Source organism: Corapipo altera, unplaced genomic scaffold (assembly GCF_003945725.1).
Source record: "Corapipo altera isolate COAL_440 unplaced genomic scaffold, ASM394572v1 70, whole genome shotgun sequence".
NCBI classification, from domain to species: Eukaryota; Metazoa; Chordata; class Aves; order Passeriformes; family Pipridae; genus Corapipo; species Corapipo altera.
Window position 1 is genome coordinate 7,191,568 of NW_020884911.1, and position 288,358 is coordinate 7,479,925.

A 288,358-nucleotide genomic window follows, 5' to 3' on the forward strand; every position below is an offset into this window, starting at 1 on the left:
ATTGTGAGGAGGAGCGCTGGGACGCCTTGCTCTTCACCACACTTTGGACCTGAACCACACAGAAATTTCAAGCCAAGGCACTGAAGAAGTGGGAAACATTTGGTGCTGCAAGAGAAAAGGAGAAACAACAAAACCTACATTTTGGTGAAGCCGGTCTGATGATAGGCCATATCCAGGCTCCCCTAATAACTCCCATCCCAGGAATGGCAGTTTCGTCTCTCACTTGCTTGTTTTTTCCTCCTGTTTTGCTTTGAGAATCATAGAATTTTTAGGATGGAAAAGACCCTTCAGACCAAGTACAACCATTAACAACCAACTGTCAAACCCACCACTGAACCTTGTCCCCAAGTGCCACATTTACACATCTTTTAATTAATTACCTCCAGGATATTTTTCGCCATGCTCTTCCCTTCATTTAACCTGTTCACACTTTTGCAGAGCTAGTATAAGAAAACGGATTTTAATATTTATGTAGAAAAAAAAGTTATTTTGAAACAAAGCAAAATTTTTTAAGTAAAAACCTAAACTTTTCTCATCCCCGGGTACTTGTCAATTGCCTACTAAATATGGATATTTTCAGTGTTCTGAAAATATTCCTACTTCTCCCCAAAACCCACCCTTGGAGGAAAAACGCGCACAAATTTATCTGCTTGTATGATTATTTTAACTTCATTTCTTTTATGTTTGTAGCTTTACCAACCACAGTAGCCGGCACGGAGGAGCAGCATCACACCATAACTGTGGTCTGCTCCAGGGGCACCTGGGGACATCCCAACCATGCAAAGAGAAGACAAAACAGCCAGATTGGTCCAGAGTAGCTAAAACTCCTAAAGAAAACCTGCAAACCAGCTTAGTTTCCATGAATCATTTATTCATTACTCTTTTCCTGCCTTCCCTGAACACATTTACAGTCTTAGGTCCCAGGGTGGGCTTTTGTGGGAGCATCCAGTTGAGCACATGGATGCTCCTTCTTCCTCATGGAGCTGAAACCTTCCTTCTACACTCATTTCTCCTGTTGACAATAGTGTTGGTTTTTTTTTTTATTTAAACAAATCCTCACCTCTGCATTCTAATGGTGAGCGATGATTCACTAGCAACAGATGTTGGCGGCAGCACTGACAGAGCTGTATTACTTGCTGTATCTTTTCAGGTGCCAAAATAACATTTATTAACTATCTCTGCTGAGGCCTCAGGAGCTCAAATGTAGGTTTTACAACTGGCATACCAAAAGGAGAAAACAAAAATGTGCCATTAATTAAAAATTTACAAATATATGTCAAATTTTAACTTCCCCCTGATGCAGAAGATAATAGAGTAGGGTTCTTGGGTTTGTTATTAGGTGGGGGTTTTTGTTGTTTGTTTGTTTGTTTTGTTTTGAGGGGTTTTGTTTGTTTGTTTGTTGGGTTTTTTTTGATTTGGATTTGTTTGGATTTAAAGGCTGTTATTATGAGACTCAAGATACATTTTAAATCAATAAGAAATGCTTCGGTACTTTTTATTTATTTATTTAAAGGCAATTCTACGGGTATAATGAAAGGTTTTCATCTTGTTTCAGAGATGTAATAAAAAAACCCTCGGCTTCTAAGAAGGTCAATATGGCTTGCTAAACAACATTGATTTTTGGAATATTACTGATGCATATAGTGGATTTCTTTTTTAAGATAACTTCCACCCCTTCAAGAACGGTGTCAGATATAATTTGATTGGTAAATACCTACTCTAAATTAAACTCATACAGTAGTTACAGGTGCCTCATCACGAGTTATTGGAAAATTATTCAAAATATTGAAGAAAGTACCAAATTTTCTTCTGCTTCACATTTGGAACTAGACATTTGTTTGAGAGGGTTACAGGGGACAGAAGGTCCCTGAAGTACAGATTTAGTTCTACTGAACTTCAAGGGACTTTGATTTACATGAGATGAAGATTTTTACTGTGGTTTTTATATTAATTTCTTTTACCAAACTTTCTTGCCGGCTTTCTTGCCGGTAAACTGGGGTTGATAATTTACTGTCTGTCTCTCACTGCATTACTGCAATTCATGCTAAGCAAGAACTTTGGAAACTTTAATTGAAAGGGTTGAGATGTTTTAATTAATCATCATTGTGTTGCCCACAGAGAATCCCAAGCTTTGAGCAGGGGCCACCCTTATGGATTAGCTGTCTGATGAATCTACCCCATTGATTTTGCTTTTCCTTAACGGGTAAAAGACTTGGGATTATCCTTCTACAGGAGCTGGAGTGTGGACGAGACAGTGTGGAGGGCTCAGTGAAAAAGACAGCTCAGATTTCACTTGAACATCTTTAGTTTCAGCCTACTCTGGTCCACCTGTGGGCACGGAGGGTCTGACTTATCTAAGTCCTGCTTTACAACCAGAACCAGCCATTTTCCATCAATACAGCAACCTTGTCAACAGCCTCCCTATTGTACCTCCCCCTCAGCCCTTTCGTTTTAGGGCTCATTTAAATTATTCCATGGGAAACACAGTCTTGGCAGCAACTTTGGGAGAGACATGAAAGCGTCATTCCCACTGAGGTGAGGGATTTCCAACAGCGGAGCAGCCTTCACTCCAGTGGGACACCTTGTTAGCAGCTTTCACCAAAGAATAACCTCCAGCTGTGGCTCCCTTCAGTGGTTCCATCCTGATGGATACAGATTGAATTTATTAATTGTAAATAACACATGCACTGCAAAATCCTAAAATAGTCATGTGCCCCAAAGGACAAGGCCTTCAAGAATGCTGCCTGAGAGATGAGGCCCCGCTGCTGCACATAAGCATCACTCCCCTGTACTGGGGGGCAATTAGCTTAAGGAGTAGTTGCAAAGTGATTTGTTCCGGTGCCATATCTAAGAAAACCCATAGCCATATCCTTCGTTTTGCAAAGATGTTAGCAAGCACTGAATAAGATTAAAAAGCTATTTTTGCCAGTGACCGCTCCAATTTTCTAGCCCAATATAGCCAGTTTATTGGGTTGCAGTGAAGTTATGTTAATTTTTCTTGTTACATTTTTGGTTTTCTTCAGCAGACAAGTGGCAACAGCTCCAAAGACAACCCCAAACATGCTTCAAATATTTGGGTTTTGTCCTGCAAATACTTCCGGGTTGCGATTCTGGAGCAGGGAATAATTCTTTGCCTGAAAAAGAGTTGCAGGAGGGAAGGGAGTTCTGAGGCACTGATGTACTTGTGGGTCTTCTCTCCTGAGTTCCACCAGGATGTCCCATGAGGGAGACCCTGGGGTTAGGGTCTCAAAAGAGACTTTTCCAAAGGAGAATCCCCTGATGAGTTTACTCCTGGTCTGATGGACATCTGCTTACACTCTCATCCCTCCAAACATGTTTGCTTTGGATGCTCCATGCTCAGGGTTCTTCCTATCCTGTTCATGCATCCAAAACTGGCCCAGTATCCTCGAGGGACCCCTGACGACCCACCACAACAGACCCAGCTGTGCATAAGCACAGTGGGGGAGTACCCACATGGGGTGGGTTCACAGAAGCTGCTATTCCTGCAAGAAACCAAGAGCAGCTTTTACTGCCAAAAGCAAAATGAAATCATCACTTGACACATGTGGGAGATGAGACTGCAGGATCGCCCCAGGGCCAGTAGGGCTCCGCGGGCAGTCGGCTGCATAGCATCACTCTCCTATATGCAGCCTCGAAGCAAGGCCTGGGGCACAGTTTGATTGTGGTGTTTCAGAGGCAAAAATCATTCCCACTCTCCAGCCAAATGCTGGCAAATATTAGAGATGCATCAGAGTTTTTACTTTGCTGCAAAAGGGAAACCACTAATAGCTGTGAGCTCTTTGAGGTTCACAAGGGGCACACAGAACATTAGAAACAAAAAGAAAGGGTAGTCCATGTTGTCTACCTCCCTGCCACTCCTACAATAAACCTGAAATAATTCATATGCCATACATACATGCATAAGGATGTAAAATGCAGCTCGTTATTTGGCATTTCAGTTCGTCATACAAGCACCCGTCAATTTGAATTAGAGAATCTCCACAAAGTGCCAGGCATGAGCTAAAATCCTAACCATCAGGTTTTGACCAGAGTCAAAGCTCTTTTGCATTAAAAAACAAGGGCTTGATTTCCGTGTCAATTTGTACTTGTGCAAGGGCAATTACCAATCACCGACTCATTGAGGGAGCCCTGAGTGTCTCTTATTGCCTGCCCTGCTATACCCACAGCACACATCCTTCCTGGGAGCAGGTGTATCCTTCCTGGGAACAGGGAAACATCCAGATAAGAGCAGAACTTATCAACGGTTTAATTTCCTGCTTCTTTTTTCTCTCCCACAGTGTTAGCTCTGCCACACAACCTCACAGCTCTGCACTCTGTCCCATATCAGGTTTGGGAAGAAGAGTAGTTTGGGGTGCAGGCAAACCTGTGGCAGTGGGAGATCTCCAGGTTGGTGGGGCAGCAGATCTGGAGCATGGCTTTACTGAGTCACTTAACGTGCAGCTTGTGGTGCAAGAGCTTTGTTCATCACAGAAAGAATGTGAAAGAAGCATCTTTCTTCCACATAGTTGGTCTGGGAATAAAACAAATTCTGATGTTACTGTTCATGTTTTTACAAATGAGTCAAAATTCATCCATCATATGATTTGACTCCCAGTATGCACTGCTGCAGCTTAGCCCACCTATTTCATTAAGAGAATTAGTAAAAAGATTTACACGATTTTTAGAAGACTTTCTGCCATAAACTTAATTTGCCTTCCACGTCACTCATGGGAAATCAAGGACTGAGATAATCAATGAAGTTCACAGGAGTTCCTAAATCAAAAAATGTCTTAAGAGAACAGAGTTTCTGTGTCAGGACACACTTAGGTGTTAATTCAGGCAAATACATTATTTTATTCAATCGTACTAACCCACACACTCCTTGATAATAACCTTCATGTTAGATTGCTTTGACCCATCACCACTGCTCAGGATTTGGAGAATGATAGATTCCAGTCCTGGCTTTTTGCCACATCAAATAAAATGAAAAAGCAATTTATACAGCCTCTTGGAGGAAAATGACAGTGCTCAAAGGAAAGGTGCTCAAGAAATAATTTAATTTAGGTGTGATGAGCTTCACACATATCCCCTGGGAAAGTCAGTCAATGAAGTTTCCATCTCATCCATTAGATGGGTTAGACTATTCTAAACTTTTTTTTCAAGCTCTTATAGAGCAGCTGAAGAGATAAGGTCAAAGATATTAATACAGATGGCTAAAACAACACAACACCTAAAAAAATTGTGCGGTATCATCACTCTAGGGCACATCCAGAGGGAATCTGTACTAGAGTTGAACTGATATTTCTGAGGAGGTGAGAGGTACATTGATGCAAGGTTGCTGAAGGTGGGATCTTTCAAAATCCCCAGGATCTGATTTCCTTTTACTGACTCTACTTGATACCACTACATCCTTCTATAGCCTTCACCGGCTAAGTGCAGCCCTGTCTGATGTAACTGTGGATCTGGAAGTAGATGTGCACAGCTGTCAGCAGAGTAAGAGGTCAGAGCTGTATAACAAAGTACCTGAAGCCCAGGTGAAGTGGTGACCATACATCTTGTATTTATATATGACACAAAGATATCGCTGTCAGCTTCAGGCTTTTATTTACCAAAGTACTTCTGGTTGTCACATGGAGAGTGACCAACTTGGTGAACAGGAGAAAGAACACCAACAGCAGACACCATTAATATCCCCTTCTTCAGTATTAGAGCATTAAAATAAAAAAAAAATCTTTTTGTATTTAGGTTCCCATCCACCATTCCTGCTTCCTTCCCCGGTCCCTCTGACACAAATAGGCAACACGATCTGGTGGAAGGTGTCCCTGCCCACGCAGGGGAGTTGGTCCCTTCCAATCCAAACTATTCTGTGATTCTAAGAATGCAAAGCCCACTGGTGATTACTGCTGCCAGAGAAGACTGATGTGAAATGTTTGCCCAGCTAATAAATCTCACTCTGCAAAAACATGCCATGAGCATGCAGAAGCAAACCAGCTATTTGACCCTGTTGAGATCCTCCAAGGCAGCAGGATACAGTAAAACATGAAGTGCTACCTCGTTCCTCAACTCCCCCCACCTCCTTCACCCACAGGAGACTGTATCTTCCCTCTATCTTGGAATGCCCAGCCAGAGGTAAGGTCTGCCTGGGCAGGATGAATAATCAGTGGTAAAGTGCTTATTGCCAAGATTTCTGTGCAGATCTTGCATTGGGTGTTAATCAATCAGCTCCCTGATCTCTGACTGCCAGACTGACACATTTTCCCCTTTGTATAAATGTGAGGTTGGGTTTTTACTACTGGAATCAAAAGAAACCCAACATGCTCAGTGCAGATGAACTTAAGAAAAGAAAAGAAACATCAAGGCTTGCTACTGTCAATGTGTGAAGGAGACAAGAAAGAAAATTTTGGGGGAGAAAAAGAGTAATGTCTTCCAAAAAGATTCAGGAAAAATGGTAGGCATAGAAAAAATCAGGAAGTGCTTGTAAAAGTGGGGGGAAAGTACTAACCAAGGTTCCAGCACTGTCCTGGAAAGCAGCCTCTCCCAGAATGCCATTTTGAGAAAGACATTTGGTGAATCAGAAAACCAGAAGGGGTATGTAAAGTCCATGCTGCAAAAAAGAAGCATAATTGTGAAAGTTGAGCATAAGCTGCCCAGTGATAAACATCCTTTGGCACACAGTGAATTAACTGAGAAGCTCACTGTGCCGAGACGCTTAATTAACCAAACTCTGAGCAAACCACTTAGGGTGGAAAGCAGAGCAGAGCAGCCTCCACATGGCAGTGACTGACACAGCATCTTGCTGTGAGAGAGGGGTCACTGAACACCATAGGTCACCACTGGGCCAGCGCCATGGGGTCTTTGTCAGGAGGCTGCAGGACTGGCAGGCGAGAGGGGGAAGGTGCTTGAATGGTTTCGTCCCAGGACACTGCACTGCTGGAGCCCTGAAGGAGAAAAGCTTGCACCTGGTTTTGAAAGTAGCCAGTGATAAAAGGCTTTCCAACGCTCCGCATTATCAAATACAGCAAGGTAAGTCCAGAGATTGCAGACTAATGTCACTTTGGGATGAGACAGGTCAAGAAGCAAAGGTCTGGGAGGAGATTCCTGCATCTCTGCTGGCACAAATGGGCTTTTCTCCTCATCTCACTCACCTTTCAGCAACTTCCAGGTCTTCCAGAGGTATGCTTATGACAGTTTTTGCCCTGACAGCTCCTAGCAAGGGCCAAAGGTCAAGAAGTTTCTCTGGCTGGTCCCTACCACACAACATGACACAGCTTTACTGTGTTTGGCTTTGGAAATCTAAACACAGTAAAGGAATCGGTTGAGAATACTCACAGTTAGCAAAAATTCATGTCCCCTCTTTCAATTTCAGGGCTATTATCTGACTGAATCAAATTGCAGTGCAGTTTTGGTTAAAGTAATTAATTTCTTCACATGCACACAAAATAAGAAAATGCTGCTGATACCACCAGACTCAAGGTATTTGCCTGTTTTCCACTCCCCTGGTAGGTGTTGAATGTTTCGGCCGTGGGCTCAGCTCCCCAGTGCTCTGAGGAAGTGTTACATTCTCATAAACAAAATTTTTTCCTATTTATATTCTAAGGAACAGACTAAAATTCTAAAAAGCCGATTTTCCAAGTATCCAGAGGGACAGCGAGTGCCTGCCTAGAGATCTGAAGCGTTCCTCAAAGGTTCTGGTAATTTCCCAGGAGACAGCGACTAAACAAATCCGGCCTTTCATCTGCAGCCTCCAGTTAAATCGCCTCCAACATGTAAACTTGTAAAAGTAGCCTATAGTCTTCCCTGTTTTTCCACAGCAGGCTCAGTTAGGAGTCGGAGCAAAAACCCCTCTCAGAATTCCTAAAACAAGAACTGGGCTTCAAAGCCTCCCTATTCCTGGAAGGGAAGAGATTCTGACTGTGTTGGCTTTGGAGTTGGGTCAACTTCTTGGAAGATTCATCTTCAGCTTCCAGGCTTACTTGTACTTAATGCTGCAATCGCCCTAGGGTATAACAAGGACAAGATTTAGGTCAAACCCTTAAGCTCCTAAATGAAAGTCGTTCAGGGGCTCATAATAAATGTGTGGAGAAGATCCCTAATTTTTTAAGAATTTTAAAGAAAAACCTCACAGGCTAATTAAGCCTCCCCTCCTGAGCTCTCTGACTCCTGATTTTTATCAGTCCCCATGCTGGATTCCTTGCTGTTCATGCTAAGGGTCTTCTCACAAAAGTGTGGTTAATTCTCTTGATGCTAATTCCAAAGCATTATTTGTGAGTTAAACTTACCTACTGCAATAATGAGGCATGCCAAGAAATTAAAAATATTTTACAAAAAATCAATATAAAGAAAGCCTAGTGAATACAACAGCACTGGAGAAAATACAAGGGGTTGCAACGGTTTCAAGCCCTGACAGTGTGAGTGCACTGTAGTGATTTATAGTCCTGTCGTACGGAGCAAGGACATGGTTACAGCCCTGGAGGTGAACACAGTTGACAGCACAGCTCTGAAAAATCCTGGGTCCTCTCTGCAGGGCTAATAAGGGACTCAGAGAGTCTCTACAAACCTGAGTCAGGTTTCTGACCAAGCCATTAGGAAATATTAAATGGAATGCATCTGCGGTCCTCCACACGCCTCTCATTTCCAAGGCTATAGTGATGAGATGGACACCACCTGCAGTGCTTGGCTTTGAGGAGGGCAGCAAAGTCCTTTACCTCCCTTGCAGTGAATAACACTGATTCGGCATTCCCACTGAACATCCCTCCTCCTGTTCTTGCCTCAGAGTCATTTGCATGGGCTTCCCAAGCCCAGTGCTGCTTATTTTCCGTGAACTCCTAATTCTGCTTTCAGGTGAAAGGCTTGGCTGCGCTTTCATTCCTGTGGTCCCAGTGTGGGAAACCTGCTGCATTTTAATAGGCTCAGGTAAATCTTGCAAAGTCTGAGGATTTTATCAACTTCTGCACTTTGTCTGCTCACTGATCTCATCCTTTCATCTCGCCCCATTCACTCCCTGGGAGGAGAACTCCAGCCTTCAAAATTCTCCTGCTCCCACCTTTCCTGCAACTGTGTTGCTCGTTCTGCTGTTTTCTCTAATATGATTTGGTTAGTGATACTGCTCACCTTGGATGTGGGGGGAAATCACACCTGAATCTCAGCAGATGAAGGGATAGCTCCCACCATCTCTGCCTTTATCCAGGAGGAGGTTCAGGAAGGAGCAGAGAGGAGGTAATCGGAGCACTCTCCTGAATTGATTTTGCAGACTAAATCTGCTTTAATTATGCTCTCGCATGAATTAAACATCATCCCTTCCCCAGGCACATTCCATGCAGACTCTAACAGTGTGACTCATATTGGGCTGCAAATGCCCCTGAAAAGCCTTAGCACAAACCCCTCTTTCCCATGCACAGCTAGGAATGGGCTGGTATTCCCAAGGCAGAACACATGTGGGAGCACAACACATGTATCCCACACATACACACGTTCTGTTTTGCTTTTTAAAATGCCTGTTCTCATAAATCAGCTTTTTATTTTTCACATGCTCCGAGGTGGGTTGATTCTAAGCATAGTCCTGAAACCTGACAAACACACTTTATACTTCTCAAACACGTGCTCAGAGCCATCTCTGCATAAATCCCCTGGCATCTTCCCAGAGCATTTATCCCCTCCCCAGTGCCTCTATCTGGGACATTTGAAGGACAGGTAGATGCAATGGAGGTTGCTCAAACAGACACATAATACTCATAGGGAAGTAAGATATGGAGTGAAAATCAGGGCCTTTATCAGCACAAAGGTGGATTGTAGCACTAAACGGAAGGAACTAGGAAACCTTGAGGAGCTGGGGAAAATTGAAGCGTAAAAAATTGAAGCGTATTGCAAGGGTTGAGCACTTGAGGATTGTTGAAACATTTACTCTGTTTGGGGGTGCACAAGGTGATTGTGCATTGGGGGGTGATAATGCAAAGGAAAAAATGACAAGATTTTGGTAAGGGAGGTGTGCTGAACAAGCATCGGTTTACCGAAAATTCCCCTCTAAATGGTGGTAAGGAAAAAATATTGACAGTGGAGCCAGAGATGCCAATATAAGTGTACACACCAACTGGTGCTACATTTACCATGCAGCAGCGAGATTCCTGGGTTGTTCTGCTTAGTTCTTACTGCTGCTGTGAGTTAGTTTGCCCTGTAAATTCTCTCTCAGTGGAAAATTATACCTATTGCTTCTGGGAAAGTAGGGGAAGGAGAGCTATGGGATGAGCTGTTGAGGGAGTCTGGCCACATGATTAGCTTGGAGGTTGTGTTTGATCACTTCCAAGCCTTTCTGGGCCAACTAACTCATGGTGACCACTGTGACCTTCCGCAGTAGGTGCTTATTTATACACAATTCATAGAATCATCATAGACATGCCTGGAAGTTTTCAAGGCCAGGGGCCCTAAGAAACCTGATCTAGTAGAAGGCATGCCTGCCCATGGCAGGGGGGTTGGAGCCCCTTTCTAAGGCCCCTTCCAACCCAATCCATTTTATGCTGATTATATGATTTTATTTCTATACATTTTTACCTAGAGGCAGCTTGGCATTACTCAAGCAAAGACCATTTTTAAAAGCTAGCAGGACAAAGTCACTCTGTTTTGCTCCCAAGCTGGATATATTCTTGAAGACCTGTGAGCTAATTCAGCTGGGGAATACATGGAGCTGCTCTTCTTTCCTGCGGGATTTTCCTGGCTCCATTTTCTTAATATCACCTCTCGGTTGTCAGTCCTTTTCGGTACACATGCCCTTCTCCAGATTAGCTTTCAGGCAGGTGAAATCCCCAGCCAGATAATTTTGTGGTGAAATCACTGGATATTGCAGGATTCTATAGATCCCCGTGAGAGCAGCTCATATGTACAGCCCATCACTCACAGGAAAGCGAGAGAGAATTAAGAAAAATCACCACAGAAAAAATGGGACCAAATTAGCCTGAATTCACAGCAACACTCTATCACCAGTCTATCACAAGGGACAGAGTTTCACATCTGAAAGGGCTTTTCAATCCACATCTGAAGGGTAGTATATAAATGTTACAGGTTATTTAAGTTGGTCTTTCAAGTAGCATAGATTGGCAAGTCAGCCCCAATATTAATCACGAGATAAATGTTAAGTCAACCTGAGTTCTTTTTGTTGGATTTTTGAGCTCGCTGGGCCACATTTCTGACCATTTTTCATGACTCATGAGCACTGAGGTAAGAAATAAAACCCTTTTTTTGATGAAAGCTGATATTCACAGAGAACCAAAGAATTCCTTACACTGAGGTGTTTTGTAACCCCCAACACTATGAGACACACAGTAGGAGCTTCCAACAGCAAAACCTCTACAAGGTTGTGTCTCCATTGCAGGTGTATCTCTCATCCTTCAATTGTTTCTCCCAGAAATGCTCTTCTGCAAGATCTCACACTGTTCCCTTCGAACACTCACCAGTCACCAACGGGTTTGTGTGATATACCACGATACACAATACCAAATACAGTGATTTCTTTTTATACCCAGCAAGCAGCTTTTAAAAAAAGAGAACACAGGATATAACAAATTTATTCTTAGAGACACATTCAAACATACAGAAAAGGAACCCTCTGAGCACATTAAAAGAACAAATGAGTTAAGCCAACCAACACACATGGGTGTGCCCAGAGCGCCCTTCATCTCTGGAGCACACAGAATATTTCAAAAGAGAGGAAGCACCTCCATGCAAAGGAGCACTAGATATCAGATCTGGACAGCCCTAACTGCTGACAGTGCTCAGAAAATCCCGTGTCAGCTTGCAACCAAACACCGTTTCTCCACGTGACCTGGTAAACTCAGAGCTGGATGGATGACATTCATCAGATTTTTATCCCCTAGTTAGGAGGGGTAGGAAAAAGGTACCCAAAGAGTCATCTTAGACTCATGGGTGCTACATGGGAAGTATCACAACATCTGGTATAAAAGCACTTGCCCAATGGAAGAAAGGTTTATCTATCCCAAGTCCTCCTCCTGTCCCTCAACACTAGGACATGTTTTCCAGGTGGCGCTGCAGAACAGTGAGCAGGCATACTCTCCAGTCCCTAATTTAACTGCTCTGTTAATTTTCATCTCCCTTTCAAGGCTGTCACCAACATGGTAATTGCTGTTGCATCCTTTTTCTGTCCCCAGCTCTATGTCTGCAGGATGGCTGTGCTGGGAAGGCTTCTGAGCATCTCCTTCCATCTCACACAGGTAGGAGCGATCCATACCTCCTTCTCCTCAGGGAGATCAGGAAAGGGATTTCCACTTGGGAAAACTTCCTGAGTTACATAGCCACTGATGGAGCAATCTATGCAGTATCCTGAATAGATAATTAATTACTCCTGAGAAAAGAGAGACACTGCTCAGACATCAAGGCTTTACTTCTTAAAATCAAGGAGATTGCAGTAATAAATAAATACATGGAGGAATTGAGGACAGAAATGGTAAATAATGCCTGCTGATCCCCAGGAGCTGAGGAATTCTCAAATCAACAGCAGAAACACCATCTGAGAGAAAAGCACAGACAGGAACTGAAAGCAAAGGTGTTTAGCTCGAGAGGAATTAGATGCAAACTACAGCCTCTCCAATCTGAAAAACATTCCTTGAGAATGGATACCGATGGCTAAATACTCTATTTTCAATTTGACAACTTGTCCAAAAAAGCACCACACTGAACTCAGGAGCATTGGAGGAGCAGCAGAAGCCCACAGCATCCATTTTTTAGCTCTGGACATTAGTATGTGACTGTGAGTAGCAGCAGGGGAGGCATAAAGAGGTGGCATAGTGCTTGTTTGCACAACTTTTATGGCCAATTGATGTTTCTGCAGAAGGTCTCCAGGCAGTCTCCAGCAGCGATGGCTGGCTAGGCTGGGGAAAACAGTCTAATGCTGCATCCTGTGTGGTACCCCAATGGTGGCCATATTTCTGACGGAGACTCCAGCAAAGAAGTCATGGACATAAACATGCCTAAATGTGCTATATCTGAGCAAAGGCACTTGTAACCAATCTTTCTTCAAACAATACAATTGTCTTACAGATCGTATATTTCCTTTAATTTTCATGTTCATTGTGAGACGAGTGAAATCCCTCAGGGACCATCAAAGCATCTCATTTAAGAAATAGCAACACACACAAAGGAACGCTTTTGCTTTTCAGCAAGAACAGCTTCAGAAGCTCTCAAAGGGCTTTTTCTTGTTTTGCTATTCTCTGCTTTTAGCTCATCCATCCAGGGGAGTAACAGGATGTGAAGACAAACTGCGATAGCAGAGGAACGTCACTAATGATTTCCCTCTCAGCTGCTTGCTCAGCTTTACTTTTGCTGGGAAGGATTACCTGTTACTGACAAAAGATGTCATCTCCACTCAGATTAATTGCACTCACATTAGTTACTGGCATGGACCAAAGCTGGCTATGTGTAACATTTTTTCAACATGTTAAATCTAAAATGTTTTAAGCAGACCTTGCTGTAATTGGACACTTTATGGCCCTTCCAGTTAGATATAGAATTTTGGACCCTGTTACTCATGACCAAATAATCCTTTTAGTGTGACTTGAACCACGATGGTTGGGTTTTCACGCCTTTTCTCTCTCATTACTCCTTCCCTCTTAATGTTTGCTTTTCCTCCTTTCCATCATAGTTCATCACAGCATGTTGCCCTGAGCTGTGATAGGTGACTTGTGGTAGCCCATTTTCCAGCTAAGAGCCCTGTAGGAGCAGTGCTCTGCGCTGCTGAAATTGCATCCCCTAAAATATGCCACTTTCAAGATTGTATTTCCCCACAGCACATGGTGAGCGCCTCAGACTCTATAAAACACCGTAGAGCTGCTGACTTTGCCGAGCCCCAGCAGCAGGCGTGGGTTGAGGATCTGAGCCAACCTCGATGCTCCTGTTGAAGATTTTGCTGAGGCAATGAGGACAAAAACCTGTCCAGCTACCAAAGCCTCCAAGCAAATTCATGTATGCTGTGCTGGTGCAGCACTCAGCTGACACACATAAGCCTTAGGAAAGAGGAGCCAAACTACGCTGAAAGATAGGTCACCACAATTTTGTCTCCGAGGTTTCCTAGCGCTGCAGTTGAGGTTAGCGTTAGCTGCACCACCAGTAAATTTTAACTTGGTTCAGCACCTGCTTAATTAGCTATGAAAGAACATGACAAGTGGAGATAAGAATCCTAAAGAACCTTGAACATTTCACTCTATCCATATCCAAACTTGACACTCAGCGATGTTGCAAGGGTTCATTTTCCACCAGCCCGAGGGAGAGCACTGAGTTAAAACCGTGCAGGAGATACTGCCCCTTTCCAGCAAGGCTCGACCTGGATATCAGAGGAGCAGAGCCAAGGAATCTGCTTTCCTCACCTCCAGCTGCAATCTGCTTTGACAGCCAAAGCACCCCTGTGCCTGGCAAAAGCTCTTTACAGGCTAAGGCAGCAGTCCTGAGCTTAAGAGCAGTGCTCATCAATGGGTTTAAAGGGGCTTTTTTCCACTAGAGCTGAACTCGATGCTTGGTAGGACAAAACCTAGAGATGAGTTCACAGCAAGCAGAACAACTTGCACACAGGGAGCTTGTAAACGTTAGTGATTTCTCATATAGCCACAGGGCAAGACACAGGGATTAGACCAAAAAGCTTGGCATTTTCCCCTCCTCATCTTCTTCTGTCTTAATAAACCATTAACGTGCAGTGTCAAAAGTCCAGCTGGCCTTTGTCAGATCCCCTGCAGGGACCTGGCCTCTGGCCATGTCCAGGTCAGCCTCACCATCAGGGGATGACCACAACATGACAATGCATTTGCTCTGCAGAGTCCCAGTCTCCAAATGCAACCACAGGGCACTCCTATTCGTGGTTCTGAGCAAAACCCACCCACACACAGTTTCTCTTGGACCAGTGCCAGAGGCCCATAAATCAAAGTCAAGCCTGCCATCTTTATGCAGGGATTACTAAGGCAAAGCTCTGTTACATACCCCTCATGCTGAACTGGAATGTCTCACAAGTGGAATCCAGGAGAAGACTCCATGGGCCTGAAGAAAGATAGCAGGATCTGTTCCACAACTCCCATGATCACACGTGAGCCTCTTTCCTTTAGCTGCCACCACAAGCCCAAAGAAATCCCAAGCTCCACAATCACAACACAGCATAACTCAGCTGCTTCATGATGAACACACTAGCAAAGGTTCTGTCAGTACGCTGGTAAGCAGCAAGCAGGTTAAATTAGTTCAGTTCATACATATTTAAGTACCATGACCTGCATTATCAAGTTTAGGCTTCAAATATTTGTAATGGCACAATTAGCCTCAGGCGCGTTATCTCACTGGTATCACCAACTGTATATATTTATTTACAAATGACACAGGGGGGAATTAAATGTTGCTGTCACTGTTGTCAGGGAAACAATCTACTTCTAAATTTTTAATTTTTTAATTTAAAATGTTGTATTCTAAGCAGGGATAGTCATTAAAATTGTATGAGAAAAAGGGGAAAATAAAATCTGGTGTATCTACCTATGGTGGAATTGATGTACACTGTAATTACAGCAGGTTACAGAGGGGAAAAAACACAGTTTTCATGCGAGACCGTGGTTATTAATGTTTCTGCACATTATTTATGATTACTGTTGCTTAAGAAGGAGAAAATAAGTTATTCTGCATGTGTAAATCCTTGGCAAAATTTGCAGGTTGGAATACGCAATTTACATTGTGTACTGCAATTTTTATGTAAATATTAAGATCATAACCATAAAATGGTTGCTCAGTAGAGACGGATTTACAATTATATAAATGGTAATTTGTGTAGTCAGATTTAATAACTAATATCCTAATTTAGTACTTTCACAGAATTGATGGTACAGGGAATGTGCCATCCTTGAGCAAATATCTTCTAAATCCAGTAGAGATGGACTATCAGATCTGTTGGGAAAATTGCTGCAACATCTTGTCAAGGCATTCTTGTAGAAGACAAACCCGGCAACAATAAGAGGAAAACAACATATTTGGAATAACATAAGGTGAGACTGCCAGTCTCCAGCCTTATAGACCTTAGAATTACTTGTAATCCGTGTTTCACCGCAGAGGAAACAATTCCTGTAAACTTTCTTTGAGTCCACTCCTCCTCCAAAACCCTGGATGCTTGGAGATTTACCATCCTCTGCAAACCCAGTCTCACTGTCACATTCCCTCCTTTCCCCTGCCCATCTCCCTGTGCTACATTGCATCCACCATTTGCTTTTTAAACTCATGTGTGATTTGTGTAGCCAGGAAATGATGCCATGTTCCCAGCGGTTCAGGGAAGGAGCTAAATTGCGGTGCAGGGCTGGGAGCAGGGGTGGGCAGTACTCATCCCAGGGCTACCTGCTCCCTTGGGATCCTCCTTACCATCTGGCCATGACTCTTCTTTCCACCCTGTGCACCACAGAGAAGGAGCACATGGTGGTGGAATCAGATGAAAAGCTTGTTTTTCTACTTCCCAGCCTTATTTGTGTTACCTGAGCTAAGAGCTGGCAAGGAGCGGCTCTCTGGGGTGCCCTGCAAGGCTGCAGAAATCCTGGCCTTGATTTCTCAAACATGCAAACCATCTGTCAACACCTTCTGTGCTGGGAGCAGGGGCAGGGGGATGCCTTGGAGCCATGTGTCCTGGTGTGGCCCCCTGGAGCATCCGCGTGCCCTCACTGAGCCCAGCGCCTGCGCTCGTCCCAGCGGCCCCACAGACACATCGTCGCACAGCCAGACTGGCTGTTGAGGAACCACATCTCCCAGAGCTGGGAAAGGTGGCCAAACCCCACAGCTCTCCCTCAGGCAGCCACTCCACACCAGTCTGCCCAGTCCACTCCAGACCTTGTGGTGCCAAAAGGCACCATCCCATTGCAGCTGCACTGAGATTAGAGAACTGGTAGAATTTTTTATAGTTAACAGTTTGTTTTGCCCAATGGGCTGTTAACATGGGATGCATTCTCTCTGCTTACTGCTGGTTTCCACTCCCAAGTCCTTTATTTGTTTTCCTTTACAGCTGTGAAGTTGTTTGGTTTTCTCCCAAGTCTGTCCCTGGGTAAAAGACCTAATAAAATCAGTTTTTGGACATTTTTGCGGCAGGGTTAGTAAGTCACAGTAATCTACAGCATTAGCTGTAGATTTAACCCCTTGGTGTGTCAATAGGTTCCCAGCTTCAGTGACTTCCACTTGATGGAGTTGGAAAATCCTTGACATTTTGAATCAAGGGGTTAATTTGAAAAGGGATGAGAGTTCAGTTCCAGTTACAAGCTTAGGTTTAATAATAAGGGAATGAAAAATTTAGGTTACCTGGAGACCAACCAGAGTGTAAAATTGTCCTTGAAGGTGCATTTCTATGTGAAGGTGAAAACAGGGGTTTGAACATTGTAAAGCTGGAGGAACAGAGAGGAAATACAAAAACAAATGGGTACTTCAGCTTCCTTCCTCCCCGCCCCCTCCCCCCCCCCATCTCTGCAGTATGTAAGGGAACAGTAAACAAATTTCCCAAGGCAGTGAGAAGAGGTCAACATGACACATGCATTTAATCACCAAAACAACCGCAACTGAAACGCAATTTACTTTAAAAAAGGCTTGGACAAAGGAACCAGAGGAAGGGAACATCATTGGAAACCTGCAGAGAAACCACAGAGCAGCTACTTCACCATGAATTGTGGGAAGTGGTAGGAGGAAGTGAGTTCTGAGCTTCATCAGGTAGAATAACCTGGGGAAGGAGTGTTAGACTTGGCTCCTGAAGTGCCCAAGTGGCACCAGCACATTTCTTGGTTCCCTTTTGCATCCATCCTCCTGTCACCACCAATTTCCTGCTTTTTGAATGGGCATCTGCCAAAGGAAGAAAAGTTTCTGCCTGAACAATGAATATTCACCAAAGTACAGGCAAACCAAACGCTCACAAAACAAATCAGTTACTGTAAGGTCAGCGTATCTGTCCTGGTTTCAGCTGGGATAGAGCTACTTTTCTTCCTACAGGCTGGTACAGTGCTGTGTTTTGGATTTAGGATGAGAATATTGTTGATAACACACCGATGTTTTAGCTGATTCTAAGCAGTATTTACACCAAGTCAAGGACTTTCCTGCTGGACAGCTGATGCCAACTGGCCAAAGAGATATTCCAGATCATATGGCATTGTGCCCAGTATATAAACTGGTGGAAATCTGCTTGGGAACTGGCTGGGCAGCAACGATATTGTGCATCATGTGATTTGTTATTATTATTAATATCCCTTCCATTTCTGTCCTATTAAACTGTCTTTATCTCAATCTGCAATTTTTACTATTCTTTCTTCCCCCTATTCTCTCCACCATCCCACAGACTTGGATGAGTGGCTGTGTGATGTTTACCTACCTGTCCAGTTAAACCACAACAGCATCTGCAAGGAGAGAGATACTGACCATGAAATTTCTAGCAGAGAGCTCTGTGCAGCCTCAACAACCACCACCCAACCCCTCCTTCAAGCCTGCGCAATGGATTTTCAGGTGAGATGCAGTATGCGCGGAACTGAACCCACCCTTTAATCCTGGGGTTCATCTGCCAGGGCCGAGTGAGTTTGGACGTTGGCAGCGAGGTCCTCAGGACGTAGGTTTGATTAGAGTGACCTTCTCTTAGAAGGCCTTATGGCCCGGGCTCCATCTGCCCGGGTTTGGGATTGGAGTTGTCCTTCTCCTAGGATGACTGCCAGAAGGCTAACAAGCTCATCCTGCCCAAGAATGTATTGCATCTGGTCCTATGGTTTTGACCTGTCTGGCATGGGCGACCCTACCAAAGGCATGTACCATCGCCAGCATAGCTCGCAACTGCATAGGGGCACACAGGCTACTTTCCTGTTAGAACGACCCAACCCCTCCTACTTGGATAACAAATCACTCAACCCAAGAAAGTCCTGTTCTCACTGATTTTCCAGAGTATCATCAACGCAGTTCTAATTTACCAGCCTTTTCAAAGGTACTACAACAGCCTTCATAGTGGTGTAGTGAAAATTATTACATGCCTTTTTTCCTGCAATGTGCAGGATGCCAGATGGGTGTTAATAAACAGGCCAAAACTTGCCCTGTAAAATCCCATCATGATTTTAAAGGCCAGATTACTCAATACAACTCTCAAATGCCACTCTTGATTTAATTCACACAGAATGAAACACATGTTGCCAATACACTCTAACAGAGTCCTGCTCTCCTAAAACCTTGCTCCACCACAAAAGAATGCGGGAAGTGAAACCCTCTTGCATATGAAATGAGCTGTGCTTAGGGATGCTCTCATCTGTTGGTGGACTTGCAATTCTGGTTCCGTTCAATAGATAATTCCATGCAAATGTCATTTTACCACAGATTAAGACATTTGTGATATATATTTTTAGAGCAAGTACTTGGATTTGGTTTGTTTGTTTTTTATTTCTTACAATTTTTTTTGGCATTCTTCCATTCCCCATTGCCTTTCCTAACAACACCCAGTGCTACTCACACAACAGATACAGCGAGAGTCTGGCATGTAATTAAGATGTTAAGAGGTAACTTCATCTGGACACATAAACCTGAGCACCTGCTTATGAAAGCAGGTGCCAGAATCAATACACTCAGGCAGATTGGAAGCCTGTCCAAGGCTCTGATTTCACGTGCTGCTGAGCAACCTTCATGTGCCGGAGCACAAGGGTGTCTGCTGTACTGCTTCCCAGAATGGGCGTTTTCTTTAATCCATGCTGCACTAATGAACACTCCCAAGCTCAAAATAGGACACATTTGAACACAGGACAGACTGAAATCTGTATCTAATTGCTCACATAGTCTTATGCTAATCTTTCAGAGGGCTCTGCTGCCTCTACATTGTCCAGCACTCTTCTCCTGTTGCTCAGCTACTAAAATAATGAGAATTGGAGGTGGTTATGGATGAAAATATGCCATGGCTTGTTTTTTTCAGAAGTAGCGCATTACCTTGTCTCCTGTTGAACTCAGTGGAAACAACAGATGATTTGATATACATGTGGTTTCAGTTTCCATTGAACAATTCTTGAAGCTCTCATTATCAGTAGGATCATTTGCACCTGTTACCACCACAATTCTCTGCACCATGGGAAAGAAATAATTTGCAACCCATACATGTCCTAGGTATCCATGTTTGGGAATAAAAGACAATCATAATGCAGCAGTCCAGAAAACACGGGACTTTCTCAGGTATTTTAATAATAATAGTAATACTAGTAGCAATAATATTAATTATCATCATCCCACCTAATTTTGGAGGTGTAATTCACAATATAAAAAAAAATTCACAATATAAAAAAATCAAGAATGTTGATTTTTCCAGAACATGACTAAAATCTGGTTTCAATTGATAATCTTTGATCCATGTCTCTAAGGAAACAGAAAAATAGATTACTAGAGGCAATCCCTGTCTCAAGGTAACATTAAAACAGGGTAATGTGGAGAAAATACACTGTTGGGCAAGGATGGTGACAAAAGGTAGAGTCACACAAAGACTTAAACAAGGAGGTAATATTAAGTAGAAGGCTTTCTCTCCTCAAAATCATCGTTTGAAGAAAGGCTTATGTCAAATGTTAATTACTTTGGAAAAGAATATAGGAATGATTGGGAAAAAGTACAGTAACAACCCAAAAAGCTGTAGCATGTGAGACTTCTGAAGGCTCAGAAGTTCAAAATATGTAAAAAGATAAAAAAACATGTTCCACTTTGCTAGATCAGAAGATGATAACTACCATTTTTCAGATAATAAAGGATTTGCTTTTTCTTCAGCTCTTCCCAGCACATTCTTCTAAACCATCTGTAAAATAAGACAATAGAAGGGAAATAATTGAAAACTTAAAAAGAATGAGAACAAGTCACCTGACCAAAACCGTCATGAGAAGATAGAAGAAGCTATTAAAAGAAACCAAGAAGGACTTTGAAAAAGTCTGTAAACTTTTTTTCTTAGACCTATTTCTTTTTCTAAGACTGTTTTCTTAAAAACAATCACAAAAATGCTGCCGAAATTCTGTGCAAATACACAAGCTGTTCCAGGGGCTCCAATGTCAGAATGATATTGGAGAAAAGTGTCAGTATTTATAAAGAAAATAAAGCCATAAAGAAGAAAATAGATACAGGCCTTCCCATGCTGCCACTAGCATTTCTGTTGCTAAGGCTTGTTATGCACTGGAGACGTGAGCTTCTGGTTCAAAATTTTGCCTCCATTTTATCAAACATTAATGTGTTTCCTTAAGTCTTCCCCATACACTCCTTTTAAAACTGTTTAAAAACTCAGTCTCAAGAAGACAAAAGAACAGTATCTTCTGTGATCTGATATTTTTGTCAGGTTGGACAAGCTATTATATGGATTTAATTGCAGTAGACAGGGTGACATCATGGAAGTTTACCTATTTCCCACAAACTTCATATTCAGGTCACAGTTCCCTTTTCCTACCTGTTTCTTTTTCAAATTGCAGCAGGGTAGGTTTACATTAGATATTAAGAAAAATTTCTTCACTGAAATGGTGGTCAGGCATTGGAACAGGCTGCTCAGGGCAGTGTTGGAATCAACAGCCCTGGAAATGTTCAAACCATATGTGAATGTGGCACTTGGGGCATGGTTTATTGATAACAAAGCAGTGGTATGTTAATAGCTGGACTTGATCTTAAAGATCTATTCTATTCTATTCTATTCAATTCTATTCATTTTTTTCTAATCAGCTTTTTTCATTGTATTGTAAAAAAACAGTTGCATCTACAACAAGATTCTGGTCTGCAACCAATTATAATAAAACATTCTATTAAAATAATAAAACAACAATTAAAAAAAAATAAAGTGGCAGGACTCAGGAAGTCAAAAATTCACTTTATGGGTCTGCCATGAAAATATATCCAGATTTCAACCCTTTAATTGGATCTCAGGGCCTATAGAAATTGATAGATCTTAACAGCTCATAAAGACTCCTGCAAAGGAATATCTTCTATTTCCCATGATGAGTTTGGAAGACAAGCTTTTGCTTTTTAGCTTATCAAACATTATAATTTTTTTCCAGAATCTAATGAAACACAGAGAAAACAAACCCAGGGTTGGACATAAGAATCTTTCTAAGTCAAAAGAATTAATTTCTTCCAATTTTGGAGCTTCGGTGAGATGCAGCATATAAAATTTCAAGATTTATCACAGTTTAATACAAACTTATTTCTTATTCTCACCTATAGGAGTGAGGGGACTGCCAGAAAACATTTAGCAATAGCACTTTGAGGGCTGCTCCGCCTCTTGCCTCTCAGAAGCAGCATATTTAGAGAAAAAGCACTTCCAGTTAAAGGAGTGAAGGGTCAAGACCAACAAGGAGGCACTGCTCGAAGGTTTTTTGCATTTTGATCATGTTGTTATGCAGGAAAAAAAAAAAAAGCCCAGCACTATCTCCAGCGTGCTTTTAGGCCTTTTTTTGTGCAATCCTATTGATCAAAAATTGCTGTAGGTTCAGCAAGGATATGAGCCAATATGATTTAGCGACTTAAATGGAGGCATAACTTCAGTTGCATGAGTAAGAATTGATGGTCCCATTTAGCAAATTACTTAAATACATACTTTGCTTGAAATGCATATATAATTGATACAGAAATTAAGGTTTTACATAAGGACTTTGCCCAGTTAGAGACACACTTTGAAAAAACCCCCGAACATCCTTACCAGGCCTGGAAATAACTTCCACAATGTTTTTGAAAGAGACAATATTTTGAAAATAAAATTCATGGAGAATTTTAGAGCCTGGGGATATCTTCAGAGAATTGGAACATCTTGAAAATGGTTAATAATTTCAACATGTATTTGAGCTTCTATGGAAAACTTCTGATGGAAGTCTGGGTTTAAAGGCTGTATAAAGATCATATTTTTTACTGATGAAATTATTAAAAGATGCCTCTTAGCTTAGCCTGAGCTTGCCATTACTGATTAAACTCTGGATACCGGTGACAGAGAGATAAGAAGGTGGGAAAAGTCGGTAGCCTGGGGTTGTGGTCCTAATTGCATGCTTACACTGGCAATTCTGTAGCTTTTAACATGATGACACTTTAAATGGAGTGATTAATCGGCCTTTACTTTGTTATTTGCCATGTATACATTTAACGCTGCAGGCCACATAAACTAGCCAACATAAATTAACCACCTTATTGGCAGGTTTTCACCACCAGAACATCTGGTCCTCCCTGAATTAATTTGTACTGTAGACAGGAAGCCAGTACAAGTCTTCCTTTAAATTAAAGTTAAAAAAAATATGAATATTAACATTTTTCACTTGACTTAACTCTGTCTAGTTGTGTTTTTCTTAAGCAGACCTTCCAAATCCAAAGTGACACAAAGCACAGGACTTGACTCTGGGAGGTGTTTGCTCAGCCCTTCTCACAGACCAGCATTTGCCATACAGCATGATGGAGATTTGCTTGGCACACCAGTGGTTTTTCATGCAGGACACCTGCAGGAACTGGGGTTGTGCAGCAGATAAAGCAGTTTGCCATTTCTTGGCCTGCCTGGTCCTTTCATGTAAGTGACACACAGGAAACATTGCTCTACAGTTATATCAAATTCATTCTCTAAAGACTCTGAGGTGTTAATTCTTTATCATTGTACACTGCAGTGAGGTAGGAGAGGGAGTAGGAAAAACAGAATAGAGTTACTGGTTTTGAAGTGAGATTTAGGGTCAAATATGAAAACCAGCAATACTATCCCCAGTTTCTGCCTCTGAATCACTCTGGGCATCAGAGAAATACACCCACATGAAGATACCAATCTTCCATTAACCAGTGGATCCAATCTTCCATTGGTGTCCAGCAACACCAAACTCCAGTTACTCAGCTCACCATAGGAATCCAGCAAGTGTCTAACCTCCACTTCCTGGTTTGGAAAGCACAAGCAAAGCCAAATGGCCAGGTAGGGAAGGAAGAGAAGACACGGCCTCCTGGTCAGGGGGATGGTATGTGCAGAGAAGAGCCTGGGAGAACTCTGAGAGGTGCAGTAAAGGCACTGGGCATAGCAAGGATCATGAGGTCGAGTCTCTGTTGGTGATGAAATGCAGGCAAAGTTAGCACTTCAGTGCAGAAGGGCATGAGGGAGTCCAGGAATGGCTGGGGTATGGTGAAAAAAACCAGTTTGGGAATCAATAGATTTTATTGGAATGCTTAGTTTCCCAGTTGAAGGTATTAAGATGCCTAAGTCAGCAGGGGTCAGATAGTGTCAGACATATCCAAAGGTGTTAAAGCCTACCCTCTTGATAATTGGCCTCTGGTGGTTTAGAAATTTTACCCTAATTTTTGTTTTCCCTGAAATGAATCAAAATTAAAAAAAATACTCTCAAATTTAAATGATAAATTCTAATTTCTTTTTTTTTTTTAATTAAAGATTCTTATTGTAGTAGCCTATGCTTAGTAATGGAATCCAGTTATCTTTTAACATCATGATAGAATGGCTGGGTTTGGAAGGGATCTTAAAGACCATCTAGTTCCAACCTCCTGCCATATGTGTAGGGACACCTTCCACTGGATCAGGTTGCTCAGAACCACATCCAACCTGGTCTTGAACATCTCCAGGGACGGGGTGCTCCACAGCCTCCCTGGGCAACCTGTGCCAGTGCCTCACCACAAGTGAGAATTTCTAGTCCAGAATTTCTTCATATTATCTAATAAACACAGCTTACGGGCATTCCCCTTATCCCTGCATGTCCTTGTGCCAAGTCCCACTCCAGTCTTCCCTCAGACCACCTGTAGGTACTGGAAGGGGGTCTAGAAGATCTCCCCAGAGCCTCTCTTCTCCAGAACACTAAATTTGTCAGGCATGATTTGCCTTTAGTGAAGCCACTGGCTGTCACCAATCACCTCATTGTTTACTATGTGCCTTAGCAGTTTCCAAGAGGTTCTGCTCCATGATCTTGCCAGGCACTGAGGTGAGACTGACTGGCCTGTAGTTTCCTGGGTCTTCTTTATTTCCCTTTTTAAAATTGGGAGTTATGTTTCCCCTTTTCCAGTCAATTGGAACTTCACTGGACTGCCATGACTTCTCAAACATGATGGATAGTGGCTTAGCCACTTCCTTGGCCATTTCCTTCAGGACTGTGGATATATCTCATAAAATGTAAAACATTACTGTTCCTATAATTTAGGTCATGAAATAAAAATGTCACCAGTGTTGTTACTTTAGGTTTTAATGATAATTTTCTGTAACATGAAATAATTTCATTACCACAAGCTACCAGTGGTCAGTGATGGCACCACAGAAACAATGCTTCACACTCTGAATGAACAACACATGAAACTTGCTTTTCCTTATGCATTTTAATAGCTAGAAGTCATTCAATTCTGATTTTTATACAACCAATTATACATTAACCTGTACACATAATCAATTCCAGTGTACAGATATTTTTGATTCTGCAGCAATATAAAATGAACTTTATCTATATATACATGTGCAAGTCTGAATGAGTCCTGAGTAATTTTAAAGTACTAACAGTCAAATCCTGCAAATTTTAACTGATGCAAATAAAATTTTGGGTTTACAGCTATTGTGAGGAAGCTATTTAAAAAAATTATATATAGCACTTTGCATAAGCTTTATGCATAGCTATGAGTTCTGTACAGTGCAGGGTTTCCACTTACAGTCTCAGTAATTAGGAAATCTGAAAAGATGCTGACCATGTTCTTCGGTAACTATTGCTTCCTCTGCTTCTTCATTAATGGTGAGTGATTTGTTCTGCCTCAAAACAACCAAGTGTGGAAGACTTTGACAGGGTTTAAATTATATTCTTTCTGCTGCATATATTTTTGTAAACATTCAAGTTACCCAGGCCCTTCAATTCTTCTCAGGGAAACTATACAATTATACAGTCAAATAGTTAAAATGTGCATCTGGAAGGGGAAAAGAAATTGAAACAACAGTGGAGTGTAAGCATTACCTTAAACATGACAGAATGCTGTAAAGAAACAAAAGAGAAACTGTTCTTTAAGGAACAGCTTGGACAGAAACCAAAAGGCTGTTCAGAAACCCTCTGTCAGCATGACACACTGCCACGGTAAACATGAGATGCTCTCGAACTACCAGAACAAATTGTCTGAGCAAATGGGAAGGAAGCACTCCTGCCAAGAAGGAGTTCCAAACTCATCAGGAGAGTCAGAATCTTTGTACCGTATTAACAGAACAACTCACAGCAAAATGTCCATATATCCCACGCCAGGAAAACGCAGGCACTAATATGAGAGCTGGTAAAGGACATGGGATAGCACTGGGGTATAGCTGTCTCTCTAATTGGTGTTGTTTGGATGCAATTTTCCAAGTACGGAGGAAAACAGCTTTTTGTCCTTCCTCTCATTCCTCTCACACCATGGAAGTGAAGGCACCACTCTGACTGCATTTCTCCAGCAAGGATCCTGGCCCAAAAGTCAGCTGGTCCCATGGCTGCTGTAGTCAAAAACGCCTTTCCTGAAGAAGGGTGAGAACTCGCAGATGGTGTATTTGGACAGTGTCAGTCCCACCTTATCGATGTGCAGTGGAGATGATGGAGATTTCAGCATGGCAGAGAAAAAGCTCCTGAGGTATTTCTGTGGAAGGAAATGCAAAATGTTGTAAGGTTTACTTGATCAAATTGATTACAATCATTCTGAAGAATTAAATGAACACCAGTGTAAAAAAATAAAAAATAAAAGAAACAAGATCACCATGGCCTGTGAATAGTCCTTTTAATAAACATCAGCATGTAAATCCATTCATAAAATAGGTCTACTGAAATGTGTGTATTGAGCTCAGGAAAAGCAGACAATAAGTATTTTTCACCTTCTTCCTCTGCCCAGCTTTGCAACTCTTCTATTCTGTGCCTGTGTGGTGCTGTCTGGTTTATTCTGCAGTCATGTAATGCTTTCTGCTAATCATGACCCGCTAATACTGTTGTCTAGCATTACCAAACACCATAGCAGGTGCAAACCTCAAATCCATTCTGCAGGAATTTCACTACATATGGACAGAAAAGGGCTTCAAAAATCTTTTGCTCATAAAGCCTCCACAAACCCCAAATGGGATTTGTTTTGATCAAGGCCATCTGCAGAAAGATTGCATGACTTCCATATTATCTCAGAACCTACCAACATCTTTTCACTGAGCTGCCCTTGAAATTTTGTCTTACACATGAGAAGCATATGTAAGATGCTTCCTTCCTATCCCAGAAGTTAATATTCACCAACCTCTGTGCCTCTCGCAGTCATTTGTACCCACAGAAACTGTGGCAGCTGTACATTAACACAGTTAGTTTTCACAAATGTGATTATACTTCCTTCACATTTAGCATGACTTAATAAGTCATATTTATATCTTTTGAATGAAACACTGCAGATCAGTTGATCAGACAGGTACTAAAAAATACCCTACATCATCCAAATAGCTGTAAAGGAAATGTCATCTGGAGCACAGAGATAAACTCCTTTGCTCTGCTACAGACTGACCACAGAAAGTCATAACTCATGAAATTATTCACTAATCTGGGATTCAGTGGGAATTATATCTGCAAGACAGAGAAGCACATTCTCCTCTGAAGAACACAAGGTTTAGTTATTTGAATGCAGCAGCTCTGGGGTCATGGAAATGGTTTGTTCAGGAAACTGTCCTAATTATTCACTTGCTTCGGAAGGTGAATTCCTCCAAACTGTAACAACCTATTATCTTTTTAGGTACCTTGGAAACCATCTGTATTAATATCACAGAAAGCAGGAAAACAATAACAACAAAAAAAGCAGCTGGAACATAAACTATTCTCTTGGCAGGAGAATTTTCTTTTATATTCAGATCTGCGACAGGTTGTATTAATGTTCATAAAAAAAAATTCATTACAGAAGTGCCTTCAAGATGAATTCCAACAGACTAAGAGGTAATTTAAAGTGAGCAACAGATGTCATATCAACATTTATCACAATTAGTTCTCAAAGTAAGGTTCTTTAAAAAAAGTCCCAAACCAGTAATGCCTGAAGAATGAATATGGAAGAATGAATATGGTAGAAAATCAAATGTAAAACATGTTAGAATTTTAGTACTGTGCTGAAAAGTTACTCCAGTGATTCCAGTTTATGGTTACTGAAGGCTCAAAGGTACCAAAATATCTCGCTGGACACATTACAAGACCTATTGCATTCACCTTGGTATGTATGGCCAGATAATTGACTGTCATGCCTTTCCTGTAAAGCCATTACTCATTGTTTTGGCATGATAGCTCTAATGGCAGAGTAAAAAAAATCCCTCTGCTCTAAATATACACTTATGTGACAGGAAAACACTAGGAACTGCAGGCACACTTCTTTTCCCAGATCTGTGCTCCAGAGTTGCTCAGTGAGTATCACAGATTCTTCGAATATGAAAAAGATCCTTGGGAAAATGGCAACAAGCAGACTCTACCAGATAATGATGGAATTAATTTTGTATGAAGGTTTCCTGCCATATGGCTTGGCATTATGTGCTCTTCAACAACCACCTCTGAGTAAATTAGCACACTTATAAAACCCAGATCTGCATTTGCCCTTGTCTGCAATGCTAATGCGTTACGATAGCCCAGAGCTGGTGTGCCCTTGACACAAAGAAGCTGTTGCTTCATTGAAATACAGGCTGCTCTGCCCAAAGATGCTGGCTGGGAGGGAGGTCCTGGAGTGAGGGGAACACTGACTGACGGCAGAAGTGTTTGCTCTCACCACAAGCATATGCCTCGATGAAAGAGCTGTGGCTGGACAACACAGGGGAAGGTTGCTCTGTCCTGTTGGCTGCAATGTGGGCAATGAAGAAAGTGACAGGAGAAAAAGATGAGTGCTTCCTACCAACGCTTCCCAAATTCAGATGGGATAGGGAGAGGATGAGGGCCACAGCATGCTGGGAGTGGAGCACCACAGCAACAACAAGTGCCAGAAATGACAGAAAGAAAACTTTCTTAGAGATCCAGAGGGGATTCAACACTGCAACCCAGGAGGCCACTGCAAGCAGCTGGAGTGGGAGCAAAGTTAGATGAAAGGATCCCCTCCGTTGGGACTTGATGGGCAGGAGAAAAGCTGTTTTCAAAGCTTTCATATTAAATCCACTTCCAGCAGCAGACACAATTTTTCTCTATTTACAGAATAGTGTTATTTGTGCTGAGTTAAAACTAGGTGGGAAGCACTCTGGTATCTTTTGATGTGTTCCTTGAAAAAAAATTTCTTAGCAGGGACTGGCAAGCTCAGGCTGCCTTCATAGAAACATGTCCAAATTTTATACAAATTGGTGTACTGATTTGCTTCCTACTGATAGCAACTAAATCATTGTTCCTGTGCACTACGTTACAGCTACTAGGTTTGCATGATTATCTTGGAAAGAAAAAACTAGTTAACTGCTAAAATATTCCAAAAGGCTCAGTTTTATTACTGATTTTCATTTGTTAGCCTTTCAAAACTCTGGCCATTTGTTCTGGATTATTTAGCCTGGTAATCAGTGTTCTTCCAAATACACTTTGGAGTTTCATTTCACTAATAGCATCCAACCTGCTACGCTGCTGGTTTGCTGGAAAGTATCCTAATAATTCGTTTGTAAATGTCTCAGTGTGAGGGCACAGGATCCTGGAACTGTAACAGGGATGTAAAATGGGCAACTTATACATCAGTAGTGTTTGGTTGTTCAGGCTAAACACACACTGAGGAACTAGTTTAGAGTCAAAAGAGAGCTAGAAAGGCACGTTAAAAAAAATAATCCAAAATAGGAAAAGCAGGATTCTGCCCTCTTAGAAGGCAATACAATTTGCACGCCCTTTAATTTAAAATTTATGACAGCTGTATCTGCAAATTTTAACTTTACAAGTGAAACAAAACTGGGGAAAGTGGTGGGAGGCCCAAAGGTTTTTCTTTTTTTACTTATCTGAGTAGTTTTCCTCCCTTTTAATTATGCAAATACCAAAATGGAAACCATTTTAAAAGCTTATTAAAAATCATTTTAATAGGGTTCACCTTTTTAGCAATAGGCCAGTGTTCATCGTGAGCTCAATCCATCAGCACAGCAAAGTCATTCTAATGTTTTTTGCACTACTTCGTGATGTGGGAACCTCATAATTTTATACATTTCAATACAAAGCCATAACTTAATTTAAAGTTATTAAAGTTATTACAATCAAAAAGCTTTCTGAAATGTGGAATTCTTATCATCCTTTCAATTGTGGTATATTAACGAGGAACTTAGTTCAGCGACATTGTTCTCCTAATCCATTACAAACAGCAATAGCCTCAGAGACCAGTAGCAGAGCTTAGCAAGAATTCGATTTTTTCATTAAAATGTGGTGTGTTTAAAAACTCATCAACTCTGGTACTTGCAGAAAGCGAAAAAACTTTGAGCTTTTGCTTTCATACTGCTATTTCTAGCCATTCCCTCAAAAAAGTCAGTGTTTAAAATTCTTTAAAAGTTACATTTTACAGTTAGCATTAGACATACCACCTGCTAATATATGCCAGAGCTGAAAGCACCACAAACTTTAATAAGATAAACCTTACAAGGCTTTGGGGATTCTTTGAAACAATACCAAGTTTTCAACACCTATACATCAATGTGACAGTCAAAAGCCCTACCACAAGGTCACCGAAGGTCACTGGTGGTAGAGGCAGGACTAATTAACTTGCTCATCTAACTTTAGCATAGGCTCCTCTCCCCCTTTAATATAGATGCTAGTTCCTCTCAGCACCAATCACATAATTATTCTGTCGACTAGTGCTAAGCACTGCAGGCTTTAAATCAGACTTTGATTTGAATTATTCATAGAGTAAAGCATACGCAGGTATCACAGCTGTTTTCTATAGGATAGGAATCTGATTACCAAAAAAAAGAAACCAAACACCCCAAACCAGACAGACTGAAGCATATTCCTTGACTCTGAAAAACCACGTTGTGCTGTAATTAGGTATTTGCAAAGTCAGATCTTCCTGAGGAAGACTGTACCTCCAAACAAGCAGATAGGCACATGCTTCGCTTCCAATTTGCAATCATAAAAATAAGGATCTGTTTAGAAGACAAGGCATGCAAAGGGAGCCGGATGGAATGCAGAAAAGGGAGCGCATCTCCTCCTGCATTTGTCTCCTAGAAAGTAATTGTTGGGCACAGCAAAGGAAAAATGAATATTTGGGGATCCTTCCCAAATTAACCAACTTTCTCCATTTTAGACCTTTCCACTGATGTCTTGAAGAGAAAAAAATTACTTCCAGAGTGGTTTTTCAAAACTGCAGAAACGCCAGCTATTGTCACGAACTACAGCCTTTTGACAAAAACAAAGCTGGGCTGAAATGGTACTGACAGGTGATGGTGTGCCACGGAGACTTCAGGTTGGCAAAGGGCCCTGTCTGGGGAGATGTTTTATACAGAATACAGTAAGAAAATATACAACTTACCAAGAAAAATAGCATTCAAACTTCTCATTGGATCTACCTCTTCCTTGTGTTTTGTTCTTTGCTTACTGGCAAAAGTCAGAGGGAATTAAGACACTGTACAGGGAGGTAAGTTAGGATTGGAGTGAAGAAGATGTGAACCCTTACGAAAACAGCTGCAAGCTGAGCCAGCTCTGCTTAATCCAGGACACACACCGTATCTCCACCACCACACAGGACTGGATTATCTGGGTCAGGTGTGGAGGACAGGGAAGGCCATTAGCCACAATACAGGAAGTTCCTTTACAAACTGAATTCCAAGGGAGCAGGTTCTCTAATGCCAAATACCCCGACATTACAAGGTGTATTCAAGCTGTCCAAAGTGGGGTGTTTTGTGTAGGCTCCTCCTGCAATCTGCAAGGATAGCTCAGCCCTCCAGGTCACAAGTTGCTTCACCATAGTTAAGCTTCTCCCTTATGTCTGCTGCTCAAACCATCTGCCCTTCCCTCAGGGACCACCTAAGGCTAAACTTGCTAATCAGGAGTGAGTAATTGCCAGAATAACGCTCTCATAGCTCTCACAGTAGTTTCAGATCCATTTCTGGATTTATTAAATTTGAGCAAACAGGGAAAGAATTTGCAGATAGCAAGAGTACAGAATATGAGGTGGCATTACTTTGGAGGACAGCACTCCAAAAAGATGGGGGACCATACATGGGCTACAACTAGTACCTTCACCTCCGTCAATTCCAGATTCATATCAATTCTCCACTTACCAGATAGAACTTGCTCAGAAACATTCTGGTCTTCTGTGGGGTTTTCTTTTTTTTTTTTTTAATAAAGAAAACACAACGTTGCAATTCTTTTCCCCAACACCTTGACATATATTGCAAGATACCATAAAGCAGATTTGAGTAAAGTATGTGAGAGGAACAGTATGAGATATTCAATATCTCAAGTGATATTTCAGGCCCCTCAGGAAGCACCTAATGTCACCTCTGGATCCGCACACATTTATCTCTGCACATGCCCTTAGGGTCATTCCGTGCAGCTGCGATTTCAGAGCAATGAGAAAAATACTTACTGCCTGGGAGACTACCTGGTGCCTGAAGGATCTTATTTCTGTGGAAAAATTTGGGAGACAAAGCTTCTAAAATTATGACAGGATCACCTGGACCAATTATCTTTTGCTGAAAGACCAGGATGGCTGGGTTCTCCTTACAAAAAACCTGCACTACTAGACACCACTGTCAAAGCAGTGCAAAGCCTTCTTGAGGAGCCAGAGGTGACAAATGTCTCCAGAATGTGTCTGTCCGACGTATCAGAGAACTTGCTTGAGTCACACATGACTTGCATAAGCACAAAGAGATTTCTCAGGAGAACAGACAGATTTACATGTTTGAAAATGACAAGTCACCACTGGGTTAGTCATATACTAAAAGGGGGGGAGGGTGTTAATTGCTTCAGATTGACAGGCATTAATTAGGCTCATGGCTGGATAAACACAAGCTGAGAATAAAGGATTGGCTTGTTTTAATCAAACCCTTCCTGCTCACTTTGATTAGGTCTAATCAGAAGCAAGGCTGTTTACAGGTAATGCCTAGTAGTCAGCGAAAAAATAAATAAATAAATAGATTGATCGAGAACATCCCAGTCAGTATCATCTTACCCTGTGTGTTTGCATGTACAACTCCACCCCACACACCACTTTCCATCCCAAACAAATCCTACATTACAAGCATCTCTTAACAGAAATAATGCAAGTATGGTAAATTATGCTACGTTGGGTTTTTTGATTTACTAGCAAATATCTTGCAAATTTGACTGTGACACACATATGTAAGCTCTTAACTTGTTGGACTGAACTTGTTTGCTAAGAAGCTAGATGGGAGGAGGTGAGACTGCAAGCTCCTACCAAAAATGTAATGTAGCTCTTTTGTTAGTGAATTGATTTACCTATATAGACCCCAAATATTAACATGGCTGTAAATGCTGGATCTATAAAACCAGAATTTTACTTTGAAAGCTGTTGCCGTTGTTGGAGCTACAAAACTGAATAATGGAGACTTGACTTCTTGTCTCTGCAGTGGCACTAACACTGCAGAAGTCTGTGTTGGGGCTGGACTTTACCCAAAGCAGAGAGAGATGCAGCAATACCATACACAGCACGTTTAGAGGTACCTAAATGACTTTGGAACTAAGCAGGTAAGAATCAAGCTCTTTAACCAGACTAAATTCCATTAAAAAACCCCTAGAACTTACATTTTTATCCCCTTGAGAAAGTCTGTCTATGTTTTTCATGTCCAGCATAATGCAGATTCCATGAATCAGGGTTAGTTTCCTCCACAGTTGTACAGGTGAAAGCAGATTCTACCACTACATTTCCAGAAGTGTTTGACTGCCACTAAAACTTAACTTTACCCAAGGTGGTACTGAAATTTACTTGAATTCATACACCGTTTTGAATTTTCTTAATGTACATGTATTCTGAGAGATGCCAGTTATGAATCAAGGTGAAATTGCTCTCCCAGGTTTTCAAAATCCAAACTATTCATTATAGCTATTTGGAGCATTTTTCTGTGCAAGTCTAATGGCATGAGCACATTATGCTGAATTACTATTATGCCACATCAGTTGAATTAACTTCTGAAGACAGTCTACATCCCAAATTACAATCTTACTCTGACTGAAATTCATTTAAAATCCACAGGACTTCATATTTCTTACAATGTCTGCATGCTAAAAGCTTATATTTATTGGCTTTAGGCAGCTCCAATCAAAACTGGATTGTAGGCTGGCAGGAAAGTGAAAAAAAAGGCAGCAAGAGTTATGATGCTCTCTCGGTGTGAGTCGCCTTTAGGAAGCGAGTGGCTGTATTGAAAAGGATCAAAACAGACCTGACTAGTGAAGGAAACCCATCTTTTCTCCAGAGCACAAGTCAAACCAAGTCTTGTCAAAATTTATTCAGAAAGAATAACAACAGGATTGAATTTACCACGCATCCCTGGGCCGGCAGTGACAGCGTGTCATCTGCTGGAGCGGCCTTGGCAAACAGCTACCAAAGCACTTGACATGCATCACCCTCTGCTTCCTCTGGTGAAATCAGATGCTGGAGGATGACTGATGTGCTGGCTTTGAAAAGGGATAGCACCGAGTTCAATCCAGTGTCCTTGGCTAAGCACCCCCTTTATTCATCTGCCCACATCTGAATGTGGAGAGCCATTACTGGAGACCGAGATAAAGGTACACAACTTCAAAACTTGATTTGTAGGGGGATCTTGGGCAATTTATTCTGACCTGACAGCAAAATACAATAGATCTGGAGCTAAACTGGAGCTCAAACTATATGCTGTCACATATTCTAAACTTACTAAATCATGATAAACATACCTCCTTATTTCCTGACACTCTGAAATATCTAAAAAGGAAAGAAAAAAACCAAACGCCTCCAAAATGCAAATCCTATTTAATTCTGGTTGCAATGGACATAAACATCTGATCTCAAAAGATCATTTTTGAGGTAGGGATATGAAGTTATACAGCTAAAGAAACACCAAAATTCTTGTCAAGGGGAATGTATATTATGCTAAGTTACCTATAGCAAACTCTGCAAAATGAGGTTTCAGACCTGATCTTGAATAACATCTTGAGTTGGAGCAAATGGGACCAAGGGGCTGCTTATGCTCATCATTCTTTCTGCATCCAATAGCTTGTTGGACCAGAGCTTAAAATTAACTCATTCAGAATATAACCCCAGGCTTTCACTCCTTCTAAACAATCATCTTTATCATCTGTTCCTATTATAAGAATAATGTCTTGTATTGCTGTGGGCCTGGCTGAGAGTCTATGGTATTTAATCAAAGTAACATTTTATTGGTATGGGATCAACTACTGACCGACACAAAGTCCTAATTTCTGCTTCTTTGTATCTAGTGACTGTAATCAATATGTAAAATTAATTTTATTTATTCACTTTTTGAAGCCAATTGGGTCTTACAAAAGAAGGAGAACCACCCAAAAAAGATTAAATGCTTCAGTGCTGAAAGCTGCAACTTTTTTGAGGGCTGATGCTTCAAAACCAGAAAAGCCATGAAGACTGACGGATGGGGACCCAACGTGTGGAATTGCTCTCAGATGGCTAAATGTAAAGTCTTACTGTCTGCGGAAAAGGCAAGACTTTAGTGTTGTTGCTGAAAAGCAGTTATTTTTGTTCTTAAATTTTTCAACGGTTACTAGAGATTATGAAAGGCACTTAGTATAGATTAACTGTACCTAACAGAAAATGATCTATGACATGGATTTCATATAACTATCCATATAACTATGGATTTCATATATTTATATTCACAATATGGCCCAACCACACACCCTCTTATCTTTGTGGATGCACCTGTGCTCTTTCCTTCCCTGCTCCCACTGCATCCCTATTCCTCTAGTGGGAAATTAAAACCATCACTCCAAGATATTGCATTCTGTAGTTCAGACTATGGGTATGAAACAAGCCTCTCTAGGATTATCAAACACCAGCATTTGCAGCAGTTTACTTTTGCACTGGCAGTCATTTCTGGTGTGCATTCATGTCTGTAAAAAAAAAAGAAGAGCTTTCTTTTATCTTCCAATGATTACCAAATGTATTCTGAATGCGTTCTGAAGTCCATCTCATCTAGATGCTGCTAAGAAAAGTACTTACAAATGGTCTATCAGAAGCAAACATTCAATCTGTAAGAGCCAGGCTGCTGAGTAGCTTCCTTTAAAGCTCCTTTTAAAAAGCTTTGGTATTAGGGATGCTGTTGTAAGCTGATACCCAAGTCTAATAATTTCTTTTCAATAATCACTTCGAACAAATATGTATATGGTAGCTTTGAAAAGTCTTTGTGACTGGAGTCAGTGAGGGGGAAAAAAAAATCAAACAGAAATGGTAACTTAAACCTCACTTGATCAGATTTTTGCAATAGAAACATCAATTGACCTGTAACTAGAATGAAGCAGGTTGTTAAACATATTAAGGGATGGCCCTGTGAAACAAAAGTCAGTGTGCCAGCAGGGATGTGCTAATGAAGTTCATACTCAATATTCAGATGATAAATCATCTAAAATCTCATTTAAATATTTCTGTCCTCATGACTGCAAGGAAAACCTCAACAAATGAGGTCTCTGGCAGACTTGAATATTCTTTTGCCCAAATTTGTCAACAAGTATTTTGAGGGGTTTTTTATCCTCTGATGTTTCTTTTGCTGGTTGCCACCAAGGTGTTAATTTGAAAACTACTAAGACATTTAAATAATAAAAATGAATTCAAGTTCAACAAAAGGTGCTATTTTCATTATTTCCTGTTTTCCTTAAGTACCAGGTTCCTGGAGCCATTAAAACCCAGCAGACTCTCACTTTTAAAAGGGAAGGACGGCATGGCTAACTTTAGAGCGTTATACCAAAAATACCCTAGAAATTGTCACCTCCAAAGGAACTCAAGTGAAAACGCAAACTGAAAACCAAACAAAGGACTTGGCTTCTAAGGTAATCTACTTTTGGAAGGTTAATTTTGACTGAAGGTAACAGCAACATTTCAGCCAGTTCAGTGTCTACAATACTCTCCCCAGCCAGTGCTACAGACTGGACAGCAAAACTGAATTATGCAGCTCTTCCAAGATTTATTTCTGCCTCTTGCAGTAACACCTATCATTGAAATCCTCATCAGCAGACACCAGGAATTGAGGAGGTTAAGGACAACTGTATTATTAATTTTAAATAAATTGAACGCGTCTATTTTTTAAAGAGGTTCAAAGTACCAACAACAAAGAAGCGGAGAGGCAATGCCAGGAAGATGTATGTGCTCCTACAAAACTTGATGTAGGCTCACCTTCCCAAACTGTCACAGGTTGACTTTCACTCCCTGAGCTCTGTAAGTGGTACCAAAAGGCAACACATGACTCCTACTGACTCTTGAAATGTCTGTTGATACCTCCCTGAAAAGCCCATTGGGGATTTTGCTTGCTGTCTGCAAACCAACCTGAGGAAATGCAGGCCTGGGAACAGGGAGAAGGAAACAGGGAACAGAGACAAGGAGACAGGCTGAGGCTTGGGAGAGTTTTTGTTTTACTTTAAGCAACCACCTGTTGGGATTTTGTCAGCATAGCAATTGCTTTTTCCTAAGCACACTGGTGAGAACAAGAGCAGTAAAGAAAGTCTAGTTGAGTGCGTGACTGCAAGGCTTCTGACCAAGGAGTCAAGAAACACAAGTCAATCTGCTATGTCAGCCTAGGCTCCTGCCCAGTTTTTCTGGTTGCACAATGGGAAAACGGGGCTAACAATAATGTTCATTACCACAACAAAGCATGAGTCTAAAAGAAGGGAAAAAAAATAATCAGGGGAATCATATGATACAGAAATGCAGTATCCAAAGAAGCTGTAATTTCAGGAAAACTTCTTTTTACTGTCATTTACAGATCTAGCAACTCTCTAAAGAATAAAAGAGACTTTGCAGTTAAAACAGGAACAGATACATTCAGTGACTCACTTATTTCTTGTGACAAGTGCTGCCTTTATGAAATTTTTGCTTAAAAAAATATGAAAAAAGGATATACATCATCTGAATTCACTTTAAAAAAAGGATCCTATACTCTTATCTACTGATTTCTAATTGCATGAAAGGATAGATACACACTAACTTCTGTTCATTAACTTTAATCAAAAGAATTCTTGGCTGTTTCATTTAAGGCGGATTTAATCAAGCAAGGTTGGCTCTGAAGTGAAATTACAGTCTTTAAACTGCGGAACAATTTATTTAGAGTTTTGCCCTGCAACAGGTCCCTGATGAAATTCTAACGTAATAGATTGCAACGGGGTATTTTGGGTAGGTAATTTTAAATACAATTTAGGTGTTTTCTCTTCAGATGTATAGGGAAAAACCTTTGTGCAAACTTGCACATTATTTTTCCAAATCTCTATGGCAATGTAAGATACAGCTCAAAAGATTTGATATTATACCGTCAAACACCAAAGCAAAAGTGTTTACATTGCAACTACAGATCATGCTGTAGATCAAAGATGACTTCTCAGCTTCACCTCACACAAAAATAATTCATGTAATGTGCATTCCTTAAAACAAGGTATTGTGAAGCTTTTTCATTATCAAGCATTTGTATCAGCTAGGATAAATAAAAGAACTTAATGTTTTACATAAACTTTGCACTTACTGTGATTTAAAAATCACAATCCTCATAATTTGGGGCTTTCTGGATTCTTTTACTCTGAGTAATTTCATCTCCGTTATGACATAATATGCCCACTTCTAGTCACAGGCTGAAATAAGGTAACTATGTGTCAATCTCAAAACAAAGCAAACCCTACCACAGCCAGCCCCCAATTACGGTTGCCTTGAAATGTATCACAAACCCCACTGGTGTTATCAGCACTTTTTTCACTGTCGCAAGAATCGGAGAGGTGACATGTAGAAAAAACTAAACTCTTCCTAAAGTGTCCTTCAAAGAATGTTTTGGACAAATCTAATTAAGTGCAAGGAAAACTGCAGTTGCTCAGAGATGACCTGGGGGAAGCACTGGACTAGCCAAAGCTACTTCAATCTAAAAAGTTCAGGAAAAATGAGATAAGTCCCAGCCTATTGAAGATGTATAAATAGCTAATGTAAAAACTGTAAGAGCAGAGTAATTTCTTTATCATCCACCACCAGGATAACAGCTCTACTAATGATCTCACAATACAGAATATTTGTTCAAACACTTATTAGACTGGTATTTGTCAAGCTGTCATTTATTTTTGGTCAATAAAGTCAGCTCAGAAGTTGAAAAATATTTGTGCTGGTCTGGAAGCTGTGCTTTGCCTTTTCTAAAAACGCTGTTTTAGTCATCAGCTCTTGACTAACCAAGTGGAACAACCAAACAAGCTTCTATACTCTACTACAGCCATATCAACACATCATCTGTGAGGCTTGAAAGAGATTGCAAAGGGTTTTCAGCAAATCAAGGTACAGGATCATGTATGAAAGCCAGCTGAGCACAAGCCATGCTTCTCTTTGATACCAAGCTCTAACGCCCTCACCTTCTTCCTGATCAAATTCCCACATGAGAAATGTGCTGTGGTCCAGAGGCCAAGAAACTATGTCCCTCAAAGAGGCAAAGCCATCCATTTACTACTTTTCAGTTAGCCACTGAAGTGTGCTCAAGGTTCATACTGGACTGAAAGCCACAAGGCAGGAACAGCCAGCATTTTAAACAGAACTGGTGCCTGTGCCACCTTCCACTATCACAATGGAACTTCCACTTTTACAGCGCAACTCAAGATGTTCTTTGAGCCTTCGATGCATTCTATGACTTTGGAAACTATCACTGCTAGGTGGTTTCTCTCACTCTTTACCAAGGAGACTGCAGCTATATGAGTTGAAACTTTCCAGTTGTTGGCAAAGCCGCAGCAAACCACTGCGAAGAAAATATCACGATTGGAGATCTGGACATAAGGGGAACTTTGATCAGCTTGTTGCATTGAATTCCTCATGGCAAGGTTGTTAACATTTGCTTGGCTCCTTGTCCTCTTTATTTAACTTTTCCTTAGCCACAGGAGATCTTCAGTTCCTCAACACTGAGTGATCTGTCAGGACTGTTGAGTGGCATGGCCAAATGTCATATGGCAAAATATATTCATGTGAACAATGGTCATATATCATTATGCTTGCAAAATATAAAGGTAATGAGGTTTTAATGACTGAATTTAGCTAAAATAGATACAATTTAATCTTAAGTTAAACCTGGCTATATAGAGAGCTGTAAGTACTACATAACTAGGATCAAAGCATCACTATGCACAGCAGTTTTAACATTAGAAACATTACAATAAAACCTGTTATTAAATCAATGAAAGTTCAGAAAGATTAAGGGATTAAATTTCTTACTGGTACAAAAATATGCAAATTGAGTACTAGACTGGAATGTGGCCATGTCTTTATGCCGTATATTGAGAATGTGAAAGAGAAAAAAATTACATTTTATGCTCCATGTACAACAACCTCACATCAAAAGTCAGTGGGAGGATGTTTAGTTGGTAGATCAAAGAAAAGGTGAAGTACGTAGAAAAAATTCAAAACATGCAAGGAAAGATTCCAGTTGTAAGCAATTTACTTTTATATTAATTTCTCTAAAGCTCTACTTAATGCTATTTTAGTTCTACAAAGAATATAATTCCTAATGACTTGCATGATCAAGTAATCCCCATGTGGCTACAATATAGTTGCAGGGTGTATAGTTTAGTCTTTGATCACGCCTCTTCTTCTTTCCCAAAATCCCACCTCCTGCCGCTGGGCTGCAATAAAACATGCATTAACATAGAAATATAAAGACCTAATGTGTGATAGGAGTTCAAAATTATGCAATCCACATGGCACTGCAGAAACAGCAAAATAACTCAAACCCTCAAACTCAATAACCTTGTCCACAATAAAATTAATTTTTAAAATTAATTGAAAGAAAAAGAATACATTCAGAAAGCTGGGTTACAAAATAAAACTCAGAGATGCCTAAATATCGCTTTCCTTCTGTCATGAGGTATTTGGATATAGTAACTATGATAAAATAAGTAAATCTTCAGCTAACAAATTGCATTTAAAATAGTAATATATTTTTTTAATCTTGTCTTACACAGAGACCATCTGTCTACAGTGAACACTTACCTCACCCACCACCTTTCCCCCTTAAATAAATGTAGCTCCTAGGAATATCTTTAAAGAGTTGCTTTTTTTTTTCTCTTAGAGTAGGAGTAATTTATTTTTTAAGAGATGTTTCATTACTTTGCAATCTACTGCTGCCATCTCCTGTGTTAAACGAGGCAGCAAGTAACTTAATACTTAAAGCAGGCTATTTAATGTTGACCATATGGGAACAGTTTCCGTTGGTCAAGCAGAGAGTACTCCACCTAAACACACTACAAAAGCCTGTTAAAAAGCTGGCATTACCTCTAAGTGACTCCGTCGTTCTGCAATCACTCGTTCATCCTTGTTTCCAAAGAGCTTCTTTGGAGGGAATTCTAAAGTGGCAAGCTGGAAGACATTAAAGCATGAATTGGCATCAGAAGTGACAAGCTCAAATGAGAAAATCCTCTTTAAAGTACAAAGCAACTGGGAAGAAGAAAAAACCAAATACTCATGAGCTACACTATATGCTACTAGTAAATATCACATTACATGCTTCTACTGACATTAGCACGATCTTGTCTGTGGTTCTGCTAAGATAACAGCGTGTTTTGTCATCAATGAGTGACTGAAAGAAAAAATTTGGGAATTGGACTGCCACTGATTGCCCACATAAATATTAAAAATTTGCAATCTGAATGTGATGTCATAGCATCAAATAGGAAGTAAGAAAGATCTCTGCAGGAATTCTGTGAATCTTAAAGGACTACATTCAGTCTCTTAAAAATTGTTGTCTCTAGTTGTGCTGTTGTGCAATTTGTTTGCTTTTTCTTATGTTCTACCATAAATGTAAGATCATTGGATCTAAGAAATCATGCCCTGGAAGATGGCATTGCTGGACTCCACCTGACACCTGACCCCAGCCTTTCACTGTGCCTTGAACTACCAGTTCTTCCCTCAGAGCGAGTCCAGGCTGAAACCAGGCACCTACACTGGGCTGGCAGTTACGATGATGGGGAATGGGACTCCTCGAGATGTAACTCAACTGGAGCCCAATCCCATTCAAACATGCATCCACACTGGAAGCTGATAGCTTTAATTTCTGAAGAGAATCCACACAAACATGCAAAATCCTATTTGTCACATTGAAAATGAAAATCTTCCAGTGGCACAACTGCTAAAAACAAATATTCAGATATGTCCTTCTAGGAGTTCTTCCACAGAGATGTTCAAAGCCATCCCCTCATTTCTTTTTCCATCCTGTAGAAACTGTGGCAAGCAAAACTGGTAAGGGAGAGAGAGAGGGAACTGTCTGCCCTTCTTGTACATCAACAAATAAAATGCTTGAACTAATTCCAGCCGTCTATATCTGGAAAACACACTAAAGACTTGAGAGCTGGTAACAAGTACCAATGAACTTGGTCTGCTAAGCCACTGCTGCTGGAACAATGCATGAGAAAGCAAGTCCTCTCCCCATAGTTTGTGTTTGCACTTAAAGCACATCAAACCCAATTTTTTCCCAGCACTCACTGTATGAGATAGAAATATGCAACCTCCCATTGGCATTGCTGGAGCTGTCTTGCAGGCGAAAGCCCCGTGTAAAAATGCCTCCTGCATGAATTCCCCTGGCTATTTGATGATATTGAACTAATAAAAAAGATGCATCATTTTCTAGTCTATCAGCACATACAGGACTGTAGAGAATTTATGGCTGGTTACAAAGAGCAGCAATATACTGAATTAAATGAGGAGCTCTATTATTAACATTGAACGTAAGCATCTTTAAAATACATAGGAATTCTGCAATACAAATAATTTATTCCCATTCTCTGGTTCAACTCCAACTTGGATAATTTTAAAGAAATAGACATCTTCAAATGAGTGACTTAGAGATGAGGGGCACCAGAGGAGACGGAGAGATGTCTGCTCTTCATCAATCTTGCCAGCATGTTCCAATTATATTCCTCAAATTTCTCCAACCATATTCCATCTCAGTGTGCCTGCTTCTTCATGTTGGCAGGACAAGCAGTACACAACCAAACAGCATCCTATAATTATGTCCTTGGGACTTATTTTCACTGCATTACTCACTTCTTCACCTATACAGGATTATAAGTGCTAATATTTTCATAAACTTCAAAATCCCACCCCTGCAGAAATTGTATTTTGTTGAATAGTACTGCATCATTTCACTACCAGAAACAAGCAAGGTAAAACAATTACCACACAATCCCCTCTTGGCCCTAGGAAGATTGTTTTTATATTTATTTGCTAACAAATACTTTCATTATAGAATTTTAAAATAGTGTCTGTTAAAAAACAATTTGCACAATGAACCTACTGCTACAACATCCTCAGACATACTCTGTAGAGTCAAAGCAAGGTCTTACAGCTAAAATCAGGAATGATTTCTTTATCTAAATCAAGTTTCCCCTTACAGGAATTTTGGGACTGATTCTACACAACTTTGGGCTGGGTAAATTGTTTTCCTAATCTCTTAGCTTTCTGGATATATCTTAGGAGAAAAACAGTTGTATTTTCTAAAGCCACTAAGTTTTGCTAAACTCTCTCAAACCAAAGCAGCTACTCACATGATTTTAATACTTCTAAACTCCCACATCAGTACCATGCATAAATTTAATATGTAAGAGAAAGGCCTCAGCCAGTAATCTTGGCTCTGAAACATTCTAAGTCACAACGTGTACCTAAATGAAAATCATAAGTTCACTGCTGGTCAAGACCTGGGGATCTGAATACTTTGTACATCCAGATCAGAACAACAATGTGCTGAACTATTCTTGACACACACATGTAGGTTACTTATGTTTGTAATATACCTGTGTATACAGAACATACCTATACATACATATATGTCACTTGAAAAGATATTTCTTGTTACAAAGGACTGATCATCTACTGCAGTCAGCATTTTTACTGGGCCAGTTACAGAAGGCACAGGCCTTTGGGCCCACTGGAACATTCCTGTGTCTCACACTTTCCCAAGGGTCTCCTAGCTCCTCTTTAACTAAATGATTGGCAGATGGCCATCTCACAAATAAAATATGGAGACCATATCTGTCATACAACAGATGACCACCCAGCCACAGGATAGAAAATCCTCCAGCCATCTTTCATCATCACTTCAGCAACTCAGTTATTCCAATGGGCTCTACTGCACTACATGACAAGAGTATAATCCCTACCAAAATGAAAAAGATCAAAACTCTGCAGGTTTGAGTTTCAGGATGTACAAACGCTTAATCCAGACATGACAACACCAGTTCCCACCTACTTCTCAGCTTGAAAATGTGAATTATGCAGTCCTCATGTGACTGAAATGTCAGTGTAAAAGGAAGCTGGTCTATTGTACTATATTTATATAAAAATACTCTATTACTATACTTACCAAAGGTAGTGTGTTTATATATAGACACCATGGATCTTTGTCACTTTGACTCAAAATTATTCCTTTAATGTGTGGAAAAATGCGTCGGTGCAAGAGTCCCACAAATATACAGTGATGATAAAACATTCTCACCTCATCATAACTTTGGTTTATAAAAAAAAGAAATGGAAGAAAGTCCAGCAATACAAATACACTGAAGTAATGATAAATGTTATGATAATGGTCTATAAAAATTCTCTGTCCTAATGTATTATTTGATATACAGACTCTGAATGTAATTGTGTGAGATTCAGAAAAGCAATGATTCAATAGAATTTTGAGGTTTATTTAAAATACCTCACTCATTTAAGGCGAAGTGCAGGAGCAAATATTTCAATAAATTCAGATTTTATTGCTAGTAATGCTACAGCACCTTTAAGAAATTGCACTGTAACTTCAGATGAGATAACCACTGCTACAGGTTAATGCACACAGCACAGTATGTGACTGAGACGCTTTTGTTCTGGCACTGAAATATGTAAGAGATCTGCAGGTGTGGATTTTGCACCTAGATGTTTGTCTTGGCTTCAACACTGTAAGAGAATTTCACATCATCCAGATTCAGGAGTATAAATTACTCTTTTAGAATTAAATAGTTGTGTACCCTCTTGCTCAAATTAATTCTTCAAGGGTCACACCTTGATTACGAGATTAACGTTTTGCAGCAATGCAAGGCATAACAGTGGGACTTTACAGGTAGCAAGATAAATTATTCTTCTTCCATGAAATTTCTGAAGCACACCCCTCCTCTCCCCGTCCCCCTTGCAGCAGTGGCAATGGAAGTGTTTGGCAGGTAGTCCTTTTCAGCAGGGATGTTCTGTCGTTTTCTAAAGCTTCTGATGAGGTGATGTGTTTTCTGTCAGGGGAAATTAAGAGGCATATTCCCCAGCCTGACAGGAAGAGAGGGCTTGAATGATTTCCTGAGAAGCTCATGTATGTAGCGTGCAAGATTTCTAATTTTTATTTTGGTTGCAGAAGTATTTCCCTACTACACTTAATTATAGCATCGCTGCAACCCAAACTCCATTATATCCACAGGAGTGTGCACATATAACATGGGCAAGGCTGGGACTACTCTTAGACCCAAAAGGCAAGGCCAGAAAATATATTTTAAAATAGTACACAGACACCTCAAGACTGCATATCAGCATGCCTAATGTCTTTTAGACATTAAACTTTACGGCTAATGATGTTTATCCTATCTGGGAATCGTTGCTAGGCAGTAGCAGTCTTAGGGAGAGGTAAACAGTCATTTGCAATTTACTCCCTAATTTCTTTATAATAAATAAAGGTTGTGTTTTATTTCAGAGTCTTGTATTACTTGGGGGCATGTTATTTGTCTGTGTCTCAGCAATCTTATCTGTAAGAAACAATGCTTACTTGCCACAATGGACTATTGGTGAGTTAGTACAGTCAAGTTTAGACAGTGCTGGGTCCAGTCCTCGAGGGGAAGGTGCTTCATATCCAGTAAGCGCTATTCTAGTAAATGTAAGACAGCTGAATGTATTCCTCTACTTCTCCCACATTCCAGCCAGGATACTGGTTTTAATAAGGTTTTCAGCAGGTATTTAATGCTGGTAAGAGCAGATGGTAGAACAGCAAGTGACCCTTTTTTTAGTCACCTATTTTATCTTATATACGACTCTTTGACATTAGGATTCTGGGAACAACATACCCTTTTAAAATGAAACCATACTTCACAGCCTTCAACTACTGAGCCCCAGGGAGAGATGCAAATTTGAAGACTAGTCTTTTGGAAACCAAGAGTGCAAATGAAGGCTCCAAATACCACAAAAGGCTCTGCCTCAGATGGGGTCCACTCTCATTTCAGGGCCTTTAGAAAAAACAAAGCCAGCAGCATTTGAAGGGTGTCCTTTAATTTCTCTTATATTCAGTTGGAGACTCTTCACTGACATTATATCTGCTTGGGGACCTGCTGGATTTAATTCAGTTCAGGGGTTTTATGGTACAGTGGAACAGACTATGTTAATAAAAAGTTTTGTACAGTACTTTGCAGATGATATTTCAATATATAGTGGACCAAAGTAAAATACCACATAATACAGTCATGTAGGCTTGTCACTTCTGAAGCATGAAATTGTTCCAAGTGTTACGCTCCCTAAATATTAAAAAAGTGCCATTTTCCAACATCAAGCAAAAATCTACAGGATTGAAACATCTCATTATTTCTGGTCAGTATAGTCTGTGTTTTAGTGCCTACAATACGGTAAAAGTTTTTTTTTTTTAAGAAGAAAAACAGGGTAGACATTGATGGAGGCTGAGTCATCTTTAATCTTTCATCCCAAATTCTCTTTGTACTTCAATGTTTTGATATATTTAAATGGGGGGGAAAAGGGGAAAATTAAGAAAATGCTAACTATTAAATTAAAAAGTCATTCTTCTTTAACTCTCATGTTACTTTTAAACTCTGAATTTTCTCATTTTTCAAAGAGTATGTGTGACTTTTGATCCTTTGTACCAGAAATCTCTGTCACAAATGAGAAAAATCAAAGAAGAGAATGTGGCACGGTTTTGCAGCCAGTGTGGCTGCACCTGACTTGATTTTGCAGGGAGTAATGAAAGAAAAAACTGTCCTACTTTTACTTTTTGAAGTTTAAACAAAGTAACTTAAGCCTCAACTTCTCAAGATGTACTAAGACTCCCAGAGTCTAAAGAAATTGCAGAAATTGCAGTATTCTTAACCAGGAACTAAGTATTTAGGGATTTGACAACAAGGTAGGAAAAAAAAAAGCTGAACTTCTATATTTTTACTTGTATTTTGGCTGAAATAAACCACCTTTTCTATAGACTTTCGTAAGAGAGCATTAGTCAAAGGTAAAAAGTTAACAATGAATAAAGGCCACTTTACAAATTCTGAAAAAATCAAATGGAAATCAAAGATAAGTCATTTGAACATACACTATCCACTAAAAAATAAACTAACAAAATCACTTATAAAAATACCTATTTTCAGCTGATACAGCTCAAACTATTTAAAGCTGAATGAGGAAAGCTCTAAACTTCTTCTCCTTAAAAAAAAAAAAGTAACATAGTCCTTCACCACCTGCTCCCCCAAAATGTATGCTATAGGTAAGTGGTGCCCTCAGAGGACAGAAAAATTAAAGTCAGTATTTTTCATTATCAACTAATCAAGGACAGGGAATATCCAGGGGATTATTTTCTGGATAGTCAGTTTGTCACCTACTTTTCCTCTTCCATTTCTAATATTTTCTCTTTACTTTTTCCATCTCTTCATGTTCTTTCCCCACTTTCCAGCTTCCCAACTTGTCTCTATTTTAATGTTATGCTTCCCCCCATTCCTGCATGACCTACCTAATTCTTTATCTTACTCCACTGGGCCATTTGCCATCCTTCCTCCCTGCTATCTGCCAGAAGGGGAAAGGGATTTGATATTCTCAGAAGCAGCACATCCAAGGAACCAAGGATCAGCCAAAGCTCTGAGGTGGACCCATGTCAGCCTTCTAATGGAGCGAGCTCCCTGGAGAAGGCTGAACAGCTTTTAAGTAGCAACAAAAGTCACAATTTATTATAACAAACAAATAATTAACCTCCTAAACCAAGGAAAACTCAAGTGACCAGGAAAAAGAACAGGAAAAAGGATGTAAACAAAGTTTCTCCCACGTTCAGGATCCCTGCAGAGGGGTGCCTGATAGCAGCCTAACATGGTCTTTGAGGGAAGTAGACTCTGCTCCCAAGGTCTTTGCAGTGTTTCTGAGACCTGAGGAGCTGCTCAAGGCTCATCCCTGCTGTCTCTCAGCTCCTCCATCAGAGCTGCAGGCTTACAGCTTTCTGTAGTCTATCCTTGCTGCTACAACAGGCACCAGTGCCCAGATCTCACTCAAACACAGGGGAACGAGCATCTCCCTCCTTCCTTGTGGGAATCTACTCTGACAAAATCCTACATAAACTGGTCAGCAAATGCAAGGGAGACCACATTGCAGTGATGTACTGGAGTTTTTGTTGTTGTTTTTTTTTTGTTTTGTTTTTTTTTTTAATGTTTCTTTTCCCCCCTTGGTATTTCCTGAACACAAAATACACTACAACTTGGTTTCCAGTCCCTTTATGGCATAGCCCTTTCTCTAAGAGAAAACTGTTTTGCCCCATGTACATAAGAATACTCTTTCTTCCTGCTATCCATCCTTTTTGCTCTGTGTCGAAGGGTTACTTGACCACAGAACTGGTTTAACCTTTGCATTTCTGCCTGGCAGGGACAACTCCTGGTTGGCATACTGCTTTTTGTCTGGCCCCTTGTGTCAGCAGACCAGTGAGCCAGGTCTACTTTATCCCCTCCAGAACACATCCCACTGAGGCCAGAGTGCACTGGAGACCTTTCTAGGGTTAACCTGCCAGGCAAGCAATTCTGCCACTTCTCCACTGTACACAGACTGGCTACAATTCCTTGCTTTTTCCTACTTATCTCTTTGGAACATCACCCATATATAAATAGGTACCTTCTCCATATAATTCCCCTGCAATACAGGCGCTAAGACATGCCAAGAAGAACTTACATCTCCTCCCATAAATAAATATATGCAGTTCTGTTGTGAGTCCCCTCAAAGTCAGGATGCTGTGACTAACCTCCACACACCATCATCTCTGTATTCACCAATAAATGAGCATCTTCTCAGGATGCACAAGCGCTCACAGCTCTGCTGTCTCTATTTTTGGGTAATTCTCTTTGAACTTTTAAGATTTTTTATCAGTTCTCTTCCTCAGACAGGCATAATTGTTTCTCCAAAGAACACCTCAACTCTGAAAAGGGACAAAAAACACAAAAGAAGAAATTCACCTCTGAACCACCCTGAAAACTCCCTCTGATGATGCAAAATGACCAAATAGGATTAGACACCAGAGATTTCTCATTGTCTTTGAATGGTTTGAGAGTTCTCATATCCAAGTTCCTCCTTTAAACCAGCAAGATTAAGTCTGACCTAGACTTAACCTGCATTTTTGGAGCTATGGTGAGATGTGGAAGCCAGGGTTTATTGTGTCATTTTAAGTCCATTTAGTCTGTCTCCTGCTACTGAGAAAAACCAAATTAACTTCAGCCAAAAAAGTTACCTTGCATTACAGGAGTGTTTTTCTTTTCCTTAAAGCAAATTCTAGGCTACTCAGAATAATACAATAACAAAATAGAGCCATAAACAATGGTCAATATAATATTTGACAAATTACTTCATTGTTTTTTCCATTATAAGCAGTACAATAGCATTTAAATACAGAATAACTATAAAAATGAGCCATAGGATGTAACAAAATTCATGCAAACCTTGCACATTTCTATAAAATTATGCAGTTTGGGGATTTTCATCTCTTTTATAAAACTCAGAAACTAATATAGCCAAGGTATCTTTCTACATATAAATTGCTACCCGCAAAGCTCCAGGATTATCAGCCAAGGAAGGAGAGACATAAACTGGCCCAAATGGCAAAGAAAATATTTTAAGTTTCCTATTCAGGCTGTAGAAAGGCAGAATAAGATGGTGCAGAACCAGCATAGACCAATCAAAAGATTGGTCAGAGGTAAACCAGTCAAAACCAAATAAAAATAATTAAATATGAGTTGTAGATGTGTTTGGAAAAAAAATATGAAAAAATTTTAACATAGCGTGCCTTTGCAATGTTGATTTTGCTCTCTTGTTCATCTATCCCTTGCCCCAAGACAGAACTCTCTTGTGGAAAAATATCCGTATCATATGGCAGATCATGGTTTAAGACAAAGGTATGTCCTGACCTAGAGAGTCTATGGACAAGTTTAACACATGCTCTCTACACTTTTAGGTCATGATTTTGCCAACTAAACCTTATTTTTTTCATGCGGTCTCAGGTTATGATGCTTGGATAGTTCTTTAAAGAAATGGTAACAACTGCTGGGTTTGCAAGGTCGTGCCTTCAAAGCTCAACACATTAATCAATCTTCATCAAGGTGTGACTCAAACTCCACTTCTCAAAAAGAAGGTAAAAAAAGTGATTTTCTGGAGCTCTCTTCAGGGTTTATTTTCCTTTCAAAAATGATTTGAGATTTGATTAATTATCTTCCTGCTGGGATTTCCAGCAAGGTCAAGGCAGTCCCTGTAACAGCACAAGTGGGCCAGGTATCAACCACTACCTTCGCTGTGGCTGCCTTGCCCCATGGTGGCTAGGGGGCCACTTTGACTGAAGTTGAAAAGTCACAATATCATTTGACTTAAGCAACAGAAACACTTCAGAGAAGAGGATTCACCACAGCAGTTTTAACAGCTCTTCCCAAAATGATTTGCTTGTTGCACATGAGCTCATCTCAGTGACATCTGACAGCGTTTATGAAACATCCCCGTCTCGTGTGGCCGACTGACGCCATAAATTTCAGTCACCCATGCCTTTGAGAAATGCTAATAATGAAAACTCATCAAGGAGCAGCAATAATTTCTACTGTTGACTAGACGGATGCCTTTCTGACTACTCAAAATTAATGGCACATCTCAGGGTCTTAAAGAACAGCTGTCACAGAAAAATATACCTGCAAACAAACATGCAGCATGCCTCTAAGTGTGATTTGTTATGAGATATAAAGTGGTCACTCTCACAACAAACTGGACTGATTACAAGAAGTTAGGCAGCCTTCTGCGTCATTTAAAATGATAAAACCAGAGAAAAGGCAGTGCAAGTACACAAATGGGAGGCTTAAAAAGAACTGCTTAGTTCCCCCTCCAACAGTAATTTATAGTCACATAGGTTATATATAAATTTTCACTTATGTCTAGTCTTACAGACTTTAGAATTAGCTGCTTTATTACAGAATTAAAAACTATCTGTGAGCTTTATACAAATCTGGTATTTTCTTTCTACTATTACTGTTGTCAGTAGGTAAAGCTTAAAATGACAGATAACTAATTAAATGTAATAAACTTCAAAGATGTATTTTCAGGAGCTTGCTTGGCAAAGGATTTTGAATGTTTAGGGCAAAAAAAGCAACTATGGAGACAGAAATATCACTGTTACTATCAGTTCCAGGAGCAATACCCTGCTCTTGAGGTCTTGAGTACTGCTCTTGAGGTCCCAGAGTCAGGGTGGTGGGTGAGAATAGGTATTTTTTTCAATAAAATCCAATTTTTCCATAAAATGTCTTGATCGAGCACTTGAAGATAAATGCTTCAAAAGCAAGACCTTTGTATATACCACATACATAGGGAAAGCTTGAAGACACACTCCAAGAAAATTCCATGGTATTGAAGTCAACCTCATTACTTAGGGCAGGAGAGAGAACAGGGATGTGTTTAACTGTTGCAAGTATTAGGGTTTGGATTACACATCAGTAATTTCACAATTCCCATCTATCAGATGCCTTCTAGAAGGCTATAATGTTTGTCCCCAACAAGCACTACTTCACTGAGTCTGTGTATAAGTGATGCTGCTCCACGTACATAAGTTTCAGTAACCCAGGAAAGCAGGGGAAAGCTAAAAGACCATATTAATTTTTTATTATTTTTTTACAGCATCTTTACAATGAGTTATAGCACATAAGAGCCTTCAGGTACAATCAAAATGGAAATTATGGTACTCTACCTGTGTAAATAAAACCCTGCGAAATAGTAATTTGCAATTGCTTTTCAATACTGGTACTAACAAAAAACTGAACTTAAAAGTAAATGTATCCCTATTTATTCCCTAATTTAAAAATAAAAATAAATTCAGAGTTAGATTTGAACATACAGTGAGTAATTTAAGGATTCAAAAAACTGCTAAAGCTCTGCTGCAATTTTTCCCATAAAGCACATAACAAGACTAGGACATGCAGTGTTCAGAAGCAGTTTGAAAGAAATTCAAAGTATTTCATGGAAAATACAGAGTGTACACTCAAACAGCCTCAGAGAACCTGCACTGCTGACAGCATTGCACAGCACAAATCATTAAAGTATCATTAATACCCAGCAGTACCTAGAGCTAAGTAGGAGAGAAAATATAATAAATTCAATAGATAAGAAATTGTCCAAACAAAACTCTGTACCTTTAATTCTTTTTATTATTCACAGCATTTTAACCATTTATAGACAATCATGAATTAATTGAATATTTTAACAAAATGTCCCATGAGAAGTGTGCTTTTTCATCTCACTCACACCAGCATTCCCATATTGAATTTTGTTTTTCAGACATGGCCAGAGAGTTTGCCCTCCAAAACTATTATTCCTGGCTTTGGTTCTGAAATATGTCCTACAGTAAACTAGACAACATACTCTGCTTTCAGTCTTCTCTTGACATCTTCAATTCTATACCTGCAGTTCAATATTTTTGCTGAGAGTCACTGCTTCTTTATGTTTATTTTCATATTAAACCATGAGATATTGTATTTTATTGATTTTTGTCATGCAGGGATGTCTAATAAATTTTGTGGCTTGAGCTTTCTTGCTTTAGGCTCTTTAGAGGGATAGACAATTCTCTCTTGTAAAATGGAGCCTTCTGTATGTTGTGTGTTCCAGAGAGAGATGGTAGAAGACCTTCCCACATTTTTTTTTAATATATTTACAGCAGTCAAAAAAACATCCTGAGAGCCTTATAAGAAGATCGTATTGTGTCTGAAATATCATTAGCTGGAACATGATACACCAATATTTATAAAAGACCCTTAGACAAAAAGTATCTCTTGTAGATTGTAACAAAGCTAACCATAGGGTTAAGTTTTAGAATCAAAGAATGTGTTGGGTTGGAAGGGACTTAATCTAGCAGCATATTCCTGACCAATACAGTAAGAACAAGCTGTTCTTCACAAAACCCTTGGAAGACAGCGAGTGCCTATAACAGCTAATGATTAATGGAACATGTGTCAAAGTCCTCTGAAGGAAGGCAATCATTAAAAAAAAAACCAGTAAAAGCTCCAGTCCTCCCCTTTGGTTTTGCACTGAGCAGGAAGAAAACAGAGATACAGAGTTGCAGCCTAAGGCATTCCCCAAGATGACAGACAGTCAGGAGGAGCTAAGAAACGACTGAGCATACCTAAACCTCCAGCTACTTTGTCTAGGAATTGTTCTTCTCAGAGGTATTTTCCTCTCTCACAGATAGAGGTTATCCATCTGAAACTGTTTTACTGATAAAACAACATGAATATTTTGATATCATGCAAATTCACTAGATAATTGAGCACAGCCTTGAAAATCAGATTATCCAATAATCAAAGCAATTATTCTGTCAAATGATTTGTAAATAATGAGAAGGAGGACTTACTCCTCTCCAAATGCTTCTTTTTTTCAATTTCTATGTCACTAATACACAAGACTTTTGGACAGCACAAGCAATGAAACCTGGCATTTGATGGTTAACCTGCCTGCTGGTTAATCTTGTCTCATTCTAAATCTATCAGAAGACCTATAAAGCTACTGGTGTTCTCCCAGAGAATCATTTGGAAACTCACAGGTTTAATTAGCTGCTCAGGACAGACCAAAAGAGACCAGGTCCCATCAACAATCAAAATCCAGGGAGGAGGAAAGGAAAGGAGAGATAGAGAGAAGTTGTATTTCTGCCGAATTGCCTGTACCAAGTCAAGAAAACTTTGCTGCACAAATCTAGCACCCAAAGCAACAACAATCACAAATTAATCCCAAAGCCAGGATTTCCCAAGGCTCTTACACGTTCAGATTCAGTTTTGCGACAAGAAATTCACACACTGAATTTATTTTCCCACTAGAAATAGATTTGGAATTGCGTATTGTGCTGGAAGCAAACATGCTGGGGTAGTTTCCTGTGTCTCAGATGCTCCAGTCCTGGTTAGCAACTACAAATTCAAGGGAGCACATGGAATACACACATTTTCCTGTTATCAAACTTGCACTGAACTACGTGACATGGTTAGCAGTGATGTTTTCCACTTTACTTATGGGGACAAATTCTCCTCTTCAGCTGTAGACTGAACAAAATCCTAGAATTCCTTTTAAAAATTTCAGCAGTCTCATGCTGCAGAAAGAAAGGCCAGATGAAGCATTTAAGCATCTACCACTTAAACCCCATCTGTGGCAAACTAGAGCGGATATGGAAGCTCTACATATACAAACCTGCAGGCTTTAGGAATGCTCTGAACATAATATAATTAGGAACAGGAGCTAGAAACATGTATGTGACAAAATATGCTTCCTGTGTATGCATTTCCTGGCTGTTATAGGTGACAAGAATATGAATGTTAAAATTAACTATACCATAATTACTGTAATTTGTACTAAATAAAGCTGAAGGCTATAATCACATGCTTGTATAATGGTATCATAAGGTTTATACAGAGAGAGGTGTTCTCAAACTTAGTATATTTTTCTTTCAATATGTATGGAAAGATACATTACCTAGCTAGCAAAGTCCCAGGCTAGAAAGTAAAAATTAAGATTAGTTTAGGATTTGTATTTCAAAAACTATTTTCTAAACACTTTTCTATATACTTATAAGTCTGCCAGAGGTACTTTAATACATATCATGGTATTGGCTATTTACAAGCACATCAATGTTGCAAATAATTTTCATTTTCATTTGTGCCCTAATATACAGTTTCCAGGGAAAAAAAAAAGACTTTCAGACTGTTTATACGCTCTTGGTGTTTGTCCTATGGCTGGCATATTAAACTTGTGACTCCTACTATGTTTTTCCACTGTATAAAAACAAAACTACAGTATAAAGGCTTATTTGGAAAAAAAAAAGTCCAAAGTTGCTAGTTCATATCCAGATACCCAGAAACACCATTCCAGTTAGTCAGAACACATCAACTTTATTTTTTCACTGGATCAAATTTTCAAACAAAGAAACAAATCTTAAAGTATTGTTGTAGACAGTATAAGGGTCATAGGATTTCAAGAAATAATCTGAACTGAGAATCCATATACAAACAAACCTAAACTTTCTAAAATAACGAGATAGTCTCTGTAGCAAGGTTTGTACCATCATTTTCATTACTACATGGTACACTCCACTCTCTCCAGTGCATGTAACTCATGATTTTAAATTGCTTCTTGGTCACAAGGGTTTCTAAACATCAGTGTCCACAAGAAATGAATTTGTGGACAGATTGCAGCTTCAGTCACCACAGGACTTTGGCATAAGCACTGCAGGTTTCAGAACAAAATAATTTAAAATATCATCTTACAAACATTTAGTTACTTACAGCTATAGTCCTTTATGCTACTTACAATTAAACACTAGAATGTCCAGAACTTTGCATTCAACATGAGCATACTACCTAAATCTTACATACTAATTAAATATACAGTTACTAATTCCAGCAAATGAGAAAATCCAGTGGTAAAATCAGCAGAGCTTCAGGCTAGCTCTGATGCAACAAGCTTCTGACTTCTGCTGCCAAATTAGCTCTAAGCTCCAGGAGCTCACTAGTCATATGGCAACTGGCTTGCCAGCCCTGCAAGCCAAGTACCTCAGTGTTATTGCTTCCTCATCCTTTTTCCTTTCAAAATATTCCCAGGGGATTAACATAAATTTTACATTTAATGAAACTCTACAGCTGCAGAGTTACAAACCAGAATGGGAGCAGTCAGACAGCCACAATCCCAATCCCAGCCCAAACACTGCCCCAAGTGCTCTGCACGAGTCTGCTCTTTACTGCTCTGCTCCTGGTCTAATTTGTTTGTATTTTGACTTGGGAGGGAGAACTCTGCATCTCTGGTAAGACTTTAAAAAATAATTTAATAATTACACAAATATACATAAATTGCCTAATTATCCTTGAGACTATTGGGGGGGGGGGGGGAGAGATTAAATATCCCCAACTGTCACCAATTTTCTTGAAATTTAGTCAAAAGTTGTATTTCTCTGCCAGTCATCCTGGAGAGAATGTCTTCCAGAATCCAGAATTCACCTCAAATTCATCCCCTCATCATTATCTGAGCCAGCACTTTGTGTTGAAGATTTCTTCCACTTATTACATATCAGGAGCACCGGATGTATGGATCATTTAACAAGGACATTGAAATCCTTCTCTGGTAGTCACCCAAAAGAAGAGTATGGAGGCAAAAGGAAAGGACGGTGAGATCAGTCAGTGGTGGTTCCACAAATAGTTCTTGCCTTTTCATCATTACAGATGAATTACTTCTAAACAATGAGTAGTAATAAAAAAGAATCTAGAAAAAAACCCAAACTTAAGAAAGGATTAAAAAATCGGTGTCTTCTCTATTGTAATAGCAAACATACACATTATGTATAATGGTATTATAAGGTTTATACACAGAGAGGTGGTTGTGGGCAGTATGGATAGATGAAACAGGAATTGGCTTCACTGAGATACCGAACATTTCTTGTCTTTTTTTACTGAGATGAAAAAATTCTTCAAATAAAAAATGGACAGACTACTTTTGAGTTTTGAAAAATCTAAAATATTTAAAAATATTTCAGAATATTTTTAAAATAAACTTGCAACAAATATTTTGATTTCAATATATTTTCAAAAACATTCATTTACTATTTCTGAAAAACCTGAGACATATTTTCTGCTCTTTTAGTTTCATGCAATTCTTACAGGCGTGCAAAGCAAAGAGTAGCCTGTTAACTCCTCCAGCTGACAAAAGCCTCAAGTTCATTTTAACAGAATGATCCTCTGTCAAACAGAGAGAACCCTGATAGGCAGAGGATATTCTCTTCAGAAATGAAAATATGTATATATAAAATATATATATAAGAATATATAACTCTCATGGTCTTTTCTCCATAACACTACACACAAAAAAAAAAAGAAAACTGGACAGTATTTTTTCCTAACAGTTATAAAATACAGTATCTACTGTCTAATAGTTAATGTACTTGAAAAACCCTGTCACCCAAGCAACAGCCTCTAATCCTGTCCACTGAGAGTCACGATATTTGTGTGTTCCTGCAATACATCCTGTACTCTCTTTTCCCTGGTGGGAATACTAGGTGGGGACAGAGGCAGATCACAAGGTAACTTCAGCTTGACTGCTCAGGCTTCCACAGACATTCCTGCTGTTTCAGATATGGATATTATACATGCATTCAGTTATGTAAGATGACAAAAACCAGACCAGCGGAAGCAGAAGTTGGCTTGGTTACAAGCCAAAATTCTTTAAAAATTATAAACAGTCCTTTTGTGCCTTAGACTGCAAAAGACACAAACATCTACCTTCATACAGACCTTCATACCTCAAATACAGATACACAAATTATTACGTTCTGTTAAATAAGCTAAAAGTCAATAGCTTTGGCACTCCTGCAGAATTCTACACACATATGTTCTTATCTCCATGAATTAATCTATAAATGCCTTTTAGCTTCTCCTTCGCAGCTCTCCAGGGATTTTCTAATATTTTAAGTAACATAATAAAAATGCCTCAACAGTAGGTGCTTTCCTTAACACTATGTAGAGATTTTTAAGCACATGGAAAGAGATTTCAAGAAGACTGACAGGAAACTCCATAAGCAGAGCCTACAGTGAAAGCCTCACAACACCTGGCTTAGACACCCAGATACAAGTGGGAATTAAGGGCTCCCACATGAAGGAGGAACTTCATAAACCTTGGATTTTGGTAGGGAAAGACAAATAGGAACTGTTACTCTGCTCTTCTTTGAAAGAAGAAAGAGATAAGAAAGTGTTAGGAAAGTGAGTTTTCCCTCACATCAGGATGAGGACCAGGAAGGGAAGGTTTTCTGCAGAAACCAACTCTGGTAGTATTTCAAAACCATTAAGAAAAACCGTAAGAAAAGAGGGAAGAAGGAGGGAAAAATAGGAGAATTTTAGTGTGGAAGTTCTTACTTCTCTATTATAAAGAGCCCATTTTCTCCCATTTCTAAGTGAAAACAAACAAGAAGTATATTCATTAGAGAGACAATTGCAACTGAAAGCCAAGTATTTTCTTAATTAAAATTCCAAAAATACTAGAATGGTCATTAACAATCTAGCAGTGCAAGAAAGCTGAAGCTGGGCAAATGACAATTGTGCAGACCTAAAAGAACCCAAGGCACTGTTAAATGCTTGATACTTATCTGCTACTGGTACAATCTCATCCTTCTGCAGCTTTTACAGACTTTAAAAATTTGCATATGACACATTTTAGTTAGATATGCAGTTGTCAGCAGCCACTTAATTACATTAGAAGAAATGCACAGGTATATAATATGTATGGGCTGTTGTAAGACTGGAAGATAGTTTCTGCTTTTGAAAGAGATACTTTTTTTTTTTTTAAAACTTCCTAACAGATCAGTTTGCCAATACATCCCTTTGGGAATTCAGTGGCAGCAACATGAAATGCAAGATCAGCAAATTATTAAAATACTGATGTAGTAACTCAGAGCTGAGCAACTAATGAGCTGTAAAGTTCACTTCTAAAAGCAGGACACTCATACATTAAACACATCCACAGTATTTTCGCTGTTCATTATAAATATTAATTTAGAGTGGGAAGGTGAACTGTGCAAAATAAAACTCAACTCTGATGGATTCTGATAACATCCTTTTATGCACTGAGTTTCTTTGGAATAATACACAGTAAGCAAAGACACAACTCTGCCGAGTTGGGTATTAAAATAAATTTCAGCATCATGATGAATCGGAAATTAGGTCAATGACAGATGAGCAGAAGTGGACAGATGAATTTCAACTTACAAATTGAACAAAAACAAATTGAACTCCTACTTATATGGCAAAACTAATCCAAAATTACCATAAATTAAGGCTATTTTAAATAAAGATAAAATATGGAAAGCCATTGATCATTCACATATGTAACACTGATAATGAAATTCCTTCAAAGAAAATAAATGCCAGACCTTTACTGCAGGACACATGCTCTTCCCCTCTGATAAACAAGGACAGAGTAGTTTGGAGAAATGCTGATGAGGAGAAGAAACACACTGCATATTATCTAGTCTTCTTCTGCCCACAAACCTTCCATTCCCTTGTGGTGCCCTATGTCTCAAAGTAGGAAAGAACACAACACAATAGCCTGTATCATGCAAAAAGAGAAGACATCATCAGTGCTGCAAGCATCTCCAGAACAGGTACTTAAGTGACAGTACCTGTCTAAAAGCAGTAACTGACACGATCAGATGCTTATCTTGGTTTTCCTGATTTTTAATATGCTTGGTACTGAGCAAAGATAAGACACTTGAACCTCTGATAATTTATGGAAGGTTGCTGTGAAGTGGAGGCTCAGTCAAGGCTGGAAAAAGATATTATTGGTAATCTTGTAAGACTTGGTATTTGCCCCGACTTACAGAAATTGTTGAGAAGGAAACAGATAGCTTAATAAAACATACTATAATGTGCTTCCTACATTGAAATTAGACACTGACTCATTGGCATAAGTAAACCAATAATTCCTTTAACCTCAGGAAGTTTACCTAAGACACAGACTTATGGCAACATAGAAGTGTCAATAAGGAACAAACTGGTACATTAAACTAGTGAATGTACTGACCTTGTAAGCAAAAAAGACAAACAGAGAGAAAAGGCTAAAAAAAAAAAAGGGCAGCAAAAGAAAATTGCCTCTATAAGATAATTGCTCTCTATAAAGTGAGTGGTAGAGAGAATGGAATATATAGATAAAATCCACAGGAAAAATATTAACTATGAACTATTAATGACAACAAAACCAACTTCAGTTGGGAAGACTCTAAGATGAAGAGGACTATGTACCTGTGCTTTAGGCTGAGATTATTTTCTCAGTTGTAAACTCTTGGATGAAGGACTTCATTTTGACCTAATAATACCACTCATGTTCTCATGGTTCTTCAAAGCAAACAAATAAACACTAAAAAAAACCCCAAACACTCCCTCCTGTAACACACCAAAAAACCCCAAATTGTCCTGTCAATCACAAATGTTTGGTTCAAAAAGGTGACATTTATATACTGCAGAACACAGGACATTTTAATAGTTGCTTTAAGAACATCAGATTCCTCCTGAATCCAATTACTACACACAAGAAAGAAGTTGATCTCCCTCTGACACAACTGTAAAAGCCAAATTCAATTGTTCCTCAATGTATTGTCAGGACTGATAACAGACTCTGAAGAAGACCACTCAAACACACTTTCCTAAATGGGGAAAATCAGTCTGCAGAGGGATTCAGATGGCTTTTTCCATGTTAACTGGATGACTGCCTGGCTGTTTTTTCAGGAGTTAGATGCAATTAGGATATTTCCATTGACAGACTATAACTCTAACATCCAAGAGGAAATGGCAATTCATTCCAATAAAAAATATGACACTGATGTTCACAAGTAATATTTTTAAAAGCATTTGTGGAAAGAGAATATTTCAATTTCCCATTCAAAACTCAATTTTACCTTAAAAAATTCCTTCTGTCAATCAAAAAAGATGACCTAATTTTCTTTTTCTTTTCTCTGTCTCTCTTTTTTCTTTCTTAGACAAAAAAAATAAAAAATTCCTTAGATATTTGGTGCTTAGATATTCCTTACATATTTCCATTTCTGGTTTTCATACTGTTTCGGAAAGGGAATAATCTTAAGTCTCAGACTCAACATTGTTTCATACTCAACTCGTTTTTAGCTTAAAGCATATGTTAATGAAGGCCAAGAAAGCATTTGCACACTATTGCATGTCGCTCTTTCTTAAACATATTCATGTTTTTTAATATCCTGCCTACGAATATATGGCCCAAGCTCCTTTACTTGTGCTAACTCTCAAATCAGGATCACTTTCATTGCTTGAATGACTTATTTCTTCTAATATCCAAGGGAACAAGTAGAAAGGAAGCAAAACGTTAATAATTAAAAGTCAGACGTGGAAACTGAGAACTGTAATTCTACAAATGCTCTCTCCAATGAACTAAAGCTCCGTCAGGCACAGCTCCTCATCCTGAATGCCCTGAGTCTCCAAGGTGGTCAGAAAGATCAATTTTTCATTTTGCAGAAACCTGGAAGCCACTATTACAAAAGCGTATCTGTGGAGCAACGCTCTTCTTTTAAATGAGAAGTTGTCAAGATGACATGATGTGACTGCGAGTACCTTGCAATGAACAAAACAGGAACCTCCAGGGAACGGCGCTAGTCAGCAGTAAAGGGAATTAATGGCCAGAGGCAACACTCGGAGTCACAGTTTCACTGCAACATCCATCCTGTATTGAGTTGTCTTGGAGCTTTAAACTGCTGAAGGGCTTGTCAGTCTTACTGGAAGTGTATGTCTGAGAGGAATCACAGAACTACAGAGTTCTGGGTAGGAAGGGACCACTAAAGGGCATCCGGTCCAAGCCCCCTGCAGTGATCAGGGACATCTTCAACTTGATCAGGTTGCTCAGAGTCCAATGCAGCCTGATCCTGAATGCTTCCAGGTATGGGGCATCCACCACCTCTCTGGGCAACTTGTGCCAGTGTTTCACCATCTAACTGTAAAAAAAATTCTTCCTTGTATCTATTCTGAATCTACTTTCTTCAGTTTAAAACCATTACCCCTTGTCCTATCGCAACAGCCCTGCTGCAAAGTCTGTCCCCACCTTTTATTAGGAGCCCCATTCAAGTACTCAAAATCTGTTATAAGGTCTCCCCAGAGCCTTCTCTTATTCAGGCTGAAAATATCCCAATTCTCTCAGCCTGTCTCTATAGCAGAGGTGCTCCATCCCTCTCATCTTTGTGGCCCTTCTTTGGACCCGCTCCAACGGGTTCATGTCCTTCCTGTGCTGGGGATCCCAGAGCTGGATGCAGGACTCCAGATGGGGTCTCACCAGAGCGGAGGGGCAGAATCCCCTCCCTCACCCCACTGCCCACACTGCTTTGGATGCAGCCCAGGAGATGGTTAGCTTTCTGGGCTGCAAGCATGCATTGCTGGATCACATCCAGCTTTTTGGCCACCAGCATCCCCAAGTCCTTCTTGGCAGGGCTGCTCTCAATTCCTTCATCCCCCAGCCTGTACTCACACTGCGGGCTGCCCCAGCCCAGATGCAGGACCCCGCACTTGGTCTTGTTGAACCTCACAAAGTTTACACAGGCACACTTCTTGAGTTCGTCCAGGTCCCTCTCTGGCATCCCATCCTTCAGACTTGTCATCTGCAAATTTGCTGAGGGTGTGCTTGATCCTGCTGTGTCACTGATGAAGGTATATAACAGCACTGGTCCCAACACGGGCCCCTGAGGGTCACCACTTGGCACTGATCTCCATCAGGATGCTGAGCCATTGACCACCACACCCTGGATGTCACTATCCAAGCAATTCCTCATCCACGAAACAGTTCGCCCATCAAATCCATCTCTCTCCAATTTAGAGAAAAGGATGTTGTGGGGACCATGTCAAAGGTCTTACAGATCAATGTAGATGACACCCATCTATAATCTCTTCCCTTGTCCACTGATGTAATCACTCCACCACAGAAGGTCACTCAGTTGGTCAGGCAGGAATTACCTTGGTGGAGCCATGCTGGTTGTCTCAGTCACCACCCTTTTTGAGTAAACATATTTCAAAACACTTTTTTTCCAGTCTCTACCTCCACCGCTTTCTGCAAAAGAATTTTTTACCAAAACTTACCTCTGGGTACTTCAGTTTTAAAGTTTTATGCATTTCTCGAAAGCGACTGTACCGCCGGAACACTGTCCATGTCTCATCCAGGACTGTTATCTAGAGCAGACAATAAGAAAGAAGAAACTGAAGTAAATCCACACAGTGCACAACACTAAAACCCATGCAGTATACAAGGTTATAAGATTAAAAGAGGCAATTCTTAGATACCTTAAATCTATAAGCTTTTTATAAGTTTACTTCATTTTTTAACTTTACTTAAATTTATAAGTTTACTTAATTTTTCTTTCATTACAGTGACAGAACTGTATTTAATAAGGAGCACTGACTGCAAAGATAAAAAAACCAAAAAACCCTGAATGTATTTATTCCTTATTCTGGAGTGGTTTGACAAGGCTATAAACACATTAAAATACCCCCAATCCTCAACCATTTCTTGGTGCAGCTATGCAGCTCTCAGCATTACAATCAGTGGGTGTTCCATTAACGAAGGAATAACATCCAGGACAAGCATAGTGTAGCCTCTCTAAATATTCACAGAAATGTATATTCTCATACACACAGATACACATAATTAATAAATAAGCATTTCTCAGACACAGAGTTCATTACCACATAGAACGGGATTCCAATTTGTAGGGTAAAATATTACGCATGCCAGTTTTCAGTAGAAGATATTCCTTTAAAACACTCTGGGTCTGTATCATCAACATGGCGATGAACATCCCATTTATACAGGAAGATTTATTTAAAATCAACGTAATTACTCCAAGAGAATAAAGTGCATAACAATAGGAGCAAAGGGAGAGGGCAAACCAACCTCACCATCAGTTATTCACAAAATCCTCACCAGAAATCCTCAACCAACAATTTTTTTTTAGGAAGAAAAATTTACTGTCTGAAATTAGATGAAATGAAAGACATTTCTAAGTGGGTCATAAAAGTACTGTGACTAGAGACTTTGATTTTACAGTAGAGTCTTTCTGCAGCTCTGGTGACCCAAGGCTACCAAGAAGCCAAGCTGCAGGGAGACTGAGCATTGTTCTACAAAGACTAGCAGAGCTGGAGAAAGCCCAGTGGTACTGCTTAAAACTGAAAAGAGTGTTGCTTTTTTAATCTAACAGGCCTAATATGTAGTATTTCCTCTGTCTAGCTATGATTTTACACATGAAGGTAAAAAAAAGCATTTTCATAAAACACATTTCACAAAGAGACAGGTTTCTTAATTTTAAAGTGACTCCAAAAATGAATAAGTAGTTCCCTCACTACTAGAGATATCAAAAAATTATGGAGGTGAAGAAAGCTGCAATGGAGTTGGATAACTGAATAGGAGAAAAAGAAAGAGCAACAAAGCAGAGGAAACCAGTGTTCAAGCACCAGTGCTGACAACTGCTACCCCATGTTTGCAACAAACTCTGCTGCCTTTGCTGCTGATTACAGAACAGGGAAACTGGGGAAAGTGTTTAGGTAACCACAAATTATTGTGTGTCTTATGACAAAAGGAACTAGGTTTGGGGTGGGTTTTTCCTCAACTTTCAGTTAAAAGCTGCAAGAAAACAAAACTGGCCTTCTCAAAACATTTCACAAACATTGTAACGTAAGTTCTTCTAGCATGTCTCCACAATAAAAACTTACTATTTCTGAGAAAAAAATCATCTTTCATGCAACCAATAAGCTCAACTGCTACTACGAGTCACCAGCCCCAGAAGTGTTCAAAAAATATGTGGATTTGAACACCGTGGATATGGACTTCAGGACATGGTTTAATGGTGAATAAGATGATGGTAGTGGTGGGCAGATGTTCGACTTGATGATCTTAAAGGTTTTTTCAAAGTTAACAATTTTATGATTCTAGGACACCTGCATGATGGATTATATTCCCTCAATATATTGTTAACAGTGTCTCAGACTTTACAACTCAGGTGAATGGATTTAACATGCATACTTAGGTTTAACTAAAACAACCATTCAGGAATACGCATGTTATACTGATCTCAATTAACCAATTAACCATTTTGCTGAATAATTACTTTAAAGTAAAGGGCTGTGTCAATTCAATGTTCAAGTAAACAATGCTTGAGTGTAATGGATAATCATAAAATAAAGATGTTACTCATTACAGCATTCATTTTGCTTTAATTCTGTCTTTTAATATTTTAGTGTCATGAAATTTTGCTGTGATAATTTCATTTGTATACGATCCTTATTCAAAAGTGACCTCTTTTTTCCCTAGGGTTTCCACAGATGGAGGAGCAATCTAGCACAAAGTATCCAGGACTCTTCCAGCCACACAGCCTGAGGAAGAGCAGGCATGTCATGCTGGCTGTGCATCTGACAGCTGTCTAGGTGATGGGGTGCTACCAAACTTACCCAAATCAAATTGCCTGCAGCCAATTATTTATTAGTTTTCTTCTATGAAGTTAAATAAACAACTTGTTACAGATGGATAGGAAGGAAAACAGCAAAGCCATGTATCTGTGTTGCCTAAGAAGTGAAGGATTTTCTCTTGAGTCTTCTCTGGTGGTTTGGTCCTGACTTGGTCCCTGTCTTCCTCTTTTTTACTTTCCTTTGTTTACTTTCCTAACTCCTGTAATCAGGCTAGCAGGTAATTGCATAATTTTATTGTTGTTACAGCTGATATTATTGAAAAATGAATTTCAAAGCTAAACAAAATCCTAACTGGTCCCCAAAGCACAGCAATAACGTTATTAGGACAGACAGAATCAAACTCTACTTGTATAAGGAGAATTACAGCACATCTGGCATACAAGTAGCATTTTGAGAACAGAGCATTTACTCCTACAGCTGATCCAACCAGTTTGGGCTGGGATTCTTTTCCCCCATTTAAAAAAGCTGTATGACAGACTATACACTCTGTAGGTATGAGATGGGGACATGTGCAGATCTTTTGAACAATATCAAGTAAAGCAATTTTGAAAAGGTCTTTTTTCATAATTTGTTAGTACAGTTAAAAATATTTTCTTAATAACAAAACCCATATGGTTGAATAATTCTGTAAGATAGATTTTTGAAATATTCTTATTGAGGCACTGCCGTGATCTTAAGACTTCCCTCAGAATTGTGGGGTTTGCTTTTTTCATTCAAACACAACATTTCCTATGTAAAACCTATAAATCTGAAAGGAGATATTACAGTCCTGTCTCCTTATCATTTCTTCTCATGATAACTGACAGAAAATAACATAACAGACATTTTCATTTCATTCCACTGCAAAGCACACCACAGAACTTGCTCTCTTTATACATGGTAGGAATAGAAGTAAAACCATGGCAAGGGAGAAAAATAAATATTCCACCTGATCCTGAAAGCAATTAGAACAGAAAATGCCCACTTTGCTTATCTGGGCTGGTTAAACTGTCTACAGTCATTGTGAAAACTCCTATTTCTTGAAAGGGACCTTGTTCCTTACACTGCCAATGAAAACAGCACCTGAAAAGCTGAAAGCTTCCTAAAAATTTTTTTTTAATTTATTTTTTATTGAGGGCAATAAATATTGCAATCTGATAGAGTTGAGGGAATATTGGACTTTTTCTTCTTACTAATTTAGGTAGTTCTGGGCCACGCATCATTTTCTTTAAGAACTATATATCAGTGAACATGGTGCCACTTTCCTCCCACTCTGCAACAGAGTTCACTACACTCAGAAAGAAACTTAGATTAGAAATGTGGACTTTTTGAGCAGCCCCACCACAGCATTTGGCTAGAAGAAAGTACTGCTTTGGGGTGCATCTGCCTGGAATCTTCTCCCACAGAGAACTTGTCAGACACGACTGAAAGGCTTTGAAACACCAGCAAAAGAACCAGTTTTGAAAGGATATCAAACAGGATAAATAAAAGGAGAGCACTTGGAACAATGAGGGAAAGCTGAATAAGAATGAGAAGGCTCATCTACAACTTTCCCTTTTGTTAGAGGATCCCTGTAGGGCTGTGCTTGATACCCAGCTTCGTTTCCATCACTTGCTCTCAGGAAGACCCTTTGTGCCTTTATGTGACCTGGAGTTCCACCTACTCTGCTGCCTCACTGTTCCTTCTGCTATCCATAGGTACTGCAAACACAGGCACTGTCTGTAACAGATGCCAACAGTTTTATTGATGCAAAAGCTCTTCCCACACACTGTTTGTAATACAGCCTTGTCTGAATATTCTGCCTATCACAACAATATGAAAGGAAGGAGAGAATACAAGAATAGTTCTCTGGCATTCTAATTTAGCTCTAACATAAATATGTTTAGACCTGATTAAATTATTACTATTTCATCATGAATTTAAAGACAACATATAAAACTGTCGCTCAAATGGAAGTTTTTTTGGAAATGCATCAATTCATACAGAATACTTAATAGCAGAGCAGCACAAACAGCTCTGTGACTTATCCTGCTGCAAAAGAAGGTGCTATCTGAGCTCTAATAAAGTATGGGTTTGTTTCTGTTTTGAATTCTCGCCAGTAGGTTCTTGTGGGACTCACTCAACATCTTAAAGTAGGATCTGTATGCAGTGAGAGAACCTGAGTGGACAGACCATCTTGCTGGCCTGCTCCCATATATGTCCAGATAGACAAGATGCTAAACTTGCACTAAAAGGAAATATTGTTGGATGGTATGTTAGGGTTGAAAGACTTATGAACTGACCGTGATGCTGCCAAGAAAAGTGGAACTCATTCTCTCTCTTTTGGCACATAAGCAAAATAATCTTTACTACTGCATGTCACAAGAAGAAATGTATATATCTGTTATACACAGAAATTCATTACATTTGCTCCTTTTTACAGCAACATGCAGGATTTAACTACAAATACAATTACTAGAAACATCTTCTGAGGAGAATACCTCTGAGATACCCAGGATTCACAGGTTTAGGGACTTAAAATTCAATTCAATCATCCCTTGTCCCTTTGTCAGACTCCAAAGTGCTATTACATGCAAATAGGTCAGCTACCCATTTTTCCAAGAGCAAGAGGACCCTTGCTGAAGAAAGCTTGGGAGCTAGCAAAGGAAATGAGACTAGCAACAACTCAGCCCTTCCACAACACTGACATTTATTTCATACGAGATGACTTGAAAATAAACTTGAACTAAGTAAAGTAAGGCTGAAATTTGAAATTATTTCAACAGCTGACATGGTATTCTGATCCATCAGGAAGAAAAGAAATAAACAGGTACATGTTCCCTCCTCTCTGTCATGGTTTCCTATTTTCCTAATTTTTAAGGGGACAAAAAAATCAGTATTCCATGTATTCTGATTTTCTGCAGAATAACTGTAGGAGCATCTGAAGATTAATACAGATCAAACTAGAGCTGGGAGCTCTGCAGGTAAAAGGTTTAAAATAAAATAGTTTGTGGAAGGTCTGTGGATTGTAGTGTGGAGCTAAATCCTGACCATAGCAAAAGCAGTCCACTGTGACATAGAGACCTGGAGGGAAAGGACAAAGCCTTAACAGTGGATCAATTCACGCAAGGGAGTGACTATAAGAAACATCCCCAAAACTGCCAAACCCCCAAACTGCAGATACATTTTCAACTGTTCCTTCATTGCAGATGCCTACATGGGTTTTAGGGATGAAGGGAGAATACTTGGAAAAGAAATCCACCAATTTATTAAGAAGAGAAGCTACTTTTTTACTTTATCTGTTATCTTGACTAACCATCACCTAGTCCAGTAAATCCCATGTGCAGAAAATAGTTGGTGAGAACAGTCCTAAGGGAAGTTTCATCTGCACTTCCTCATCTCTCACCATCTCTCTGGCTCTGGGTTTTTGCTGGCCTCAGGAAAATCAAACTTCAACAGGTAAAAGGAGGTATTCCACCCAAAAACTGAGCGGTATGTTTCAAAATGAAAGTTTAATTAGAACAAACAGAGCTAAGGTAGCCCATCTTAATAAAAACCTTTGTAAAAGAGAATGTGAGCACAGTTCAGAAATGGCCCCTTCACACTGTGAGGAAGGTCACTCCTCCACCTTGCAGCAGCTAACGAAGCATCTGGCAGTACATTCAGGAAGGAGGCTGCCAGCTCTGTCTCTGATGCCACGTACATCACCTATGCTACATGTCCACATGCACTGAATAGCACGTTTCCAATCAGACATTACATCTTGCTTTGGAAAAACACTGGCTGAGTACCAGAGGAAACAAAATGAATATGCTTTCCCGCCCGCCCCCCCAGTATTTCTGCACAGAAGATCAACTGAGAAAGCCACTGGAATGGAGGGGAAGCAGATAACAGTTTGGAGAAGTGACACTTTGGAAATGCAGGGTGGGAAGTATCAGAACAACAAAGAGAGCCTGAAAGGAATTAAGTCTTTGTTGTGCATATGTGCAAAATACTTTAATTATGCTTTCATTATTTCAGGTAAATATTTCAAGCCTGAACTTTTTCCATACCTGACATTTGCATCTCAATAAAGGGCTTTCCTATAAAAAATAGGAATTTAATCCTCATCTCTGCAACACTTTGAACTGAACTGACATTGGCTTAGGAACTGCTCAGCCCAAGAGTTTGGCCACCAGTCTCCTCTGTACAATCAATCCACTCGGAAAATACCTGTCTTTATAGTGTCCTGCACGTGTCTTCTCACAACCTCTCTTATTTAGCAGTATTGAGGACACTTTCATAACAAAAACAGAACCAAAAGCTGCACTCAGTGGAACAAAAACATTAAAGAAAAGCAACTGAAAAGCACTTACCTTTATTTCAAACTCATAGTGCTCATCCTTTCCCTGCCCACAGAGGACATACCGTGGAATACTAATTTTAACTGGGTCCTTTAGGTCGTCTGGATTTGCTCCCAGTGAACGACAGACCATCCGCTTTCATGTGCATACCAAATAGGGAGAACAAAGGAAAACCAAAATCACTACATAAGGAAAAAGAGAAAAGAACTTCACTAAAAACAAGGATGTGTTCTTGGCCAGAAGAGCAGGAAAAGAGAGCATGGATGAGGCAGAAATTATTTCTCAAATGAAGTAACCGTTTGAAAACAAAGTGAATCTCCTTTTCTAAGCAAGCCCCAATATTTTTTTATGCATAAAAGTTGTATTCAAAAATATTCCTTTCTTTGAAAAGGCATTTTCAGCTTAGATATCAAAATCAAGGAAAAGCAGAAGACTTTGTATTAACCCTCTTTTAAAAAAATAAGTATATTAATCAAGCCTTCACAGTCAACCATAATTTTTGTATGTCTTTACATAATAAACATGTTTACAATATCACGCAAAGCAGCTGCAAGGGGTCTAAGCAATTCAGAAAGCTTTTGGATGTTAAAAATCCAAACTCATTTTATAATTAAATAAGCAATCCACTGCCAGAACAGTTTCCTACTATTTTCTTTAAATCACATCTAATTATCAGAAATTAGATGCACAGTCTGGACAAAACAATCTAAAAAGGTATTTGCAATGAGGCTCCATTACTCTGACCAATAGCCAGATGGAATCTGTAATAACTCTGAAGTTATGTCAAAACCAAAACCTTTTTAAACTGAAAACATTAATGCTTTGAAGTGACTGTGTCCAAAAGTAGCATAAGCATTTAGAGTGAAAGCGTACAGAAACTGCCTTTTAGAAAGTCCTCCATTTGCTCCATTGAATGTATTTGGTCTGAAAACCTTAATGAACTTGCACTTAAAAAAACCAGCATCATCATGACAAATACAATTTAACAACAAAAGACTGGAAAACTATCACTTTCAAGTTATGGTTATAACTTTATAAATTTGTATATGTGATAGTATTTGATGTATTTGTATTTAGCGCTCCATCACTTGACCTATAACTGTATTCTCAACATACATGTCCTTTGTTGCAACTCTTGGTGACTTGCAGTAAGCGTGATACTGTGCAGGAGTTAGAGAAAAGTTTGAAACTCCTTCATAAATGTTTCTGCCTGTTCCAGGGAGCCTTTTGGCATCCTCACAGCTCTCCAGAAGGGGAGACTTGTTTCATTACTAGTCAATTATAAATGACAACGTCATTTCCCTTAGCATTAGCATTAAAAGTAGTGAAAAAGAAAACCCAAAGAAAGTGAATTTTTGTTCCACTGGCTTTATCTAGGGGGTATTTCCCATAAACTCCCCTTTTCCTTTTCTTATTTTTTTTTAAAGAAAATATAAAAAAAGTTTGTTTAAATGGAAAAAAAATGTAGTGACCTTTGTTTTCACAACAAATATTCTCTCCTGTCCACTTTGCCCTTCTTTCACCACTCCCAACATTACTGGTTTTTCAGCTAAAACTCATTTCAGAAGGATAGGAATGTAAGCAACTCTTTCCTGGGGAAAAAGAGGAGTTCATTGCCCTGACAACAATATAATCTGTTTTAAAACAACAATAAAACCATAAAGTCACTCTTAAAGCCACCTCTGTCAACACATAATTTATTGGCAGTCATTTCCACAGAACTATTACAAACGGTAATAACAGAGAGGAAAACAATTTCAAATACAAAGTGTTGTGGAAAACACACCCTAATGCATTAAATAATACTTTTGATATTCATAAACAATGATCATAATGTTAAGTTTACTTTACAGCAGAATAAAAGATATTGCTGTGAAGTTGTTCTTTTTCATAAAAGTGCAGAATATTCACTGAGTTAGATTTGAAAACAAGCACAACAGAGGAAAAACACATTATTGGGAAACACAATATGCACAAACACTTAACTTTGGGGTATAATCTGAAAAGAAATTGGTTGCAGAAATTGCTTTCCTTTAACAGCCTTGATCAAGAGAGTCCTCCCAAATAGTGCCACTCAGTGTTGACTTTGGGCAAGGACCAGAAGAAATGCCTCCATGATGTCACTGAGGGAGCCACTCCTGAGCAGGACTGATACGAGGTTACTGCTCCATCTACTCCGCATTCTGTGAGATATTCGTGTGCACTTTCTTTGCTAACTCCCCCTCACTGTACCTCAAAATAATGTGACATATTTTGCTCATCTCTGGACTTCCTTAAGGAAGTAGCAAGCTTTGTAATGTAAAAAACCCCCATAATTCTCTATCCAAACCAGCGTTCATCCTTCCAGACATAACTTCCTCATCCAGTGAAAGTTATTTCTTTTTAAATCCCATATGAGCTACATTATCATGTCTTAACATATGGTAAAAACAAATGGGAAATGTTCTTATACCATCAGAGAGACCGAAGTCTAACTCTGTCTAGTGGAAGATTGCACCTCTGCTGGCAATATGCTTACAGAATTTAGAATTTCAGATTAGATACCACTGTTTTTTCTGCCAAGAACCATCTTCCTCAAACGAGGCAGATGGAATATTCAAGCAACAGGATTCAAAAGGTATTCAGCTCCCTTTACATGGGAAGAAACAAAAGATGGGAGACAACACAGCTTATTTATCATTTGAACATCTGACAGGGTAACATGTAAAACATAACCTTGTACTAAGCCTTCACTAATGGAAATCTTTTACTAATGTTCAATAGTTTCCTTCTTTCTTGGTATGTAGCATTAAAGAGACTGTAAGAGATGCAATCTCACAGCATCAACAACGCCACTAGTAAGCAGGCAGTAAAAAGGTGAAAGTAAGGCTAAGCACGGACAGAACTCTAGAGTTAAACTCACTCCAACTGTCAGGCTGTATCCCCAGCTGTCAGCTATCCATTTACAGCATGAGAAACACATACACAGATGACAGACCCCAAAACATTTCTTGCCATAGGTACAGTAGCATGACCAAAGGTTGAAATGCTATTTAAAGCACAGTTCTTTTTGCACTTGTGACAAACTTTGATGTGCAAGTGCAATCAACCTTAAATGCAAAACTCTGAAGCAGGAGAGAATTGTCAAATCTACTCTTCTCAAAATTGCATGTATAAAAGCTATAAACATCTGTAGTATTAAGAGCACACAGTGAAATGTAAGATAAAAAAATTTGCAGATGTTTTGAAATATCGATTGAGATCAAGGGCACGAAATAAATGAAGGGCATGAAAAACAGATACTCAGAAAAATTAAGGAAAAGGCAATCGAGGAGGAATGGAGAAGACATTAATGAAGACAGATAGTAGATGGAAGAAGCCAGAAAACACAGCCAAAATGGAAATCAGAAGGCAGAGCTGTAATTATAGTTTTCATCCACCTACCACATAACATAGAAATATTTAATTTCCTCACTTTCCAAAGGAAATGTATGTACAGGATAGCAGAGACCCACAAAAAGCAAGCACTCAAGTAATAATTATTATCGCTAGGATGTGTGTACTCAGTTTATGGCATTCCTTTAGAGGCTCAAAGGTCCCTTTTGTCTGTTGATTGAAAAAAAGGAAACAAAAAAGGATTTTATCAATATTCATTACCCTCTTATTTTGAATGTATCTAAATGTATTTGGATTTCAACACCTAGTCAGATGCATAATTAGCCAAATGGCTTCTTCACTTGAACTGAATGTTAATTTCCAGATTTCCGAAGGGATATGCAAACTGCTTTGAAGAATTGATGGGATGAGTGTCAGTTGAGTATTTATTTCTTTTTCACAGTACTTAGAAAAAGCAGTTCCTGAATCAGATCCAACCTTGCTCCTTCTAGAAAACACAAGTTCAATTTTTGTGCAATTCTCTTTGTCTGGCAAAATTGCACATCGGATATCATTCAAACTGTACAACTGAAGGGTGTCAAACTGTGATCGCTGGCAGGAAGTATCCCGAATGTTGGGGGTATGATTTTCCTTTAAGAGACCTATATGAGTAGTTGTAAGAACAAGAGTTCTATACACAGTCTGCTCAGCACAGTCTACTTTCACTGAGGTATATAACAGTACACGAATGTCACCTAATGAAGGTTTAATACTTCCCATATTTTCATGGAGTAAGTAGACCAGATCAGCTAACTCAGTTTGAAATCTACAGGATAATCGCACTCCGTTTGAAAAAACCAAGTCATTTACATCTGAAGTCCAGTTAAGTGAAATCTGAATCAAATCATCTTTCAAGAGCTGGTGATTTAAATAAGCATCATCATCCACTGCAGAAATCAAAATGCTCATTATGTCGTGGCAAATTCTTTGAGTGATGTGCTTGTTATAGGTAAATATTGTGAGTAAACCATCTTCAGCAGAACACAGAAGATTAATACTCTGTCCAGCAAAGCCAACTTCAATCTCCTTTATAGAGTCACTAGGGACCTCACAAAGCAGTGCCAAGGAACTCTGGTAGGTGTCTCGTTCAGCTGATGAAACAACAACATACAGAATGGAGCTGAACAAAAGCAAGCAAGCAGGATCTGGGTCAGGTTTTTTGCAATTGCCAACAGCAAGCCAGTAGATACCTTTCAACTCCTCCATCCTAACAGAAATCTGAGGTAAAGCACAGGTCAAAAATTCCAGTACTTTTTCCAGGGAACAGACTTGAAGCTTCAAAAAGACATCAGGAAAATGCACAAAGTTCTGTCTTAACACAAAAGTGTTTTCCAGCTCTTCATTTTTACTACAGTATGTAAATCCTTCAAGGGGTTTTCTCGTACAGGTATCCGAGATCTCTGAGCTCACACATACTGTGACAGCCTCTTGCACAGGAGACACAGTCTGAATGACATTTTCAGTATGAGCTTTGGTGTCATCAGTAGTGTGAGACATGTCTTGATTCACATCTGACTTGAAGAATACATTTACTTGCAAGTTCCTTATAAATGGCAGATTTTTTATTAATGATACTGCTTGTGTACACCTCTCATTTCTGTCACACAAACTTCCCAACTCCTTGATTTGTCTGGAAACCACTCCACCGTGGAGCAGCTGACTAGTATTTTTGCAAAGGCAGGAAAGCTTACTAACAAGAGACCCCAAACTGGTAGTGTGTTCTAGTCTCGCATTAAAATGAGAAACTATTGACTTAAAAGGGGTCAAATCAAAGGTTTTTTGTGTTGGAAGCTGGGAATTACTAGACTGGTCTTCAACTGTCGGGTACACTGCATTTAATGGGTTGTTTCCTTTATAAGTTTTTGTTTCAGAATGTATATTAGACTGAGGAAAGAGAAGGCATGATACATTGTTAAAGCCAGTCTGCTCATTAGCACGCATTAAGGATCCTACAGGAGACAGCTGTTTCGAGTGGGAACAATCAGATTCAGTTCTTGAGCTGTCACAATCTGAAGAAGTAATTATTTTATCGTCAAAATGACTGAAATTTTCAACCTTGCGGAGTGAATAAGCCACATTATTAAAGTCAGGACTTTGTAAAGAAGTAGATAAAACATTCTGATAAGAAACATTTTTACTCTTTAAAGTATTAGTATTTTTAGAGTGAATTAAACTACTTTTAATGTCACAATGACAAGCAAAGCTCTCCTGTTCAGAATTACTCCTTTCATTCTGAAATGCTTTCTCTGATGTAAAAGAGGAGGAGATTCTTCCAGAACTGGAAAATAAATCCAGCATCTCTGTATATGCCTTCTGTTTCTTATGGTCTCTTACTCCTGTGTTTTCTCCATGCAACTCAGAAGCACAATTGGCATCTTTAGACAGAAATGGAAAGCCATAGTGTGGCTGCCACTGTTGACTTTTCTGCTAAAAATTTCAAAAGAAGAAAACAGAAACATCCTTGTAAAATCTTCTTAAATTGAGGACTGATTTTGATTAGGTTTGAACAATCATTCAAAATTGGTACAATCTCTCAAAATGAGAAAGACAAAATTCAACAGAAGTGATTGAGATCTGATTCAGGAATGGTTGATCTTCCCAGCCCACCATTGCTTTTTCTTTGTACAGTATCCATTTCACTTGGTTTATATTTGCTTTCCTCAAAAACCACAGGAAAGTCAAAGGGTGATGCAGAAACTTATAAGCCCTTTCAGTATTTTCCCCACACATACACAAAAAAGTAACCCTGTACTAGTCAAGAGAGTGTAAAAAGTCCAACACAGCTTAAAAATGATAGTGTAAAAGTCCAAAAAAGTCCAAATTTGAAGTGCTGCAGCCCTCCCACTGTTAAGGTTTAATCCATAAAGGTATTTAGGATTTACTCACCAAAACAAGTAAATAACTGTGTTTCAGGGAACAGTTGGACAAGCAAATATGGTAGGAAGTGTCTAAGCCTCACTTTAAAAATACATAAATACAGTGTACGAATCCTCCATGACAGGATTCAGGCAAACTTGCCTGGTTGTTTGTGCTAATATTATAGACACCATTACAGCAGTTCATTGTGAGTCAAAAATGTCAAGTATATGCTGAATTCAGACAATCTCTCCTCAATAAACGTTTTTCTCCTCTAAAAATAAGGAAAGGGATACTGTTCCAAATTAAGAATAATGGCAAAACAAGGGAGAGAGATCCACAATAACACCACACCTTCAAATAAGGAAAAAGCTAGATCAAATCTGAAAAAAAAAATCACTTTAATTCCAGCTGGGAAAATGCACTGCCGTGTCTGTTAGCCATTAATCTTGTTGTGAATTCAAAATTCTAATTACGCACCTAAACATTAAGAATTTTAATTACAGGGCATGCCATAATTTACCATTTCATTCTGACAAATTATGACCTACCTCATACTTCAGCTTCCGTTGAACAGTGCCGTTATTAAGCCTCTCATTATCCTAAGCACAAAAAAGGTACAGGTGATTATCAAAAAGAGTGCCTTTCTTGTATAAGTTCATTTAAAAGTATCCAGAGGAAGAGACAGTCCTTCTAATAGACAAAAATAACAATTTTCTTATCAATATTTATGAAAACCACTGGCTTAGAAGTCAATCAACCCAGTCTTTGGATCAATCAGATCATCAGTTTTTGAATGGGCATTTGTTTACATGTATAAAGTTGCATTCAGATTAACATTCATTTTTATCAACACATTTTTTCCTGACATAAAATGAAGATTTTTATTTTATCTGAAAACTTCCTATTGCCATTTACACATTATTCCCTGCCAAAAACGCCACAGAATACAACGTAAACCAGTTGCTGGAAATAAAAAGATGATCAAAATCTAAAAACTGATATCCCTGATTTACTGTTTACTTTTTGGGTAAATTAAAACTAAGTAAACATAGGAAAACATAAAACTTATTGAAAAACAAAACTAAATCAGTGGTTTCACATAGTACATTAAAGGTCAGGATTTCCTACCCATCTCTACTCACCTTTAAACTTTCTGTAGGCAAGGCCACACTAACATCATTATCCTCAGTTTTATGATGAATATTCTGGAGCCTTCTCTGCACTTCTTGTTCAATAAAGGCATTTATCCTTCAAGATACAGAAGAAAATGTGTATGTGTAAAAAGAGTGTATTTTACATAAAAGTTAAGACAGACTAAAGAGCTCTTTGAAATGCTTCTAATACTAAGTACTGCACAACTCTTAATTAGCAGGCTTAATGTTAGACCAGTTTTATCCCTCTGTAAGGAACACAGACTTTTGAGTGAGTGTTTCTCCAACAGGCAAAGGTTAGCAATTTATTATCACAATTAGGCAAATTATTGGACCACAGGTTAAGCCACTGCTACGTGTACAGTTCTACATATAAGTGGCAGTGGGACTAAGAGTGATGAAGGAGAACAAGAAGGCTGGGGTTGCATCTTCAGTAACTTCACGGTTTGCATTTATCACCGCTGTGATATCAGCAACTTGGGCTAACAAAGGTTTGGTTTTCAAACAGAAGGAACGTTCCAAGAGCTGATTATCAACAACTGCACATGTAAATGTAACAAGAACAGATGAAACAGATTTTAGTGATACCAGGCAGCCGCCCTATTAAAAAAGGTTTAGGATAATTTAATTTACTTTGTTGCCTTAAGTGTATATGAAGCAAAACCATACAGACAAGTAACTGTAAACACAAAAACAACTTAAATACATTTTAGCCTACAGTTTCCCAACCCTCTATTCTAAAACAAACTGCACAGGAACAACAGATTAGGCTGTTGGTCATTCATAGTAGAATACAGTACACAAATTCTATTTCCAGACTAGTTCTTCAGTACAATTACATCATGGTTGGGCTTCGCGAACGAAGATTTGGGAAGGGCTTTACCCATGTTTGTTACAAGCACGCTGGTGGCTAAAAAGGCCAATACAAGACAGGCACGTCTGGTTGCAAAAGGCACAGCAGGAGGACTCCTTAGGTGGTAAATTCAGCAAGACACGGTTCTTTCTGCGTTGTCTTTTCTCCTCAAGAGTGATCCTGCGTGCTTTCTCAAAGGCATCAGTAGCGTTACAAATAGTGTGTCTCCAGAGCTCCCGATTGGAGGCCAGAGTAGACCAGTTATGTTGATCAATATGGTCAAGGCTGAGATGTTGTTTCAGGGAGTCCTTGTATCTTCTCTTCGGGGCTCCTCTCATGCGGCAGCCAGTGGCAAGTTCACCATAAAGCAAGATCTTAGGGAGGCAGTAGTCCTTCATCCTTGAGACGTGCCCTGCCCAGCGCAGCTGTGTTCTCAGCAACATGGCCTCACTACTCATAACTGCTGCCTGTTCTAGAACAGACGTGTTAGTCACATAATCTGACCAGTGGATGTTTAGGATTGTACAGAGACAGCGTTGATGGAAGCGTTCTAGGAGTCACAGGTGGTGGCGGCAGATGACCCATGATTCGGATCCATATAAGAGAGTAGACAGCACTATGGCTCTGTAAACCCTGAACTTTGTATTTTTCTTCAGGTGTTTATTTCGCCAAACTCTTTTATGAAGCTTTCCGAAGGCACTGTATGCCTTTGCTAACCTGTTGTCTATCTCTCCGTCAATCTTACCATCTGAGGAGATGAGGCTACCTAGGTAATTAAACTGCTGGACTGATTTGAGCACTGATTTGCCAATGGTGATATAGGGATGATGGAAGACTTCTGAGGTGCTGGTTGATAGAGAACTTCTGTCTTCTTTAAGGTGACTTCCAGCCCAAAGAGCTCAGCAGCATCTGCAAAGCAGGATGTTAAATGTTGCAGAGCTGCTTCTGTGTGGGCGACAAGGGCGGCGTCATCAGCATAAAGCAACACTTTCAGACTCTTTTCAGTACTAGCTGCGTAGTCCAAGACTCAGCTATTCAGTTCATCACACAACAACCGGTGAAGTATGAATTGGATACTGCCCTCAATTTAGGAGAAACCCTTAAGGCCATACAGCAGGTGAAAATTGGCAAGGAAGCTGGGGTTGATGGAATTGCACCTGAAGTCTGGAAACATGGGGGCCTTGCACTCCATGCTAAATTTCACGAGTTTGTATTGCACTGTTGGGAACTAGGCGAACTACCATCAGTACAATTACAGTACTTAAATAAAACCAGAACGGTCTTTCAAAATATTTCTTTTCAAAAGCTTTTGCTTGTATTCCTACCAAAACATTGCAGGAAGCAGGTTACCTACCTGTCATCAACCAGAGGAGCAGAGGGTGGCTGTGGCTTTGTTGGGCTGCTAGGGGAAGTGCTATGGGAGAGTCTCTCTTCCAGTGTTCCATGGTTTCCTTTCTGAGCACCATCACCCTCGTATATTTTTTGCTTCAGCTGCTGAATTTCCTGGTCCAGGCTACAAAAAAAGATCTTAAGATGTAATTTGCTTTGGTTTAGAGTTGATTTTCATAGTTCTGATGGGAAGTAATGTACTTAAACTGTACATGTATGTAAGATTGTAGGTATTAATATTTATGAAGGTCTAAAAATCATAATAGTTCTTTAAGCATATTTAGAAAGGAAAAGAGACAGCTTTAAACCATGTTCCAACAGCATTATTAAGTTGAATAAAACAACTCCAGTAACTTCCAGTGCAAAAGGTATCTAACTCACCACATTAAATATTAACTCATAAGACCTAACCTATCTATTGGAATCACTTGAATAAATGTTCCTCTTTCCAGAACTCTATCAGTGACCTCATTTATTACCTTCCAGTGTGAAGTAAATGAGGACATGAAGGGGAAAAAAATTAAAAACTTGAAATACTAAGCACTAATACAAAACCCCAAAGAATACCTAAGACACTGACATGGCAAAACATATTGTAAGGAAATCTTTAAAATTCTGTACTATATATATAAATTTTATTTTCCAGTTATTCCATTTGTATATATATTTTTGAAAATTTACTTGTAAAATAAAACATCTAGTACTTATTTTATATATGCACCTAATAAATCATCTTTTGAATGATTTCTTGCTTTTCCTAACAAATAAATTTCATTCAGCCACATTTATGCACAGAATACAATACGTAAAATTAGGTACTCTTTTTTTGACTGAAAATGTCTGAGGCATTTTGTATGAAATAAAAAGCACTTCTTGCTTTATCAGTTAGTCTTTATTTATCAGTTAGTCAAAATAAACTGTATGATAATAAAGTAAACTGCAGAACACCCTTTTCACTTGCAATGTAGCTGAGATTAGATTAGTAACACAGTAATAATCTCCCTCATTTTCATTACAATTTTTGTCTCTAAAGGTTATTGTTTTTCTAGAGATTACTTAAAAATCAAATAATAAAAGAGAAAAAATTCCTGAAAAAACAGGGGAAACTATGCAAAGCTGGGATTCTACCACTTCGCCTACAATTGTATATATCCAAATTGAAGTACAGTGCTCCAACTACTTTATTTCATCCTGGGGGTTAAAAGAAAATTAAAGAGATTATGAATGCTGAGGCTTAGGCTGAATTGTTACTTCATTTGTAGAGTACTTTTTGCAGCACTGCCAAAAGCCATCTGTTTCTTTTGATTAGCAGCAAAACAATCTTGTGTCCTGAGGGGAAGTGGATGGGAGATGGCTGCTGGGTATAGGAGAGTGTTTGCATCTATGGAAAATCAATTTAACCACAAAAATTAGAATTATATTAAAGGAACAAAGCTTATCTCTTGGTTTGTAAACATCCTAATATGAAAAGATAACACTTTTTATAGCTATGAGCTTAGTCAGTCTTGTGATGCATCCACCAGTAAAAACTGTAAACTGCACCTTGCCACTTGTGAGTGATGCATCCCATTGCCTCAAAGATGACTCTAAAGATGACTCTAAGTTCATTCTATTGCCCCAAACCTCTGCCAGTAAAGATAAAATGTGTATCCAATATCCCAATATAAGTTCACTTCAAATTATCTTTTCGTGGGTCATCCCTGTAGATGAAAGAATTTGAGCTTATACAGGATTCAAACTGAAAAAAAACATTTTATCCAGGTATGATGAAATTATAGTCTTGCAGCATATCAAATGAATATTACACTTAAACATTTTTAGAGACTTAACACTGAACTAGAGCATATCATCACATAATGGGATCTAGATAAACAGTAAGAAACATATGTAATTCATATGCTTACTCTGGCATCATGTACTGTGCAGCGTAAACTCAAACACAAGAGCAATAAGTGACCTGAAATGTTTAACACACTATCACATATTTTAAGATTTTTCTTCTGCCTCAACATTCACAAAAACATTCTGAATTGAATTATTCAGGCCCACGGGCTATTCACTGAAAGACTTCAAAGTTTTATTTAGCTTGTACAACAGAACTTTGAAGTAAACAAGAAAAAAACAAGGAAAAAAATATTTTTTCACTTCCTTGGTGTCTTTTCCAAACCTCAGTCTTCTAGCTTTCAATATACTTTTTCACTTATCACACAACCCAGCAAACTCTTGAGGGCTAACTAAGCTGTCTATTTCTGTGGAACCTCCAGTTGTTTATGGTTCACTTTAGTCAAGTGAGGTGCTTAGTGTAGAAAAAGAGATTTTATGTCCAAGACAATTATGGAAAATAATGGCAATATCCACTACAAAATGATAAATCAGTATTGAAAATGCTTAACTAAAATCCAAACAATGTAGCTATAAATGTTGAAAAAGTCATCTCTACATAGTGTACTGAAAGCAACTATTCTCTTCTGATAATGGTTTAACTGGAAAGCAATACAGAAGAGCTCTTCAATATGGCTATAGGCAAGTTTGTTTTCATAGTTTTTTTTAAATCAACCCATCTGTTTCAAGGGCTTATGAAGGAGGATTCACATAATCAGTGAAATATTAAAAAAGCAAATGACAAATGGTACCTCAAGAAAAAACCCACTTCATTGTTTCACCAATATTCACAGGTTTTAAAGCTTCAGTATTAGTAAATCAGATAAAACATTTAAAAATTACAATTCTGCCCTCTTTCTGTACTGCAGGGACTAAATGCATTAATCCCAGTGGATTTTCACTCAGGTCAAAAATGAAACAAAAGATTTTTTTCCTCTTCTTCCATACAGAAAGATCCTTCCCTACCTGAATCGCTTTTGTCTGAGTTTCCCATACTTGGGCTGAACGTCATGTTACCAGATATCATGTGTATAACTGATGACATTGCTTCTGTACCTAGAAGGAGTTGTCATCACACAGGGGCAGTATTAAAGCCTCTGTGTATTTTCCAATAACCTTCAAAAGCATCATCAAACTTTACATAGATATATGGCTAGTTTATTTTTATTTAACCCTGAAACCAGTAACAAAAAAATTAAATATTACCCCTGTTTACTCTGCATACCAGAAGTGTTCCAGAAGTACATCACTAGTTGAGAGAGACAGTTGGCAGGTTCTACTGTAACTATTCATTTCCAACCCTGAACAAACATCTGACTTGTTACTAAAAAAGAAACAAAATGCTATACAGAAATATTTTAAGAAAAAAAAGTTGTTAGATGGTCCGTTTTTTGTAAGGGCAGAACATGAGGTTGTCTGAGCTTTGTAAAACAATTTAAAGTACTGTGCTGGCTAATGCAAATAATATCCTGCTGAGGACAGGATAAGTCTCTGAACACAAGAGAAATCGATGAGTGAGCAAGAATCTTTTGAAAAACAACGCAGAGTTTCAATTCTGGGTAAACTACTCGAAACTCACAAAGAAACTCAAATACTGGGACACAGAACAAGTCATGTTCTCAACATCTAAAGTATAAAATGATTCACCTTCTCTGGGAAGGTTCTAATCAATGGAAGCCACCACAGGACTCACCGTTCTCGGTCTTGCTCGAGGGCTTTCTGCTGAGCCTCCAGACTGGCCTGCAGCCCTGCCTGCTCACTGCAGCTGTTGTTCAGGGTGGCCAGCTTCTGTCTCTGCTCTTCGATTTCAAAGTCTATCGTCGAACGACGCTGTAAAGCTGAATGCCTCCTTTCTAACTTAGCAACAGCCTGCTCCAGAGCCTCTCTCTGCTGCTTTTCCCTTGATTCAAGGATTTCTTTTTCCTTTTTCCGAACCTTTTCTTCCTGACGAGCTACATTGGCTGTGAATTCAAAGGTTTCTTGAAGCTGCTCCAGCTGATTTGTGCTGGCTCTATACTGGGCAAGCTTCTCTTCTTTTTCTTCTATTTCTTTCTCTATTTGATAGAGAGTATTATCTAACCCTAACAAGCCCCTATCAAGGACTTCAGAAGCTCTTTGTTTTTCTTCCAGCAGAGCTGGCAAATGATTACTCTTCAGGTACTCAAGCTGGCATACTTTAGATTGGAGCCTGTACTCCACTGGCTTTATCTTGTCAACTTCTTCAGCTCTGAGTATGGGATCCACAGAGTTTTCATCATCTCCCTTGAGATTTAAATGTTCTTCATGTGCAAATTTTAAGTGCTCCAGAGCTCCTTTTTCATCTGCTATTTCCTTTTCTAGGTGATCCATTTGCTGAACTAAATCTTTTTCCAAAATAGTCAATCGCTCCAGCTGTTTCCTTTTGAACTCTACAAAATCATGCTGTGCTTTTTCTAAATCCTCATGGTTTTCATCACCTTCAGAGCGGGCTTCCTTGACTTTCAATAGAGATTCTCTAATATCTTCCAGGTCTCTTCTCTCTTCTTCAACTCTCTGCACATCCCCTCTCTTCAGGAGGTCTATCATGACCTGTTTCTCTCGAAGCTGTTCCTCTAGATGAGCCACAAGCATCACCTGCTCTCTTTCCTGTTCTTCAAGTCTTTTTTTTTCTGACTCCAGCTTAACATATTGCTCATCTTTTTCCTTTTTAAGTCTTTCTAGTTCACGAAAAATCTGCATTTTCTCTGCTTTTTCATTATGATTAAGCTCTTGTAGTCGCTGCAACTCCTCTTTGACCCGGGCAAAAATTTCTTCCTGATGCTTTTTCTTTTGAAGCTCTATCTCCTGTTGTTCCCGTAATCTCTCTTCTTCAAATTTCTCTTTTTCAGCCAGCAAATCCTTTAACCTGCTCTCAATGTGAACACTTCTCCGTTTCAGACTCTCCTCCTGTTTTCGAATTTGCAGCTGAACTATCTCTGTCTCTTTTCGCTGTGACTCTACTTCTTGCTGCATTCTTACGAGTTCTGCTTTGTCAGATCTTTGTTTTTCTTCCATCTCTTCTATTTGTTTCCTGCAGTAAAACATTTGCATGAAGTTAAAAAGGTTTGGTCTAGGATTTTCCAGTATATATAACCATTTCTTTCTTTAATAGTTTTGTTTTGCCACAGGCTGAGATCTTACACTGCTTGGAAGTGACTCAATGCACGAAACAAATGGAAAAGATACTCATATAGTCTGTGTCAACATAAAAAGTTGTGGATATATAAAGTTATAGGAAGACACGCTACATAGCACTTTTGTTAGTAGAAAATTAAGACTTTATTAGTTCTGCCAAATCTAATAAAAATATTGATAGAGCATATCCATGCACACAGTGAAGAATAAATATAGGTATTTATATATACATTCTCATACACACAAACTCGTATAAAAGGACTTGATCAGCAATTTGCCTTACCAAATTTAAGCCAACAGATGAATTAAAACAATGCCTTCTCTGATCCCGACTGAATTATCAATAAACAGATTATAACATATAAGACAAATTACTATGTCCTGTGTAATCTCTCTTTTAAAGGTTCTAAGCGCATTCCAAATATGGACAGACTTGAAGGCCCCATTGTCCCCATAATACAAGTAGAGACAACCTGCAAGTCAGCTGGTTCTTTTGTGAGAAGTTAAAGTCAGATAAATTAAATCACAAGCAAACCAATTTCAGCACAATCTGAATTCAAATCCCATGAACATAACAAAAGGGATAAATATCAGTCATCCTATGTTGCATCAATTGTTGAACAGCATCTTTTAGTGCTTCAGAGTTTCAGGGGTTTTCTGAGTTTAATTCACCTAGTCCAACTATATAAAGAGCTCTTTCAAAATGGAACAAGCCATCTAGGGCTGAGATGGCAGAATGGTTTTCATTGTATGAATCTAATCAGTACTGGAATCTGCAACAAGGTCCAAGCTATCACCTCCAAAATCTTAGCAGATATGAGTGCCAAAATAGTCAGCTCAGTTTGCCAGCTGACAACAATGCTTTCCTCTGTACTTCAGACTGATACCCAAATAATGTTCTGATAAGCATTATTAGTATGTCCGTTCCACACCACAGTTTTATGTAAGAGAAGTAGAGTGCAACATGTGAGTTTTTGCTATCTCAAATTAATCTAAAGGTAGCTGAACAAAAAAAAAACCAAACAAACTCAATAAATAATGTAATTTGCTGTCCTTTAAAACAACACCACAAAAATTAAGAACAAAGGTAATATATTAGATTTGTATAATCTATCCTCCTCATATCTTTGCGTTCCAGAGTTTCTTTGCTTATAAAAATCACAATTAGCTACAGTTCATCTATTCAGGGTCCTCTGCTTGCTGAGTAACATCATGACAAAGCAGTGATTTAAATGAGTCTATAATGTGTACATACAGATACACACAAATACCACAGAGAATAATGTTACCTTTTACTTTCTAATTTTTCAAGCTCCTCTCGTTGTTGTCTCTCAAATTCTAGCCTGATTTAAAAAAAAAGAATACAGTTAAAAGGTTATTTCCTGAATGTCACAAAAGTAGGAAGATATGATGCAGTTCAATCTCTGTTTAGAAGATGATAACAATGATACAAAAGAAGTTTCATAAAACTACTTTCTACAAGAACAGAAAATAGTTCCTTCATTAGGGTTACAAATTAGATATCATGCTGTCCTGACATGAGTATAAACAGAAAAATAAATTAATTTCTGAGGAAAAAATAAATTTAAAAGGGAAAGTTTGAAGAGACATAAAAATGATTAGCATAGCCTCTTGAGTTAACTACATGCAGACATGGCAATCAATATATAGAAATTTAATTTCTCTACCTTAGACAGATCGGTCCTTTTACAGGGAAAAGACTGCCATGGGAGGCAGGGGGAAACAGAGCAATCAGTTGAGAAAGGAATTGATACAAAAAATATATTAGCAGTACAGAATACTTCAAAATCAACAACAGGTTGTTTTATTAGAGGTTAAATTGGTTAGAATCATAGAACATTCATCACATTACAGCTCAGAAGTAAAACTTAAATAATTATTCTTTCTAAGCACATTTTTCAGATGCCAGTGATAGTTAAAATTATGCTCATCATCCTATGATTTATTAATTTGGCCATTTTCAGAGAAGGGAAAGCGCTACAAAACTACAAGTGGATGCCTGCAGTTCTTCCTTTTCCTTCCAAGAAAAAGAAAATTCCAAAACATTCCTAGGATGTAATCAGTGGGGTTGAAAAATCCCAAAGTGAAACATTTAAGCACTGAACAGAATTAAAATCCATTTATTTAAAATATTTTGAGATTTTAATGTATTTAGTTTGATAAGGATCTGACTAATCATAGGAGAGTATTTTAGGTAATTTTTAATATCAGCTTTTATTACAGTTGTACGGAAATATTTTTCTTATTTTAATTTCCTTTAAAAGATTTACTTAAGGAAGTTATTCCCAATAAATATTAAAAATGGCAGAGAGAACCTATATATGAACTAAATTATTCAACGAAATACACAAATATTAATTTATTTCAGGCTTGTTACAGTTTAAGGATGTGGAGGTGTGCTGGTTTAAAAGTTAACCAGCAGGGGAAACCAACCCAACTCAAAAGAGAGATTACAAGTCAGAATAACAATTTAATAAAATAATACAAAAAGTACGACCACACAGACAAGCAACCGGCCCTAACCCACAAAGCCCAAATGTACAACCCAGCACCCCGGGGCACAAACAAAGCGGTGCTCCCTGGGCCCCCCCCCCTTAGTCCAAAGCAAAGGGAGAGGGGAAGAACCTGCCGGTGGGAGAGTTGCTGCAGTCCGGCCGAAAGCAGTGAGCTGCAGTCCTCCTCTGGATCCCACGAGCGGTGGAAAGGTTCTGAAACTCCAGGTTTATATATTCTCCAGCTCAGGCAGCAATGCTCAGTCCCTCCCTCAGAGCGGGGAATTCCATAAAAGGATGCTCAGTCCTTCCCTCAGAGTGGGGAATTCCATAAAAGGGCATGAGGACAGGAACATCCCCCCCACCTCGCAGGTCTCTACTGACAACAGTTTCTGGGAAATGGCATGGAAGGCTATAGAATACACAGGTTTGGGCTACACCCATCCAGTGATGAATCGGTCCCAGCTGTTCTAACTAGGACATTATTCACCCCTTATTCTATGCCATCCATGTCATGCCCAAATTAACCCCCTTAAAAACTATGTCTCCTTAAAACTCTATACACATATATATATATATATAAAATGAAACATTACAGACCATTCTCACTCAAAATTAGGTCCCCTTGTGGTACACAATGTGTCTCCCCATCTTTTTGCATTTCCCACCAGGTGAAACCAGGTCCTTGAGCAAAAACAATCCCTCGGATGGGTTTGCCTTTGCTTGAGGTGGGACTAATCCAAACAGTCTTCCCTAACATTCCTCTCATATGCACCACGGGGACTTTATCTCCATCTACAGTATGCAAAGGTTCTGATTGGGCAGGGCCAGCTCGATTGATGGAGCCTCGGGTGTTGACCAACCAGGTGGTCTTTGCTAAATGCAGCTCCCAGTGTCTGAGAGTCTTCCCACACAGTGCCTTCAGGGTGGTTTTCAGCAGTCCGTTGCACCGCTCAACTTTTCCAGTCGCTGGTGCATGGTAGGGGATATGATACATCCACTCAATGCCGTGCTCTTTGGCCCAGGTGTCTACGAGGCTGTAGTGGTTTAAATCTTGTTTTCCCCCAGAGGCTAAAAAATGGTAAAACCCCAAGGGGTGGAAACCCCTGGAAGTTTTGAAGTCTTGTCCAATGGATGTTCCTGCAAAATGTAAACATTCCACAAGCTGACCGGAAGAGACGAGTTGCAGTTTGGTTGTAGAAGTGGTAGCCATGTTGTAGGAGCCATGAGGAGAGGGCAGGAGTCCTCTGGGGGAGCCTCTGCCCCCCCCCCCCCCCCAGCCTCAGTTGGGGGCTACTGAGACTTGAAACAGTGTTAAACTGGACTATGTGTCTGTAGCTGTGAGCTGGGGGATGTTTTTCTGCTGTGAGTGAGCAGAGACAGAGCAGAAGTGGCGGCAGCGTCTAGAGGTTATGGTTAAAAGCCAACTGATAAGACCCGAACCGGAGAAGTAGCAGAAACAACATGCAGCACTGCAGAGAGGACTCCTGGAAGGAGAGCTGGGAAAAAGAGAGCCAGCAGCTGAGAGACAGAGTTTTTGGGGGTAAGAACTGTACCAGACCCCCCCAAACTCCTTTGAGACCTCCTGGAAAGGAGGAAGATGACAGACTCTTACTTGAAAGAGCCTTGAAGTGCAACATGCACTGCAGAGAAGAGTTGAGAAACTCAGAGTGTCCTGGGAAGCTGGACTGGGACGGAGAGGAATGCAGAGGGGGTTGACCTTGGTTTTTCCCCCCCCTCGCACTGCTACCGAGGTGGTAGCCCTCTTGAAGCAGGGTACAGAGGCCCTGCAAGGAGCTTGAATCTCCTGGAGATACCAGACTGTCACGAAGCCCCCTGTGATCATGATATGATCATGGTGGAACGACCTTTGTCTGGGGTGACGTAGTCCACGGAGGAAGACCCCTCGCTTGAAAGGCGACGGGACCAAGGGATCTTGGCAGGGAGCACACCCTCGTGAGTGCTGGCAGAAATCCAGCTATCAGCTGCTACATGTGGAGAGGACAGATGACTGCTGCTGTAGAAGATTCTCCTGCTTTGATACTGGAAGGGATCTGTCTTTTTTTTCCCTCCTGGACTTTTATTTGGAGGGGAGAAGAGATCTGATCCATTGTAAATACTATATGTCATGGTAGAGAGAGTCGTGATCATGTGTATAATGTATTATGATATTTATTTGTACAGTCATTGTAATATATTCTCTTTCCCCCATTCTGAGTCTGGCGTGTTTTGTCTGGAAAGAATCATCCCACATTAAGCTGAGATGTGTGGGGGGGTTAGGACTAGGGAATTAGGATTTTGGGGTATCTCAAACCATGACAGAGGCCATTCTTGAAATGGGTCCCATTATCAGACTCAATTCTCTCCGGGGTGCCGTGTCGCCACAGGACTTGTTTTTCCAGACCCAGGATGGTATTCCAGGCAGTGGCATGAAGCACGGGGTATGTCTCCAGCCATCCAGTACTTCCTTCTATCATGGTCAGTACGTAGCGCTTGCCTTGGCAGGTTTTGGGGAGCGTGATGTAGTCAACTTGCCAGGCTTCCCCATACCTGTACTTTGACCACCGTCCACCATACCATAGAGGCTTCACCCACTTGGCCTGCTTGATGGCAGCACATGTCTCACAGTCATGGATGACCTGTGAGACAATGTCCTTGGTTAAGTCCACCCCTCGGTCACGAGCCCATCTGTATGTTGCATCTCTCCCCTGGTGACCGGAGGCGTCATGGGCCCATCGAGCCAGAAATAATTCTCCTTTGTGCTGCCAATCCAGATCTACCTGAGAGACTTTAATCCTGGTAGCTTGGTCCGCCTGCTCATTGATACGATGCTCCTCATTAGCCTGTTTCTTGCGTACATGAGCATCTACGTGACCGACTTTCACACTCAGCTTCTCTATCTGGCCAGTGATGTCCTGCCACATCTCTGCCGCCCAGATGGGTTTCCCTTGGCGCTGCCAGTTGGCCTTTTTCCATCACTCCAGCCATCCCCACAGAGCATTGGCCACCATCCATGAGTCAGTGTAGAGATAGAGTCTTGGCCATTTCTCTCGTTCAGCTATATCCAAAGCCAACTGAACGGCTTTCAGCTCTGTAAACTGACTTGACCCGCCTTGTCCTTCGGTCACTTCTGCAACTCGCTGTGTGGGACTCCATACGGCTGCCTTCCATTTTCGGTTTGTCCCTACAATGTGACAGGAGCCATCCATGAAGAGCGCATATTGCCTTTCATCTGCTGGTAGCTTGTCATATGGTGGGGCCTCCTCAGCCCGTGTCACCGGCTCCTCTTCTTCTTCAGAGGATAGTTCGAAACTCTCACCTTCGGGCCAATTGGTGATAATTTCCAGGATCCCAGGGCGATTAGGATTCCCTATCCGGGTTTGCTGTGTGATCAGAGCGATCCACTTACTCCATGTGGCATCGGTGGCGTGATGTGTAGAAGGAACTCTTGCCTTGAACATCCAGCCCAGCACTGGTAGTCGGGGTGCCACGAGGAGCTGCACTTTGGTGCCGATCACTTCTGAAGCAGCTCGAACTCCTTCATAAGCAGCCAGGATCTCTTTCTCAGTTGGTGTATAGCTGGTTTCAGATCCTTTGTATCCCCAACTCCAGAATCCCAGCGGTTGTCCTCGGGTCTCCCCAGGCACCTTCTGCCAGAGGTTCCAGGAAGGGCCATTCTTCCCGGCTGCAGTGTAGAGCACGTTCTTCACATCCTGTCCTGTCCTTACTGGCCCAAGGGCTACCGCATGGGCAATCTCCTGTTTAATTTGTTCAAAGGTTTGTTGTTGTTCAGGGCCCCACTGGAAATCATTTTTCTTCCGTGTCACAAGGTAGAGAGGGCTTACAATCTGACTGTACTCGGGGATGTGCATCCTCCAAAAGCCCACAGCGCCTAGGAAACCCTGTGTTTCCTTCTTGCTGGTTGGTGGGGACATGGTTGCTATTTTGTTAATCAACTCCATTGGAATTAAGTGGCGTCCATCTTGCCACTTCACTCCTAGGAACTGAATTTCCTGAGCAGGTCCCTTGACCTTACTCCGTTTAATGGCAAAACCAGCTCTTAGGAGAATCTGGATTATCTTCTCTCCCTTCTCGAAGACTTCCCCCGCTGTGTTCCCCCATACAATGATGTCATCAATGTACTGCTGATGTTCTGGAGCCTCGTCCTCTTCCAGTGCAGTCTGGATCAGTCCATGGCAAATGCTGGGACTGTGTTTCCACCCCTGAGGCAGTTGATTCCAGGTGTACTGCACAAGTGAAAGCAAATTGTGGTCTGCACTCCACTGCCAAAGGAATGGAGAAAAAGGCATTGGCAATGTCAATGGTGGCGTACCACTTGGCTGCCTTGGACTCCAGCTCGTACTGGAGCTCCAGCATGTCCGGGACAGCAGCACTCAGGGGTGGTGTGACTTCACTGAGTCCTTGGTAATCCACTGTCAGCCTCCTCTCTCCGCTGGACTTACACACTGGCCATATAGGGCTATTAAAGGGTGAGCGAGTCTTGCTGACCACCCCCTGGGTCTCCAGGTCACGGATCATCTTATGTATAGGAGTCACAGAGTCTCGGTCGGTGCGGTATTGCCGACGGTGCACTGTTGCTGTGGCTATCGGTACCAATTGTTCTTCAACCTTCAGCAGTCCCACAGCAGAGGGGTCCTCTGAGAGACCAGGCAACATGTCCAACTGTCTAATTTCCTCTGTCTCCACAGTAGCTATGCCAAAAGCCCAATGAAGTCCTTTTGGGTCTTTGAAATACCCATTCCTCAGGTAATCTATGCCAAGGATGCACGGGGCCTCTGGGCCAGTCACGATGGGGTGTCTGTGCCATTCCTTCCCAGTCAGGCTCACTTCAGCTTCCAGTACAGTCAGCTGTTGGGATCCCCCTGTTACCCCAGAAATGGAGATGGATTCTGCCCCTATGTATCTTGACGGCATTAAAGTACATTGTGCGCCGGTGTCCACTAAGGCCTTATATCTTTGTGGTTCTGATGTGCCAGGCCACCAAACCCACACTGTCCAATAGACTCGATTGTCCCTCTCCTCCACCTGGTTAGAGGTAGGGTACCCCTAGTCCTGGTCATGGTACTCATTGTGCTCTTCTTGTGAGTATGACCTGGAGGTCCCTTCAAGAGGATCAGATGTATCATCATTCTTGTACCGTCTGGAGTCTTGCCCACGAGAGACTGGAGTAGCATTTACCCTTGAAGAGTTCCTTGTTCCATCGTGTTCCACTGTCCTTGCTGGACGTGGAGGTCCTCCTTACAAAGGTGTCTCTCCCTCACACTTGACAACAGTTGACGCCAGAGGTTGAGAGTTTCCTGCCTCCTTCCAATCCCCTGATCAATGACTACATCTCGAGACAGGGATCCCAGCTGTCTGGCTTCACTCCCATCTAGAATTGTATCGTTAGCTGCGGCATCCCAGATTCGGAGCAGCTAGGTCAGAATGGACTCATTCGCCTGTCGTGTGAACTCTCTCCGGAGCTCACGTAGCTCACCCAGGGATAGGGACCGAGTGATTATTTCTGGCTCTGTCTCCTCCAGTGGATGTGAAGGTCCTGCCTCTTCATCATTATTTGCTATACAGACTGATTTAGTCTTTGATTTCCTTTTCTGGACAGGGGCGACTGCTATTGGTTTTGGTTGTTCTTCTGGCTCCTCTATGGTTTGTGTGGACACGGTGCTGGTTGATTCATTTCTTTCTCCCTCTGACTCAGCTGTGGTTTGGGTGGACGTGGTGCCTGTGGATTTGCTCCTTCTCCCCTCCTCCTGACAGTGCTGTACCATGTCAAGTAGTGTCCAGTAGGCAGTGGCCAGGGCCCAGCAGGTTGCTGTGAGCTGGTCATCTCTGGAGCTGCCAGAGCATTTTCCCTTCACCAGTCTTATCATGCTAACAGGATCCTGCAGTTGTTCAGGGGTGAATTTCCAGATCACTGGAGGAGAAAACTTCTCCAAATACTGGCCGATGTCCTCCCACTTCCCGTGCCACTCAGCATTATCCACTCCCAGGGCACGTGTCCCAACAACCTCCCTAGAAGGCCCTGTTCTAACCCTAAACATGGTGTAGACAGTACAGAGCAAACAAAGCAACACTTAACATCAAAAGGGAACTCAATATTTTCAAAAACTGTTGTAGCAGGTCTGAAGGGGAAGAAGGAGGTGAGAGGCTGGAAACAACCATTCCCCCCTGTTCCCCCAAAGGGCTGGGTGAGATTTTTAATGAGGACCCAGAGGCAGCAACCCAAACCAGGACAGGCAAACAGGACTGAATACACATTTACAATGAAACTCATTGCTTCTAATGTTATGATGGCATAAATATAGTATACTAATAAAGCAATTTGGATCCCTCTCCCTGCTTTTAAACAGAGCATCAAAACAGGCAAATAGTACCCCATCTGTGGAAATATGAACAGACTCAGATACAACATCCACGTGAATGCATCAAACAACATGGTGATCAGGGAGTTTCTAGATCCAAATAGACAAATGCTTAAGATGAAATTGTGATTCTGACTTCTCTCTCTCTGCCCCACGTTGGGCGCCAAAAATGTGCTGGTTTAAAAGTTAACCAGCAGGGGAAACCAACCCAACTCAAAAGAGAGATTACAAGTCAGAATAACAATTTAATAAAATAATACAAAAAGTACGACCACACAGACAAGCAACCGGCCCTAACCCACAAAGCCCAAATGTACAACCCAGCACCCCGGGGCACAAACAAAGCGGTGCTCCCTGGGCCCCCCCCCCCCTTAGTCCAAAGCAAAGGGAGAGGGGAAGAACCTGCCGGTGGGAGAGTTGCTGCAGTCCGGCCGAAGTGGTGATTGCAGTCCAGCCGAGGGTGGTGGTCTCAGTCCGGCTGAGAGCAGTGAGCTGCAGTCTGGCCGAAAGCAGTGAGCTGCAGTCCTCCTCTGGATCCCACGAGCGGTGGAAAGGTTCTGAAACTCCAGGTTTATATATTCTCCAGCTCAGGCAGCAATGCTCAGTCCCTCCCTCAGAGCGGGGAATTCCATAAAAGGATGCTCAGTCCTTCCCTCAGAGTGGGGAATTCCATAAAAGGGCATGAGGACAGGAACATCCCCCCACCTCGCAGGTCTCTACTGACAACAGTTTCTGGGAAATGGCATGGAAGGCTATAGAATACACAGGTTTGGGCTACACCCATCCAGTGATGAATCGGTCCCAGCTGTTCTAACTAGGACAGGAGGTTAGTGAAAAAGATCATAAACACTGAAAAAAATGCAAGACTGCACCACAAGTTGACTTCAAGCTTTTGACAAACTTCAATTTAAGACAACATGATCCCAATTAAATAGACAGGTTTTTAAAAATAAAGTAGTTTTGATACTTCTTTCTAAAATCATAGAAATACCTACAACAAAAAGAAAATACCCTTGGAAATATGCAAAAAGTACACCAATAATCTAACATTTATAAAGCTATTTTAATGAACTTTGATTCCTAACATGCTCAAGAGGCATCTTTCTAGCAGCTGCAATATTGGAGAATGATCAGTTCAGCAAATTCCATTTTTCCCTAGCTCTCACAAATTCCTTTTAAAAAAATGCCTTGATCACAACTCCTGCAGCAGAAATGAAAAACCCTCAAAATGTTGGAAGAGAACAGAAAGCAATCTTAGGGGGTCTTCAGAAAGCAAAAACTTAATTCAGTGGTTACCATGTGCTTTGGTTTTTCCCTCCCCCTTTTTTTTTTAAGCTATACCTCAAAAGTTCTCCCTTTAGCTATGGTCTACTATCTGGAATTCAGAGTTGTTAGCTATCACTTCTTACTTAGGGTTTAGCTAACAAATGCCACTACATTCAACATTACTTAAGTCCAAAATAATACAGATCCCAGTCAATACAGTTCTGATTTGTGCAAGTACAGGTGTCCTTTGGGCACTGTCAGACATCGACCGTCTTTGCTTAGACAGTTGGCAAAGAATGATTTAAGCGTATTCCCACGCTTGGTTAAGCCATAATGAAGTAAAATGTTTCAGATCAGGTAACATAATGTGCAAAACCCAGAGCAAAAACCTTTTGGTATTTTGACTGTCCTATAAAACAAGTAATTTGGCAGATATATTTTATACAAGCATAAAAATGGTAACTAACTTTTGACTGAGATCTAATACAAAGAAAATGAGCCATCACAGTAATCAGTCTGGTATAAAAACAGGTCAGCGGTTAAAAACTCCATGATTTTCTCTTGGAGGAATTGTCCCTAATACCTTCAACAGGGGTGTCACAACAATCAGTTTTACATCATACTGAAATGAAGCTGGAAGTGTTCAAAACGTTGTTCAGGAAAAAGGTGTGAACTACGCAGAAGTGGTTCTTTCTTCAATGAAAAGGGCTCCTTCCCAGAGGCAAATATGAAGCACCATCATCATCAACATCCCAGTCCACAGCCTCCAAACATGGAGGTATTTTAAAAATGCATATTTAATGCATTTTAGACCAATAAATACTCCTATGAAGAGAAGGGTTGTCATTGCCTGGTGGTGCCTAAGATGGTCTGAGTTTCATTGAAGGCTCTCATGCCATGGGGTTATTCACAGCGTCTTCATTCTCTAGGGTGCTCACACTGCCGCCTTTATTCCTTCAGGGGTAAGAATGGTGCCTGTCTTCCTCAGTTGGTTGCCTATTTTCTTAATACATTTAGGAATTCACCACTTCTGAGACCATTGTCTCTGGAATATTTGCTTCAGACTCATTGTGGACTCAAAGTTATTTCAGGACAGGAGAGAACCTGGGGAGGGAGGACAGGCCTCATGGCAGAGACCTTGTTTCTTTAAGGAGCTAATAAAAACAAATACCTCAGCATCACAAAATCCCTCCCCAAAACCATTGGCTATAGCAAATCACTGCTAGTTTTACAAAGCACAGATTCCAGACTGATCTTTTCAGTTTAGTCTATCCCAATAAAAATCTTTCTCTACTCTTTATTAATGTGAGCACTATTGTGACTAGCAAAAAAATATATTAGCTTGAAATTAAAAAGAAACATACAGATATTAAAGACTAGAATCTACTCTTTCTTCTTTTGTAGATCTACCACAAAGGAACTTAATCTGATCAGTGTTGAATTGAAAAGACACTGTTTTCCTGGAGAACGTGTCATATCTAGTGATAAGAGGAGTGTAGATAAGCTGCAGAGAAAGGAAGTCAGTTCTACTAGCTTGGTACTACAGTAGTTTAATTTACACAGCACAGAAGTACAATCTGGTACAACATCTGTTAGAAAAGACTGAGGACTGGCAGGACTACAGAGATGTTACAATGTCATTCAGTAGCCCAATTTATGAGATTAATTTAAAAAAACCCAACCAAACAAAACAAAACCCCCCATACTAAATCCATGACAAGACCAAGGTTTCTCATCAGTAGATTTACAGTACCATGTAGCTCCCAAATCTTTGTTCACGAAGCCTAGCCATGATGACCATGTAGCTAACAAAAGGCCCACAAATGAAATCTTCAGCATAAATCTGTGAGCAGAATTCTATTTTATCCAATGCTTATTATCTGAAGCGGTGTTGCATGACACCAGATTAAAGACAAAGACTGGGAGCAATCAGAACAAAGAATTTTGCATGTTAAGCCAAAATTTTATGCAACTTTCTCTACATATGGGAAATCAACAGCCAAACAAAAAAACCCCACAAACAACAAAAGACCATCTGAAAACACTATTAAGGATAATTCTGATTTTCACATGGAAAAGTAAGCAAGATCCTCATGTTGCTTTCACAACAACTGAAGGTAATACCCCACAGGCTCTTCTGCTACTGATTGCAAAAGATGCCAGATCTTACAAGATTTTATTGCAACCCACAGAAATCACAAATGTAGCTACCAGTCTTTAGGTTATCAATACTGAGATTGGAAGAAAAAGTGGTCCTGAAAATGCAAATTAACAACAGGCAGAATGCTAGTCAGCTATAATATTGCACAGAAAAAACCCCAGAGGGCCAGTACTGAATCTATGCCTCTACTGGTGGTGGGCAGTATAGCATCATGTTATGGGAAACTGATACTCTAGTTTATTGTAGTTAAGGTTCATACTATTGGCCCTGCTGAAAAAAAAAATCCAAACTAAATTTTGTGCAGGATATTCTTTTCCATCTGCACTTTTCCAGAATGTAAGATGCTCAACCCCACCTAACTTCTTGGGTACAACTACCCTGCTTTTGATACTCAGAGATAGGATTTATTGAATGTTTCATCCAGGCTGAACAGTCACCACTCAGAAGAATAACCATTGCAGCACTGCACTTGCTTAGCAGCATTTTTAGCTGGAAGTAGAGAGCTTGGGGTTTGCTTTATTCAAAACATATTCTTTTCTTTAACTTGCATTTATCCCAGCCCCCTTCTCCCCTAAAGTAACATTTTTTGCACAATTACTTCCTTGGGACAACCTCATGACATGATCAGGAAAGCTCAAGTGCTGTCACAAAGGAGGATGTTGTAAAAAAACCAGTGTTAGCATCAACATAAATAAATTTTAAATTTTCATGGAATCCCAGCCTAAGATGAAAAGTTGCTGTTGCCAAATTGCTGTCCATAAAGATGCATCAATTATAGAAGATGCTTTCTTCTACTGATTTGTAGGGCTCAGTTAAACTACAGTGCCTTCTTTCTCTTTGCAGCAGTTATAAAAGAAGTAAAAATAGTCACATTTGAGGTTTGGAGTTTTTTTCAGGGTTGGGTTTTTTTTTAGTTTCGGTTGGTTGGTTGGTTTGGTTGATTTTTGGGGGGAGGTGTTTGGTTTTTTTAAGTTACTGATCTATTAGGACAACACTCACCTCTGCACTGCATGAACATGTGTATTCTTAGGCGTGACATCAATTATATGGAATATGTTATTCATCTAAAATATAGGGGTTAGAGTTTCAATTATGAAGATCCAACCACTGGGACCAGTGCTGTTAGATATCTTCACCAATGACAGACAGTGGGATCAACTGCACCCTCAGCAAGTCTGCAAGCTGAGTGGTGTGAGTGACAGGCCTGAAGGATGGGATGCCACCCAGAGGGACCTGGATGAGCTTGAGAAGTGGGCCCACATGAACTTCACGAAGTTCAACAAGGCCAAGTGCAGGGTCCTGCACCTGGGTCGGGGCAACCCTCAGTATGAGTACAGCCTGGGGGATGAAGGGATTGAGAGCAGCCCTAATGAGAAGGACCGGTAGACGAGAGGCTGGACATGACCCCTCAGTGTGCACTGGCAGCTCAAAAACCAACTGTATCCTGGGCTGCATCAAAAGCAGTGTGGGCAGCAAGTGAGGGGGGATTCACTCTCATGAGACCCCATCTGCAGGGCTGCCTCCAGCTCTGCAGTCCCCAGCACAGAAAGGACATGGACCAGCTGAAGCAAATCCAGATGAAGGCTATGAAGATGAACCAAGGGCTGGAGCACCTCTGCAATGGAGACAGGCTGAGAGAGTTGGGGTTGTTCAGCCTGGAGAAGAAAAGGCTCTGGGGAGACGTCATAGCAGCCCTTCAGTACTTGAATGGGGCTTATAAGAAAGACGGGGACAGACTTCGCAGCAGGGCTGTTGTGTAATGGTAGACTCAGAATAAGCATAAGGAAGAAATTTTTTACAATTAAGGTGGTGAATCAGTGGCACTGGTTGCCCAGAGGGGTAGTAGATGCCCCATCCCTTGAAATATTCAAGGTCAGGTTCAATGGGGCTCTGAGCAAACTGATCGAGCTAAAGATGTCCCTCCTCATTGCAGGAGAGGTTGGAACTAGGTGACTTTTAAAGGTCCCTTTCAACCCAAACAATCCAATGATTCACAAGCTTCCTCTCTTAGAAAAACACATACACATAACAGTGACTATAAAACAACCTCAGACAGGTTTTATTGCTCATAAACAAGTGACCTGCATTCCCTATGTAATACGACTTCTTGTGTTTACAAATTAAGCAGGACAAAATATCTATTCCTCCAAGACAGTTCACAAATATTAACTGAATGCAGACTAGCAGGAGAATATCAATAATTAACCCTCTGCTTATAGTTTATAGTTTAATAAAGCACAGGCATGAAGTGTTCAGGAACATGACGAGTGTTTCACTTAATCTTATCCTAAATCTCAAGAGTAAGAGTGCTCTTATAATCATACCCCACAAAGGAAAGCAAAAGTCACAAGAAGTGTTAAATAGGAAAAATGGTAATGTTCCTAAAAATTGCTGCACACATTGACAATCTAATAAAATTATCTATACTGTTTCATTTCCAGGAAAGCAAAGCAAGATGTTTGAAGAACCAATAAGAAAAAAAAAGCTATATTCCCTAAAACATATCTAGAAAAAAGAAGAATTTGCTGCTATCTACTCCATCAGAGACAATCAAGTAACTCTCCAGACTTTCTCTTTTTTTTATTTTTTTTTTTAAATAAGGTTTACCAGAAAAATCCTCTCTATAAGGCACCGTTTGGCATTACCTGAAGACAGTATGACTTCTTGGGCTGGGAAATCATTTTTAAGCATACCTTCAACTGGGCCTTGCCCATGCCATTATATTTTGCTGAAAATCTGAATGACTAGTGAGGCAATGCTGAAACAATGTGTCCTCCTCTATACTAACTGCAAACTCAAAGTCAGTAATATCCAGTATAATACAATTATTCATAACAATATTGCAGCAGAATAACATTATTAGTCAGGGAAAAGCCCAGGATAGCTGATCAATAACCAGAGGTAACAACTGCCAGGAATTTTCCCCAGCTCACAGAAAACATACAAGCAACTGTCCCTGTAAATTTTTAGACTGACCTATTTGAAGAGCTAAAGAAATAGAAAAATATACATATACTTTTTTCGATCTTCTTTACCATCTCTGTCTCAAAATAAGTTGTAATTTATCAGCAACCAGCTCACAATCTTGAGATCTCTGTAGATAGCTCAGTAGCAAAAAAGTAACAGTCACATTTGAAGCAGTGTTATTACACATACTCCCTGTTATTTAGACATCGTTCAACTTGAAGTTATTATTACCTGTCCAATCTTCCTAAATTCTAATGGATAAAGAGCAACCCCACAGTAAAACTCAGGAATAAAGCTGCACTATCCAAGCCTATAATTCAATTTAGAACCAATTTTTCAAAAGCATATCGGTGGTTAAAGTGCCTTATCTCACATTCAATTCAAAACACCAGCTATGGAAAACAAAATTAGAACAAAACACCATCAATTCTCTGTAAGTCATTTAAGAACAGTGGTAAAATCATTAAGAACAGCTTCTCTGCAATAAGCATTCTATGTCATTGTAACTGCATAATAAATCTTTTTTCCATATCGTAACTTGACCACCTATTCAGAGGTACAGAGGTGAGAACACAAGCCATTTCTCAGCCTTTTTACGCTTTTATTGGTAATATATGAACTCAAGAGATCTTAATTTTCAGTTCACAATGCATTTTTTCAGGAAAAACAGTTAACTTGAGTCATAATGCCTTTGGAACATTTCAAACAGTTAAAATGAAGAGTGGTTGGAATTATAACAACTGCATTTTAGAATATACTCACCCTGGATTATAAAGCATAACTGCTGACAGGTTCTCACAGGATTTTGAAAGATCTGTCATAGACAAGCTGAAGGAAGACAGCAGTCCACTCTAACAACAGACCATAAAATAAATGTATTAGACAAGTAATGACATGTTTACAAACTCTTACTTTGCTTCATCTGATGAAATATTAACTAAAGTATGTGAAGCAAATAATAAAGGTATTCTATAACAATCCAGTTATGTCTATATTAGAAAGAAAATTGTGAAAAAGTTTAAATTTACCAAATGCTGATTTAATCTCACCTTTCTTTTCTCCCTTAGCTTGGCAGCTTCTTTGGGGTGGTTAAAGCGAAACATATTGGTTCTTCCAAGTAATATAACAGCACCTGATGAGAAAAACACAGACCACTCACCGACAACATTCTGTACCCAAAAGCACCATGTAATTTTTCAGACACACAACATGTAAGCAAAGACTTTCATTAAGCAAGAACAAAATGAAAATGCATTTTGACAATGCAAGTGTATATCCATGCATAGTCACAACTACCTTAACTGATGTATACAGTCTATTCCTTCCTCTTCCTACTTAAAGAAAAATGAAAAACCACACATGTTCACATACTGCATGAATATGACCAACACAAAGGTCGATCATGTTCATGGAGTTCAGGCAAAGAATAAATGCAGGTAGAGGAAGCAGCTGCCCTAATTTGATCTATATACTCTTCAACAGTGCTACTTTGCAAGCCAGGAGTAGGTACCACATCCAATGGGAACATCCACAGATGTGAACAAGAACAAACTTGTCCATCCACTGCTGATCACTGTCAGGTTTGAATTCACCTACATCAAAAGCTCCAGATCTCCATTACTTGTACTCTCACATTTTACTTCTCTCTGTGGAACACTGAAGTTTATTGTCACTCAAAACAGGATTATTAGACTTCTATACCCAAAAGCTATTTTCTGAGGGAAGAACCTTGAATAACTCATATTGCTCAATGCAGATCTGTTATTGCATTTAATCAGTTAAGGTACAGGTCACAAATAATGAGATTCTGAGCAATCCTTATCATATTTTAAAGACAATGGTACCACGATTAATACTTCCCTACTAAGAAGTACATTGTCAGTGATGTCTCACTACTGTCATAACATGGAAGTCTTCCACATTCATCACCACAGAATCAAGCATTTGATCTGTCAGTCAATATGAGGCATTTTTAAAAAGAAAAAGGACTCCATTACACTCACAGTATGAAAAAGCTCCACTTAAACTGTTAATCACAAACAAATTCTTACCATCTGAAATGAAATGCTGTCCTTAGCAAGGAATACTTCTCTTAAAATCAGTTTAATGAAGCGTACCAACTCAAATTAGGTCACCCAGTCTGGCAAATAAATGGCAAAAAGCACTACAGCCACTTCTTGCTGTCTACACAAAACCTCAGTTTTGGACACACAAATAATTTACCTCACTCTCATCTTAGAAAGAATTACCTTTCACAAATCTGTATGAAATCCCTGCAGTTACTTTCAAATGAAGATAAAATAATTGTAAACATCATAAACCTCCCTAGGTGGGAGAAACTTAAACAAAGTAATTAAAATTTCAGAATGCATAGTCATAGATATTTGTTTCTAACTTCATAAATTTAAGAGAAAAGAGGAGAGAGAGACAACAGCAAGCACATGAGAGTCAACCTCTGATGATGGATCATAGGAATAACTCCTAGGTTTCTCTTTAAAGTACAGAAGGGTTTATAGTTTGTCCCAAAAACCTGAAAACTTGTTCTAAGGTGAGGATATATTTAAGGAGAAGGACAAACTCTAATTGTGAATATTAATACCATTATCTTTAGAAATCCCACCATATATTTGTAGTTAGGTTACATTTACAAAAAAAAGCCACATTAGCCAGAATACACAAATGGTAGAAGTAATCTGTAGAAGGAAGTGGTAATTAATTACTATGCCTCTTTTTTTTAAGCTCCATGACAGTCTAAAAATCTAACACATTTTCAAATGAACAGCTATTAATGATAAACGGAAACATCTAAATATATCAGCAGTTAATCAGCACCACCTAAAAACAGATATTTCAGGAGGCTGGCACTTCATGCTGTGAGACTAAATGCTAACACAGTCAGGATGTATGAATTGTTCATGAGTCATTAAACTAGTGATTTAATCAGTTTTGCACACCTAATGTCACAGTTGGTACCTTCCTCTCAGATTCAGTCTGGTTACACACACAAAAGGTCATCTTATGCAGTTGATTTTCACTATTTAGTAAACCTAAGCATCCCTCTCCTCTCCTTTTCTTTTGAGTTCCAAATTTCTGTCTAAAGAAATTATTGAGGGAAAAAAAAAGTCATGTTTCCACTTTTCACAGTACACAAACAAAGTTGTGACAGGCATCTGAACAAGAGAAATGGCATCCAAACTCCTACTTTCTTTTGAGGCACATCGAACCTTTACTGCCTTTGAAATGCAGTAGAATAAAGTAAAGATGAGAGATTGAAACCCAATTTTGATTGTTTACAGTGTTATTTGCCATTAATGTCAATGTTTCTATTGTTAACAATTTATCCATGGGATTTATCCAAACCTAAGACCCAGGAGGTTGGTGGGTTTTTTTCTCATATCTGTAATAGAAACAAGAAGAAATTGGCACTTTAAAAAAACCAAAAAACAAACCCAACGTCCCCTCTCTACACCAAAAGTCCTTACTTTCTGCAAGCAGCCTTTGGAAGCATTTCTTAGAGTTCACAAAAGATGCAAGACTCCCCTTGTCCAACACTACATCCTTCCTTTGTTAGGTCAGGCTTACTCTGAAAGCTTCTTTCCAGGAATGTAAAGTGAGATTGTTTTTCAGCAGTTGAGCTGTGTCACAAGTTCACTCCTAAACAGGTCTTTTTCAGCTCATTGCTGAATGGGAAGATATTCTGGGTGCTCCTGGAAGATAAAACATCCTGAACCTCTGCTGCAGCACTCACCAGTTCACTTGTCAGCCAGTATTTTCCAGGTCAACACAATACACCTTTGTTCCCAGTTGTCCTGGTTGCATTTTCATTTCCAGATTTTAAAGCTTTTATATTAAAATTATAATTCTCTAAACTTCCTCCCTAAGGGTTAGCCTCCCCCTTTTTGTCATTTCCCTACAGCTGCAGAGAACAGATACCCCAGCTCAATCTCCTGCTGTACAAGAGGATTTGGCAACAGTATTAAATAGGACCAACCTGAAGCTCGAGGAGGGGGCAGGGGTGTCTCTGACATTATTTTAGTCCTATAAAGATCTATATTCTTTTTCTTAATATTACAGCAACGTAAGACATCTGGCATGGAGTTCCCTTTGTGTAAAAACAAACAAAATCAAGAGTAACTATCATATCATACTCAAGATTATGAAGCTGTTGAAACCAATAAAGAATTCTCTTTTTACCAGTGGCAGTTCTTTGACAGAACAAAAACTCCGTGGTTTTCCTGATGGTTTGGGGCTGTAGTTGAGAGGAGATGAAATTAAAATTAATTAAACAATAAATCCTTTATATACAGGCAGACTTTTTCAGCGCTACTGCCAGAAAAAAACAAAGAGGCTGTATGAAAAGTGTCATCAGGCTGGGTAATACCTTGGTTGAGGTGTGTGGGCTCTGTAATCTGAATACCATTCACAGAACACTGCGCTCCGTTCAGTGGGATGAGGTTCACAGTGCCATTGAGATTTTCAAAGATGCAATGCTCACTTTCCAAATCAAGGCCATGAAGAACTAAACACAAAGAAATAAGATAACATAATTATTCTCCTCAAAACTAATAAGATGAGATGCTAATATCTTATTAAGAACACATTGCACTATATATTTGAGAGTATATTTTCTCTTTATTCTGGACAATGTTTTCTTCCTTCCTTCATCATATCCTGCTTGTCTTAAATGTTGACTCTGTTCGTTGTTTTATTATAGTGGAAAGAAGTGTGCTGGGTTGCTTTTGCATTTTTTGGTGTAATGTTCTTTCCTCCTGTGCTTTGGCACCTGGTTAGCAAATGCTCCTTTCCTTCCAATAAAAACCAGAAAAGTAAAACTTTGGTATTTGTAGAGAGATATTTTTTGACCAGTTCCACCAGAAAATAGGGAAAGCTTCCTGACCTCAAAGCAACCATGCTTAAGTGTGAAAAGACAGGATATAATATGCCACTGTAGACAAGAAAATTGATTGAAATAAAGTTCTTATGTTCTGTGACATTCAGGCCTTTTATCAATCAGTTACACTACTTTCCACTTTTTCTTTAAATAATGCATGATTATCTCTATGTGTATTACTTAATAACCCAAAGCAATCTAAGTTTGGTAGTTTCATGGAATTTATTACAGTAATTCAAATCCAGGCAACTTTTGATCCGCAAAAATATACCAAACCAAGTTATTTGACTCTCAGTCTTTCACTCAATAATTAAAGGATACAGTTTACTTAATAAAACTGCCTTCAAGGAACATGTGTGACAGGACAGTCCAGGTCTGGTAGTGAGTTGCTTTCATAAACAGTGAATAAGAAAATCAGTAGATTTTTTTCCAACTTCCAGAATTTTTTTCAACTCAAATCTTAAGTCCAAAGACTGTCTTAGGTATAATAATGTAACAATACTATCATCATACAAAGGATAAGAGAATGATTTTGCAGTGATTGTTGCAGGCGCTGTATGAAAAATGATGGTATTTTTACAGAATACGATTTCATGAGAAGCAAGAAATAAATTAGTAATAAGTATATGAATAAATTTTAAGCCCACAAGCTATTCTAAAGGTCACGCTCTTTGAAGTAAATCCCACGTAATTCATCTCCCAGATTTGCTAAAATTAAATACGCAATAACACACAACAACTAAGTGAAAAAGGGAAAAATATGAACCTTAGTTCACATATTGGGAAGTTGGAAGAAGGAAAAACAACTGAAGAAAGAATATAAAAAATGCTAAATTCCATACCAATATCCTGTTCTGTTATAGCATCTTCTCTGCCAACATATGTTTGGCCCTCCTAATTAAGAGAGAAACACAGATTATTTTCCCCCACAAGGATATAATTTATCCTTCCACTTTCTCAGAGTAAATTGAATGAAATACATATTTAACATACATGCAAAAAATAATCAGGTAGAATTTTTAGAAATGCTTATTAGTCATTATTATACAGTATTATTAGCAAATTCTAGTTTCAACTGTCCTGTGCAGAACCACCTTCAAAGTTTTGAGACAATTGATCTAGATTTGGATTTCAAAGTCAAGTTTTCTAATGAGATGAATGACAAACTAATATACACAGGTAAATATACACAGGTAAAAATATGTTAACACCTATCTCTGGTTAACCAGTTGATCCTCGGGATAAACCTAAACAGTAAATTAACAAATATTTTAATTTAATCAATTGCAACCTCTTAAGAGCTCTTCTTACTACATCAGAGAAACATAAGGAGCTTTTCTTACTATAGTAATGTAATGAGCCCTATATTTAGACAGCAAATCAATACAATTTTTCTACTGAAGAAAAACACAAGGCATAAAAAGGCTATGGAAACACAGATGTGTATTTACCTTCAGGTGGTACAAGATGATACCAGTACTGAGAAGATCATCATCAATGCCAATGAGATGAGGCAGTTCAGAATCTAAGACAACACCTATCCCTTCTTTCCTCAGAGCCAAGGTTTGTTCCTGTAAAGGACAAAAGTCTATTTATTAGGATGTTCAAGAAATACCCCTCTTCCTTCTCTTTCTAAATCACATTTACTATAACTTCTCTGTAACATCATATATATAAAAAAAAAAGAGCAGATTTTTTACAATTTTTTTTTGGTTTACATTTTAAACGTGACTTTTTTATTACCATTAAGCATTCCAGGTTCGCTGCTCAGGAAATTTGTGAAGGTGTTATTTGAAAGAAACCAAACAAACAGCTGAATTATACCAGATAAGGAAGATCAATTGAGAGTGTAAGAAAGCAAAGTTGTTTAAAAGCAAGCTCTGTACCACCTTGCATAACGGTAAGGAGAATTTAAAACTCCTCAGAATTCAGTACAGCTAAAGAACAGAAAACTGGAAACTCTCTGACAGTCCTTTAAATAAGCCAAAGTTTGCACAATAAAAAACCCAGACACCTGAAAACTCGGTAAACCTAAGCAGTTAAAATATCATCCAGTATAAGAGAAGCATTGCCAATAGTAAATAAATGTAAGAAATATTTGCAGCACATAATTTCAGTTCTTCAAAATTCCTTTGGGCCACGTTGTACAGCAATCTATAGGATGAAGACTGCAACAAGTGGGAGACTTCAACCTTGGATAAAGTATTGTATGATGTAGTACAGAACAAACAGTCTATGCAATAAATGAAAAATTAATCATAGTTTTGAAATAAGTTTTAGTATTTATAAAGGTTTTTTTTCAAGTTGAAACAAAATCCTATTGGCTTCTAGGCAGCAGAGACTGTGAATGTGTACACACACACACCTTCTTTCAAGATGAATGTGTTTTTCTACATAAAAGAGCTAAGCCCTGACAATCCATGAAGGAGAGGCAACGTCAGCAAGTATTGCTTCTGTGTATTATAAGGAGCACACTTCTCTCCCAGTGCTAGTAAACATGGAAAATAAGTTTTCTGACAGCTGCATGACTACTCCTTTTCCAAGTCATCAATATGCCTTCTCCAGAGCCAACCAAGACACCACACTGTTTGTAAGAAAAAAACAACAGATAGATTGTTATATGTATTTTCCCAAGCACAGCAACTTGCAAGTTTAAAGGAAGAAAACATATGTAAGATCTCATTTCCCCACACAGTACAAAACATTGTCAATATTGATACTGACTAAAAAATTCCAAGTATGGATACATCTGTGTAAGACAAGATGACATATCAGACATTCCAAAACAAAACTGGGAAATCTTAGTCTGGTCATGGATGAATTAAAAAGTTCTCCAGCATCCAGGAAGAAAGAAAGAAGCTGTGATTCATGTTGCCCTGCAGCTCTCTGACATTCAAACTGCACCCAGATATTCCTTGATATTATAAAAGTGTCACATCATAAAGGCAAAAAATACAGTTTAATTAATTGTTCATGTAATTTCAGTAAAAAATACCTATCACATATTATTTATTGAGTAGCATCTCCTGTTATACATAATTTATAATGTTCTCATAGGACGAGGGTGAAGACTCAAGACCCTGAGAACTGGTGATGGGTTACACAACTTCTGGCACCTTCAGCCCAATGGAACTGATAAAATATTAAAAGCTGAACTTTTTTTCCCCAGCATAACAAAGCACTTGCCAACATCCCTGACTGAGGAAAAAACAGCCATCCCAGGAGAAAAAGAAATTATCACTGGCTGAGAAAAAATAGCTCACAAATCATTAAGAATAAAGAAACAAAATGATTCTTCATTTTCCAGTCTTTTAATATTTAACAAGTTTTTACTATAATCAGAAATTAATCATATATAATTGTGATTTAAAACAGATGGGTTGCTTATTTATTCAGATCTAAAATTAAAGAACACAAATTAATTGAGTTTCTAAAGCCTTATTTTGTAAATGACTACCATTCATGCACAGAATGCATCCTGTTAATGGAAGTCTTATAATAAATGCAGCAGACAGTAGCTGTGATTAACTATAATATTTTTTTTCTTTAATACAGGCTCAAAATTGGCTGTTGTCTTCAGATATGATCTACTAAAAATTCTGAATCTTAATCAGACACCTGAAGTGACTCCTAAACTTTAATCGCTTATAGCTTAAAATTTAATTCCAGATTGTAAAGCTTCTGCAAGGATACCTCCACCACCAAACCATGCACTTTTGCCCCAAAATGAAATCACAGAAACATCACCAACAACAGATCTTTATTAATCTGTTCTATCATTGTGAGGGAAAGAGGAGGAAAAGGCCAGAAAGAAGTAGCCAAATTCACCTCTTTCAACCTCAACAGCATAGAAAGGATGTTTCTGAAGAGGAACAGTCCTCTTTTGAAAATAAATTGAAGATCTGTAAGCTATTATAAGGCAAAGATTAAGTTTAATCCATTATTTGATTCACTTTCATTTTTGCAACAGTTTTAAGAAGCAGTGAACCCATAAGTCAAATGACAAGAGCAGGAAAGGTCACTGTCCCTGTTAAAAAAATACTAATTCAGAAAATTTATTAAAATCTCAAGGTACAGTTTAAGAAAGCTGAATGTACAACATTCATCTCAGCTTGAATTCTCCTTGAACAGAAAAATGTACACATACTCCCTCAGTATTTAAGATGTGTTCATAACCTGTGGAAAATAAAGCAAGCCAAGTATTATCCACAAAGGAGTACTCCAGATGATATAAATGGCTACTGTGTGAGGAATAAGAAAAGGTTTTCTTCTTTGGAAGCTGCCAGATCAAATGAAGTCATATGAAGAGTAGAAACTCAGAAAATAATTCTGAGTCAGTACACAAAAAAACACATCCTTGAGTCAAAGTTAAAGTAAGGGAATTATATATTTAAATTCTGGTCTCTTTGAATTGAGCTCTGACTCAGCAGACAGAAAGATCCTGATACAGTTAATTCACTAACATTTCTGTGAGAGATACAAAAGCTTCTGTGAAATCTCATCCCTTCTGCACTGATGTATTAAGTTTGCTGTATTAACTGATGCAGTGGCACCTCTGAGCTGGCAGTTAAGATATGATCTGGTAGTTTAACAACAAAACCTTTGTGTAAAGTATTTACTTGAGCCACAGAGTTCATTGTCACCATACAAAACTACCCATGATAAAGACCACCCCTATGACACACAGGATTTCTTCAAATGGATTTCTTTAAATACACACACAAAAATGGAACCACAAAAATCAACTATTTTTGGTCAATAAGATATTTAATTAAATTAAAAAAGAAAGTAAGTCCAAAAGACAGTTCTAACATGTCTTGACCAATCTACCAGTAGAGGGAAACATTATGCTACTACTGGTCCACCACATAACAAAGAGAGAATGTAATTAGTGCACTGTCCTTTCAGTGAACAGAACCTCTGGGAGGAGTTTAATTTTTGTCACCCTTTCCAGTGCAAAAACGCAACTCTTTTAAGTTAGCTGCTGTCACACAGTCCTGAGAATACACTGTGCAGACACTTTCAGTAAAAAACATCACAGTTTACTTAGCCAGCATAATGTTCAGATGTCTACATTTAAATTATGCAAAAAAACTACGTAACACCAAATTAAAGAAATTATGGGTAAAAACGTGCAATGGCAAAAGCCTTTGCATTAATATTTAACAAGACTATATGTGAGAAAATTCTTACGCTAACAGGTACTTTGGGTGCATTTGATTTTATTGAAAATATGCTATTATATCCTGAGTTCACAAAAATGTCTGATGATACTCAGCAGCCTGGCGCTAACATTAAGCTCTCTATAAAATGTACAGACGTAAACTGCACACAGGGGAAGTTCTTGATTCTTAATTGGTCTTCCTCCAGCTATGTATTCAGTACACTTTGCATTCTCTTTAAATCACTGGAAACAAATGTTTCATACCTAGAGAAAAAAATATTCCACAGTGCTCAGTATTAAAAAACTCCTGAAAAAGTTGATATATGCCATTAAAGAGGTTATGTAAACAGAGAGAGGAATTAATAGATGAAGCAGCCACAGCTGATCATGCCATAATCGGGAGGAGTAAAAATACAAAACTTCTCTCATTGAAGTCAGAAATTTTTATATTCTCCATCCCAAAACTGCAAAAGACTAGGTGGCTCAAAATTACAGTTCCATTGCAGAGGTTCTGGACAAATCCAGGAAGCTGAGGGTTGTACCTCTGAATACAACAAAGATATGCCAATACCAGGCAAATCCAGTTCAAACCCAGTTCATGCATGTGCGCTCTGAGAAGGTTACACTGTTTGTGTTTCCAGAGCTAACACTTCCAAAAAAAACAGAAAATGAGGCATAAGTGCAGGGCAGGACCATGATGCGTGTGTACAAAACCCAAGTGAGGGAATTCTCAAACAAGTAGTTCTCACTTGCTGTTTCTATACAAGGAAGTAGAAAAGAAAATTATTTGTCAGGAGTTTAAAACCCAAAAGCAACCTTTTGTTGTTTTGTTGTTTGGTGAGGTTTTGAATGGATTAAAAATAGCAGGATATAAGAGGAATACACTACAGACAGACCTCTGTTTCTATTTACATAAATTATCTCAATAATTCTAGATATAATTCTTCTGAAAATGCTATATAAACAGATTGACTACTCTGAATTTTCAACTGCACTGCATGCTAATTATTATATAACAAAGATGACAGTCAACTATTGAAATTGCACTCACATTATTAAGAGGTGAGAACAGCAAAAATTCAGTAAACTTGCCAGTAAGCCCTACAAAACACAAGAAAGTTCACTTGCTTAGTTCTGTAATTTAAGGAAAACCTCAGGAATTTTACCTCTGCTTAAAACAACAGTAACGTTTCTCCTACCTGAGGATAAAGAACTGAAAGTGACCTTGTATGTCACCAAGTGCAGTGCCCAAACACCATAAAAAATAATTTTATAGATTACACTCAGGCTCTTATCCATTATATAATGTAAAATGTTTCAAATATTTGGTCTGACTTAGTAATAGTCAGTTTATAGTGGTGTACTTTGCATCACTATTGACATTCAGTAGAAATAATTATTATCCTTCTCCAGCATTTATTCATTGATACTGACAGCAGTGGTATCCACTCTCCTCACTGTGGTTATACCACGCTAAACTCCAAGCATCTTCTCCAGGGAGATGACCAGGCTCACCATACCCTGTGCTGCTTAATGCATCCTCTCTCAAGGTCATCTTCCTTGACCCCGATGACTTCCATGTCATGTTCCCAGTGCACGTGCAATTTTGCCAGCACCATGTACATCCCTCTTTTCTGCTCACTGCACAAAACTTCTATCTGACCATTCCAAAATTCACGTATTTTCCATGGGGGCACACTATCTCATGACAGTGAAATCTCACACCATCCTCCTCTTCCACAGTGCTAGTCGTGATGCTTTTGCATTGCAAACTATTTACCATCAGTCACCCTTCTGTTATCCTAACCCTGAGAGTCAACCCATCCTCTGTGAGATGCTCTGCTAGACAAATTAGCTTTAATATTAGCAAACTTCACCAGTTAACACATCTAAAGAAATGATTAAACATGATTGAGCCCAAAAATGGGCTCCAAGACCATGTCTCAAAAAAATCCACTACTACAAAACTTCCCTCCTCTCTCTCACCACTTCCATCATATCCTCTTATAAGCATTTGTATTGTATTTAAATTCTGATCCCCACACTACCTAAATAAGGAAATAGTTTCCTCTGTGTCCCAGGGTTAAATGCTCCACTGACATACACCAGGATCAGCTGGCTTGAGAAGCAATCACAGATCATAGACAACATGATAAATATTAATTAAATAGGAAATGACTATTTAAAATCCAAGAGATTTACAGGGAAGAAGGCAGTTATGACTATGACTTTGAAAAACACATGGCAGAAATAAATATACCATTTTAAAGAAGTCTTGACAAGAAAAGCATTCCTTAAAATCAAAAATTTTCCTCACTAGTCCAGCAAATATAAGCCATTCAGAAGACAGTATCAATCAAGGTTTTGAGTCCCTCCACAATTTACTTCAGTATAACAATCTTGGTCAGAGTAGCCATTCTGAATTTAACATTTGCATTCAGCTTTAAATGCTTAGTTCCACTAGGTAATATTTTAGCAGACTATTTTTCTTTCATTTTATTTTGAGAATGGAGTTTATAATGACTTTTCTAGTAACTGATGAAGGTATAATCACCTTACCTTCTTCCCCAGACATAACGTGCAAGGTTTTACGAGGTCAGTGACAGCAAATACAAGTTGTCACTTATGTGACGTTTGTAATGCAAATTAAAGGACTACTAAAAGGTCAGAAATCACAAAAAATATATCCCATTTGATCTTGAGGTAAACATTTGAGGACGCTACAAAAAGATAGGATAAAGTGCCCTTTAAAAACTATCAGTTTGATTTTGTGTACCCAAAGCATAAAATAATTGGTGCTTTAAGCTGGCACAAATGGCATTAGCAGCTGATTGTACGTCATAAAATGACCAGGACTGTTGATACTATTCTTTTGAAAAGCAGGTAAACTCAGCTGGGGAAACTCAACTTTTCTTAGCAACTATACACATCTTTCCTTATTTCAAACTCCAGTGAAATAAAAATATCTAAAAATAAATTCTATTATTAACAGTATACAAGATATGTACAGGTATATAAATATATATTTAAAAACTGTATAAATATACATAGTATACTGTCGATTGACTTAAATTCTCTAAATTGCAACACTTACAGTACAACGTCTCAAAGTCAGGAGGAGACACAGGGAATACCCATGTCCTTTAATTACATGTAATGAAACTACAGTTTATTTCACAGTTTTAACAATAAAATAAAAATGAACAAGTCATTGTAACTTGTAGTAGCCCAGTACAGTAATTAAACTGCTTTAAGGAACAACATAAGGGGACACCAAACGCTTCAGCTGGAATTGTAATAGAAAGACCTTAATTTTAATTAGAGATAATAATCAATAACATGTATAGATGCCAAACAAGATCACAACACCCAATAAAAAAGCAGGTCAAAAAAGAGGATAAACACAAAATAAGGGGAAAGGGTATGATGACAAAAGTATAAATCCCATCATATAGTCACAGAAAACCACGTGAATCAAAAGGAAGTGTCCTTTAAAAATTAATTAAATAAAAGTAACCTATACTGGGAAACCCACAATCTGGCATCAGTCCCTAATACCAAGGTCAAAAGAATTACCATATTTATAAAAAAAACAAGAATACTTAAATCATATTTCATAACCAAGACAGACATCCCACATATCAACCGAAGGGTAAAGTAAAGTTCCCATCAGGTTTTTTTTGTACATTCGTCAAAAATTGAATGGGAAAATTCAGAAGGGAGGAATCTCTTGCACCGTGCTATGTAATCTAGACTACAGTATATTATGGCATTCCTGGCACATTTGCCACATTTATGGCCCATTTAGTCAATGAGAGTAAAACCAGCACAGCTTTTCCAACTGCTAACAGAGAATAACACTTCCTTTCTTCCTTTGAAGATACAAACCTGCTGTATCTTTAGGGAAAAAATGCAAAGCAATCTCAAGCTCAAGAAGCAATCACTGACCTTTCCATTTTGCTGATTGATCTGAACCTTAACTTGGATAGCTGTCACCTTTTTTGCATTCTCAGAAAAATCCTCCAGGGAGCCACTTTTTGCCAGCTAATACAGAACTATAAAACAGAATGTCACATTCTCCAAAGGAGGAATGACATTTTTTATATTTACATACTGCAAAAAATGAGGCAAGTTTTTCTTCTTCGGTGGCAAAGTTTTATGTTGTTTTGTATAACTTGACTGAGATTCGAAAACATGAGTGTGCAAATGCTGTGTATCATGGCAGCCTTCCCTCTCACCTGAATCCTTAGGAACTCCTGACAGGTACTACTGCACCTCAAAATTATAGATCTACTGGAAGTAATTCATCCCACTATGTAAATTACCTCAAGATAAAGGATTAATGCCCCGATATGGAGCACAATAAAGCACTTTTCAATGACTTATAATGACTGGCATGTGAATGTCACCAACCATAACAGACAGAGGGAAAATCCACTCTTTCAATACTAAGCCTTTGAGGCATCCATTTTCGTATTTTCAGAAGTTAAATAAGACCTCATGATGAATCTAAATCTAACCATTTGAACAAAAAGCAGACTAGGTGTTTGAAATATTCATTTAAATGCTTCCTTACCATACACTGTCAGGAACACCTTAAAAATCTCTTCTAAAAACATTGCCAACAAGGACTATGTGACAATGAAGTAACCTTGAATGTAACATGTACAATATGTCCTTTCTTAATGAAAACTATTTGACAGGGGTATTAAGACTGAAAAGATCACAAGTAAACAAAAGTTATTAGTTGAGATCCAGGAAGAACTTTGATATTACTTCATCAAAAGCAATCTATGGCATTAAACTTCTAAATATGTTATTTTAATAGAGAAAATGTAGATTTCCTACCTAAAGCAGCTTATCCTTGGACAAAACTACGGAGATTTAAACATAAAACCAAATATAACCAAATTCTCTCCCAGGCATATTTCAATTAAGAGTACTAATGAGTGTCTTAAACGCAGCTAATCAATTTCGGTCTTAAGAGACTGACAACTTTAAAGGAAAATAGCCAAAAGAAAATTCCTCAGGAGGAAACCCTCTCAAATTTCCCTCAGTTAGGAGTCCCTGGGTTAATGGAATCTTTAACCTTAAAATCCTCCTTTGCCTTTCTGCTATGCTCCCTATATATGACCCTAAGTCTGAAACCCATCAAGGTCAGTCAGACCATGGCCTCCTTCCCTCCACATCTCACAAATCCATGGTGGATTTTGCAGCCATATCTCCCTTGACTGAAAGCAGAGAAGAAAATAATGAGAGACAACGATGTGATCACGTAATTAAAAACTGTGTAAACAGAGGCAAATGGCAGGGGCATTACTCTAAATCAGCTGGGCATTTTAAACATCTACATTTCAGCTGCCTAGAAATGTGACTTTATACTTGCCACATTATCAGCTGTATCTCTCAATGGAAAAAGCTTCCCTTGTAAACATTAAGTTGGTAAATGTAACCAAAAAAACAAATGGATCTGTGCTTTCCTATAGGGGCCGATTAACAACTCAAACAAACATCAAAACCAAACACAAAAAACCCCAAACAACATGACATTGTTTCATGCAAAATATAATCCACAATCAGATATCCTGGTATTTATTTTTTTTAAAGTTTCTGGAGAGCTGATCTTGTTCCTTAGAGCAATGAAGCTTCACATGGTGGCTGGAGTACAGCATTTTGAATTGTTTCTCTTGACCAGAAATTATTCCTGAAAACAAGCATCTCCACATTCAACTGAAAAGGACCAGGAGAGACAAGTAATTGCTTTTCCAAAGATTCAAATATGTTATTTTCTTGAGTCATGTCAGCACCTTTCTTGGCTTACTATTGTAGAATCATACAAGGGTTTGGGTTGGAAGGGACCCTTACAGATCATCCAGTCCAACCCTCCTGCAACGAGCAGGGACATCTTCAACTCAACTGGATTGCTCAGAGCCCCATCCATCACCTTGTCAAACACTCTGACCATCCACTGAAAGTACAAGTCTGATACTGCAGCCTAAACCTGGGAATGCAAATGAAGGAGGATGGTAAGAAGCTTCTAAGGGCAGGTAATAAACCAGTTTTACTCCTGATAGCATCAAACTTTCTTCAGACAATCAAAGTTCTGAGACCTGTGGATTGCTACAAAGAAGTTGAAAAGCTTTTCTTATGTTTTTGAAATCTAACCCATCTCAGATTGTTTTCCTTATGCTCTGTGAACACATCAACTAAATGAGAACAGAAGGGGCAATGAAAAACTGTTGAAAACAAAAATAAACTTGCAAACTTTGACAATCAAAGGTTTGGAGAAGTGCTCATGCAGGAATATAGTTTTTAACAGAAATGTTCCATACAGAAAATCCACGAATGGAATGAAACATTCAGAGCAAATCCTTCAGCAACAGTTTGTCCTGATGCTGAAAATCAGACTTTTAAAGAAATTAAATATGAATATTTAACAAAAAGCTCTACAGAAGTTGACATTTTGAAGATGAATAAGTCCTTGACTGGTCTGTTGTTGATTAATTAATCTAAATTATGTCTTCTGTATTTACATAAGGGTAAAAACTCCAGACGTAGAAATGCTGATATTCATGGATGAACTATAATTAGGTCAGAAGCTGCCTGAAATCACAAGTCTTTTGCTGAAAAAGTTCCTGCAAAACAATGAGACTTCTTTCACACAGAAGGAAGTTGTGCTGGGGAAAAGAAAAAAAATAAGAATTCTGTATAAACCCTGTGTTTTTAAGGTATTCATAAAGCCAAAGCCACCTCAAAACAAATGGGAATTAGGCACCTAAAATACCTTCAAGCACTAACTGATATTTCAGTAGCTAAAATAGGGATAACCTAAAACACTAGCACATTACCCCCCAACAAATAAAACTGAAAATTGCACCTGCACTCTTTAACAAGACTTATACTGGATGAGTCAAGCACTGCTGATAAGATTTTTTATTTCCTTCTGGGAAGACTGTAGTGGAAAGAGAAGGATATTAAGTTACATTAGATTGTCAGGGCTCAGTATTCTCTATACTATGTCTCAGTAACATCCTCATACTCAGAGGGGAAAATATATAAGTGTACCAGACGTTAAAATAATAATGTATAATAAAGCAAACTTGCTATGGACCAACTGGAAAAACCTACAACACTGTCAGAAAAATGAGTTGGAAACAACACAAATGAGTTCAGAGCTTTTCACACTTGCACTGATGCATTAAAGTACCAAGGGCTGAAGACATAGAACAGACCCTCTCCTTACTTTTGCATTGCCTCCTGGAAGAGAGACAGACACTTCACCAAGTTTTCCAGACAACTTGCATATACATTGTCAACCTTCCAGTATTAGGAAATACCAGAAATGGATGTCAGGAAACATTAGAAATGCCAGCATTAGTAAAGTTTTTGATAAAAAGGCTTAGAATGGAAAAAGATTTCTCAGTGCATGGTATTACTCAAAGAGCTAAAACAGGAACTCCCATGGCAAAACATGAGAAAACATTGACTATATGGACAAGAGGAACAAGAATTAGGAGAGGAATAAAAAATTATTTCAAAAGATTGTGAAACCTGGTTTGAGCTTACTAGTAATAGTTGACATGCAGCTGCCGTAATAGTTGAATAGGTGAAGGAAGAAGCACAGCTGAGGGGTTTAGCTTGCTATGTTTTGGATGGGTACTGGTTACATGGACACCCTTCTTGCTCTGCAGGCTGGCTCCCTCACCAACACTTATCACAGAGATCAGCCAAGACAAAACACTGAGCAGTAGCTGAAAGAAATTCGATTGCATCTAATTGTGATTGACAGGACAATTTCAGGTTAAAAAAAAAAAAAAGAATCTGCTCCAAGAAAACAACTTTGAAATATTTGAGATTCCCATTAAAGTGACAGCCTACACATTAAAGTAGGAAAAGCTGTTTTGCTCTGTATTGTATCAGTGAAGTTGCTCCTCTTCTTAGTGGTGCCTGTTTAAAAAGCTTTGTTACTTATAAAGCTGCATATACAATATCAAATTTCTACCCTATGTTTTACTTCAGCTTGACAGAGGTATGGTTTCTGGAATAACAAAACAAATTCAGAGTCACTACAAAAGTAGTAGGTTCTATTTAGGAGGCAATACAAAGAGAGGAGGAAATGTGAAACACAGCATCAGTGAGGAGGTGTATCCTTTATAATCTGGGCACATGCCAAAGCAATGTTTGGGACTAACCTGGGACTTCAATAAAATGCTTTAGAAAATTAAAAATATGCTCTTCCATTAAAGGCAATGAATTAATTATTTATATAATCATCAATTATGAAAAGGTATATTGATTCCCTCGTGCATAGAGATGTTAGATAAGGCAAAAATTCCTACTATTTCTTCTCCTTCTAGTTAATGGAACAAAGAATTAACACCATCCTGCTGGCTGTCCTGGTTTCAGTGCAATTAAAACAAAAATTAAGTAGAATTAAGACACTTCAGTTTTCTGAGAAGAAGAAACTTCTACTATCCAAAACCACAACGAAAACCACAACTGAAGAAACTTCCTAATCAGATTTTCCCGTCTCCCAGAGCATTAGATCACAGCACTTTCATCAATCAGGGAAAGCCATTAAAGTCTGCAACAACCAAGATCAAAAAACTGTAGTTTTACTGTTAGCAGCTTACTGTGAAAGTGCAAGTGCTCCTGCAACAGCCCACACAGGCATCAATAGCTCTCTGCAATGAATGTCAATTAAAAAGGCAGATGCAGAATGTAGAACTGCTTAAATGAGTAACTGCTAAGACAATGAAGCTAAAATGATGGAAAATTAATGATGCTATTCCTTTAAAGAATAAGGGAATTACAGGAGCAGTTCTTAGTCTCAAAAGGTCAGCTTAGCTTTTCCTTTTTCACTGTTTCTCTCTTTCCCCCTCAAAACTGACGGCCACATGCTCACTGCTGACATGCAGCATTAATACACAGAAACCCTATTATTGTGGTGGCACCCCAAAGCACCACTATCCTTAACATGCTACAAGGGTTTCCATCACAAGCCTTGGCAGATTCAAAGTGATTTTTCAGGAATTTGTCCTTCACTCCTGGAATTACAAAGACAAACTTAACAAGTTGAAATGCCTACTCCCTGACACTTCAGACTTTGTATGGACAGAACTACTTCTGACATCTGAGAAAAATCCCCTGAATAGAACCGCAGGATTTGGCTAATTGTAAGTAGAGGTGCCTGTTTGGCTTCCTGGACACTGGCCTGTAAAATCCTATTTTCCAGCGGCTTATAAAACTTAAACCATCAAAGCTGCCATTTTCCATGCTGGAGTATCTGCTGCAGGCTGGTTTCTGTCCCCACTAGCTTGGGTTTAAGGGAAAACAATTCTTCTGTGTCAAAAAGTGAGGTGCACAGATCATTTTGCTGTGTCTCAAGTGGAGGAGGCTTCACCTCTTCACAGCTTCCTATGTGTGAACACACTGAGCATACATCAGTCTCAAAGGGCAAATAAGTCTACATACAGCAACACTGACATTTGGGGCAGAGAACAAGACATTCTTCCCTTTAGTGATGCCTCCTAGCAGGAGATACTATACCTTCCAGCTAAGAGACAGCAACTGATATCTAAAAAGGGAAAAGGCCTGGCTGGAAAACAAAGAAATAGGCTATTTTTGTTCATCTTCTTCTTCCATACGCATTACAAAACAGTCTTTAATTACATGATCACATATTTTCTACAGGACCTGTGAATAATTCATTCCATAGACTGTACTCTGGGAATGAATCAAGAGAAAGAGGCGGACTATTATCTACAGGACTCCTACCTCATTTGTTGCTAAAGCTGGATGATGAATGAGTCCAGGAATTGCAGAGGGAAAAAAACCCCTAGTCTCATAGCTAGTATATTTATTCATTTTAAAAGCTGTTTTGGGGTTTGTGTGTTTCTTGGGGGATGGGAGAGTTAAGAAGCATTTCACTTACCTAGAGTTCTGTTCATTATTTGTCTAGAAATTAATCTCTACTTCTGTAGAGATGAATCTAAAATAATAGATTACTTTAAATGTGTCTCTTCCTCAGGGCCAACATGTAACCCATGCTATTAAAATAAATTGAAGAAAGGAGTAGGACTGTGCATATTAGCAAGCAACAATCACCAAGGAGAAAAAAAAGACTTCAGGACTAGCAAGACTTTTGCAGAGGAAGATGTATGGGCTTGGGTGCTGGTATATTCTTGTCCCTCACAACCCAACTACCAAGTTATGAGAGTAAATGAATCTGACATATTCATTGACAGCCAGAAACCACACCTGTCCTTTCCTTTGTTCAGGAATACAATCTGCTTGCAACAGCCACAGATTTGTGCTGCCGCCTGTGTTTAAGACACCTCTTAGTGGATTTCATTAAAAATATCATCTCTGTAGTTGGGAAGCACAAAGAACAAGCTCATCACTCCAGCTACACTGCTACAGCAGTATGACTGAATGAATCAAGGCTATGCTCAGTTGTCAATTAAGACATGAAGTCAGGTGCACAACAGTTCTGTGTACTCAAAGCTATCAGGATCATGCAGTAATAAACTCCTAAACATACTGCTAAAAACACCAGCAGAATAAACTGGTTCTGGTATTTCATATCCAATACGTATTGTCATTAGAACAGCTCCTTTGTGAGGCACTCAAGATAATACCCAAATTAGTCCAAATTGTTGATGCTGGAATGTTTCTTTCCCCTCCCATAGCCAAGTCCAAAGAGAAATTTATGTTTTGTCTTTCTCACTACTTCTTTGCTGATCCTTTAGAAGAAATAGTTTTCAGGGTATAATTCTTCTTCTTCTGTTTTTCTACAGGTTAAATCAGGAGCTTGCACTGCTTTCAATTTAGATTCCCTTCTTACCACCAGAAAATTAATAGAAAAGCAGAACAAATGCCCAGGAAGAATAGTTGAACAAGTGGCATCTGAGCTGTAGAAAGGATTTCAAAAGAAACTCACTCTGTCTGATTCCCTTTTATTTGAAAACCATCTATAAGCCCTAGGGATGGATTAAAGCTAAGCATGGCCTGGATAGTCTACAAATGCAGGGCCCCAGTTGTAAGGAAGATGCCATGAAATATTTGGGAGTATGGTGATTCCTAAACACTGGAGGGCCTCTTTTGGAATGCACAGCCTGGATCAACCAAACTATTCAACCCCTGCCTTAATCTGTGGTTGGTGAGCTCAGAAACTGCAGCCCCAACTGTGCTTCTCTGATAGTCTCCGATAGGTGGTTTCAAGCGGGAAAAATGGTTTCAAACTGAAATGAAAAACAATCGGTAGCATTAGGCATCTCTAGATCACAACTTTCTAGCAGAAACTGAAAGTTAAAAGTGGTCAGTCCATCCCAGAGGCATCACCAGCAGCTGTAGTGTCTGCAGGAGAGAAAGGATGTTTCTTAATCAGGTGAACACAGGTGGCAGAAAGACTTGAAAGCAGCCAACTACTTCTTTTGAAATCTACTTTTGACTGCTGCACTCAGGATTCCCCAGGTGGCTGGGACCCTTTCAATACTGTTTCTAATAGGAAAAGAGCTAAAGTAGATCAGTAGCACCAGTTCCCAATTTAGTAGTTTTATTGGTCATCTGACAACAGCAAGCCAAGGCTAAGAGCAGACAAAGCACTGAAAAAAAATCACTGGTGAGTGAAAAGCAGTGAGAGCTGCTCCTCTGAAGAAAAAGCAATTTGTATCTCATGACAACCATATGACCCCTTAAAAAGTTTCTGTCTGTTTGCTTTTATAGAAAATTCTCTTAGTCGTGTTTTCTTTCTTCTCAGTTTGCACTGACCTAGGCACACTTACCAGACTGAAGCAAGGGGGATGATTAGGGAAAGTAATAATCATCACTTAATAATGGTATCTGCTCTGTGATACAGTATGAAAAAACAATGTCTATTTTAAGGTAAAGCAAATCATGTTTGGATGATCTCTGTCCAAACTCAAATGTCAAAGGAGAAATCTTCTGACCAGAACAGATGATGTTATAAACTACAACCACTGCCAGTAACTGCTACACTTGGGAAATAAATACATAATGCACAAGGCCAGGTATAAGAAAACAAACCCTAATAAAACTGAGAGCTAAACTTGATATTACTTGTCATGGCTCTGGAGGCAAAAGCTGTGAATAAACACTGTACAAGGACCGAGAACGATAAACATTCCCTTGTTATCAGACAGCTTTCTCAAAAAGAGATGGAAAAAACCCAGCACACTTATCAAATTTTAATGTACTGAAACTCAATTATAAATCTACAGAAGTGATTAATCAAGAGAAAAATGTTAAAAGAAACAGTTATAAATAGAAACTGCATATCATTGCCATTGGCTTTTCAACTGCAAGATCCATTGAAAATGAAAGCAAATAGCAGAAGTGGTCTGGTTTAAGATCTCTGTGTCCAGAAGCCGTTTTGCTTTCTCAACTATATTACCTGGTCAAGTAAAAGATACTGCCTCTTTCAGAAGCTGTTCTTTTATATCTCTAAATTATCAAAGCTACAACAAAGTTAAGAAAATAAATATGTTTAAAGGCTTTAGCTAAATTTGTCAAATATTCGAGATACACTGTCATTTGAAAAGAAGAGTTTAAAAATATACTGACAAATAATTGCAATAATTCTGAATGCACATAATCATTTTACTGTGCATCTCACATGTGAATTGTTGTTCAGAAGCATTTCTGTCAAAACAGTTACTCAGGCTCTTCAAGACTTGCTCCTAAACCAATCTTTGGCATTCCCATAAACTTATTTTAATGGATCCAAAAAGCAATGAAATTCAAGACATTGCAAATAATTTTTCCTTAAGATATCTGAATTAAATCTGAATTAAGCATGCAGAAGGACCTGATTTTTGTATCTGCAGTGACATCTAGTGCAAGAACTCAAAACCACATTTGAACGGGCTTCTAGAGAAGGGGAAGCTATCTGCATTTATTGTGTGATTTCTGGCTGAGACAAACTAGAATAATTAACATTAGCCTTTTTAAAACTTTCTTTATATCTTGTCTTCTGCGTAACATTTACAAGTCAGCTGAAGGGAGTCCCGTTAAGAATAATATGCTAATAAGAGACTACCGTGACAATGTGAATGTCCTTCCTCACACGTGAATGGGTATTCTTCTATTTTGATATATGTACATATATTACATAATAGATGGAGGGCAAACAATTGTTTAGAAAGCAAACATCCCTAGGAACAGAGTTGTTACTCTATTTATTCTATTACCTTTGCTAAAAGAAAACAAATTCAGCAGCAACATCTGACTTAAATACTTCCTGCCAGCTCCAGAGCTGTGCAATCCTGTGTTAATTTTGTAGTGATTCTTAAACCTCCTAAAAATTCAAGCAGAAGACACAGCTTGTTGAAAGGAAACAAAAACGGGAAGTATGCAATGAGAGCTGTCTAATACAGATGACAAACAGAAGAAGTTATAAAATACCAAATAAGATTTGTTCAAGTCAAAGTACAGCTGTAATTCTTCCTTTAGAAGTACAGTTATGCGTCAAACATAGTCAACAACAGACATTCTAACTAAAATGCAACACCAACATGCCTAATTAGCAACAAGTCTACAAAAATGATTTACTTACTGAAATGTGAAAAAACCTTAGAAACAAGTGCTATTCCTGCCAAATATACAAATAAACACATATGCCAAAGCTGCAAATGAACAGTTTAAATACAGTATAATGCATACATTGTTTTATATATAAATGCACACCATTTCTGTAACTCCATTTTTAACATTTGACCTGTAAATAGAATCATTTTAGAAGCTGTGCTCAAAAGGTATGTGCCCAGAAGTCTTTAAAACTCACACGCCCTTTTTAAGGGCAGGATTAAAGCCTATACTGGTGTCTTTTCTAAAAACTTAATTATATGCAATTTTCTAATACCCAATTTACCCAGTGGTAAAATCATAGAATGGTTTGGGTTGGAAAGACCTTAAAACTCATCTTGTTCCAACCCCCTTGCCATGGGCAGGGACACCTTCCACTAGACCAGGTTACTCACAAAAAACTACAAATGTCAAGATGTATTTTTTTGTTCGTCACATAATTTCATATAACATATATTTCCAAATTTAAAATAAAAAAGACAAAACAAAACAAAAACTAGCCATTCATTAGTGATCTGGGACAACTATATGATGCATTAGGATTCTAATGTTCTAAAAGTCTCACTATGGAATAGGCACAAAACCCACAATATATTCTTGGTTACTAAAGACACTGAATGGGGACATATCGCAAGTACTGGTTTTTGGACAAGAATCTCATGCCATGGTTTATGCACTGTTATCCTCACTGCTACTGATGCAATAAGCACTTTTAGAAGTTCTACAGTTTGTTCTTCAGGAGCCCAAGAGCTTGCACAAACTCTCTTCCCTACAGCCAAAAGTGGTAGTAGACAAGAGAGTTTTAGGTGAAAGTAGAAGGTGTTAATTGAGAGCACTTCTCACCTTCAGGACTGAGCTTGTTAAAACAAAGACACGAAAGAATGAAGAAAACAAATGCTCATCGAAGGGCAAAGTACTGGGGTAGAACACAACCCAAGTGAGAAGAGGAAAAGAGGACAAGCCAGTCAGGGTTAATAGGTAGTAACAAAAAGGCATAAAACAGGAAAATGGTGATGTATGCCCTGCTTTTCAAGCAGAAGGACCCAGATAATGGTGTTTAAATACCATTCAGCAACTGTGGTTTAAAGATTACCTGAAAATGCAAATAAATGTAGACAAATGGAGCATTTATACAGAACAGGACCAACAGCTCTTGACAGAGTTCACTACGGTATGCAAGCCATCAGGGAAAGGAAATTATTAAAATCAAAATCTATTCACTTCTGCCACCCTAATCAACACCTCATAAAGAGTAACACAATTGCTTTGAGTTTCGGTCTCCTGGTGTCTTTGCTCGGTATAGCCAAGATTCCTAAAGAAAGAAAATTCCCCTGCTTAGACGAGTATGTCCACCAAAATAACTCTTTGGTATTAGTCTGTATTTATTCATCATGGCAAGTTAAGGGTATTTCATTCCCCCGCAGAAGGAGGAAAGATAAAAACAATAGATGTTAATGCTTGAAAATAAACATACAGTTTTTTCTTCCCCAGGTAGGAACAATCATTCTTAAGGTATAAAAATTTAGTATTAAGCAGTAGTCAACCAAAGGGCATAAAAAAGAAAAAGATCAAATAAACAGTGCTCAGTAAGATATTTACACACCATGGGGTAAAGAGCTGCAGCAGAATTAGTATTATTGATGAAAGTGAGGCTGTGTCACTAAATCCAACAGGACAAAACCAGTTGAAGCAGTGACTAGTTAAACTATTGATCACAAGAATTAGACACACATACACAGAAAAGACCTTGTCCTTTAATAGACTCTGAAGACAGATCTCTCTGCATCCTTTGACATCAGTTGAGCACTGACACACAAAGCTAATGACATGATCAGAATCAAAAAACAGGATAAGGAAATAAAAGGGAACTCCAAATCTACTTCAAACCAAAAAGAAATAAAAAAGAGCATTTAAATACCTTTAGTCTAGCTACAAATGACATACATCAAAAAGGCAAAAGCTAAAAGTCAAACAGATTTCTACACAAACAGAAAAGGGGAGAAGAAATTTAAAAGAAAGTTGGGAAGAAACACCAGCAGAAAATTATATAAAGGAGAGCACATTTAAAAAAGATTAATATAAAGGCTGCTAAAGGTTAGAGAAAGAAATTGAAACATACACAAAAGATGACAAAAATAAGGTGACAGTAAAAGAAAAAAGATCTCTAGGAGAATGACAACACATGCAGTCAAATATAGCAGCTACATCAAAAGAGGTTTTATACCAATTAAAGCCTCAAAGCAAGAGAAAAATCAAAAGTTGGATAGGTTACCCTAACATCTTAGAAAGCATCCAAAGAAATTACAGACCCCGGAATTGATCTTTAACAGAACCATACAAAAAGGACTAAATTAAGGAAAAGAGCAAACAGGGGTTTTCCCCCTCCTCCTCTTCTTTTCGGGAACGTGTACAGAAGAACGTGAACCAAAGGCAAAAAAAAAATCATAGAAAGATTCAATGAGTTTGAGATGAAAGCAAAATCCTACAGGTAAGTACTGAGGTTGCAAGACACCTGAGGATAGAGAAGCAATGCAAAGCGCTGCTGTTTTGTAAAGTGAAATCCTTGGCTGACATTTGAGGAAATAATCCCAAGCCTGCGGGTTTAAAACCAAACACTATCAATTTGGGACTTTATGCAGTACTCTACACAATGCTGAAGCATTAGTCCACATATTTATTAACTTGATTAAGCATTAAAATATCCTTGCTTTGATTAAAAGCAAGGATGGGGACAGATTGTAATACTAGGTTAGTAAGGTTAGCGTGTCATGTTATATTGCAGTGAGAAGGTCAAGGACGAAAACAAACATCACCACTGGAAGCAACACTTGCCACTTCAGGCACATCAGCAATGCCAAGAACCTGCCATGCAATGAATCCTTCACACAGAGTCAAGAAAAATTTAAAACCCTGATGTATACAGTGTTCTAATCTAATAAAGAAAACAGGAGAATCTGGGATTTAGGTATGAGTTGACAGTAATTCAACTGTTCCAGAGGAACTCTGACAGTCTCCCAGCAAAAGGGCTTCTTCCAAATGCATGAAAGAAAGGGAGCACACTATCGATACCACCATCACCAGCCCAAGACATGTCCAATCTGCCAACAGCATATATGGAGGATTACACAAGATGTTCACAGCTGCTAGTGGCCTTCAGCCACTGTGCCTTCCCCAAAATCCAGAACTGACAACATCTACAGATAGGAGAGATCAGTGTACTTAGTCTAAAGATGCACAGAAAACTGAAACTTAGGGTGAACTACATACAAATAAATGTCAAAGGGGATAAAAGTTACAAGCAGAAAAAAGGAATAATACTGGGATGTACATGTCAGCTGTACACATGGCACTGTGATGACTAAAATAACTAAATTTTAAGCTGCCAAATACTTTTTATCAAAAACTTGCATTCACACAGTATTTTCTATTCCTTGGACAGTATTTTCCATTCTCTACGAATTACTTGCAAGGCAGCATTTGGATACTGATGGTATAATTTAAAAAAAGGTTCAATAAAACTGGCAAGGCTGAACAAGTTTGAGAAACATCTTCCCTGAAAAACACTATGCATTATTTCTTTGCCAAGCATCTTTGCCTGATGAAAGCACTGTATTCAGTAAAAACCAGGTAACTTTTTCCAACAGTATCTGTTGATCTACTAGAAAACACTAGCAGGCCCTGTGAATCTTCCTGTATTTTACAAGGCTTATGCAAAATCCTTTCAATTATTTTGGATTTAAACACTTACACATTTTCCCATTAGCCTGTGAGAACAATTCAAAACCATGTGAACTTCGATATTTAGAACTTAGTACCAAAAAAAGCGTAATTACAGAGAGTAGGAAATCCCATTCAGCTACTAGCAAGCGCACCTGCATCTGGCAGGCATATGCCTTAAAGATTTGGAGCAAAAGGTGTTAGGAACTGAGAAGCAAATGGTTTTCAATTCTCCAAGACTGCTGCAGGGCAGGAACTGGAAGGCAGCAACTACCTCAGGATGGCAAATCCAGGGAGAGGCAAGGGTAGGAAGGTTTTAATTATAATACAAACATGAAGTTCTGAGTACCTTAAGGAAGAATGTCCTGAAAGTTACTGAATGGGCAAAGTTGCAGGTGTGACTGCAGTGAGGTGGACATACAAAGACAGTCCTACTTCTCAAAGAGGGCCAAGACAGCCTATTTTTACAAATTAACAATGTGTACGGTCTGTGTGTGCAAGGCAGGGGCCACATCAATAACAAAACAAAACCCCCAGTGAATTTATAGGGAATCCATTACAGGAACACCACTGCTCTCTACAGTTTAAAATCTGCTTTCCAGTGACTCAGCTGGCAAACTTCCAAAAAGCCTTTTCCCACTCAATTTTAAGAATCATTAAACAAGAAGTGAATAAAAAGATGGATCTTTTCAGTAAAACGGTGTAAAATAAAACAGTACAACCAAGAAATCTTCTGCAGATTTTCAGGTTTTTAATACAAAGAAAGTTATACCAACTGCCTTTAACCCCAACATGAAACATAAGCTATGTTCATACACTCAAAGATCAGCATATGATGCAATTCATACAGAAGCTGTATGAATTAAGCTAAGAAAATCTCAGTACTAGAAAAGCAGAAATTACAGTTTCTCTGTTTAAGTCCTTTACATTCAGCTATTTAACAAATGCAGCTTTCTCTTGTTTATATGCATTGTTTAGTTAACACCTCCTCTGATTCTGTAATTTCTGTGCAAGGATCAGTGGATTTCCAACATACAGCTTTAAAACTTCCCAAATGTGACATAATGTTCACTTCCACAATTGACCAAAATTCACAAATTCTCCATGTGACAATGGGCTCCCCAATCCAGACATGAATGAAGAGGGGACTAACAAAATTTTATGTATGTATAGATGCTTCAAAATAACAAAATAACACAGAAATAACATAAAGTTGGACCCAAAACATCTCTGATGAATATGCAAATGGTGATTCTCAGTTCAGTATCTAGACAGACATTAAACAGTCCATTCTGTCACACCATCTGCTAAGTAGTTACCAACCTTGCTCTGTTCTCTATGCTATTAGTGCTTTATTCTTATTTTTAAGCATGGAGCTATTCAACTTACGTGAAAGTCAGATAAAAGACATGGTGGTGAACTTAAAGGAAAAAGTAAAGAAATCAGAAAGTGATCCAAAAAAAACCAAGTTTTGTGTCAGTGATAAGGAGAACCAAAAAAATTCCTTCTAAATGCTTGCTTCAATTACACTACTAATAAGTTTATGTTCAGCAAGTCATGAAAGCTTAAGCTCTGTTTTTGAAATTTTTATTTAACAGAACAGTTAAAACATTTTGGCAAAAAAAATTAGTTTACATTAAAGAAGTTGTGGGAATTATTTATCTGTGTGTGTGTACATGTGCTTGTACATGTGTACGGAATCATAAAATGGCCCAATACAATATAACCTCAGCCTATCACTTTAATCATGCACCAAATACCAATATAAAATCTTACCAGTACAATGGAAAATTTGTATCCACTATGCACCACATCCACTGAGATACCCAATGTAAGATAAAAGGTGACTATTCACAGGTCTTGTTGATACCACACAAATACCAAGGGCATGAGGGATCCACTTGTCTCTGCCCTGGTTTTCTTCACTTGCAACTCAATAAAAACATGCATTAGTTTAAAGATTTGTTAGAGAGAATCTGTTTTGCACTGTGGGGTCACTGTGGTGAACAACAGAAAGAGCTAAGGCAAAGACGATGACTTAGAACAGGAACTTTTTTTTTTAAGGGAAAACACTAAGACTAGTTCAAATGCCAAGATGAAAATTTATTTATTTGCCTTACTTTCAGAATATCTTGAGTTTCATTCCACTTGTTTGTCCACTCTTTGGTCAGTTCTTGCACCTATGAAAGAAAACAAATACTGAAAAAAATCTCATCCTTAATGCATTCTCACAGAAGAACTAAGTATTGGTGCAATTCTTTGAGAAGTTTAATAGTTTAACATTTAGAAGAACATTGTTGCTCCTGCAATAAGTTGCCATACCTACAACACCTCTCCCTCAAAACACAAAATTCTTATTTACGGCATAAAATGGTTCATTCAGGGATGGCCACACCAAATAATGGGTTTTCAAAGAAATATGGAATTATTCCATAAAGTGCTTCAGCAGTACTACGAAGTTCACTGCCACAGATCGATCCCTTAGGTATAACAGGACAGTTCCCTTCCTATGACACAGGCTAAACTTCCCTCCAGAGGATGGCATGCAGAGGAAGAGGCAGACCAGCAGCCTTCAGGAGAGAACCAGAGCAAAGTTTGCCGTAACTTAGAAACCACACACTTCATTGACATCAGCACAGAAGTGAGAAGATGCTTGCACAAGCATTATAGACATCGGCAGCTCTGGGTATAGAATCATAAAATCATTTAGGTTAGAAAGGACCTTAAGATCTTAATCCAGCTGTTTAACCCAGCACTGCCAAGCCCACCACTAAACCACATCCCTCCTAAGCGCTACATCTACACATCTTTTACATACCTCAATGACTTCCCTAGGCAGCCTGTTCCAACATTTGACAACTGTTTCCATGAAGAAATTTTTCCTAATACCAAATCTAAGCCTCCACTGCACTGCAATTTGAGGCTGCTTCCTCTTGTCCTATCACTTGTTAGTTGGGAGAAGACTGACCCCCACCTCCCTACAAGCCTCCTTTCAGGGAGCTGTAGAGAGCAGTAAGATTCCTCCTGAGTCTCCTTTTCTCCAGGCTGAGCCTCCACAGCACCCTCAGCTGCTCCTCATCAGACCGGTGCTTAAGACGCTTCACTAGCTTTGTCGTTCTTCTCTGGACTCACTCCAGCACCTCAGTGTCCTTCCTGAATTGAGGAGCCCAGAAGTGGACACAGGACTCAAGGTGTGAGTACACAGGACTCACCAGTGATGAGTACAGGAGAAGAATCACTTCCCTAGTCCCATTGGCCACACTATTCCTGATACAAGCCAGAATGCCATTGGCCTTCTTGGCCCCCTGGGCACACTCTGGCTCATGTTCAGCCACTGCTGACCAGCACCCCCCCCACGTCCTCTACCACTGGGCCACTTTCCACTCACTCTGCCCCCAGCCTGGAGCACTGCAGGGGTTGTGGTGACTCAAGGGCAGGATGTACCTGGCACTTTGCCTTGTTGAACCTCAGACCACTGGCCTTGACCCTTTAATCCAGCCTGTCCAGATCCCTCTGCAGAGCATTCCTACTCTCCAACAGATCAACACTTCCACTCAACTCAGTGTAGTCTGCAAACTCACTGAAGGTGCACTCAATCCTCTTGTCCAGGTCATTGATAAAGATACGAAACAGGACTGGGCCCAAAACTGAGCCCCAGGGAACACCACTGGTGACTGGTTGCCAAATATATTTAATTCCATTCACCATAACTCCAGCAAACAGTGCACCCATCCCAGCCCTGAGCAGACAGTTCCTCCACAGAATCAATGGCTTTACTTATAGTCCAAGTAAACAACATCCACAGCCTTTCCCTCATCCACTAGGCAGGTTACCCTGGCATAGAAGGAAATGAGGTTGGTCAAGCAGGACCTCCTTTCTTAAACCCTCCTGACTGGGCCTGATTCTTCTGGTTGTTCTGTACACACTGAGTGATGGTACTCAAGATGACCCGCTCCATGATCTTCTCCCGAACTGAGGTCAGGCCAACAGAATGGTTAGGATTTGTCCTTCCTTTCCTACTCATCTCATTGTCCACCTCGTACGTTAACTTTCATATAAAACCACTGTAGAAAAAAAGAAATCTTCAATCCAGTTGCTCCAAACATCTCCACATTTGCCACATGCCTACTTTGCTAAGTGTCTTTGCAGGTCAACTGCAAACTAATCCATGAGAACTACAGAAACTTCACTCATCTCTACCTGTATCTGAAGATTTCAACAAAGACAAGTAAGCACACCTTTCAACACACCATTATCACTCATAGTGCTGCCAACTGGAATGTTAAAATAGAATAAATTTTATAAGATTAAAGAAAAACATGAAGATCTACCATAGGTCTATTCACCATATCAGAACAACTTGTATTGCTCAGAAACATTTCATTTTTAATTTCATTTTAAAAATGAAACATTTTTCAATTAAACAATTTGAAATCATTCTTGTATAAGGAAAATCAACTCATTAAAGAAAGTCACCATATACTTGTCAGATAATTTAAATACGGTGATAAAGTCTTTAGATCTGTATAAACAAATTAATTATTGCAGTCATTCAATTATAAAAAGCCATAACTACTGCAATATCCGCTAAGAATTGTCAGTAATTATGTCTATTGTAATTATCATGAATATTAATCACATAACCTTTTAATGAGGCTGACAAAAGATAATAAAATATGCTCGATATACTCCCCACACAGAGAGGCCAACCTTTCTGAGCAAGGCAAGCTGTGGTTACTGTCAGAGTATGCATAACATACTCTAATTAGCGTACAGACAGCAGTTTATATTCCTCAGCTAATCTTAGATAAAAGCTTTTCATTTGTACTCAAAAATAAAACAAAAGATATAAATAAAACAGGATTCTCAAAGCAAGACATTAATTCTCTGACTCTAAAGGTCCAAGTAGCACCACTGTAAATCTTACCATTTAAACCAGCTAAGAAGCCCCCATTTTTTAAAGGCATCATATCTACACTTGATTGGCATCTTCATATTCAGAATTAAATCTTTGCTGCCATGTAGCTGAATAATTCCAAATATCTCCCTCTCGCCTCTTCCACAGTCTGACCAATACTTTTTTTTTTTAAACCAGTTTGCACCTTTAAATGAGAGCACCATTATATCTAAATTCTTTTGGACACTATGAGTTATTTAAACTTCTGGGAACTTTTTCCAGTCTCTACACTTGGCTGGATTATTGAAACAATTTGGTGTGAAGCACACTTTTAAGTGCACCTAGATCTCAGACCCCCTTCAAAAAAAGACATCTAATTAGACACTAAACATATTTGCACACACCGGACTTAAATACTGAAATTTTCTAAAAACCCACAACACAAGTTATTAATCACTTGAAAGCATAGAAGAGTTGACTATTTTCCCCACGAATCTTTACTAGTTTTTCTACACACTGAGTATTTCGTAACTTGCTACTTATTACTGTGATTTAGTGGCTTTTCCCTCTCTAGTCTACCTACAAACATACCTGTTTAGTAAGACAAGCTGGCCTGGGAAAAAACTCTTTTCATGAAATAGAACTGCTATATAAATATCAAAGATATACTTTGTTCTTAGAGATAACGTTATTTTAGTAGGATAACAAATTACAAGTTTACACACTTTTTTTTTTAAAGCATCAAGACAATGCTGTTTAATGGGACAAAAATTAGTTGTGCATAAAAAGAATCCTGAAAATTAACAACACTCCTACATCCAGACTGCCAGCTTTTTTTGTTGTTGTTTAAAAACTGTTTTATGAAATTATAACTTACCCTTGCTTCATTCTGCTGAAGCTTTTCTTCCATACTTAAAGCTGTCGGAGAATCCAAGAGTGCAATCTAAAATTGGAAAAAGTAAACATCAAGTCAAAAAGAAAGAAGAAGAACAATTTCTGGGGGAATCAAGTGAAATGTAATTGTTCAACTTTTTTTGATTCTTTAGAATAAAATCTTTTAAACTTTAATATACTTCATTTTACCTTGAAATACTGTAAAAAGAATAATCAAAATCTTGTCAAAGCAGATATTTTAAATACAAATTGGTTTGAGAGTACTATTTTCACTCACTGTGTACACATATGGTGACACACATGCAGACACTGAAACCAGACACACGTTCATAACATGTAACGCCTCATACATCTTTCTTTATATTTCTGTTAAACATGAAAATTTATTATGCATGAAAAGTTAACCATTTTGCTGTAATATGTATGTATATTGCTTATCTTTAGTAACTATATGTTAATGTAACTGGCCTTAAAAGAGGGAAAACTACTGTACAACACACACACACAAGCAGTACTCATTGTAATATGACCTTCTACACTGAATCCAGCACTATATTTTGGTAATCAATATCTTCAGGTCTACAGAAGCATTTGCAATATAGCATTCTGGGAATACAAAGGAAAACCACAAAAGAAATTATGCAGAGATTTATGTTCTACTGAGCATACATAACACACCATCTGCTGTTTTATCAACCATCACAAATTCAATTAAGTTAAGCAAGTTCTCTGTTGTCTCCCACATAGCCATCTATCACATCCTACAACTGAACCAGATTTATTTTGTGATATCCACTGTTTTACAGCTTGAAACTAGGTCAACGCATTAGATCTTCAAAGGGGTCCATGTTACATCTACTTTGCTAACTCTAAATCAAACCATAATTTGAAAATAAATTAACTTTCCTCTCCTAAAAATATGGGAGAAACATAAGTGTAATCAAGTAATTGAGCTCCATCAAGAATTTTCTAATTATTTATAACAAAGCAGAGCTCTTTGCTTCAATCATCTACAATACCTATTTCTGCTTCCAACTGTGGTCCCATCCCCTTCTTCAGCAAATGTTTTATAGCACAAAATCCAGCTGAGGTATTAGCCTTTATTACAAAAAGTCCATGCTGAACTAACATTTCACATTACACAGCCCTCTAAAATAGAATTAGATAATTCTAGAAATAAATCTGAATTTCAGATACTTCCAAATTGTATTTGCTCAAGTATGAAATCTAGTAGTCCTGAGTGACATTATCTAGAAGAGACAATTGGCCTGAGCCAACTGCATATTCCTTATTGTTAAGCTTGGTTTCACCATCCTGGGAACACAGGAGAAACTAAACCTAACTGAGCCTGTGCAGCAAATGTTTATAGCAGCTTATATTGACAGAGCAAAAAAAGATAATCATGCAAAAGGGAAGCACAGATTTGTGTTTTCTTACACCATTTTTACCTATTTAGCATGTTATGTGCCTTCTAATGGACTCTGCAGCCAAACACAAATAAAATGTATTGTTCAAACCCATCCATACTCCTACATTTTTATATTTATGCATCTTAAATACTTGAAACCTTCTATTTATTTTAAGGTACTACATAAAGTACCTCTTCAGTTCATCAAGTTAGACCAAGGAAACATGTCTCAGCTCAGTCTCCTTATGCTGTGGTGACTACCTGTTCCACAGCACACTGCAATCAAGTTTTTGGATGACAATTCTTCCTCCCTTATGTTAAAAGAGGTAATCTGCTGGCCATATGGAAACTGATTCAATCAGGAAAATAATATTCATTCATAGCCTCATGGAGCTTGTTTACTCAAATCAATATAATGAAAGATAATTATCCCATTACATTCTAGAAATAGATGTTATAACTCAAGGAAAATTACACATAAATTCCAAGTAAAGCTAACCTGATTCCCCTGAGCAAGCAGGGCTTTTAATCGGGCTATTTCAGCTCTCAGCTCACGGATCAGTTTGACATTGGGATCCTCATTAATAGTAGGCTTGTTGATGATGTTTTTGGCTCTATTTGCATAGCGAAGTGTACTTAAAGTCTCACCGTAATTGACATCAGCAGGTGAAATAGCTGAGGAGATGAAATCAGAAACAGTTTAACCAGCACCATATGTTTCATGTACTAAAGTTAGTTTATATTTTAAAAGTCAGATAAACTTAATGTGGATAAAGAGACAGGAATAGACGATTAACCAGCATGGCTACAATCTGTTCCAACTCTGCACCCAACTCGACTGCTTTCATGTCACTATAACTCTGCTTATAAGTAAATACTGTATGAGAATAGTGTGTTAGAATAATCAGGTCTAACAATCAAGTGTTGCAAAGAAATCTTGCTGTCAATCTATTGAACATTTCTCTGGTAAGCATAAATGTCCTATATGAATACTTCACAGGCTTTTCTCTTTTTTACAATACCAATGCGAAAAATGTTGAGTATTTTAAAAGTACCAATATAATCACTGAATGGAAAAAACATTTCATGTAAAACACAGTGAGTTCAGTCATTTTAAAGGGAAATTAAAAAGAAAATTAAACATAAATAAACAGAAAACAGACATGAAAACCAAAACAAGAGCTTCTATAATTTACAAACCTTGCTGTTCTGCTGAGCTGCACACATCTGGCAGCACACAGAACTGTTAACTATCTGATGCATCCAGAGAAACCAATACTATTTTTACAAGCAACCTAACCAGCAAAACCAAAGAACTTTAAATGAAGTGCAAATGCTATTCTTTCCTTAATTTTCCTAACAATATATAGGGTATTCCCAATTAAAAAGATAATGACTGCATCCAAATATATGAGCAAAAACATAGAAGCAAACACCATCCAGAAATGATGAGGGACCAGAAATCTTAATGATCAAACTGAACAAGAGACTCAGAGAATCAGGCAATGAAAACATCCGAAAAAATAATCAAGTAACTAAAATATTCTGTCCTTTCTCATTCTCTCAACAGTAAAAAATATTCTTCTTGTCACAGAGACTCCCTGAATTATGGGAGATGCACCTGGCAACAGACTACATTTCCCCTAGCTCACACCATCACTTCCCTGCTTTATCTACTGTCTCTTCTCCACTACTCAATTATTCTCTTTCTAGAAGGATGTTACAACACGTTATAGAAATATGACAAATCGGAATCGGATGTATTTTTATAACAGCCTTTTCTACAGTTTGAAATGATCTTCCTGCACGTTTTCGTGTTTAGTTACAGAAAAGGCAGGCCAAACTTATCCAGACAGCTTGTCAGGCTCTGTTAGGCAATTCAGCCACATTACCAGTAGAGTTACTGCTGGATAAAAGATCAACCATCAGGGCTCTGCCTCACAGAGGTACCACTAATAGATGGGGAAGTAGCTGAAAAAGAAGCTGGGCACTGAAAGCTCACTGTGTTTCTAAAACCTCTCTTCACAATCCTGTGTCAAAAAAAAAAAAGTTACTCAACCATGTAACTGCAAAAAAAGCATCAAGAAGAAAGTTGCCAGCACAGCATTACTTAAACAGCCAGAAAGGCAAAGCTGAGTCTGGTCCAGATCTTCTGTTGGCACTACTATGATTAGCCTGAGGAAAAGAAGTGGCATGGATTCCAAAAACATCCCCGAAGTCATGCAACAAGGAACTGCTATCCAGAGAATTTGACTGTAGCAAAGTGACTGAAGAAACAGAATTTGATGTGATGCATTTTATTCCCTCATTTCTGCTCTCCTACCATTCCCCAAAAGAGGACTGCATCAGTTGAGACCATGTTTCACTTGAGCAGCAAAGCGAGAGAGAAGTTTCAGAGCTGCTCTTCTCTTCACATCCAAGGGGACCAGGACAAGCTTGGCAAGTGGTCCCAAGGGAGGATGAGGTAAAAGTCCAAGTGCAAGGTGCTGCACCTGGGTCAGGGCAATCCCAGACATGAGTACAGACTGCGAGAAGAACTCACTGGGAGGAGCCCTGTGGAGAAGGACTTGGTGATTTCTTTTTGGTGGATGAAAAGCTAGACATGAGCTGGCATTCTGTACTTGCAGCCCAGGAAGCCAACTGCATCCTGGGCTGCATCAAAACCAGTGGGGACAGTAGGTCCAGGGAGGTGATTCTCTCCCTCTACGTTGCCCTTGTGAGACCACATCTGCAGTGCTGCACTCAGATCTGAAGTCCTCAGCACAAGATGTTGACCTGTTGGACTGGGTGCAGATGAGGGCCATGAAGTTGATCAGAAGGATGGGGCACCTCTGTTATGGAGACAGGCTGAGAGAGATGGGGTTGTTCAGCCTGGAGAAGAGAAGGCTCCAGACAGACTTCACTGCACCTTTCAGTACTTAAAGGGGGCTTATAAAAAAGGGGGAGAGCGACTTCTTACATAAGTAGATAGTGATAGGACAAGGAGGAACACCAAAAGAGGTTGCTCAGAGAAGCTGTGGATTCCCCACCCTGGAATTGTTCAAGGCCAGGTTGGATGGGGCTCTAGGCATCCTGGTCTAGCGGAAGGTGTCCCTGCCCATGGCAGGAGAGGTGGAACTAGACTATCTTTAAGATCTATTCCAACACAAACCATTCTGTGATTCCTAAATCTCCAACATCCAGCATCCTCTCTTGCCCTTAAACATCCTCCTGGTTTCACTTGGGGGTTTTGGGAATGGAATTCCCATTTCAATTTATTGACAAACCTGCAATACACGTCATAGGTAGGGTTTTAAACCAAAGGATCCTTACAGAGCATCCTACAGGTAAAAAGGAGAAGCTTGCAATATGACTGATCATAAATAATTAAATTTAGACAAAAAGTTAAAACACCGTGTGCATTCAGTAAAGTAAATAAAAATTACAGACTTCCCCACAGAATGTCAAAAGAGAACAGGCTGTTTCTGCTACTAATGCAACAAAAAGCAACACAGTTTGGAATAGCAAACTGATTCACAAATTAGTACTGACTGGACGCACAAAGCCTTACTTACACTTTAAAGAGTGTAAGTAATGACAGAGTGCTACCAGAAAGCTCAGAAAGAAAGAAACCATTAATATGTGCAAACAATGTTCTGCCTTAACAAAACATTTGGAATCTAAATATTTATAGCCACTCCTATTAAGTACAAACTGTTTATAATGCAAAAAAAGTAATTTAAAAACACTTACTGGCAATCATTATAGTTTTAGAGTTTCCTCCTAGGCTATCTTTCAACAGCCAAGTCAACACAGAGTCCCTGTAAGGCACAAATACTTGCTTCTTCTTTGAAAGTGGATTTGTTGCATCCTGAGATAAATCAGCTGTGATGTGGAGATAGAAAAAAAGCAATTACGTATTTTTATTCATTTTCAAAACCAGTATGTGTTAGGCCACTATTTGTGTAAGTAAATAAACAGAAGGGTATTTCATGACTAAAAAAACCTCAAGACAGACAAGCACAAAAACTGGAGACTCACCTAAGGCAGAAATTACATTTCCCAGAGTAACTAGAGATTTGTTAATATTCCCTCCTTCCTTTAATCTAACCCCTGTAGCACCAGTGGCATCTGCTCTCTCACTTCCAGCAAGATCTACCAAATGAATCTTGCTAACAGTTTCACAAGGCATTTCAGAATCAAATTGAGCCTACAGAAAAAAACCAAACAAACAAACAAAGAAAAGTATGTTAAGCTATGAAATGCTGCAATTTTACTAAATCCAATTAAGTGGCCTTTTTCATGACACAACTGATTTTAACTTATTTACAATAGCAGAGCTTCAGAAGACAGGTGTATTAGAGGTGCCAGAGAAAGGCATTTGATAATGAATTGCTGTGTAACTTCCATATTATTTCTTTAAATTGTAATATTTGCAACTTTCTAGCCACTTACAGACAAGCAGTGACACTGAGTTGGAATTTACATGATGCACAGTGAACATGTGCTGCATTCATTTCATTAAGCCTGTAACATTTATATTCATATTTAGCTTTCAACAAGTTATAGCATGAACAGACATTTACACTCCATTTCTTCTCCACCTCCAATTGAGTGACAATTGCAATTTTTTATGTTTTAACTGAGGTTTCCTCCCAATTTTTTATCTCATTTCAGACAAATCAACTCAGATAGCCCTGTTTCAAATGTCCTTCTACTTTTGCAGTACAACAATAGAACAAAACCTTCTGCTGCCTGCCTCTCATCCTCTTCTGAAAGCTTTGCAATAAGCAACTCATCATTAGTGAACAGAGGGTGCATGGGAGTGTGTGTGTGTGTTGTGCGTTTGGGTGGAGACAGGGAAAGTTCTGACAGGAGAGGGAACCGCTTCTATGCTGCGTTCTCTGCATCTAGCAGGTTATCCATGGACTGTCTAAAAAGCACACCCAAAAACAATGATGAAGAGTAGGAGTCATTGAAAAGGAGTTTACTACATATTAACAAAAAGATCACCATGCTCTGAGGAAATGTGTCAGATCTCTCCAGGGAGTTTCGTTTTGTTTTGTTACCTGAGTGAAGTTGATTGTGAAAATGGCATGAGACCTGCTACTGACATCATTCATTCCAGTTGCAGCCGTTGTCCTATTTATATTTCCTGCTTCCATAAGTTCCTCTACATCAGTATAATTTTGCACTAAATGCTTAGACAAGTCTAAAGAAAAGCAGAGTGTTACAGTGTGCTCATACATGTACTTGATTTTACTCTACAAAAAGATTCAAATTACCCTCACTACTGCAAAATATTGCTCCAATTGTCACTTAAGGAAAGAAATGAGGCCTTATGTGAACAGCAGACAACTCACACATTTACAGTAAATAAGAAAAAAATATGCAATCTTACTAAATTATTTAGTACAATAACATAAGCATAATCCCTCAAGAGACATGAACCTTCCCTGGTAGAGAACAGAATAAGACAATTAGATCCTAATAGGTTCCTAAACATTTAATATTTATAAATTATAGTCAACAAACTATTAAAACCAATTGCATCTCTTAACACTATTTTAAAATGTTATAAATTTATAGGTAAAAAACCAACATAATAATATTAGAATTGCGAAAGCAAGTAGAGATGCAAAATGAGAGGCTATTCCTTTCATGCTTTTTACCAAATCAAAGCACTGTATTGATCATCATTTGTATTTTAAAAGATAAAATGTCCTATGCAATTAGACATCACACTTTAGGATATATGAAGGTAATAAAATATCCAGCGTAGAACACTGAAAGTGTTTTTACCCTCAACATATGGCCCTTCTTTTGGATGTTCTCGTATTCGTAAATTATTAGTTTTTGATGACTTCCTTCTGAGAAGATCTCTCACACGTTCATTATAAATTTCCAGATAACTGAAAGAGAAAGAATAAAAAGCCACTGACTGATTCAAGAGTCTTTAAAAAAGGAAACTCACGTGAACACTGTGTTTGAAGGCAAGATGTTTGGAGAAAGAAAACAGATCCAAAGTTGGCTTAAGATAGAAATGACTACAACTTATTATATCATATAGAAAAAAGCCAAAAAAGCAAGAAGCAAGTGGAAAGGAAGCAGACATCAGCAAGATCAAGATCTCCTAATGTCAGCCTGAAATAAAGGGTAAAAATAAGGAAGATGTTGTCCAGTAGAAAAGACATTTTCACTGTCATTTAAATGAAGCAAAATGCTCAGCTCTTGGGTTGAAGTTACAAGTGCTGTGCATTTGGACTATGACTGCCAACAAAAAACAATTATAGGACTGAGGCCAGGCGTAGAAAATTATTTTTGAAGAACACACGCTTTTCTCAGAGATAAAGTGAAACAGGGTGGTTGTAACTGAAATAAGTTTGATAACTTGGGAACTGCTAACACGCCAAGACCTACCTGACTTCTGTTCGAAAGGATGCCTCATTCCGCTTTGTTTTTTCACTTATTTTGCTGAACAATCCTTCACAAATTCGAGGTATCAAACCTGCATCACCCTGCAACAACAACCACACTTATTTCCAAGGTCATATATGCATGCACAATATATTCTGGAAAAGTAAAACCCAAGGTCACTAGTTGAGAGTCTCAGCATCCAGAAAAAGGGGAAAAAATCAAAACTTTTCAGCAAATACTCTCTTGCCTTTTATTTAATTGCAGTCAGCTTGCCACTTTAACACTTGTGTGTGCAGAATATATACACTAGCTCCATTTCTTTGCTATTGCAATGTTTTGTCCCTCTCATTCAGTTTGAATAATCCAAAACCATCTTAAGGCAGAAACTGGCTCCTCATAGCAACACATGAACTACCTTATCTCACTAAGAGAAAGATAAGTCCTGCTTCTCTGTGGACTTGGCAACAACTGCAGAGAATGGGACAAGAGCCATATACATGAGCCATTTTCATTCAACACCCCCATCCCCAGCTCACAGCCCTTCCTGTCTTGAAAGATGCAGCAGATCCTCTGGATAAATTAGTACACACCAACAAAATTTAACCTACATTCACTGTATCCCACAATGTTGCTAAATTAAATTTGATATTTAACTTCTGAATGTTTGACTCTGCAGTTAAAGAGGGGTTTTTTATCCATGAAGTGCTCGGTTGGTTTAAGAAAGCAATCTGAAAAAACCTATTTCTTCTCACAGCTCCCTACAGACTGTGGTTTACTAGCAGGGTTGCAACTATCCATTATGGGGTCCTTGCCACTTCAACTAACACAGTAGCAGCAGGATGTCAGCTTCTTGGTTAAGCTGGCACTGGAGAATTCAGCCTCCTCCCAGTGAGGCTGCTGCTCCACCACTGACGTCAAACACATCAGACTGCAGGCAGCAGCTACCACTGAGATACCCAGAGACTTAGCATGGAGCTCTCCTCTTCCCATTGCTCCAGGGAGTGCCCTTTCCAGCCAAACAGTAAGCTACAAGGCTTTTCCCCAGCAACAGAGAGGAGCAGCAGAGGGCCATGCAGCTTTGGTCTCATCTGACAAGAGGCCACATGCTCCCACTTGCCCCATTCCTACCAAGTCTGATGAGGTAGATAACCAACTACCTGCTGAGCATACCTCATTCCCATCACTTCAGGATGGCCGCAGCTACTCCTTCAGAGCCACGGCTCCCAGGAATAAAGGGAGAGGACATATACATACACATGAGCTTTGGGCTCAGAGCTCTAGGCTCAGAAGCAGCTTACAAAACAGTCTGTCAGATACAATTTGCCTGCAGTCTAAAAATGCGTAAGAGATCTGATGTGATGGACTAATTCTAATTCTATTCACTGCTGAGGCAAGAAATGCTCTTGTGCCTTGAGTCAGGGGCCTTGTAATTAAGCAGGTGACAAATTAGGACAAACCAGAACAAACATCCAACTTGAACACAGCTCAGGGACTCCAGGCATCTAAGAATTTGCCTGGTGGGATTCTACAGGTAAGTGGCAGCAGGACAACACGAAGTCAGTGGACTCCCCTGCACCAGACTCTGACAGGGCAAGTGTTCCTTGGGCAAAGATTTCTCTTCTACTTGGACCTCCACATGAAATCCAACCCTTTTTGCCAAAGTTCGCTCCAGTCTGCTCCCACACTAGTCCCTCTGTCCTCATTCTCTGTCCCAGTAAACATCTTCCAGGTGCCATCTCTGAGCTCCTCTTCCTCTTTCCTTTGCCTAGATATAATTCCCAATTATCATTCAGTCACTTCTTTTTTTAATCATACTCTACCACTCCATTTTGCCCTTTTCCAACTTCTTCCTTCTTTAATCAGAGCCTCGCTGTCCTTCTCAAACCAGCCTTCATTCTTTGAAATAATAATATCTTCTCTCCTCCTCTCATACCTAGCTGTTCAGATGACAGCACCTTGGGTTAAAATAAAAAAAACAACTCCTAGATAAAGGGAGAAACTTGCAGAATAATCAGTTTTTTCTTTTGAGACAGTTGCCTTTGGCAACAGAGGAGCAGCCTTTCCCCATATGTATCAATTATCAATCTCTACTTCCAGGTAAAGTTTCAGGGGTCGGTGTTGGAAATTCCCACATATGTTTTATTTTAATTTTTTTTAAACACAGGAAGAGGAAAAAGACTTTTCTTTCATCTCATGCTTGGAAACACCTGAATAGTTTTAATTAAAGCTTAAGGAAAAATACATGAAAGATCTATCACAAAGTTTTAGGCAAATCATTAGTGCCTGACATAGTTTAGCAACTGCTTAAAATATGAAGTACTAGCTCTAATTGAGTAACTTCAACCATAGCAATATAGTGATGAGAAATGAAGAACACACAGTTCCCAGAATATTGTATCAGTAAAAGGTACAACTTATAGAATGTACGCTCTTTATTAGAAACTATATTTAAACATTTTCTCCATTTTCACCTCCTATATCTCCAAGGCAGGATCAACTACATCTTAAACTTTTTTTCTTTCTGAGCTACAGAGTTTCCAGACATGGAAATCGGGAGAACCAAAATAGGTAGTTCATCCAGAGTTGTATTTTCCCATTAAAAGCCTGTTCTCCTTCTGTGCTACCTAACTAGAAAACTCTTACTGCAGTTTAAATGTACTGGTTTTTACCAATCTACCTTGACCATAGGGAACAAACTATTCCCTTCCTTTCTGCAGCAGCCTTTCATGTCTTGGGAGACTTTTATTCCCTCATAGTCTTCCCTTCTCTGCATACACAGGTCTGACTTTCCTGATAGATCATATTTTATAGATCTCTGTTCATTTCAGTATCTCTGCTCAAGAGATATGTAGACCCGTTAGAATAACTCTTGAAGTGATTACTGCACACAGAATTGCAGGAGAAGCCTCGCAGTACCGACAACAGCAGATATTGAAAGCAAAATGAGAATAGAATCCAGACTTTTTAAAGACTCCAGACTTTTTAAAGAGAAGCAGGGAAAAAAAGAATATTTATTTCCAATTCAAGTTTTCTTATAGCCCTGTAGTTTCTCTGACAGGGCCATCAGTTTTCAAGCATTTAACTTGCCAGCTGACTATATTTTATATGCACTCTGTACAAAGTCAGATTAAAGTATTTATGTATCATGGCAAGAAGATTAGACCTTTATTATTGAATAATGTCAAACAAACTTCAGCACCTATTCATTTGCAAAATGTCTTGATGATTACAGTCATTACATATAGTGAGGTAGTCTCATAAAAATGTCACTTTTATAAATTTCTGAAATAGAAATCCACATCTAGGTCATAACATCTTTTGTGGTTACAAAAGTCTATTCTGCTTACGATATTGAAGTTAAATATAAAGCTACTTATTTTGTGGCAACTGAAAGAAAAAGATTTACAGCTAATTTACTCTCCTAAGCTAGAGGAGGTGCAAAGTGCCCAATCTTACTACATTTCAGAAGAGTGATCTATCTAAGGAAGGACAAGTGGCAATATTCCCCTTTTCATTTCTACCAGGAGAAGATACAATATATTTCTTCTCCCAAGGACTAAAGAATGAAACCTGCAGAGGCTGCCTGGCAAACAGGCTTCATCAGTCAGCCTTTTTAAACTGCTCCACTCCCAACGGTTTAGTGTGTTCTCTCTCTCCTTGGACAGTCATGGAGGCATTTGTAAGAAACCACTCCCATCCTTTACTCATAAACTACCAAATACTCCTCCTATCACACCTTCCTCTTCCAGGGTCTTCACTGCAGTGCTCAACAGGGCTTAATCCTTAAAATTAAAACTACTGTATCATCTCATAAGGGTGTGCTGAACTACTCTCATCCCCAGTTTCTGTTCCTCACCTGAAATCCTTCTCTAAACAGGGGTCAAGGACTTATTTTAGTCTTCCATCTCTTCAAAAGAGGTCTAAAAAGCACATCTCTTCAGAAAGAGCTGGTCCTTTATGTTCCCAAAAAATCAGTATCTTTTTTTTTTGTCTTGATCTGGACATAGAAAATCAGCAGTAACATTTGAAATTTTGAGGTTTGTTACTGAACAAAAATTATTGGGTTTTGTCCAAAATAATGAGCATTACTTAAATAGACTTCTTCCAACTGTAATATCTTCCTATAAAAGAAAGATCTTCTAAAGACTCTACTACTAGAAGGTGTGATACATGGGAGTCAGTAGTACACAGACAGCAGTATTAATAATTCCATAAAAACATGCTCCTGCAATAACGTAATATTAATTCACGGTTACAGAATAAAACAACACCTGTTCAGTTGATGTGGGGCAAGCAGTGGACATTGTCTACCTGGAATTCTCCAAGATTTTTGACACGGCACCAGGCAACTGCATTACCAACAACCAAGATCAATTTGATTCCATGGCAAGATGAATGTGAATGAAAGATGCCCTTCTCCTATGGCCTGCTCCTAAAGGAATTGATGCATTATGATCCAGACAAGGGGTCTGTGTGGTGGGTGGGAACTGGTTGACAGGCTGCACCCAGAGGGTGGTGAGAAACAGCTCCTTCTCTAACTGGCAACCTGTCTCGATTGGGGTCCCTTAGGGACCAATTTTGGGTCTGATATATCTTCTTAAATAACCTGTATGATGGGTTCAAGTGTATCCCGACAAAGTTTGACAAGGACACCAAACTGAATGGGGAAGTTGACAGTTCAGAAGGGAGACCCACCCTGCAGGAAGACCTGGATAGGCTGGAATAGTGGGCTAACAAGAATCTTATGAAGTTCAACAAAGACAAATGTAAGGTCTTGCACCTGGGAAAACATAATCCAGGATCTATTGGCTGGGAAGCAGCTCTATAGAGAGGGACCTGGGCATCTTGTGGACAGCAAGTACAATATGAGTGAATAGTGGGGCAAAGAAAGCAAAGAAACCCATGCTGGGTTGCATCAACAAGGGCAGAGATAAAGAAGTCATTATCCCACTCTACTCAGCACTTGTCAGGTCACAACTGAATACTGTGTTCAGCTTTGGTCTCTGCCACACAAAAAAGACGTGGACAGGTTGCAGAGGGTTCAGAGAAGGGTCACAAGGATGACCGAAGGACTGGGAAGCTGCCATGTGAGGAAAGGCTGAGAGAGCTGGTTTGTTGAGCCTTGAGAAGAAAAGGCTCAGGGAAGACCTTATAACCATGTTCCAATATTTAAAGCGTAGCTACAAAGAACATGGGAACTCCCCATTTACAAGGAGTCACATGCAAAAGACCAGTGGTAATGGATACAAGTTACTCTTGGGAAGAATATGATTGAACATGAGAACAATCAGCAATTGAAATAATCACAGAACATGCCAAGTTGGAAGGGACCCACAAAGATCATAATCTCCCCAGAGGAGTGGTGGATTCTCCCACAATAGACATTTGCAAAGTTTGGCTGGACAGGATAATGGGCCATCTTAACTGTGCTTTTGCCAAGACAGGTTGGACCAGATGATCCTTGAGGGCCTTTCAATCTGGTATTCTAAGATTCTAGGAAAATACAACATACCACATTTCCCATCATGGTGTAGGACTTCCCAGATCCAGTCTGTCCATATGCAAAAACACAGGCATTATAACCTTCAAAGGCAGATTTAAGCACATCCATACCAAGATTTTTGAAAACCTAAAAACAAATAAAGTTTTTTAAGTCAATGAAAGCTTGGGGAAAAAAAAATTGTCATCAGTCCAGCGTGACAAATCTTTAACAATACCACAATACAATGGCAAACTCCAGTGATATTTACTATAGGAGAGGAAATTAATACTTCAAAGAAAATATTAAGTCTTACTACCAGATCTACTTTACAGCACTGCAGTAGTTTATTTTTTACTTCTTTTTCTGTCAGAGATCTACTTGCATTCCAAAGAACAAAAAAATGCTTTTTGTATAGCTCCAATTTCTTTCAGCAATCTCAACCACTTCATTCACTTTCCCTTATTGTTAATACCTACTCACATTTTGTATCTTTGCCAACTCTCCATGTTCTGCAATTATGCAGTCCCTTCTCAAAAGGAAACATTTCAGTGATCCTGCCAGTTTCTTTGGTTGGTTGGTTTTGGTTTTTTGCTCTAATCAAGTATAAGAATATGGCCTTCCTTGTATTTCCTTCCTAACTGGCTTTTACATACCAATACTTTTTAGGTTGGAAAACAGGGAAACTCGCTTTCCCTTTCATCAGCTAATCTTTTGCCCTCAACATGTAAAAACTGGTAACAATCCCTCTTCCACATCCCGTAATATGGGACTCTGTACTCACCTATCAGATTCAGCTCTCAGCAGGTGCCCTCACCACCTTCCTCTGCAATACTGGCTCCAATATCCCTTACAGATTCCTGACCTTTCATTATTGTTACCCCTCCTTTTGAACCATACCCCTCCCTGGTCTGCTGAGCAAGGAGCAACACTTGGTGCAGGATTTCTCTCGCAATATAAGTCTGTGTCTCCCAACCTAGACATGATTTTCAAGAATCTCATAGATGCTTCACACAGTTTGGCTACTCATCTGCACTATGTGTGGTTTAAATTAGCCAAGGAGAACAAGCCATTATTAATAGCAAATTGCACACACACAGTATAATCACGCTGCCTCTCCCTGGAAAGAATGCTGGGTAATTTCCTTAATCCCTAATCCTCAATTGCAAACATGCCTTTGGAATACTTCACTTGACCTTCCCTTGAGCAAAGGAGTTCAAATGCTGTAACCAGTTACACTTCTCAAAGAGAAAGAGTATAAAGATCAGCCAAAGCTCCTTTATTCTTTCCCCTCTTTTTCACTATACTCAAGTTGTTACCTCACCATTTGGACCAAGCTTTTATGCACTACTGTTTTGACTGAATTTTCCCTTTCAAAAATCTATGTATACCTTGCAAAGTGATTTGAGGTAGTACACAGGATAGTTATAGTCAATACTGTCCAAACACAAAGGCTTAACACACAGGTTACAAGAAAAGACACTGTTAGGATGGGACACTGGTTTGTCACAAAAGGGCAGTGAATGTCAAAATTCTATTTGTTTCTCTGCCAGGAACACAAACTAAGAAGCTTGATGGTAAATTGCCATCCCCATTTTAATTTTTGAATACTAAGGTATATTTTGCATCTACAAGGTACATTAATAGGGTATGTGGTATTAGACAAATTTTCATTTATTTTTCTGCCTTTCAAATGGAAAAGTCCAACAATCGTGAACAAAGGGCACCAGGCAACTGCATTACCAACAACCAAGATCAATTTGATTCCATGGCAAGATGAATGTGAATGAAAGATGCCCTTCTCCTATGCCATTGGTGCAGTAAACTGGAAATTCTGCAGCAACTTGATAAGAGCTTAACTACAAAGTCTTTCAATTAAATATAAAATTAATAACACAAGAGAACAATAGCTTGCATAGCATTTGTTTAGGAACTGGACTTCTATGGTTTAAAAACTTTTATTTTCAATGTGCTGCACACGTTGTAATTAAAGCAGTACTTGAACAACAATATTTATGTGGGTGCAAGAGAAGTTCACACTCTTGCCAGTAAGGATGAAGAAGGTGGTCCAGGGCTGTGGGACACACTAACAGCAGCATATTGAACATGGACATCTAAGCCATGTTTAGGATTTATTGTTATCATCCTATCACTACTAATCAGCTTTAAAGAAATCATGGCTCAAGGTTGCTGCAGCCACCCCTATATGGGCATTTTAGTTCTTTTTTTTTTTTATAGACTCCAGACTCAGACAAGTTATATTGGTCTTTCCTTAACCTGACCCCCTCTGAAACAGAGGCAAAATGGCACCAAAAGGAAAAACTTTGAAAAGGGAAATTTAATTTATCACTTATACGTGGAAATTGGACATCAACACAGGATACAACTTGGATATCTATTTGTATGCATTCAATTTTCCTTTGCTGTTTTAACAAGAATTAACTCCATTGTTTCACAGATTCTGGAAATAACTTGCATTGTAACAGCAAGAGCCAAACAACACAATGACTCTCTTCCCGAGTTTCCTCTAATGAGGTCTTGTCTGACATAGCTTTCTAGAAGTATCTAAAGGGAGGTAAAGAAACAGCTACCTAGAGGATCCAAGAATTAAATATCCATAAATCTAAGCCACAATTGCCGCTTAAGTAGAATTTCTGCCACTACTTTTACAATACATATTGCAGATTTTTGCAAATATGCATTGATATATGATTAAAACTATTTTGATGGAGATGTGCTCCTCCATATCAGAACGACTTTGAGAATATGCTGATCAGCTACCACTGAGAATTATGTGCATTTTCATGAAACTAAGTAATATTAAGCTGAGACACTCATCAATTTCTATGAGTAAACTTGAGGCAAATATTTGTTGTGTCTGTAGAACCACAAATAAAAGCTCAAACTTCAGGTAGAATCAAGGCAGAAAAATACAAGATCAAAGCTGCTTTAATTAGAATAAATAAATACCTCTCTGCATGTTGAACTTAATGCATTTGCTAAAGTTCTAGCAAAGCCATATGGTCTGAAATGGCTGCTTAAAAACATTCACTAGAAACTTGGATTCCAGTCACTGAATGCAAATACATTATTACTTCAATTTGCCACAGTGCTGAAGTAATCAGGATGTTCTAAATCAAGGCTCAAATAAAGGTATACTTCTTGATGTTTCAGAAAATATAGAAAAAAGTGTTACTTAAAAGAACATCATCAAGAAATAACAATCCCAAAAGTTTAAGAATATACATGATCAAACGTTTGAATGAAACCAACTAATAGTTGGTGAAATAAGAAAGAAGCTTTCAGAAAATAAGAGGACACACCACTATAAGTGATGGTTAATAGAAAATTTCATGTATAAATTCGCTATCAATTATAGTCATGATATATATAATGGTAAAGCTTGTCATTCTCCTAAATATTTAAAAATGGCTTCAACTTATTGTTTCTTATGATTAGTTTTAAATGTGAGCCTTTTTAGGATTAGCCATTACAGTATCCCTGATTTCAGGGGTTACAGAACAGATGAAGTACATACCAAAAAGGTAGGTACCCAGCTGGCTTACAGGATATTCAGCAAACCCTTGCATTATTTTAAGGGGAAAGAAATACTCTTACTTGAAGCTTACAGCACCAAAACCAAAAGAGAAGACAGTAATCACAAATCACTTGAATTTCATTTAACAAATTTATTAGGGAATGTCAAACAGCAGAAAGGTTGAATGTTCACATGAAATGAGAGGTCAGGGAGGGTCTGTCTGTTCATCTGAATAATTCCTATAGCTCTGAGTCTGATTTTCTCTTCTGAGTGTGCAGGAAGAAAGAGTTTTGTCCTTTCCCGAGTTGAATGCTCAAGGGAGGAGGAAAAAGAATCTCCTTCAATGTCTACCAAGACTTTTGGACAAAAAGAAACAAACACTTCAATCAGATAAGAAGAATGTTTCTGTCTAAGTGAATTAAAGATATATGCTTGTTTCTCAAAAGTGATTTTTTTTCTAAAAAGTTTTTCAAAACCAAATTCCGTGCTCCGAGATGTTTTCTAACTTGACCTTACAAGACAAATCAGACAAGAGAACTTGAAAGAAGGCATTTAGTCAGCTGTATTAGAAAACACAGCACTTACATTGTTAGATAAGTTAAAAAAAAGAAAACAAAGCGAACTTGAAACTCTCAGGTACGTAAGGAATTTCTAAATTACACAAGAAGCACTTTTAATGGAAAGAAGTTTCATGGAATGATTTCAAGCCAAAGAAAAGGGAAAGGAAAAAGATCAATTATTAACATTCAGAAATCCTACCATTTCTTGACAAACAAAGCTGGGACTTTTACTGTCTGCTGAGAAATAGGAAAAATCATAGGTAAATGTCTTTGTTCTTTCTCGTCCTGTGTCTCCAGTAGCACCCTCTGGTACCTATTAAAAAAAGAAAAAAGAGCTGGTACAATACATGCTGATGAAGTAATTAAAAACATTTGACAATAAATAATCAGAATGCAAATTTAACATGAGGCTATACAAATTTAGAAATTTATGATGACAGGTCAGACTATTATTCCAGCAGCACTGATATAATTAGCAACAGATATGCCCTTCAGCAAGAAGGATAATCAAGTCACAAAACAGCACAGCAGGAATAATTTGTGTTTTAGCTTTCTGCTCCAACCACCACAGTACATTTTTGTCACAATATTCAAATTCAGTGAAATCAATCCCATATATGACATTATTACAATCAGGGATTATCCTAAATATATAATTTATAGGAGCCAGAGAGACCTTTGCACTGTGAACAGCACTTCAAGGTGGAGTTGTAATTAAAATGATGTTACACACCTGCAGCTCAAGACACGACAGCTGGTACTACACTTCTGCAATACTACACTGTGATCCAAATCACTCTGAACAAACTACACACTGAAACTCGTATACAGTGAAATTTCTTTTCAGGTATTCGTCAATGGAAACTATCTTGCAAAAACCAATTTGCTGTATGACTTCTCTTGCTGAGAGTATATTGTTAAAATACACCATCAAAATGTTAGATCAAGTGATGGGTACTTTGGGTTTGGCTCATTTCCACAGGAATTCCAGAAGACTTTTTCTACATGAAGCAAAGGTTTAATAGCTATCAGGCACATACCTCTTCTACTGTTGGCTTTCATCTTCCAAATCAATAATGACCAGAGTGATAAATCTTTGAAAAACTGATGAGATACAGACTGTAGGGTGGTTTTCAAACAACCACAGTGCAGCAAGTTAACAGTGTAACCTGTTTCCCCAAAGATTGTTTTCATCGTCATCACCATCATGGCTGGGCTTCGCAAACGAAGATTTGGGAAGGGTTCTACCCACATTTGTTACAAGCGCGCTGGTGGCTAAAAAGGCCAATACGAGATAGACACGTCCGACTGCAAAAGGTACAGCAGAAGGACTCCTTAGGTGGTATATTCAGCAAGACACGGTTCTTTCTGCGTTGTCTTTTCTCCTCAAGAGTGATCCTGCGGGCGTTCTCAAAGGCATCAGCAGTGTTATAGATGGTGTGTCTCCAGACCTCTCGATTTGAGGCCAGAGCAGACCAGTTATGTTGATCAATACGGCCAAGGCTGAGATGCTGTTTCAGGGAGTCCTTGTATCTTTTCTTTGGGGCTCCTCTCTTGCAGCAGCCGGTGGCAAGTTCACCATAAAGCAAGATCTTAGGGAGGTGGTGATCCTTCATCCTTGAGACGTGTCCTGCCCAACGCAGTTGTGTTCTCAGCAACATGGCCTCAATACTTGTGACTGCTGCTTGCTCTAGAACAGACGTGTTAGTCACATAATCTGACCAGTGGATGTTTACGATTGTTCAGAGGCAGCATTGATGGAAGCATTCTAGGAGATGCAGGTGGTGGCGGTAGATGACCCATGATTCAGATCCGTATAAGAGAGTAGACAGCATAATGGCTTTGTAAACACTGATCTTTGTACTTTTCTTCAGGTGTTTATTTTGCCAAAGAAAGATTGTTTTAACACTGTATTTTAAAACCTAAGAGCTGTTCTCCACAGTGCAGTAAGCACCATTGCTTTGTCCAGTCATATTTTGGCAGCTACTCAGTTAAAACTTCCTTTTTTAAATTATGTTTACTCACCTTTAAGTTTGTGATTGTTGTTTTATTTTTTTCCATCGAAATAATAAATTTTGCATTGAGGTCTTTCTCCCTGAAAAAATAAAATAAAAAAAAAAAAAGACTTGAGCATGTTAAATAAAACACCACAGTCATATTTCCACCCATGAGGTTGCTTGCCACAGTCACTTATCAAATGAATTCACTTTTTATTGTATTTTTTAATTGCTGTGACCAATGTTTACTTATTCCTACAGCATATATTTGAAGTATTTGGGCTTGCCTCCAAGTACCTTCATTTAGAAACAGAGCAGAAGCTTGGGGAAACCTGCTTCAGAAATTGAACTCTGTAAATCAGTTAAGTGGTTTGTTCTTAATTTGAGGTACCTTGATCCAAAGCCCAGTGACATCAATTAGGTGGCTCTAAAGAAGGGTAAAACAGAACACTACAAGATAAGCCCCAGTCTCTCACCATCATTCCAGCAGCAGGAGTTCCCACTTTCCCATACAGTCTAGGGAAGAGGGACTAATGTTTAAAAACACAAAAGCCTAGTATTTTAAAACCCTCTTACAAATAAGGTACCAACATATTTTTTGAGCTGCAATGCATCATGGCAGTGCAGAGGAGAACCTCTGCTACCAACAGAGTGTTGGTAGCAGGTTTGTTGCTTCCCAGAGCACAAAGATTCCATGAAGAAAAAAATCCAGTTCTGCAGCAGCGTTTTCATGTACTTGAATCTATTTCACATCATCTGTTTCTGAGTGTTTTCAAAACTATCACAAAAAATTGTAAGCTCAGTGTCAAAAACCAGCACGTTCCAACCTGCTTCCTGGAAATCAGATTTCGTTATCCCTACTCATAAGAGCAATACAGGCTGCTCCTGAATGACAACCTTGAGCAAAACACCTCCTGTGCTAATAAAAACACGCACATGGAAGAAAGAGCCAGAAGAAGAAGATACACAGCACACAAAACCTCACTCCCCAAATGCCAACAGACACACCTGTCTCAAAACCATCTGCCAAGTCACCTAACAAACTGGTGTGCCTCACTGGAGCAGAAGAAAGCACCAAAAAAATAAAAGCATTTTATTTATCAAAAAACTATTAAAAAAAATTAAAGCAATAAAGTGCTGCTTTAGCGTATCACACAATATCTCAACAACTACTAGATAATCACTTGTACCAGCCCAAATTGCAAAAAAGAAACTTCTTCCCACTAACAGGAGATCCAAGTTCAGGATTTTAGTGTGACATTTCCTTCCTCATGGCGCACTGGATCACCCAACTCTGTGTTCCTCCAGATGACACTGCAGCCATCCTCTGTGGATATTAAATTTTTTTCAACAGTAAAGAAAAGCAAAGACCATTTAAAATCTAAATTAATGAATAAAGATTAGGCAAATAAAAGTGCTTAATTAAATATCAACACATTAAGTTATTTTCTAAGCTAATAAAAGATATAATTGTAATAATTATAGCATTAATTATAAAACTGAATTTAGATCTACCAGAGAAAAATTTGAGGTATGCCTTGTGATTATTAGATCTACATTTAAGATACTGAAATACCAAAATACAGCAACAGATAATAAATAGGGAAATGGAGAAGTTTCCAATGGTGGTTTTTTGTAGGAAACAGATTTTGGCACTGCAATAATGCAGCCTGTGGATGGCTGCCATTCATCCTGCTTCTTCCAGAGTCTCTGCCTGTCTGTAGGTATTTGCTCAGCAGAAATGTAATAAGTAATCTGCCCAATTAAATTGTCAATCTTACTATGAAAATCTGTTTCAAATATAAACTGTAACCTGCTTCCTCTAGAAAGCTTAAAAGGACTCTAGGCAGGAAGAAGTTTGGCCAGAATTATTGCTTTTTAACCTTGATTTCTTCATGCTTGAGGTGTGCAAAGTATGTCAGTGCTTTCTTTCCCAGACCAAGCCAGTTCTCCATATTACTCATCTAAAGTTACTCAATAATGGATGACTGATACAAAATGTTTCATGTCCAACACCCACATATGAACTACACAAAATTCTGAGAAGTCTACAGTAATTAATTTTGTGATAACACGGATAATATTAATAAACATTATTAAAGAATAAGGATTTCAAAGTAAAAAAAAAAAGGCCTTGTAAAGCACTAGCCAATAATACAGTTCACAAACAGAATTTTGCATTTTTGTAGGAGAAGGGATAGGGAGAGGACAATCTAATACAGGAATACTATGAACAGAATCAATAAGCCAACCAGAGAAAAGTGACCAAAAATTAACAGGAAACAAATGCTAAAGCATCATTTTAATATGAGACAGCTGAGTATAATTTATTGTACACATAAAAGAGTTTGAGAGTATCCCATAAAAAACAATTGCTTTCGTGATGCCAGTTATTTCCAGGCACTCATTTAATGCAGCTCAGAGGGGCCAAATCGCTTTCAAAAAGTTTTGATTACAAGCTCCACCCTAATTAAAGGTTCAGGCTGTAAACAGCTGTATTGCAGTGTTGGGCAACCTTCTGAGAACCTTCAGTGCTGGGAGAACCCTCCAGCACCAGCTGCTCCTCCAGCATCCACAGGGACCACCAGCCCTAATCCAGAGACCAGCCCCAGCCACTAAGCCAAATCTCTGCCCCTGCAAATTCTAGCCCTATCACAAAGCAATATAAAGGGTCCAGCTGCCAAAGATAGTTCACAATTAATGCTTCGATGATTTAAGAAATCCTGCTTCCCCCCAAGCCCAATCTGCTCACACGGCAGCACTGAGAGCTGGCCTCCTGGCTCTTCTCCCTGCTGTTTCACACACCACGTGGAGTTCCAGAATCACAAGGGAAGGAAACCTATAACCCGTGATCCCGTGGCCCTTAACCAAATGACAAAGTGATCATGTGGGCAAGTTTCTTGGCACAGACACCAGGAAATGTATCAGTCCAGTGCTGTTATTAACTCCACTGTTGCTCAATTCAGCTACTCATCCAGCAATTCATTGCAAGATGAAAAGAGGAAAGGCAAAAAAACAGAGAAAAAAAAACCAGAAAAACCACTTCAGATAATACTGACACTTTAATATAAAACAATGCCAGTGTTAGGACCAAGATAAGATTAAAAGAACTAGTATCCTTGTCTTGTTACTGACTTGCTAAATAGCTTACTTGGGCCAAGTTTTAATAATTTCCTCACAAGAGGCACACAGGTTGCGAAGAACTGCTTCGAATTGAAGATAATCCAGCAGCTGTAGCAGCTCCATGGAAAAAGCTCCAACGGAGATACCTCTGTGTCAAGTTTCTTTCTTTCCTTCCCTTATATTCCCTGCTTATTTTGAGGACAAAGACCAGAGCAGTTTTTGCATCTCCATGGGCATCTAATTGAAATCATACCATAGACAGCCAAATATTAGCAGTATCTCCAGATTTCAAAGCAACTTTCAATGACCCTTGTTCATTAAGTCACCCACCCCAAGACTTTTTGAAGATACTCCCACAGAGAGAAGGGAGAAAAGCATGAAAAACCACTGTGACCTCAAATATAAATCAACAAGGGAAGCTTTACAGAAAGCTCTATTACTGACATGCAAAATCTGTTTGGTCTTTTTCCAAGTTCATCTTTAAGTTCCTTCCTTTAAGGTCCTTCAATGGAAAGTTCAGTTATTTAAACAGTGCTTTTTTTATGAATCCTTTCAGTATTATTCAGACACTAGAGCATTTATGATAGCTAAACCATTAAATATTCATGATATTATGATTTCTATTAAATTGATATTATGGGGATCAGTTGTGATTACCTGTCAGACTCTGACAAGAGAATAGAAAGAACGAGATGTGTTTCATCTGGGGTGTGGGAGGGGAAAACCAAAAAGGACCAGGCAGAAAGTGCCAGTTTTCCCAAATATTGTTTCAAAAGATCACTTCAGCAAACCTCCAAGGCTGCACAGCCAAGTCACTGACACTACCTCAGCTGCTTGCAGAGCACCACAGTGTCAAAACAGAAAGAGGGGCTGTAAAATAAACTCTTGGAAATTCACTTAACTGTAGACATTTAAAGAAAAATCTACTGGAAGAGGATTATATTGAAGCAGATGTGTGATTTTGTTTCTCAACCACCCTAAAACATAGTCTGAGTGTTCATAAAAGCAACTCATGCTCAAAGGCTTTTCTTTTCAGCAAAGTGCCTCCTACTTCTTATGTTCACATTTTAGACACAATGTTAGATATTTCCTGTTCTGTCACTCTGCTTGTTCACTACCCAGGTGTACTTCTGGGGTCACAAAGTGAAAGAATGAAGGTTGCTTAATGACCAGGAGAATTCAAGCTAAATTTAATTGAAAAACAAGCACAAAGTGTGGTACAGAAAGAACCCTGCATTTTCTAGTAGCGGGATAACATAGTAACTGTATATTTGCCCTCATGTCCCACAGAATTACACAGACCAAGAGCACTCTCCTTTGTCTGAGTAACTCTTAAGAGGGGAACATCAATACAACTGTACACTTTAAAAGGTCAAGCAAAAACCCTCCTACACAAGAAATTCTTTGTTACTTTCTGTAACTACAGGAGAAGTAATATTGTTGCAATATGAAGTATCAAACAATTTCTCTTTCCCATCCAGAGGTTTTTGTTTGGTTTTGGAGGGGTTTTTTAACTTCTTCTATGCTTACTAAATTATTTTGTAAAAAGTACATTTTTAAAGAATGTGTTTCCATATCTAAATGCAGCTAAAAAGATAAATCTGGTGGTCTGCAAATAAAATATCTTCAACACTCTTTATGTTAATTTTTTCCCCATAACCATCAGTAACAAGTAGTTTCAATGTAATGTTGGCTGAGACTAAAACCAGAACAAGTCAAGCAATCTCATCTAACCCCAAAATTCTGAGAATCCACTGTGGTTTGAGTTACTGGTATAAAACTCACAGTTGTCTCCATGGCAGGGTAATAGCCCAGCATATCCTGAGCTCAAAGTGACCCCACAGAGCTGATTGATATGGCTACAAGCCCATAATCAAATGGCTGAAGCCACGTTTACACCAATATAGTGTAGAACTTAACATTGTAAAACTACACATTGTACCCACAACAAGTGCAATCACATGTCCTTTAGTCTCAGTTTGAAGGGAATCCTAGATGGATCCAGTGATGGTTGATAAGGGCTGCAGCCTCCCCCTCAGTCAAGAGGGCTCTGCAGACTCTTTGACAACTGCCTGTTGCCTCTGACAGAATATCTTCATTATCTTCCAGACCTCTCCCAAGCTGTCAAATCCGTCTGACATGGGCCAACAGCCTCAAAAGCTCGGGATGAGCCAGGGCTGGCTGACAGATGGGCTGTGCCAGCTCTCTGGTTTCACCTCACTTGCAGCCAGACAAGAAGAGAGCACATGAAACTCCTGGGGACTGAAGTTAAAAGAAACGGCTTCCTATGGATCAGATTGTATTTGTGTCTCATTAAGAGACAAACTGTGCACCTATTTGGTACTTTAAAAGAGAATTTTGTCATAAAGCACGTTTTATGTGGGCATAAGGTTTTCTGTGATCAAGGGAATCTTAATCATTTGCTACTGCACATTCCCTTCTGTGATGCCAGTTTAAAAAAAAAATTGGCAAATTTTGCAAATAATTAAAAGACAGAGTTCTGCTAGTCCCAGGATTTTCTCCACAGTGCAGCTGAAACCAGAACAATAAATCCAGTGACAGAGAATGCAGACACAGGGGAAATCTTGTACATCTTATGAAACAGAAATAATCCCTAAGTTTATATACTAGTACACACATATTAGTTCTTGTATGAAGGACAGTCTAGATTAAATGCCTTTTGCCATAAGAATAAATTTTACCAACAACACTGGAAGCCAGCAGTTTAATCTACAGCAGTAAGGCTCTCCCAGAAAATGAATATACAGGTGTCCTTGTGCTGTCTTCTGTCAAATGATATCCAGCTTCTTTGGGAAAACTACGCATACTCACAGTAACAAATACAGATTGGTGACTATATTAAATCATGTGCCTGACCTGCTCTTAAAATTTGTATTTTTAATAATATTATAGATAGCTTCACCTCCCAATAACTCAGAACATGTCAGGTGGGTAGCCACATAAGCAAATTTTTAAATCAGCAACAGCTAACTTAAAGTTACTGTATCCATACATGTCATGGTCACTGATCTCCTAATAACCTGGAAAAGATTTCATGTTCAATTTGCAGACTACCTCAACAGCGACTTTCCTGCTTTGCCTGCCTACTGACCAGGCTCAGCAATGGTCTTACCAGCAGGAACTAGTCCTGTATAACTGAAGTTTAAGACAGCCACACACAAACCCCCTTCTTACACATTTGTGATGCTACCCTTTTAAGAAAATATAGCAAATGCCCATCTTTGGCAGAAGTGTCATAAAATATAACCTCAGACACAACCAAGTTGATATGAACGACACCCTGGAACTGTGTTGTAACTATTATAACACTATGAAGTTTATCCTGCATTTCAATCCACATGATATTTTGTTCTTAATATGTTGTTTCTTCCAATTTGTTCTTTTATCCCTGCTACTCTAAGTTATAAAGACAGGATTAACTTAACCATTTGTGTACAGCAAAGCACGATTCAAAGAAACCATGCTGTCTCCCTTCAGTGCTCTTCTCTTTTGGGGCAGGAAGTCCTCAATTTAGAAATCCATGAAAAAAAAAAAATTGTGCCTGACCTCATGGATATTTTAGACCCTCAAATAATCCATAAAGCTGTTCATATGTTGTTCTTTTCCTCTACTGAGACACATAGAAGTAATCTGGAATGAAAAGTGACTTCAGTTATCTGAAGTACAAATATCTCTCAAATGTATAAGCATACAGAAAAATGATGGGTGTACTTCAAGCTTCTGCATCTCACTATTGCTTTGTATTCACAATATAAACTCTTTGGAGAAGAATCTTCATAAAGTCAATATTTGAAGTGTCTGACTCTTCAACAGTAAGAACTTCAGCCCATCAGCAGTTAAGATGCCAAGTGCCATGTACGTGCTCTTTCTGTTAGATACCTCTGAAAAACCCTCTCTCAGTAAATAACTCTGCCTTTGTACTCACAGCTACTGCAAAATAGAGGACTTTGCTCTTCGATTCAGTCAGCTGTTCTTACCAACAATACCTGCCTTTCAGACACTAAGACTTCTAAGAGTCTTCAAGTCCAAGAGCTCAGTCAGGTTAAAACAGCTGAGTGCTAATCCCATTTATTTCAAAATCGGTCTTAATTTCAAATAAACAAAGCCTGAGAAACAAACTGACTCACCTTTCTCTCGCTTCACTGCATCAGGAAAGCTACAATTCAGAGACACTCATTATTTCTGTTGGTTTCAGGGAGCATGGTTTGAATGTATTTTACTGTTCATCATTTCAGCGATCTAACGTGCATAGGCAACCCGGCAACATGTCTGATAATACTGACATAAGTTAACTGGGAAATGCTATTCTAAAACTACGGGTTTAAGTCCAAAATGCTTAAGACCAAAATGTTTTGGGGATTACAAACTGCAAATGAGGCCAGGTTAATTGCATTGCCCCACATGTGTCCACACTGCCACTGTGCTCTGGCCCTGCTGGCACTGGAAGGTCTTTGTTCTTCAGCACCAGGGAGGGGGACAGATGAAACAAGGTAGTGATTGTGACAAATCCCACTGCCTCGAAAAATTTTCGAAGCATTTGCATTAAAGTATTGTGTTGCCGTGGGATTTAGGTGCTGAAAAAATCTCCGGAGTAGTTAATTAGGGGTGAGATAAGAAAAGGGTTTATTTGCCAAGGCTAAGATGTTACAAGACGCGCGCGTGTACCCCTGTGCCCGAGAGGTTACATTTTATAACATCATCCATCCAATCCCAGATGTATCCACCCTGTGGCCTTTCCTCTGGACCGCCCCGGGGTCCACCCCCTGAAAATGAGTCTGGGGTGCATTTCGGGACCCTCCATTCATCCCATCTTCATCATCATCAGAGCACAAAGGGTACATAGTTACCTAATTCTTGACTTCATTCTGTGGTTTAGGCCCAGATATGCTGTTCTGTCAACTGTCTAGGCCTAACCTTGACAAAAGACTAAACATTTCTATTGGATTCAGGAGTAGGGTTGATATAGGGAGCATAGAATGGGGTAAGAGGGTTAAGGAATGTGTAAACAAGGGTGCTACAGGGAAAAGGGAAAGGAACAAGGGCAAAGAAGAGAGGGTTTCTACTTTCACTGCTTATAAAACTTACAAGTCTTACAAATATTAAAAGAAATAAAAAAAACATTAGGGGCTTAAGGCATCAATTGAAAAGGCCAGAAAAATAAACACATGTAAGCAGAAGCTGTATTTGGGCTTCCTGACCTCTGATGGTTTATGCAAGATTAACTCTTCAGTTCATGGCAACCCAGTATTTGGCTGGAACTCCTTGGAGCTACTTCTGCAGCAAGTGTGCTCCAGTTTTGCTGCTCACCAACACAAGGATAAAGCTCTGCACTTGGGACTATCCCTCCTAATCCATCTTCCTTGATACATGTAAAGAGCAAGATCCCATTGTAAAGACTGCATTTATTCTCTCTCCTGTGTATAAAGCTGCGCAAAAACCACTGCAGAGGAGGTTGGAGGTAGAATCCCAAGCACAGGAGCTGCTTAGAAGCCAGCCAGGTCTAGTCTCACCTTCCCATTCAAGCAAGATCATTTCCTGTAATGACTTTCTTAAAAGGAATTATCTCTACCCAACTGCCCAGGCTTTCACTCCTCTCAGGAGACTCTTCCACAACCTGCACTATCTCATTAGCAGTAATTCCTTAGATACTGTTTAAGCTGATCCATTATTAGCTTCGTTCCATTACTCCTGAGATATTATGAAGGAGCCATAACTAAATATTTAATTCCTCTTTTCAACATTTAAGCCCTGCAAATACTTCTAGACTTGCATCTCCTAATCTATTCCAGTAGTCATAACACAGAGTACACATGTAGCTTGATATTCTTTGAATCAATGACTGCCATAATTTTTGTTGATCCTTTCCCACATAATTCAGATAACGAGGTTCCAGAAACAGAATTTTATGAGATATTGACTCAGAGACTTGCTGGGGGAAGCATCAACCACAGCTTCAGTGGCTCTGCAATGTATTTGCAAAAAAGAACTGCACTGAGATTGTAGCACACTCCTAAATTCAAATCCATCATTTCTAAGTAGAAAAGCTTCAAAGATTAACCACAGAGCAAAAGGGCATAGAAAGCAGGAAAACAAGCCACTGATGTTCAAAGACCGTGTACTTTAGCACAGGTGAGAAACTCTAGAGAAACAAACCACTGGGGAGTGATGACATTCTCTAGTGCTTGTACCCCTAAGTTTTAGCTCAGCACTTCAGCACTGCTGACATTTGCTATTGTGGAAAAGCCTAAGGAGAATACAACAGGTTTTTCTAGAATATCCCAACCTGCAGCATCCAAATTCCCAGCCAACTCTCATCCTTGCTGATGGCTTCTCTATTTAACTTCTTATTTTAGCATAGGCCACTCTCCTCAGACTCTGCTCCTTCACACAGCTGTCCAGTTCTGCATTTTACCATCCCTTAACAAACACAGACCACTTGCAACTTAACCTCTTCAGGACAGCAGCTGTTCTGCCTTACATTTGCAATGTTATCCTTAAACTCCTGGGTAAAAGAACTCTGGCATTTCCCCATCTCCTGACTGCTGCTTCTTCCATTCCTACATAAATAGGACTGAACTATTTATCTACTCCTTTTTACTCTTATACCAAAAAAAGCTTTAAAACTTTAAAATCAACAGTCTTCTTGCTACTACATTGATTACCAGTTTCTGTTACCTCTTATGTTTGCCTCTGACAACCAAGACTTTTCTGTAAGCCCACTAAGCTCTTCTCAACTTTTTTTTCTTTTTTAGTCCTTACAAGCTTGAGCCAATGCTCTGTTGTGAGCAAGCTGCTGTTTCTACTTCATTTGCTTCAACAGGAGGTTCTCCAGCCTTTTCTCATCTTTCAGTAGTCTGCTTACAGCCTTATAACACAGCTTATTACATCCCTTTCTCAAATATATAATCTGTGTAGATCCCATTTAGAGGAGCCTCACAATACTCAGCACCTCTGCTTCCCAGCAAACACTGCTACCTCAATTCCATCTTCATCCCAGAACTACAGACAGAAATAACAGCCATAAACTACCATCTCTGAGACTTTTATAACCCTTGAGGACATTTTTACCTAATCACAGCTGTTGAGGTCATCATTTATTGTTGATACCTGTGCTTGAAGAATACACGTTCTTGCCACGTCAGATGTCAAATATTGCCAAAACCAGGGACCAGCAGGCCCTGCAGAGCAGGGACAGCTGCATGTCCTACCCACCCCCCTTTTCTCTCAAGTCCTACATCTTAAACACACAACTATACAACAATCATTTCATTTCACCTATAAGGAACACAGGTCAGATTCTACACTTCTAACTCACAACTGAACAAGTACTAGGTAGTGATTATTAAGGAGAGATGACGTGTACTTTGTCATGTTGATGCTCACTCCTCTGGCCTCCCCTAGAGCAGAGGACCTGTCCTGAGAAGGTGTGCATGACCATACTGTAGAGCAACACTCTTCTTACTGTTCATTCCTTTTGAAGAGGTGAGAGATAATAAACAGAAAATAAAAGCGTTTTTTAATGTATCCTACAAAACTAAGAACACTTCTACTTCCAGACGTCAAGTTCTCTTACTATCACCTCTACATGACCCTAGGACTTGGACCAGAGTCTACACTGTTACACATTGACCCAACCCTAACAACAGAAGTCGCACACTGGTGAAGGTCCTTAGACACACATATATACATAGCTTCCTTTCAGAGGGAGAATTGCATCTACTTTGACCACTTTTCCAAAGGGAAAAATCTGTCAGAGGTCATTAAACGGGTTCAAGGTTTTTGGACACCAAACATGGCAAGGTCAAAAAGTCACACTCAGAACAGTTAGTTCACCTTGCCAACTCAGCATGAAAGTAGATTTTTATTGGAGTCAGACTCACCCACATATAAAAGCAGAGGCAAGAGAGAGATGTACATTCACCTCAGGCACACCAGAGCCTCACACTATCTTTACAGATCTTTCAACTTCTTTTTATAGAAGTTGTATATGATTATAAATCAAATCACAAGGACCATTACTAAAATGGAAACTCAAACAGTTAGCATAAGAAACAGCAAACTCAGCCTGCTGATAAACAGCTTATCCTCATTGGTACAGTAGTTCAGAAAGTGACAGTATTGCAACACTGGCCGTATTTAAGCTCTGAGTTATGTTTCTGGGATCACTCTGGACGTCTCTTAAGGGCAACAACCAGCAATCACCACTCAAAAACAGACGCAGCAAAAATTTCACCATGCACTTCAGAGCCAAACATGATATTTAGCTGAGTGTCCTTGCTTGTAATCACTACATCTTTTCTCACTTTACCTGTGTTACATTGATGTTATACACATTTTGTCAAAACACTCTATAAATTCATGAAAATGAAAAATATACACAGTAACTTGTACTTTAGACACTGCAATTTACCATGAGAAACCAATTCATTCTCTCTTCCCTGTATTGAAAACTCTGTATTTCCATGCATGTTTTCTGCTCCTCAATTCTAAAAAGCAGGAACACTTAATTATAAATTCCATACTCCCAGTAAGTCCTTACCTAAATCATTTGTAAACATTTAAAATGAAAATTAAAGACTTCAGCTGGCTCTTCACTGTTTACTTCTTTATCTCTTTTTGCTGCTACAAAAACACTCCAGTCACATGTTCCCTGTAAAATGAAGCAGCTCCTTTTATATCTCTGTCCTTTGCACTGGTATATTAATTTGAGCAGTTGAAAACTCTGCTATTGATACTAAGGCCTGGATTGTGCAAGCAGCTATTTTTAAATATAATAAAATGTTGGTCCTAAATTTCCCAAGGTACTCTGACTCCAGCTCTGCACAGAGAGGAGTTGCTTAGACTTACATGCATAACCAAGAGGTGTAATAATGTAAATCCAGAAGGGCCTGCCTCACATCTAATGAATAATCACACAGAATGCATTTGTGGATTAAAGTATCAGCATCAGCATGGTTTTTAATCCATACAAACCCCAGAGTCACAAAAAACCCTTCTCCAAGCAATAAAATGTATTTTCTCTGTCTCCCCACTATCAAACATAAAAGCTGTTAATCTTCAGGCAGTCATTGTGAATGACCACACAGAGCACTACAGCCTCTGACAGGCACTTCTGCCATATCCACTGGTCACTTCTGTTTGGAGAGCAAATCCAAGGAGTGTGTGCATGCAGAAGTAAAAATTGATCATTTAAAGATGAAATCAAATTGCAGTTTCTATTTCATTATATTGGAAATAAGAACAGAGCTGTGAAAAAGTCTACACAGCTTATTTATTTAAATACATTTATTTTAAAACACTGAGAGCACTGGGTAAGTCAGGGGAAAACTTCCTGCAGTGTAAACCCACATTCTGACATCAGCGGCATCTCTGCAGGTAAGAACAGCACATGGCTCTTGTTTAGTTTGTTCAGCCAGGTAAATACAGTAGTTAGTTTAAGCAGTTACAAGAAACAGATGAAAAGGGTTAAAAATCATAAAAAGCTTGCTCTCCTCTGCTACTTCATGAATTAAAAGCCAAACAGAACAGAGCTATCAGGTGTAAGAAACTGAGAGGCACAAGAATTAGCAACAGTATTTGCAAGAATCAAGTTGATATTTCCTTTATTAAATACCAAAACATGTTTTTCTTAATTAGCATATTTTAGATGGTTTTATTTAACAAACAAAGAAAGTGTAAAAGTGGCTTTCTGGAACACTAATTGAATCCTAGTTTTCATGCAATGAAAACGTGACATGAAACGAAAGCAAGAAAATATTACCCCCTTTCTTCCTAAAAGACTCCAAACAGACAAACATAAAGCAATGCCTTTATTTGAACTGTGCAGATGCAATGTACAATACAAACCACAGAAACAGAATCAGGTGAGGCTTAAAAGCATCCCAAATATCTCACACTATGCAGGAGACAGCAACTAGTAACCAGGAACCCAAAGTCATCTGTTCAGTATGTGAACAGAAAAGGGCCTCAAAGCTGATTACACTTCTCTATAATCCCATCATTTTGCTCAGAAAATGGCCTTTCTGAGGAAGGACAGGATCTTGATGAGAAACTACATTTGGCAGGACTAGACATGGAATTCTTCAGTCAAGCCCTCCAAAGTATAAGATAACAAATGAATGCTTCTAGTGACTGTGTTGGAAAATGAACCTTAGAAGTAATGGTGTCCAAAGCCATTACCTTGCCACAGCAAAATACATAAACCACCCAACCTCACCTCCCTGCAGATTTCTATCCAATGAGGAAAAGCAAGGCTTCCTCCAGCTGGCAGGGTTTTTATCACTTTACAGAAACATATAGCTATAAGCACTGACTGAAAGGCTGTCATGGCAATTCAGTATTGAATGACGGAAACCAAAGGGCAGATGGAGACTCACGAAGGAACTGAACTTCCAAAGCTTACTCTCACAACTGGTTTCTAAGCAGTTGATGTAAATCCATCAGACACACGTTTATTATGTTATTCAGAGATAGTCAAAAGACTGTAGAGCAACCTCCATGTAACACAATTTGAGATGTTCAGTGCTCTAAGAAGAACGGTCGAGAGCTTTGACAACAGCACTGAAATGAAAAAATTCCTTCCAGGTCAAGTCAGAGAAGGAAAAGAAGATAAGTCACAGCAGAAGAAACAAGAATACTAAAATTTGTCATCTAAGCAATGGAACAGCAAGTAAGCCTTAAATAACAACCCTCTCCCCACCATGATTCATTCCAAAAACCATGTTCATGACTTATTACACAATTAGCAGTGCTATGACACCACACAGTGCAACTGCTCCATAATGCAGGAGTCTTACCAATAACCATTCATTAACTTTGTCTTCTCTAAGTAAAAATGACTCATGAAATAAGCTGCATTATACGATTAAGCTTTGAACAAACAAAGCAAATTTAACTGAATTAAATTTAACTCTATACAGTATCTTGTTAACAATTTTGAAAATAAGTGTTGGAGAATGAACACCTGCCTGTAAAGTTCCTTTGAAAGGGTAGAAAGGCCTTTCCTCTGGAAAATGCTCCAGGGACCCAAAAAAGGTGAACGGAGCACAGCTGAGAGAAGATACAAGTACAAGGGAACACCTGCCAAGGTGACCCTGCCTTGGCACAGGAGTGGACTAGATGATCTCCAGAGGTCCTTCCAACCCTAACAATTCTGTGATTCTGTGAAACCAATATAAGCAAAATATAATTTCTGCTCCTGGGTTATGGGCCACTACACCTTCACTAGTGCAAGAGGAAAGGCAATTGGATCCCCTAAGGCTTAAGATCTCAGTTTTACAAAACACAGCACAAGTCCAGCACCGACTGAAGAGGAGGAAGACCACCAACCCCAGCACTGGGTCCCACACCAAACAATCACTGTGTTCCTGAAAAAATTAAGACTTACAAGTAACATCCCATGGCACTGAATTCAGCTTCCGGATAATGTTTCATAAACATCAAACAACATCCCATAAAGAGCAAGGTTTTGGCAACTTGAAGTGGAAGGCTCTTCACAGTTGGCATGGTCAGACACTTACCAGTTTTCAGAGCAAGCTTATTCACAGTCACCTTGCTGCCACACAACTATGACAGAGACCATTTTCTTGGTTTATCCCTTGGACAACATCAGAACTCTGTCTGCCCTGCTCTTAGGCTTGTACTCTTCCATCATATGACAAACCATTTTCATCATTTTCTAGGCATTCTCTGATCCAGCCCCATCCAAGTTACCCTCCCATGTGCAATACAGATGTCATTGTCTGATATTCCCTCACCACAACACTTCCAAAGTTCCACTCACACACTTTCAGTCGGTGTTTCCACTGCCTATCACCATCACCAGCCCTTTTCTCCTCTGCTATGTGCTTTCCATTTCCCTCTCTTCTGTCCCTTAGAAGATCACAGTTATAGTCCAAAACCAAAACTTCTACAAAACACTGCACATAACAAATCTTATTAATACTTAAAAGACCTGTGCTACCTGTTGCCTGAGACTCTCAAAGGAAAAGTGAAGTGTGTATACAGAATAACTTTAAAAAATTTTAAGAACCATATGGTTAGACCCGGGGGAGAGAGCAGGGGCAAGCAAGAGGGTGCAACACGATTATTCATCAACTCTGATCCCCAACCAACCGCTTAAACTACTTTAAACCAATTTGCAATATTTTCCCCTTCCTACCTACCTTCATCAACTTTATTTTAGTAAGACTTGTCTCTCCCTCACTGAAAACAAGATACTGACTGACTTTCAGAACTTGGTAAATCGTATTTTTTAAACACCTCAGTCAGACCCAATGAGAGGAACAGTGGAAGCCTCATTGGTTGCCTGTGCTTTAAACCACTTTTCTTTTGAATTGCCTACCTCACTTCAGAATGAGGGAAGAAGTAAGAGCACTGCCAGTGGAACCTGACAGTTTTCTACACGTGGTTCTTAAATTATATAATTGACTCTATCGTGCACAATATGCACTTATTTCATGAAAGAAAACTGTTTATTCCCCAGACACATCTGAGGAAGTGGGTGATGAACTCCTGCCCGTACAGCAAATGGGGCAGACTGCCAATTTTAGATATATATACTTATGTACTTTGAGCATAATATATCTATATGTAGATATAGATATATACATATATAATATAAATATACAATACAACATATCTACATGTTTTTATTAATGGCTCCAAATGAACTGGGCAACAATCGCTCTCTCAAGCGGGTAGAAGGGGCTGCTGTTTGTAAATGATGTGAGTTTCTTTCACATTTCAGAAGCCTCGCAGTACACCCTTGGCAGCTCCTTCTTCCCACTCTTCAACAAAAGTAACTTTTCCGTCCTTACAGAGGGATCAGACAACCTAGCGCTTCAGACCGTGACAGATCGAACTTCCCAGGCAAAGCCCCGCGCCGCGGGCGAACCACTTCCCAGCCTGCCAGGAAGGAGACGCGCTCTCAGCCCCGGGAGCCCCGGAATTCCCGGTGGAGCTCCCGCAGTGCTGTCACCACTCGCACCCCTTGCGAGCGGCACCGGCTGCGGAGCAGGGCCGGTCGGGGGGGTCCCCTCACTCACCTGCGGTTCATGGGCCGTACCCGCACGGCCACCTTCACCGAAGCCATGGCTCATCCCCGCCGACCCGGCCTGGCCCGCGCTGTCCGCCCCGCAGTGCCCCGCCCGCCCTGGGCCGAGCCAAGCCGCCCTATCCCGGGCTGTGTCGCTATGGCAACCACCGCCCTGCCCAGGGAGGACGGCGGCCGCGCACGGACAAACAACGCGCCACGCGTTCGGCTCCCCGGGCGGGGCGGGGGAGCTGCGGGAGGAGAAGGAGGAGGAGAAGGAGCAGGAGGAGGAGGAGGAAGGCTGAGAAGTTTTGAGAGAAAGGGAATGGGGTTAGGCGTGTGGGCCTATAGGAGCTTCCCCGTAGAGTCGTCCACCGCAGTATATTTATTGGAGGGGGCGTATGTGCCTATAATACCTATATATACATAAATATATTCATATATACACATATATCACAGAATCCATAAGGCTGGAAAAGACCTCTGAGATCATCGAATCCAACCTGCGACCCAACACCTCCATGTCAACTAGACCATGGCTCCAAAGTGCCACGTCCAGTCTTTCCTTAAACACCTCCGGGGACGGTGACTCCACCATCTCCCTAGGCAGCCCATTCCAGTGTCTAATCACCCTTTCTGTGAAGAAATTCCTGCTGATGTCCAAGCTAAACCTCCCCTGGCGCAGCTTGAGACTCTGTCCTCTAGTCCTGTCACGGGTTCCCTGGCGAGAAGAGGCTGATCCCCAGCTGGCTACACCCTCCTCTCAGGGAGCCACCTGGCTATATGTACATATATGTATATGTACACATATAAAAATATATCTATATGTGTATATATATCATATCTTTTATATATATAATATATAGAGATATATTTTATACACTTTTATATATATAAACGGCGTGCGCGACGGCGCAGCCCGGCCCCGGGCGCGGAAAGGAGCGAGAAAATGGCAGCTTTGCCTGTGCGGACAGTGCCATCGTGGGAGATGAGAGGGGAGCCCCGGAATACACAGAAGAGAAGGACAACTCTAAACCCGGGCAGATGGAGCTCGTCAGCCCTGTAAGGCCATCCATCTAAGAGAAGGTCACTCTAAACAAACCTACATCCTGAGGACCTCGCTGCCACCGTCCAAGCTCGCTCGGCCCCAGCAGATGAACCTTAGGATTAAAGGGTGGGCTCAGCTCAGCACACACTGTCTCTCACCTAAAAAATCCATTGCGCAGGCTCGAAGGTCTTACCCGCATTTGCAAAGCCCTGTATCACCAGTGCGCTTGTAACGAATGTGGGTGGAGACCTTACCCAGATCTTCATTCGCGAAGACTGGCCATGATGATATATAAACACATATATACACATATATGTATATAGTGTGTGTATATATATATGTATATACATATATACCCACCTCTGCAGATGTATAACTACCCATTATATATAGAGGGAAATCTATATTTACAGTTATAGATAGGGGTATCTATATATACACACCTATATATATCCCTATACACACTCCTCTATATCTCTCCTTGTGTATATACACACCCCTGTACATAGAGACACACACAATATATAAATAATATATATTTATATCTAAATACATGTATATGAGGGGAGAGAGATCTCTATGTAGATATATAGGTATAGATATCTATATCTGTAGATAGAGACACAGAGATATATATCTCTAGATATATATTTTTTGCCTTTTGACAAGGGCACAGAGTGACAGGACAAGGGGAAATGGCTTCAAACTGAGAGAGGGCAGGGTTAGATTAGACATGGGGAAAAAATTCTTCACTGTGGGGGGGTGTGAGGCACTGGTACAGGTTGCCCAGAGAAGCTGTGGATGCTCCATCCCTGGAAATGTTCAAGACCAGGTTGGACAGGGCTTTGAGCAACCTGGTCTAGTGAAAGGTGTCCCTGCCCATGGCAGTGGGGTTGGAATGAGATGATCTTTAAGGTCTCTTCCAACCCAAACCATTCTGATTCTATGAAATAATAAATATTTTTATTTGTTTGGAGTTGTCAATGCCTGGAAACTACACCCAGGATAGAGGCACCATTTAAAACACCATATAAACATAGTTTAATTCAAGTCACTAAAGTGTTACCAGTTTGAAGCAAAAAAAAAAAAAAAACAGTTGCAAAGACAGAAGATTTCAGACCCAAATAACTCAGCTTTAGCAGTGACTCTTACTGAAAACTTATTGTTTCCAAAACAAGGAAGGAATAAAGAAGTGGAGGTGACAGTAAAATCATCAGCTGATGAGCAATTAGCATGGATGGCAAGTGGGATCATGTAGATGAATGAACTGACCTGGGAAAAGGTGGAGAGAAGTGGAGGGAAAGTGAGAGATAGAAGGACCCCGCATTTACACCCCAGAGGTGTTAAGCACCAGGGTCAGAGAAACACAGACAGGACAGAAGAAATTTGGAGGATAATTGACTGCTGGAGGTGGTCAAAGGGGATGGGGTGGAAGCCCAACAGACATTGAATGACAGCTGAAAACCAGGACAAAAAGAGACGCCACGGCATGGAGAAAGGAGAGGATGAAGAAAGAAGACATAAAAGTGATGTCCCCAGCAGTGCACCAGATCAACTGAGAGATGAGGTACATTTGAAGGGAGAAGTCAGGTCCAAGCGGTGGTTTTATTGCAAAAGAAAAACTATTATATGTTCAACTTGCTTGAGAAAGAGAAGAGGAGGGATGAGAACAAGAGAGGGCCAGGGCAAGAGGTTAGAAAGCCACTGGTGCAGCAGCTTAAAAGAGAAGAAGGAGGAAGAAATATAGGGCCGCTAATAGGAAAGATGGAGGAAGGAACAATATACAGAGAGAGAGAGAAGAGCACATTGTTGGAAATCCAGGAAACTTTCAACTGCCAGACAGGACCTTTGGCCTGAGAGTCAGAGATTAAAAACAGTTTTGAAGTTTTGGAGATGGAAAAGAAAGTAGTGGATTTATAATGTGGATTTTTCCTGAGGTTTTCAGTAATGTGAGAGGACAAGCAGAGGAGAAAGATGCAAGGGGGGAGACAGTTTGTGGTGCTGAGACAAACTCAAGGGTAAGAGAAAACAGGAGAAATTTCAGCACCAGTGTCAGAGTATCTTGTATCAGAGGTCACAGGAGCACCAAAAAAGAAGGGAAGGGATCAGGTGTGCTGTGCAGAGAGGTGTTATAGTGGGAGAGGAAGAACCAGGGCATTGGGAAATCACAGGAGGAGCAATATTTGCTTAAAAATCATCCAAGGACCAGATCACTCTGGTGAGCACGGGAGCTGACACACCACAGCAGGGAGACCCCCACTAAGGCATTGAGCAAATTGCTAAAGCCTATTGAAAGCTTTATAGAGGACCTGGGAGATGGCAACAAACTGACAAACAATAGCACAAACAGATTAGAAAGACAAGAATAAGCTAAAAATTGTATAAGAAAAAATAGACATGTACACACACGCATAATAAGATTTTTAAAAAAGCAGCAGTAAAAAATACAATAAAATGTAATGATTTTCGGCATAAATTAGGACTCCTAGGATAGCCATCCAATATGTAGCCTAATTTGTAGAGCGTCTGCTAACTCCTCTCAGACAGTTGTGCTTCCCCTCTCTCTGCTTAGCAAAACTATTGAAATACATCTTGTTCAGTAAGTACATCTCCACATACTGTGTTCTCAAACATCAAGCCATCAGGGGATAAGAGTTTCTCCACCCTCACAGATCCTTCTGTGTCATGGAAAACACTTTTTCACTTTCTACAGTGAGTGCCAATTGAAGATGGGACCAGCTAAGGCACCTGCAGCATGCCCAGCATGAAGCAGCAAAACATCCATACGTCCATAGGCAGCACATGTTTGCGCCTTTCACACATTTCGATGCTCTTCTCTCTCCTGCCCTTTGGTTTAGCAATGAGTTTTGCCTTGCTTAAAGCTCTCACCAGTTCAGTCTGTCTCATGAAATTATTGCAGACTGCATGTAATGTCTCCTGCACTTTCAGTGAGGGACAGGCAAATTTTACAAGAGGATGGTCCAGGAGGAAGGCTTCTTTCCTAAGGCTCCATCCTGTAATTAAGCTGCTCAGCGAATGTTCAGAGAACTGAGACTGTAGGAAAGTCACTCTGTTCTCAGCTTGGCTTCTACAAAACTTGACAGAAAGGGATATTTTTGAGACTTCTATACGTAGGTGACAGTCTGTAGACATTAACTCCACCCCCAAAACAATATAAGTGGATATAAATATACATACCCACACCAAGTGCCTCAACCTTCTTTCTTTAAAAATCTGCTGGAAAATATAGCTGTCAGTTTCTAAATACAAACTATTTTACACTCAGAAACTCCTGGCAGAGTTTACAAACCCAAATCCTAATCAAACCAAAGGCACATACATTCCCAAATAGTCCTCTACTCCTTTGGTGTGTCTTTAATAAATACATGGTTCAGATATGGTTAATGAAGCATTTCCAAGGGGTTTCCTCACATTGTCACAAAGAGCCTCTCTGCTACCCTTCACTTAGTATTGAGAAAGCCAGTTCCACTCGCAGTAGAAATGATCCTTGCACTCAGAGGTGGGATCTCTGGAGCTTCTGTGAGTCTCCATCCAGCTGACAAGAACACAAGCAGCACTGCACATCACTGACTCTTGACCACCAACTGCCCTTCCTCCTCTTTCAAAATTGAGCCCTTGCGATGGACCTGCTCATTTAGAAATGCCTTTAGGCACATACCATCCTTTCCTGGGGTTGCAAAACAAGTCCCAAGCCCAGGAGAAGACAGGTTGGACTTTACTAATAATGATAATGAGCGGTGCAAAGTCTTTCATTCAGGCCCTTCCAGTGATGATGACCAGTTGCCTTTCCTTGCATTCATATGCAAATAGACTGGAAGTGCAGGAATTAATGACTTGGCCAATGGTTACTTCTTACCTGCTATAATACACTTTTCACAGTTTGAAATATGTTTCCAAGAAGGAGACATAAATCAGGACCTCTACCTGAATGTGCTGAGATACCCTTCCAGTTGGCAGACAGTTGAGGGGACAGAGGGATGGGCATCTCACCACCCTGTGGGACTCACCATCAGGCCAAAACTTGTCATCAGCCCTGATGACAAGGCTAATTTGCTGATTAGCAAATTAGCATTTGCTAATTTAATCCAGAAAGGTCAATGCTCACTGTTAAAGAGATGAAGAGGGTCCTCTGTGGCCAATATTTGGAAGAAGGTATTATCTTGTCACGGATCGATTCATCAGGAAGGGTATTCTTCTCTCCACTCCTGGGAATCCTTTGGAGAAAACACTTGCTCAGCAGTGTCCTCCAACCTGCTGCTGCAGGGCTTTTCACACCTGATGTGCCACACAGACTTGGATGTCATTTCTGCTGTCCCTCCTTTAGCTCAGTCAGGGGAATCCTCACCCTCCTTAGGATACTATGGTTTTCCAGTCTGTCAAAATCATGAGAAATAAACAGCATTGCCCATTTTCAGCGGCATACACATGCGGTCCTTCTAATCCATGCACACAGTCTGCTTTCCTGAGCTCATTCCCAAGACAAGTTTCAGGACTGTATTCTTACCCACTTTGCACGTATCACATTTGTGCATCTCCCTTTTGAACTCACACTTGTATTCTGACGGAGGAGCTTGCCATGGATAACTTCTCAAGTGGTTGAGTGCCCTTCTGCTAGGCCTAGTGAAGCCAGGGGCTTCACTAGTGTGTCCCAATGGAAGGTTCAAATGGACCCGCCTGATGGGCGAAAAGCAAAGGATGTCAGTCTATTAAGAATTAAATCACGTGCTGCGTGAATCCACGTTAGACAAGGAGAATTATCCCATTACCTATGGGTCTCAGTATGCAGTTTCAAGTAAATGAGCATCAAGCTGGCAGCCTGAAATTCTCCTTGGGAGCTGTGCAGTTTTAATGAGCTGCCACCAGTGCTGGGGTTTGGTATTTCCCCCTTTGCTCTTTCCTGCACTTGCCTTTTTAATGAAATGCCATGGACATCAAGGCAATCCACCTGCCAAGGTATTGCTTGTGACTGTAGGTAAAAGTAATGAATTTAGGGTAGCCCAGGAGGGTTGCCTGGAGCTGGCACTGCCAGCACCATCCTCAGGAGCAGCTTAAGGAGAGCAGCAGCAGCAATTACAGAAGACAAGAGAGGACTTTAGTGCCTTTGGCAGCAGCAGCAACGACCACTGCTGTGCCAGGCAGAGTGCCAGCCCTCTGCTTGCCACAATTTGGGAAATTAGCTTAAACTAAATGGTAGCAGGTCTGTTTCCCTCTCCTCTTTGTCATCTGCATCCAGCCCTCTTGCTGACCTTCACAATTATAATGGTGATAATATAATCTAGAATGTGACCGTTCCTCCTGTGCTTGGCAGAGGGACCATTCACAGCTCATCCAGCAGCTGGATGACGTGATCAGTGAATGCTGCCTGCTTTTCCAGGTGCATCCCTTACTGGAGAGCCTTGTGCCCATCAAAAATATCTGGAGGCTGCACTGTGAGAGGTTGGTACAGGAGACAGTGGCCTGTTGCCAGTGCAGACAGTACTTGAGCAGGGATCCTCTGAATTCCTGGCCAGAGGTATAGGGAGATGGTTAGCTGCGTGGACGGGTGTCCTTACTGGCACCCCCTTACACAGACTGTTATTTGAACCATGAGGGAGGGTGCAAATGTTTTGCAGCCATGCTGACTTTTGTGTTGGAATGTGGAAGCAGACACTTCTCCTTGCCCCGCTGTGGAAGGACCCAAGAAGCTGCTGTGGGGCAGCTGTGGTAGGATACAGAAACACCAAAGTCCACACTAAAAGTTTCCTATGATCTGCTAGGCCACACAAAAGAGGAAAAAGGTTGTAAATAGCCTTTGAGTTTCATCACCGTTTCAAAGTTGTGTTGGACTCAGTCCAGAACTGAGCCAGAACAGCTTCAGCCAAAGCTTAGTTAGAACTGAATCACAAAGTCACTGGTCTGACTCTGCTGCTTTGATTTCCTGCTAATTGCTTCGTTCATTCTTCTGTGAGCTGATTTTCCTTTCCCTGTGCTTTCCACCTCCATTCAGTTTCAAAGCATTTTAAACATACTTCATGTGGAAATAAGCAAAAAGGCATATAACAACAGAGAAGCAAATACACTGCTTACATTTGTATATGTATTCAGTAGGAGATGACTTTCTCCCTCTGATACACAACTGTCACCTTGAACTCTAACTGTGAAAACACAGCCACTACATTTCTATTTCTAAATATTCATGGGAGATGGCTTTTTATAAGAGAAGTTTGCCCTACACAGAAACTTTTCTCATTACAAGGAGCACTCATGAGTTTCACAGAGCATGCTTTTGCATTTTAAACATGTTGCTGGCTTCTTAGAAGTGAGATTGCTTTTGTCCCCTCTCCTGCTTCGCTTTCACTTAAGGAGCCTCACAAGGAAAAGTATGGTACAGAGAAGTGGAAATGAAGAATAAGTGGTTGTAGTTGACATTTAATTTCTGCACAGTTGGAAAGAGAGATGAGATTGTCTATTTTCAACTCATTGTTTTTCCCAACCATTCAAGAACGTAGCAATTTGTTGTTTCGTTATTAAATACAATATGGAGATGTTATGATAATTTTTCCTTATCAAGTTCTTTTTATTTACAATTCATGGACAGTGGCAGTCTCTGAGCTCTCTAGTTTGCTCTGTTTTCTGATGTATCATTCAATTAACACCGAGGCAATCTATTATGTCCAAAAGGTAACATGACAGGGTCTGATAAGCAAGCAGGCCACAGAAAGATCTAATAATGTTTAATGAATTACTGCAGAGCCATGTTTGGAGATGTTCCCGTGGCAGCACCTTGGGATTTACATAACACATCAGTGTGTCACTGCTTGGGATCAAGAATAGCCATATATTTTGAGGCTATGTCAGGGCCAGCCTCTTGGGTATGCCAATATAATTTTATCCACGAGGCCAGGGAAATGCCTTGTATACAGCACTGCCATTTACTCCTGGCTTTTTAAAACACAGGCAGTGCATTCCTTCTTACTCCTCATCCTGGCACCCCTTTTATCACATTTATTGGCATTAAAGACAGAGGAAGTTTAAGGCCACAAAGTCTCTTCCAGAGAATTCTCTTCCAGACTTTCCAGTGACCTGCACATTGCCACCTCACATCCCTCAACAAGCTGCAGTACTGGAGAACCATGGAATTTAGCACTGAGAACCACTTCTTCACTCTGGATCTGTAGAAGCAAAATAGACAGTGCTGATGCTGACATCCCCAAAAGCAAGAGATAAAGGCTGTGAAGGGCATCTGTCTGGCATGCTACACCCAGGAGCTCAGCCATGGTTGCTGTCAGGGTATCTAGATTTAAGGCAGAAAGCATCTTTCAGGTATCCACCTTGGAGGACATCAGGCTGCAGAGCGAGGCCATGAGTGACATGAAAGAAATTAAAACACAGGAGAAGCTTTCCTGGAGGCCAGAGAAGGTTTGGTTGATGGCATATGGGAAAGGAATAATAATTTACCTTTCTTTCTGTATTTCCAGTGTTACTTCTTTTCCTTGTCATGGTGGAAATTCCCATTCCCTTTGCCTAGAGAGGTTCAGAGTGGGAATTAGTGAGTTATTTACACAGTGGGATTAGGGTACCTGATAAGGAATGACTGTTTGAAGCTGAACGCTGGCAGATTGTGGACACAAAAAGTATCGCTGCATGTATTATTACACCCAGGTTTTTTCCCTTGTATTTTTTCCCTTTTTTTTTTCCATTTTTTTTGATGGAAATGAAAGCTAGTGATAAAGTCAAGCCCAGAATAAAATAAGAACAACCTGGGAAAATACAGATTGATGCAAAGCCAAAGGGAAACCACTGAAAATCATTGAGAAATCTTGTACAGACTTCAGTGCAATTTGATCAATAGCTACAGGGAAAAGCAGACAAGTATAGTCTTGGAATAAAGTTCCCTGAGAAAACACTTAGAGGATTTGGATAAGGCAAATTTGGAGAGAAATAAAGAGATTACTCTGGGTTAGTATAGAGCACATTTATGTCTTAATTCACTGTTTCTACATGAAATCTTCTTGTATTTAATGCTAAGATTAGGATCAGCAGAAAAACAGACTGAAGTACAGGTCGGCTGTCTTAATAAGATAGGGTTTTATGGGTAACCCCTAGGGAAAGGGATGGTTGAGGACTGAGCTGCTGAATATGGTAATAGCCATAGGAAAACTATTTTAGGAGGTACTTGAAAGGCAGCACACACAGATCTACACAGCACACACAGGATCTACAGATACCTCTTGACTGGAATGAAAGATTTAGTTTGGAAAGCCATTTTCCTGACACTAGCTCATGAAAATAAACATAACTATCTTTCTATTCAGGCCAGTAAGCCAAGTCTACCACCCAGTGCACCAGTGAGCGAGTCCTGCTGGGAATTTCAAGGGGCAAAAGAGACCTTAAGAAAAGAAACAGCAAACAGAAGCAAGGGTGTGGTGAGAGATTGCTGCTGGGGCTGGGGAGGGCAGGCAGGCTCCTGATGGGAAAAGGAGCCCATGGGAAGCACTGGGGCAAAGAGAATCACTGACTGATGAATACAGGTTCTGTTTCTGCACTGGGTGGACAAGGCAGGATTCAGCCCATCAGGAGAACATCTGTCCCTGCAGTTCCTGCCTATTCCCTGGAGCTTTACTGAACTGACTCCATTTGTTGTCTAAAAGATAAAATAAGCTTCATCATTGGCTTCAAAGGCTGGCTTTGTCTGAATAAGGAGTAAGAACCACAGGACTTGGCCTGCTTTAAAAGGCAGCTGGATGGGTAGAGGTGGTGTGCTCTCCAAAATCATTGTCAGCATTGCTCCAGCTGCAGAACAGCCTCCAGGAAGAGAGCATCCCTTTCCAGCATGCCACTGTACCAAGCCCGTGAAATACCTTCCCACATATGGCCCATAGAAGATGGCTTTAGGTCACAGATGACCTTCATTCAGTGATGCAAAATATACTGTTCATGAGCAGAAAAAGGGTGTTCGGGAAAGGTCATTGAACAGGCCATCCAAAACACCTCCCCAGACTTAGGAAGTGATGTCTATTTTAAAAACAATTTTTTTTGAGATTTTAGCAAGAACTAAACACTATTAGAAAGCTTTTTTCATTCCAAGTTACCTGGTCCTAGTTCCTTTCAGAAATAACCCTTACTAAGACAACATTATTTATTTATTATTAAGTAATCTTTCAACTTGCAACAGAGAACAGAGTTTAGTGGTCGACTTGGCAGTGCTGGGTAAAGGGTTGGACTCAATGATCCTAAAGATCTTTTCCAACTTTAACAATTTTATGAGTCTATGATTTCTTTTTTAATAACATCTGCAAAAGACATTAGGCAATGCTTGCTGCAATTCACGCTCAAATCAAGCCAAACAAAGCATTTTAATAAAACTACAGCTTATCATTCTCACCTCATTGTGTTTCTTCAATGAGATAAAATTAGATTAGGATCACACAAACTAGAACAAGAAAAACAGGTTTTATGTGTCAGTAACTGCATATAGAAGATGTATTTAATGTGAATAAAAGAATGCATGTCCCAAACTAATGCATATCCTATTCTCCCTCTAGTGGCCACTGCTCCTCCTTAAAAATAATACTCCGGCATGGAGATTAAATCATACCATGCTGGAAAGGAAAGAAGAGTGAAGAAGACCTGAAACAGCTTTTAATTTCAAATGTCTATTTTTCTGTGATGTCTCACTAACAGGTCGAACATTGCTGGTCAAAGGCAGCACTCTGCGATCCTTCACATCCTCCTGCCTGAAGTGATGGGGGAAATCATCTGGTTTCAAAACAGAGCCAAAATGATTTTGTTGGGTAAGGGCCAGCTCCCTTTTAACTGCTGGATCACCGATCCAGCAAAAAAATAGCAAAAAAAAGCACAAAAGCAATTTGTAATCTCCCATATGATGATTACATTAAAAAGTCGCCACTCTTTGCTAGAGTTCAAAATAAAAGGAACATTAAGATACAAATATAGTTTTGCCCAATATTTCAATTGATACAGTTCCCTATATTTCATATGAAGTAAAACAACTATCACAATTATTTAAACATCACTTGCTTATTGGCAAAAAGTCATGTGTATAAACACATAAAACACTAATACAGTGTTGCACTCATAGCTGACTGCATAAAAAACCCAGTAGCATTTATGCTGGCTGTGAGAAGCATCATTGCTGCTCTAATGATGATGGCACATTTACAGAATTTACGTGGGATATTGTTGCAAGCATACTTTCAGATGATGAGCATTCCCAGAGAGAATTTATGTTTCCCCTTCTTGCCTTGGGATAAATACGGTAATATTATTATTGGTAATAACAATTTATATTGCTGTATGAAATGTCTGGAGTATCCACTCAGTCAAGCCAGAAAGCCCATGGTGACAGACATGCTGCAGCATAGCTTCTTCTGTGCCAGGAATCTGCAGCCTGAATAGGGAAGATAGGTAAAAGAACATGGGAAGAAAGGAGGGAAAGGAGATGTACAGGGTCACACAAGAAGTCTATGAGAACAGAGCTTTTATGAACCATATGCTCACAGCCCATTACTGGATCACATGGACTTGATGGAAAGGGCACAGCCAGAGCTGTATGTCCTGTTAGAAAGCCAAGGTACAGCCCTCAACATCCCCCCATCTAACCCTTCTGCTGCTTCAAAAGAAGCAAGAGACTAACAATACAATGTCATGCCTGCGGTTTATCCCGTATACCTGCCCAGCCTTCCATGTCACAGAGAAATGAGCTCTGCCCCCAAACAAAAACCAACCTGCTCATGGATGAAATTGAGTCTAGTAAATCAATAAAGCCCTGGAATTTAAGTCAGTGCAACTTTAAGGTGCATTTACCATTCAAAGGCTAAAATGAAACACCTTATAACAGTGTTTAGTCCAAAGACATGTTGCTAATCCCACATGGAAAAGCGGCATTAATCAGTAGGTTTCTACATGCTGATGGCAAAGAAGAAGCAGCTTTGGGCAGTGAAGGTCCTTGCAGGCTAAATATGGATCACAGTTTTCAGCCATTATGTTTGGAATGTAGCCCTAAACCATCTGTCTGCTAACAGAGTCCCAAAAGACATTCCTTTGACTAAGGGTATCTCACTTGGTCACTCCATCACAGACATTTTCCAGGTGCCCACTCACCACCAAGCCACTGTAAAGTCGGCATTCATCTCCACAAAGGCAGGGCAGCTGGCACTTGCCTTAGAGAGAGGCAGCTGTATCTATCACATCTCTTTTGTTTTGTTTTGTCGTTTTGCAGAAGCTTCCTTCTGAGGAACGAGCTCTGCCTCTTTAATCTCCCCATTTTCAAGTCCCATCATCTGGAAAGGTCAAACAACTGGCCTATTTACCCCGGCTCTACCTTCAGAAGCTGGGTAATACCTTCCACAAGATTGTTTTTGCTTCTCTCAAGAGACATTTACCAGAGGTTAGTGCACTTTTTTGCTTTGGAGATGATTGCCATCAGCACTGGAAGAGCTCCCCAAGATTGCTAAACGGAAATGTCATCTAACAGTATCTAATTTTCAAAACAGCCTCTTCTGCATGCAAGCCCAAGCAACGCGCGGGGAGCTCTGCAGCACTTTCTGTTGTGGGAAGTTATGAGCATTATTACAAATTTAAACGTTTCTCAAGAAGTGCTATTTGAATAATTAAGAACAAGATATAGGTTTGCTGCTTTCAGGATGATTGCAATTGAAGAGACATAAATGGCAGCCCGGATATCAGAAACAGAGAGAGTTTTCCAGGGTGACAGGCGCTGGTAATGGCAAGGAGACGTGCAGCTGCTGCTGATGCCTATGTTCTTATGCCCAGTGTTGTTTCAGCTGAGCTATACTTTCCACTGAGCATTTACAAAGCACATTTAGAGTCATTTTAGAAGTAGCATATACACAAAGATTGCTTTTCTTGAAGATTAAAGAACAGAAGGACTAAAAGCAGGCTCAGACTTTCATTATATGCAGCCCCCTGACTTGCAAGAAGTAAAAAAATCTTAACTTCTCTGAAGTCTTTGCTATAGTTCACAATATTCCTAACACAAAAATTTGAACAAATTATTCTGAAGTAGTGGTAAAAATCAAAGCAGCAGAATCATAAGACTTTCAAGGCTTCATTACCCTTACTAGGAACTGATGCTAATCCCTTGAAAATAAGAACAACATAAAGTGGGACAAACCACTTAAAAATTCTACCATTTAATGAATGTGTAAATATCAACCTTGTGTCTTTCCCACTAGAAGATACTGCATGCAAGAAACAAAAATAAAATTCCTCAAATTCCGATGAGATCCTGACCACTGCATCTCCACCCCTGGGTCGTACAAGAGGTCTTGTCTTAATTCTGCTCACAGGCAAGCCTATCTAGAAAAGCCTCATCCTAATTTCTTTGCCTCTTGGAGTCAAAATATGAACATTCTTTGGCTCAATAACTAATGACAACACTCGATGGTCCCTGATCCTCGCAGATGTAAGTCACCTCTGCCGTACTCTCCTTACCTAAAAAGCAAACAGCACAAACACTTTATGCATGAATATATACCCCATAAAACTGTATTCTACATGGTAGAGGATGGTTTTCAAACCTCTGACATGATGCTGTTGTTGGCTTAACCTTTTATAACGTTATAAGTTTCTACAAGACCATTAGCCGAAGAATCTTCAGAGATTTCCAACAGGCTGTGCCGGCATTCGTGTGTGCAAATGATAGAGATCTTGTGTCTGCAAAGCACGGATTAATGCCACTGCCCTGTATCCCTCTCATCAAGCTGGCATCCCTATACTTTCATTACTGTTTCCTGGTAACAAAGCACGGAGGCACTTTCAGGAATGCTAACAAGCCGTATTCATCCCGCTGGCAGACCTTTCCGGTCTGAGAGCAAGAGGAAATGAATGAGTGGATCAGTGGTATCTGCTCCTGCAATATCAGACTCAAACACAAAATCATTTTTTTCCCCTGTATGAGGAAAGTATTATTAACGTGATTTTTTTAATCTAAAAATCACTTCTATTTTTTATTTTTGTTTCTGGAGTCATACCATATTATTTCACCCCAAAGTGTAACAATGCCATTTCTATTCATATAGCATAGAACAAGCCTGATTTATCAGTTTGGTTTTATCAGATGGGAAGTTTGATAGTTGGGCTGGTTTTTTCCAGTTTACAGGATCAATGTGTGGTAATGTGACAAATCTAAAACTGGACATATTTTTTTAAATATTATTTAAAAAAGGAATATAAACAGTGCCTCCATTTTGAAGGTGAGAGATTGTTTCATTAATATCTAGACTAAAAGACAAAGAGCCATATCATGAGGATGTTATACTATCTACTATTTAAAAGATATGACTCTTGACCTTCCTAGCACTAAACTAAGGCAGAACTGCTGTAGTTTAGTAACTAGGAAGTTACTAATGGCAGAAAAGTAGGAAAAGGAGATGCTTTTTGTTTCTTATACTGTTGTGAATGCACAAGGAGAGAGGAATGCTGCTTTCAAGAGCATGTCTTTACTGATTTTTCCCCAGGGAAAGGAAAATTTGCTGTTAATCTGAAGTTTTTCTCACCTACACAATACCCACTGAGAAGCATCTCTTTCAGTCTAGAGGAAACATGGGTTGATTAAAAAAAACCCAACCAAATAACCAAAAATACTTCTGCTGAATTAAGATTAGGACATTGTTTAAGTACTTGGAAAAAGAAAGGAAAATATTATTCCCTCTTCTTGGTTACAAGAACTCCCACCAATATTCTGATACCAGGAATCTTCTTCTCTAAATTCCATTATGCTGGTTATATCAGATTATGCAGGGTGTCTGCATCCTCTGAGGAACATCTTTGACTCTCACTCCTCACAACCTCCCACTCTAGCCCTGGTGAGTCTTTAGTTAATACTGTTTAACAAATGAATGGACCCTTATGCACTGTGTCTGCCTTCTCTGTAGGCTTGCTCATCCCAAAATGCTGCCTGCTTCACATCATGAGAAGATATCTTACATGGTCTTATCATCAAGAAAAAAACATTGTATCAACAGAGAGTCAATACCCGGGTTTGTACTGATGTTGCCAATATTGTTAATACTTTAATGTCCTAAGGAAATTTTTTTTTACTTGAAAAAGATTTGAGCGTACCATAGAACTGTTAATTTTCTGAGATTTTTCCTCTGGCAGCTGGCTCCAGTTTGAAGTCAGGGCAAAGAGACCTTTTGGATCATTAACATTGCTCTATGACCAAGTGTTTTCCTCCCAACAGTTGTTTTCTTGGATAAAACTGTCCAGGTAGCGAGAAAGTGAGTAATGTGTTTCAATCACACTTAGCAGATCTAAAGGTTTGGCTGCCCCTTGCTGTAATATATGGCTCTGGCTGTGTTAGCCTAAAATGAGTTTAAGATAAATTCCTTGAAGGAATGGTTCATGGTGTATAATCTGGCTGCTGAACAGTATTTCTTCAGGTGACAGGATCCCCATCCAAAGTGCTCAAAGGCTGCAGCTGCTGAACAAAGTCCGCACATGGACATTCCCTGTATATAAACAGATGTTCCGCAAAAAAATTAACATTTTCAAAGGGCTCATTGAAGAAGGGAAGTACAACCCTCACCCTTTTTTATTCCTTAAAGTTAAATAGGTCTTTATTGATATATGGATTTTGAATTTACCCCGTTCTCGTAGTGTTTTAGGGTGTCCCTATAAAACAGAATTTAAAAAGGTTTTTATTGATGTAATTATAAACAGGTATAGGTAGTTTGTTGTTTCTGATCTTACATGTTTTACACAACTCTTTTGACACACGTTATTTACCATTTTTCTTTCCCTTGTTTCCAACCATCCTTCACTACTTATGAACTATTTCATTTGTACCACCTTTAGTACTCAGCACCAAGTTTTTCCCTTACACAAACCTTCGATTTACTGCTGAAACAAACAAACTACTTATTGCTGTTAATTTAGCGTCCAAATGGTTCTTTCCTTCTGTTTTGCGGAGGCAGTCCCGGCATCCAGAGGGGCTGCGGCGGCCACTTCGGCCACATGGTGGGACGGGGGGATGCTGAGAGCAGTGGGAGCAGGGCGGAGGAGGGGTTGGTGGGATCGGCGGTGGCACCGCGGGTGTCCAGTCCGGTTTGTTGCGGGGGCCCGCCCCGGGCGGCTCGGCGCTGCGGGAGCGGGGCTGGGCTCGGTGAAGGCAGGCAGAGGTCGCGGCGGCTGGTTTCCACGTCAGCTGAGGAAAAGAAAGTCTCTGCGCTCGGTAGGAGTAGGGCTGGCTGATGTCGGGGCCTCACCTGGAGCAGTGGCGCGGGGCCGGGGGGATTCTGCGGAGGGGATTCCGGGGGATTGCTGCGGAGGGGATTCCGGGGGATTGCTGCGGAGGGGATTCCGGGGGATTGCTGCGGAGCTGTTTCGAGCAGCTTTAACCCTTTTTTCGCCATGCTGGCATGGTCTGAGTCCCTTGCTAGAAACGGAACTATCTTTCGGGTTAGCAAAGCAGTCTTATTAAATGACTTGCCGATGGAATTAAATATGTTATTTAAGCATTCTTTTTCTCTCTCAAAGAGGCATGCACGCTTCTTGTAGTTACAGGTTTACAGGTGGAAAGGTTTAGGGAATTTGCCGAAGTTTGCTCCTACCTGCCTCAGGAAGGTTGATGAAGTGTTCAAAACAGCTGCAGTCTGCTAACACTCTGAACCGCTTAAACTTCGGGCCGTCGAGGAACACAGAATCGCCCCCTTCTGCGCCTGCGAATCAACCTATCTTCATAGAAGAGTTCAGTAAAATTCATTTCCTCACATGGTGGCACCAGTTCTGGATCTCTTTCCCCCCATGGCGTGGGGCGGCCCAGTTCTAGTTCCATTTCCATCTGAGGAACCATTTCCAACGGCTTAAGTGGATGGGGGGGTGGACTCCAGCACCAGAGGTTTCTTCAGGTCCTGAGCCTGGAGGGGAGAAGTGCTCTCCCCTCCTCCAACCCACGTAGCTCCATGGCAGGCACAGAGACAGCACACTGGGCGTGGAGAGGAGGCAAGAGAGCGTCTGTTATCAGGGGGGTTACATTTATAGGGTTAGAAGGACTCACAGTAACCAGTTAGAAGTCTAAAGGGGCTTACAGGAACACCCAATCACAGGAAGGGGTTAACAAGGTCCAATGAGAACACCTTAGGACATCTTCCCAGGACATTCCTGCATGGGATAACACTTGTCGTGGGGGGTCTTGGGAAGAAGAAAGCAGGAGTTAGCAAAGAGACTACAAAAAGCCATTTTGAAACATGTTTAAACCACAGTTTTCTCATATATTGCAGATTTACTGCCACACAACCCCTGAGATAGGAGCTATGGCACAATCCATGGCTGTGGTCTCAGTGTGCAGAGACAAGAGGTGACACCATCACAGCCACTAGGGAAAGTCACTCAGGGTCCAGAGATATGAGCACCAAGCCCTGAGACATGTTATTCATCCTCTCCTCATTGATAGACCCACTTGGGATAAAGGACATGTTATTCCCTCCCCAGGATATGGATTTCTCCCTTTGCTTATCACCTGAAGTTGAGAGTTCAAAGTTTGCTAGAGTCCAAAGGGGCAATAACAATCCCAAGTCTTGTTTGCTGCTTAGCTATAAAGAGCAGGCATGGATGCAGTGTGAGTGATCAGTAAATGCAACCCATTAGTTGACTCCCCCTCAGACATGTTTTGGATGCCAGTTCCCACCCACAGTTCCTGTTTTTAGGAGATTAGAGGCTGATTTGCCAGAGATGAGAAGCCATGGGCTGTCCCTCGCAGGGCTGGCTGCAGATCAGCGGGTGCTTGGACAGAAAACAAGGCAAAGGGAACACCCAAATCCAATACAGGAGAATGGAATCAGATTTGCATCTTTATTTGATATTATAATGTTGCATATGACAAACCATAGAAATTTCTTCTCTTTCACAGAAAATGCATTGTCAACTCCCAAATTTCAATTTGTCATTACTTGTGAATGGTTAACACTGCTTTTATCCTAACATGGTGTTAGGGAGGACTAAATATGCGCAATGACTAATAGAATTGTTAAAAGCTAGACCAAAAAACCCTCAAACTCCAAAAATATTTTGCAATCAGCAAACAGCAAGAGATTGTTATATTTCTAACACTGCAGGTTTGGGAAAGGAGAGTCTAGAAGGCAGCACTGTATTTTCAGGCAATGCTACCCAATAGGTGCATCTTCTCTGAGAAACTCATTTAAGCTGGCTCTGCCCTGCTGGTCCTGCCCCATGTTCTTGGATGGAGGAGAGGTGAGGAGATCACTTTTCTCATCTGCTTTATGGTTGCACTTCTCCATGCATTCTCAGGTGGTTTCAACACCTGCCTGAATCAAGCAGGAGAGAGAAAAGCAGTGAAAAGCTGCCATCAAATACCTGTGATCACCAGTGGCTTCACAGAAGTCATCCTTCTGTGCTTTTGTCACCTCGATGTTACTGCTTCACGAGGCAGCTAATTCACTGTTAGAGCAAGAATGTTTCCCTGTGCAGGAAATCACACCTTTGGCAGCAGTGTAGACTCACTTTCATGTAGCAACCGTGAGATCACATTTTCATATTTATCTGAAAAATTACTTAACGTCAAAGTAATGAAGTTGTATCGGTTGCATGGGATTCTCCATGATAAACTGTCACTTCACACAGAATTCATGAGGGAGAAGAAGTATGGGGGGGGAGACTTCACAGTTCCTCTGTCTTGCCAGAAAAGAAAAATACCTTTTTTTAATAAAATTTTTCAGTACTAGAAAAATATTCATGTGTTTTAACCATTTTATGAAGAACAAAAGCCTTTTCAAAAAATTCAATATAATTTTTAAGAATAATTTTAAACAAAAGAATTTTAGTCATCTTTCAAGAGAAAAGTTTTCTCTAGAAAAATTATGACCAACTGTGTGTGAAATAATTGCCTTTCAGGCTGAAACCAGGAAATTTTTTTTTGATTTAGGATGTTGACTGCTTAATATTGTATAGACTTACTTTGTGACCAGAAGCACAGTGGAAAGGACTGTCTTAATCCACCTGCACACCTCATTTCAATGCAGCAGCTTCATATGTTCATCTATCCAAGCACCTGTTCTCATTTCACTCACTAGAGGTGGGAAATTTATGCATTTGGAGGTAAGGTTTCATTTCACAGAGATGAGATTTACTTTTACATTCCTGAAGGCACAATGGTGTAAATCATAGTCAGAATGGAACCAACGCTCACAGAGCTGCTCTGCATGGAATTCTAATGGAGAGGAGATTGAAGCCATGTTTGATGTTGATCTTGATCTGCACCATTTGTTGATGTAGGGCTTTTTTTAAGTGAATGGCACAGGAGAACCCTAACACTTGGAAGGGGCTCTGCCACACTGAGTCTAAATGAGAAATAAGCACAGAAAGGCGCTCTGACTCCCAGCACGACTTCAAATATAGGGTAGTACAACACCTGCAGTCTTTTCCACAGCCAGCCAAGCTTTAGGAGCACTAAAAGAATTTATAGCCAGCTCAGTTCTACCAGATGTGGTAAATTTACAGTCAACTCAAGTACCAGAGTTAGGATGATTTACCATCAGCTCCCCGGTGTCTGCTGCAACTGAGAACTACATGATTTAAATCAATAAGTGTTTGAAGGAATGAGACAATCATAATATCTCCTGAGCTTTATTAGTATCTGTACAGGGAACTGGCAGAAACTCAGCACAAGGCCAGGCGGAACTTGTTAGTGGGGCCTACTACTGCTGTTTGCCCAAACTGCAGTAATTATTAACCATAAGACTAGTAAAAAACCAAGCTTATTTATGGCTTCATAGCTTGCTCCTGGCATGGGTCTTAGCAATTTCAAGGCTGAGCTGGCTTGAGAAAGAGGCATTTGGAAATCTAAGAGATTCTTTATAGCTTCTTATTGTTCATAAAGCCCCACATTTGACGCTGATAGTGAGCTGCCAGTAAGCACTCTGGGAACCCTCAGCTGTGTAGGCCTCCCTCCTCACATAGCACTGGTGTCATCAAAGCTCTGCTCTTGATATCCTCCTGCTGGGCAAATCTGTCTCTGTTTCCCTATCAATCTGTGTTTTCAAGGCCTGCTCTTCCATCCAGGACATACTCTATCCCTCCCCATCTGCAGACTTGGGGTAGTGGTGACACTGACTCAGGCTGCTGTGATAAGGGCTGTGAGAAGCTTTGCCAGGGCTGCTTCTCTCTGCTTGGGAGCTGTGCTTAGGCTCAGTTTATGACCTCTGGTCCTTACCTGAGCTGCATTGCAACAGTGCCTGGCCAGGTAACTCACAGAGCTAGGGCTGTTCAGTTGGTCTCAGACCTGCCCTGCTGCTCCTGACTTGTCTGGTGGCCAGTGAAAATTCAGGAACAAGGGAAAAAATGGTTTGTATGAATGTGGGTGAGGATGTTCACAATGGGGACTGGCCTTTGTGAGACTTTTTTACAAAAAAAGGATGGAAACAACCAGGCAATTTCATACAGCTAAGAAGGTAAGTCTTGGTTTTATTATACTGCAATGTCACACATGTATGAGGATTCAAAAGTATTGAATTCAAATGCTCAGTGTAAGTCACACCACTTACACTGTTAATATGTTGATTCCAGCTAAACTAAAAAAAAAAAATAAATTAACCCAGACTGAAAGAAAATGGAAGGAATGTAAGTGTTCTTGCAAAACAATAAATCAAACCAGAGCTCTGCTATTCTTCTCAGAGTTACAGTGTGGACAAATGGCACTGTCACCAATTAATGCTAATAAAAGGACAACCCCAGCACCCTGAACTAAATTGGAACCATCTGTATGAAATTAAGAGCGCTACCCACATTTCATCTTTTTCAGTATATTAGCATACAAAAACTAATTGGGAATCACCATGATGATAAATATAGCAAACATGAGGAGCTGAATACTTGAAACTTGCAGTTTCAGATGAGCTTTTGCCCCAGGGGACTGGGGCAGCAGTGTAATGTAAGAGATGCAAGGCCCTGAAATTGCCAGTAGCAAAAAATTGGCCTGAGAGGGAACAGGCTCCCCATAAAGGAAAGGCCAGTCTAGAGGTGTATGTTATTTTTTCTGAGCATGCTTATGAAACACAAAAAGTGAAATATACTAATTTACCAGTTTATGCTGGATATGACTAATTAAGTGTGAATATAAGCACCTAAAATTTAATTCTGGTTCACTTAACAATGATAACTTATTTCTTTTGAACATTGCAACTGTTTTCTGTTGCCATAAACTAGAAGTGTGCCCGAAGAAATAAAATTCAATGCTATTGTTTCCCTTGGTAAGGGTGACTTGGTCAAGAGAACAAGCAAATTAACCTATCATGGTTGGATTAACCATGATAGAATGATTTTCCTCTGAAATAGCAGTGATAAATAATTGGTTGTGATGGTGTACTCTTCCCTTTGACTACATTACTGTCTGTCAGGCAATGTATTAAATAATTAAAAGCACAAGCTGCCAATTATAAATGTCACATGAATGTGTGGAGGTTCTTTTATTTTAGATCAAGCAGTAATACACTCAAGCATCTTTTTAGTTTTTTTATGAAACAGCCTTATTAAAGGAACTGCAGTATATTTTCCTCCTTCCATATGGTGTTTTTGTTTGCCTCTCTCCCTACTCCTAGGTGTTTTATTGTCCCCCAAAGGGGGTTAGCCAGGTTACAGTTAATTCAGGTGGTTCAAGCGATTCTTTTCCAAACGCTTTTCCAAGCACTTGTCAATACTAAATTTGTTCTGCCATCATGTTGTCCATTCTCTCTGCTTTGTTAGCTTACAGAGATCACATATCCTGAGCCTGCAAACAATGATCTGTAAATCACTGCAGACTCCTCCGTCCTTTGGGCAAAGGCAGCCGGTCCGACTGCTCAGCAACCCGATTTGTAGGGAGCAATTCCTTCCCTTTCACAGCTTCCAAATGAATATAGATCTCAAAGTTGTTCACCCTTCAAAGAACCTTTTCTGTCTTAAATGTGAGGCTTCATGTACGTTGACTTTGCAAGTGCTCACAGCACCACTGCTTGTACTTGCTAGGGAATTTCCTTATTTCCTGTCGTTTCCCTCACTGTCTTTGTCCATGCTCCAATATCTAATGATTGTATATTACCTTACTCCTTGACACAGAAGAAGTGGGCAGTCAAAGGGCAGAACAAAAATAGTGCAGACAAATCCATATCACAAAACATTTCCACTCGCGTTTCTTTCTAGTGTGTGGTTGTGATTACACACACATAGGTAAGATGAAAATATTCCTGTACTGATAAACTAAGAAAACTTTGCTTATTCCACAGTCTTCATACAGGAAATAACAACAACGAGAAGTGTGAAGCATCCCTTTCTGTGGCCCAAATCACAGCCACGAGGATACTGCAGAACTTCCAGCATGCACAGCTCTTTGTTATTGTTCTTTTTACCTCAGAGAACTTCATTGAATTTAGAAAAGGAAGATGAAGGGGGAAAAAAATCTGATTTTTATTACAGGTTTCATAACAAACAGCAACAATAATAATGAAATGCTGGGTTTCCTTGACCTTAAGCAGAGGGCAGGAAGGGGAAGAGAAGTGGCTACAAAGATATTTTCAAGAACCGTGTGCCCTTTGTTTTGTTTCTCCGGTGCTGTTCGACAACCTCCGATGAAACAGGTACATGTCCAAGCTGAAAGCATGTTCCTAGCCTGTTATATCGGTGAATCACTGCTTACTAAGATGCTACAGGCACTTTTGCTAAGAAACTTTAAATAATTTTTACAATACTTCAAGCATTCAGGGACCTTTAAATAAATGACTGTTTTAGTAAATGTGAGAACACTATACCTCTGTTTGAGGATTGAGGAAACAGAAGTAATCCAAATGAACCTTGGGGAAGGGAGGAGGAAGCCAGCCTGAGGAATGAAAGTCACTTCTGTTGAAGTGGCAGGCAGACTGGGAAATCTCACCTGAGGAGCAGGAAAGACACACTTTTTCTGCTTTATTGCATTCAAATTCTGCAGGAGTAAATCAGTTGAGCTTAAAGTGACTCTGAGCAAGCATGAGTGTGGCAGCCTGTGGCGGATGAATTACAGAAGCCATGAATTCTTCCTTGCTTTGCAGTAAGTTGAGGGATTTTTTGTAATTTTTTTTTCTTTAGAGTCTCTTCTCTATGGACACTTGAAGGACTTTATTCAGAAATCATTTATAAAACATCAAGATTTTTGATTCTGCCAGACCAATTCCCTTAGCTATGTGGACTCAATAACAAATAAGTAGTTTTGAACATTGTTACTAAATTATAAGTGTACATGGATTGTACTGCTGATCAAGTCACAAAACAGCACAGCCAGCCTTTCTGAAAAAGCATTTTAATATATTGTTCATGCTTGGATTTCAGAGTTACACTTTATGTCAACAACTATCTCTAAGATAATAACCAAAGACAGATAAATAGGACTCTAAAATTTGACCAGAACTGCTGCCTGCCATATTCTGAATTTGTGGCATGTGTGCATTGTATAAGGCATCAGCTAACGCACCATTTCCCACACCACACCCTGCTGTAAAACAACTGCAGAACACAGTTTTCTTCCACCAGTGAATAACACCTCAATCAACAGCTTTTTTGTCTTTGCCTTTTACATTCAATTCCCTTTAACCCATGTTTCCTTTATAGGCCTCCTAAATACTCTAGAATCTGGAGTAATGTTGGGGTTTTTTCCATAAAATATAACTGAAACAATAATTCTACCTAATATTCTTGCCTCTTTACAAAGTGATGGCCTGTCCAAACAAAATTTGTGGTTAGAAGAGAACTACCTTACTGATTATATCCCCCACTGCAAGAACTTCTTTTTTATATGTAACCAGATTAAATCTTTGCAATTTAAAATTGTTTCCCTAAAAGCCTGCCTAATTATTCATAGAAATGAAGGCATGCAGCCTGCAAAATTATTCCAAAAATTCAAGGGCTGCAACCTCTGTTTATTTATCCTGAGGTAGCACCGTCACAGGGATTTTTGAAGTACCTCCGAGAAATTACACGCGCTGATACCTTGCCTTTCCAATATCAAAGCTAGAAACAAAAGTTAACTAATGAGTGTCTACAGACATTTTGAAGTTGCTGCTTTCTCCCCTCCTGGAGTGCTGTATCCAGCTCTGGGGTCACCAGCAGAGGAAGGATGTGGACTTGTGGGATGAGTTCAGAGGTGATTAGAGGGATGAAGCACCTTTACTATAACGAAAGGCTGGGAGAATTTGGATTGTTCAGCCTGGAGAAGAGGAGGCTCCAGGGTGACCTAATTGTGGCCTTTCAGTACCTGAAGGGGTATCTACAAGGACATGTAGTGTCAGGACAAGGGGGAATGGTTTTAACCTGAAGGAGGGTAGATTTAGATTAGATATCAGGAAAATATTCTTTATTGTGAGGGTGGTGAGGCCCTGGCACAGGTTGCCCAGAGAACCTGCGGATGCCCCATCCCTGGAAGTGTTTAAGGCCAGGTTGGATGGGGCTTGGAGCAACCTGGACTAGTGGAAGGTGTCTCTGCCCATGGCAGTGGGGTTGGAATGAGATGGTCTTTGAGGTCCCATCCAACCCAAACCATTCTATGAGTTTATGCTTTCAAAAGCTGCTGTTTTAGGTTGCGAAGGAGATAACACCCCCCCCCCCCCCCCCCTTCTCTTTGCTTATCACTCTTAGCACAGGACAGAGCTAAACCCCGGGGCAGCAATGTCCATTTGGGGGCCAATTCCTAGCCTCGCTGCGACTTCCTTGGGGCCGGCAACAAACTTGTATCCCTTTTATTCCCATCTCCCTCTTATCCCTTTTATCCTCATCTCGCTTTTGTCTCCTTTTTATCCTGCTGCCCATCGGCGTCATCGGCAGTCGGTGCATCGACTGCTGCGGGAGCGGCTGTGCCGCCTGCGCTGCGTCGGCCGCCATCTTGGCGGGAGGAGGGAGAGGTGAGGGGGGACGCGAGGGGAGAAGTGGGGCTGGGAGCCGGGATCCAGGTGAGCGGGCAGGCAGACAGACAGTCCGGCAGCCCCCAGACCCCCCGACCCGCGGCGCCGCTGCCCAGGGTTGTGCGGTGTATCCGGCGCGGGGCTCGCAGCCGCTAACGCGCCCCCCCCCCCGTGTGCTGTGCCCGCAGGCGGGTCCTCAGGATGGACATCAGGCCGAACCACACAATCTACATCAACAACATCAACGACAAGATCAAGAAGGAAGGTACGGGCGGCTGCCGCTTGGAAGCAGAGGTTGTCCCATGGGGCCTAGTCGTGCCTAGTCGTGCTCACTCACGCGTCACTTGGCTCCCGGGGGGATCCCCGGCGGATCCGGCGAGATCCGGGACTCCAGGGAGTGGTCGTGAGCCGAGCTCTCGCAAACGCCTGCTCGTAATGAAACAGTAGCTAAAGCCAACAAATATATCAGTTTTAAGTCTTTTTGTAGAAACCTGGTTCTGCGGAAGCTTCTCGCTGACTCTCTACAGCAGTTCTTTGGCTGCAGATTTGCTTGTCACTGAGTAACTAGTATAGGAGCAATGGGAATAGTCAATGGGTGATAACAGGCGTGTTGACACACGTTTTGGTGGTCAGCAGCCCCCTCTTGCCGAATTGTAGGAACTTCAGCGTGCTCCTCGCTTGTTTAAGGGTGTGAGCGTGGTGTGAGCTGGTCAGCTTTGTGTCATTGTGTTACAAACACTGTCCTGGGGTTCCTGCAGCCCACACCAGAGAGAAGAGGGCTGTGTGCTGAGGAACTTTAGCTCCTCAAAGTGTGCTGAAAATAACTCTCTTGCCCTTACCTGGCTGCATATTTCATGTCTGCATCAAACCATCCACTTGTGATCTAAAGTGATCATGATAATTTATAAGTGATGGTTTGTGAAAGGAGTGTGTGGATCATAATAGCACTACTTAAATGTTTCTTCAGGGTGCTTCAGAGAGACATCCAAAAGTGAAAACAGCTTTGCTGATGAACTATTCAATGACATGTCAAGATGATTCTGCTGTGAATAAATTTAACTTGGGGCTTTGCAGAATGTTAAGTGCCCTATAAACTAATAAGTCCCCATTATGGAATTTCATGGTTATAATTCTTAAATAGAATCACAGAATGGTTTGGGCTGAAAGGGATCTTAAAGCTCATCTAGTTCCAAGCCCCCTGCCATGGACAGGGACACATTCCACTAGACCAGGTTGTTCAGAGCTCCATCCAGCCTGGCCTTGACACTTCCGGGGTTGGGGCATCCACAACCTCTCTGGACAACCTGTGCCAGGGCCTCACCACCCTCACAGTAAAGAATATTTTCCTAATATCTAGTCTAACCCTACCCTCTCAGTTTGAAGCCATTTCCTTTTGTCCTGTCACTCTAAATAGTCCCTCTTCATCTTTCTTGTTGGCTCCCTTCAGTACTGGAAGGCCACAATCAGGTCACCCTCAAGCCTTCTCTTTTCCAGGCTGAATGATTCCAATTCTCTCAGCCTTTCACCATAGCAGAGGTGCTCTGTCCTTCTGATCAACTTGGTGGCCTCCTCTAGACTCACTCCAACAGCTCCATGTCCTTCCTGTGCTGGTGACCCCAGAGCTGGAGGCAGCACTGCAGGTGGGGTCTCACCTGAGCTGAGCAGAGGGACAGAATTCCCTCCCTTCCTGTGCTGTCCACACTGCTTTGGATGCAGCCAAGGACATGGTTGGCTTTCTGAGCTACCAGTGCACATGGCTGGGTCATTTCCAGCCTCTCATCCATCAGCACTCCCAAGTCCTTGCCAGGGCTGCTCTCCCTGTTCATCCCTCAGCCTGGATTGATATTGGGGGTTGCCTTGACCCAGGCGCAGCACCTTGCACTTGGTCATGTTAAACCCCATGGGGCAAATGGAGGGTTTATAATTATCTGTAAAGCTTACAAATATCTTCCTATTTCAATACAGGTTTTGAAGTAATTTTTAAGGAAAGTATTTTGATAAAAAGCTTTTTTTAATTAAAAAAAGCCACATCAGTGTGGTTGGTCAGGAGCAGGTGGAGAAAGTGACAGTGGGCTGATATTGTGAAGCCTCAACAGCAGTAAACAAGAGGCAGTGCTCTTATCTTGCTGAAATCTTTAAAATATAAGGTTTTGTGAGTTAGAATAATTACACAATACAGAGGATTTATTTGGCTTGATTTGGATAAGATTAAGGTTTCATTTGGTGTGTAGTCAGGTGATTTTAAAGAATGAAAGTAAATCCATTGCAGCTGTAAGGTGCAGTAGGACCATAGGAAAACACACTCAGATCCAGAATATGAAAAAATTGATTAAAATTGAGAGAATTGATTAAACAGTTACAACCGAAATTTCCAGATTTAATTACTCTTGTAGTTACTGTTTTTCTGCATTCTTGTTTTAAGTCCAGCTCTTTAGTGCTTCTTGTTGCAGTATTGATTTTCTGATCAATCTTGATGGCTGTCATACATGGTACCTGCGTGTATGGGTGTGTGTGTATATACATATATGAAAATATGTATTTACATACCTCTGTGTAACTGTTACTCCCTTGCAGTGATAGAATGGATGGTGCTACAACTCCTTCACTACCTGAATACTTGAGGTGTGAAACCAAGTGTTACACACCACCTTACAAAAACTGGGCAAATAAAGTTGTGCAGCAGTTTTGACTAAACGGATGTAAAGTATCACTATCTGAGCTAAAGCTGGTAAAAAACATTGTCTCTGAAGGATAGCAGACTCTGTAGAAGTGGGCATTTGCATGTAACCTGTTCTAGTTTGTTCTCTCCTGTCATCCCCAGAGCTGAAGAGGTCCTTGTATGCCTTATTCTCACAGTTTGGTCACGTGGTCGACATTGTGGCTTTAAAGACCATGAAGATGAGAGGGCAGGCTTTTGTTATATTTAAGGAACTTGGATCGTCTACCAATGCTTTGAGACAGCTCCAAGGCTTTCCGTTTTATGGGAAACCAATGGTAAGTTATTTTGTTACCTCTTTAAAGAGAGAAACCCCATGATAGTGTGATACAGTGTTTTGGTACTTTCACCTTGGGAGTGAACTATTACTTGCACTTTGTTACTGAAGGGTTCCTCAGTCATGTCACATCCTAAGGAGTACCTGGGTGTTATCTAGAGTATCTGATGAGTGTCTAGAAAGATGCTGAAGAGACTGCAGTTAGAATACACACAGAGGTTGAACTGAGCATTTAGGCTTCCTAAGTGATGTTTTTTTGTTTTTCTCTGCTGGATTACAGTTTTTACCTTAAATACTTCCATTTTCCTCATCATGTCTTCCACTGAATCAGTTAAATTTTTTCTGTAATATTATTGAAATTAGGTGCTTTCAGTTACTTCATGTAAAGTAACCTTACCTACCTTTAGATTCATAATGAATATCTAGAACATGATGCTCCCTTTTTGAGGTAACAGTGAGGAGGGTGAAGATCTCCACAGTTTTACTTTCCAGATGTGCTCAGTGATTTAATATTTTTCATTGAGGGCTAGTTCTGCTTGATTGTAGACCACCAAACCAAGTAACTGCACTTCAGTGTAACTTCAGTGAAGCAAATACACTGCTGGTTGATAAACATGATTTAGTAATGTACTCGATAACATGCAGAATAGCACTACTGATAGTAGTTGGATACTTGGATAATTAGGCATCTCTTAATTCTGCAGCTATTGGTGAGGTGTAACAATACATGATGGATGGGTACATTACTACTGGCTTTCAGCTTGTGGCTTTGAGCACTGACGAGGGCAGAGACAGTTATGCTGCTGAGCTATTTTCATTAACAACTTCAGATTCTCTAATGAAATCCTTAACACTGAATTGTGCAAGCTCAGTCCTGCCATTATTTATCCTTAAGGAGTTTTGTGCTCAGTGAAATTCAATAAGAAATAAAAAGATTAAGGCTTCATAAGCTCTCAGGTGTACTTCCCTCTTTGAGCTTTGCCTGCAGCCTGCATACTCTATCTGGGCACTAGACAAAGGCATTAAAATGAATCTTCAGCTGCTAAGTAGTTTGTATTGAGGTAGCTTCTAATAGGGAAAACAGTAGGATTGTGTGCATACATAATGTTGTACCCCTGTATAGTCCTACTTAATCTGCTTACCCTCCTGCATTGGGAAAATCAGCACTGTTGTGCTCCTGACACAATTTATGCAATCCTATTTGGATTAAGGTGGGTATTTGCCTTTCTATTTAAGATGTCTGAGTTTTACTGAACTCACTTCTCTGCAATCAATCATGGCTGGGCTTCGCGAACGAAGATTTGGGAAGGGCCCTACCCACATTTGTTACAATGGTGGCTAAAAAGGCCAATACGAGATAGACACATCCGACTGCAAAAGGCACAACAGAAAGACTCCTTAGGTGGTATATTCAGCAAGGCACGATTATTTCTGCGTTGTCTTTTCTCCTCAACAGTGATCCTGCCTCAAAGGCATCAGCAGTGTTATAGATGGTGTGTCTCCAGACCTCTCGATTGGAGGCCAGAGCAGACCAGTTATGTTGATCAATACGACCAAGGCTGAGATGTTGTTTCAGGGAGTCCTTGTATCTTTTCTTTGGGGCTCCTCTCTTGCAGCAGCCGGTGGCAAGTTCACCACATAGCAAGATCTTAGGGAGGCAGTGGTCCTTCATCCTTGAGATGTGTCCTGCCCAATGCAGCTGTGTTCTCAGCAACATGGCCTCAATACTTGTGACTGCTGCTTGTTCTAGAACAGACGTATTGGTCACATAATCTGACCAGTCACTTCTCTCCAGAGATACAAGAAATCACTGTCAAATTTTAGTTCCCCTTAAAATGGAGTTAAAAACCCTAACAGGTTTTTTAATGGAAGCTAGTTCCAATTTTGTCAAATGTCCTTGTATCTCTGTGTACATTACCTTGACAGATGTTAAAAAGATGCTGTTAGATGGAGTTCTGATTTCAATGAGTTAAAATAAGTAATTTCCATATTAGGGTTTTTTTTAGCATTCTGTAATTGCGTTCAGAACTAGTTATGAGGATTAAATCTCCGTAAGAATACCTACAATTTATAACAATATTTTTAGCGTAAGAAGTTCCTGCAAAAAATGTATAAATACACGGTTAATGGAAGGGGTGCAAAATGTTGTGTTATTAACTGCAAAATGTACTGGGTTGTTCTTTTTTCTTTTAAAAAGCGTATCCAGTATGCAAAAACGGACTCTGACATCATCTCTAAAATGCGCGGGACTTTTGCTGATAAGGAAAAAAGGAAGGAAAAGAAGAAGGCCAAAACTCTGGAGCAGTCAGCAAATGCACCCAATAAAAAGGTTATCCAGGTAAACTGCTTCTCTGTTTAAAAAAATTAAAAAACAAACACAAAAGCTGTTTTAAATATTTTTTTCTCAGACTTAAGTGTTGTCTTTTGGTACTTTTCAATTCCTAAATTGGGGTCTGTTGATACCTAGTGCTCTTGAGCACTTGCTAGAAGTTGAAGGAGAGTGGACTGATTGTACAGTCCTTGCTGTTCCTTTTTTTTTTTCCTCCTTTGCTATTACCAGATGAAAATAAAGATGTAGGGCAAAGGTACAATAAACCAAAGTAGAAACTAACCTCTTTTAAGAAAAGAAGGAATGTGTGCTTATCTTTAATGCCAGCTTCAAGTGCTCAACCAGCTTTTCCTTCAGTGTTTTAATGCCTTGATTGCCTTATAAGCACTGAAGAATGGTAAATGGGAACAGGAGAATTAATTCATAGTTACGTGAAAAGGAGTTGGCTTGAAATGTATCTCCACTAAGGGTTGGCCTGGCCTATACTAACAACATTTAGTAATTTTTGTGCTGAAGTATAGCAGAAAACATCAAGGCATCTGACCAGCTCCTCCCAGTTTATATACTGGGCATGATGTTCTGTGCTGTGGAATATCCCTTTGGCCAGTTTGGGCCAGCTGTCCTGGCCGTGCTCCCTCCTGGCTTCTTGTGCACCTCTTCACCGGCAGAGCATGGGAGACTGAAAAGTCCTTGATTTAGAACAAGCACTACTTATCAACAACCAAAACACCAGTATGTTATCAGTGTTATTCTTGTACTAAATTCAAAACACAGCACTGTACCAGCTACTAAGAAGAAAATTAATTTTGTCCTAACTGAAACCAGGAGTCCTAGGCCTTCATTTTCAAAACTGCTTCCTCCCTCCCTAACTGTTAAACTGAATTTTGTAATGTGGAGAAATAGTTGACTCAGCCATTAGTCAGACCAGATACTACTGATGTTTTTTTATTTTGATTGCCTGGTTTTGGAGCTCAGCAAAATTCATGTGCTTTGTTCCCTTTGGGAAGTATCTCATAAGCAACAAATGTTCCTTGGATTGTAGCTTAAAAAAACCTTAACAAATGTCGTGAGTTGTGTAGAAACATGGTGATGTGTGCTGATATATTTCTAACAGAACACCTCTGTAAAGTTGTTTTGTATTTCTTTGCTAGGGAGCAACACCAAATTCAGCCAATGTCCCAGGGACTGCACCACAGAATCAGGTAATGCTTTTTTATTTTTGTAACTAAAAGCACTAATGTTTAAAATTATTCTCTATGAATAATAGGTTTGTTACACAGGGAAACTTGAGAGTATATTCTACAGTTTTCTTTTTGGCCTGTGAGACATTTGTTTTACAACTAAATCACAGCAAACAAATCCCCCTTTTACTATCTCTGGTTGACAGGAAATGAGAATCTGCAATTTCTTATTATTATACAGAAAACAACACTTTTATCAAGTCATACTGGATTCTTAAATTTGGACTGTGTTTAGTATCATTGTTAATAAATTCCCTTTAACTTAATTTGTTCTAGTAGTAGATAAGGAGAAGGAAGACAATACATGGTGCCAGAATATCTGCCTAAAAGCTTCCTTTCAGGAGTTTGGGGGTCCTCTGCTTACTTTTTTCTTATAGATGTCTAATTTTCCAGAGGTTTGTGAGGAGATACAGCAACAGCCCCCAACACTTCACTCGTCTCGTCTGCTCAGTGACCTTCTAAATGATTCATGCGTGTTAGAAATGAGGGTGCTAAAGAGAGCAAATACTATAGAAGAATTTATTTGCCTGCCCTGCATCTCTTTCTTGAGTACTGTAATTGGGAATTGCATACATCTACAGGGGAAAAGTCTTGCTCCCACTCTGGGTTTTCAGGCACAGTATATGTACATCAGTTCACATCGAAGCACAACACTCTCTGGGTATTTGTTTGAACATCAAAAGTTTATTTTCTAATGGCACTGCCTGGAATATTTCCATCAGTTGAAGGAGGTTGCTTTGCTGAGGCTTTAAATTACTTGGCACCATTATTAGGATGTTTGAAGTTGTGTCTTATAATTTACTGGATGACACTGGAATCAGTGTCAGCAAATGACTACTCAGCCTTGTGTCTGCTGGGTGGCTTCAAATTCATATCAGCAGGCAAATCTGTCAAAGACTAAAGCTTTTAATCTAATGAGATTTCTAATTAATAAATTTGAATTGAGCACTGTAGTAAAACCATGTGGGTTTTGTGGATTTGGGTTGCCCGGAAATATTCAGTATTTTGGTAGTACTGTGGATGAACAGGGTATTCATCTTGGCTTCCCACTGCTCTTCTGGAAGGATGTGAGTCTCCTAGGTTCTTCCACTGCCACACGGGTGTCTTGGACAGCACTTCAGCCATTACTTGAGCACCTGGGTGTGGAGGGTGATGCAGTGTCAGCTCTTGACTTGTTGAGTTTAAGATGTGACATCTAAGACAACATGTTAATGTGATTTTTGTGGAAATAAGAACCTCTCTAAATTAATATATCACTGTAAAAGCCAATGAGCTCTGTCTGAAGGTCTTGTGAAGCCCAGCTAGAATGTTATGAGCAAAGCTAAGGGCATGTGTCTTGGTTCAAATAATCATGCAGAGAGATGCAGAAGAATGGGTAGCTGTGTATAATCTTGTGAACTTTGATCTTCTGTTGTTGCAGGTGCCTGATAACCCACCAAACTATATCCTTTTCCTTAATAACTTGCCTGAGGAAACAAATGAGATGATGCTGTCCATGTTATTCAATCAGTAAGTTTTGAATAGAGATGGCTTGTCCTTTGAATTCTTCCGTTACCTGTGTGTGCTTTCTCAGCTGGCAAGCTGACTTTACAGAAATAAGAGTTTCTTCTGAAGGTAGTTCTTTGTCTTACTGCCAAGGGTGCAGATGTCAGTTCTGATGACTTGGTTCAGGAAGCAAATCCAATCTTTTTCATAGCTGGTTTTGATTGTGTAATTTATCTGGTATCAATCTGCACTGGGTTTAAGCTGGTGACTGTAATCTTAAAGACTTTAGGACTGCAGGAGCAGTTTTAAAACTAGCTTTGATTGCTCCTGTATGAATACAAGACTGATTAAATTGCTTCCACCTTACGATCCTTAATTGAGGCATAGTTCTATGGACTGGACATGTAAAACCCTTCAGTTTAAATCTTTCATTAGTAATAACTATTGCACTAGTAGATGCTTCTGAAAAGGTCTTACTGCAACTGAAGAGAGATATGTTATCAAGCTAAGAAACATGATTTGGTTCTCACCTTATTTTACAGGTTTCCTGGATTCAAAGAAGTTCGCTTAGTGCCTGGGCGCCACGACATCGCATTTGTGGAGTTTGAAAATGAGAACCAAGCAGGAGCTGCTCGAGATGCTCTCCAGGGGTTCAAGATCACTCCATCTCATGCCATGAAAATCACTTATGCAAAGAAATAGCTGGGTGCTCCTGTAAAGGAGTTCTGTGGATAGGTTTTTTTTTTTAAATGATGATATTTTCATCAGCTGCCATGTTTGCTGTTCTCTGCAAAAAACATAAGACTTGTGCAGAATTGCCACAATGACCAGGACAGATGTAGGATTTCCACAGATCTACTGGATAGTAACTTTTTCTGTTGAAATACTAATTTTTATAAAATAAAATATAAATATGCTGTTTTCAAGCCATGTTTTTTCCTCATATCTGTCTTAATATTGATTAGCCGTGCAGGGCTTTATTCAGTTTAACTACTTTTAAGGTGACACTCATTTCTCAGAAGTAGGTGCTGAAAAATAGCTGTCCTTCCAAAGCAAAAAGTGTGATCAGGAATGCTGAATGCCAGCATGTTCAGAATAAATACAGCACTCAACCTTCAGCCTCGTTATCAAGGGGACAGCTGCTTTTCAGCAAGAATATTTTGTCACTTAGGAAAAATGACTTATCATTAGCGAGTTTTTTTCCCCAGCTATGGGTGGAAATTGCAGATTGACACCACTGTTGTTCAACTTGGTTTTGTCTTGGTGGCTGGCAGTAGAAGCAAGTCCCCAGAAGAAACATAAAAGTTTCTTTTGCAAAGTACCTATTCCTAATGCCTCTGGGTTGGTTAGGTTTGTTTTACTTTATTTATTTTATTTACTTTTCTCATTTATTAAAAACCTTGCAGGTCTTATGTAATTAACACTGGATGCAGTGAAGTAATCAGATGTAGTATTGTGAGTTGTAACTGCTCTCAATGTTTTGGTAAAAAAATCACTTTAAAAAGTTGTAGTGTTTTGTATGTGGCAACATAACCCACTTTTTTTTGCACAAGACCTAAAAAATTGAAATTTCATCTGCTCCCAGAATATATTGCAAGATGATACCTCTTTCACAATCATCTCGGTTACTGACCTGTCTTCATATACAGATTTTTTCATTCTTTTTAGTGATTTTTTTGTGAGTGTTCTAATACTTGTAAGTTAAAATTGTTTCCATGTGCCTGTAAGGGAGCAAAAATGACAGTTAATCCATCATGAACCTTTTGGTTTTCCTTTTGCAGTCATAGTTCTATAGGTATTAATTATGCTGTCATTGCATCCCACTAGTTTGTGTACATGAGACTGCCATTGCTTTTCACATTTATTTACTTCCAAGGGTTTGGTGCTGTCTGCCAGGAAAGTTGGACACTACATATTGGAGTTCGGAGGAAGGAGTAATGGGCTGGAAGGTTAGAGGAGAATGTGGTGAAATCAGCTGTGAGGGGAAGGTGATGCTAGAAGTTGCAAGATGCACTGTCTTTAAAAGAGAGTGTGGGATATTTGATGACAGTTTACAGGTTCTGCTGTTCTGCCTGTGGGCTGAAAGCTGGTACAGCCAATAGCTCTTCAGGCCTCCTCATGAATTTGGAAGTGCTGGTTTAGGAGTTGGAAGTGCTGTTTAGGAATTTCCAGACTTGCTTTTTATCACATCTAAGGACTGATCCAGACCAGCCTTCTGTAGCCCGACAGCCTGTACTCTGAATTGCTGACAGGGCAGCACCCACAGCAGCTCTGGTGGGTGTTCCTTTTGTGTGTGTGTGCCTGAATGTGTTTTAATTAAAATACTCCCTACAAGTCTTGCTTCATATATGCTAGGACAAGATTTGAGGAAGGTAGATGAATTCCAGGTGTCCTCTCCAAGGTTTAAAGAGGACATTTTAAGTCAGTCTGTGGCACCATTTAGTGTCTTGCATCTGCAGACTCTGTAAAAAGGGGGAAATTGTTGCTGTCCTGGTGTGACCTGTGTGTTCTGCTGTGACTGCATCTCCCTGGGGGAGGGTTCTTACCTGCACAAGTATGTGGTGCTTGAACTCTTAAATTTGAAATTTGAATTGCTGACTTGCAAAGCCTTCTTCCTGCGTTGCAACTCCCTTATGGTTTGCTTACATTGCATCTGTCTATTAGAGTCCCGGTAGGTCCTTTCTGTAGATGGAAATGGAAATCTCTGCCACTGAGGGTTTACAGTCCAGCAAAGATCATTCATCCTTGTCAGTGAGCAGTTGCAAAAATGAAGGACAGGAGGATTTGGAAGGATGTAATTTCCTTCGCTGCTTAGCAGGATCTGACTTAATTTCCATTTTCAAACTTTGCTTGAGGTAAGATTAAGGCTGTAGACAAGTCTAGGAAGGCTTAGCCTGTTTAAATAATATAGTTGATGATTGAAATGTTAATGCAGAATGGCTTTAGGAGGGGATTCGGTTTTGTGAGTGGACCCTGAGATCTTCCCTCTGCCTGCGGCTCCTTTGGTGGGGTGGAATGTCACTCCAACCCGTTCCCATTGGCCCAGCGTGTTTGTCCAGGTGTCTGCCTCTTCCATAAAAGGCTGGAATCATCAGACCTGGCACACATTCTTCAAGTGCTGCGGCAAAGAAAAATGACACAACGTGTTTATTTGGTGGTTTTACTTTTGTGTCTCAGTTTAATGTGTCCTCTTGCAACTGGAATTTTTATGGACAAGCTTTCCAGCAAGAAGCTGTGTGCTGATGATGACTGTGTCTGTAAGTAAATCTGCTTTAATTTTGAGGACAAAATAGTCTCAAAAATAACGGCGGAGTTTGGATGTGTTAGAGAGGTGAAAACTACTCTGCTTACTTAGCTATGTTACATTTACATTGACTTGTCAGCTTTAAAAGTAGAGTGGGAGGGTGATGTGGAATGTCACATCATTTTACTGCAAAGTGGGTTTTGTAAAGGACATTTTTCTTTTAAGTGAAAGTTAAGTGTAGAGAGAAGGATTGTAACTTTCACTGTGGTGAAATGGCACAATCTTAAGCTGTTACTTCGCTTACTGTAAAATAGCAAAATGAACAGAGCAAATTCTTTAAGACTTTTACTAATTTCAAGATAACCTATTTTTATCTGTGGAAATAGTTTTACCTATGTGCATAAAAGCCCACATGTATTTGTATTTCTCTAAAATTATCCATGTATTTAAATTCCTCCATCTCATTCCTTTGGTGTTTTTCTTTCCTAGACACTATTTCCCTTGCCAGAGCAGAAGAGGATTATAATGCTTCAGACTGCAGATTCATCAATATTAGAAAAGGGCAGTTGATCTATGTTTACTCAAAACTAGTGGAAGAAAAAGACTCTGGAGAATTCTGGGCTGGAAGTGTAAGAGGAGATTCTTGTACATATGAACAAACTAGAAGTATATTAACACACATTTCTGTCAAAAAATGGATGCTAATGCTTAAGCTATTGTGGGGTTTAAAGCAACAACTTAGTTTTAAAAGTGAAAGTTTAAACAGACTGGTTGAGGAGTCTTGAGGGCTGTAATATTTTTCTTTTTTAAAATGAAATATCTTCAATAGCTATATAGTAATTATGAACTGAATCTTAACAGAAGGGCTCAACAGTTCTTTTCTGTGGCTATTTGCTGAAACTTTGGAAGAGAAAGCTTTTATCACAATTGGTCATAAAACTCTTAAATTTAAGTGAAGCAAAGATAAATATTAACTGCATTTACAAAAAAAAAGATCCAGACAAACTACAAGCAGTATCAGTTTTCTCGAGCTTTATGCCCGGTTTGTTTCATATGCCAGCTGATTGGAACCTAGGAAGTGTAAAACCAGAGTAAGAACACTACTGGGTGACTCCTTTTGACTAAATGATAAACCAGCTCGAACCAGATGAGGATTGTTTTAAGGTACCTAATTATACATCTCCTTGCTTGAAGGTTTATGGAGAACAGTATGAAGACCACATGGGGACAGTTGGTTATTTCCCTAGCAGTTTAGTCTCAGAGCAACATGTCTATCAAGAAGCAAATAAGACTGTTCCTACAACGGTAAGGAATTTGCAAAAGCCAAGTTGGCTACATAATTATACTTGGCTATGTAATGCTAATTTGCTGATTGTGGAAGTTGATTGTAGCATGTCACAGATCCTTAGGGATGCAATCCTTATACAGGCAAATAGCCTTGATAAAATCCCTAACATAAGCTTTGATACTGCAGACATTACAAATGCTGGAATAAGGGCTTCATCCTATTAGAGTTCCTGTTGATTTGGATAGTATTCCTTCAAGGCCATGTAACTTTTACCCAAAGCTTTCTATTTTAGAGCCTGGCTATTGTGCTGTGAACTTCAGTAATGTGTAAAAGTGTGCCTTCTGTTAATTGTACATATAGATGGACACTGCCGTACAGAACTTGTGATTGCTGAGAGCATGTTTGCTTTCCATTACAAAGTTAATGGTATGTCAGAAAATTGAATTAAAAAGGTTTTGGAAGCACAATAGTGTACTGTGAGTAAGTAGGCTGCATTTCTGAAAGGATGGTTGTCCCTGATCCTGCACAGTAGGGTTTCCTATATTGTAAAATTTGTATTTTTACTAAATATCTGAAGCACTTCACAGAGGAGTGGAAGAGGAGGGTCCTTTCTTCAGAGGCTGGTATGGTTTGGCTTACAATTAATGCTTACTGGTAGCTTATTTCTGTGCTTAAAACCAAATCGAGTGGTAGACTTACAGTACTTAACTTCATCCATACTGAATGTTTAGCTATACACTGTTTTGCAGCATATGGCAAAATACAATTAGTGTGTCAACCTGGAAATTGTATCTGGAATCTTTAATCCTAGGTCCAGATTATTAGATGGGTCTGATTAACACCCATCTAATAATAACACCCATGAGGAAATAAGTGAAGGAAGAATTTTGTTTCAGGTTAATAGTTGAGAGGATCTGTGTTACAATGTGTCAGACAAGTTTTATTTGCGGAAATGCACATCTTTATCCAATATTTATCCAGTGATTGCTTTTCTTGACACTACACCAGGTTATTCCGAATTTGTCCCAGAAGCTTTGCAGTAATTAATTAGTCAAAGAACATGAAAAAATGACTAAAGTATGTTTCTAAGCTCTTTTCTCAATGGTATGACAGCCAGTCTGCCGCATGGCAAACTGAACTGGAAGCAGAGTAGGTTAAGCACTGCCTTGGCCTGCAACCTGACTCAGGGTCCACAGTGGAGTCCTGTCAGGCTGCAATACTGAGTTTTAATTGGCAAGTCATTTCTTTCACAAAACTATTGACACAAACTTCCAGTCCTTTCACCCTTCCTTCACATTCTTGCTGTGCAGGAACACTGTGAGGAAAACAGGAGGCAATGCAGAGGTGTTCTTCGTGTCCTACTGATCTCAGCTGTATGTTGCAAATAGGACCTTCAGGATCTGACTCTTTGTTCACATTTAAAACAGTCTATAGCACACCTTGACCCATCTGTGGACATGCTGCCTGCTCCAGAAATAACCCTTTAAAGGAGCTGTTCTACACAGAACTAGTGTTGCACACCTCCACAGATACCATCAGCTTTCTATCTGCAAGTTGGGAGCCAGTCTTTCGCTCACAGCTCTGTAACCTTCTCTCAGTGTTTTTGCTTTGTTTGCAATGTTTTGCCCAGCCTTGCACCTGCAAAGCCCAATATTGGTGTGCTTTCTTAGGAAGGGGTTCATATTTATTTACGGAGATCTGGTGATGCCCAAAGCGTAACAATAAATCAGCATCCAGCACCTGCCCTGATCAAGGCACTGGATGGCAAAAACCATGGCACTGGATGGCACTGTGTGAAGAAAGGACTGATAGGGAACTCAATGGGGAACAATACTGTGGGGAGCACCTGAAGCCTGAAAGAGAACATCAGCCTGGGGGCCTCTGTGTCTCTGACCCTCCTTTTATTTTTTTTCTTTTTTCATCCCCAAAAGTAACTTTCACTGTTGGAGTCAATGCATGCCATTAGCTGCAGATCTTGCTATAGTAAACCTGCCTGTGAACTTCTCTCAGCCTCCTTTTGTGCAGCACTTGGGTAATCCATGCCTGTCAGTTGCTGTTTGAGCAATAAATCTTAGGAGATTTTTTTTTTCTCGGTGCTGCTACTTCTGAACCATTGAATCAAATTGAGTACAATGGACTGAGCACAACAGGCCGTGTGTACTACAGAGTGGTGTCGGATTGCCTGCTTTACCTCTGTCGCTTAAAATTGCCCATTTGCTGGCTGAGAGCACTCTCATTATCAGTAAGCAGCTGTTCTGCAACAGCTCCCTGTCTTCCTGCGTGCAGTGGGCAGCTATTTGGGATACATTGAATGGAAATGAGCACCACAGTGTGGTAATTCCGTGCAACAGAATCAAGATCTGTGTAGGCATGTAAGGTAGTAGCAGGAAGGAAGCAATATGCTCTGGAAGTCTATTCCATGCCGGAAGTTTTCAAACAGAATATTGGCATTTGTTCTCTAGTCAGCATTTCTCCGTAGCAACTGTACTGCACAGCCTCAGTCTAAGTCATCCTTTTCATGTGGGATTAGGAATTGTTTGAGGATAAGGGGTTACGTACGTCTAATGAATCCAGGTATGGATGTAGAAACACAAAACAAAAAAGGGAGATAAAGGAATCGTTTGAAATTAAGAGAGAAGGAGGTATTGTCTAATTAATTTTAAGAATTCAAGGCAGGAACAAATCTGAGCTATGCAAAGGAGTCAAAAGACAAAAGGCCTGTTTCTTTTCCAGAATGCTTTGAATATATTATGGTGTACTTTGTGTATATTATAATGTATTCTGTGTTTGCATTTACTCATGTACCTTTGGGGGCTGATAAAGGAATGTTAATCTTCAGTAATCTCAAAACATCTTTCCTTTTAACTCTCTTTTTCAGGACATTGATTTCTTCTGTGAGTAGCACTGAATGCAGTCAGGCAATCTTTTGGCTGCTACCAGGGAAAGCCGCTGGGAGGAAACTGGGGCACTCTCCCTGGACACAGAGCTCTGCCTGTAATAGATGTTTGTGGAACAAGTAATCTTTCTCCAAAATAATAAAATTTTCATTTAAAGAGAGTGATTTGGGATAGGGACCTAGTCCCACATAGGATTTATTCTTTAGAAATTTTTTTACCTGCATATGCTTTGCTACTTGTTAATAAAGGTGATAGCCTTTGAATTGCTATAAGTCTCTCTGGTATGAATATGCATTGAATGGGATTAAACTGAACTCAGATCTGCTTCCTGCATTTCACATTTTTAGGTGAATCTTTTTTGGAAAAACACAGCTTGGCATTCAAACCCCTCAGTGTTCATGCTGCAGCGTACCTGGCTGAAATAAACAGGAGCTGACTTTCAGGAGGAGGGGAGAATCAATACTATGCTAGGGGACATTGGAGGATGCTTTTGATTTTCTACAATCTTTCTTTTTCCCCTGCAGTGATTGTTGTCCTTGCAGCTTCTCTTTGGAAATCACAGCAGTTTCACCATTATTGTTTCAGTTGTATGTACACTTGACAGGATCTCAAGGTCTGTTTCTGTTCATTTTATCGCAGCATAGGGGAAACATGCACAGCTTGAGGTGTATGTCAGGTTTGCATTTAAAAAAGGTTGTGTAGAACTCTCAATGTGGCCTCTAAATGCACTCTTAACTGTCTGAAGCCAGTATTAAGTTTTCAGCCTCAGGCAGGGATTCAGAAACCTTTAAACTAACCTGTTCTGTACTTTTCAACAAGGATGTCTTTGAAGAAGTGTAATACTCATAAGTCATTACCTTAAGTCAGAAGCTTGTAACTGAGCGAGCCTTCCCGCTGCCATGGGATCTGATCCCTTGTTTGCCGATGGGAGCAGCACTGTTCGGTGAGCGCAGGGTGACATCCACCGGCTGGCTTCTGCCTGGCTCTGGGAAGGACTCCGAAGGCTGGTTAGTAGCATCACAAGGACACCCAGGCTGGGAGGGTCCTCGGGGTCTCCTACCAAAATCAGGGTCACACCAAATCCACATCAGAGTGCTCACAGATTTGCTCACTCTTAAAAGCCTCCAGGGGTGCTGGGTGACTCGGTCCTTTATTTATTCTCATAGTGAAAATTACTTGCTTTATCTGAAACCTGTTTTGTTTTGTTTTGTTTGTTTGTTTGTTTTTTAAATTTAGGTCATAGTGAAAATTACTTGCTTTACCTGAAAGCTGCTTTGTTTTGTTTGTTTGTTTGTTTTTTAAATTTAGGTTCACTGTTCCTTTTCCTCCACAGAAAACCTCAAGTAAAAGCCCAGATCCATCTTCTCAATATGCCCCTTGTAGTTTAAGGGGAACTGTTTCTTCCCTAGGCTTGAGAAGTGCAGCTTACACAGCTGCTCCCATCAGGGCTGGTGGACCCTGCCCAGCTGGTTCCTGAACATACTCTAGTTGTGTAGCAGCAGGCCAGGTTTCTGATTTGTGGTGTTAGTAACAAGAAGGATGACTGAGTTTCAGAAGGATTCACACATGCTTATCTGATTCTCACTTGTGACAACACTAACATTTCACAGTGTAGATTTTTTTTTTTCTGATTACATACAGTGCTGTAAGCATCTTGTTATCTACTCTGCTAACAAAACACATGCCTCAGGGCTTATGATAGATGACAAGGAGTTCACTCAGAGCTTTCCTGCAATGTGTTTCTTCCAGGGAAAATATGTTCTTGCCACCACAGTTTTGTCACACCAGTGCAGTCTGACAACAACAAGAGAGCTGCGTGTTCCTGAAGTGTGCTGGCCCTGTGGCAATGAGACAGTGCTCGAGGTGCCTGCACCCACAGTGGTGTTACCAGTGTGTCGGCCAGCTCTGCACAATAAACTTTAGTGACACAAAACAGTAGGCAGATGGTAAGTACCAAGTTCCTTTCCACACACAGGCTGCAGCATGAGGGTTTTGGTGGAGGAGAAACATCCCCAGCTGCCCTGGCCCAGAGCTAACGAAGGGCTGATTGCAGCCCTGACTGAGATCAAGGGGGGATGAGCAACAGCTGCTGTAAAAAACACCACCTGGGCAGGGTGAGGGTGAAACTGGGGGATGCAAAGACAGATTGAGGAAGGAAGAGTGGTTGGCAGGGTGGGGACATGCAGGAGAGGGTGAAATGTGATGGTCTGCATTCTGTTATTCTCTGTAACCCAGAGCACTTTTTTTGAGCTGGCTATTGCAAGAAAATACCTGTCTGATATGAACCTGAGACTTCTTTTGGCCTTTAAATTTAGGATTCCTTACTCTGGAGTAGCCAGGTAAGGAAAAGAATAAGTTGGGGCCTCTGTTGATTCTCATAATAGTGCTTGCTATTAAACTACTCCTCATTTATATTTATTTACTGGAAATACCTTATTTAAGCTGAAAGATAATTTGTCTTTCTTTCCTCTTCTCTGGCAGAGACGCTTTATCTTCTGTTGGCTGACACTGACCTGTCTACAGGGTTTTTTCCCTTACAGCCTCCCACTTCTATTTGGTTTTCTTGAACTAGTATGGCTGTGTCACCAGCCCCCAGAGGTGACTGATAGGTTTATGAAGCAAAATGGCTTTCGGGTTTAGAAATGGCTGTTTTTTTCAGGGATGGGTAATGAAAACTGCTTTGAGATGGATGAATAGTGTTGTCAGCACAAGCCACAAGGAGCTGGTGTGAGGCTGATTGTTCTTCCTGCTCAGACTGAAATTACACTGCCAGCCCATGACAAGCTGAAGCTCAAAATATATAGTATTGGGTAAAACTGCATGAGCATTAAGTAAATATTGTTGAATATATATATATATATAGTAATATTTGAGTTTCTCAGCATTGTTTAAATAAAGATGTGAATTCCTCTGAGGAGTGTAAAATGCAAAAGGACACTTAGCCTTGAGCAAGTACACAAACTGTAAAGCTTGTCTTACCTGATAGTGTGGTCAGAATGCAGCTTAAAGAAAGCTCTCCTGTCTGTATTGTAATGCTTTTTTCACACATTCTATAGCAAAGCACTGCCTGTGGCCAGGCCCTCAAGCAGTGGCAGCGGTGTTAAGATTTGTTAGAGGGCAAAGACTTTTTTTTTTTCAGGTGGGGAAATGCCCATAGAAGAACACTGGGTTTCACTACTGTATTTTTGCCACAAGGGTGTGTAAAATTGTTTAAGTGGGTGGACTGGGTTTGTAGGTGTAGTACCCAGCTCTAGTCAGATTTGATTTTTTTCCTCCCATATGGCATACCCTTTGAACAGCAGTGTGGAAGAGAAGAGCTGCCAGTCCATCTGCTAGTGGCTGTGTTGGAGTATAGCCCACAGCAGTGAGTATTCCATTATAAATCTACCAGTTTCAGTGATGTTTTGTTGGCTGGAGATTGCTTAAGTCGCAGGCAGACTTTCTGGAAGTCAGAGGTGGAGAAATTCCTCTGCATGAGTAGTAACCCATGGGTCTAGGCACTCAGCTATGATACAGGGAAGTTCTAACTCTAATTGTTCGTGGTTGTAACTCTGGCTGAGTGCATCCTACTTGTCCTCACTTCTGGGGGTTACCGAGGCAGCTATTGGTGACAGAAGGGGATAGTTCCCAGTTCTGGTGCAGAACAGAGAAATTCCTCAATTAAAAGTTTCCCAGGAGAAACACTCTTACTTCCTTCAGAGTCCTAGTGGATTTTGAAAATCTTTAAGAGAAATATGTGTCAGTTGTTCCAATGAATGGCTTCTTGTAGATGTTGTAACTGCTCTTCTCTTTGGAAAGAGTAACACAGCTTTGTTTAATCTAAATGCAGCTAGCTTGATACCTGGGGTGTTCTTTAGGCAGTTGCCAGCCCTTCATGCTACAAAGGGTAAAACTGCTAGCACTGGTCTGATGTAAAGTCAGGCTAGTTTAATATACTGTACAGCATGTATTGATCATGGTGCTAACCAAAGCCTTAATTTCTCTATATCTTCCTTCACATGGAAATGGATCTTTGTAATGTGTCCGCACACCCTTTCCACTTGACATATAACTCGTCTTACTAAAATTAGTATTTTAGCCTGGGTTTTGTGATGGGAGACACTGAATGGGCTGTGACTCAAAGCAAGAACAATATTGTAAATGTAGAAGTGTACTAGCAGATAAAGTTTCCTGGCTCAAATGATACCAAGTGGGGGTGAGAGAACTGTGTACTGAAAGGAAGCAGTAGGAGATGGAGTAGGAAACTGGTGCAGAAAGATGCCTGGAGCCTTAAAAGACCCGAGAAAAGCAGACCTGACATGGAAAATGGTCCAGACAACGGGAACAAGGCACAGATGATGTAGCTTGTGCTTTCAAGAACACAGCCATCCTGTGTTAGAAGACAGATTCATCCCTGCACTCCCTGGACCAGAGGTGATGTCTTTGCATTTAGTATCCCTGGAAGAATTTTTTCACAGCTTTGTGTCATTGCTTTGTGAAGCTCATCCCAGACGCTGTAGCTTAGCATACCTGACTAGTTCCACTTTGTGTTGCAAGAATACTCAACGTGTAACAGACGTAGTTACGTGTGCAAAGTACAAAATCATGTTGTTTCAAGCTATGGATGTGGCTCCTGAAAGCTTCTTGGCCATGCGAGTGTGATATTGTCCCTGGTGTAATTAGCCCCGTCTTTCAACTCAATAAACAGTTTTTGCAGCACACAACAGTGCTGTAACTCTAATGCTTGCAGCCTGTTTCTAGCTAGCTCAAGGGTCTCTTCCTTATGCTGCTTTTTGTGGTGTAGGCAGACTTTTGGAACTTTCTGTTAGCTTGGGAGAAAAGGTCAGAGTATCATGACCCAAGTGCTGTCTTTTCAACAGGAAAAGCTGCACCTACGGAAAAAAACATTATGTCATTAAACTTCAGCAATAGAGAGAAGACAGCAAAATCTCTGTCCCTAAGGCATTACTACCTCCTTCCCTGAAGGAGACATGGGTTTCTGCCAGAACAAGTTCAATATGCTTTCATTAGCTCGTGGTCTGTTTGTACTGTAGACTTGTAAGCAAATGCTATGTGTTCTTAAGGGTTTGAACTGCCACTTTTTGTGTTGAAGACAGAGTTCTGTCCTAAACACTGTTTTTTTTGTTTGGTGTATTCTTTTTTTCTTTTGTTTTAAGGGTGAGAAGCAAGTGCAGGAGGAAGTAGCTATTCAAGGATACTCAGAACAGCCATGGGCAGGAAATTACTAAGTCTGTGGTTCAGGCTGTTAAGCCAGGTCATCCTTTGGTATTTACAGCCTACATGTGTATAAAGTCATAATGTGCTGCGGAGCAAATTTAGGTTGTGTTTTCATTTGTATGTGTTAGATACACTTGGGCACTGGGAAAATATTGAGCTGTTTGGAAGCTCATACAATTTCTGAGTAAACACTAGTGGGTGTTGATGCTTTCTGGAGCTGCTTCAAATTGTCTGAATGTGACCAGTGAACACAGGGAGTCTGGCAGGCCTGTTTGGAGCATTATCAGAAAAGTACAGTTTTCAGAAAAACGAAGTTTAACAGAAGAGTTTATGGGGAGAGAAAAATGCGTAGTAAAAAAATGCTTATTTTGACTCTTCATGCAAACATAAATATTGATTATTTTCCTCCGTCAGCCAGTCAACTAAATACCACCATAACTATGTTTGTTGCACAAACAAGTGATGATGTTTCTTGAAATACTCCTCCATACTGTGAGTTCTGCAGCTCTACCTTGTTCTACCTTGAGCTATTGTGGCACTTTAGTTCTAGCTGTGCTGAAACTTAATCTGGCAGCATAAAGGCTCCAGAGTGAAGGCAGTGGCTTTCCCATTCTGTTCAATTTGGTAGCTGCTGATGGCTGACTGTGTATGAAGAGCAGCTGGTGTGATTGGGAAGATGGGCAGCTTTTAAAGCATTTCTTTTTGTGGGAGGCACAGTGCAGCAAGGAATAGGTGTCTCCATGATGTAATGGAGCTCAATGCTCTGGTTCTCAGTTGGTGTTGCAATGTCACTTAAAGCAGCAGAGTCCTGTGTGCTTAATATATGACAACATGGCCATCTCAGTGTGATCATCATTAGGTTCCCCTTCATAAGCCAGCCTTGTTTGTGTCTCCAAGTGGATGATGAAACCAACTGGCTCTTTTTTATTCTGAAGTCAGCTGCTTTGAATTTGTCTCCTTTGTTTTCAGATAATTTTTTTATCAGAAAGATGTAGCCATTCATACCCATTGTTGGCCTATGGAACAAAGAAACAAAAATCACTGTGTGATGGTTTTGGGCCCCTCTCCTGGCACCTTGCACCCCTGTGTTGTGGTAGCAGTGATGCACTCTGAACAAACAGCTGTTGCTATCTGTCTCTACTAGTAAAAAACATGAATGTTAAACCACTATAATGAACAATCCTAAATAGTTCTGCTACCTTGTGCTTTGAAGACTTTACATTATACCCCTCTTACCTTCTTTGAAGCCACCATCAGTCCTTCTCCACTAATGTTAAAAAAAAAGACCTGTAACTGAATCTCCTATTGTACTAGTTTTTAAGAGCACTTTGAATGTTGTCTGAGGAAAGGTTGTTGTCCTCATGTCATATCCCACAGCTGTTTCTTCACTGAAGCAGTACAGAGATTTACAGAACCCTCCTCAGCCCTTTAGCATGTGAAGAATGTTTTTCTTCAAGATATAGATTGTTCCACTCATACCATGAATACTTTAACTATCAACCACTTCTTTGTCTGCATAAGTGCTACTGCATGCCACAGGATTGCAGACTGCAGAACCTACAGAAATACAGTCAACTGTGTTTTCTAACCCTGTGTGCAACCGTGAAAGATTTAACTTTTTCTACAGCTGGCACTTTCTCCAAACTAGAAGTGCCAACACAGACATGTACATAAGCTGACTCCTTCCACTTTGCTCATAAACCAATGCAGGGCAGAGATTCTAAGTGATTGTACCACTAAACAAAAAACTAAATGCCTTTGCAGAATTGGCTGCAAGCCCAAATGTTAGCAAGCTTTGACAGGTAGTGACAGCCAGTCCTTCTAATTTTTGAGGAGAATGCTTTTGTTTCAATCTTGCTAGGTACCTTTTTAAATAAATTGCTCTTTCTCTTGTTTCTGATCTTAATGGATGAATGAGGAAGAACTGTTTGAAGATAAAAGCTATTAATCCTTCAAGAGCAAAACCATCTTCTTCATCTATTTTTAAATGGCTCTGTTTTCTGTGTATCAGTCAGCAAGCTGAACCAGAAGAGTTAGAAAATCAGCTCTGAAAGGTGTGGAACAGGTTGTTCTCCTGCGTGGAGGTAGAGCTCACTCATGATCCTCTTACTGAGACTGCAGTGCGAGCTTTCAAACCAGTCCTTCAGAGATTTAGCCTTAGTCTCTACACATAGAGCACAGGCTGTGCCTCTTGGGCAACTCGTTCACCTCCTCGGAGGAAAATGGTGGAGACCCCATTCTGTACAAACCTCCTACTCAGTCTCTCGGTTACCACAAAATGTTGTGAGTAATACACAATAATAGGAAGTTTTCTGAATGATGGTGACTAAAATGGGCTATTTTGGGGGCCTTAGTGTTGAGGGAAACTCAATTTATGACTATATTATTAAAAAATATTATTATTAAAAAATCTTGCTCTCTGCTCTGTGACATATGCTACCACCGCTATTCAGCTGTAAACTAGCTTAAGGAATTCTTCAACACACAGAACTAGGTGTTAGACTAATTAAGTTCTGTCTTGCACCTCTAGTGTTATTGTCCTCTGTGTGCCGCAGCATCACATCCATTAAACAGGCTGTGTGTCACACTGAATTGTGTGTGATGTGTCTTAGATGCATTTTATGGGCTCTCTTTCATTTCTATGGCTCCTAATCTGCAGCTGATGAGTTCCTGCCTTGCGCTGCTGCTGTAGGTGACTGCAGAGGCTGTTGTACAATTTGTGAAAGCCCACTTTGAGTACTAGAACATAGGAATGTTCTGGTTTTCCCACGGTCACAAGCTACCTGTCTACAGAGATAGTGCTTCATTTTGCTCAGATAAACCAAAGATTTGAACATGCTGCCTGCACTCTGCCCTCTACAGAGTAATAGCAGGTTCTGAGGTCACCTTTGGATATTAGATCATCTCTAATTAGCGTAGCTGAATTTAGAGGCTCAAGTATCTTCCCTGGTGCTCAATTAGATCTGAGTCTTGTAGACTTACTTCAGGTAGTAGCACAGTAACTATCATCTAAGTCTATGTGATGGATTCGAATACTTCTGGAAAATGCTGACAGAACACTGCTTTTGTTCCACGAATCCAAGTGATGTTTTACTGACTGAGCTGCAGTGTTGAGGCACTCCCATTTTAAATTCTTCAGGAGCCAGAGCTGATTAAACCAACCTTTGAAAATAAAGTTTATGAATTTGAGTAAATACGGCCCAAGCGTGGGGAAGGAGATTGTGCCACAACTGGTGGCCCACTCGGATTGTTGACTCATGGATTCCTGATAGCAGACTGGGAATCTGCAGATACAGGGCAACTGATCACCTTTGATCTTTCTGTATTAGAAAAGGCCAGACCCACCTCACCTAAATATTATCTCTGTCTTCATCATTCTTGCCACTAGTCTGGCATTCCTGTTTTGAAGATTTGTCAAAGGTTGGCAGAGTTAAGGGTAACTGCACATTTACCAGGAGATGTACTGGTGAGAGCTGCCATAGAAAGGCCTGCAGCAGCATCACAGAGCTGTGATCATCTGAATTTTGCAGGAGGTTGTTGATATATATGCAGATTAAAATCTTTTCTTGGAGTCTTCCCCATAACTTGCTTCCCTCTAGGCTTATGTGATGTCTATGTTCAGTAAAATTTCATGAGGCTGAAGAGAAAGTTTTCTCTGAGAAATCAGAAGTGGCTGTTGCTGGAGCCTTTTGAGACAATGGAACTCGTATTTGAGAGCAGAGACGAGATATCTCTGAACATAACATTCTACTAGGAAAGTGCTTTGGCTTTGGTTTTTTAACTCTTACAATAGGCATGTTGCTGAAGATTCTTAGCTACAGTGTTTTAACCTCTGGATGCTTAAGATAGAAAAATATGCTTTACAAGCTATTGTAATGTTAATGGTCCATAATTACTAGTATCTGATGCACTAGTTTACTGCTCGTAAAACTGAAAGTCTATTTCCGTCATAGATCTGCTGCCTCACCCATAATATGGAGGGGTGTTCCTGGAGATCTTCAGTTTAAAGGAATTAGGTCTGGGGTTTAGGCAACTGTCTTTTATATTCTGTCTGTACTTGTATGAATTTTTCGGCCTTTGCTTCCCTTTCAGCCTTTGTCCATTATGTCATAGCATCAGTCTTGGCTGAAGTATTGATTTAATTCAAGGAGATTAGGTTGGGCTCTGCAGTATTACAAGCTGACAAGCTTTTTATAGATGAAAAGATCTCTTAAGAGTCTTTCCCTTGAATACCTGATATAGAGGAAGGAAGTTGGGTGATACAGTAAAATAACAGCTGGATCCATTTGGGCACCCTTTCATAAAACAGTGAACTTGCACATGACCAGCCTTATTCAGCACCTCTCCTGGCTTGTCTGGGGAAGGGTGGGACTGGTGGGGATTAGACCTCTGTGACCTGGAGCCCCTTCAGGACAAGGGAATAGCTGTTTAGACATAAAACAGCAGATTACAGAACTGAACATTGGCCTTGCTGCTCAGTTTTTCTTTTTTTTTTCCTGTGAAAGGGAATTGGGAGAGGGGATTGAAAACTGTGAATGCTTCACTGACTGGTTGGGGCAGCTGGGGTGCTGCTGGGTAGGGTTCAGGAGACTGGTAAATTCTGATGAAGAACTCTGGTCTTGTAAGGCTGGAGTGAAGTCTTAAGTATTTGTTTTGTTTCTATTGCCCTAAATGCATGAAATTTTATAACTTCTAGCTTAGCTAGTCCAGACTCTTCTCTCTGACCATATAACTAACTGAGATTAAAGAAATTGTTGTTAAGGGCTATTTGAATTTGATTTAGCAAAACAAGAAATTACTGGAGGATAAAAAGGCAGCTCATTATTTTTTTTTATAGTAGGCACTGTCCTATTAAATTGTTCTTTCCAATGATCTGCAGTTGTTGTGCCATGTTTTTATCCAGTACTTTTCCTTTTGATGAGGTTTCTATTTGAGAGTTGGCAGTCAAATTGTCCTAGTTAGGACAGCTGGGACCAGTTCATCACTGGATGGGTGTAACCCAAAACTGTGTATTCTATAGCCTTCCATGCCATTTCCCAGAAACTGTTATCAATGAACCATTTACACTATCTGCACATAGAGCCTGACTCCTCAGGCTATAAACTAGGTGCTAAGAGGCCTGCGAGATAGGAGTTGCTCTTGTCCTCATGCCCATTAAGGAGGTACTGAGCATTCCTGCCTGAACTGGAGGATATATAATCTTGGAGTCTTGGGACCTTTTTAACCATTCGTGGGATCCAGGGGAAGACTGCAGATCACTGCTCTCAACCAGACTGCAGACCACCACTCTCGACTGGACTGCAACCACCACTCTTGACCAGACTGCAACAGCACCCTCACCAACAGGTTTTCCCCTCTCCTTTTCCTTTGGATTCAGGAGGCCCAAAGAACACCACTCTGTTCATGCCCCAGGGTACTGGGTTATATATTTGGGTTTTGTGGGTTAAAACCAATTGTTTGTCTGTATAATCATACTTACTGTGTTATTTTATTAAATTGTTATTCTGATTTATAATCTCTCTTTTGAGTTGAGTTCATTTTCCCCTGCTGGTTTACCTTTAAACCAGCACACATATATATATCAAAATCCTTTTCTATTCCATTTGTAGTTGTTGAGATTCTGCATACACAAGCAATGTTATTTTTTTTGCTGTTACAAGTCGGTAAAATGGAAATTGTTTTCTCAAAGGGACAGTCTGTAGATGCTGGGGAACTCAAGTGAATGAAGAAAAATCACTGAAGTAATTTTACAAATTGCTCTCATTTTGTTTCTAGAAGGCTCTAATTTAAAATTTAGTAAAGGACAGTTTATACTTACAGATCCTCTTATATACATTTAATCGTATGTTAGTTTGTATTCAGATTTTTAAAAACCCCAATATTTTAACGCATTATTGTATGCCAGCTACAATTATTGAGACTTGTGTCTCTACCTGCCCTTCCTGTTTAAACTGAGCCAGGGGAATAGCTGATTAAAACTTCTCTTTTACTAGTTCCAGGGAAAAGCAATGGCTTGTAAGATAGAGCAATTACTGAGTCTGGATCAGAGGAAGATGCAGTGAAAGGGAAACATAGAAAAAAGTTTATGGGGGCAGAGAAATGTAAGGAAACTAAACTGAAGAATGTAAAAGGAGACCAACAAAGGGAAAAGGAGTAGTTTCTTCTGAAATAACAGGTACCATAAAGAAAAAATGTTAAAAATAGAAACCATACCTTTGCTTTTGTTATTCATTAATAATTGCTTGAGGGATTTTTTTTAAGATTGGAGTTTGAAATTCCCAAACAGGATTTAAAGTTGTGCTTTTCAAAGTACGTAACAATTACATCTGGAGGAGTAAAGCTGCACTGTGGTTCTGTAGAAAATCAGATTAATCTTTGTGTTGTCAAAGCCCTATGAACGTAGGCAGAGCAGGCAGTATTTATTTCATTGTAGTTCTAAGGTTTGTTTGTAAACTAAGCTATGAGTTGGAATAACACATTATTGAGAGGGTTGGGTTTTTTGTTTTACTTAGTGCAAAATACTGACAGTTAACTGAAGGGAAATAGTATAGATTTTGGTAGATTGTATGCTTGCTTTTCTGAGAATATATCAGCCAGATTATGGCAATATACTAACAAACAATTGTGCTGCTGGGCAGCCTGAACTGCTTAAGAATCACTGCAGGGAGACCTGGCACTTGAGGTCTCCAATGCCACTGTGAGAAGTCACACAATGCATCACAATGCATCTCGTGTCATGCTATGAGTGCCAGAAAATGCAAATGATCATTTAAATAATAATCAGCAGAAAACCCTAGATGTCCTTTTTAATGTTCTTTATTAAAACTATGTAGCAGTATCCCTAGGCAGCCTTGCTCCCTCTTAAACGCAAGCTTAATGGCATTATGATTTCCAAAAAGAACAGCCATTCTGTTGGAAGGCCTGTGCATAGAAGACTAATTCTATAATTGTATGAGTGAAAATGGCACATTTCTGTTTTTTTGACACTGGATTACTGGAGTACACTTGCTTGCAGTACGTTGACTTTTGTTTACTTATTTTTGAATGCATTTGAGGGCAAATTTAACAATATGTGCTCTAGGATAGAGTGAAAGTTTTGGTTTTTTCATTCTTTTTTTGTTGTTGTTGGTTGGTTTGGGGTTTTGGGTTTGTTTTGCTTTTTTTTTTTTTTTAATCTGAAGCTAGATTTTAGACTTGTTTTGCCTGATATGCATTGTGAAGGCCTGGCAGCTGTGGTAGTTAGGCACTGGTTTTCATGTGGCAACAGCTGTTGTGTGCTCATGCTACATGTTGTGCTTTTCAATGGGCAGTCCATGTGCTCCCTGCATGACTTGTAGATAACAAAACAGGGTGAAAGGATGACTGCTATGTTGCGAGGCTTTCCATTGCCTCTCATTCTTATTTTGTACTGTCTCAAAGCCTGAGATACAGCTAATATTCCTGCAGCTTTGTTGTTGTTGCTGCTTGAGTGCCTTTAGGGACTCCTTTAGGAAAAGTTTTGCTTGATTTACTTGACAAAAAATATTCCTGTGAATGTGTGAGTGTAGCATGTTGTGTGTTCACCGTTGAAGGGACACTGGGTACAGTGACTTTTATTTTTTCTGCTCTGTGCTTTTAAAAGCTTTTCTTTTGTGAAGTTACCAGTTTCCATTTTCTCCCACGAGTGGACTGCAGATATTCCTATAAACAGGTCTTTCTTTTAACGGATGAAAATCCTCTGGGGTCACCCAAAATGTGGAGATGCAGCTGGACTGGGTGTCAAGACTAAATAGGCAGGTGCTTTGAATAGAAGGGCTGTGGTACTCACTGTGTGAAGTGCTTCCTTCTACCCCTTTCCTCATTTCTCCATTTGAAAAAGGTTTATTTGCACCTTCTCTTTCTTCCTCCCCCTTTAATTTGTTGAGATTGTCAAGGGAGTAGCAGAAAAGGGGATAAGGTAAATGCGTAGGAATTTGAGTTCCTGGCTCTCACTCTAATACTTGGGAAGGAGAAGAAAGAGGCTGAACTCTGTCCCCCTCTCTTCTGTGCAGAAGTGTGCACAGTGTTGTGTGGAGAGAGGGTTCCTGGGGCTGTGAGCAGTGTGTGTGCTTTGTTACTGCCTGCTCCAACCCTGGTGACTTAACAAGGCTCTGCTGTCTGTTGACTTTGACACAATTAATTACTGTATTTCTAGAATGCTGGACTCATTTTCAGGGAAGAGCTTGGCTTGCTCAGTCTAATTCATCACTTGTCAGTAGTGCACTAGAGAGAGGTGGCCTATAAAAAACTCAAGATCATCTCTAGTGACTCAGCTGAAATAAAGTAATTGTATCTGGGGGAAGAAGTTTCTTTTGCAGCTGCAGACTATCTGATGTGGTATTGGAAGAGCTTCTTTGTCTTGTTCCTCTACACATATTTTCCATGGACACTGCAAGCTGCTGCCCTTCAGTGTTGAAATACCTCAGCCATGTGCCCAGAAGCCTTTGCTGAAAGTGACTGATTTATCTTGGACTTAATTTTCCACCAGCCATATGAGTTTAAAAACAAGCAAGGTCAACAGTAGTGAATAAAGTTCCATAATTTGAAAGTAAAGGCAGCGTGGACTGTTAAATTTTCTACACAAACAGTCAAAATGGTCCTCACAAGCAAAAACATGAAACTTGCTCCTGCTTAGTTCTGAAATTATATTTTCATTTTCTGAGCTACATGTTGCGTGTAGGGGGGAAAAAGGGCTCCTGCCTCTTGATCTGTCAAGCACTGTTAGAGGAGGCAATGCCAAGTTCATCTGCAATGTGGAGCTGAGTGGGTGGCTAGTTGCTTTCCATCCAGTGCTGATGGGTCTTGACAGCTTGTACAGTCTTATGTAAACAGACCTGACAATTAAAATCTGCTCATTGATCTAGCTGAAAGAAACACAGTACAGCTTTTCTGAAGTTTAGTTTTTCTGAAACCTGAAACAAGTTGCCTTGCATGAATTCTTTTCCTGGGAATGGTTCTGTGGTCCCCTGTACATAACAAGAGAGGCTAAAATAGTAATTATGAGACACAGACTTCTTACTTGCCTGACAACCTGGTTAACGGGCTGGTTCTTTTTACTTCAGGATTGATTTAATTTTTTTTCCTGTCATCTAAGCATGCACTTGCTTAGGAGCTGTAGTCACAGACCCTAAAGCAGCATTGGCTTAACTGTTCAATGAGTTGAACAGTTGGGAATAGAGAAAATGGAGAGTTACTTTGTGAATGATGCCTAAAATTGGGTATAAGGTACAGTTTTCAGTTGACCGGAAGAAGAGGAGATGATGCTATAGTATATCAGCAACCTTCAGGGGAGATGAAAGACTCCTTGTATCTGCCCATACTTCACAGCTGAGAATTGAGAGGGTAAAGCAAGGCAAGGCAAAATGCAGTATGTGCCACTTAAATAGTCTGGGAACAGGGCTGAGCCCAGAGACCAGGTCACTGAGTCTCATTCAGATGGTTTCCAGAGGCTTCAAAGATGGTTCTTCAGCTGTTCAAGAAGAGTTGCAGTCAGTAAAACTACCTGTTTCCTAGTGGCTTGGCCATTTCCAGACTGAAACTCAGAACTTCAAAGTAGGTTTCCATTTGCATCATCTCTGTGGACCTGGGGGAGATATAAGCAGTTCAACCAATATTAAAAAGTAAATAAATAAAATCAATGTATCAATGTATAAAATCAATGGGAATTTGAAAATGGGGGGACAAGGAAGCCAGTGGAAGAGATCCAAAGACCAGGGTAATGCAAATTTACAAAAACAAGTCAGTATGTAGTTGGATTTTTTTGTTTGGTTGTTTTGTGTGTTCGTGTTTTTTCAGGGAGGGATATGGTTATTTGGAAGCTGAGTGAAGAACTAATTTGGTTTGGACTTTGTGGTGGGGATGGAAGGTTGAAATACAGAGTGAAATTTAAGGGATGAGGAGGATTCAGAGACAATGGTGTGTTATATCTGTGTTTATCATGAAGAGAGAATAGAGGTGTTAGCTGGTGAGGCAAGGCTTAAGTGTTGGTCTTACTGGATCATAGGCTGTAAGAGCAACAAACGCTAAGAATAGAGGTGGTCATATCAGGGTTAGAAGTGGGGGAAATTGTGTTTTAACAGAACTATATGTATAGAATTTAGCCAATGCAGTCTCTATAGGAACTACTTTTAACATGTTACAGATGAGAAACAAATTGCTCTGTGTAGTCTAAATGAGTATACTTGATTTCTGGTTTTGCTATTGTCACCAGGTATTGGGGGAACATATAAAGCCTTTTTAGAATCAGAAAACATAGATGTCTGGGAGAATTATCCTTGCTAGTCTGCAAAGATCCTCACTGTGTGCCACTGGCATGACCTGGAGAAGATAGGGAGATAACTACGGAGCCCTGGCACAACCTGGGAAGTGGGGAGGTTTTAGGATATGTTAAAAAGGGATCTTGGTCTTCTGTCACTGGGAAGGTGAATGCTAATCAAGGGTAACGTAAAGTTATGTTCGCTCACCATGAGAAGGTAACCACATGAAAGAGTGGGGCCTATTGAAAAAATGTTTCTGTTACTGACAAATCTGGTGTTAGTTCAGGGGCCATGAAAATGTTCACAGAAACAAATCCATTCTCACTGTAAGAGAAATCAAAAGGTTTCATTTGATTAGACTGGATGAATAGCTTGGCTTTACTGTATTCATCCCAGTGTAGAGCAAGGTTAGGTACAGGCCTAATGTAATGGCAGAAGCAATTAAGCTAACTTTATTTCACAGTATTAAACTTATTTTGGTGAAGAGACTGAGGCCTTCTGACACACAGAGCATTATCGCTAAAGGCATTGTCTTCATATAGTCCCTAATATATCCTAATTCTTCATCAGAGATTTTAGTTTTCTGGTACTTGCATAAGTTCAAGAATGTAATTTTCTTAAAACAGCAGCCCCCTAAACAGTGTGTGTTTGGAGCACAATGGCAGCTTGACCTTTAGTATTCTTGCTCCTGAAGCCAAGCTGACTCTATTCAGTGCCAGTATCTCATACCTTCTGAAAGAGATATGGCATTAATGGGGTTGCTATGTATATTATAGCTACTTTGTGCTACCTAAGTTTCTTCTATTGGAACTTGACCTGTTTGCACATCTAACTGATAAATGCTAACTTGTACATATCTGCAACATAGTTCTACCTTGAAAGTACAGGCTTTAAAAGCCACATGAAAATTGTAGAACACCTGAGATGACTATTTTTTCCCCCCAGTGGGCTCTTCAGGAAACCGAGTTTGTAGTAGAAAAGCAACTGTTATATATATAGTTACAAAATTCACCAACATGTAGTGAAACTTCTTTCTAACTTGGGAGTTCATGCATACATGGATTAGATGGTGTCAGATGACTTCATGTGCCAGCTCTTCTTCTCTGCCTCATTATTTGTGAATTGCAGCACCTCATATTACTTGCAGATTTAAGAGCCACGATAGCTTTTGCTCAGCAAAACTGCTGGGCCCTTTTTTCTCCTCTGTCTCTTTCCTACTCATTAGTTTTTAGGTAGATTGACTCTTCATCCATGAAGCAGTAAGTTAATTTTCAGCACTACATATGTATTTTAATTTTACTAGCAATTTACAACATGCTAATTTAGAGTGGAGCCTTTTTCCCCATTTCCATTTTCAAGGACCCTGGAGGTCTATTAAACTGTTTGTATTTGTATGAATGCAGCTACTTAGTTAGCACAAGAGAGTCAGAATACAATGTGAAAGGTCAAGTATACAATGATTTCTTGATAACATTTCAGGATTTATTTGGAGTGGGGGGCTAGAAAAGGATGGAACTTAAAAAGCAGTCTTAAAATGCTGAGTTTACAACTCACTGAACATATACATTAAATGTACAGGCCAGATTACTGTTTCCTACCACAAAGAATGCTTTCCAAACCAGCTACATCAGTCAAAGTCATCGGTGCAGATGGTCCTAACAATTGGTTATTTACAGCAGGAGTTTTTCTACTTGCAAAAGCACTTTACTGACATTAGAGGCATTCTCTGCTGTTGATCTGAGAGAGGTCAGGGAGAATAAAACCAAATCAAATTAGAACAAAATTAATATGGTGTGTATCTGTAACAGCCTTATTTAAGATGGTCAGAATTCATTGCAAGTTAGATCTGGGACAAGGTGCTGCTTCAGTTTCTAATTGGGAATTTTCTGGTGGATAAACAAACCAAAAACTCAAAAATGTGACTGACTTCAAGTGACTTCTGGATGCAAGTAACACCTTCTAATGCTTTTGATGGGGAAAAGACTCAAATAAAACCCAATGAAACAAACCACAAAAAACCCCAAACAATACCAACAACAAACTTAAATGTTCAACATTTCTGTAACTTACGACTCTTGCAACATTGGGGAAAAAAGAGTTGAAGTCCTTGCTTTGCTTCCTTCAGGATTAAAACACGTGGAGAGAGGGAGGGACATGATAGTCTTGGTGATTATGCTGAAGGTTATTCTTATCCCCTAAGATTTTAACTAGACTTTTTGTATTGATTAAGACATGAGCGTTCACCGGAACTTGATCGTTTTTGGGGCTCTGTTTTGGGTAAAAGAACATTATAATCCCCCCAAAAGTGCTTTTTGGCTTTGCTGCAAGTGTGCTGAGAATATCAGGCTTCGGCTTTCTGCTGTCATTGAATTGACCTTGGTGTCTAGAGAAAATATGTTTACTTTGTAGGCTTTACCTGAGGAGAAGCCGTGTGACCAAGGCTGCAGGATGGGCAGGAAGCCACCGGGTGGCAGAGGAGACTGAACTAGGCGATGGCTCAGTGAGTGGCACTGCCTGGGTTTGTGCTCACGACAGGGAAAGAGATCAAATATTATATACACCAGCTCCTCGCTGATATCTTCTAGTGGCTTTTTCAGGCACTAGGAAAGCAGAAGAGAAGATTCCTGTAGACCTAGTAATAGACTGAAGTATTCAGCTGACCAGCTGGAATTATTACACTAAAATTACATTGAGAAGCCAATGCATAATCTAATGCAGAGTTATGGGGTGGGTTTCGAATAACATGTGAGTTCAAAACCAACATATGCCTTCAGTCTTCATCCTTCTTTTTCTATTTGCTTCTTTTCCTAACGGTAAATTACTGACTGTTTTAAGGAAGGTGAAATAAAAACAAATATGATTATTTTTCCTTCTCTTATGTACTGCAAATGCAAATATTGGTATTTTTCTTCAGTGAGGTACTAGTGTAATCCTGTCTTCCTGTTGTGTGTGGAAGTCTCATATTCTGAACTCTGCTGCCTCACTATCTGTGGCATGGTCAGGTTGACACTTCACGGTTATATCCTTAAAAAAAAATTCCAAAAAAATTCCATCAGGGTTTCCTCTGATGGAACAGCTCTGCATTCACTTCATGCTTAGTTTGCTAGATTGATTCCAATTAGGTTTTCCTTGATTTATAGTGAGGGCTATTTGTACTGCAGTAGATGCTGCAGCTCATTACTGGAGGTCTCCGCATAGGTCTAGTGCCAGCAAATTCCTAACTTTCAGTGTTGTTGCCCACCATGAAGCAGGGAGCTGAGTGAGGTGTGTGGCTGCAGCTCTGGAGGCACTTGGGTGTGTGCCACATGTTGGTGGAGAAGCAGTGTCATCCATTCTCTTGCTCTCTCTCTCTGTGCCTTGGGGTGGACTGGAGCACCTGACATGCCTCTCTTGAGATGCACTGAAGTTGCCTCTTTAACTTAGAGTGAACATTTTCGGCACATCCTCTGCAAACACATGCAACTGTTATAGTATAAAAAATCCCAGAACAGCATCTGGTAGGTGAGCAGCAGACAGCTTGTTATTATGTCAGCAATAAAGTCCCGTTATTCCCTTCATATTATCAATGAATAATCTAATTTTCTGCTCTATTGAAGAATAGGAACTGTTAATTGACTAAAACTGAAGTATGGGCACTATGTGGCTGGTTAACAACAGCTGCCTGGAGACTTCAGGCTTTGCAGGTTTGGCAGGGATAACACCTTTTTAAGACCACACAGATTCCTAGATGACAGTGTACAGAAATCAAATAGCAGGGGCAACACGGGCAGCACAAGTCACTGGAAAAACAAGAAGGTGTTTGTTAGGAGAGAATTGTTTGCTTTGCTTTTTTGAAACTCTGTTGTAAACTGTTTTTCTAAGCAAGGGACAGTGTCAATGAAACGGTGTTCTCCTTTGCAAATAGAGCTTCTTGCATAAATTCCTCCTTCTGGAAATGTAATTTATGGCCAAGACTGTTCCCTGATTCATAAAGAGCATGGAAATCATTCACCTATGGCCTGATCCTCTGCCATGTGATTCCTTTGATGTTTAAAGTTTATCTGCCAGGTGCAAACCCTTCTTCTGTCCAAGCTGCAAGTTACAGTAATTAGCAAACAAAAGCCAGCTTGCAGACTTTCTATTGAAGCTGCAAAATTGCAAACAGACAAAGAAGCATCTAGGCACGTTTTCTTTCTTGTTTAAACATTATAAATGTCATTGATCATTTTACAGAATTAATCTTGGAAGGTTAAAAAAAACCCTAATGGCTGAAAGAGTGTGAAAAGGGTAGGCAGTGAAAAAACAGGGTGAATGTTAATGCAGGGTACTCTGGCTGTCACTGGTAGTGATTCAAGCAAACAAGACACTTCTCTGTAGCTTAGCTGAAGAATATTTCTATAATACAAAGAAATGAAGTGTGTAGCATAGCAAACGCACACTGAAGAGCCATTTCCTGGAAGCTATTTTCGTTTGCATCATAGCCCATCATTAAACAAAGTGTGGCTGCACCTTCCAGTGCTTTTGAGCTGAGACTTCCCATCCTTTTCTGTGAGCTGCAGCAACTCTTGTTGGGAGAGGAAACTTTCTAGGAAGGTGTAGATGTTAAAGAGAGCAAAGGGTTATATCTTTGTATATGCGGAGTTTTGTTTGAAATAACAGCCCAGAAAACAAATTGTGAATGTTCCTCAGTGATGATTTAAGTTAAAATTTGTCTGGGAGAACAACAAGGTGACTGATTTTTTTTATTTTTTTTCTTCCCATTAGGAGGTGAGAGGTGTGTGGATGGCTTTTAGACCAAAATCTGTCAGGTTGTTTAAAGGTACTTCTCTTTCACAGTGCCTTGTTTTGCTTGCTTTACTATATCATGGGCATATGTACCACTGCCTTTCATTTTCTGTAATTTTATACTTATTTTCTTTTAGTGCCTCTTGTTCTTGGTTGGATTTCAAGATTATGATGCTCAGTCATGTTGAACTCCTGCACTGTGTTACAAATAGCAGATGCTGCAAAACTTGCAGTGCTCCCTTTTCACCAGGAGCTGGCTGGATGCTCAAGTGCTTTAAATGAGTTAGCACTGCGCTATCTCCACGTTGGTCAGAGCAGGCTGCAGGAAACAGTCCAAGTGAACAGTGTGTGCTGACCCCTTGTGCTGTTACACCCCTCCTTTGAATCCTCCCATGTTGTGCTATAAAGACAGATCTGCCTGTGAAGACCCTGTTTTTTGCTTCTTGGCACGCTGACTCACAGTCCCACCAGCTGGTATAAATGGCAAGAATCACAAATCAATCATCAGTGGGCCTAAAGACTGGGCTTCTCTCGAGACAATGCTTGTTACCATTTCCTTCAGAGCAAACAGTGCTGATTAAGCTCTGAAAAACTGAGCATAGAAAGAATATAGTACTGGTGCTTTCTCCATGAATAAAACATGTTTTCATGCCTGAGCTGGGGTTGAACTTGTTTTTACAGGTCAGACTCTTGCAAATGTCATAAACACAGAAATTTGTGCTCAATTTCTGTATAACTACGTAAATAACCTAATTACCAGTCCAGATTTTCCCACTTCCTTTTAGCGTTAAAGACAACTATGAAATACAACTATTTTTTCTTATTATATTTGTACTTGATGTTAAGTGAGTCATGCATTAAGGCAGTGGATAGAAAAGTTTGGGGGAAGGAGGCAAAACTAGTTCTCTAAGGTGTCATCCTTATCTTCATTGTGTGAGTCATGACACAACACGACCGCCCCCCCCCTCCCCGTGAAACCAACTCCAGCTCTGTAACAGGAGTCCTTCACTGGGAATAAAGAGTAGGAAACAATCCTACCCCACTGAGTTACAATCCAAATATTACTGTGAGTGTAAACATTTTAAAATCATCCTTTCCTGAGTTGCAGCTCAAACAATCTGTGCTCTAGCACAACCTTATCTCTGCTGATTTCATCAGGATTTTTGAATGCAACTGACTTCTGGTTCAGTGATGTTCTGTTGTGGGTTTTTTCATTACTGAGTTATTGCTGTTTGATGGAGGATACTGGGAAGAAAGTGTTGATATTACAGGCAAAAGTGAGAGCCAAAATATTTTTCAGATGAAGGACCTTATCTCTCTGTCTTAAGGATTGCTTCAGAAATAGGATTATGTCCCTTCTTCCCTAATCCTTAGGGCTGATCAGCAAAGAGTGCAGTGTTTTAGAGGCCAGGATGCAAAGGGACAACAAGAATTTGTGGAGGCTAAGAAGAGTTAGAATGATAACCTTGCCCATGAGGAAAAGGAAGACAGGTAACTAAAACTGTTACAGACCAAATGAAAATACACTTGCAATATGATCACGGTTTGGGGAGGGCAGAAGAAACAACAACCAAAAAAAATCTTTGAAATGCTCAAGGTAGCTTCACTTGTCAGGGAAGGTCCCTTTAGAATTGTACCTGAGATATCTCAGTGATAACTGGTCTGATCTTGCAGGAAGATTGTTCAGTTTGGCCTCTGACCCTACTACTTGTTCTCCCAACAATATTCCTGAGGCTGTTTGCAGGGAAATGGAGCTTTTCATGGAGCTACAGCCTCTTAACACATATTCCTCTCTTCCTTTTCCCTGCATACCTTCTGAATACTAGTGTATTGGCGTGTGCTGCAAGAATGGCTCTGCTTTGGGGTGTTGCTGCAGCTGTGGAACTGGGATGACATTCCTGCCACTTGGTCCCAACTCACCCTTAGTTCCAGAGAGAAATGCAAGAGGAAATCTGCTTTCATGTTCCTGACTTCTAGCCTAGTAAAAGTGATGCCCATACTTGGATTTCATAAAGGATAACTACCCTATTCCACTTACACTGCCAGCTCTGAGATACTTGTTTCTCTTTCTCCCTCTCTGTATCACTCAGCTATTAAAGAGATGTTGAAGACATCTTTCAAACAAAAAACTTCCCACTAGATGGACTGTTAGCAGCAGGATGGTCCTGTTAAGGGATACATATTTCCTGACATAACCAGATGTTCTCTGAAAATCTTGTTTAGATTCAGATCTCCTTCTCCCTGGCCAAGATTTTTCTTGTGACCTAAAGCCTAATTTAGATGCTAAAACAAACATCCTAATTTTTAAAAATCCAATTTCCCTTGGGCATGGTTTGAAGCCATCTTCTGTCTAGACGGTAAACGGAAGTGTTAATGATTAGTGTTTAACTTGGCAATAAATAAACAGCTCAATTTGAAAAAAATGCTGACTTTTCCTGGATCAGAGTGTGGGAGGGCTTGGAAAGTGGGTAAAAGGATGATATGCAGCCCTTATTCTATAAATTTCATCTTATAAGACAATTTTTTTATACTTACAATGCTTGTTGATTGATGTGGCAGATACATGTAGTCTGCATATGTGTGTGAGTAATGTCAGTAACTCATCACTGCTGCTGCCACAATGAGAGATGAGTTGGTAGGTTTGTGCAGCTGAGGTGGAATTTGGGGCATATGAGAGCAGGATGACACATGAATGTGAAATAGGGGTAAAAACATCATCTGCATTACCAAAATGAGTTTGTTTCAGAACACACTGACACTTCTTTTTATGTTTGAATTAAACTATCATTTGTCTGGGTGTCACTTAGATTTGTACAGTGTCACATGAGAAAGGAAATATAGGAAATTATAACAAGTCTTTGTGGAGGGGGGAGTGAAGACAAAAAACTAGGAAAGAGAAAACAATTCAGAATTGTTTACTATTGATTGCTTTAAGAAATGTATTTCTGTAGCAGAAATACTGCAAGAAGACAGATTGTACAAATTAAATCTGTAGTGACAAAGTTAAGCAGACCAAAAAGTGTCATTACAGAGAAGTACAGAAAAGTTATGGAAGGGGTCTTAGATCGCTCTGAGAACTCGAAGACAAATATCTGCTCAGTCCAGGGCCAAGAACGTGCAACATTTTATGGGAGCTCCTGCCTGGGACAAATATTTTCATTTTTTCAAAACAGGCGATAGTTAGAGGAGAACAAAAGCAGTTTCAGTGAAACAGGGACAAAACTGGTCCTCTACTAAATGCAAACAGCAACCAGTTCAGAGGAAACTCCTGGGAATGGAGGAGGTTGTCTATTCTGGGCTTGGCAAGAGCATGTGGAAGCTGGCAGATGAATTTGAGTGACTGGGGAGGTGAGAAGACATGGCTCAACTGCTTCTCTCATGAAAGGGATAACTCTTCCATAAGTATAATAAGAAGTGTTGGAGCCCAGAGACTCCCAAGATGTTTTCAATGGCATGATTTTATTCTATTGCTTTTTGTGATGTGGTGCCCTCTTTGAAACAAAATCTTTACATGAACTGCTTACTGAACCTGGCAGATAGGAATATAAATCTCAGAACATCAGGGAGAAGTGTCACTGAATTGGAGAGTATGAGTAAGTTCTGAGGACTACAAACAGCTCACTTTTAAAAAGCTCTGACCTAATATATAGCCAAATTGGTTAAATCCTGAGATGGCAAATACATAAAGATTTCACAGACTGGAGGAGGAAAATGGCAACTGCATACTGGCACAAGCCTTTGAAGGGGTGAGGGACAGTGTGTTTGAAGTAAAGTGCACTGATAGAATGAGGATGAGATGATTTAAACTCTTGTTCCTTTTCTCCTAAGAACATTTCCACTGAAATATATTGCTCTGAGTACCTGGATATATTAGGAGGCTTGCAGGTGTGGTGGACTGTGTCTGGATGTCTCAAGTCAGAATTTTTTTGAAAGGGTCATCTCACCTTTCTTTCCAGCATGGCCAGACAAAGCCTAACTATGTGAATGGTCTTCCTAAGTATTTCCTTAAAGTCATCTTTTGATCAAGTATTTAAAATGGCACAAAATGTCTCATGGCTTAGTATGCAAGAATAAACAGCTCTTCAAAAATCTGCTCCTTTGTAAAGGTACTCTGTCTAAAATTTGAATAGAGTTGTGGAGATCATGCAACATCAGGATGTAAACAAGTTGAAGATTTCCAGGTATATCCTTGCAAGCTGATAAGCAACAACTTGCTTAGAGGTGCTGGTTTTTCATCAGAAAGCAATAGAGCAGAAATACAGAACATTTGCAGGAGGAAGGCAAACTTGTTTGTGATGAGTGCTCATCATGAGCTGGCTGCTGAGGGCAGCTAGCAGATGTCATAGAAAATATTATTTCTGTTCTCTTTGTAGTTTACGTACATATCTTAGCTAAGTGCATCAGACCTTAATTCAGACTTAATAATAACTCTGCCTTGCACTTCATGCTGGAAAAGTAGACTTTTTCCAATGAACTAGAATGAACAGATGCAGTTGCAAATAACTAGCAGATGTTAGATCCAAGTGAGCAGGAATCAGGGCCTGCCTGGGGGGAGCCAGCTCTCCCTGGATTTAGGAGACAGGGAAGGAATTGAGGAGGTTTTCCCTGAAGAGATGGCAAACAATTCTGTAATAACTCTTTTTTACCTTAGGTGTACAAGGTCCTAATAAATTCCAGAAATCTCTTCTATTACTTCTCCCTTTGTTTTTTTGGCTTATAATTTTTTGTCTTTTGGGTTTTTTAAAGAGTCAAATCATCTTGTTTTTTTGCAGCCCAGGTGATACTCCTATCTTGGATATATATGTAGGGCATAAGAATGGTCAATAATTATTCTTATCTCCAGAAGTTGTCTAACATCTAAAAACAAGGGTAGCTTTTGTGCTACCTCTTTGCAGAAGTGGAGTTGAATGAGAGAAGATAAACAGAAATTAGGGCCATGTGGAAAAGACAGTGGAAAGAAAAATATTATTAGTCCAATTTTTTCCTCTGCAGCTCTGGAAGAGCTGGTTGTTCCCAACCAGCAGTTTCACAGAAGTTTTAAGCAATCTCTGGATTGCTACTGGATTAAAAGCTGAAAAATTACTGTTGTGGGGAAGGTGCTTCCAATGATGCAGATTACCTTGTTTGCTATTTTATATAAGGTATTACACATGGAGTGTTGGGTATGGAAGCTCTTAATTCACTTGTCTACCATTGGTTTCTGTGTTGCCATAGTTATTATATTGTCTCCTTGCATTGGCTAGCCAAATGGCCAATCCGCTTTGGCCCAGCAACGTTTATAAACTGCGGGAAATTTGAATAAACTCTCTTCTTCGCTGCTGGACTCCTGTGTGCTGCGTGGTCTCTTGCCTCCTCTCCACGCCCAGTGTGCTGTCTCTGTGCCTGCCATGGAGACACGTAAGTGGGAGGAGGGGAGAGCACCTCTCCCCTCCAGGCTCAGGACCTGAAGAAACCCCTGGCACTGGAGTCCCCCCCCCATTCCCTTAGCTGTCGGAAATGGTTCCTCAGATGGAAATGGAACTAGAACTGGGCCGCCCCACACCATGGGGGGGGAAGAGATCCAGAACGGAACATTAAGAAACTCAGTAATTTACAAAAATCTATTCTCAACCTGCTTGTGAGACCATGCTGTGCTGCTCTGTTTCTTGGAAACAAGATATTATGGAGAATCAGCTATTCTTCCAGAAAAAAAAAAAAATCCCAAAATCACAGACCTGCAACATTAATTAGGAAAATCTGACTGTGTAAAGTGGGAGTGCAGAATGGACTTTAAAGAAGGTAGTTTGTCTCTGTGCTAATAAAGGAAAGGATGGAAAAAGGCATAGTCATTCAACCTGGAAGCTAAGGCTCCTGATGCTGAAGGAGAAGGTGGCTTAGAGCATGGGAGTTGTAACTCCCCACCAATTACAAGAGGAATCACAGAATAGCTGAGGTTGGAAGGCATCTCCGAAGACCACCTAGTCCAACCCTCTCCTTCCAAGCAAGATCAGTTAGAGGTTTTTCAGGTCTGTGTCCAGTCGAGTATTGTCAGTTTTCAAGGATGAACATTCCACAGCCCCACTGGGCAACCTGTTCCACTCTGCTGTCACCCTTAGAGCCTTTTTATTGTTTCTCGTTTAATACAGAACTTCTTGTATTTCAGTTTATGGCCATCTTGTCCAGTCACTGGGCACCACTGAGAAGTGTCTGGCTCCCTCCTTACTCACAGTGCTGCCCTCCTGCTCTGTTTTTATACATACACTGATCCTCCTGGGCCTTCTTTTCTCCAAGCTGAACAAGCCCAGCCTTTCCCAGCCTCTCTGTATGTATCTGATGCTCCAAGCACCTCCTATTTGTAGCAATCCACTGGCCTTACTCCGGTATATCCATGTCCTAGAGAACATGACCTGGCACTGAGGATATGAGTGAGCACTCTTCTGAATGGTAGCATGGTATTTGACTGGAGGTTAGTTATTGTAAGTAGAGAGGGAAAGAGAGGCTGAGGATCAATATTATGCTTGCCATCAGTTAAAACCCAGTCAGTAGAAATATAGGGTGGAACTATCTCCTGGGAGCCTTATTTTATTTTTAAAATAGAAGGAAGTCTAGAGAGTACACAGATTGTGTTATACTTTCATTAATGAGAAGGTGGGGGAGTTATTCCTGCAGCAGGATCTAAGATAAGCCTGGCTTCAGCACTGCTGTTTCATTTACAGCCAAAAAGACATTGTAGTCTTCTGAGTAATTGAAGTGACACTACTGGTCCTTACCACTGGGAAAAAAAAATCCTGTGCAAATCTCTATGGGAGAATATATAAGTGGTTTGGCATTAAATCTATACTGAGTCTAGCTCAGCTGCCCTACTTTGGCATGTAATTTTGGCTGATGATAAGATATTTAGCAGGGTTTTTCCTGTCACATTATTGTAGTTAATGGTATAAATTTCTGATCCTGTGTTATTTAATGCTCTCTGTAACAGCAGCTTGATCCAACATGATCTGTGAAGTCCAGAGGATTTTCATGAGGTTGCCCATACTCTGTTAAAAGCAGAGAGTAGTTTCCAGAGTAAAATTAAATACTATCAGATCTCTTCTAGGATTTATGCTTCTTGGCCTGATCGGTTGCTGGGAGATCAGGTCTTTACAAGCTTTTAAAAATGTAGAGATTAGTTCTGCCGTACACCCTTCTATTATCAGCTGTGAAGGAATGTGAGGGTAAGAAAGAGTGTGGGGGTGGAAGTTACTGCCACTTCCTTTTTGAGTCACTGTTGACAGGCTCATGTTTCCTACAGAGGACTTTTCTTCGTTTAGGAACAGACCTCTGCTCTGTTTTCCAGCACCACTCTAGGACAGAAAACATCCCTCCTGTAATAGGTAATACAGCATCTTTTCTGAGTGGAGCTTTCCTGTGGCATTTACAATTCAAACACAAAATTGTTTTCTTCCAGAGCTACTGCGTTCTGTAACAAGCATTGCAGTCTGCATTGAAGTGGTATTTTGTAAAATAAGGTAACATCTTTGCTGTTTGGGAGATGATAGCCGTTTTATGCACTTAGCTCTGCAACAGCATAGGGAACTCGTTGCTAGTACAAGTGGCAAAGCAAATGGTACATGGAATCCTGTTCAGACTCTCCTGCACTCTCTTTTTCCAGTGCTCCTGAAAGATGATTATTTTTAATAAAGTTCTGGTCAAACATCCAACTCCTAAAGGGAGAAATTGTCAAATACATTGTGTTTCTGATGGAATATGAAACCATTTTCTGTTAATCCAAGTAGAAATTGTCTGTTAATCCAAGTGGAAGACTGTAGGCTGGCATATGGGTAGTTTCAGTATGTAACTTGATTTATGTAAAAACTTGTACATAATATTCTCAGAGCTCTGCACTGTGCTCAGCTAAGACTTGTGTCTGGCCTCTGTGCGAGCTGGTTCCCACAAGCTGTGGAAAGAATGATTTACTCATTGATTTCAAGTAGTAATATACCAGGCATTCCTGATAATGCAGATTTGTCTTGTATAAAACTGCGATATCTTCTCATTGACTTCTGGACTTTGACAGAATATTTTTAAAGGGCTCACAAACCATTGAATAAAAATCCAGAGAAAATCCAGTTTTTATATCTCTATCTGTGATCTTAACCATGTTATTACAAGATTGGTGAACATGCATTTCATGTATCTAAGTGTAATTCAAGTCACCAGCTGTTCAGATATACCTCTGGGGAAAACCAAATATCCAAAATACAATGTTTCATATTATCTGGTGTCTATTGGTGACTTTTATTAATACGGAAAATGTATGACGGTGTTGTCATCAGTGTCTTGCTGCAGTAATAGCTTATCTTTGCTCAACAACATATGTGTGCGTGAGCTGTGAAACTGGGGGAAAAAACTTTGTTTAGGTGGGATTGCTCAGATTACAACAGATCTGAGTAATGTTAGTCATTCTGTCCTCACAAAGGTTGCCATTTTCTTGCTTACAGTGATTCAAATATGACCCCTTCCTGAAACACTATCTGTGGTCAGGCTTTAAAATTATCAAAATCAAGCCAAACAATCTTCCCCCTACTCCAAAGAAAAGCTACGCAGAAAACTAGGTTTTGTTTTTCACATGCATGTACCATATATGTTCATAGAAAAACCCATGTTCTTGTTTATATAATTTAAAAATTACTATATACTTCTGATGGCAGGTCTGCCAGTGTGGTAACCCTTGGAAAGATATAAGGACAATTTTGCAAAAAGAACTATCAGCTGATGTTGGTGATAATTTCCAGTGGTTTCACTGCTGACAAAACAGTTTGTGTAACCTATGCCCTTGGTACAAATAAGTCTGCATTTAATAAATAAATATATCACCACCACAAGGTTCCCTCCTCCCCAAAGAAAACTCAACCCAAAACCCAGCAAACAACCCACACTGTTGGCCAGCCAAAAATTTCAGGTAGGGAGATCTGTTGGGTGCTCAGTATCTTCAGGATCTTCAGAGGAGTAAAGTCTTCCCTTGTAGGAAAGAAAGTACTAAGGGTCATCTGTGGTTGATTAAATGTAGAAAAGTAGATGACATCTTAAAACAGATGGGCTCTTTAGACTTGTGCTGGGACTAAAGTGGCTCTTAACAGTTCTGGGTGTCAGCAAACTATGGAAGTTCTTGCATTTTGTCTCCTCCTATTTTGATCTCACACTAAGGAGTCTAGGCTGAAGGATTGAGTTCTGGGGACAAAAATTTCTAATACAGGATATATTGTTAGGATTTTGTTTCATACAAATATAGTAGCTTTGACTTTTGGGAGTACAGACTAATTTAGAAATATATGAGGAAACAATGAAAACAGATGCCTGCACAGCTAATCTTGCTTCAAGTTCATCCTTTATCAAATGCTACTGCAAATCTGAAGCTCTTGCCATTTTGCAGGAGAAAGGAAAAAACCCCAAACCAAACATTGGAGGTAGCCACTAGAGATCACCCCTTCTGATTTTTGTTAAGTTTTATTTCAGCTCACAATACACAAGTGTCAGGTTGCCTGTCACTTCTAGAAAAATTGGAACTTGATTATGTGTCCTCTACATTTCTCTGTATTTGATTGTAATTTTGGAAATTGGAGAAAAATTCAAGTCTAAAGGAAATAGAGTTTGTGCTTCTACCAGGCAATTTTCTGGCCCTTACTAAGTTTTAAATTACATACTGTAGATAAAATAAACTGTGATTTGTTTCTTCTTTCCTGTATAAGAAGAAAAATCTGGTACTAGTATTTAATCTGTAGCTCTGTTCTGTGATTAAATGTTGCCTTTCATTTTGCAGTTAAGAAAGGTACTAAACACAGAAAGAAACTCAGAAACTGAATTCAGAGAAATGAAGGAAACTATTGGTGAAAGCTACGAGATCATTTTAGAGATGAGTATGTGGATGCATTGTGAAGCAAAGATGCCCTCTTGTGAATCAAACAGAGGGGTCAGAAAACTGGAGAGTAAATATTTTCAGTGAACTTCATTTTATTTTATTTTTGCCTTCATACAGGATCTTGTAGTGACAGGACGAGGAGGAATGGCTTCAAACTAAAAGATTATATAATAGAAAAAACCTCTTTATTATGAAGGTGATGAGGCACTGAACAGGTTTCCTAGAGAAGCTGTGGGTGCCTCATCCTTGGAAGTGTTTTAGGCCAGGTTGAATGCAACTCTGATCAACTTGATCCTGTGGAAGGTGTCCCTGCCCATGGCAGTCAGGTTGAAATCAGATGATCTTTAAGGTTCCTTCCCAACCCAGGCCATTCTATGATCCTATGAAGTCTAACACTGGTGGTCAAGAAGTAGTTGATTAAGGAGATTAAATACTGGGCTTAATATCTCTAGTAACCTTTCCCAGTGGCTGTAGGGGAGTCAGGATTGTAAATGTGTTCCTACAGAGCTCTTCCTAAGATGAGTTAAAATAAATGGATTGTTGATTATCACGAAAATAATACACTATCAAGTCCCTTTGGTTTGCCTCCTTATAGATGAACATTTCACTGAAGCATCAGTGCTAAAGCTTCCTGGCTTGGCTGTTCCAGCATGGTCTGCATGAGGATAAGAAAGCATAGGGAGTAATAGAGAGTATCTGTCTGCTTAAGTTAGGAACTCCAAGTGAAACCTATCCATTTATTTTGGCCAAAGTACCACCTGATGCCTTGTTTAGATCTCCGAATGCACTCTGGTTAGACGAAGGGTTGGATTCATGCTCCTTAGGAGTGCCAAAGTAAACTGGTAGTGTTTCTCAAGAACAGGAAGATAATGTACCATAATTATAGGTTTAGTCTTATTTTGGATTCTTGAAGCTATTAATACTGCGTAGCTGTGGCCAAGGGAAAAACCAATTCAGTGTTGCTGCTTTTAGTTTTCTTACACTGATTATATTCTCTGTTTACCGAAAGGTGTCTCCTCTGTTGCCGTGGGATTTATGGTGCTGAAAAAATCTCCGGAGCAGTTAATTAGGGGTGAGATAAGAAAAGGGTTTATTTGCCAAAGCAGTAGATGTTACAAGACACGCGCCCCTGTGCCCGAGAGGTTACATTTTATAATACCATCCATCCAATCCCAAATGTGTCCACCCTGTGGCCTTTACTCTGGACTGCCCCGGGGTCCACCCCCTGAAAATGGGTCTAGGGTGCATTTCGGGACCACCTACTTCATCACCTTCACCATCATCAGAGCACAAAGGGTACATAGTTACCTTATTCTTGACTGTATTCTGTGGTTTAGGCCCTGATATGCTGTTCTGTCAATTGTCTAGGCCTTGCCTTGACAAAAGACTAAACATTTCTGCTGTATTCAGAAGTTGGATTGATATAGGGAGCATAGAATGGGGTAAGAGGGTTAAGGAATGTGTAAACAAGGGTGCTACAGGGAAAGGGATAGGGACAAGGGACAAGGGATGCTGCTTTTAGAGTCTACCTATAAAACTTAAAAGGCTTACCAATATTAGAAAAATAAAAAAAAAAAAATTAGGGGCTTAAGGCATCACCTCCTTGAAGTTTTTTTATCTTGTGCTTTCCTTTTTCCTGGTGACTTCATTATGACAAATGGATACAATGCAAAATTATCTTTTGGGTGGAATCAAATTGCTGTTTGGTGGAGATAAGTCTAAATCCTTAACACTGCAATTCTGTAGATGTATCCTTGCTCTCAAGAGCTTCAAGGAGGGCCGAAATTCAATGGCTTATTAAGACTGCTTTGATCTGTTCTTATCAAATTTGTGGCAATGTGTGAGCCCTTAAAAAGAGCTCAAAGGGCTTGTCTTTGCTACTCTGAGAGATGTCCCCGTTAGTCAAAGCTGCTTTCAAGTTGAACTTTCAGCACTCATTCTGATAAAGAATTACCCTGACATAGTAATTTCTGTAAAAATGGCTAACCAGTAATTTTTTAATATAAAAATATTTTTTAATGTAAAAATGGCATCCCAGATGCAGCATATTGCTTATACAGTAGTAAACTACAGAAAGAATAATATACTTTCTTCATCATTACAAGGGCACATTTAGAAAATTATGATGACATTCAGCACTTTGGACTAGAAAGTCTGATCTTGAGTTTCAGTACCAGCAGTTTCTGACCTGGTGCTATGAGCAGCAGGTCTGAGGAGGGTACAAACATCCTTTAAGGAGTGCATTTTTTGTTTTCTTGGCAACCAGTTTGAGATTTGTTGGATAAAGATTTTAAGTAAAACTAGAAATAGACACTACTGAAGTTGAGATCTTAGATGAGGACTACATAACTTAGAAGAAATGCTGGATGAGAATCTGATTAGGGTCAGTATCAAAAATAGCTGAGACTAAAACAAAGAAATTAGCCCCATATGTGTTTCTACATATGGCCACCTGTACATGGAGAAAGTTTAGTAGAAAATATGGGTCAAACTGCATCAGTTGTAGTTTCCTGGAGACTACTGGAGGCTTGTGGGTCAATACAGCAATGAAGAAATAGCATGTTTTGTGACAGCTTTTCTTCATTTAGATTCATTTTTAGTAGATGGACATGTTCCTAACTTTGCTCCCATATAGCGTAACTTAACACTGCACTTAGATATTGTTATACTGATAAAATCTTTTTCTAGTGTCTCAAGTTTTACATCTTCCCTTTTACCCAGTGCTTATGCTCTGAGCTGGATATTACTAGTTTATCTGGAGTTCAGCTAAAGCTCACTTCATACCTTGAGTGCTCTGAGTAAGAGGGCAGTGTGACAGGGGATTGGAAATCTCAGTGAAGGTTTTGAGTTGTGTTTTCTTCTGTAAATGGAGAGCACTCATCTGCACTACTCTGATAATTGTAGATTGTACTGTGATTGAAAGGATCAAGAGGAGAAATTGGAAAGGAAATGAAGCTTAAAAACAAAACAACAACAAAAAGCCCATAGGGTTCCCTAGCAACGGGGATTTATAGAGTTTTCTAGTGTGAGAATGCTTTTTGAAAATTCTCCCAAAAACCAGAATCAATGCTTTGCTTTCCTCTTGAGGACATAGGAAAGACAAGTAAAAGATTTTGCTAACCCTGGACATGAGGAGAAATAGAAGGTAAAGTGAGTTGCTCTCTAGGGATCACGTACTTTAGACTTCTGATATTTATTCTTCAAATGACCCTCTGGAAATTCTGAGAATTCATTTTGTTTTCTGTGCTGAAAATCAAAATCCTTAAGCTGTATAACTTTGTTTCTGTGTGATAACTTCAATTTCCAAATACTTACTGGCTATTCAGTCTTTTTTAGTATGTTTTACTTTATCCTCTTCCGTGGCTAAAGGTTCACTGTTTTGTGACTGTCCTTTGAGTAATATGCTTCCTCAGTTTTCCTTCTATGGTGCAGTGAACCACCTAGGAACAAATAATGAGCTACTGTGGGGCAACTGGAAATACTCAGTACCGAGCTTGAGTGAATGCCTTCTCACTTCTGCAGCTTGCAAGTACTGAGCTTATTTTGTCCCACAGTTCCTGTCATGCCAGTCTTGAAACGATATGACAGCTCACGACATCTTACAGAAGTGTGCCAGGCAAAACAAAAGGTTTCCTAATATTTGCAGGATTTGGATTTTCTGAGAATTTGGAATGGGTTTATACAACTGAGATTAATTTTTACAGTGCAAGATACAGGTTTGGTTGGACCTCTAGGCTAAAAATTGTCTGCTTCCTGATGCTAAGATTTTGCCCCCAAAAAGACATGAACAGAAAAATTCTGCTTAGAGACAAAGTTTGTAGCCTTAAAGCAGGAGGTATGTTTATTTCGCGGGCCTCTGGAGCGCCTGGGGAATGGTCAGGTTGTCCTGGAAAAACCACTCCACCTTCCTGGTGAAATGACAGGATTTTATACAATTTCTATGCGTGACTGCAACATTTTTACATACATATTCATATAATTGCAACATACATTTTCAATATTCGTAACAGGTGGAGTTAGAGGTGTGGTCTTCAATTTGGGGAGAATCTGGGAGGGTCATTCTGCTCTTCAGCCTCAGGGAACCCCCTGCCCGCCTCCCATAGTCATCATGAACTTTGTGAACTTTCTTACTTTGGCTGACTTCATGGTGCATTTAGCAAGACTTTTTGGACTCCAGTCCCTATTTCGTCCCTTATCTTACTTATGTAGGTGTGTGAGCATTCCTTTAGTGTACGGTACTATCTAATCCTAAGCAGTACATTCAGGCTAAGCAACTTTTTCTGTGTTCTTGCTCATAACTGTATTTTGAACTTAACTCTTTACTTTTTGTATTGCTATATTAGATTTGCTTTCTAGGCCTTGCCTGGCTTCATTCCCTTGATCAGAAGAATAAGACATCTGGGTTTTCTGGAGTGTAATTTAAGGGTTTGCATTTGGTCTTTTGTTTAGATGCCTAGAGAAGGATCTGTGCTCTTCCAGTTGTATGTACATGGAAGTCTTTGGTATCCCTATGAGGCTCGTGCAGAAGTGCTTCCATCACTAATGGCAATGTGATTAAAATAGTTGAGAAAAATGTAATCAAAAGTTTAAATTGAAATTTATAGCAGATATTTTTTCATCTCTGAGCACTGCGAAAACACCTCCTTACATAAGTTGCATAAGTACATACTGTGCACATCTCCTTGTGCTCTAGATAAAAGAGTCAGCCTGAGACTGCACTTTGTTAGCAGGCAGCACTGAATACTGACCTAAATTATAACTTCATATGCATAGGGACAGTGCCGCATTCAGCTTTGGTTTGTGTGACTATGTAGGATAATGGGTTGCCATAGTAAAAACTGTGGTGACGACATGCCATTTGATGTCAAGCTAATATAAGATGATTTTAGCAAAATGAAGAAAATACATTGAGAGAAATGTTAGGCAGGTATTTTGGATGAATAATGCTCTTCATAGTTAATGAAAGGAAATACTATTCTACCTGCATTAGTTCTCTCTGGCTGCTGAATCCAAACCAGATGGGGTTCATGTAAACATCTGGCCATTTGTTCTGATCAGTGTGCTCAGAAAAATGGGATCTAATTGACAGAGAAGCATTGTCATTTCATTTCATTCGGGCAATTTATAAATTTCCTAAGAATAAACTAAATCACAGATGCTTCTGTGAGTGGAAGAATACTGTGTTTGGTGAAAAATCAAGTGCGTCCAGGGAGATGTGTTGGTCCTCATTTTTGTTCAACTTTCCTAAATTACTCCTCTTTTGAGAAGTATGAGGTAGAATGTTCATCACTTTCCTGGATTTGTAAAGATTCAGTGAAGTCTAGTGGATTCAAACTAAGGTTTATTAGATATTAGGATATAAAGAAGAGGCATATGGGACCTGTATCGGTTTTTCAAGCATGCTAAGATGAGCCTTTTTTTTATTGTGGGACCTTTCAGTACCTGATTGTTCATATAGTAACATTTTTTTAAAAATGTATACCATTCTAGATAGGCAGTCTTCTCACTGCTTACTTTGTCAAACCTAAAGTTTTGTGACAATTTTTAGCCAATTTGTCTATTTCAATACAATTGTAAGTAAATAGTGAGAGGGATACTGTACTAAATGAAAGCAATTATTACTTTTAGTTCTAAGGAATGAACATATGAGACATATTGTTATCAAATAACGAAGTCCAGCATAAAATTGCTTAGAAATGCACTGAGGAATTAATAAATTTGAGAGGGCAACATGACACTTACGTGAGTTTTTTATATTTGAATTTCACTTGAAGTTTTTGCTTGCAGATATTAAACCGTTTTCTGTAAAGAGGATGCTAAGATATTCATACTCTAGCAGTGGTCAATTTATAAAGTGATAACAGCCATAAAATGGGTGTGTGAGCTGCAAAGTGGTAAAACTACTAGTTGTCAAAGGTGTTTGGTAGAAAATGCGTATAAAACTTTTTTAAGTCTGTAAGAGCAGCTTATTGGCATGCATAAAATGGTGAAAGGGTAATATAGAATTTATAAGATATTTATTATAATAGTCATTTAACTGTTAGCCCCTTTTTTCTGAAGATAGCTACCCATTAACTCAAAGCATGATGTCCTTTTTTAATTTTCTTTTAAAAAGGATGAAAAAACCTTGCACTTGACAGCTTGTTTACAGTCTGAGCAGATTTCCTGTCTTGTGAACTCTTAGACTGAGAGAAATGGCTGCAGGTTTCCTTTAACACTTGACCTTATGTCCTTTAATTCATCACATCTTATTGTTGGTGTCATTTTCATCCAGAAAAAGTTATTTTCAAAGCTTCCTTTCAGCTTTTTTTTTCCCTTCTAGTTTCTAAAGTTTTTTCCCCAAATGAATTTTTTTCATCTGTGCTGCATGTTAGTTGAGGAATGAAGCTTTAAAATCTATGATATATAGATGGCTGCTGTGTTGCCTTTTCTCAAAACAAGATTGAAGCACATGAACACTGGTGGTAGTGTGATTTATTGACTGCTAGGAACAACTTACTGAGGCTTCCTAGTGCCTACTCCTTCTCTGCTGTGATGTTTGGCCTTCTGCAGACTCTCTGGGTCCTAAGGTTGCCTCAGGCTGAGGTGAAGAGTTCACAGTGGGTTATGATGGTCTCAAATCATCATCCCTGGGAGGACCATGGTGTATTTTTAAAAACATTTTCGACAAATATTCATACCTTTCTTTTTCTTGACTGTCTTGCATGTCCACATTATGTCTAAGTTAACTGTATATATGATGTGTATTTAATTTGTTGGATAACTGTTCCTTGTTTATTACCCCCGAAATGGGTAATGCCCATTTTTACAGAGTTCTTGGTTTTATATTTATTTTTATCTGCCCGCTGGTGAGTTGTTGACAGCCTTGGAATCTCCAGTGTCAGCCATATCACTTGGTGCCTGTATGTCCTGTGCCAGGGGATGTCTGTGTGGGTGCTTTTTTTGCTTTTATGTGAGATGGTGTGGGTTGGGCATTTTTGATTGGTTTTGTTTGGGTTTTTAAAGAAAGAGTAGCCTGCCTTCAGCTGAAGGGTGATGTGTGGCCTCTGCAGAGCAGCTGCTGGGATGATCCAGCTAATCTTCTAGTGCTTGACCTTCCCAGACCTGACCCCAAATGTTCCCAGTGGGTGCCTGGAGCCTCCTCTGACTCATGCTATGCAGGAGAGACCCTATAATCCTTGGGGAATTCCTGTGGTAGTTACTACCACAATGGAGATAGTGAAGATCAGACAGTACCATTGAGGGAGGTCATAGTTTAACAGTTTCTTTGATGATGAGGTAAAGGATTTTTTAATGGGGTATAATGGACCAGAGAGCTGCGTTTTTAATATCTCCGGAGAAAGGAACTAAGAAATCTGAGTAGCTTACGAAGAGAACTGTAGAATAATGCAGACTAAGGCACAGAATCTACTTATCTACTCATGTTGCTGTGATGGTAGCTTAAAAAAAAGTTATATGTCTATTCTTTCCATGTCAAAACAAAACCATCCCCTCTCCCCACAACTGCCATACCAAAAATATCTTCAGTAGAATTTTAATGTAGAATTTTAACATAGGATTTAACAGGATTGAATTAGGGGAGAATTAGGCTATCAAGCAAAAGACAGATGCCTTTTCTTCTAGAAAGAAAGCAGTGAAGTACAGAATACTGTGCCAGCCTCTAGCTATTGAAATATCATTAATTGAATTTTCCTCCCTTTCCTTCTCTACCTCCTGTCTTCCCCCCGGGCTGCCAGGTTAATTCCCTGGATTCACACATCCTGGGCTGCTGCCTTCAGAGTCTGAGAAGCTGGTTGGTGCCAGCTGGAGTTCTGTGCCCAGATGTGTGGGAAGGAGGATTGCTCTTTGATTCATGACCTGGTGCAGATTTCGTAACTGTTGCAGTACCTTGGGCTGTGGGAGGATTTCTCTGTGCTGCACAGCCTGCAGTGTCAGCTGCAGCTATCCTAAGCAGTGTTTGAAATCAGTCCAGAGCTCAGTGTACCTTGCTCTGCTCTTGTCCATGGATTTACCTTCTGCTCCACCTTCTCTACTTTCTGCCCTCAGCTGCTCTTCTCCCATCCCTCATAATCACTTTCTTATTCTCAGCCAACTCCAATCAAGTGACATGATTTATAATACTGAGAAGAGATGAGAATGAGAATGGGGACTCAACGCTGTTTTCTTGCTCAGGGATTTGATGCATCACTAGAAATCGGAGAAAGTTAATTAGCTGGGCTATGCACTCTTTCCATACCACCTTACTTCACTGCGCTGAGATGAGCCAGTGGAAAAAACTACAGGCTCTTTCTCCTCCCTAAAAACACTCAGTGAAACAGAGTTCCCTAGGGAAGCTTGGAAGTCAAGGCACTTTTTGACCTATCTATTTATTTCCCATCTTTACCAAGCTTATGTGGAGCAGAGGTGCAGACTTTGGCAGCAATGGGTGTTTATCTAGTAAAAAATACTGCAATCCAATCTCCTTTTGAGGAGCGAAATAAGTGGATTTCTCTATTCAGCCAGCATTTTGAGGACTTGAAAAACAGCATTGTCCACCAAGTATCATGTCTTAAAATTGTTGGAAACTTGAGTATTGCTGTTAGAAGTCAGAATGAAATACATGGGTTAGATTCGTGCGTCATCCAAGTGCTTCATGGGCAGCTGAGCTAATTCTTGTTTGTAGACTGCGATGTTTTAAATTTTGTTTCACAATTTTATTTGAAAGTTATTTAAGGTCAAGTACAAAAGTATGTCTTTATCACTGCTATGCTTCATGCAAGCCTCCAAGAGAGAACACATCCTTAGCTCTTCTCATGAGAAATGTGACCTGCTGTTCACATTTTCCAAGATGTAAGCCCCTGCTTTTTAGTACCTTTCCTAAGCATCTAGTCAAATGGGTCCCCTGTGGCAGTAGTTCGGGGGAAGGGGTAATTCCAGGTAAGTGGGTGTTGTGGCAAGTATTAGCTGGTGTCTGTCTTTGCTATTAAAAGAAAACAAAGGAGAGAAAATGAGAGCTGCTAAGGCATGACCTTGTGTTGACAGAGACCTAGTGAGTGACAGTATTTCAAAGCTGAATGTCACAGCGAATCCATTCGGGTTGCTCCAGAGGAAAGACATGAAGGAGAGGCCTCACAAAGAACACAGTCTTATATGCAGGGTTGGGGGAAGGTGTAAATGGCCCAGACAACTTGTGAGTCAGTCCCTTAGGTGCTGTTTTGAAGGCTGCAAATAAAGGCAATGCCTTGAAAAGTCTGTGTTTGCCAGTAAGTCAGTGAGAGCTCAGGTACATGCAGAGAAGCAAACACTTTCCAGTAGAGGTCAAAACTTGACTCTGACTTTCAGTTTAGTTAATTTTGGTTTGTTATTTTTCTGCTGGCTTCAGCAGGTCACATAGCCATCACTTCCCAAGTGGAAGATGCATTTGAATTCTAGAAGTAAATGATGCCTGTCAGTGATGGTAGATATCGTACTATCATGGTTATCATGGTCAACCGGATGAGAATGGTGGGCTCCCTGGGGCTTCAGTGAACTTTCCCTCATTGAGGCAAAAGGAAATACACCTTTCTGCCTCCGATTTGACTCAGGAAGTCTTGTACTTTAAATTACTAGCTATATTCTGCTCACAGGGCTGTATTTATAAGTACCCTTTCCAGTGACTAGCTTATATTTTTATATCCTTCTGTACAAGTGTAGAATCAGTGTGAGAGGAAAAGTTTAGGTTAAAAGTGGTTGCACATATCTATAGTATTCACACTGGAGCTTTCTGAATTTTTTCCCCTCAGCATTTGTCCTCTGTATATTTTCTCTCCTTACTGAGTATTTGTGGTGTTTTCTCCTGCCCCCTTCCCCCACCATAGTTAGTTATTTTTATCAGATTTTTTTAGCCTTACATTAAGTACCCTTTTGTCCTTGCTTAGATGTGGAAGACATTACCATAAATGGAATTTGCAATTCCAAGAGGGAATAGATGGGGAATAGATGCAGAGAATAGCTGTTTTAAGAGGATATTTTTTTTCTGTACTGAAGTTCTTTTCCCCCCATATCCTGATATAAAATTTAATGTTAGCAGTCAAAATTATATGAAGAGTTATGTGTCTAACCTAAATACTGAAATATTGTACTCTTTTTTTCTTTGCCTAGGGTCAATAATCTAGTTCTAGATTGCATTTATTTAATAAGACTTTTTAATTTTATTTTTTTCTTCTCTGTAAAACTAAATTATTTTCAGTAAAGCAAACAGACTGGATGAATCTTAGATGATTTGGTAATCTATCAAGCGTGGCAGCCAGGGAATGGGGCCCAAGACTTTTTTTTTGTCAGCTGCTTTGAAAAATGTGTGTTTGCTTTCATAATGGAGCTGGAGTGTAGATGAGTGCATGAGGTAGGGAGCTAGCTTATCTCTTTACACAAAAAACATTCTTAGGAAAACATGCTGATATGTGCACAGTCATAATTAGCAATTACGGCAATTTCTGAAAGGGGAAAGTCAAATTTAACTAAAAGAAGTGCAATTCTGCTCCCCCTCCTCCCCCCCACCCATAGAAAGTATTACCTCAGACTTAAACTAGTAAAGAAGAAGAAGAGAAAACTAGAGGCCACAGGTTTTGCACCCAAAGTTACTTTCAGTTCTGATGTTTGGCCTTGGTCCATTGCTAATAAAATTGATTTACCTCCTGTCCTGACCTTCTCTGTGAACTCTGTCAAATTTTTACCACAGGAGAATCTGACTTAATATAAAAAGCTTCTGTTAGTATGATATTAGGAGCTCTTGTGCCAGAGTCATCAAGCTCCATGTAACTTAGTTTAGCAAAATGCAATGCGAATTTGTAACATGGAGGCGATTGAGGACACTGCAAATTTGTTATTCAAGCTACTGCCGAAAACAGTGAGTTCTCAGACCTGAAGTTGACTTAGGAGAGTATGTACAGCTCTGGGAAGGTCTATGCTGGGCATTGGTAGAGCAGTTCTCAAGTATAAAATTAACAGGATAACACAATGTGTTGTTACCAAACCTACGCAGACTATGAGTACTGCTCTTGCTGCTCCTTCTCCCCTGTAATTCATATCCCACCTTATGTGGGGCTCTTATCTTTCAAACAGTTGTTTGTGGTGAAACTGCATGTAAGTGGCTCTTTTTTATGCTACAGAGCAGAAATTGAGAGTAGATAAGTGTTTGATTCTCTCCTGAACACAGCGTTTACAGATACTGCTCTGTTCTCTGTAGACTTTGTGTTGTGCCGTGACAAGTTTTGTAATGAGGAGCATCATCTCTGTCTGTTCCTGTCCTATAAAGCTAATGCTCCATGATGGAGTTCATTCTGCAGTGCCAAGATACAGCTTTCTTCTAAAATCTACTTGAAGCTTGCCTGTGTATGAGAGCCTGTGATATTCATCCAGGTTTTTTTGGCTGGGAAACCTGTTTGTGAGTGGGAGGGAGTTGAGGGATAGATTTTTTTGTTGTGGTAGATGTGTTGTCTAGAAAAACTTCTTCCTGTTGAATAAAAACATTTAATTTCTCTGGGTAATTATCTGCAGAGGAATCTGAAATCTCAAAATGCAGAATTAAGGATAGATAACATTATTTATGGAAACTATTTTTGGTCCATTTTTCTCTTCAGTTTTCTAGGGGAGAGTAAAATTTTTGGAAAGCAAAAGGTAGATCTGAGGTGTCAAAAAAATACTCTTCAGTAAAAGTCTGCTTCTGCTCCTTTTCCCTTTTTTATTTGTGTGAATATAGATCAGGCACTTTGTTCCTCTAGTCCTTAACTAAGACCTTTTAAACTTATTAATGGAATAAATATTCCTTTTACTTGAAAGCAAATTATAGACAAGGTTCAACTTTATGGCATTCAAATTACTGTTTATGGTTGCTCTTTTGCAAGATTTTAAGCTCAGGTCACTATGACACAGAATGCAAATGCTGTATTATCCTCACTAAAGTTGAGGAGATATGAAATGTTTTTGACATTTTCCAGAATAGCTGCTGCTATGCTGTCTGAAAGATCAAATCTGGATGGGAGCTGTAGTGCCATAAGATGAGTAGGAAGAAGTAAAATTGGAGAGATTTTATGTTGTGGGGTTTTAATGATTTATAGAAACTGACGTCTTATATGCTGATTTGGGAGTAGATACCCATTTTTCCCATTCCAAACACCACCTTTGTAGCTAATTGTGAAATGACTCAGCTTTATCTATCAGTATCTGACACCCTAGGTTTATACCACCTAGAGTACAGCTTGTGCTTGGAAGACACATTGTTTTTATTTTAGAAGGCAAGTTCTTGAGACAAAGCAAGTCTTCAGTGACCTTTGACTGTACTGATTGAGGCAACTTCTGTAATGTCCTGTATTATGGGAAGGTGGGGTGAGATTTTATTGCTAGTCGTTGTTTCTGAGCTGAGCACGCAAAGCCAACAGATTTGCTATGGAAATAATTAGTATATTAACATTTACTTTCAGCTGTGATTTGCTGTTGGTCATATTGTTAGACTATGGGTTTTCTTCTCAAGAAAATATTTATTGCCATGTGTTTATGTGCATAGTACACTCCCTTCCCCTTCTTTCTCTCTTACTGCAACATCAATATTCAGACCTCAACTCTGCCAGTCTGGAAATTCAGAGTTGAAAGTGAATTCACTATGAACATGGCTGTGCCCTCTCCAGGGGTGTTCCTGCATGATGCATGAGCTTTACTGGGCTTTACTATTTTGCTGTTGAGTGCTGGCACCTCCAGAAGTGCAGCAAGTGGTGGTAGTGGCAGATGCCTCTCTGTGGTGCTGCTGATCAAACTCTTATCTGGATGCTATGTGATACTGTCTTGTGCTGTGTAATCAGTAGCTGAACCAGACTGAGATGGAGTATCACTGCATTTCCACAGTCTACACTCTGCCACCTGCACATCCAAGCACTTTGTTTCCTATAAAAATACAGGTATTGAAGAAGGGTCCCATTTATTTTTTATATAACTAGAAATAAAAGGCTAGAGAGTTGAAAACTGGGGAGGCAACAAACCACAAGGTATTTCTGACAAAAGATAAGTAAGGACTAAAGGAAGTAGAACCACCAGAGGAAAGGTGGCTCTGACATAAACATCACTTGCTTGCAACTCAGCAGCAGCAAAATGAAGGCAAGTTAAGAAATATACTGCAGCTTCAGTAAAATGTGATAGCTTTGGGTACCATGAATAAGACATCAATTCTTATTTGGGGTATGCATGCTGCATATGTGGAAGTGTACATTGCTTTGTACAATTACTAAGTATGAAAGATGAAAGGTATCAACTTATAACATTTAGCATGATTTTCTTCTGTAGGTCTCCATGTACTTTGCAGATGAGGGGTAGACCAACTCTTTTCACCCCTACATATCTGTTTTTTGGAAACACTAATGGCAGCATATCAGTAACTTGCAAAAGGTGTCATGACGTGTTGGACCTCAGAAGAGCTCTATCCTCTTCTACCTCTCCACACAGTTCTACATGTAGAAGCATGTACTATGTGGAACAGCTTCAGATACTTTGCATAAAAACAGACAGTGGAGGGTTTTTCTATATAACTTTTGAATGGCTAGAACTCCGTACTAGTACAGGAAAAGAGGAATGAGAATATGGACACTAACATGAGTGAACAAATGGCATGTGGAGATATGCTTTTAGATTGTCAAACCACTGATTGTATCTTTGAGTTTTGCTATATGAGTGGGACTTTAGTCTGCGTATTAAGTCCATTGTGTTTTTTCATTGCAATATAGAACGTGAAGTTAGAGCTGCTTGCTGTTAAAACATCTTCATCCTCTCAAGCCCACTGGGGCTTTCATCATCTAATTGTTCATTGTGTCTGAAAAATTCAGACACATCCCCAAGGGCTCTTCTGCCCTCCCAGGTACCCATGGGAATCCTGCAAGCAGAAGGAAAGCAGAAAGCCCTGCATGTTGAAGTACTCCTTTAGTGAGCATGCTCAGGGAGAGATGAGTGCCTGGGATACAGGTCAGAGAGGAGCAGGGTGGGTGAATTGAAAGCTCTTTTAAGATGAACATTGCCATGGAAACCACCTCTGTGTGTGTGCAGAGCTATGTTGGACACTCACCTCTTGTGAAGTCAAGCTCATATCTCAAATCTGTGATGCAGAAGTGCCTCAGAGGTCCCTGGGGCTGTGCCTGCAGGAAGTCAGCACTGCCTGAATAGGGCTGCTTCCCTCTCCACAGCTGGGTGGTCTAATCAAAGTCTACCTAAGCTCTCATGGGTCGCTGTGAGAGGGACCAAGTGTGGTGCCTTGTCAGGCCTGCTCTGATCCCTGCAGAGGAAGAAAGCATGGCCAAGCCATGTGGGAAAAGGAATCTGTAACTTTTTCTCAACTCTGGACCTGAGTTCCTTGTTGAGCCTTCATTTATCCAGCTGTAAAATGGCACTGGACACCTCTGGGTGGGTTGCAAGCCATAAACATCCCTTTTGGAGATATCCAGGCCTTTCAACAGAGCAAATCAGTGTGGCATAGAGTTAGGTAGAGAGGACCTGTGCCCCTCCTCAGAGTGACAAGGAAGAGAGATGACTTGAATTCACACTGGGCACATACACTCAAGTGCAAGTGATTAATATTATGCTCTTTGGTTAGATTTTCACCTTGTGTTTTATTAATTTTCTGGGTGCTGGAAGGTGATGATGTACATTTATGAACTGGTGTCTGTTCATAAATGTACCGGAAAAGTCTCTGTTATTATGGGGTTTGTTAGTTTTATCTACACAGTATTATGTTGTATCTTTTTATTTTGCTTTCCTGAATCTTTGGATCTTTTATAAATGATTGATCATTTTTTTTCTTGTTGAGATTTAAGTCAGTTCTTACTTCTCCTTTTGCTAAAGAAAATATCAGAGTGACCAGATCAGTGTTTCTGTATACAAAGCTGGAATAATACCTGCACTTTTCTACTATTGTTACACACCTCCTTTGTTTTAACCTGACACAGGTTAACCAAAAAATTGGACTGAAAACATGATTAAATGTTGTGACCGTACTTTACTTTCTGTGTTTACTGAGCTTTGACTTCCCCATTTAAAAACTTTCATTCTATAGAGAAAATTAAGGCTGGGAGTCTGAGCGAAGAACTGGACTCCATGAGCTGGAATTCCAGGAGAAACTTTGATTCTTGATACTGGATCTACAGATCTTTAAAACTTCTACGCTCCTTATGGCACGTATTTCTTCGTCTCTGCTACCTGTGTTTATTAAATGGAGATATCAAGCTTTCTTTCATCCCACTAGAGGCAGTCAGCCTCTTGGTAGAATAAGGAAAAGATGTTTCTAGTTATTGTTTGCTTCATGCTAATGTTGCTTTCAAATATTGCTAATGATGCAGCAACAGTTTTGAACCATCCTGTAGGTTTTCTGTGAACTTGTGTGCCTCCTTATTACCTGTTGCAGTTAGTGTGTTGCATTGGAGGATATGGGGAAAACAAGAGACCAGAATCCATAAATTCTTCAGGACTTGAATTGCATTGGGAACAGAGATGAGCAGTTTGGTGACTGACATTTACAATAAGTCTCAATACACAAGTCTTGAAGTTCTCCCAGCTCGGAGTAGGTGTAAATGAGGGAGGTGTGACGACTGAGATAATTTAGTCTGTTAGCACCCTTCTGTGATCTACGTGAAAACTGTTATGAAATCTTCTAGTTGAATTTATATTAAAAAGTGGGGCTCTGGGGGTAAATTCGGAGAGTCCATGTGCAGAAGTTTAGGACCCATGTATTCCTTTAATAGGCATCCTACTGTTTATGGACTGCCCTTGGGAAGATTCTGGAAGAGAGTAGTGGTTGCTCACTGTTTCTGTGTAATAAAGGATGTTTAGCCTCCCTTGTGCATTGTATATTATGTCATTGTAGAATTTTTTTCAGAAAGTTTGTGTTTTAGATGGGTTCATGGTAGTGAGGGTACAAAACCGTATTTAGCATCTGTGACTTCATCGTTCTGGAGTGTGATGGGATTCAGCTGGGAACTTCAGTCATTGCTCCCTGAAACAAAGTTAGTAACTGTTCTGGAAAAGCACACAGGTTGCAAGATTGGATATTTAACTCCAAGGCTTTCCTTGTCTGGGCATAGACAAAGTTACTATGTAAAGGTGAATCTACTGAGGAGAATAAAGCACCCAATGTGCTGCTGTTATGAACTGCAGAGTTGGTTTTTAATAAGGAAGCAGAAAACTAGTTTTTTTCGGGGTGGAGGATGCTGAGAGCTGTGGACAATGTTTTATTGTGTTCCAGCTTAATGATGCAGTGCAGGAAAGTCAGTGCTGAATCAGAGCTGCTCTGTAATCATTCATCAGGGTCAGGAGAAGGGTGTTCTCTGCAGTTGGAACATGCTGTGCCTGAGCTCCAGGGGCGAAGTTACTGGCCAATATATGAGTGTTCTTCCAGGATAATGCTGCATAAGAAACAGGGAGAAGGGACAAACAATTTGCTGTCCTTGGGGCTTGGGTTCCTGATGAAAGGGATTTGAGAGAGACATTTTCATTACACAAACATCTGTCTTCCCAGTGCAACTTGTTTACTTTAGCACATTGGCAAATACATATAAAAAAAAGATTCTGAAGTAATATGCAGGTAATTCTCTTTTCCATAGAATCCCAGACAGTGCATAATTTTGAGGAAGTGCCTTAGTTCTCAGTAAATTTCATTAATTGAAAATCTAGACAAACAAAAAAACTTGAGGTCTGGCATTACACCTGCCCTGCCACAGACTTTTGGTGGGTTTTGTCATCATTTAAAAAAAAAAAAAGCAAATAATGTAAGTTCAAGGGGAGTTGCAATAGCTAAGAAAACCACACCAGGATAAATTTTCCATGGAGGAAAACCAACAGGCCAAAAAAATACTGTGCTATTAGGTGTAACAAAGAGAAATATTGAAGCTGGTACTTAAAGTCTTTAGAGTTGGGGTCTAGAAAAAGAAAGCCATGGCAATACGTTGTTCTGTGACATCGAGTGAGTCTCAGTGAACACAAAAAAATTGTAAAAACATTTGGATCACTCAGATTTTCAGAGATTACATGGTTATACCTATCCTCAGGGATTCTCACTGTTCTCTCACCAAAGGAAAAAGAGGATTTAGCACTCTTCTATTTTGAGGAGATGTAACAAGTAAAATAATGCTTGAGCATAATGTAGAGTCACTAGATTGACCAAGTAAATGATATGGAAAATGAAGAAACCTATGACTTGCTGCCATTTACAGAAGAAAGCATTCAGCCATTGTTTTCTCTTTGGTAGAATTTCTTTCAAGTCAGGTTTTTGATTTCTTTTTTTTTTCTGTTTTTTTTTTTTCCCCCAGGGTTGAAGTAATCACTCCTATCATCTGAACTCAAAGGTATGATCTAAAGCCTTATATTAGTCCAGAACACAGTATTTGCCAATTATCTTCACATTGGAGTATGGGTTTTTCATTGCAGTAATGGAGCATGTGAGTAGGGTGAACTGAACACAGTGAAGGGCCGTGGTGTTTTGTGTCACTCCCCTTGCCTGTTGTGCAGAGAGGAGGACTCATGGAATGGTCTGATCTTGTAAATGAACCTGTGTGCCACAATTTTGGCACTGCTGCACTGATTCTCTGTTAGTGAAGAAGTAGGTCTGGACATTTGTTCCTAAGAGATCTGAATTGGTATTCCAGAGGAGGAAAGGTGGTCACACAGGATATTTTTTTGAAAGTGAGAGACCGCAGCCTAAGTCCTCCTAGAGAATATCCTGTGGTTTCCTTCTCCACCTGTAAAGCCTTGCAGAGTGGCACATTTGCAAAGAGATGGGAGACATGGGGTCAAACCTCCCAAGGAGGAGCAGGAATTTGAACTCTGCTGCCCATGGCTCTGATGAGAACAGGGAATGTGAGAAGATGTGCCATGTCACTGACTAATACTTCTCTCTAATGGCATCTATAAAGAAGCAGGGTAGTAGTGTTACGGGTTAAAAGCACTATTAACCTTGGATTTTGCTACATGCCAATGTCCTATTATCCAGCTGTGTTACCAGCAGAAATGCATGATGGAGTTGACTTAAACACTATCTGGGAGCTAGTTTCATGACCACAAGACAGATAAAGCTTCTATGGCCATAAAGAATATTCAACAGAAGCCTGGTGAATAGCTTGCTAAAATCCTTGTGACATCCTAAATATATCTGAGGGAAGAAGACTGATAAAGGACAATGGGTCATAGCTAAAAATCAGCCTTCCATGCAACATGTAAAAAGTCAGTTAGACTATTTATAAGAATTTGTCCTATGTCAGATAGACTAGGCTGAAACCTGCTAGGAAGCAAGTTATAGGGCTCTGAGTCAGATGTATCCAAGGAATAATAATAGCATTTAGGAACTCTGGGGAAATAAAGAACTACGGTAACTCATCCCCCAGAGGAAAACCAAAAAGGGAGGAGAAGGAAGAAAAAAACCAACTAGTAGCTTAACAGCCTTTTTCCCGAGAAGTAATTCTTCCAGACAGTGTCATGCAGATGATAAATTTATGCTTTGCAAATCGTTCTGGAGACAATTGTCCCTTTAAAGAGAGATCCCATTCCAGCCATTTTCTTCTGAATAAGTACAGCTTGTGCAAATGAGGAAATATTTGATTTTTTACTGGAACCTGGGGAGCCTGTTTTGTAATTGGAACAAACACGGGAGGGAATCCCTAATGCTCACTACACCAGTTATTCTGTACAGAGCTTTCTCTGTTACCAAAATATCCATGACCTTTTTCTGAATCGTGGGGAAGGGACTGAGCATTTAATCAGTACTGATGCGAAAAGAAAGATCCAGAAGGTAAGGGTGCATTACTCTGAAATAGGGTCCTGCTTCTGTGGAAGGTTTCTAATATGACTTTGAGGCAGGTTAATTAATTCTCTGACTTACCCTAACACCAAACAGCAGTGATAAAGCCACTTTCCTTACAAGGGTACTATAATAACTAATGTTTTCTGAAGTATTTAGATATCAATGGTGAGGAGTAGCAAAGAAAAATAGATTCTTTTTCCTGGTTTGAAACATATTGTCTGTGCTTATTTAGCTGTGGTAAATGAGCTGTAGCATCTAACAGAGAGTATCTGAAACTAGATCTTTTTAGTTATTAAAGTTATGGTTTCTGGCACTTCCCCCCATCCTTCTAATATGCTGTTGTTATGGCAACAGTATTTCTGTCAAGAGATTCATATGAACTACTAAACCCTCCTTGCACTTTTACCTGTTTTGGTGTAGTCAAGATACTTTAATACATATGTTTGAGGGATTTGTTTGTTTGTTTTAACCAGAACAAATTTAATCATAATTTTGAGCAGCGCTTCACTTGATCAAAGAGGGCTTTGACAAAATCATCACATCTGCTTTTAAGTACTAGGCTTTTTTAACATGGCCTATATTAAATAACAGCAGTTATTACTGTACCACAACAACAGTATTTCCTCTTTAAATGTCCTAGAGTTGGACAAAGAGACCTTCACAGCTACCTCCTTGCAACTTTAAATAATTATGGATGAGTGGAAGTGGTATAATCAAGTTCACACATAATTTACTGCAAAGGATTGTGCTTCATTTTATACTGTTGCACATCCTATTTACAAGCTCCTGCATTCCTTGGACAAGAGCCTCTGGAAGAAGGAAATGTCTCGGATATCACAGGACATGCAGCTACACACAGAGCAATGTCAGAGCTTGCTGTTCATCCCCCATAATAAACAATAACAGAAACTGGCACCCTGACAGGATCATGAAATAGTCATGAGGAGTCCCAGACAGCAGCAAAGTGTTACTGGGTCTCCTAACCAAAAGGAATAAAGGTGCGTGATACTACAAGTTTCCAGATGGCAAACTGTGGAAAGACACCTTCATGATCTGCTCTTATGAATCCGAACCACTGTATGTCACTGATGAATGAAAGGTATAATTATTTAGAGGGGGAGAGGGTGCTTTTAATTTCTTTGAGTGATATTTCACTAGCTGGACATATTAACTCAAGATGCCTCAAGAAATATTTTCAGGGCAGACAGAGTAGAAGCTTATTCACATTTGTGTTGTTCAAGTGCTGGGTGAGTTCAGTTATTTTCCTTAGTTGGGCCTCAAACCTTAGTTTTTATTGCTTTGAACACCAGTAATTTAGTTCCTTTCTGTAAAAATGGATAGAAAGCATCGCATGAACAAATAGGTTTTGACCATGGTTTATTTCGTAACACATCATAGTAACACTTTATACTGATTCGTGGCTTTAACTTTCTGATGTTTGTTTGGGAAACATTCCTCAAGATGGATTTCTTTGTCACATCTGAAATGTTGTTTAAATCTGAGGGCTGTAACTGAAAATCCTAGTCAATTAATTGTTGACTACAATGAGTCTTGGGCAGTTCCTGCTTCTATAATATGAAAAATATAAAGTGCATCCTCATGTTGGATAAACATATTCATTTTTATAATAGTATTCCTAACTTAAATCTTAGTGAAAGGGTAATCTTGGGCTGCCCTCACTGAACATTCCTTGAAATGCAATTTGCAGTTGTAGGGTTCCAGGTGTGCTGAAATATTCACGTGCGTGTTTGGGGAAGAAGTGAAGCCATGTTGGTTTAGTAAAAAAAAATTGCTACTACTTTGAGCAAATGCATCTGAAGATGTTTATCTACTCTTTATTTTGTGAGCCATATAATTTTAAGTCTCTGCATTGGTTTTGCAGCTAAAGAGCTGTTACTAGCACTGGTCTCGATAACCAGCTTCTATGACTTTTGCATATAATTTCAATGTGCAAGAAGCCCTTTGAGAACTTATTTTCTTTTCCTCTTGCTTTTAGGCTGCATCTATGTATCCTAGTAATTCAGCACACTAACAGTGAACCAAACAGTAGATGAGAACAGTTGCTGCTGAGGCCTTTACGTCTATATTATGTGCTGCCTGTCAGGTTTGTCTGGGACTAGATTTAGCCTAGTCTTCTGGACTGAGTCCTGCAATCAAATGGGCTTCAAAGCTGGTTGAAGGGTCAGTCATTGATTCAGACTCTTCTGTGCCAGGGAGAATTCAGAATGCAGTCACTGAGCACTACTAGAGGTGGTGCTATTATTGCCTTCATGCTCTGTAGATATGAACAAGCTGCAACAGACTGTAGTGCATTTTGCTCAGCTTCTATATCTTTTTAATCATGTTTCCCAAGCTTTTTTTTTTTTCCTTTGTTGCTTAAGCTAATCCCTTTTTTGGATATGAGGAAATACAAAGATCATAACCTGCTCTGATGGTTTCTTGTACTGGGTGTTTTACCAGTAGCACAGTGACTTTAGAAAATCTTTATAATGTACAATAAGCACTTAAAAAGAAAAAGTAAGCTTGTTTTAAACCAATTAAATTTAGTTCTGTCATTAGTGGTGTTCATTATGCGTTGGCATTCATTAGTGCCCCAGTTGGTTTGCATTGCAAATTAATTTAATTTCATGTGGATGACCATAAGTGTGTGCAAGCTATGTTATTCATATGGAAATATTCTTTTGATTAAATCCATCTTCACTTGCTAATGCCCTGAAGTGCTTTGATGTTTATTCTTCTACAAGCTTGTGGACAAGGATTTTAGCCATGTTGCATTTTTCAGTGGTTTATGCTGTTCCCACTTGAGTCTTTTATTTTTCCTCATTAAAAGTGACGGCTGCAACATTTCCTGTGGCTAACAGGGAACATTGGTTCCCTGTATATCAGAGTTCATAGTATGATTGATGGAAAATGTTTTGGTGGATTTCTTACAATCAATTGGAACACTTTCAAAGACACTTTTTTCCTAGGTTAAAACTGCGATGAAGATGATGTTAACTTCTGAATTCTGGTAAGAGAGCTTTTTCATGTTTTTACACGCTATTCCCAAGGTGCTCATTACTGGGCCATCAGTTTTCTAGCCAGAAGGTAGCCTTCTCCCAAAAGAAAACTGTGGGATTTCTGTCATGCTGATTTTATTTCTATAGCTGGTGATTAGAAAGATAAACTGTCATGTTAAGCAGAACAGACGACTTGGAGGCTAATTGCCACCAGTTTACAGAAGTCTTTAATTTTTCTACTGCCTTGAAGAGCCAGCCTTTAAGAGCTGGCCTGAGGAATGCAAATCCTCATGAACAGCTTTCCTTACACAGAGTATTGTGGTACGTCATGTGACCGAAGAGCAAGCCACAGTCCAGGTGCTTGTCATGGTGCTGGTGATTCGGGGACTGGACAAATGGATTGTTACTGTCAATGTCTGTTGGATCTTCCCCAGTATCTTAATCAAGGAGGCTGGTTCATCTTGGATCCTGATGGCAATGTGCCAGAGATGGACAAGTGTCTCATTTCTCTGCAGCAAACAACTTGTGTGCTTTTGAGTAATAGACCACCAGAAGGTATAAACCCTGAGAATACAAATCTTTTGATCTCAGAAGAACTTCATCCCTATGTACATCCATGTAACCGGGAACAAAATCAGACTCTGAATGTCTTAAGAGACATTATCCAATTGGAGAAAAGGTCAGGTTTGCACATTTACTGTCTATAATAGTATTTCTCTTCCTCAGTAACTGTTGGTCAGACTTGTGCATGAAATGCAAATGGGGGTGTGGGGGCGTGAGAGAGAATGTCATCTCATAGAGCAAATTTCAGCAGGAATAGAAGATTTCCACAGAAAATATATTCAGAGCAAACTTGTCCATTAGTCACTTACTCCTATTTCTTTTCCACCTCCCTTTCATGTCTTCACTTTTTCCTTATGTGTGTAATTGTAAAAAGGCTAAATATAGGCTATTGGTAATGTCTTGTTCAGAAGTACAAAACTTAAATAGAATTAACCCCTGAGTCCAAAAGAAGAAACAATAAATGTGTATCTTCTTATGTGAGAAATGGACATAACTGCAGTAATGAATCCATCATTATTAAGAGATGCTTAACTAACCTCATGGTTCACCTTGTGAAGGCACACTTTAGTTCTCAAAAATTGCTCTACCTGCTTCTCTATAAAAGAGGATTTTTATCTTCCTGAAGACCTTTCCAATTCAAGCTCTTCTTGGGGAAAGAAAAGAAATTGGGTGTACAGTCCTAGATGCACCAATTAATATTGATTTTACATTATGTAATCTGTTTTATGTTAGTATAACTGGAGCAGACATGTAAAGAACTTGAACTTTCTGGTCTAAGAGAATGGGGGTACTAATGGCAAATGAAAACTAACATTTCTGTGGCAATGTAATTTAAGACCTGTGACAGACTGCTGGGAGAAAGGGTGCAAAGCTTTCAGTGTCCTTTCTTGTTCTAACAAGCCCCAGTGTCTATGATTGCAGCCATGGGATGGAGAGAACTCCCTTCCTGCCACACAACCCTCACTCAGCTCTCTGTATTACTTCCAAGTCTTTGGGAAGCCTGAGTAAGACAAGCCCCACATGTATGTGAGTACCTAATCTGACCAGAAAAAAAGCCTTGCATGTAATGATGAACAGCTGCAAACAAGTCTAAGGAGAAAACTGTTAGTAAAACTCATGTATGAATGAGATAATGTTGGAAAGCAACTTGCCTTTTAGGTATGAATCAAGATGTGTATCTGGCACAATAATATCAGATGGACCAGTTATGGTCCATTAAAGGAGTTTCTTGCTTTGTTATTTAAAATCTCAGGGCTCCAGTGCAAGGTGGGACTAAACGAAGTACTCAGCTGAAGTTCTCTATTAGCTTGAATATGTGCTTCTCAATGCAATTCAGTGTTTCTTTAGAAATCCCCTTAGCCTGGCTTTAGTCTTGATATATTTACATGTCAGAGTAATAATATCTCAAGTACATAAACCAGTATACTACCAAACTGCCAACTACACTAACACAGCTGTAGCATTCCCTGAAGTCCCATATCCTGTGGTTTCACTCTGATGTTGGTGAGGGGTACTGAGGTGAGTTGGCATCTGGAGTCCTTCACCAGAAAGAATAGGGTTTTCCTTTTGATGTCTTACCGTAGATTTCTTCCTTACACTAGGTTATACTTATTACCTTAGGATATACTCACATTCCTTTTTATCTGTCTGCAACACAGTTGTCCACCTTTGCCATTTTTTCACTGTTCTGCCGCTCCATGTTACATTCAAATTTGCTATATATGGCCATTTTCCTTACTTTGGATACAATTTCTTTGTTCCTTTTGTGTAGGAGGCGTGTCCAGGGTGCAGGGGACACACAGAGGGCAGGGAAGCCCAAGGGGCATGTGCCGAAATAGACAACCCCATTGGTCACAAGGTCACATGGGTCTAAGGGATAAGAAGGAACGCTGAGTTTGAAAAAGGTCTCTTTGATTACCATCTGATCGGGGAGTGGACTCCATTTCTTTGTTATGTAAAGACCCACACTACACATGGCGACCCGAACTGGGGCTTAGAACCTACATTAGGTAGATTAGAATACCACGAATCAGGAGAATATCGGTAAATTCCAGGTATCATATCAGTTTTATGATATGGGAATTTTTCACCAAAAAACCTAGACGTCTTTAAGTCGTTGTCTCAGCAGAATCTGAGAAACGCAGTTAGTACAGAGAGCTCAAAAATATTAGGCAAAAGTGCACAGGAACAGAGAATAAAGAAGAAAGAAGAAAAGAAGAAGCCGAGAAACCGGGACGGCAGCACCGGAGAAAGCGGAACGGGGTCAACAACCGCTGGAGCGGTGAGTGAGGCTGAAACGCAGTGCCAGCACCCAACATCGCAGCCGAGGCTGCTCCCTGAATGGCGGCGAGCCCACAGCTCGAGAAACTCGAGCAGCGGATCACACCGAACCATGCCGGGAGGACACCCCCGCCATCTGCCACTGCCCTCAAGCTGCAGGAGCAGCAGCCGACACCCAGAGAGCGCCGGATGCTGATGGAGACGCCAAAAGGAAAAAAGCTGCACAAGGAACAGCCGCTCCAGAAACCAAAAGCAAAACTCAGCAGCCAAACAAAGGACCCTTGCCCACGTGCACCCACAGTGGCAAGAGTAAGGTAAAAAACATGGGAAGTTTTTTCTCCACCAAGATTTCACAAGACATAGACTACGATGGATTAGTGGGAGGGGGAGACCTTCAGGCCCTGGGAGCCAGCCCATAACCTGGAAGGTGAATGCTCTTCCCCCCTGCCCCCGCCACATGGCCGGCAACTCCATAAGGAGCTCACAGAGACCACCAGGGAGGGATGGACGAAAGAGGAAGTTTATTGTGGGGTAGGGGTTTATAAGGCTTTTAGGAGTGTCAAAAGGGGAGCAATCACAAATTCAGGGTCACAGAGAAAAAACCAATCAGGTAAAAAGTCAACAACCAATAGGAAGGGGTTAACAAGGACCAATAAGAAACACCTCAGGACATCTTCCCAGGACACTCCTGTATGGGAGACAAGTCCCTCACAGGGGGTGTCAGGAAAAGGGAGGAATGACTTTGCAAAAAAGCAAAAGCCATTTTGAAACCTGTTTAAACCACATTAAAAACTTCTGTTTCTATAACATTTAAACTGTTTTCTTTTTCTTCACTAGTCCATCTCTGACAGGACTTCTTCCATCCTACATATGGCAAATCCATTGCCACAATAGATGCACTAACAATTCTGCTAAGACCTTACCACATACAAGCCACAAAAGCTGAACTAACAGAGCTTGTACGTTTCATTAAAGCAACTGTCCCTGAGCTGCTGTTGGTAGAGGCTCTGCACATAGAAATATGGGACAGGATAGGAGACCTCATGAAACTGAAAGCTCAAGGGGGAGACCCACAAGCTAACAACACCATTTCAGCCTAGCAAATCATAATGTCTGCACTACACAGAGCCCACAGGCGGACAATACAAGCACCCAACACCAACACACCACCCCTCACCGACACTGCTAGCCGCAGCCCAACTCCTAGGCGTAGAAACACAAACGTACGGGGTTTACCGGGAGGGGAGGGACCTGCTTGTGAGTTAAGTCACAGATCAGGAGCCAATGGCCACGGGAACACAGGTCGCTGGGAGGGAACGGAGCCTGTAATGTGCGATCCCGGCCCATGGGATCAGCACAGAGGGCTCTGTTGCAGCGATGAGGGGGGGAACCCAGCCTATTTGCCACCCCGCGCTGTAGATGACCACCAACCACGTGTACTGGGATGGGCGCAGCCATCTTACCCGCTAAATGGAACGGAAGCTGATCCATCTCTTCCGGCCCCAGGGTCACCCCGCTCCAGCCGCCGGCATGGGGGGCGGAGGGCCCCTCCCGCGTGCCGTGTCTATCACCCACCACCACCCCCCCACAGGGAACCAGGTTTACTGGGGCCAAAGGGGGGGGAGGCATGGGGGGATGAGGAGGAGGGACCAGGGATGGTTCCACCGGGAGGGAGCAAGGAGGCAAAGGGGGGAAGGTGGGTTGGTAGGTGGGCACTGTCGGGAGGAGGCACTACGAGTGGGAGATTTGCAAGTTATACAAGCATGCCCAGTTGTTTTTCGCCAACGTCAGCCCCCTCAATTCCAGCCTCTGCCACATAAGCTGACAAAGGAATTGAGGCAACTGGTAAGGGAAACTGGCGTGTCTTCAGCTAACACCCTTGCATTTTTAGAGACACTAAGTTCCACCTATGTCTTTTTACCCCACGATTGGAAGACCTTACTAAAAATAAGTCTTACTAACACTCAGTACATGTGGTTAACCAATTTTCAGGAGAATTGCTCTGCGTATGCTAACGACCCACAAGCAGGCATAACAGCACACCAACTAACTGGGGAGGGGAATTACAGCTCAATAGATGCTCAGTCTGGGTACCATAGAGAAATATATGAAGTGATAGCTAAGCATGCCCTGAGAACCATGAGGAGATTGCCCACTTAAGACTGGGATAGCAACCTGTCATTCACAAAAATATTACAAGGCCCTACAGAACCATATTCACAATTCTTGGATTGGCTGCAATCTGTCTTAGGCAGGTAGATTGAACATGACGAAGCCAGGGAGATGCTCTACAGGCAACTGGCTTTTGAAAATGCAAATCCAGACTGTAAAAGAGCTTTGCAGGCCCTTCCTAAAAGGGAGAGCTGCAGCATTGCTGAGCTGGTTCACATCTGTCAAGGGATTGGCTTCGTAGGCCATCAGTCTGCCTCTCTGGCAACAGCACTGAGTGCCCAGATAAGAGTGCAGCAAGGAGCCAGACCCAAAAGTGGTTGCTACATATGTGGTGCCCCTAACCACTTTCAAAAAGATTACCCAAGGAGACCCTCAGCAGCAGCAACCCACAAGCACCCAAATGGGAGGAGGGGGCCAAAAAACGGGAGGTGAGGGGCACTGTTGTCGTGCGCCTCGGTACAACAAATAAATGTGACACATGGGAACAGGCTTGTGATTTGTGCCCCTCCACCTCAACCAGCGCTGGGTTGGACTTATCCAACCGGGACTCAGTCTTCATAACTTCCACAGAGGTAGTACTAATCCCAACCAGGCTTTGGGGTCCCTTTAGCCCAGGGGTGCATGCACTACTGATTGGGAGATCTTCCACAACCAAAATGGGTTTATTTGTGCTGCCTTGAGTAATAGACTTGGACTCTCACAGTGAGATTCAAATAATGGCCTGGATCCCTTCACCCCCTTGTTTCATCCCCTAAGGGAGAAAAAAATCACCCAACTAATCCCTTTCTACAGTGCATTGCCTGGAGGGGAGGGGGAACGGGGTTCAGGGGCCTTCGGGAGCATGAGACAGCCATAAATTTACTGGGCAACAGCCATCACAACCACACAGCCGCTCATGACGTGCCAGATTGATGGGCACAGAATCACAGGTCTTGTGGACTCAGGAGCTGATGTTTCCATCATAAAAGACTCCACATGGCCACTTAACTGGCCCACTGTTTGCCCAGCTGCAACTGTTCAAGGGGTGGGAGGCACACAAAGGCCCAGACAGAGTGCTCAGATACTCACTGTCTTGGGGCCAGAGGGACAATTAGCCAAGATAGCTCCCTTTGTTGCTCCCATTCCGTGTACACGAGGAAAGGGATATTCTTGGACAGTTTGGCACAGTCATGCAAATTCCTCCTGCAAGCACCCAGGTTTTTCAATAGGGGCCATTGATCAGCCGTCCCAAGGACCGATTAAGCTGGTCTGGAAAAGCGAGCAGCCAGTTTGGGTGGATCAATGGCCTATGAAAAGGGAACAGCTTGAACATTTAAGAGAGCTTGCAAGGGAACAGCTTGAAGCAGGTCACATTGTGCCAACAGTTAGTCCCTGGAATACTCCTGTGTTTTGCATCTCCAAGAAAAGTGGGAAGTGGAGGATGCTGCAAGATTTAAGGGCAGTAAACACAGTCATAGAACCCATAGCAGCATTGCAGCCTGGACTCCCCTCACCTGCTATGCTTTCGGCAAATTGGCCACTCATGGTAATTGACTTAAAGGACTGTTTCTTTACCATCTTTCTACACCCTGAGGATGCACCAAGGTTTGCTTTTTGCATCCCGGCCTTGAACAATGCACAGCCCATGCAAAGGTATCACTGGGTTGTCCTTCCTCAGGGGATGAAAAATAGTCCAACAATATGTCAAACGGTAGTGGCAAACGCTATTCATCCCATCAGAAGGTGTTTTCCCACAGCTATCATATGTCATTATATGGATGATATTTTAATTACCACGGCCACAGAAAATTAACTGCAAACTGTTGTTACTGCTCTAATTGATGCTGTTCAAGATGCAGGGTTACAGGTTGCTCCAGAGAAAATCCAGTGATCACAACCCCGGACATACCTTGGATGGAAAATCACACAGCAGGAAATTTCTCCACAGCCACTGCAGCTTGAAGTAAAAGACACTTTAACCTTACACGAGTTGCAAAAACTTCTGGGAGCCATCAATTGATTAAGACCTGTTTTTGGCATAACCACAGAGGAACTACACCCTCTATTTGAACTGCTTAAGAGGGACTCAGACCTAACGTCTAGCAGGTCTCTGACAGCAGAGGCAAGGCAGGCGTTAGACATTTGTGCTAAGGCAATAGAGGGCAGACAAGGCAGAAGGAGAAATCTTGAACTGCAAATCTGCCTTGCCCTCGTACCCAGCAGGTACCAACCACTTGCAGTTTTGTTTCAGTGGGATCAGACTGAAAAGGACCCACTGCAAATTCTAGAGGGGCTGTTTCTTCCCCACATACCACCTAAAACTGTATGGACTACTAATGAAATGTTTGCCAAGCTTGTCATTAAAGGCAGAGGATGACTACAGGAACTGGATGGGAGAGATCCTGCCGCCATCTACATCCCAGCTACAAAAGACAGCCTTGACTGGATGCTAGCTGTGGATGCAGGATTCCAGGTTGCCTTGGCAGGCTTTGACGATGACATTTCAATTCATCTCCCTAAACACAGATTGTGGGCAGAAATCGGTATTTACCTTTAAAAACCACAACCAGATGCAAACATGAACCAGTGAAAGGCCTTACGGTGTTCACAGATGCATCTGGGAGGACACGAAAAGCTGCAGTGACTTGGGTAAACCCTGACACAAGACAATGGGAACAAGAGGTACACACCATGAACCAAGGTTCTGTGCAGATTTTGGAACTGGCTGCCATACGTATTGCCTTGGGGAAATTTTCTGAAGAACCTATTAATATTGTTTCTGATTCCTGTTATGCTACAGGGTTAGTATCCCATCTCGAAAGTTCATTTCTTCGAGATGTTGCTAAACCTCATCTGTTATTTGAAATGCCTTCTGTATGGTTTCTTGTCAATCACAGAAAGTTTGATTTTTACATAATGCACACAAGGTCACACACAGACATGCCAGGAACAATAGGTGATGGGAACCGAGAGGCTGACAAAGCAGCAATGTTTAACACAGTACCTAGAGTCTTAGAGCAAGCAAAATTTTCTCATTTATTTTTCCACCAGAACGCACCTTCTCTGAAGAGACAATTTCAAATAACACTCAATCAGACTCGAGACATAATCATGTCATGCCCAGACTGCCAGCAAATCACACCCATGCCATCTCAGGAAGGCGTTAACCCCAGAGGGTTAATGGCAAATGAGATTTGGCAAACAGATATCACACACATCCCCGAGTTTGGCACATTAAAATATGTACACGTAACAGTAGATACCCACTCCCAATATGTAACTGCCACAGCACACACTGGGGAAAAGGCCAAGGATGTAATAAGACACTGACTCAGTTGTTTTGCTACCCTTGGTACCCCGAAACAGATTAAAACTGACAATGGGCCAGCTTTCATCTCAGAAAAGGTAAGAAACTTCCTGTCAGATTGGGGAATTTCACACACCACTGGTATTCTGCATTCACCCACTGGACAAGCAATTGTTGAAAGGGCACATTGCACTCTGAAAGACTTGTTAGCTAAATGAAAAAAAGGAGGAATCGGTCTGTAGCCCGCAAGAGCACCTGTGGAAAGCAACATATGTTATAAATTTTTTAAACTGTGACAGTGCTGAAAAAAGCAGGCACAAAAGGCAGCACAGGCCTCAGGCTTTCGCCTCTCCCAAACCACCAGTCATGGTAAGAGATCTGGTTTCAGGGCAGTGGACGGGACTGGTGGACCTCGTGACATGGGGACGAGGCTACGTCTGTATGGCTACAGGAAAGGAACTGTAATGGATTCCTTCCAGGTGTGTTAGACCCTACCTAGGTACACAACCACAGCAGTAAGAACCAGAGTAACGCAGAAGTTATAAAAAGGTTATGTTTATGTTTCAGGTTTACATTTAAGGATGACCAGTGTGACAAATGCAGAGTCTATACAAAATCCATGAGTGCGCGTATGATGTATGGAATGACAGCCATCAATGAATGTGTGTGTGAATGAATAAGGGAATTGTTTGACTGGACAAGTGCATTAAACACCAAACACCTCAAAAAAAATAACACTACCTCCGCCACATGGCCACTTTGAGAGAATTTAGTTTTGCTAAGTTTAGTCTGTTTTCGAAATAAAGTTGAACTCCCCAGTTATTTAAACTCTCAGATTAATAAAGTTTATAAGTCTATGCACAGTTGGGCTAAGGCCCCTAGGCTAATAAAGTTATTTCTCCAAGTTGCAGAAAGGTTTTAAAAATATAAGAAGTTCTTAAAAAAGTTTACAATAGATGTATAAGAAGCCAAAGCAAGCGATGTGTTGGGTCATTGCAAGCTTTGGTAGTTTACAATGTACTGTTCTGTTGTTTGCATTGCTGTTTTTGCACTGTTTTTGTGACTGTCTTAAATAATTAAGAAGGGGGTGATGTAGGAGGCATGTCCAGGGGTACAGGGGACGCACCGAGGGCAGGGAAGCCCAAGGGACATGCGCCAAAATAGACAACCCCATTGGTCACAAGGTCACATGGGTTTAAGGGATAAGAAGGAGCCCCGAGTTTGAATAAGGTCTTTGATTGCCATCTGATCAGGGAGTGGACTCCATTTCTTTATTATATAAAGACCTACGCTACACCTTTGTTACTTCTAAACTAAGATATTTCCATGTTCATTCTGCATTTCTTTAACTGACCGCTGGTGTGTTGTTCATAGCTGTGGAGTTCCAAGTGCCAAAACTGTGCCCATCTCTCAACCCATGCCCGCACTCCTGTACTGCACCCTGTGACTGCACCTCCCCAGGCCTCTGTCATATTGGGCTGAAATTCTCTGTACCACATTGTGTTAGACATAGAACTGTGGTGGTACCATACAAAACCATACAGAAATAAAATTAATTAGCCATAGACATCCAGTCAACTAGGGAAAAAAAATCCTGTTCCGGGAGGTAAATGAACCCAAAACCAAGTTGCGGGCAGGTCAAGCTAAGTTCAGGTAGAGCAAGGTTGGTAAGTCTTGGTCCTGAGGCCCCAAAAACTCAGTACAGCACTTATGGGCTGTTACTAGCAATGTCAGGATCATATTACAGGGCTAATGGATTACATACTGAATTGTGAATACGTCCTGTGGTGACTGACTATGTTAATTTAGGACATTTGTTCAAAGATTATTTTCAGTAACACTTGTTAAAATAACAAGAGCTATTAGAGGATAACTTTTGGTATTTCCATGGTGACTGAATGGCTTAGTAGTTTTAAACTTGTAAAACATCAATTTCTGTCATTGTTGGTGGTTACTCATCTGATCACTATGGACTCCTAAAAGAGGTATGCTCCCAAGAAAAATAATTAATCAAAGAAGTTAAAGCAGTTTGTGTAACACACTTGGCAATTTCTTGTCCACTCTGCAGAGCCTGAGGAGCTGCAGGCAGCTGACAATGGAAGGTGATGTGGGTAGGTGCCATGGTGTGCAGCTGAGCTTGTAATTTGGGAATTCTATGCTCTTCTCCCAGCCTTCACTCACTGCCAGGTCTCTCCTGAAAAGATATCTGCAGTGAAAAATGAGAGCAATATTTTAGTTACTCTCCTGCTTGGCCCTCTGGAATTCTGGAGAGCCGGGAGTGTTGATTTGGAAGTATAGTGCTTTGCAGACACAGCAACTGATATGTACTTCCCTTATGGAACCAGTGTTTAAAGTCTTAGAGGCAAAAGATTCCTTGGTGGAACATTACTGTCATCCTTAAGACAGGCTCCTTTTAGTTGCTTCTCATGCCTCCCATTGCTCTTGTGCGTTGTGCAAAAGTGAAGAAACCTTATAAATAATCCTTTTGTAAAGCAGGCTAAGAAAGGTTCACAGAGGCATTTCTCTTCTGGCCATAGCTGGTTATGTATTTTCCCTAGGACTGCTCTCTCCATTGGCTGCTGCTGTATATTGTCGGAAAGAACCTTCTAAAACCAAACTTTTGTCTATAAAAGTCCAAAGTAAATATTTCAGCAGTTTGTAGGTGTCTCCTAACAGACAGGCAGGTTTTATCTATTCTTTTTGACCCTGTTTGAGCTGTGTGAGTACATTGCCTAAGCAAATCCTTGATGTCCATGTAACATTAGCTGACTTGATGAAAGCTTTGAAGAATAGAGCTGATTCTACACGTTTTATTGGGGCCTGATAGAAGGAAAACTCTCTGAAAGAAGTTAGTTACTTTTTTTTTAAGTTAGTTTTAGAACCGAACATATATGACAATGAAATCTGGTAGTTTCCTGGATACATATTCCCAGCAGCATTGTTGTAAGCAAGGACAGGTATGTGCTCTTTTCTCTAAGATATGAAAATGACCGTTAGGATATCCTGTAAAGATTCTTCAACTTCTCCACATTGTGATTGGAGTCTGAAATTGCCACTCTGATAATGTGAGAGCTCTGAACTGGCAAAGACTGTGTTAGAGACTCTTCTGAGCAAACTTCAGCTTCTGGTAAACCTGCTTTCTGCAGCCAGTTCCGCAATAACTGTGTGTCAGGGGAAAAAAGTGAGGGCACTGCCACAACATGCTAAACTTGTGGAAATTCTCCCAAAGCATCCCACATGACATGGCTAAACCTTTTTTGGAGCGATATGTAAGTCTTTACCTGTAGGTCTCTTGCTATGGTTTCTGAAGGCAATTTCAGGCCTGACATGTGTTTCTTCTGTATTGATTAGTAACGTAAAATGGCACTTCGAATTTTTCTCTTCCTCTTAGTCTGGGGTGTATTCATGTGATCAGGAAGATGTCTGAAATATGAGTAATCGGGAATATTTCTTGTTTTTATTTTGGCTTGCTGCAGCCAAAGACTAAACCCATGTATTTATTCTTCTTCTACTTATTTCCCTCCTACCCCAGGTAAGTGAAAACATCCTGATAGTATTCACCTGTTCCATTCCTCTAACAGGAAATATACACTGGAATGAATATTTCTATACAACTTTTTGCCAACTCAGTACATTCAGTGACTGATAAATTTGTTTAGAAATAGAAATGACTGGGTCTGTAACTTTTCCAAATATTTCACAGCACTTTTGGAATATTGTGAAAGGGAGAAATTTTAAAAGCTGCCATTTTAGTGTGAGGAAATGTTCAACATTGAACTTTAAAATTACGTAAGTGCATTGAAGGAACGTTATTCATACCCAGTGCCCTTAAGAGGGCGCTTATTCACCACTGCATTTGTTTTGAACATCATCTGTTATGATAATGTGATTTTAAAATAATCTTCCCCTGCCCTAGGTTAACACCTGACATCAATGTATTTGGGCTAGTTATGGTTACTGACATCAGTAGATACAAAGTATGCAGCAATATTGCATTAAGAAGGCTTAGTTTTTATAATAGTGCTGTCAATTTATGGGAGTGCCATTTCTACGGTGCAGCAGGTGCAAAGCAGTTCCACACCTCTTAAAAGAAACAACTTTTCCTTACACAGCTGGATTCTGGTTTGATTTGGGTTTGGTTTTTTTTGGCTCTGCCTTTTGCTTTTCTGTGGCAGTCATCAGCTGTAATAAACTTCGATGCTTCTTCCTCTGCAGTTGTTTTCCTTTGAGTTAACCATTGCATAAAGTAAAAGACTCTGAAAGATAAATAACAACTCTGGTAACCAAACTGGTCTATCAAATGTCTATTTTATTTTTTTTCTAAGACAAGTGTTGAGAAATTATGTTCTATTTTCTTGGAATGGTTCTTTCTGATAAGAAGTTCTGCCATGAAGCACTCCCTTGCAATCATCATGGCAGCTGGATGGACATGCCAATTAATGCTTGTTCTGAAAGAAAATAGGATTTGCCAGCAGATCTCCTGTAGTCCAGACTTAGACCTTGGCATCTCAGTTTTTCTCTCCACACAGAACACTGGAGAATGAGAGGTATAAACTTGGCACCACTGTAATTGGATTATGTCACGTGCCACTAGCAGTGATTTCAAAGTAAATACGCATGTAAATTTTCTAACACAAATGATCAAGAAGTTTATTTGTTTATTTTAGTCTGTTCGGAACTAAAGGAAAGCTGATTTCCACTCCCCCTTGTCCTACTGTCCTTTCAGATCTGGCATTTTTATGTGGACTTGGAAGGTTGCTTCACTGGAAACAGCTAAACTGTGTCACCAGAGCTGAGGTCTTCAGTGCCAGTTCCAGAAATGACCTGCTTTATTTTTAAAGCCTTCATTTTCCATCTATGATTAATTCCTTTCATCTGAGTCTGAAGGAGTCAGAACATCTCAGTGGCCTGTGCATAAACATTGATTGTGTATAGGCCACAGATTGAATAACCAGATAATCACCTTGCAGATTGAATTCTGTAGCAACATGGAATCTTAGGTGGAAGATATGCAGACTTCATATTGTGAATTTATAAAGGCATCACTGGTAAGCATTTCATGGTCATAGAGTTGTAAGAGTAAAGGCACTTACTTTGTTACTTCTAGCCAGCAATGAAAGTTGATATTTTTTATTGATACTCCTTCATAATTGAAATTCAGTCTGTATATTTATTTCTTTGCCACATCTAATTTATTCCAGTGGTGTATAGGGGGAATTGGGCTTTTTAATAGCTTTCCATATCTTGTTAGCCTTTGTTTAATATTCATCTACAGCGAGACCGGTGATATTAAGAAGTACATATCTCTAGGATATGATTTAATTTTTGTATCACTAGACAGGATATAGGTTCTGATGCTGGAATAATTAGATTTTTTTTGAGATTATGAAACAGTGCTTTGCATCTCTATCACCAGGTAAAACCGAATCACATGAAATAAACACACCCTGAGGTTAATTGAAGAAGACATTTAATTACTTTACCATAGTCCTGTAGGACTGCTGTGTCTTTTTTTAGACCTTGACCAGGTTTGTACATACTTGGTAACAAAACGTATGAGACCTACTCCTTTTTTTAATTTCAATAAAATTATCTGTTTTAACATATAAACCAAATTGTTATATTTATTCTGAAGTGGCAAAGGGGATCTCTTAGCGCATTGCAAGCTTCAGAAGAAGTGGTTCTAAAGGCTTCAGTACAAAGAAACTTCTGCATCCTTCATCCTTGTATTTTGTTGCTGGGGCTGAGGAAGTCTTGGATCTTCAGGCATTCTGGGTGTCCTTGTCCCAAGTCCTTACAGGAGCCACTGGGTGAAAGTAATGTCAGTCACAGGTTTTCTTGATGCACTGAGCTGACACCACTTACTTAACACTGAGAAATTCCTCCAGTGGCTTACGAAATTATTTCTGATGTGGTGCAGGAGGTATGTTAACATGAAAGAGCTTGCTTTGATGGATGGCAGTGGAGACCTCAGTTGTTTAGTGGGCTTATTTTATTATTGGCTGTGTTTTAACTGCTTGCATTGAAATGGCCTCTGTTGCTTGCGCATCGACATTTGAGAGAGACTGTTTCAGCCATAGGGATCCTGCTGCTCACAAGTTGATTCCTTTGTAAAAGAAGAATAGCCTGGGTGTGTCATATGGACTCATGATCAACATGAAATGGTACAGGCAGAGGTGTTCCTGAAGAAAGCTGCCATAATTGCCATTAGCAAGCATGATCTCCTATCACAAGTCTAACAACTGCTAGATTATCTTCTACACGTTTTAGCTGCTTTTATTGTTAAAAGTTGAAAATTGACTTAAATCAATGTCTGGAAAACTCTGGAGTGATACATGTAGCAGTGTAGGCAAATATAGCCTTTGAAGACTGTTTATGGTGAAGAGTTCATCAATACAGAACATAAACACATAACGTAATGATACTAATAATGGAGTTGCTCAGACTCCATTGATTACAGCTTCATTAAGTGAGATTACTCATTGTGATCTCAGCGCTACAAATTAGGTTTTGGTAATTTGACCTATTCTTTATTTTAATTTAGTGAAGTAGAAAAATAAATTACTAGAGCAGAACACTTAGTGTTAGAAAAATATTTTTCTTACATCTTGTGGAATGTTTATTTAGAACAACAATAATTATCCTTATGTCTGTTTACTCAAGATAGGCAAGCTCATCTAAAATATTTTTAAAAGTAATGTTTTTTACATTAAAAGCTTCAGGAGTCTTTATTTTCATTTACTTTTGATTCTTTAGTCATAAAAATATCTCTCCCAATCACGGTGTGGGTATTTTTTACAAAGTACATAACAAAAAATATTTTGATGTGATAAATTTCTTGATAATATTCCTTCTGCGTATGTCAGGGAGTTGCAATACAATCTGCTAATCTGCTCTGGAATTATTTCTGAGGAACTCTATGCTTATATAGATCTGTTTGCACACAGAATAAGAGATGCCAGATCTCTTGTATCAACAAATGCAAAAGTGGAATTTGCCAGCATTTTATATATATAAAGTATATGTGTATTCTATATAGAATATATATAGAATATAATAAATTACCTTCAGAATGAATGAAGGGCTTTTACTTTACATACATATCAAAACCTAAGCAACATATTCCCAGTTTTTAAAAACTTTGTAGTCTGCAGTATATTCCAGAAATGTGACCGGAATGTCAACATTAGTTAAACAATTCAGTTTATACTACAGTGGGTGGAATAAAGTCTGTGTCCACTTCACATGGGATTTTGTACTGAGTGGTTGTGCAGAAATGTTATAAACGTCCTGTTTTGATGTTATGGCAGCTGGACCTGCACCTCATGGGCCTCAGCTTTCTAAAATATATGTATCTCTTATTGCAAATGATGGAGTTAATTTCCAGAGGGCCTCTGGGAACTGCACTGGGTTGATGCATGTGTGACTTCTTCTTTCATGTAATCCAAATGTTAACTTCTCTTATGTAGTTCAACTCCTTAAGGGCTTCATCTGAATAGGGTGTTTTGACATGACTCTGAAAGGTTTATTGTAATCATCTTTACAGTGAATTAAAACATGTTGATTAATAGGGTTACCATTAACTCTGAGCAGTGCTTAAAATGGATCTTGATTCATGGCTTGATTCATGGAAGGCTATTGCACAATTTAGAACTTAAAATAATTCCCTCAAGTTTGAGTGGTAATTTTTAGGCTGTTGTGTATCTCACACCACTTAGTAATATTTCCCTATCTCCTTTCCCTGTAAATAAGGAAATTTTTGGGATCACTCCAGCAAACAATTTACACAGGATTCTTCTCCTTCCAAATATAATGCACATTCCCTAATATAACATATATTAATATAACATGAACTAGATTTTTAGTCTATTACCTGTATAGACAAAACTATCAGTCTTCTATTATATAATTGGCTAAACTACACTCATGACATTTGAAAGCTATAGGATGAAAACATGGCACAAGGAATGATCCTGATCTTCTTTTTTCATTCCTCACAGACTAAGTTATTAGATACAAAGTCTTGAATAACTTGCAGGAATTTAATTTGTATGTTTACCTCAACTTGTTTAAATGTATCCGTCTGTTGCTATTTTCCCAGAGAGTTGTCAGAAAAGCCATTCTTTCTGAGTGAAAGTAGATTCAGTGTCAGTCATGTGCCCCCACTCTGAGCTGGTCTTTATTTATAGTATTCTCTCTGCTTTTTCATTGTATGAATCCCCAGTGTGTCAGCTGCTGAGTATCAAACTACTGAATTAATAGAAAAACTGTAGAAAAAAAATACTATTGAAAAGGCGATAAACACCTCCACACAAATTACCCTCAGCACTAATCACTCGGGCTTGGTGAGAAACAGCACACTGAAATGTTTGTGAAATAACCTTACTGTGCCTTCAGCTTTTTTTTAAATAGTCCCCAAACCATGCATAAACATCAGATGCTGTGAAACAGACCTCCCTTGCTAACTGTTTGTAGCTCTAATTAACATAAATGTACACAGCTAGGGAATTTGAATGCCTGCTACTAGTATTTGTATTGTTTATAAATGCACGTTGTCAGATGTATATCAATAAACCTGTTTCTCATAGTAGATGAAAAGGCAGAAATGTTATACTATGACAGATGTGGAAGTTTTCACTATTATGACTGTTAATTTGTAACAATTAACTGAGCCATTAGATTTCAGGACAAATATATCACTTTTAGCAATAACTGATTGTGTGTCAGCTTGCAAACACCAGAATGGAGCTTATAGTCTCAAGATGATGCAGAATCTGTCAGCAAATTCATTATTTTTTCACAGATGCAATCCACCAAAAATATAGAGTGATGGTCTTTATTGTATCTTTGTCATTCCTTTTCCTCTTGCAGAAGTACATATTTCACAAGACTTCAGAGAAAGACCATCCACATGTCTTTGAGTGTGTGGATAGGGTACTTGCATGGTGTCAAAAGGATGTATGGAAGATGCTTGAAACTCCCTGCCTGGGGCTTGGCCTTGGTGACCAGGCAAAGCTGGCTTCCCTATGTATACTAGTGACAATGACTTTACTTCTAGAGAAGTCTGAGCCAGACACATTGTACCAAGAGCCATGGAATTTGCAGCATCTCCACTAAGAGTGCTGGCAGTCTGTCACCATACCTTTGTTTATGGTTCCTTTTGCATGTCCTGCAGGTTAGAGGTAGTTCTTTTTGTTTGGACCCTCAGGTTCCACTCAGGGTTTGTCCATGTTTTGGACTCTGAAATTCTTACTGTCTGTCTAGTGTCAGGAAGCTTGATATGAAATCAAGCATTGCATCACATACAGTGAAACCCCCAAAGGCTACAGTAGCAAGTGAGGAGGTTTTTTTATGTGTCCTTTCATATTTAGATCAGCTTTATGTTGACTGTAACCATCTCTGTCTCCTAGAATCCCTAATGTATATAATACATTTTTTCCTCCTTCTCTTGTAATCCAAGTTCATACTTTATCCAAGGCTAGTTTTCTGGCCTTGTACCCTATGCAGTGTAGATTCATACATTTTGGTATGTAGTAGGATTCTTCAGCTTCCTTAACTGATGCATTGTAACAAATCTGGCCCTTGTGCTCAGTTTCTTTTATGTTGCTAATCTCAGATCTGATCAGCTAATGGGTAGTTTAATACACTCAGTGGTACAGAAGGTTTTTAGTTACTGAAGTCAAACCAAAATAGCATGGAATGGGTTATTTAATGGCTTTTGGTAGTTTATCACGTTGGTCTGTAATGGAATGCCTGGTGTTACCTCACTGCCCCAGGAGACAGATCATCTCACTCTTACTCTCTACCTGAAGTAATGGGTGAAGGTTGTAAGCCAAGCCCAAGCATGCTGTTCTCAGTCCTATTGCAGAAACCATGGATGTGTGAGGTACCCAAAACTCCTGTAATGTATCATTGTCACTCATTCTTGGGAGGCTGTCAGTCTCTTGCAATGCTGATGTGCAACCCCTGGGAGTCAATTCAGGCTGCTCAAACTCCTTACCTTGTGCCTTGTTCCTGAACATCCAGCCCAGTAAAGGCTTTTCATCCCTGTCACTTTGGCTTTGGTTTAAAAGTTAAAAGCCTCTGCTTTATTTATATGACAGCAGCAGGGATGAAATAAGGATGGGCTTTTCCATTTTCATTCCATTTCTTGCGGCTCAGCAGGAGTTGGTGGGATGTGGACTACCTGCTCTCCATCCAGCTCCTCCCTGGAGTAGTGTTGCAGGAAATGTTCTCCTCACAGTACCCCAGCTGCAGCCAGCCCTGATGGCAGCAAGTCCCTAACATGCTCAGCGAGTGATGTTTTTAACCATTCAAAACTGATATAAGGAGCTGTCAATAGGAGACCATTTTGAATCATTCTGTCATGATTTTTGTTGGTCCAGCAAAACCGTAGGGCTCCATCTCTGCAAGCCACCTAGTAGCGTTTGTTCACCTGCTTGCCTCTTGCTTACACAGCCATCTCCCAGAACACTTACAAAGGCAGGAGACAGTCCCTGCAACAATTAAACTAGACAGAAATAGCAGAGTTCTGCTCTAACACCTGAAAAATCCACACAGGGAGAAAAAGCTACTAATCCAGACGCTATGCATCTACCAGAATTGGAAGTCAAGCATAGATTTCTTCTTTTTTGAGGTCAGGCTAATGTCTACTAAAAGATATTATTTCCTTTCTTTTTAGGTTATGTAATGGATTGCATCAACCTGCTCTTATTCTTTCTACCTTACATTATTGAGAGGTCATGAATTAATAGGAATATCCCTACAAAACCATTTATTATGGTTGAGATTTTAAATCGAGATATGGCTGTCAGCAAAATACATATTTTTTAACTTGAAAGCAAGTGGCTGCACCAGTCCCCAGCATTTCAAGGGACAACCTGTATTTGGCTGTTGCGTAACAGGACTTCCGACTGAGGTCTAAAATGATGCTCGTGCTTTGCGTACAAGCTAATCAGAACTGCAGCAGACAATGCTTAAAAATGACATTTATTATGACGTTTTGCTAAACAGCAGATGTGTTTTTACTCAAGCATGTAAATGTCAAGGAGCAGAGCACCTAGCAACCAGTTTGCAAAGATATTTTCAGCATGCAATGAAGGTTCACAGAGTCTGTTGGCAGATGTACTTTTCTTAGTGCTCAATAACTGTCCCAGCTGCAGGCTTCAGTAGATAGGCTCTTCCTCACCTCTTTTTAATTAGTTATTCATTTAAGGAAGTAATGTTGCAGCAGGATAGACATGCTACAACCAGATGTTTTCTAGCTACCCCAGATCTCTGAAACCAGTCCAGAGACCTTTAATGCAGGAAGGGTGGTGGACTAACAACCATTCATTATTAAATCCTTATATCATAAGAGAAAACCTGATGGCCATCCAGTCCATTCCTCTCTCCAAAGGCAGCATTTGTGTCACCCCTGACAAGAGTTTCTTTTGAAAAAAACTTCCTGTGATGGGAATCCTGCCTTTCCTCTGACCATTCAGTTAGAAGAACCATGGTCCTTTTTGATAAGGGAGACCTTTGGTTCTCCTTTTTTTCATAATTAACCTGAATTTTCCTTTATCTAGTCTTAAGCCTCATCATCCCATCTTCTACTTACCATGGGTTTGGAGAACATGTTAGATTAGAAGAGCTGTTCTTGTGGTCTAATACCATAGTCTGCCTCCAACAGCAATCTCAGAGGCCTGAGGAGTAAAAGGAAAAGCACATGTGATACTCTCATCTGACAGAAGCACGAGCAGATCCATTTTGGCACACAGGATTTTCTGAGCCTGTTTTACCTTCTCTACTTAGTAACTTGTAGTGAATTGTTCTTCCAAGTTCTCCATTTGATTCTTTCTCTTCCTGTGAAAGTTTTTGGTATTTTTGAATGCTTTTCCATCTTGTCCTCTTTCAGATGATTCTTCTTAGGCTGTAAATTCATTTCATTCTCTCACTGGTCATGTCTTCTGGACTTTTGATCATGTTCCTGTTGATCTATGTCTTTCTTACAGCATACTTTTTCCACTGGCCATATTACATTAGCCCAACTTTCACCCATGCTAATTATGTACCTTCTTTATGTCTCGTTTATATCTTATTGATCTCATTACCAAGCTGTGTTTTCTACGAAATGTGTTCTGTTATCGACAGCATAATCAGGATTTTTGCCTGTGATTTAAACTGGATTTGTGACTTGCTTTTGAAGATGCTTATATTCTTATTAACCTAAATGGGGACAAAGGTACTCACTCTTTAAATGACTATGTTTGAGATCTGTAACCATGGAGAATATCTTTACATCTCCCTTTGCATCTGAGACCCATTCTCATTCTTACTGAGGTTTTGTTAGTGAGCCCTGACAAAGCTTGCAGGAGTCTTAACTTATGCTGAAAATGACCTTTCCTTTTGGACTAGGCAAAAGAGTCTTTTTTTTTTTAGCCACAAATTCCAGACTGCCTCTGCAAGTTTGGAAGGGATTCTCTTCTCTTGTGTAAAAAGAAGGGCTCATGCTTCCCCACCCTGCTATCAAGCAAGTGGTGTGTTCCCCACAGATGGCATGTCCAACAAGTGTCTCTACATGATAGGGCATTGAAATGGCATCTTATATTGTGGCTAAAATAGGAGAGAGTAATCTATAAAAACCCACATCCTCTTTGCAATTTTATATATGTAATTGTGGGAAAGAACGCAGAGTCCATGAGTCCCCAGATGAGAGAATTATTATATGTATAACAATACTTAAATGTCCAACTCCTCCTTAGTTTCCTAAGTTCCGTTGAGTAAATACCTGGTAGATTTCTGTGTTCTAATGAATAGACCCTTGAAACGTCTTTTAGATATGCCACAAGCAATGACGGCTAATGCTGAAATTCACACTGGCTCATGGGACACAGGCCAAATAGAGATTTAAAGGTGAAATTCAAATGACTGCAAGATTCAGAGGAAGATGTCATGGTTTGAAAATTACCCCCCTGGGAGCTGAGGGGCCTATAGGTGAGGTGATTGGATTCCAGGGCAGTCTCCCCTGGAGGGCCAATCACTGCTTGTTTTGTTCGCTCCTGTGAAAAATCATATATACACAACCACTGGAAGTTGGCAATCGGTCTGTCTGGTTGCTGCTGTGGGCCTTCTGGTTACCTATCAGCCTGAAGGGCTTTTCCTGGACTGAATTGAGGGAGAAGCTTAAAGGGACTGATAGAAGCATGTAATATTATATATATAGTTGCTTTTAGCTTGTACAGTGTAAAATAAATGTATATACTTCCCTTTTCCCCTATAGAAGCCTCTTGCCTGAAAGTTTCTCTTCAGTGTTGAGATAAAATTGTGGGAAGGGGTGGGGGAAGCCTGAAAATTGGATTATGGATTTTTGTGGTGGCTCAAATCACCACATTTTCGGTGCCATGACTCGGATGTTTGGATTGGCTGCGGGTAGAATCATGAGACTTGTTGAGATAACGAAGAGAAGTTTTCAGACATAACAGACTGTACCATTGTTGAGAGGGTAGAACTTTAGCTGTAATGTAAGTGCTTAATATAGAGTTAAGTTTGTGATAATGTTGTGCTAATGTACAGTAGAAGGAGTTGTATTTCATTTTAGGTTACATGTTAATTGCAGAGTATTGGAATTGTTGTGATATATGATTTTTCGCAGCAGTGAGGGGTGGAAGAAAGTCTGGCTGAGTCCAAGGGAGCCCAAATCTGTGTGGAACTGCTTCCCCTTTCTCTAGAGCAGCTCTGTTCCTTTTTGCAGGAGTATTGGGAAGCAACACAAGTGTGTTGCTCCCAGGAGTGATGGGAAGGATGGAGTGAGGTAGGTAATAGACAACAGAAAATGGTCTAAGTTCTGGGTGTTGTGGTGTGCTCTGTCTTCATCACTGAGACTATGTGAGATGAGAATGGGTCACTGTCATTCATCAACACTGAGTGTTGTTCAGGACTGGGAGAGTGTTCAGTATCTCCCTGAATATCTGTATGACTGAGAAAGCTTTGCTTCTGAGAGCAATGCAGTGAGGTGAAATCACTTAGAGCCAGGTGTCCTTGTTCTGTGCAGCTGCATAATTGTTAGTGGTTTGCTCCCTGTGCTGGTTTAAGGTGACATTTTTGTTTAGAGCTGTGTACAGGTTGTCCGGTCATATGTATCTTGGTGTGTGCGTTTTTTTGTTGTTGTTTTTGTTTGTTTAAGAAGGAATGCATTTATGGAACAACAGCAAAAATTCTGCTTCCTTTTCAACTCCCTTTCTCCCCTTGCCCAACTGAAATTAGCAGTCAGGAAACTGGTAATTTTGTGGTCCCAGTCCTCAGCAAGTACCATATCCTGGCTCTCAAAGTTGCCGCAGCAGCTGAGAGCCTGTCCCATTAGAAACTCTATCAGCACTCCTTTTAATTCAAATCTTATTAGCTTTCATTTGCAGAGAGGTCACCCTGACATGGCAAAGATATGAGCTGTTTTTCAGATACTGTTCCTGCATAGCCACTGAGTTGGCCAATGTATCTTTAATCTCCTTTTAGCATCCAGCCCAAGAGAACATGCAATGAGCAATTTCCTCAAGCATAGTATCAGTAGAAAATTCATCTTGTTCTGAGCCAGCTACATGATCAAAGCAGGGGATGGTATGAATTTTGGCTTTGATACTCTGAAACAGAAATTGGAGTACAAAATCATCCTCAGTACTTAGCTGTCCGTGCTTCCCCAGAAGCATTTCAAGTGATACAACTCATTCCTTATCCTGACATTTTCTTAGAATTGTCTTCTACTGTAGCTATCAGTAGGTTGTTTACTAAATACTGTGTAGTCTACCAAACCTGTGCAAATATTTTATTTCATGGTAAGGAGAGACAGTTCAGAAAACAAAACCAAAGCAGGTAGGTTGGTGTTATATTTTGTGTCTTTGGAATCAGCTCCTTCATTATTAATTGACTTCCTTAGCTTCTAATTCTGATCTGCATAAAATCACACCTAGTTTTCCAACACTTACTTCACCTATCACTAAATTTCAGTGGTTTTATCTGATTCTTATCTTTACCTCTGTTTTCTCAGTTGTTAGGATTGTTCAAATATCTGTGGTTTCAAAACCATTTCTCACACTTGTTTCTTTCCATTGATCCTTTTTTAAGTGATGGAAAGCTGTATATGCATTATTTGTGATGTCTTGGATAGGTATTCAAGATTTCTCCTGAGCTAGATTTTTGAACAACCTCCCACTCCACCTACATAATTGTATTTCACAGTTACCATGGATTTTTTTTTGTCTGATACCTGTTACTATTGTATTGCCACACTCTGAGTCCAAATATAGGGCTTACTTTACTGTAAAGAGTTTGCGGTAACTGCTACTGCAACTTAGCTTTGGATTTTACCTCCTTCATTCATTTCTTTCCCTTCAGGTTGGATCTTTGGGACTAAGATTGCTGCCCAGGTGAGTCCTTGACCCTGCTATGTGTCAGGGACGGGAATGCATGTCATCATGATAACAAATTAATTCTTACTGTAGTTGAATCTGATTTCTGTTTTTGTAACTGACCAGTGTTCTGTAAGTCAGGTGTCAGTCCCTCTCAGTTGGAATATTTTGCCTGTCCATAATGTATAGGATTTTTGGGATAATGAGACTTCATAGTAGATTGCTGTACTCTTCTACCTCCCATCTTTCTCTTCCCCTAGTGGATTCCCCTCTGGGGACAGTTGTTTGGGGATTTTTTGTTCTTTTGTCCTTACTTGAGGACCCACCTACCTTTGAGTTAGGATGAGTTTCATCATCTTTTCTTGTTTTATACAAATGCACTTTCCTTTTCTTGATAATTAACCTTGAACATTAAAGTCTCCCTCCTTCATGACGCCCTCTGCTCTTGTCATATGCTAGTTCAGACAGAGCCTTTGGTTGCTGTTTTTTAGCAATTTTCCAAAGTCTTGTTTTTCTTCTCAAGGCATTTGGCATTTGCACTAATACAGTGGTCGTAAGTGTGTGTATATGTTGTAGTTTGTCCTTTTCCCTGATGATTTTTGCGTCAAGCAACTTCAGCTATGTTTGATGGAAATAGTTGAGGAACTGGACAGCTACAAAGAACATGCTGAGGTATTTCCTGCAGAAAGGGAAACCAGCTCACAGTGGATAACTTTGTTCCTTCTTGATCTTCATTCAGGAACACAGGTCATCCTTGCCTATCTAGTGTTCATTATCTTTTTCCCCGTATTCCATCCCTTTCAGGGAACTTATTAATGTCACTTTCTTGAGACATCGTTAGAGTGTTCTCTTTGCTGCTTCCTTCATCCTTGCTCATTAAGAGCCTGACTTGCAGATCCTTCTCTTTTTGGAGAGGGTTTACACGCTGATTTACACATTCTGAAGATGTTCACCAAACCCACTTATGGAAAGCCTTCATACAGAGAAAGGTGAGCTTAGAAATTATTCTTTAGTCACCTTTAATCTGAATTCAGTGTGATTTATTGTCACCAAGCTAGAATCAATGATGAATGCAGGGATGCACACTAACTTTTTCAGTTGCACTTGTCCTGTGCCTGGCTTCTACCAGAGGTTTCAGATGTGTTTTGATGTAAAATATGCATATTCATAAGTAGCTTTTTAACCTCAGACTGGTGACAGTTGACTTGGTCTTTTTTATTCCAGAAATTTTAAATGCAAAATCTTCTCATTCATGGGAATTCTTAGTCCTCAACTGATATAAATTATTTTTTGAGTAATTTTATAGTGACTTGTAAAATGAAGTATCATCAAGCCACATATAAATATATCTTTACTTGTAGCAACTCTAAATGTGTTGTCTTAATTTTTCAACAATGAGTTTCTACTTAAGGGATTTTTTTTACTTTTTTCTTCTTTCCGTGCAGCAGTTGACTTGATTTTTTCATTTGTATTGTATTCTATGCACATTTCGCAGCCCAGAGGTAAAATCACTTCCTTCTGTCATACGTCTTTGTAAACTTTTTGTGAGATTCTAATTATTTTTCATGATGGTCTCTGAATGTTGTATATGTTTTTTGAGAAGGGATGCCTAAGTTAACCTAGAACTCAAGGTGGGGCAGGCAACTAACTTAGATACATTCCCTTGAGTTTTTATAGTTGGCTTTACGTTTTCCTCTCTAATTGCTATCAAGCCAGTTTTATCCAAGTATCTTGGCTGCCCTTGTTTTTTCTGTTCTCTTATTATTTTGGAAATGTCTCCAGCTGTTTTAGGAGGAGTTAATGGCTTTTCTTCTTCAAAAGAGTATATGAATTCAGAAAATAAGTGCAAAAAAAAAAAAATCCAAACCCTGTCTTTGGACTAATTATTTCTGTAGCTGTGGCATCCCTTCAGGACAAGGGAGTACTTACCTGCCATCAGGATCCTAATCACAAGAGAATGGGGGAGCAATAAGGGAGTTTGTGCTGTTGACAGTTTCCTTTAAACTCAACTACTATTTTAAGCGCAAATATAGAGTGTGTGAAGCACTCTGCCAGTACAAATGCTCTGAGCAGTGGAGTAATTATGTTTTTCTGCTCTTGCAACACAGCCAGTTGTGAGCAAACTTGTAAAAGTTTGCTTTTATTCCCAAGCAGGAGTATCACATTGTACCTATTTTTTTTTTACTACTTCTGGTCTATAGTTCTTCCAAGACTTTCGGTATTAATATCAAGCTGGGTAGAGTCTTACCTCTTTTTCTTCCAGAGTTTCTGGAGTTTACTTGGACCAGGGCAAAGATACCTGAAGACATAAGTGCCACAGAAATAGTTCAGGAAGCTGAAAAGATGAGGCTTGGGAACCTTTCAATCCTTTTTCCAATGGCCCAAACTATGGACACTTAGTTCAGTTTTTTGACATTTGAGATTTGCACTTCTGCTTGAGCTTGCCAGTCATCTTCGAATGTTTTTGCAGCTTGCACAGAAAACGTTTTAAGAACATTTTGTAAAATGGTATTGAAAAATTATAAAATTCCAGATTTCATTAAGTCGCTGATCAGTATTAAATCAATGACTAATAGTTAAACTTTGTTACAAAATGAACTGTAAGCTTCAGGCAATAATTTACTCATTATTTTGAATATGATAGACTCTGTTAATATGTAGCATCCAGTGGTGGAGGGTATTGTTGATTCAAGATTTTGGTGAAATGGTTGAGAGATTAGGAGGTGTGATGGAGAGAATGTACCTCTTTCAACATATCACTGAATCAAAGCCTGCCCTAGCTGAGGCTGGCAGAATCATTGCCACCAAGTTTCTCTCATCTTTTCTCTTGCCATGTTGAGAAATGTTGCAGAGAAGCTTGATCTCCGAGGGGTGGTCATTCTCCTCCTCCTCTCTGATGCACAGGCATGGGATAGTCTCCACATACTCTTCTGAAATATTTATCTCACTCACCCAGATCCCATTAGACACATCCAATATTTGCCTTGAATGTCACTACTTGCATTACTATTTTTATGTTATTTGCCTTCCCTGTTCTTGATATTTGCTAAGATGCTTTTTTAGTAATGTTTTTCATAAGTCTGTGCTCTTGCTGTTGTTCCCCTAAGTCTGTATATTATTTGCTGGTTTGCTGAACTGGAACAACCCTGTCTGACTGTAGAGAAGAAGATCTGTGCTGCAGATCTGTGTAGAGTAACAAAAGTAAGTGTGCTTCGGGAAAAAAAATAAATCTCTTGATTTTCAAACAAAATTCAAATTTGTGAAATCAACTGCCAAAGAAGACAAACTTGGTTATTTTAAGATGGATTGTTGTCAGTCTTTATGTCACAAGCTTTGCTCTTCTGGGACATAAAGAAAGTATTTACCATGTAAGATTGTTGTGGGGAGTGTTTTCTCACTGCATGGAGCCCTGTTTGTAGGTGAACAGACAGGGTGCTTCATACTTTCAAGAAAGGTTTAAAATTTTTTGTAGTCTACTGAAGTAAGGGCATGGGATTGTGTTTTATAGTGTGGGACGGATTTTTAACAGCTGCAGACCTGTTGATATGTGCTTCCAGTGATGCCTGTTTCTATTTCCAAGGACAAGGATTCAAGTCAAGCTTCCTTTCAAGAGTGTGAGTCAGATCCTGGACTGATGGAAATGGTTGCATGTCAATGGGGAAAACACCTCCACCTGACACAAGGATTTAGATTCAGGGGTTTTGTCAGCATTTGGCATTGAAGCAGAGTTACAAGATATATTAAACTCACTGTCTCTCATGTCAAATGCTGGAGGTGGGTGATGCTGCGGGACACAACCCAATTCAAAAACAGTTTGAGGGGGTTTGATGATGCTTTCAGAAATTCAGTGTCATAAGGAAAGATTGTTCTTACAACTGTAGTTCCTTAATTGCAGTTAAGATCATAGAATCATAGAATGCTTAGGTTTGGAAAGGACCTTAAACATTGTCAAGATCCAATCCCCCTGCCATGGCCAGGGATGCCATCCACTAGACCAGGTTTCTCAGAGACCAATCCAAAAACTAAAACCCTGTCCAAGAGAA

General features: G+C 39.8%; 3 protein-coding genes and 1 long non-coding RNA gene across 16 annotated transcripts; 2 read left to right on the plus strand and 2 right to left on the minus strand.

The window, feature by feature from the left end:
• Positions 1-25,272: 25,272 nt before the first annotated feature.
• Positions 25,273-168,429, minus strand: KIF16B (kinesin family member 16B). Of its 12 annotated transcripts, none has more exons than XR_003529395.1 (28): positions 168,310-168,429; positions 152,148-152,217; positions 150,322-150,435; positions 146,058-146,174; positions 140,549-140,646; positions 139,931-140,040; positions 139,198-139,340; positions 138,170-138,338; positions 137,882-138,013; positions 134,649-134,824; positions 132,725-132,790; positions 129,071-129,130; positions 105,916-106,035; positions 105,307-105,358; positions 103,955-104,092; positions 100,623-100,705; positions 100,336-100,424; positions 85,975-86,007; positions 85,576-85,629; positions 82,827-84,182; positions 79,218-79,376; positions 77,002-77,107; positions 76,408-76,458; positions 69,599-69,721; positions 62,907-62,996; positions 41,311-41,394; positions 37,210-37,375; positions 26,439-26,550 (listed from the first exon to the last, which is right to left on the minus strand). XR_003529395.1 is itself a non-coding variant. In XM_027653821.1 (27 exons), the coding sequence occupies exons 1-27, from the start codon at positions 168,354-168,356 to the stop codon at positions 26,392-26,394; spliced, it is 3,999 nt and encodes a 1,332-aa protein (XP_027509622.1). In that variant the 5' UTR covers positions 168,357-168,429; the 3' UTR covers positions 25,273-26,391. The 12 variants fall into 12 exon arrangements, 9 of the variants coding, with proteins under 9 accessions (XP_027509622.1, XP_027509623.1, XP_027509625.1 ...); XR_003529396.1 differs by lacking the exon at positions 37,210-37,375 and adding an exon at positions 39,408-39,784 and having other exon boundaries at positions 26,446-26,550; XR_003529397.1 differs by lacking the exon at positions 37,210-37,375 and adding an exon at positions 34,348-34,484 and having other exon boundaries at positions 26,449-26,550.
• A 17,694-nt stretch (positions 168,430-186,123) lies between these two features.
• On the minus strand, positions 186,124-188,665 carry LOC113952155. Its single transcript, XR_003529413.1, has 3 exons — positions 188,558-188,665; positions 186,906-187,020; positions 186,124-186,653 (listed from the first exon to the last, which is right to left on the minus strand). It is a non-coding gene; the product is annotated as an uncharacterized LOC113952155 (long non-coding RNA).
• A 4,507-nt stretch (positions 188,666-193,172) lies between these two features.
• SNRPB2 (small nuclear ribonucleoprotein polypeptide B2) lies at positions 193,173-202,218 on the plus strand. Its single transcript, XM_027653899.1, has 7 exons — positions 193,173-193,244; positions 193,433-193,509; positions 196,066-196,238; positions 198,435-198,575; positions 199,718-199,768; positions 201,228-201,316; positions 201,835-202,218. Exons 2-7 carry the CDS (start codon positions 193,446-193,448, stop codon positions 201,992-201,994), a joined length of 678 nt encoding a protein of 225 aa, XP_027509700.1. The 5' UTR covers positions 193,173-193,244; positions 193,433-193,445; the 3' UTR covers positions 201,995-202,218.
• A 132-nt stretch (positions 202,219-202,350) lies between these two features.
• OTOR (otoraplin) lies at positions 202,351-208,979 on the plus strand. Of its 2 annotated transcripts, XM_027653898.1 has the most exons (4): positions 202,351-204,549; positions 205,026-205,165; positions 205,731-205,841; positions 208,703-208,979. In XM_027653898.1, exons 1-4 carry the CDS (start codon positions 204,426-204,428, stop codon positions 208,724-208,726), a joined length of 399 nt encoding a protein of 132 aa, XP_027509699.1. In that variant the 5' UTR covers positions 202,351-204,425; the 3' UTR covers positions 208,727-208,979. The 2 variants fall into 2 exon arrangements, with proteins under 2 accessions (XP_027509699.1, XP_027509698.1); XM_027653897.1 differs by having other exon boundaries at positions 205,731-208,979.
• The last annotated feature ends 79,379 nt before the right edge of the window (positions 208,980-288,358 follow it).

Bases quoted from the DNA above. Each gene is read 5' to 3' on its own strand.
- OTOR (XM_027653897.1), top strand. From the start codon at position 204,426: ATGACACAACGTGTTTATTTGGTGGTTTTACTTTTGTGTCTCAGTTTA. The intron at 204,550-205,025 runs GTAAGTAAATCT...TTTCTTTCCTAG, and splicing joins TGCTGATGATGACTGTGTCT to ACACTATTTCCCTTGCCAGA. The intron at 205,166-205,730 runs GTAAGAGGAGAT...CCTTGCTTGAAG, and splicing joins GAGAATTCTGGGCTGGAAGT to GTTTATGGAGAACAGTATGA.
- KIF16B (XM_027653818.1), bottom strand. From the start codon at position 168,356: ATGGCTTCGGTGAAGGTGGCCGTGCGGGTACGGCCCATGAACCGCAG. The intron at 146,175-150,321 runs GTAGGATTTCTG...ATTTGTTTTTAG, and splicing joins GCTTTGTTTGTCAAGAAATG to GTTTTCAAAAATCTTGGTAT. The intron at 132,791-134,648 runs GTTAGCTTTACT...TTCCAATTTTAG, and splicing joins TGCTTGCTCAGGGGAATCAG to ATTGCACTCTTGGATTCTCC.
- SNRPB2 (XM_027653899.1), top strand. From the start codon at position 193,446: ATGGACATCAGGCCGAACCACACAATCTACATCAACAACATCAACGAC. The intron at 198,576-199,717 runs GTAAACTGCTTC...TTTCTTTGCTAG, and splicing joins CCAATAAAAAGGTTATCCAG to GGAGCAACACCAAATTCAGC. The intron at 201,317-201,834 runs GTAAGTTTTGAA...CTTATTTTACAG, and splicing joins CTGTCCATGTTATTCAATCA to GTTTCCTGGATTCAAAGAAG.